Source organism: Musa acuminata, chromosome BXJ3-4 (assembly GCF_036884655.1).
Source record: "Musa acuminata AAA Group cultivar baxijiao chromosome BXJ3-4, Cavendish_Baxijiao_AAA, whole genome shotgun sequence".
NCBI lineage: Eukaryota > Viridiplantae > Streptophyta > Magnoliopsida > Zingiberales > Musaceae > Musa > Musa acuminata.
Window position 1 is genome coordinate 37,199,769 of NC_088352.1, and position 274,181 is coordinate 37,473,949.

Genomic DNA, 274,181 nt, shown 5'->3' on the forward strand with positions numbered 1-274,181 from the left:
TGCTACTGCTGCAAGCAAAGAAGATTCCTTGGAATGACTTGCCCCTTTCCATCATCTCCCACGCAGGAACAAGTTTTGTTTTTTCGGTTAGAGCTCATTAACATATCGATTCTTTGACTTAAAATTTGATAATCTGATTTAAAAAAATTATATTAAAATTATTATAGTTATAAAAGTAAAATATTTAACTTCATTTATCATAATATCATCGATACAACATGTGCATCAATAATATGAAAATGATAGATAAAAATATAATTTTAACAGTAGTGACGAACGATGGTGTTGTAGTTGACTATTGTGATGGTAGTCGACAAGAACGACATTATAGTCGGCTTGTTGATGCCGATTCGAATATCGACAACGAAAAGAAAGAGAAGACAAAGTGATGAAACATCTACGTCGACGCTGGAGGAGAAAGATGAGGGAGGTGATGCATCTACATCGACATTACATCACTCTACCTCCTCTTCTTCCTCCGGTGCCCAATCTATATCTGCGTCAATGCCGAAGGAGAAAGAGGAGACAGGTGAGGCATATGTATCAACACTAAGCTTAAATCCTCTCGCTCACTTCCCGCATCGTGGTAGGAGAGAGTATCAGAAAGATGACGATGACAGATATGACGAGTAGAAAGGAGGATGAGGGCTTATTGTCTTTCCCATCGTCAAATCTATACTCTTGGGCCTCCATTTTATGTGGCGATCACTCCTCATCGTCCGATCAGATCTCCTTCGGTCACGAACGGAGTTGATCCAGAAGCAGGTCGACGACCACACCGTTATGGCAGGGGTGTACGCATCATTCACGTGCCGGCTAAAACTCAAGAGCTCGAAGCAAACATGTCTCTTTATCGAGCTCACTCACAACCTCTCCCTCCTCCTCATCACCCACCACCCCTTTCTCGAATCTGTAATGCCACTGGACGAAGTGACCGTTTGAGGATTTGAGCCGATGCCAACACGGATGCCTTATTGCTTTGCCTCCTCTTCCTCCACATCATTGATGTTCATATCGATATTAACAAGATCGATCATCGTGTTGTTGTCGCTGACTACCACCACAACAATCACTCACAACACCACCATTAAAATTATCTTTTTTACTCATTATTTTCGTGTCATTCATGCATGTGCTATCACATACTATATCTTCTGTTGATAAAGCTAATCACGTTAGGATAAATAAGGTTAAATATTTTACCTTCATAACTATATGAATTTTAATATAAATTTTGAGATATAAAATATTCTAACTACATGAGGTAATCTATACGACATATATCAATAATGAATCATATTGATCAAATTACAAACACAAGGCCTAAAGATACAAGTATTTATTCAATAACCAAACCTTAAATCTAAAACCTTCTTTCTTTCACAAAGAAATCTTTCAATAATTAGATTCTTTATCATTTGATCCAATGGTAGTGGATCCAAGAACGCAAAAAATATTTATCCAATACTTACCAATCCCAACATGAATAAAACTCACCTCAATACGAGGTTAGAAAATAACTAAGAACATGAGCGGCAATATCATAGGAACACATCTTTTTAGTTCACACATCTTTTTAGTTCTTCAAACACGACAAATAAACCTGCAGAATCTCAGTTTATGTGATGGTCCACTTGTGACATGAATGACAAAAGAATGATGATAGTAATAACAATAACAACATCAACACAAAGAATGTTTAACCCAGAAAGTAACTCTAATCAGAGATAATTACGAGCACATTGCTTCAAATCCAATTCCAAATAGAACACAGAAATCATGACATACTATCAATGTACCATGTATCCTATTATTCTAACAAGTTACAATCGTATATCATAGAGGCTAGATTTAGCAGCAAAGTGAAACAAAAAGGATAACATGCCTGCAGCAAATTTCCAGAAAACAAACAGGCTCGAATATAACTTGAATATAGTGTACCTAAGAATACCAAGAGAACCCAACATCAATCGAGGAACGACATTAGAAAATTCAATTACTCCATTTCAAGTCATTACCGTGATGAAGTGACAATATCGAACTATCAATCACATAGAGAACTTTCATAATCATGCCGAGAGGTTTTCGGTTTCAGTGACATTTCTGCATTCACACGATCCTAGAATGATACCCATATTGATTTTCAGAAAATCTAATGCCCCATTAAGAAATAATATTATTTTTCTAAGAAATATAACCAGTAAGGGACAAGCACACGCTAGAAAGAAAAGAGAAAAAAAAAAAGATCACATAATACAAGGAAAAATAAGAAAAGAATATATAAATTTAATGAATTCGGAACATGAATACACTATGATTTATTTCCCTATGAAGAGAGATTAGGAACTGGTGAGGAGGAAAAGCTCCCAGCCCTCTCTTTAGACTCGATCAACATCAATACAACTTCCCGCATAGATGGTCTATCCAATGGGGACATATTTGTACATCGCAAAGCAATTTTCAGAACCATGATCATGTGATCGACAACGATCCTATCTTCCAGATTCAGTTTACTATCAAGTATTCCAGCATTTAAAGAATTGTCTCTAATATATGTCCTTACCCATGTAACGAGGTCACCACCTTGGTCTAAGGGTTGTACAGGTGTTCTTCCAGTCAGCAATTCCAGGAGGACAACTCCATAGCTATAGACGTCACATTTTTCCGTAACCTTCATGGTATATGCATATTCTGACAAAAAGGCATAATTAAACATGTTTATTATAAAGGTTGAAAACATGAACTCGGAGATGCATATACTCTACAACAGATATGTGGTAACAGTGCAATGCAAGTTGATAAATTATGTACAAATTACAATATAGTTGCTAGCATCGGCTCGCAGGTAAAAATCAGCATGCATCATCAAAAACACGGAAATCCAAAATATTTTTTTCTACTGCTATGATAGTGAGCTAGAAATGTCAAGCTCCGTTGCAGGACATTTGTGAAAGCAAAAAGGCAAAGCACAAGAGGCCATTTCGATGGGGACATAGTCATTAGGACTACAATGGCTGTATAGAAACTGTTATTACGAAAAGGACTACTTAGCGCAAGTCTCTCAGGGATTAGTACAATAAGCACTGAATTTAACTTTCTGGTGACCAAATCCAAAAGGAACTTAAACATCTGTTCAACCTTTGGGGGGTAAAGAAACTCCTGTCCAAGCAAGAATTTCAAGTTATTCTATCTAGTGTGCTGAATTAGTTTAGAAGAAAATTTAGAATTATGTTAAAAGAAATAACAGAGTAGATAAGTTCCAAATTGCCTGCTAGTTGGTCAGAAATTACACAGGAAAAATGGTACATTCAGAATACAGTAATTACACAACATTGTTATGCTTCGCTCATAGCATAAAACCCTCCTAAGGCATCTTAGCTCCTGGTGATGCAGGAGAAATGAGCAGGCTAGAGTTTCAAGATTGCTCTAATAATTAAACAGTTGTGATGTCAGTGTTCCGTCTGAGAATCATGTTGCTGCTTTGGTAGAATAATCAGAAAGAGAACAGAATAAGGTAGCAATCAAAGTTGGTAGAGCCAGTGCAGTAGCTTTTACTTTAAAATAGTAGATGGGATGGTTAACCATAGGAAACAGTTGAAGTAGAAAGAAAAAGGTATAAATTAATGTCATTTAAGATGACTTACCAGGTGCTATATATCCATATGATCCAGCAACTGCAGACATGGATTTTGATTGTGGCATGTCAATCACCTTTGCCAATCCAAAGTCTCCAACATGAGCTTCAAAATTTTCATCAAGTAGAATGTTGTTCGACTTGATATCTCTGTGAATGATGCGGAGTTTGCAATCATGGTGCAAGTACGAAAGCCCCTCAGCAGCACCAAGGGCAATCATATAACGGGTGCTCCAGTCAAGAGGAGGAGATTGCCCATGAAGCAACTCACCCAGGCTGCCTCTTGGCATATACTCGTATAGAAGAAGATTGGAACCCTGGTGATAGAAGAAACCATAGAGCTTTACAATGTTTTTGTGCCTGATCTTTCCAAGTGTCAAAATCTCTGCCCTGAAACTGTTCTCCATATTGTTACCTTCCCGATTAGATGCTAGCTTCTTTACAGCAACTGTCTGCCCAGACTGCACAACTGCTCTGTACACTATTCCACAAGCACCACTTCCAATTATGAAACTCTCATCAAAATTATTTGTGGCGGCAACTATATCTTGAAAGGTAAAATTTTCCCTTAAAGAAATATATGTGCCTGAAGTTGTAGTACATATTTGCTTGTCATGGAAAGAAGCAACTGTTTCAAGAGGTTTTCTCATGATATAAACAATTAAAGCAATAAGAACAAGAGAAATTCCTCCAACAACAGCAGCAATTATCGCAATAATCCTACCCAAGGAGGTATTTGTTCTGGCCGACAGAGATGCAGATGATGGTGATGAACCACAATTACCAAGAGGTTTACCACAAAGACCCTTATTTCCTATAAAGCTACTTAGGGCCATATTTTGAAACAGTGGAATAGAAGGTATAGGTCCTGTAAGATTATTATATGAGACATTTAGACCAAGTAAGCTAGATAGATTGGCAAATGTTGATGGAATTTCACCGGTTAGATGGTTATTGTTCAAGAAAAGGGACTCCAACAGAGCAAGATGGCCGAGTTCTGGTGGTATGTCCCCCGAAAGGTTATTGTAGCTAAGATTCATTGCAATTTGTAGACTTGAAAGCGCACCCAACTCCTTAGGTATTGCACCAAAAAAATCATTTCCACCCATCTGAAGCTCCGTCAGACGAGAGAGCTTTCCCGTAATGGTAGGTATTTTTCCTGATAACATATTATCAGAAAGTATAAGCCGTTCCAACTGCAGAAGGTTTCCAATTTCATTAGGCAATGTGCCTACAAACTGATTCTGGCTGAGATCAAGCCGCTGAAGCATCTTACAGTTGAAAACCTCTGGAGGTATGCTTCCTCTAATTTTATTGGATGAGATGTTAAAGACAACCAACTGTGACAGATTACCAATCTCCCCTGGCAACTCATGGGTGAAGAAGTTGTTATGAAGATTAAGCCTCTGTAAAGATATGCATTCCCCTATGTCTGCTGGAATGGGACCACTGAATCTGTTGTCATCCAACTCAATGGTAGTGAGATTAACCAGCTTGCACAAACTAGAGGGAAAGCTTCCTGTGAGACTGTTCTTACCTAGATGAAGCTGAACCAACGATTTACAATTGGTAACTCCATCAGGAATGTTGCCAGTCAACTTGTTTGACCAAAAGTTCAACAACATAAGGTTCGAGTGTCTACAAAGATTGCTCGGTACTTGCCCAGTGAGGTTGTTCTCCGAAAAGTCAACCACCCAAAGTGGGCTGTACACCCCAAACCTCTGAGGAATGATGCCGGATAGGTTGTTACTGAAGAGTTGCAATTGAATCAGATCAGGCAGATACTGCAGTCCAAGAGGAATTATTCCAGTGAGAGAGTTGATAGAGAGGTCAAGCTTTTTTAACCTTTTTAATCCACTGAGTTCAGGAGGAATGTTGCCCATAAGCTTATTCTGGAACAGGTAAAGCAACTGCAAACCCTTCATATTACTGAATTCTGGTGGTACTTCTCCAGTCAACAGATTTTCTGAAAAATCGATCTCTATTGCTGCAGTAAGATTCCCAATGGTTTTTGGGATCGTTCCATTCAATGAATTCCTGTACAAATACAACTTCTCCAAGTTGTTCAGATTTCCAATCTCTAAAGGTACATCACCTACTAGATAATTCTGGTAAAGTGCGAGTGTCACGAGGCTACTGCAGTTTCCCAGCTGCTTGGGAATAATCCCAGAAAGTTGGTTGTCCCAAAGAATCAGTTCAGTCAATTTATTCAACTTCCCGAGCGATTTAGGAATCTCACCTCCAAGCTGGTTCTGTGCAAGGCCAAGAAGCTTCAAGTTACTACAGTCGCTTATCGCCTCTGGAATGCTTCCAGATATCAGATTCTGTCCCACTCGAAATGTGGTTAGATTCTTCAGCCTGCCTATAGACCTAGGCAATGGACCTGTAAGGTTGTTAGTGTACGCCAGAAGTTCGACAAGCGATGAAAGTTCTCCGATCGACTCAGGAAGAGAACCAGATAGTTTGTTGTTGCACAAATTACATTTTGACAAAGATGAAAGGGCACCTAATTCACGAGGGATTTCACCTTCAAACTTGTTGTTATTCAGATACAAAATTTCCAACCTTGAACAATTTCTGATCTCCCTAGGGATTGTTCCCGAGAATTCATTGAAGGAAAGGTCGAGATGAGTTAGGTGAACTAATCCACCAATGCTAGGAGAGATGGTTCCAGATAGATTCATGGAGTTGAGATTGAGACCTAGAACTACTGGATTGTAGTCCGAAGTGCAATTCACACCCTTCCATCCACAAGGCGTAAGATCATTTGCGTTCCAATCATAAAAGTGGTGTACAGCATCCTTCATCATATTCTTAAGTTCCAATAGGTATTGTCCTTCTATGTTTACCCCTTCAGAGTTATGTACGAATCCAAAGGCCAATAATGCCAAAAACTTGAGAAGAATCAAAGCAAGAGCTCTGCTAAATTCTGGAATATCTGACATCTTAACCATCAGAATCACTTGCTAGAAGAGCTACTGTTGAGATCAGTAAAGCCTCATCGCACCAAGAACGGAAACAACCTTTCAGTCATCCTCCGTGCCTAATCTCAGAGGGTCCTCAATTTCCTGATAAATGTAAAAAAAAAAAAGTTACTCAGATTGCAAGAGAAGCTACAACAGTTAAAAGCAACACCTTTAGAAATTGAGTTTACAGGAAAAAGAATCCAAATAAATTTCATAAAATTGGGCCTTCCTCCATGGTTTTGAAGCCTTGGAAGTGGCAAACCGATGCAATGCTTCACCGATGAACAAATCACACCAGGACATGCTTCCGGTATGATGAACTGGACTTTCTTGCCTCAACAGATCTCATCGAAGAGAGTTTTTGATCAAACTAGATCTTGTGTTAGGTATGATCAACCGGACTTTCTTACCTCAAGAAAGCTCAAGACAAGCCAATTCTTCGAGCAGATACGAAGACGAAGACGCCACCACTGCCATCTGCTCCCCCTCCGGATTTAAGACAGCTCAACCCAAAATTCTCTCGCCTAACTTTGAAAAAGCCTAATTCGTGTTGGCGATATTTCTCGCAGCCAAACTAAAACCCTAGAGCGGTCCAACAAACTGGGACAAGTCACTTCGAGCCCACCTCAGCTTTTACCAAATTCTCGTGAAAGATACCTACTTTTCAAACTATCACATCAATATCTACATTTAATCTCAGGACGAAGCCATAACAAATTTTCCCGGCCCAGAGCTCGAACACTCGATACCGCAAACTCAGTCGCGGCGACAAAAAACTCTTCTGCAGAAGAAACCCACCATTTCAAACAACACGATAATCCTCCGTTCAGCCGAAGAAAATACAGCTGGAATCTTACAAACTGACCCAAATTCCTTCAAGAAAGAGACCCGCCACCGAGGAAAAATCACATGAAATCACGAAATCTTGAAAGCTTTCCGTATGCGAAACCTGTAAAGGAGCAGGCTTTCCAGCTCTTCCCTCGAAAGGAAGAGTGCAAAGGCGCCAACTTTTTTCTCTTCTTTCGCCTTCTTCGACCTACTGATGCATGGAATCTACCTCGATTCAGTCCATTTCCACTCTGGAAATTCACGCTCCACTCCTCTGCCCTGCTTTTGGCCCCATCTGACCCTCACCGTCGATCCGAAAAGGAACCTATTTTAAGAAGAAAGATGACGATTTGGAGAGAGAATGGAAACAAAGAAGACAAAGCAGCCACAATAATGGCCGGCAAGCATGCTTTCACGGTCTCAGCCTTTTCTACACCACCACACCCCCCGCCCCTCCCCTCCTCTTATTACTGAATAGTGCTTCCTAATTCTCGTTGACTAGAGCGATTTCTTTACACGGCTATTCAAGCACACTGATGGTGTTGGGCAACAAAGACAGTGGAGTGTCTTCTAGGTTTTGAACTGACTCCAAGATGAGCTCTAATAGTATAAAGGCTCTTAGGCTTGGAACAAAGTCCAAGAATACTTCTATTCCATTCTATCCATTTCTTTTGGCTACCAGTTGCTAGTTCCAACGTCGATCTTTATTGCTCGAACAGTAGATGAATTGGATTTTAGGCTCGATCGATCTTGAGTTGGAGCTGAGAATCAATCATGGAGTTCTTAAGGGGTTGGATGCCCTCCTGCGGATCCAACCATGAAATATATCTTTGTATGAAGCTTCTATCGGTGCTTCCATGTGAGGAGGATTCTAACTGGGGATGATTGGAGAGGCTCTGCAGAGTGTGCCACATGCAGAATATGAGCAACACTTCAGTACATGTACTCTTTCTTCTGAGTTGTTTTTTGATCCATGTGAGATCAAGTCAAGGAGTTGGTCATTGGTCATAAAAAAAAAAATTCAGTCAAAGGATTGGTCATCAAGAAAACTTGATCTAAGTTTCAGTTGTTCAAAATGTTTCTTGCCAGAAACCTTCACCTCCACATTCAACAAGGTCATTTACTATATGCAAGAAGAAATAGATTTGAGGATGCTTACTGAGCTGGAGAAGAGTCATATGAGAAGTCCCAGTGATCTGTAGACAATCAGTCATTATGCTGATATGAACCTCAACATCAAATGGAACCATAGGAGGTTTCAGCTCTGCACAAATATTCCACCACAAGTTTCTACTTTGCTAAGATCACAAAGAAACTTCAACTGGTCTGCAAATCTCAATCTGACATGGAAGAGTTGAAGGGAAAGAAGAAGGGAGTGACAACAAATGTCTAGGAACATTGTTACCAAGTCTGCTCACCTTGGTATAGCATCCCACTCCTTGTTCTTGATGAATTTTGTCACAAATCCACGAAGTCTCAGTTCATGAATTATAATGCATCCCTCCTTTACAACAATGGCTGGATCATGTCAAACAACAAAAAGGAAAACCCATTAGGATTTTACTATCTCTCTGGAGAGCACTTGGCCCAACCCCATGCTCTCTCATCTACCTTCATCTTCAACCCATGGAATCCATGTGGTATTCTGAAAGAGACAGCCATGCTCATCTTTTTCCTACCCCATTCATGTTCAGTTCCTCTTTGGATTCACTTCTCCTTTCCACTCTCAGTACTTGGATTCTTTTCATCATCTTTTTCTTTTACAAAGGCCTCCATACAATGACTGCTTTCACCATTTGGCATAAGTTAGGCTGGAAGACACAAAAAGTCAAGTCTCCAAACTACATAATCTTTTTATTGAAAAACACATCAAGATGCAGAGAACTGCTTGCTTCAAATTCAAATGATAGAAACTAAAGCATTGAAGTCCTGAAGAATCATTCATGAATCAGCGGCAGTTGAGTTGTTAAATCAACATTGTCAGCTGAGAAACATGCAAGAAAACCCAGCTCAAGAAGAAAAGAATAAGTGAAAAGATAGCTGGGACCAAGCTGCTTCTTGGTCCCAGAAGCTGACAGTAGCCTTCAAAAAGCATCAAAAGATTGTTCATATGGGTCACACTCATGTGGTCTCACTTTCTAGCTTATATGTCATCCATCAAAGATTTCTTTGACTAGTCCTTAAGCAGCACCAACACAACAAAAATTCTCTGGGATTCAAGTGAACACCAAGAACTGCATCAAACTAAAGAGACTGTCCCACCCTACCCTGAAAGATAGACATAATTGAGGTTGCAGTGCAAGGTCGGCAGCAGAAGGATTAAAGTGACTGACATGTACATGTAGAAGAGGAGATGAGAATGAAGACATGAACATCTCTGCTCTCTGTTGCTTCCTTCTTCTGCTGATCTACTCTGTTCTTCTTCTGCTGATCTACTATCTCTTTAGATTGTCTTGAATATCATGAGGTGTGATCTGGGAACTAAATGGTATAATTCTTCTTTGACAGAAAAAATAAGTATTTCCTAATACATCCCTGCATCATTGAGGTTAGATAATCTTCATAGGATAAATCTGAGGACACAGTTACAGAGTGCTGTTTGATAGTTACACTCGATCATGCGCAAGAAAAAGCACTCCAATTGAGCATCAAGTGCTCATCTTTTATCTTCTTGCACATCATTCATCTATTTTTTTTCTCTTATTTTAGGAGGAAAGTGGCTTTTCCATTTGGCATGTGATGGGTCTTAGATTAGTGGGTGGTCCATTTGGCAGACTGTAATGGCCACAGCTTGAAGTTTTCATTCTTCACACTCCATTGAATGACAAGGAAAGGGGGAAGATTAGATGGTGACATAGTAGACTCTTGAAGTAAGCCAATTGATCTAACTTGATCATTTATCATTCCTTTTTATTTCTATCATTCAAAAAACCATATATTTGTTTATACTGGTCAGAAGATAAATTGATCACTAGGTTTAAAGATGGGTGGGTTATGGTACTTGTGTGCATACCATAACACAATGCTTCTTTATCCGGAGTAGACACCCACAATGTTCTCAGTGATCATCTGATGTGGAGATTTGGCTTATCTTAACAACCATGGCATTTCGTTGCTTGTCACACTCACTGCTGATCCATTGTTGAGACAATTATGGACAGATGGTATGTCAGTATATGGTCACACTTGCTTAGATCATCAGTTTATGGCATTCCTCAAAAAATCTGATGGTAGTGATGGTGACAAATTTTGATAGAGAAATTAATCCTTATGCTTACCACAATAGTCCTTAGTAATGTTATGGCCTTCTTGCCATGACATCTGGCCTTCCATGATGATGACTGGGTTCTGCTGATATAACCTTAGAATATATAAGCTGTATTTTATTTGTAATGATTGAGGGGTATTTCTGGGTCCACCCAACTGTGTTTCTATAAAAATATATCATGCAAAGATATTCCAACTGCTCAAATTATAATAGCATTATCATGCAAAATGAACAATAATTCACCATTTCACATGCCATTTAAGAAACTTCTGATGGCCATGGGATTTGTATTGTATGTACAGATTTTTAGATGTTTGAACCTATGTGCATAGCTAGCTCAGTTAATATTGAACCACCTATTATGAGCTATCTTATGGCCTAAAACACACTATTTTTATCAATTGAAGTGTTCATTATGAATTTTCTGATCATGTTAAGTCATGAAGGCCTGACTAATTGGTTGAAGAGTTCTTTCAAATTTGTACTCATGAATTCATGTCAAAGAGTAGATTTGCATTTTTGAATCAGTTTCCATTCTTCTAAAACAGATAAATGTCCTTTCACCATCTGGCATCTTACATCTAAACTCCATTTATCTATAATATCAAATCAACATGTATTTTGTATATTTGCTTATGTGCAAATGGGACGGACTATCTATATAACTGGGGCTTATGCAATAAAGGTCATATGGTCAAGGATCAGTTTTGTCCAAGTTATTGAACTATTAGTTCTTGTAGATCTGATTGTAGCATGTGTTAGGAAGGTAACTGTTTGATTACTAATTAGGTGTTTATATGAAGAAGATATGACATGAAGCCCTGAGGAGACAATTTTTGAGTAGGCACAACCAACACATGTACTAGCAACTGCAAAGAATTGAGCTAAACCATGTTTAGACCTTGATACAATACCTAATAATCTATCTGCTATTCGCTTGAAACATGATCGGTACTCCACATCCAAATCTTACTTTACCCTTTCAAGAACATGAAAATGTGCTCAAATTGTGTGCAAGTCACAAAGGTTCATATGTCAAACTTTTATATATTTATAAGACATCAAAATAATACACAATTGTCAGTATGAAGGAAAAATCGAAACATACAAGGCGCTGTGATTATGGTTGTCAACTTGAGAGACACTCCGGAAGAGCAGGACACATTGCAGAGACATCATACTGACACATCAACAAGCTGTGCAGATTCATTACAGCATATGGCTGTGTCCCTCACTATAACAGGGTAGATCAATTTCCACACTGTGATAGTAATATACAAGATAAGTTCAGTACTAATGAAAATGCATGTAATGTAACTTCAAGAACTACATGTCACATTAAGTGCAACGAGGAAAGAAGCTAGAATAGGAAGAGCATAAATGTGAACTCGATTGTGCTATAATAATAAGAACAAACAATGCAATAAAATTAGTCGCCTTTTCCTCATTATGATAACTCAGAACTGTTGTTGAACGATGGGATACTGTAAGAGATGGTTATGGCGAATACAGTGATAGAGGACATGTCTAATGAGAAACTTTGAGCAAATACATAAGTAGCATGAAGTGTTAATTGTTAAAGAAAGAGTTGAGATTGCTGCAAACTTCCTGCACAAATTAATAGGCATTATAGTTCATTTGCTCAATGAATTACTTATAGTTGTTGCAATTGCCCCTAGAATAGGGAGATATATCTCATGTCAGTGACATGGAAGATCAATCTTCATTGTACCACAGATTATTTAATTATGCATTGCAAAGTCAAAGTTATTTCCAACCAAATTCTACAATTATTTCATCTATTAAAAGACAATATGGCTGTGTAGCAAAATGAAAAAACACAGACAAGTTTTTCTTGCTTACTCTTAGCTTAGTTGAACCAGAACATGCACCTTACATAGGAGAATTTTCCTATAAAAGTATCTAGAAAATCTGCTGCTGCTTCAATAGTTCCTAGATAAGGTAAGTGTGCATCTTTTTCCTGCAACCAAAATCCTAGGTAGAAGTTGTCTGCATATCTATACTTTAACATGCCATATATACATACATGAATCCTCAGTTTCATACCTATATCTGATCCAATGGTCAGGGATATATTCTTTCTAGATAGTGAAAATTCAAATAGATACTAGCATAAACTTGCAATATTAGCAAGCAATATTCTGATTAGTTCCTACCTTATTCTTTCCCTACACTTCATTTTAATATTCATCTCACAGGGGACATATAATATGTTGCCTTATTGCATATGATCAATACATCTTTTCCTTAAAAAGGAAAGCTAATATAGGGTCATCAGGAAAACAAAAGCAAGGGTCATTCCCTTTTAACAATGAAAGGATGAGCAAATGAGATGCAACTTGCTAGATTCAGCAAGTAGATCAAGTTAAAACATAATTGATGTGAAGTATAAAGAAACTGGTAGTTGTCTTTTGTATCAGCATTCTACTTTTCTTTTAGGGAAAAGATGGGTTACAATTTTAAATTAACCCATTATTACATAAAGGTGTGTCAGTGTTTTCTATTTGTTGAATTGGGTTTTATGCTTTCATTTCAGGGTAAGGACTAAAATACTACATCTGCAAACTGAGTCAGAATGGCATTTTCATTGTAAGAGACCACATTCAATGGACCCCCTTGACAAGGAAAGATTTAAAATATTGCTAGAAAATACACTACTAGTCTACTCAGATTATTGGTACAATTTTGATTCAAATTGAGTAAAAATTGTCAGTTCATAGATAGTGGCCGATAGGTATAGTTTGAACAACCAACCATGTAGGTAATAATCGAAGCAATCTGAAATTCTACAAAAACAGCCCAGTGAATGCTGTGCCGAACTTTCCAGCACTTGATGATGCCACATATATGCAACAATATCCTCATTGCAGGATTTCATGAAGGCCATAATTATGCAAATTTATCCCTACATGAAGATGGTAACCTGCTAATATAATGCATTAGAATGATCACTCAAGCAATCTAGAGCAATCTCTCGATGCACTAAAGATGTGTTACTGAAGTGGATTTTTCTTTAATGGATTAGAGCGATTTTCCTGATTTCTTTTCCTCATATTTTTTAAAATGCCAATTTTTGAAAATTTATATACTGGTAAAAGTATTTTTAACAGTAAAATTCTACAAAAAAGAAAGGATGTCCAATATTAGCACTTACAATATATGCTGGCAGCAAGCCATTCATTGATAATTTTAACCCATGTGCTAACCCAACCAACATCTATGCTCCACCTGTAGAAGTGACTAAGATTAGAAGTATAGGAGTTTAGGTATTGTAAGGACTATCTGGAGTCCCTAATAACAGATAAATCCAGAGGATTTTAGAGATCTTACTTTCTGGTTGGATGTTTTAGTTCCCAGTTAATGAATAACATCGCAAAATACATTGATCCCATCGAAAATATGAAATGGAATATCTCATACTTGTAAGGTATATCATCTTCAGATGGAACCTCATCCTTGCGGAACTGCATATGAACAAACATTAAGGGCATTACTCATTTCTATGATTCATCTTGAAAGAACAGCATAGCATCCGCATATGTTTTGTTCTTTTGATGGAATATCAAAGGTGAACAAAAGATGCTAGGCCTTCTCAAAACTCTTTAAAGTACAACCAAATGACTGAAAATGTTTTCACCTGAAAAGATTGTGAATCGGTTCCAGTTGAAAATGTTGCCATTACAATCGCACAAATAGCAATAAAGAAGCTCTAGATCAGAAGCATCAGAAGATTGCAAACATCAGTTGGCAGGAACTTACCAATGTATTCATAGGAAGCTTCATCAAAAGCTCAAAAATCTTATTATCTGTAGATATGCTCAAATTTTACATAATCTTGAAGGTATCAGAAATATATTCTGTCAAAATAGAAACTAATAACAAGTTGCTTGGAATGAATATCCATTATGACTTGATCGAGATTATGACAAAAACTGATTTATCGTCAAATGGATCATTCAGTATAATCACAGCAACAAGATGAGAGTATTGTTATATAATACACAACATCAAAAATTACAATTAACCCATTGGCTGCGTTCACAGCTTAGACTAAATACTGACATAAAGACAATAAAGAAAGATCTACAATACCCTTAATGGTAATGGTGAAAAATGGATATTGAATTGATATAAAAGAGCTTTTACACAAAGAGATTTATCAGCTAAAAATTAAAGGTGTTTGTCTTTCTTACTAGTATAGTAGTCATGTCATCTCTGTCGGCCATTTTCTTTTGACTGTTGCATTTCTGGGTATGAGGTTCACTGCAAGTGGCAAGAAAGGTTGTTCTTGGTGAACCTTGTTAATTAAATCCTTACAATTTACTAGGATATACATGAAGATGAAAGATTTTCAATTAACAATTGGATTTTCTTAAATTCTCAATGTAATTAGCACTAGTAGTTATTATGTTTAACAAAAGCTATCAACACAATCTGCTGATAGCCCATGTTCATGGGCATATATATGCAGTTATATTTCCACTATAAATATATACATGCATGTTATAAAATGTTAGTAGAGCAATAAATAAAAGTTCAGGAGAAAATAAACTGTAGAATGGTATAGTGACTTGAAAGATATCACAAAACTAGATAATAACCTACAGCATGAGTACAATCAATAACAAGTTTCTCAGATGTTGTCATACCTTTGAATAGCAGACCAGCAAAGGAAAACAATGTATGAACCCATGATTGCAGAAGATAAAAGTCCCACATTAACCTATTTTATAATGTGAAAAAGGTAGTTCACAGTTCACACTGATTAAAAAGATGATGCATGACTTGAGACCATGTGGGTAATAGTAACTAAGAAGATAGAGACAAATGATCATTTAACATATCAAAGTAGTATGTTAAATATTTAACATATTTTAATGGAGTATCTGCTGAAGGTAATGAAAATATGGTAAGAACCCAAGAATCAACATGGTCTGTGTACATGTCATAACTGAGTGGTTTCATATTTCATTTGACTGTATACCATGCAAGTAATCAGTCTACTTATATTAGACCATGAAACAGTGTATATTTATTACTATGTCAAGGTTAACTTTCATGATTTGCACAATTAATCAGGAAGATGCTCGCTAAGGCTTTTGAGCATTGGCTACAAAATTTATAGAACATTTGAGTTCTTTATTCATTTTGTTTATCTTTTCATATCTTGATATCTGAATATATGTGACATTCTTTCTGGAATTTTCTGTTTCTAAGTTTCTAGGAGGAGAATCCACTCACTCATAAATCTGGTATCTAAAATATATTGCTTCTGTTATGTGTGATACCTGTAAATGTAATATTCGTGACAAAGAAGAACATCTACTTTTGGTTGGAAGAAATCAAGAGAAAGGAAACTTTCTCATTGTAAAAGAAAGGAAGCTTTGTACAAAAGACTCGATTTTGCTCTTCATGACTTTAACGCTTTGCAGATTTCTTTTTTTTTTTTATAAATGCAAAATTTCATCACAGTCAAAGTAATAATGCTGCCAAGTGATGTCTATTGTTAACTAATTCTTCCCTTTTCCGGTAGTCCTTTTAGGTTTGAGCTTAAACCACCAGAAATTACTGAAGTGTTGAGATTCTCAAAACGCAAATACATATTTGTTTTTCAAGGGAAAGGCACTCAACATGTGTAGAGTTCAGTTTTTGACCTGGAATCAAATAATGAATCCCACATATCAATAATAAATATTGTCGGGTTATGTCTGAATTATTATTTTTAATTCAAGGGAGACATTTTATGTTTATTGCTGGTTGACTTTGAATAGTTAGTTGAGAGGACTGCAAAGTTTCTTGGCATTTCTCCTGAGACATGCATATGTTGTTTTGACTTTTGAACATGTGGTTGCTATGTGTCTACACATTTTAGCTCTTTGAGATCAGTTTATTTAACAAGTGGCCTCTAAGAAATGGATTAAAAGAGATAAGAATTGAGTTTCTTGCTAAGCATTCTTATTTTTCATGATTTTCACAGTAGATGCATTGCCCACTCTAGTGAATCTCATAAAGAATAACACAGAAGTTTTATCAGAATGAGCATAACACCTTCAAGATAGACTAAGCAATCCCCTGATCTTCAGTTTACAGATACACATTTGCGTAATGCTTAACAGGAATTTATACATGCTACACAAATAGCATTTTCAGTGATCACACAAAAATTCTCTTGAACAAATTAAAATAGTAATGTGTTTTAATGTTGTCTATGAAATAAAACTTCGTATTTGTGAAAGTATTCATAGAATGTAAATATTGGTGGAGCATACCTTAGAATGTAGAGATACTATCATCATAACTTTAACCAATATTGCTGTCCATGTGATGAAGAATATGTTGATGACACAAGTTGACTCCAGTGCATATAAATAGTACATCAGAATAATCCCAAAGAAAGAAGCAATGTAGAAAATGGTGGACAAGAACAATCCAAGCAAGGCACTGAAAAAAGGTAAGAAAAAATAGAAAAGGTAATTTATGCAGAAGAATCTCCAAGCCATTACAAAGAACTTTGTTATAAATGACAACAGATAGCTAGAGTGGTTACAATTTTCTCCCACCAGTTATATGTGGTTTACGTGGCATATTAGATATAAAAAAATAGAATACAATGGTCTATTGTAAAACCATGCACTTACAAGATTGAAAAATTGAATGCATAGACTTGGCTTATGATGTTATATTCTGAAGTTCAAGTGTAGGCCAACTATATCATCCAATAGACATTCCTTAAGATAATTGAGTAATTTCTTCTGTCAACTGCTATAACATCTCTTTTAACTGATTATTGCATGCTTATGTGAATCTTAAAAATGAATCAAGTTGATCAAGAGTAGGCAAGAACTTGTATGTAATGTGTGCCAGAAAACTCAAAGTTTCATCATGCCTGTGAATGAAACAATGCACAGCATTGCAACAGCATATGACGTTAAAATTGTGGCTCCATGATCAATCTCATACCATTTGTTTGTTTCCAAATCTGCCATCCACTGGTTGTCGCACCATTTAAGGAAGCGGATCATACTTATAAGTTGGAGAAGAAGAAAGACCCTGTACAATTCCAAAGCAGACATATTGCAGGTTTGAAAAACATGTGAGATCAAATAATCTTTCTTGATGAAAGGAGTGGATTATGAGACTGCTGTAGTTCAAATACAAAAAATTCTCATGAAAGGAAATAATAAAGCTTTGAGGATAACGTTGCAAGATAAGATTCCAGAAGAAATGACATCAAATGAATTCACTATCATTTTAACTTATTTTTTGGATATAGATTAAGTGAAATATCTATGGTATTATTAATGTTGAGCTTTAAGGATATAATCTATACTTATTAAGCTAGCTCTAGCTACCATGCTGGCATAATAAGCTGTGTTTATGCATGTGTGTCTACATACAAGAGGAAGAAATTTTATTGTTAGTTCATATTTCAAGCCCATATGTTACATGTAGGTTTACCAAATCTTCCATTCAATCAGGAGGAAAACAGCAACAATTTGTTACATCAATCTATATACTTGATACAGCTATTTGATGTTGATATAGACGATGAACCAAAAATCATAAAAGGTTGTTTGTTGTATTAACATTTTTAAATGGTTTATGAAAGAACATCATTTGATAAATGCACATTATAGTTGCTTATTTGGTGTCAAAAACTTGAAAAATCAACTCTGGAGTAAGTTCCTTGAGTTGCTCTAATTGTTGTCAGACTGACATGTAATTCTTAAACTCTTAATCAGTTTGGTAACCAAATTCCAATAAAGTGTTAGATTAAGATTGACTTTCTCAAATGTAGTGACTCAAGTTTCAAATACTTAGCTAATCGCATGCGGTAGTTCTATAATGTCCTGCCTATGGCAACAATTTTGCTGCTTCTCTTTTAAGTGCTTTATACAATAAAGTTCTCAAAATTTGAAATATTTTGTTGTGGCAGATAAAGGAAAGAATGTTTGGAAATAATGACACTAGAAATGCAATTTTTGATTGTAGGATGGTGAACAAATATTGATTGTTTAAATTAAAAGGATATACTCCTATTTTAAATTTGAGCAGCGGGGACTCTATTGAAATCTATTTATGATGTAATGATTGCAACTAAAATCATTTCTCAAATGAAGTAATTTGATAATTGTTTTTAAAGTTACACCAAACTAAAGGTGTAGCATAAAAGAAATTACTTATATAAGATGGGCATAGAGGGATTACAGTATTACCCAGCACCAACACGTGCAACTTCACCTGCAAAAAGAAAGGTTCGTTTGTCAATAATTTTTTTTAATATCTACCTCTTCCATTTTCATTTTTTTTTATATTTTGCTGCAGGTTGAGCAAAGAACTAGAAGCTAATATTTGCTGGTTATATTCTCATGTTTTGCCAAAGCAAAAAGAGATACATATACTTTGACAATGATATCTTCTATCAGACAAGGATGCACTGTTTTGTCATGGTTCAATGTAAAAATTATTTAGGAAGAAGAATATAAAAAAATTGGACTAATAATGTGAGACAATATATTGCTTTTATATGGATGAAAATCAAATTCTCTGTATGAATATAATACTTAATTACTATTTTGCATTACCATATATTTGGATAATATTTGAAGGGATGATGAACGGAAACCCTGTTGATAAAAGATAAACCATGCACTTCAGAGACCACCACCCAGAGTGCCATGAATTGCGAGCTTCTTGCAGCTTGTGAACTCTAAAACTGGTGACACACATGAATGAGAAAAATGTCTGTTTATGGTCAAGGTGTCTAATATTTGTCATTCCAAGATGTTGCCACCAGAAGTAAAGCATTTAAGAGAGTTACTACTGTTGGAATTTGAATAACATCATCTCAGTTACATCACAAGAAATGCAAAATCCATAATCACTTTTGAAGTATTATATTGAAGAATTTGTAACTCTTCGGAGTTTGTAAGAAAAAGATACGAAACACCCTAAGCTCACTCGAAGAACTCCTCCAGCATGAACACAGTTATTTCCCTCAACTCCACATGCCCTTTCAGCTGAACAATGAAAAAAAAAAACATTAAAACAAATATAGCTATAATTTTAACGGTGTATTACTGATATTCCAACTTTTCTACAATTTCCTTACCTAGTCTGTATGTAGTAACAGATGAAAGAACCCTTGATAAAATTTCTAGTTTATTTTTATATACCAGAAGAATTTACAATCCAGACAAGATAAGTACCAAAAAAGAGATTGTTGACAAAGACAAAAGAAGCTTCTTATAGCTGAAGTTGAAGGTGGAAATTAGAAGAATAATTGAAATTAGATGATCACAAGCAATCTACTCAAGACTAGAGTTTTCATATGAGATGGCACAGCACGCTACTCAACTTGACCACGACTCAAACAAAGAAGTGGATCTACATCTAATTTTAGACCTAGTTCTTCCACTCGGTGGATCTGGATCTCGGACTAGATACTGATCACTCCTTCACTTGGTGTATCAGATTACAGTCAAGAAGTCTTCAGCATCATATTGGACATATTTGAACTTAACTAATTAATCACAAGTTTAAACAAATACTACCATGCATAATCAAAAGAGTTTTGTGTGCAGTTCATGGATTCAAAATTCTAAAACTGGCACTGGAAATAAGCCTAGTAGATCCAGTTCGATTAGCTTTTATTAGTTAGAAGAGGATCAGAGAGATGAATTGCTGTTAAATAGCAGTGTCATTCAAAAAAGTCCTAACTTGATTGATAATCAGGATGTCAGTCACTTACGAAGAAAACTATGAAGAACCTTGTGCCCATAGTCACGAAGAAACCAAGCCAGTAAGTTTGTTATGAAGAAAATAAATCCATAAACATATCGAGCTTGCAAAGATTGCTTCCTTTTGAATGAATACAGTTCACTCGTCTGTTTTATATTTGGTTTGTCCTGTCTTAGCCCATCTTCATGATCTCTATCATCTTCCACCACAATGTTGTCAACAGATTCCATCTGAGAATGGAAAAAAGGATTAATGGAAGTAACAAGTTCCTTTCATTAAATATAATCTCAGTAATCCTGTACCAGATAACTTGACAAACGAACTCCTATTGACCCTTCAAGATCAGTTATTCACACATCATCAGTTAGGGTGACTGTGCCGAAAGTGAATGGTAAAGATTATTTCGACAATAAAAGATGATAAATAGAGAACATGTAGAACCAACGATATAAAAAAAATTTCTTGCAAGCTATAACAACGAGGCCCAAATCAAAATGATACTTTAGTATAAAAATATGCAAAGACAATAGAACATCTGCACAAATGTATTTAATGTAAATGCAAACAAGAAAAGATAACATTTATGTTTGAGTGACTAGCAGCATCAAGAAGCATAATTAGGTTCAAGAACATGTGTAATATATGAAAGAGCACACTACGCCAACGTCAAGATAATAAAACTTGTTGCATTCTTAAGCAATTTATCAGAAGTTGCAATGACAAAAGCTGTGACAAGTAACATTGCCCAACGCTTAGTCACAGAAGTCAAAAAGAAGAAAGAAAAAACACACTGCCTACCTGCATGACATCATTAACAACATAATACTATATTCCTCCTTAGTCCTAAGATGAGTCCGAAGCTTCCTTCAGCATATCCATCGTGGCTCCTTCATCATATCCAAAAGATGAATCAGGTGGTATCTAAGATAAGTTTATTCGACGAAAATTCATCATATCCAAGATAAGTTGTTGCTTTGTATCTATATTTATGCTCTAGTTATTAACTTGTGATCAGATGGTCATGACCTGCTAATTGAGTTCACTGCAGTATTAGGTATAAGATTAAAATTTTGAGGAAAATCAGCTTACAGATGATTGTCGGTCAATGCTTGTTTCTAAAATTTTGTGGCTTTTACAGATACCATTTTAGGTTTCCCTATGTGTAAAGTTCTCATTAACATCGAAACAGCCAAAATGATTCCAGGGTTTAGCTAGTGCCTCAAAGACTGAGGGACACTACAGAGCCAGACCAAGCATAACAACAACCATCTCCTGAAAGATCCCAGAAAAGGGAAACCCACAACAACGAATTTGCACCTGCCCGAGCAACCACAATAAATGGAAATAAAAGAAGAAGGAACAAGGGCTTGTGACACAACGAGATTGCTCATCACACTAGGGCAAATGTTGTCTAATAATCACATCGGTAACACCATAAACATAGAGACGCAGAAGCAATATAATCTTTCTCTAACAATAGGCAACTGAAAGACACAAAAAGAATACCCCAACACAAAGGCATTGAGCACCAAGGAAGAACCAAGAAACTCGAGTCCCAATGTCATTCAAGAAGGGGAAACAGAGAGAGGGCAGCAAAGCTGAGGCACCAAGAAAACCAACAAACTCATCGCCTTAATGCCCAAAACGTCGACAAGCTAAGGAACACCATAAAGATGGCACAATCTCGAACAACGCCTCCACATAGATGCCGAGATTTGGAATGTAAATGCAACAGAGTGACCAATTAGGCTTCCAAGAACTCACATTTCCAAGAATCCAGTGGCAACAAATCGGCAACAGAGAAGAAAGCTATCCTCCCGCTCTCTCCGGAGGAGCCCTTTAAATAGCTCTCTCAATGCCACTCTTGTGGTCAAAATGACCAAAACAACCCCACCGATCTGGAGATCGGACGGTTCGTCACTGCCGGGACGGACACGGGCGACCGTTGGGCCGCTCTTCTTCACAAAGCTTTCTTCTCTCTGTTGCCCGAAAGAAACCTCCGCAGGAAACACGTTAATGGGGTTTGGTAGAGCAGTAGGAATGCTGGGTCCGTGGAATGGCACGTAGCATTTGGACCTTTCTGCTACATGGAATATGGAATCTGCTTCGTCTTCTAGATTCATACTGACTCGCGTTGCATGGAAATCTTGTGTTACTTGTGGAGATTACCAAGTGGAAACTCATGGGTTTCCCAGGGGAGCAGTAAGAGCTTGTGAGGCTGGTCATGGATTGTCGTCCATTTTCGATTGACATGCTTGAATAGCACGATCTTTCAGTTCACCCATCCAAAGTGAATTTTCCAAGATTTCATCCAAAGCATAATTCTTCGTGGAAACGGCAGCGTGATTAACTTTGTTGAATTGGACAACGACAGGATAGCGAGTCTTGGGATCCTGGAAGAACTCAAAAATGTTAGGAACTGGAAGGAGACCGACAGAGTCACATCAATGTTCTTTTAAGCTAGAGCTTGAACATAGAGAATGTGTGTGTGTATATGTATAATCGACGAGTACAAACAAATACCTCGGCACCTCTCTGTGGGCCATTTGGCGGTGGCGGCTTGGCAACTTCTGTAGCCCCCCGCTCCCGTTGGTGGGGGCGCCGATGCCTCTTCCGCTCGAACCACGAACCTTCTACTTGGCGTAGAGAAGGGAACGGAATTTACACGTGACGATGCCTTGGGTGGCAGCGACGGAGAAGACGGAAGTGAGCAACGAAGCTGGAAACAGAGGAAATCAAGCTGGAGTTCACCGTGACGTACGTAATGGCCAAAGGTTACCTCCCCCCCCTTGTGCCATTGCTTGAGATGGATTGGACAGTAGGGAGAAGTTGATGGTTGCAAATCCAGGCAAAATTATCTGCTGCATTACGAGCCGAGAAAGATGTGACTCCCTCGACCGAAGCCGTGACACGTGCCGTCGTAACTGGTTCATGTGGATAAAGACTCGGATTAATACTGTACTACTAAATTCAAGTGATTCGATAAACATTTACGTCCTAGTCAATATTCAGATTCGAGCTAAACCACTGATCAAACGTTGGCATCACATATGACTCGTATTCAAAACTACAAGTTCAAACTAATAATGGTTTCTGAAATGATTAAATCATCGTTACCCAGAGACAAAGGTAAACAGCGTAAGTTGACCATCTTCTTACGGCAAAACACAAATCAATACACGGCTGCCATTTCCAAATAAAACCAACACCAGCAGTGGATCAAATTCAGCTGCTCGAGAACCGCATGGATCTAAATTAAAAATTGAAGCTATAATTTGATTAAAGGATGATAACCTTATGGTTATAAGGAGAGATGCATGGTCGACGTGCCAAAGCAATTTGGAAGCACAACATTAGAATTAAGGGGAGGCATCGTCCTCCTGTATTCTACAGCATGCATTCATGTCCTTTTAGGGGCTTCAAAGGTTTGAAACCGACCACCATTCATTTACCTTTTCGACGCTTCTGCATGCCAATGCAATTAGGGCAGTACCATTTACCTTTGGGTTGTTCTTTCAGACCAACACAGTCAAAATGGAACCACTCTATCTTGCACTGCCAAAGAAAAGAAATAATCAAAGAAGAGCAGTAAATTAAACTAACTCCAGGCAAAAACTAGATATACAAGGAAAGAGCAAAGATGAGCAGTATTTACATTGGCATTGTCGCAGGCAACCATCTTCCCAAAGCTAACTTGGTTGCAGATGCAGTAAGTAGGTTCATTTGGATCCACAGGCAATTCCAGTTCGACACCTGGTGGTTCTGCTGCTAACCGTGATCTGTTGCCAAGAATGAAATGTCAACCAAGTGGCCAAGTCGCAATGGTTTATACAGGTTATATAGAAATGACATACTTTTTACGGCCCCCTCTGCCACTTTCAGTAGCCCTTCCAGACCTTGTGTTAGGATCAGTGTTGGACACACCCGCAGCATTATCAGCACCAGCTGCAAGTTCCCGCTCTAACAAAATGGAACACTAATATGCTAGAACATTCACTAGTCTTGATATCCAGAACTTATCACACTCCAGGTATTTTACCTTGCCGCAGTTCTTCAAGCTTTCTCATATATTGATCAAGTTGTTGGATATGTGCATCCACCTACAGTGGAAACTGACATCAGCAAACAGCATGATGCTCAATACTCTAATCGAGGTCTCAGTACAGAGACTGAATGCTACGAATCACTAATGATTACCTAAACATCAACATATGGTAGAAATGAAAAATATGTTGCAACCAGTGCAACAACACTCCACAAAAGCCTATGTAAAACATGCATCAATGGAGTCTTACAGAGATTTATTGAGCAAAATAGTACTTAAGGTCAATTCATGGTGATCATGGTACAGAGACCAAATGTTAGCTCACATACTACAGTTTAGGGCAACATAAATTAACATAGTATAATCCTTAAGATGGATTGTTAACCAAAATTCAAAATGCAGGACGATATTTAATACTACAATAAGCTTACTGCCATAAAGGTATCAAGGTGGTCAGAAGTAATAAGTTGGTTTGTATTACCATACTGAGTGGTTGTTGACAAAATCAAATCAAGGTCTTCAGTGTAAAGAAAAATTACATGCAGTAGAACCAGATAGTGAATAGGTAATGTACCATGTCATATGCTTGAATGGCCAAGGTCACCTTTTCATCAGCAATCCTAATGCAATGCTTCTGTTCATCAAGTGCCTCATCAGAGAATCTAATGAGTGATGCATCAGGTGTAATGCTACCAGATTCTATCCCCCGCTTGATATCCTCTATTTCTTGCTCACAGCGCTGCTCATTTTGCTGCCGAACTCCTGCATGTAAAGTTACACCTATAATAAATAATGATCAATTACTCAACAGGAAATTCCTACAATTTGAAAGAAATCACTCTTTTGGGCAAAGAAGATTTAAAGACAGCAGAAAGGTAATCTTATCCAGTGGACAAAAGAGGGTGGGAAAAATTTCTAGCAAACTTTTCAGATGCCAGCTTGTTGCAAATATTTTAATTAGTACATTTGGAGAATTTGTATAAAATTCATCTAAATACTGGACAACCTCTACTCCCCTCTTAGAAACCAAGGGCTCTTCGATCAATAACCCAAATTTGTACTCTCTCCAGACTCGACATACCCATGATGACAAAGGTCAAACTTATGTAACAACTGGTTAGATCCTCCAAATACTGACTTTGATACTTCTACTTCCCATTCAGAAACCAATGCCTTTTCAATCAATAATCCTGAAATTCTACTGTCCAAACTCAACATACCCACAATGAAAAGTTTCAGTAAGTTATCACATAAGATGATCTGCCACCTAACATATGATAGTCAACAAGTATTGTGTTGGTTCATAAAAGAAGTACAGCATCTATGTTGCAGCAGCATAAGAGATTTAGTTTGACCACAGATGAGGAGATTTGATGTGATTATTAAAACAAGCACTGTAGGATTGGAAAGCATGCAGGTGATGTCTTTATATATGCATAGATCCTTATATTTTCCATTAAATCATTAACTGACTAAATGAGAGTTTCATCAACACACCCCAGCATCCCTCAGAATAATTGCATTTTGAAAAGAAAAGCACCTCAACATGCAAACAAGTACATTAAAAATTTGACATCAATATATAACTGCTGCATATCAAGCTAATCACCATGTTGACAAATTATGGATAAATTTTATTTTAACCACAAGAAAGAACAAAACTCATAAAATTTGAAACATACTGGACACTAGGATTTAAAAGAAATAGTGGATAATTGATGCCCTGATCAACACCAAACAGTTTTAAACACTTCATACTATCAAGTATTCTTCAAAAGATAAATTAATTATAAAATTTCCCTGGTGTAATTTGGTGCAAAACCGAAAAACATGGACCTATGCAGTGTTGAGAGAACTCTTTTACCCCTAAGTGTTAGGTCCATGAGTTATAGACCATAAGATGATCCTTAATTATATTGTAGGTTTGAAAGTTCACTGGCGAGCTAAAACTCTTCTAAGACACATCCATGCTGACGTTACAATGTTTTTTTTTTTCCACTTTTTTGAGGTATTTTGTAAATGCATCTTCTAATAGTGTCTAATACTATAATCTTAGATTAAAAAAATCCATACATAATCCAACCAAATATATTCTGATTATATATGAGTCACTGCATCTCCAATTTTGTTCTTGCCGACACTGACACTCCCAAACATATCCGATGTCTGATTCTCATGTCTGCATTTATGCAACAAAATCAAAAAATCTCACTAGCAAAGAAACTTCATTGTCAGCAAGGGACTAAAGACTAAACTTCATTGTCCTTTGAATAATGGAATGCTTGTCCCTCTAGCTAACCAACAAGATAAAAGAATTTACTTGACAAAAAGAAACTCAATGATTTGTGGTAACTGGTAACAATGCACAAATCCATTGTGTCCTCACTATTTTGATTGGTATGTCCAGGAAGCTTCCAAGGCTAATTTACTCCAAAGTTGCCCAACATAAGTGATAGGAACCCATTTCATTAAAGTAGCAGTTTACCACCTTAATAATCAAAATAAAGCAATCCTCGTGGAAAAAGAAATAGAGCTAGATGGCCAAGGAAACAAACATGAGTAAAGTGGGTTAAATAACTTCGGCATCCTATATATGCCATTTTTGTGTCACAATTTTACTAAGCTCATGCATATGAAACCAATACACTGCAGATAAAAAAATACTATGAAATTTACAAAATTGGATAAAGAAACATAACCCTTGATAAAGCACAAAAAGGCAAAGTGTACCTAATAGACTTTTATCTAGATCCCGCATCAGAGAATAATTGCGCTGCAGCATGGCTGGCACAGACTCAATACCTGTATGGAAAAAAGAAATACTAAACTACAATACACCATAGCAAAAAGAAAGAGAAAAACACACATCTGTGAGGAGAGAGAAAAAAGGATAACAAATATGTAATACAAGAAGGAAGGAACCATGTGATCAACCATAACACAAAGCATCTGGATAATTTCTACTGAAAATAAAAAATAAAAAACTCTAATATCCAATAAACTAAATTTGAATGGGCTCAGATACTCAACTATTTCTAATTCATATTATGATATGCTATCATGGTCATACATCAAAAAATGCATTTGAGGGGTACAGCACAAGGTGTTAGAGGCATGACTCCAAGGAACTACAAGTCACATAAGTTACTCTGATGATATGCTATCATGGTCATACATCTAAAAATACATTTGAGGGGTACAGCACAAGGTGTTAGGCATGACTCCAAGGAACTACAAGTCACATAAGTTACTCTGATAACATAACTCATCAAGTTTATCTTCCAACGGGTCAACTGGTCTCAAAAAAAGAGAAATGTAAGCCCCAGAACATTAGCTGAAGCATTAAAAAGAACCAAAGGAGAAATTTTAATTTCTATAAAGAAGTCACATAGAAGCTTCTTCAGTGACATCACTCCTTTGCCTTATTTTCCTATAGATCAGTGATTCACATAAAATCATTGTTGCAAATGAAACTCTGAGGTGTTTTTTCCATATTTCAATTACAATGTGCTATCCATTTTCACACCAATCATAATAGATCATTCAAAATTTTAATGCTCCAAGTACAGTAACATCAACTCAATTTAGAAGAGTTTGGAAGCACATCCTATACCATAAAAATCAAGATGCAATTCACTTCTATCTAGACTCTACTTATATGAAAAGTAGAACTTGCTTTCATGTAGCTGGTCTTGTGGATCATGGAACCAAGAACAGCTAGAATTTAAGGTGCTTTTGGAAGAAAAACAAGACCGGAATTGAGGTCTTTATCCTTTTTATTCCCCTAGAAAATTAGTAATTAGTAAGGAAGAAGGAAGGTGTGTTGAACTGTTTAGTTGACCAGTTAACTGGAATAATATTCGTGTCATGGAACATCTCGATTCCAATTCGATTGCCTACTTTATTTATCTCAGATCTTTTACAACTAGCAATAAGGATGACATACTCCTACTTAATCCTGTCGCCACTCTTTGTGATCCTGCTCAAATTAATGAAAGGATACTTTTCCCAGTTCTCCATATAGCTATTCTAGAACACCATAAAATACTTCTTCCATCCAAAAATACCTAGAACCAAACTAGGATTCCTAATGCAGTACTAAACCCATGAGTCCATGACTAAAGCTTTACATCCATAAAGTTCCTATATTTTTTTTTTTTTGTTTCTTAAATTCTAACTTAACACATTGCAATTTTGGGTGACATATTGCCATCACTTATTTTGATAATATTACAGTTAGATCACATGGAAGAACAAACTATGTTCTCACCAAGTGCCAGGATGAGGCCAAAACCTTGCAAAATTTTCCAATGCAAAGTTGATTGTGCAAGTTTATGTTACATCATTTTTCAAGTATTATTTATAAGATTGGAGATGCCAACGATGAACCGGACACACACCTTGTGAAGATGGGAACAATAGCACAAATAGATACCAACTAACTAATTGCCACCTCGCAAATTTTTATTTCTTTTTCACTTTAATCGATTTCTTGCTTGAATGACGACAACTGACTCAAAGACTAATTTACCCAAAGCAGAGAAATCACCCCCAGAGCGGACGCTCTCGAACAACCCTAAATAGCAAAATCTCGAAAGTTCGGTGCCCTAGAAACTAATGCAATTTCCAAACAAGAAAGATCCCTTTACCTCAGTCATCACAGAACAAGAATAAAAGGGGAAAACAAAAAGGGAAGAGAAAGAATGAATCGGAATATTAGGGTTTGTGCTTACTAGCTTGGAAATCCTCGACGAAGCCCATCTTGGAGACTGATTCGAGAACCCTTGGCTGCCACTTCTTCGAATTTCGTGCGCGATCTATGTTCGCAGCAAATCCCGGCGGATTCCGATCGAATCGAGAACGTTTAGATCGATCGATCCGTCCCCCTTTCCCCCAAAGAAACCGCCTTCCTTTCGCTCTCGTACGAATAGAATGACGTCATGTCTATATAGCTCCAGCTGCAAAAGGTCACGACACGTACGTGTAGTTATTACGCGCACTAAGTACGCGCATTTCTTAGTTCTCCCAGTTTTTTAAGTCATGGCACGGAGGACGTGTGGGTCATGGGTTTGCGTACGCACAGTAGATTACCCCCGGTGAACTACGTTTGCTTAATGGTACTTTTCACTACCAAACTGTTTGTCACCAACAATTATACCTGCCTTCGGGCTGGTGATGGTTCGGGTCTGTCTCATGGGACCCATTGATATACCGAATGATGAGGCAGACACGTAAGTTGAGTGGAAAAGTATCCGTAATAATGCCCCGAAAAAACACATTAATGCCTAAATATATTTAATGCATATTATTAATCATTAATATTAATAATACATATTATATATTTTTTAAAAAATAAAAAATAAAATTGTAATACATTAAATGACACACGGCGCTGACACGTCAGCTTAAGCTTGAGGTTTATAATTTATATAACAGTGCACTAATCAATTCAGATATCTCGATAATTTAACTAATATAATTATAATCTATTTTTAGATATCATTTTAATTTTTTTATAATTGGACCAACCAATACACTCGTTGATCTTTTGGCTAATTACTTATTATAAATTTGATTAAATATGTAATTCTATTCAAATTTAATAAACTTGATTTGTGTCATAATGATTTCTGAAAGATAATTAATTAATTAATTATCACATGCCTAAATAAGTCATCATTGCCAAAGAATTAAATTATATTTGGTTCTAAAATTATTCCTAAAGGTCACATGTGACAAAAGTATAATTACAGGCATTAACTCTAAATATATATATATATACATATATAGATAAATTATTTTCCATCACAAGCATAATTTTTTATGAAGCAATAATAGTGAAATACATATGCATATATACATAAATTGGTAGTGAAATAATAAATTATTTATTTATTATTCGAAAACAATTAAATTTTTACTAAGACAATGGAAGTAATTTAGATAGTCTCATCACAATCCAAACCAGCTTGACATGCTTTCAAACCTTCCATTCAAACTTCTGCATCATATCATGCAATATAATCGTGTGAGTAGTGATCAGTTTCCACTATGCAAGCATCAAGAGATTGAGATATATTAGGGACTGATGCTCGTGGTGTGAAGCACAAGCCACCATTTCCTTCCTCGGGTGTCTGTTTACATACACAATCAAAGAGAGAAGAATCTGATTCATCACATCACTAGTGTTTGCTGTGTGTTCTTCATTCCAATACAAGAAGTCATGCATAGAATCTTCAGTCCGAAATAAGTTTCATCGAGTTGTTCTTTCCAAGGAAAGCACATGAAGATGAAGACATCACAACTACAGCTCTCGAGTGGTGGAGTTGCACGAAGAAGAAGAACAGCAAAGGACACAGGGAGGGGGGAGAAGGGGAGCTGATAAGCACAAAAGCCAAGCATCAGACTTGCCTACTGCCATGGGAGTCTCGTCATCTTTTCTTCCCTAGCTTCCATCTCCCTTCATGCTGCTGCTTATAGCAGCTGGATTTTCTCTTCCTCATGCTATCCGATGGTGGAATCTGATCATGTTGAGAAACTAGCTGTGCCATCGAAGTTGGGAGAACTGGAAATGTCTGTGCCGCTCGAGGAAGGAGAAAGCAGAGATGGTTTGTTTCCTCTATGTCTGTCAGAGGTGATGCATGTCTCCACCTCTTATTATAAGAAGAAGAAGAAGAAGAAGTGAAGAAACAAGTGGACAAAGACAAGTTCAGTGAGGCTTACACCTCATTACTCCCATTAGATTATTTCCAACTTGTGGGTATGACTCTAATAAGATATCTTAAGCAAAGGACCAAGTGGTGGTGAAGAATCCCAAGAAAAAACATGGAGTTTGGATCTTCAAACTCTTCTGCTATGTAAATGATAATACTGCCGAAACATCTTTCTTTTTTTTTCTTAGGGGGGAAAAATTCGACACAACATTTACTTGTACTGAATGCTGCTGTATTATTCACCCTATTTGGTACAGTATGTTGACCTGAAATTATCCTTCAGATTTAGTTCATTTATGAAAAGCTTTGCTGAATTGGTGATGCTGGATTTGATTGTGTTACTTTTGGATGCATGATTCAAGCTTGACTTATTTTGGTCTATCTCGGATGAACAAATATATTTTCTAATTATCGCTCGATCAATAGGAGTTTATTATATTAAAACCATACTAATTCATCAATCGCTTCCAATGTTTCATGAGCTAACAACAGTTTCTTTTTTCTTTTTTTTTTACTTGAGAAAAATAATTTACAAAAATCTACGAACAAAGTCCGAACATAAAAAAAATAAGCAACCCGAAATACAACGAGGAGGATTAATGTACGTAATCTTATTTTTATAATTCTAACACGAAGAAAAGACGATAAAAAAGAAATAAAAAGAAAAGACACCCCTATCAAGTTGCCTAAGCTAGTAGGATGTGGTGGTCCTAAAATGACTTTAATTGCTGGTTAGGAAATTTCTAGGAAAGATGATACCATTTGACAACTTAGCAAACTTTAATTATGTGATTATCTTAAATCTAGGTTTTGGAGGCTGGTCCCCATTTTATTATTCCATGTAATCGAGCTTATCGCATCTTTTGATACTAACTATAATTGCCACCAATGCCCCATTTTCATTTTCTGGGAGAGGAAAATATTTTGATCTCTATGATGAATTTTCTCCCATTTTTTAGCCTCATGTCAAACAATTCCAACTGCTCTAATCAACATCAAGCATGCAAATATTTTGGGCATGAAAGAAAGATTTGGTAGTGGTTGGAAACAATCTTTTTTCCTTCTTCCACTAGCACATGTGGAAGTAAGACTTGATGTAAAATATTGAAGAATCTTGAAGTGCTGCTATCTTAGAGGTCAAGGTAGGGTTGGGTCAATATCAAAGACTTCCTCGGGTAAAGAGAGAGGTTTTCTTGTTGAAGAAGTGAAAGAGACTCCATCGGTGATGGTGGTTGATTGCATTTACTTTTTTTGATTAGTTTAAGAGCATGGAAGGATTAAGGGGTGGAAAAAGAGACTTGAACAGTAGAGCCATGGGATCCTCTTAGGTCATGTGTCATTAGCTTTGTGATTAGATTATTTCTCAGCTAGTTAGGGTTGAGAGACTTGCAAACATCCACATGGCCCCTTTATCATGGCATCTAAACTAAAGATTATAGAACCAATTAGCTTTCACAAGTAATTAATAGGAGTAGTAGGCCACCTTTTGCACTCCACACGCCGTAGATAAACCCTTGATGTGATTGATCATGAGATTTGGAAATAATAATATTTTAATACATAAGTTTTGTTGATAATTACGAGGCTTAATTATTTGAATTGTGTCAGTATGACAATCATATCTTTGAGCTTAAATATATATATATATATATATATATATATATATATATATAGAGAGAGAGAGAGAGAGAGAGAGAGAAAAAGAGAGTAGAAATGATATGATTGATATCTTAGTCGGACCAAACATATTATATGTCCTCCTTAAAACTAGGAACTTGATCACATGCACATATATCATATTATCATCTTTATTTTTCTCTTAAGAATTAGATGCATTCTCTCACCATTTCACCATAAAACAAAACATATTATTACAAAAGATATCATAGATATTCTAGTGGATAGTGCATTGTTGCACAATTGATGGATATATGTAAATCTTCTTATATGTTGTTTAATATAATAAAAAAAATCTTTCTAATTTTTTAAAAAATATAATAAATAATTTTTATGTTAAGAATACTCTAATAAAATATCCGGCCAATAATTTACTATATGAAATGATGAGTGTATAAGCATGCTTCTATAAGATTTATGAAGACTTACCGCGCATTAAAAAATATATATGTTGAATTGTAGTGAATATATATTAGGTGTGTAATGCAACACAAAAAAAAAAAAGCTCACAAATGTGTTTGTTTTTCCTCATCTTACCAAGCAAGCACTTGAGGACAAAAGTCAATGGAAAGGACTTTGAGAGAGTCATTGCCTTTGCAGATTATATTTTGTGTGAAAAACACCTGCTAATAATTGTGCAAAGGCACTGATCAGTAGAAAACATAATAAGAGTTGACTTCTAATTCTAATTGCTCTAATCTGTAAATGAGGTTGGCAATGTTTTCTTCTAATCATCTAACCTACCAAGTGTCAAATAATATTAATGTTAATAGACTGTATAACACATAGTTAATAGAAGCATAGCCCATACTGTGCATAAGTTATATACTATGCCAAGCTTGGGATCATCATCATGCATTAATCCAATTAAGAGGAGCAAATCCACAAAAATAAGTAACTGTAGCAGAGTATCAATTTCTTGTTACATGTTCTAAATTTTAAATCCATCTATCAAATGTGACATTACAGTTTAGATTGGGCATCCAATGGGACATTATTAAGACAAAACAAAAATTGAATTCATCATGCTACCAATAGAGTTCAAAGGTTTCTTGAGCTTCAAGTCCTGCTCATGTTTTCCATTAGCACAGCTTGGGATGTGCTGCTCTTGTTTGTCCCATCCAGCCATATGACTGTCGTAGATATCACTATCTTAAGCTAAATGTAGATATCAATAAAAAATCATGCCTTGGTTTGGGAAGGAAACTGATGCCAATGCTATCAAAAATCTTGTAGAATGTGATCATCCAGTTTAATTTTTCCCTTGATTCATAACCCCTGTTTCTAACACTTCTTTCTTTCCAGCTTGTTGCACATAACTTGATTCTGAAGGTCTCAGAAGAATGGAATCTGAATTAAGCACTAGACATCATCATCATCATCTTTATTCAGCATGGAAAATTGATATGGTAACAGTATACTATATACTGATCATAACTTGATTCTCCTTGTTCAGCACATCTGTTGTCTATGAGCACTTGACATTTATCTGCTTTGACTTCGTCTCTTTGCTTGATACAGTTTTTCTTGTATAGACTCAAACATACAGGAAATCTATCACTTCTTTCTTGTATAGACTCAAGCATGGCCTTCCTTGGTGCATGGAAGATGTGTGCATAGTTTAGCTGGAAGCATTTAGAATTTGGGATTGGCACTCAATTCCTAAACTTAAAGAGTCACCCAACCTTTCAGCTGCTTTGATCACAAAGACCCACACGTAGTTGTTCAGTTAAAATCTTAGAAGAAGCTGTGTAATTTGGATGAAAAATCTACTGTCTGCTGCCTGCTCTCGGTCATCTATAGATCTTGATACAAGGACATGTCTCTTCTTTATACAGTAATAAAGAAGTGTTATCCTATTTGCTGCAGTCCTTTCAGATTGTATCTGAAACAATGCTTACAAAGTTAGAAGCTACCCTGTCGTCATGCTCCCCATGTTACAGAGATTGGGCTTCTCACCTTGTACTTCTTTCGGCCACTGTGCACCCACATCAGTTGCCCCCCTGCAACACTGCCCTCCTCCTGCACTCCCTTCTTCGATTCGAACACGACTGTGTAGCTCTTGATCTCGTTGATTCCTCCAAATGCTAAGATCTTTGGTGTCACTGTCACTGTTACTCCTGGTGGTGCAGTCACCTGCACCGTGTAGATGGAATCAGGAAGACCGACGTTGGTAAGCTTCCTTTGGATCGTCGTCGATGTTCTTCCCTGCGTGAAGCTCACCGATATGGAAGGATAGTTGAGGTTGAATTGCTTCTGTCCCTTCAGCTGCTTGCCGCAGCTGATGTTCCTGTGAGTGATGGTGAAGATCTCGGCCTGGTTGTAGCCGAGAGAACAGAGGTGGGCGATGTAGTCCTCCGGCTGGACGTCGTACACCAGCCCCGGGTCGACGGCTCTCGCCGGATTGACGTGGCCGGCGCCCACGGAGAAGACCCCCGCTGGTTCTTTCCCGTCCATTATGGGCTTCCCGAGGTGGTCCACGACGTCGGCGGTGGTCATCATGGCCGACCGGATCGCAGCCGGGCTCCAGGATGGGTGGGCCGACCGGACCAGGGCGGCGATGCCGCTGGCGTGAGGGCATGCCATGGAGGTCCCTGACAGCACCGTGAAGTTGGACTTCCGCCGGTCTTCCTGAAGCCCGGATGGGCCGACGTTGCTCGGCCAGGCCGCGATGATGTTCACCCCGGGGGCGATCAAGTCCGGCTTGAGGACGGACGGGTTCGTCAGGCTTGGCCCTCGCGACGAGAACAGAGCGACCGCCGGCGCCCTCGATCGCCGGATCCTCGTCCCTCCGTAGACGAGTTTAGCCACCGGGCGAAAGGTGGAGTTCATGTAGCTCTTCAGAATCGTGGACTGCGCGTAGCCTATCAAGGTGGCCGGCAGGACGTGGACATCGACGGAGTCCTCCTGCTGGTTTATCTCGGAGTTGGCCAGCACCATGGCGGCACCGCCGGCTTCTTTCACGGCTTCGCCCTTCTCTGCCCTCCCATTGACTCCTCGGTCGCAGACCACCATCTTCCCGCTGATTCGTGCCTTGGAAAGGGATCCCTTGAGGCAGAACTCGGCGCCCTTCTGTCCACCGGCCTCGTAGATGAGCTCAAGCTCCTTCCCGCCATTTTTCGAAAAGTGGTTTCCCGGGAACATGGACTCGCCGTAGAGGATGCGGCCGTTGCCCAGACGGACGAAGGCCGGGAACCGCCGGTCCAGCGTGCTCGCGCCGACCGTCGTGATCCAGGGAGCCTCGTTGGCGACGGAGCTCGGCACCGGCCCGTTGTTACCGGCCGCGCAGACCACGACGACGCCCCTCTCGGTCGCCCGGAAACTTCCGATGGCGATGCTGTCCTCGAAGAGTGGGATCGGGAAGCCGCCGAGGGAGAGGGAGAGGACGTCGACGCCGTCCCTGATGGCGTCGTCCATCCCCGCGAGGATGTCGGAGCTGTAGCACCCGTTGAACCAGCAGACCTTGTAGGCGGCGATGTGGGCGCCCGGGGCCATCCCCCGAGCCTCGCCTGCGCCGAGGCCAAGCACGCTTGCTCCCGGCACTGCAGCGCCGGCCGCCGTGGACGACGTGTGGGTGCCATGCCCATGCGCGTCCCGCGGCGACACGTACTCCAGTAGCGACACCGACGACGACTTCTCCGGGTAGTTGATCCTGTGTCCTTTGGCGTAGAACCGGGCACCGATCAACTTCCGGTTGCAGTTCGAGGAATTGAAGTGCTCCCCCTCCTGGCAGACGCCTCTCCACCGGGTTGGCACCGGCGGCATCCTGTCGTCGCGGAAGCTGGGACTCTCCGGCCACACTCCGGTATCGAGCACTCCGATGATGGTCCCCTGCCCGAATCTGGACCGCGACCAGGCACCACCGGGCGCGAAGTTCAACCCCAAGAAAGTGTAAGAGTACGTCGTGTGCAGCTCAAGCCGGCTGTCGGGACGAACCGCGATGACGCCGGGCAATGCTCGCAGCGCGGCCACCTCATCTTCAGTAAGCCGTGCCGCGAAGCCTTCGAGCGCAGAGTGGTACGAGTACAGGAGCCGAGAAGAAGCATCCCCTCCTCCTTCCAAGAACGTTGCTCTATCCAGGAAGGACAGGTGCCAATGGAGCTTATTCTGCAGACCGGTAGCCGAAGCACTAGCGGGGATGGAATGCGGGTGGAGTTGGACAATGTAGGTATGGAAGCCGTGGGCATCGAGGGGAACCGAGCACCAAAGGAACAAGAACAGGAAGGAGGCAATGACGGCCATGGGCGGGGATTGGTGTTGCTGCCACACTTCATGCTGCCGAGCCAGCAGCGTAATATAGGGGGATTTGAAGGAGCTGCAAAGAGGGGAGGCATTTCAAAGGAGGAGGTAAAACTCGTGATCGAGGGAGGGCTCTCCTCGTCTCACGGGTAAGGACACAGGAGAGGAGAGGAGATCTCTGCGCGCGCCACAGTGTTGGAGCTGAGATGTCTCACGGGATCTATTGGTCGGAGTTATTGCGGCTACTCCGGACAAAGAGAAGTGGAGGGGAGGGGACGGGAGTGGAGCAGTCTTTACTTGCAGCGGACGGCTTCGGGTTCAAAAGATGGCATCAGAATCTCTCTGTTGCATTGTCTCTCTTCTTCCCTGCAGTCTGCTGTGGGTGGGAGAGAGAGAGCAGAGGGAGAGTGTGCATTGAATGAGGCGATCCGTCTTTAATGCGCCTATCCCTTCAATGATGTTTGTTCACAAGGTTTTCTGGCTCGGGAGCGATGGAGTTACCTGAGAAGGATCACTTCAGCTCCCTCCGCATTCAATCAATTTGAGGATCTTGTTGAGTTGCTGGATGGTCTGGTGGGTTATGTTGGAATCAGGATGTTGTCTTTTGCAGTTTGTGCACAGTTTTCTTATGATATTATGTGTGTTTTCAGAGTAGTCACAGATTCAGCATGGTGGGTCTATTGGTTCGAATTGATGAATCAAAACGAAGAAAAATTGGCAGCCAAGATAATTCCAGGCTCCAATCGGAAGCTCAATAAAGATCAGGCGACTGAAGCATGAGAGAAAAATGTTCTTATCAGCATCAGAAAAGGTAAATGAAGCACATAGACCAACACTAAAATATCATGCAAATCTTAGGTAATTCATCCAGCATTCCAATTTAAGACAGTTCTCTTTATATACCGACAGTCCTAAATCACTATTCCTATCAGGTCAACAGCATGACTTATTATATTAAATGGATTGGAGAGCATAAGGTGTCTTATTTCAGGAGCATAAATGACTAGGCAAATAAGGAAACAACAAAATCTAAAACTTAAAAATTGCTGCACCGCTAGATGGCCTCGATGCAAACACGTATAGACCGAGATCATTCTTGCTGATGATTCCTTTGTTGATCCTTGACTGATAGAAAGATTCCTGCCAAAAACACCCACCAAAGTTATCCAATAATTTATAATAATAAAAAAATCTATGCTCATACATACAAATCGGATCATCTTTGGGAGAGCTAAACAAGCATTTGCGTTGCATAAGCTATCAGCTAAAGAGAAAGGTTTCCAGCAAGATTGCTACTAAACCCCAGCAAGTGCAAGTTGAGATGTAATCAGGAGTAAACAAACGTATACTTGTTGGGAAGACTAACATGCAAATAATGTAGCGTTGGAATGACAAATCCAAAGGATGATGCCTTTAACCAAGTCATAGTCATTATTCACAGCAATGCACAAACAAAACTATGTTGCTAGTGACAGCAGGAGCATTTACTTCATGAGGAACATGTGGGCCTTAAAGATATGACAGGCATGATGCCTTAGAAGAATGTCTAGAAAAATTAGAGCAAAAGTTAACCATTTTCATATAATAACTAAGTAGATGCAGCATTTTACTTTTGTGCATATGTTACTGACCTTCAAATTTAGAATGAATTGAGGGACGATGTTTTCTTTCACTAAAGCAACTGCACAACCACCCCATCCAGCACCTGTAAGCCTTGCACCAAGTGCTCCATTGTCTCGACAAATATTTACAAGCTCTTCCAACTCCGGGCAACTGATTGGGAGAAATTTTATCCAATAAACAATGAATGATGTAAGAATGTTTTCATGTAATAATGTGAAACTACTAAATAATAATCTAAAGAGTAACAGAAAGGCATGCACTAATGACAGCAAGACAAACAGTACTTTCACAGGATAGCTTTCACAAAACACAAGGAAAAAAATTCTTTTGCTGATAGAGAAACAGTAAGTCTATGAACAGGTTCAGCAATAAAGGTATAAATTAACAACAAACAATCTTCAAAAGAATTGATCCAACAACAAACTTCTAAGTTTGAGCATCACAGTTCAACCGCATCAAAAAATTCATTTCAATACACATGGATGTAGTAAATCACTGCAAGCACGTAAAAGGGAGAAGAATCCCTTACCTGCACTCATATAGTACACTGCAGCTATGGTGGCTCTCATTCATAAGCTCACCAAGCCTCTTAAGTTTGTCTTCGTCACTGCAAACCAGAAAATTGCATGTTATTAGCAGAAAGATAAGTAACATTGAAATTATAAAAAACAACTATAAAAAACCAGAAAATTGCGTGTTATCAGCAGAAAGATAAGTAACATTGAAATTATAAAAAACAACATTGAAAGATAAGTAACTAAAATGGGAAATAAATCATATCTAATAGAACTATAAAAAACTAAACACCTTCAAATAATGTACAAAAACAGCTTAAGATATTGTATTTTAAAAATAATTTCAAAATCTCTTAAAATGGACACTAATCTAAAGGCATCTAGCTCACATAACCACCAGGGACATTTCTTATTATTTTCATACAGAATATATAACCTGAGTCCTCACTGATTGTTTTCATATACATATCACAATAAGCTTTTGAATACATATAGTATGCATGTGTTTAATACAGTTATTAGAAGCCAACCAAGGCACGAGGTCCTAATGGAAAAACCGAGAACCAAAATCCAGACTCTGATTCTGTTTTTAGATTGCTCATCAAACCAGTAAAAAGAGCTAACAGAACCAAATTTTACATGGACTAAGTGAACCAGCTTAATTCAAAAAACCAATCAGAAATTCATTGTCACTGCCTCCATTAATCATGCCATTTTGTGTAAAAACTGCTAAGTCCATCACTAACAGAGGAGAAAATGAGAAAAATACTAAAAAGAGGTTTTCAGGTAAAGGAACAATAGTAGATGAAAGGAGATGAGGTTCCCCACTTCAAAAAAGAAAGAAGAAAAATAGACTGTGGTCCAAGGAGTAATGTTAGCTCTACAAGCGATCAATTGATACAAAATTTGATGGGCTAATGAGAGGTTCAGTTCTGATTGGTTAAAGATAATATCATACTACTATTTATGAAATGATGTAAGGGGGAACGTAATGATTAACAAAATTTATGTCTAACTGTATGCTTGAAACACTAAAGCTCACTGGTTCAATAACCGTGTCAGCATGTAAAAAATGTTAACACAACAGCCTGTACACACTGAAAAAATTACATGACTTCTAGACAATGAGAGTAAAGAAAAAACTAGTACAAAGGAGACAACACAAAACTATAAGCATATATAAGAGAGCAGCAACATAAGTGGCCATATCATGAGATAATGATCCAAATCAAATGTAGCAAAAAAAATTTTCTATGTAAAAAAAAAAAACATCACATGCATATAACTCAAATCTGGTAAATTTCGTGAGCTTATGGATCTACCAGTGGCCTAATGAGGAATAGTAAGTAGATTACAAAAACCAATAAACAAAACATAGCGCTACTTAACCAAAAATAGATTTTAAAACTGTACCAAAAGCTGCAGACAAAATGGAATAACAGACTGCAGAAATAAGAACCTAAGTACCAATTGAGTTGTTGAATTCACCTGAGCTTAGATAAGACTGTGTCCCTGAAAGCATAGACACGCTTTGCTTCACAGTAAACATGTGATGCACGCTAGAACAATATAAGAAGGTAAAATTAAGATACTGAAGAGCAAAAATATTTAATGCAAAAAATAAACTGTCCAACACAGCAATAATGGCTAGACATAGAAATGAATTCCCATAAAATAATCTTCAGAGGATGAATTACTTCCAAAAAAACCAGACAGAAGCACACAATCAGAAGCATTAGGTTGTATTTGTAATACTAATGATTTCCTATACTGCATTTCGTTCCCAGTGGTATGTGCACTAAGAGACATGTATTTTATCCAGGTTGCATGAGTTTTACTCTCAGAAGTATCGAAGTTCACCATGCAGAAATGTGAACCGCCTTGCAAGCAGAGTAGTGCCCAGTAGAATATACACGTTCGCTTATGCTTAAATGTTTCAACAATAGAGAATTGAATATCCAATAAATTTGAAGCTATGAGGAATCATGTCTAATGCACAGTATATTCCTATATTAACCAGATACCAAGAAATTTCATCTTACTTCATATGGTTGTTTCATAGACCTAACCTAACACCTTAGAGTGACATTCTTCAACGATGAAGTTGAAGAGTTCTTTGCAATTAAACAGCAAAGATGAAAAAAACAGTAGTCAAGTTACTAAATAGATATACATCTTCAATCTACCATCAGTACTAACACATATAGTTAAAATGGTAATAAATTCTATTCCTTTGGACGTATGTTGCATTGACTTTATTAGAGTAACAAAGTCACAAGGATACCGGCTCCTAACAGTATATTGCCCCAGTTTAGACTTTAGAGCAATGGGATACAACTTATTGGGATCCATATTTAATGTATGATATCAAGAAGATCAAAATTTAATTATTTGTATAAATTGTATATTTATTCTAATTATTTTCTATATAATATACAATTATTACTTTTCAAAAATGTGTCAAAAATAAAAATTGGTTCAAATAATATGCTTATGAAAATAATTTTTTTATCTTTTCCTCATGTATTCCTTTATTTTCACTTCGCTTTTCATAGTCTCTTCAGTTCTTTGATATTTCTCTAGGCAAAGGTAAAAAAACAGTGTTCTGCTGTGTTGACATGGATATTGTGATGAAAAATTCTGTTCAAACATAGCTTTGAAATTGTATTCAATTTTCATTTCCTTGCTGGAATTGCATTAGAAACTAATTAAATTTATCTTTATGCAATTATCACACTTGAATAAACTGAAACACCAAATTACAAGTTACTAAAAGGCATATATCAAATCCACCTGAAACAGCTTGAAATGTTTAGCTGCTCTTAGGACATCCAATGAAGATGGTGAGTTTGCAAAGATGGATGTAAGACTCTCGCCTGTAATCTTCTCAATGTCTTCTGTAGTATAAGGTTCCTCCATCAAGAGTTCCTATTTGGTGGAAAGAACATGAACAAACAAATTATACATTAATAAACTGAAAACATATAGGTCAAACCAATAGCACTTGAGAATCGAAAAGCATGATCATTTTTTTTTTATGGAGACAACACGGAATCAGATAAGATATTAACTTAATGTTTTTTGTTTTAATGTATAATAACCATCTAAATCTTGTCTTCTTTTCCACCTCCATTTTTTTTACTAATTATCTGATGGAGCACCAGCCTAACTGCACTTTTGAGTAACACCAGATAGCTGTTACTTGCAATTTTTCATTCACCAAAACTACTGTTCAATGATGATAAAATAACTGCACTACAGCAGCCGGAGTAGCAGTTCAAAGAGTCGGGCACTGTGCTGGGCACACAGTGCCCTAATATGGGTTTGAAATTATACCACTGTAGTATGTCATATACCATAATAGCACGGGGTAGGAACTTCACAAAGAGTCTGCAGCAGGGCTTTAAGTTCAATCTCTTAGGTCATACCGACAAAGTGCAATTAAAAATGCCAAAATTAAACACTAATTCACACATTAAGGTAACATAAACTTTGTTAAATAAGCTCTGTTATATAAAGACAAGACCTTGCAATCTAAAGGCAGCTTAAGTCAAACAGATGTATGGACAATATTAGTTATTCCATAATCCCTCTTTTGACCTAATGAATGGCACACCTGGGCCATTGGAAAGGCTAGAATTTGATGAGACAGTTTGAAAATTGTGGGCCACTAAGTGATGATCTTCACATATTTAAATTGATGGATTCTTCATAGATAATGTAGAAGAAAAAATTGTAAAGCAAATTATTGTGGATGCTGCATCAAATACAATCGTAAAGCCATTAGACAAACTTCCAATTCTTGAGTAATTACATAGGCTTTATAAACCACCCGACTGTCATATGTAGTCCCTCATGCAGTATGTGCACAAGCTACAAAAATAACAGTTACAAAAGTTCAAGAACATCAATTTTAGTCCTGTGAAATTTTGTCAAAACATAAGACTAAACATAAACGAAACAGTAGGAATGTCGAATCTTATAAGCAAACAGAAAAATCAAACCTTAATGGCAAGAACAGGATCTGAAGAACTATGGTTTTTGGCAAATGATACACATAGCCCCTCAACATCAGACAGTGTTTTCACTTTGGAGACAGCATCATTTGAACTCATCCCTAACTTTATGGCAAGGACAATCTACAAAGGTTTTGAGATAACGAAATCAGTTTAAGAGATGAAGAATAAAAATGCCACACCAAAATGATGGGAAATAGGAACTCATGTGAATGGTTGTGCATCGTGTCACCTAGAAGTACACTTTCTCATGCATATAAGATTTAATTCAAAGCAATACGACAGTTCACAAACACCAAATTGTCCAATACCACACCTGCATCACTATGAAGATATGTCAAATATGTAAGAGTAAGTATGTCATCAATGCCTTGCCTAGCTACATTGACCTTAACTTACACGAGCATTTTCTGTACAAAGTGACTTCAAATACTAAAGTAGAAAAATCTAGTATGCTTGTAATAACGTAAGCGATGGATTTTCTAGTGGCAAAATAAGACACACAAACCTCGAGGTTGAAATTAGCACCACAAAATTAGCACCACACACAACTATCATGCCCATTCACATTATCTGTAGTCGGTTTTATTATTTTTTGAATATTTTTTAGTTTAAGTAGTATCATGTATTTCAAACAGGATTTGAACAAAAGCCAAATGCAAATATAGGCATCTCATTTCCATCTTTTTTTTTATTTTTTAGAGTGGAGTTTAAAATCTCCATGATCTACAAGAAAATTCTTTTTCAATCTACGGGCTGAAAATTATTCGAGTGACTAATTGGCATAAGGTTACAACCAGACCAACTACTTCAAAATCTTGTCCGCAGAAAGTCATGCTAAACCATGTAGATTAATTGTCTAAGAAATAAATAGATTCCACAAACTTGGTGCAAGTGTTGGCACATGTGAATATGATGTTGCAAATCACAGGATACAAAAGCCAAACAAATAAAACATACAGCTGCCAAGCGGCATTCAACGACACGATTATTATAGTTTGTTGCAGCTGTCACAGCTTTCTGAGATTCCGCAAGGGAATGTGCGATTACAAAGGTTCCACCAGAGGGTAGTTGCACGTCACTCGCACGTATAGGATTAAAATCTATCAGCTCAGCAAATCCAGTTTTTGCCATAATGGAGATTGCCTGTCACATGTGAAATTTCATAAAGAAGCTGAACAATAGGTTAAGGAACAGATTCCAAATGTGAAATGCAAAAACGACAAACATAAATACAACCAACAGAGATAACTAAAAAATTCCCACTCGTGTAAAACTAGTATTTAGACTCATTAGGCCTACTTGAAGGTTCGGTATAACATAGAAAAACATTCAAATTGTCATCACAAGTACTACCTGGATAAAATTCATTAGATCTACTTCAGGGTATACCACAAGATAGAAACAATTCAAATTGCTATCACAAGTACACAGATTGGTAGATTTTTACAACCGCATGTACCTATGTATGTTCAGTATCCAATAATTCATGACATTGACCCGCTCTTTCCAAACCATAAAAGATAAAGCTAACAGAAAATTAGCATACTTATCCTAGTAGGTATACAGTGGAGAAATAACATGAGACTGTTATTTCAGAGTAGATTAGTATACAATTTACAGATAGACTATGAAATAGGATCATCTAATTTCTTGTTGTATATGTGTTAAATATGAAATCATTGATATAATCATATAATACTTATTGGATGTGTAACTTTCTAGGCTCTTTGTATTGGTATATCATAGTCAAATATAGCAAAACTATCAAGTGCAGTGGCTTTGCGCCATTGAAACCTTAAATAATGAGTGTTGGATAACCAATTTCAAATCAGGGTTTAATACTTGACCCTCAACCCCTTTTGATGGAGTTCCTTTTCAATGGGGAACAAGTATGATTGTAAAATTCAATGAGTATCAACCTTTGTGAGCTTTAAGAAGCATTGTGAGCTTTAGGAAGCATTACTTATGATCTAGCTACATAACACATATTTTCCTTCAGACAAAACTATCATGTATATGGGAAAAACCAAATATTGAGACAAAAATGAATATATTACCTGATCCATGCCTCCAGATTGTGTCCCAATATAACGCTCACATTCACATGTAAGTTGAGCAATTTCTTTCTGCAAAATTATGTCAAAAGTTAACAAGAACGAAGTAGCGAGTTTATCAGAATCTTAAGCATACTCAAGAGTCCTACCAGTACCAACCATGATTCTTGTACCCACAAATTAATGCAATAGTAACTAATAAGCCAGACGTTACTCATGCTAAATCTTCCGCTATAAAGTAAATTTTACTCAAACTGATGATGAAAATGGGTAATCTTCCAATACAATCTTACTATTTAGAAAATAAATGCGCTACCAATTACAACACTATGAAGCAAACTGATTCAAGTTTTGAAGGCTCAATTAGTTTACTAAATCCTCTACTTAAATCACTTCAATGGTCATTATATATTCCCTAAAATACAAGTTTCAGGATAATGCTTTCTTGGCATTTCTGTTAATTAAGAAGCAAATACACATCAAAACTCATTTTCCTTTAACCAGCCTACATAGGCAACTGCTGAAGGATGCCTCTTCATTTCAGCTAATTCTTTTTCATTTGAGTTCATTCTTGAAAAACAAACAATAACTGACAGTACATTGACACTCTGTACAAATCATAAGAGATAGTCAGGAAAAAGAAATGGATTATTTACACCTATATTACATACTTGAGTATGCACAACTAAACCACAAATTAGATTGCCATAAATAACCATGTGGCCCAAGTCATGAATTCATGATAAGGAATGGTCCATTGCATAAGGCATCCATCAGTGTGGGATCTGGGAAGAGTCAATGAACAAACTCTTAAACCCACAAGCAGAAAGATCATTTCCGTTACTCACATTAAATAGCAAAAGGAACAATTTTATCATAAAGCCAAGGCTTGCCATAGGTCATGAAATCATGGTAAAGATTTCATATTCTCATAATTTTTGGATTTGAGACGCTAGGCATCTAAAGGTTTCAAGATAAAGTGGTTGCTAGGATATTTATCAAACTGAATCATCAACTTTCTTTTCCCAATAAATTTGTTGTCAAACGAATTTGCAAGAAATGAGAGATGGTAAACAATTAGAGACTTCAATCTGATGATTAAAAGTATAATAATATCTCACTAGTGCTAGTAGTAGAAAAAAAATAGGATTCATGCTTCAGTAATAGTAATGCTGTGTGTCACTAAGGTAGTTTCCATGGATTATACACAAGAAAGAGATGAAATAGAATCTCAGCTAATTGAGAATTGTTGAAAAGCAGCAGTCACCAATTGTTATAATTATATAAGAAACAACTTAATACAGTACCTTCGGGAAATTCTTATCAAGAGCGGCCATTATAGCAATTGTTGATGAACATACAAGTGCTGCAGAGCTTGATAGACCAGAACCTAAATGGAAGTAACAAAAAATGATAATTAACAACCTCAGGTTACAGACAAACATTGTAGACAAATAAGGAAACTCAGAAGAGAATTGATGAGATTTGGTACCTGTGGGCACAGTCCCATCAACAACTACGTCAAGGCCAACAGGCAAACCAACATCTGCTTTTTTTGACTTAGCAAACTCATAAATCCCTTTGTACCTGCAAACAGATATTACGTAAAGACATTAACCAAGTCTTGAACTTACAGTAACTAAAATCATCACTTTGTAGTTGACAGCGGATCAATAGGTATGAATATTACAAAATAGCAGTTAATGATTAGATTGTACGTGGAAGCCTATGGTGCTTTAACTTCAGTATAGAGGATCAAGTGACACTAATAATGGCATTTAATATGGGTTATGCAAATACATAAGAGTGTCCAAATTCAAAATATGGGTAAAGGAACAACAATCCACACTTTAAATATTTAAAATTTTAAAAATATATTAAAAAGTAGGAATTAAAATATTTATATAAAATCATATTTACATACAATTTCAATGGCCAGATCTACAATTCTATAGGGACAAAGGTTAATTCACCATCAAGCAATGAAACAAACCATTTAGTATACAGCACAGTGTCAGCTTGAGTGGCGAACTTGCTCACCCGCATAGAATTTCCAGAGGGAACAAGCATGTACTACTATTGTTATTAACTATTCAATCATATACCTATTTCTTCTAGAAAGAGTGGCAGCTGATCCTTCTTCAAACTGGCAATGACTGCATCATGTTTCCAATATACACAAACACACACAAAAAAAAAACAGTATACCTCTCCATCAGCATAAAAACAATCGTCATAATATACACCGAGAGATCTCATTCACTTAACAATGTTACCCCAAGGTCCCACTCATCGATAAATTAAACAATTAGAGAAGACGACCGTGCGATCAAAGTCTAGAAAGGCATACAAGCTAGAGAAATGACGAAAATTTTCTCAATCATATAAGGAGTAATTCCTCACCCACAGATAAAATAGTGCCCCCATTTGTGATTCTTCAAATCGATTTCCTGAGAAGAAACGAAAAGGAAACAAAATTAAGAAGAAACATATCGTTATTCTCTTTCCACAATAAGAACCACTACCAAAAGAAAAGAACAACAAAAATATAATGAAAAAAAATGGACACCTGGTCAGGATCAGCAGGGTAAGTGCACATCGAATACTTCGGGTTCACGTTCCCAATCCGGAGCAACTTGGCCGATTCTCCCACATCACGCTTCCGAATGGCCACGATGGTGTCCTGCCGTATAGCCATCGGGAGCACCGAGTACCCCTCGTAATCTATGTGCTCCCCGATCAGATTCACCCTACCTGCAAACCAACCAACACAAACGCCCCTACGGTTCTGAATCGGTACCACACTTGAGAAGGTACCAAAATCTGGGTCAAACAACAACGTCACCTGGCGCTCGAGCGTAGACGTCGGGCTCGTGGCCGAAGAACTCGACGAACTTGGCCTTGAGCGTCTGGAATCGGAGCTGCGCCTCATCGAGCGGCGAGCCCTCGCCGAAGACGGGTTCGAGAGAGGAGAAGATGGGAATAGGGAGCTCCTCGTGCGCCATGGAAGATGGATGCGGAGCAGATCGTTAGGGTTAGGGTTTCTCCTCCTGCTCCTCTCTCTAGATCTCCCTTATCGCGGGAACGGAAATGGAAGTCTTCTGGAATCGAGCAAGAACCCCGAGCCCGCGTCGAGAGAAGCGATGGTTTTATCTTCATCTTTAAATGACCGCATAGGCGATTTACGTGCGGATACAACGCTAAAGAAACCCCACCACCGATCAAATACCAAATTCCGGTATGGAAAGCCTGACGATTACTATTATTGTGTCGTACCCGATCGCGTGAACCAGATGAGCACCGATCCTTTTGTCACGGCTGTTACCGTGCACGACAGGGCACCTTGCATGGTAATAAATTGTTGGCCCACAACAGTTCGCCAATGAGAAGCAAGATTTTAGAGTCGTGCGGCTTGACAGATACAGCTAAACAAAGCCCCCCCGAATGGACGGGTCATGTGGGGCACATACGGACTTAATCTACCCGCGGTTTACCTCGATCCTAAAGGTGGCTCTTCATGGGGCCCACGCCACGAAGCTTCCTTCCACATAGGAGTGAATCGTAGCCGTTGGATCCGGGTGATGGACGGGCCACTGAGGAAGGCTGGTTGGACGCGTGGCGAGTTCGCGTTGGAACGCGGCAGCTGCGGCTGTTATCTGCTAGATTTGGCAAATCGGGTTCGGATAAGACCTCGTGATTCGGCATCAACGTAAGGATAACGCTGTCTAGGATTTGATAACCACGCAACTATGCCGTGATTAACTTGACTTTTTTAAAGATAATATATGGTGGATTTTTAATTATTTAGAGGGACATATTTAAATTTATAAGGAGGAAACTGCTCCATATAATTTATTAAACTATTTTAGATATATCTATCTTATTGGTCTCTATTTTAGATAGAAAATTAATAATACTAATTGGTCTCTTTTTCAATGTTTCGAGGAGCATCATATAGTTTTTGATAGATGTATTAGGTAATAATTTTATATATATATATATATATATATATATATATATATATATATATATATATATATATATATATATATATATATATATATATATATATATATATATATCTATATTTTTTTAATTTAAAATTTATATTTTAATAAGAAAAAGAAAATAATTTCACATATTTAAAACCCTTTTCCTCTCTCTTGACTTTACACCTCTTTCGCGTAAAACATAGCTAAAAGATGAATAAGATTGTGACTAGATGCCACAAATCTTTAGTTGAATGATTAAAAAATAATTATCATACTAATATTTGTATTTTTAAAATAATATTGAAGGTTAAAGTGAGATTTATGTGAGAAAATTGTTATTTTTTGTAAGAGAAAAGTGATGAAGACAGCATTTGATTCTGGACTATCAATATTATATATATATATATATATATATATATATATATATATATATAAAATAAAGTTTTTAAATATTTAATTTTTTATAATAGGTTGTACTATATTGCAACTAAGCTTATATTTAATGTGTAAACCTCAACTTTTGGTAGGTGTGCTTATGTAAGCATACTCACTACATCAATATTTTTAAATATAAATAATTTATCACTGTGCCAATGTTTTAGGTGATAAATGCTTTAGATGTAAGAAAATGGTCTAAAACAAATCACCTTGAAATAGAGAGTATGCTTATGGTAGATCACAAAAAGAATGTAGCTAGTTTAATAATAAGATCATGAATTATTTATTATGGTAGATCACAAAACTGTCCAATGGAAAGGGGAGTGTGCTTTACACTCAACCACATGAATCAAAGATGTAAGTTAAGTGCTTTACACTTAACTTGATCACACTTGTCTTTAGTGGCACAGAGTATAGTCTCTGTGTGAAGATAGATGTCAGAGTCATGAAGTCAGATTGATTGCCAAGACAAGACTATAAACAAGAGAATTAGATAGAGAAAACAACAAAAGATAAATGATTAAGATATGATTGGAGTCTATAATTTTATGATAAATTATCAAAAATTTTATCAATTAAATTACTTAATATTTTTAAAAATATATTGAATGAGATTTCAAGCTCTAATGATTCAGGAGATTGATATTTATTTAGATTTGTCTCACAAAGCCAAAAGAAGAGAGAAAGGAGTGGCAATTGATTTAGATGTAATGATCATAGGCAAGCTTAAGTGGGTTTCTTCATCCTTCTCCACCGACGTGACAGACTAAGCTTCTCCCAAATCCACTCACTTTGCATGACGACGACGATAACACTACATGCTACTACTCAGTAGAAAGAGAGGGCTTGATCTTGCACTTGAAGGCAGCCACGGCACACGCGCTCTACGTCGTGCTGCACGTCGTCGAGGTTCCACAAGCTCCCCCAGGAGGCGTCCTCCGCCGCCGCCGCCGCTGGTCCATCCACGACGCAGCCATGAGCAGCGCCGCCCTGTTGCTGGAGCGCGTAGGGTAAGGGGTACATGTACGCCATCTCCTGCTGCATGTCCTGCGCCAGTGTAATCTGCGCTACTTGGTTCATGATCGTCCTCATGTCATCCTGCTGCTGCTGCAGCGGCGGCGGCACAGCTTGGTGCTGCTGCCGTCGCCTCAGAAACCGGGCCCTCGCCTTCTCGATGTTCTTCGAGGGCGTGCTCTTCTTGAAGTGTGTCCGCCAGTAGTTCTTGATCTCGTTGTCGGTCCTCCCCGGGAGGCTTCGAGCGATGGTGGACCATCTGCACGTCGATCGCCGCAAGCTTCAGCAACGACGAAGACACCAAGGGTCGGATCGCTACGAGTCTATTACCTGTTTCCCCACAAGGCATGCAGCTCGAGGATGACGTTCTCTTCCTCAGGGGTTATCTTCCCTTTCTTGAGGTCAGGCCTCAGGTAGTTGACCCACCGGAGTCTGCAACTCTTCCCGCTCCTCCTCAGCCCTGCAACCCAAAACCAGCATAAACAAGCAGTGGGTCGGTCGAAGCAGTCGGCACAGCACGTCAAGCATGCATACCTGATAGCTCGGAGACCGAGTTCCATCTCCCTTCGCCATGGAGGTTGACATGCTCGATGAGGAGCTTATCCTCTTGAGCAGTCCAAGGGCCCTTTCTCCATCCGTCCGCCACTGCCACGGCCTCAAAGTATCTCTCCATCGCTACAAGCCGCTGTCTCCTCCTTAGTGGCACATCCGAGCATGCGCGTTTGCCTAAGTATTTATACCGGACTCCCATGGCCGATCACCGTCACGTCCTTACATCACTAATTATCCATCCATCCATCCTCTACTGTCCCACTTCCTCTTTTGACCACACGGTTGAGGTTGCATATAATTTACTGGCTCTCCGAGGACCAAATTGCCCGAAATATATTGCAGCTTTCTGATTAGAATCTCCGTGGAATGATCTCCCCATAAAGAGTATAGTATGCCATGTAGTCTCCTCAGGGATATCCCTTGAAACCGGTAGAACACTGTGCACGCATGGTTTGCCTCAGCGTAGGGTTGACCATGGAGTCAACACATCGCATGCCTAACTAAAGTTGGTCCAAAATATCTCGATCCAGCGCGTAAAAGGTCCACGCGGAGCATGTAATTTTGACCCTCTGATCGACTCTTTTCCTTTTTAGTTTGTGGGCTTAAAGACACTCGTAGTTCCTCGAAAGCTCGCAGCTTTTGTGGAAGACGAGTGGTGTGGTATCAACTCCAAGTTAATCCATTGCAAAGAGGTGTTTCACGTTATGATGTTTTAACACGATATGATCATGAACTTATTCGATTATTTAACCCTTTTTTCAATTATCATGTAGAATTAATTAATCGATCAAATCTCAACTTCTCATGCTATACAACAAACTTGGAAATCTGCGAGGACAACGCGTGAGCTGCACTTGTCTCATCTTTACGAGGACAAAGCGAATAGTTGCCATTTTACCCACTCCATGCAAGCCATGATGTGTTGCCACGAGACTTCTAATGCCCAAAGTGACATACCATTAGCCTAAATTATCATTCTACACTTGAGCTAAAATCCTCTAGAATCTGACACTTTAATTCTACACCTTATACACTACCAAGTAGTACGGACTCCTTATAAAGATATGATCATAGATCTTTGGCCACCTAAAACCGAGTAGGGACTCCTTGTCCTACGTCCACAGCTCCTTGTCCTGATGGCTGGAGCACTGGCATTAGGACACCCCACCAACAGAGAGAGACATAGAGAGAGAGAGAGAGAGGGAGAAAGGTGGGGGACGTGTGCTTGTGATGTATGGCTTCTCCCAATAGTGGGTGGTTCTTGTTCCCCCTGATGGGAGCCAAATGACCAATAGCGTGTGCCCACCGGCTTCGTGTATGTGACTTTGCACTTGCTTTCGGTCTTGATTTGATCCCACACAATCTTTGTTTATTGGGTTGGATGTGGATCGGGGGATGCTATTGCAGGTAAGCATGCAATAGATTATGTGAGTTCACAAGCTTTAGGCGTGGGGAGAAGACCTTGACCCGTCCTCCTCGCGACACCTGGCCTTGTCGTGTCTAAGTTGGGGGGATAAAAGTGTTTGTGAAAATGACCGAGAGGGGTTGGGGAGTGCGTCGAAGGACTTGCGAACCCTTAATGTGGAAGGATCGTGTAATTTGATGCCTCTCACTCCATATGATTTCGATAATTTGTCGGATCAATATGATTTTGAGATGATTTGATTTTTTTTTTTCCGAATAGGTAAATGATGATCGGTATGTACTCAATAAAAGGTCATATAGGTGTATAATCTATGTCGTTCCATACAATAAATAATAAATGAAAGATAAAACAAAATCTATTTTTTTTTTCAAACCTATCGTTGATTTAAGAAATTATTTGTATAACATACAACCCTAACACCTTGAATAATTACATTAATAATGTTATTTATTGTTATTATTAATAAAATAATTTTATAAAAATAAATATTTTAATTGATTTAACACCATAAATTTACACATTAAACATTGGTGTGACGGTGGTGGTGGTGATATTGTACCAGACTAACATAAAATCTCATCAACCAATTAGCTTAGTTGATAAAGACCTTTTATCTCATATGTCTTAATCTTGACTTCATTATATATCATTTATAAAAAAAAATATATAATTTTTTTAAAAAAATATATTAAAATAAGCACTGACGATTCCCCTGTTAACAATGTTTCATAACATGTAAACAATGACAAATATGGACCACAACCTGGTTAACTAAATTCATAATCCAGATAATGTCTAACAAGAGTTAGCTTAAACATCAATCATAAAGTTCATGAATTAGGTCAAGAAAGTTGGCAAGCCAACCTCTCGTAAACACCAGTTGTTTCTGAGTGCCAATTTAGCCAGTTATCAGTTGCAAGGAGTTCTCAAGAATGGTGATTCCTTATAACCAACATATATAGGAAGGTCTAAGGCTTTCTCTACAATTCTTCTGTCCTCGTGAATTCTGGCTATCAAGCTCTCGAGTGACGGAAAGTTGGCCTGTGTTTCAAGCAAAATAGATGTGAAATGATAAAGAAATCAGAATTTCTATGAATGTTTCACTTTTCTCTTCTTCTTTCCTTTCTACTACCTCTGGTCTAATATAGCCCACCACAGCAAGGCGTAGCTCCTCTCCGTAAAAGTTCTCATCGAAGTCGTGAAGCAACCAAGGTTCCTGTTGGCAGTAACGCTTGTTTAAGAATAAACAGATGGTGTAGGATCACTGATTAGGTTATACTTACTATAGTCTTTTCGGTGTTGTCAAAGTAAGGATTCCAACCAATGCTCATGACCATTTTGTAGATACCCCGTGTCGACAATCCAGCCCAGCCAAAGTACACACCTGAATTGTGCTCAGATAGCATTGCGGAAAAGTTCTCTGCCGATAAATTTGCTGCAAGAAAATAAAGTAATAAACCGTATATCAATGCTGACATTTGAATCCACAAAGGGAAATGAAAAACTCTGTATTGTATCTTTTGGGGAAAGACTATTTAATAAGTTCATCTGTTAATCTTGCTGATCTTTCCCAAGGACGACCAAACTTTTAACATGAGAAAAATTAAAAAGAAATCCACTGTGTGAAATGACTCGAACAAATAGTCGGTGTTGCTAAGATGAGGATTCTGATATTTATGTGCTGAGTTACTAAAGAATACAAATAAGATACGTTCACAAGTGCAGCTCCAACAGAAGGAAGATATGACAGAGAAACTATTTAAGGTATCCACCAAGGTATAGTATCAATATAGTATCCACCAAGGTATCACTTCAGCAAAAGCAATAGCAATAGAAGGAAACTCTGGCATGGCTGGTACAGATGCAGTTAATTTTTAAAGTTACACGAGAGTTCTTTGTGCAAGTGGAGCCTTAAAGAAAGACCACTCTGAGCAACCTCTATGTATCAATATAGCAAAGATATTGCTTCGTGTGTTTACTTAGCACAATGACTGTGACTTTGATGATAAAAGTAACAAGATTTAGCTGCAAAATCCTATGAGTCAATGTCAGGTTAAAGATGTTGTAAGCATTCCAACAATTTTTGTACAAAACTGAGTGATTTAGGTCATATCACTAAGCACAAAGAACATTTGTTAAATAGCACACTAAATTTTGCAGAAGACATCAGGTTATTATATATTACCTAAAAGTACAACATGATAACACAAAAGGTTCATATACTACCTAAGCAATAAAGGATGATACAGATTAAGACAGATTGAAAAGCCTGGACAAGAACCCACAGAACTTGTGTGAAAGAAGTTTCAAGTTCCAACAGACCTGTCGGTATTCCTAGAATCTTTAAGCCTCGTCCAAATCCCCTGATAACAGGTCCCCCAAAGTAGCATGGCTCAATTGGTAAAGTATCTTCGATCCCTAAAACTCATTACTGATTATCAGCTTTATTGATGGAGAAAATATTACGGAAGGAGTAACTATCTACTTTAGAATTTCAAGAGCATACAATCATCAAAAGGAGGTAAGCCCCACATTTCAGGATGCAGATCAAGCAGAGAATTGATCACCTCATCAGCTGAACTGTAAAGGTCACCTTGTTTTGGAATAGATGGCACAGCGATCACTACCATTCCTGCTGCTTTGCCAGCCATAACACCGGGCCTGGTAACAAGAGAAATTCTTAGCATTCGGCCAAATTTTAGTTCAGTTGGAGAAAACATAAACTTCAAAACTTTTTCCAAATTGAGAAACAGATAAAGCATGAAATTAAATGCAAAGAAGTATCACAAAGGAAATAATTGCTTTGAAATTCATGTAATTGAATTCTTCCTCAGGAATATATATATATATATATATAAACCATTTGGTTCAGGCTAACTATGGACAATGGACCACAGTTCTGTAAACAGAAACACCATGATTGCTTGACTTTCTACTTCAAAGATCAATAATCCATTAGTCCTTTTTCTTTGTGGCTTACAAAATCGCAACACGGGACATGCTCTTCAATTTAAAGTTTGAATAACATGGAGATACACTAAGTATTCAACAGTCCTCTGAAAGATTCATATATAATAAGTTCATGAGGACCCCCTTGATACTGTTCTGAAAAGATCAATTTAGCAGTATCTTCAAGTCAAACCTAAGCTTTCCTTTTTACTATATGATCTACAAAACATCAAAATCAAAGCTGTTCTTCAATCCATGCTTAAAAGTTAAAACTATAATGGCACAATAGTGATGCCAATAGAAAAGTTTCATCTTCATATTATTTTGTAAGCATTTGAATTTACAAGCACAATTAGAAGTCAACTAGGTCTTAGGTTAGAAGTCAACTAGTCTTGGATCATCTCAACTTTGCATAACTTTTGCTATTTCTCTTGGGATTCCATCATGACTTCTGTCAACGTCCTTTTCAGAATTCCCAGTCTTGGAATTTTAAGCAAATTGTGTTGAAAATCATCAGGATTCTGTTTAACAATGTTTTTAAGTATCTCTTTAGATTTGGTGTGGTTCCAAATTAATTATCTAGAGTGGAATTTTTTAAACAGTTAATTCATTTCAGATAATCTAATTGGATATTAAAGTTTTCGGTCAGGTCAATTTATATAGAGAACATATTACCAAAGGAAAAAAATCATTAAGTACATTACCTTATTTAATCATATCGATCCAAGATCTCAGTTTTTCCTATTCCACAACATTCATCAAACAAATAAAAATTAATGTTGAACACTCAAGAAGATTAATGATAGCAAACAATTTCACTAAAAAAAATTGCAAAACTTACAACGAATCTTCAAGTACTAGACAGTTAGATGGATCAGCATTCATCCTTTTAGCAGCTTCAACAAATCTTTTACATGAAAAATGCAAAATGTTAGTACAACAAAAATATTATTTGCCTGGAACTAAACAATCGGTAGATAATAAACCATACTATCCTTTCATAATGTCTCACATTTCTGGAGAAGGCTTTCCCATGGCTACTTCATCACCACCAATAATAACAGAAAATGATTCTTTCCATCCTAAGTAACATAAATAATAAGATGGTAAGCTCAAAAATAAGAATAACAACCCAAAGTATGCAGAAAGGATAACAAAAGTAACAATAAGTGGAGGAATATACATCTAGACTGCAACAAGATGTATACCTTGGTGGAAAGAAATCTTTTCCTTGATGTTGGATTTTGGAGAATTGGATGCCAAGGCCATTGGAACCTCATGATTCCTCATATGTTTAATCAGGCGAGTAGCACCCGCCAGAGCTTTAATATTGCACCATCTGCACAAACCAAATGAAATGATCTATTTCAAATGCAACAGGTTGATAATAGAACAATAGTCCTTGTGCTTACCAAGAACATGACAAGCATACATACATTTAGCCATACTTGTACCTTTTCCAGGAAAATTCATATAAATGAAAATTAATGATGATGCATGAGGAGAAAAACTTGCACGGTTGCACCGAGGGTTTAGATTCTTAAACTGCATCAGTAAAATCACGTACACTAATATCCAGGATCTATAATGTCAAAAATATGCAAGCCTGTGTTGAGTCCAACTATCCCGATTGTATCATCCTTAGTTGATCTCATTCCTGATACCGTTCTTGTGAACTATAATTATCATGTCAAAATATTTAAAGTAAACTCAAACAATTGTGATCATCTATCTATATGGATATATCAAGTTTTGTCCAGGCAAAAAGCTATGTTGAATAACTAAATCTCCCTACACATCTAACTACAGAATATCATGATATTTTAAGGAATATTTTTTCCGTACATTAGTCCCATAAAAGTTTTTGGTTTTGTGCATAAGTCCCTTAGTTGTTATTTATGTGAATATCCCCGAGTCACCTAAACTGTTGTCAGTCCCTTAGTTTAAGTCCAATGAAATATTCAAGTAATAAGCCACCAACAGTTTTTGGCCACTAACAATACCTATAATTGAATAACTCTCCCCTAAAAAAAGTATCCTTTTATGCATGTAAACCAGTCATTTTTAGTTTATGCTCATATCCTCACCAAAGAAGTTGTTCATCCAAAATGACCTCTTCTGTTAAGTTATAAGTCGATTTGAGTTGGACCTAGGGGTAGAAAGACTATCTCACCAGTTAGGTTAAATTAGTTGACCAAAGAAAGAGGATGGAGAGACTAATGTGCATGATGGAAGAGGCTTATAGGAAATTTCATATAAACAACAAGACTCACAAGACTTAAGAAACCCCTATCGTAACATATGTATTCCATTCAGAATGTCATCCTAAAGTCAAGATTACTGATAAACACAATGCAGAGTTGAATAAAAAAATTAGCGAAAAGAAAAACATGTTATGAAGATTACTGGTCCAAAAACATTGGAGTAATTGCAGATATAAATTCTTCTATTGTGCAAGGGAGCTCATAATCTTTGACAACTAAAGATACAGCCTCCAAGGGTGTCATTCCTACTATTCGGTGAGCTTTCTTGCTGTCCCATTTCTTGCCATATTGTAACAGAAATACTTTCAGTACTTCATTTACGATGCCATCTGCCACCAAACAAAAATACAGACATAAACTGTAAAGCATATACTATGAAAAATACAAACAAAACAACACAAGTACATTTACGTAAGTGCCGCTTTCAATATTTTCAGCACTAGAACAAAGCTGTCATCAATTATAACACACACACACAAACATGCAATAACACTTGGAATAAATAACAAACATGCATTAGTCGGAAATGCATAAAAGATTGGTGTGATCAATTAGACAAAGAAGTTGAAAGAACCTGTATTCAAAAGTGTGCCATCCAAATCGAGTATGACATATGAGACAGTTCGAGTTGCTAGCTTGCCATCTGCCATTTCCAGAGCTTAAAAAGACATCTGAGGGAAGTTGTAAGTGATGATTCTTCGCCAGACGCAACTGAGAAACAGGAAGCAAACACTAAAACCAATCTAAGGTTGGTATAAATAATCAAAGATGATATTTCACCATCCTGGTGGCGGCCAGAATACTAAATGACCCTCTTAGCAATATGATAAGTCCCCTTATTTTTTAAGAAATTCAAATTGCTAGAAAATCAATGAAGCAATAATCTCCGTGTTCATCGCATAAGTCGATATCTATTAGGCGAGTAATTGCAACAAACGCTTAGCAAACAACAGCAACAATCTTAATGAGGGCGAAAAGAACAAGAAGAAGGTTGCTATCTTTGCTATACCAGGAGATTACGGATATTCCAAGAAGAATTATAAATGAACCCAAATCTACACTTCAAAATAAAAAAGAAGTAATCGCAAAAGCAAACAACAAGAGAAGTTTGGACGATCGGGAAAACAAGAAAGAACACAACTTGAAGCGGAAGACACGACAAAGATTGCGTTTTGAATGAAGCAGTAGAAACAAGATGCCCGAGATCCCATTTGATTCTAGCAACTGAACCTAAACCAACTAAATCACAAGGAGTGCGCTTTGAGAACGAAAGATAAAATTTCCCTCTGACAAGTGCTTACAAAACTACGAGTGGAACGATAAATTAAAAAGAACCGGAGATGATGCACGATTTCCTGCTACTAGCAGCATAAACTTCCATTCCGATGCGTAGGGCTCGAGTACACAGTAGCAAACGCTTCTTCTTCTAATGCGGGCCGTTAGATCTCATCCTCTTCGTACTTACAAGTGGATCATCAACTGCATCTCTCACGTGCGTCGTTCCATTTGATCCCTACGTCACAGCTTTAATATATTATATTTTCCTCCAAATATTTAATTATGTATATATATATATATATTTTGAAGGGTATTAATATCATTTTCCTCCAAATATTAAAAATTTATGTATATTTTGAAGGGTATTAATATCATTTGAAGTTAATAAATGCATTTATCAGTTATACATTGAATCCAACACAACGCAGCTTTATACAAGAAAAAATATGACCAAAATGTAGTCTAAATCAAGACATGTACACAGAAACCACAAGAAAAATCAAATCAAACAAAAGAAATATTTCTTAAAGAGAATCAATTCAGGAAGTCTATGAATAAAAATCCCAGAGAAGAATGCAAGTCCACATAATTGCGAAGATCACAAACTTATGCCATTCCTTTTCAGGGAAAACCTTCTCTTGTTATGTACATAACCATAACCAAAAGCAAATTACTATAAGAGGAAACAAAAAGGTAGAGCTCTTTACACCTTTCACACACCCCCTATTTTATCCCCTTCTCCAGATTTTATTCATTTACATCATTGAGACCAATCCCCAGCCTTTTCTTTTTCTTCTTTTTTCCCTTTTGAATCTCCAGTATACACCGCCACTTCAAATCAGAAGAAAGATATTGTAAAAATATATCACTGGGATATTGTTTCATCCTCTTTTTATCATTTGATGGAACTCCTCGAGTTATTTACCTCGGCTGAGGACCTAGAAAAGAGAATGATCTTGCAGGTTGCGTAGGCGGAGTGGGAGTCCTGGGAGTCCTGGGCGAAGGGGAAAATGTCTGCGAACGATGTAGCATCTCAACCATTGAAGGGGTCTGGTAAGCATGGACGAGGCTAGTCAAGTCCGTCGAGTCTCCACGTGCTGTTGCTCTCTGCCATGAATGTGAGCTCAGCCCTGACAGCAAATAAGCACGCCCTGACACTTCATACCTCTGCTGGGTGGCCATCCTCTCCTGCATCTCCCTCAGCTCTGCATCCAGAGCCAAGCAAAGTTGGTCACCAGATTGTCCCGCCAGGGATTCAAATAGTTTCCTCCTCTGATCCTCAAGTATTGATACTGCCTCGGAGAAAGCACCACACTCGGCAGCAGCCCTTGCTTTCGACATGGCCTCAGCAGCCTGGACACGGTTCCTCTCCCTGTCGACGTCAACTGATGACGTATAAGCCGTGGTGACCTCTGGTCTTTGAATCCTTACTACATCCTCCAGCGTGATACTTTCATTGCAGACCACATCTCTATAGGCACAGCAAACCTTAAGCAGCACCATATCATGGGAGCCAGAGCTGGGTGGAACATTAACAGATACAAGAAAATTCCTGTCTTCATCAGCATAAAGGTCACCCACAGTAATTGATGCAGACCGTGCATCATCTGCCAGCTTATTTGTATAGTTTCCTGATTTCACTGCAGCAAGTTGCACACCAGGGTGTACGGACTCCGCCACCACCAACATCTCTTTCACAACCACACTCAGGAGCCCGCCAATGCACTGAGCAAATGCATCTTGAATCTCAACTTCAGATTCGATAAAAGAAAATGTCCCGCCAGAAATCTCAGAGATTGAGTGCATCACGGTGGAGTCATGGTCTGCACCAAACCCAAAAGCATGAACTGGTATCTGCTGGGCTATGTCGCCAAGAATGGAGGATGGAACAAGTGATCTGTAATCTGGATGTAACTGGAAACTTCTACTCAAACTCGAGTTCAGAGTGTAAGTGTCCTGCCCATCAGAGAGAAGTATCATGCTGCAGACTGGGTTCTGCTCCGTCCGTTCCTTGATTACTTTGGCACCTTTCCGGAGGCCATCTGCAATGTTGGTGCCACCACAAGATATTAATGAATTGACAGCATGCAGCGCCTGCTGCCTGCCAGTGTCTGTCATCCGTTGAAGGTGGAAGAGCCGACGTGCAGTTGATGAGAAAGCAATAACTGAAAGCCGATCAAGTGGGCCAAGATTTTGGATCACAAAACTCATGGCACGTTTTAAAAGTGCTAGCTTTGTGCCTGCCATGCTTCCACTAACATCAATTACAGCGATCAGGTCTACAGGAGCACGAGATGTTTGCGAAGTTGCAGAGCCGACATTTTGGTTTCTGCAAGCACGAGGGGCCTCTAAGTGTATCAGCACAGTGAAGTTCTCCTGGGAGGCTGATTGTGGAATGGATGAGAATTCTGGATATAATTTGATTTCTACTGTTCTGGTACATCCTTGCTGGGCAGTTTCTGCTGTTTCAGATTGCACGTTTAGAGGCTCATCATCATTAAAAGTATGTGGTTCAGAAGCATGGAGGCAAGAAAACCGACGGTGTTGTTGGTTAGTCAAGTCTGCACGAGGAAGCATGTGGACATCTTCTTGTGACTGATTGACTAGGTTTGCTCTCTCACTTCCATGAGAATGTTCAGAGGAAACAGGGGCACGAAAGGGTATTTCCTTCCATTTAGCTCTGCAGATTGGACAGATATAGTTGCCATATTTCACATTGGAGGTAATGCAGTGGAAGTGAAATGTGTGAGAGCATTCTGCAGTGAAGAGTGCATGACCAGGCCCTGCTTTCATTGTGCCAAGACATATGGTGCATGTCTTCTGAAAAGGAGAGTTAAACAGTAAAATGTCAGATAAGTAGAACAAGGTCGTAAATACAAAAGAATATAATCAGTAAATATATAATGTACACAGAAATTAGGTTGCAAAAGCTCATATTTGATGCATGTTGAATCCAAAATTTTGATGATAAAATCAATTGATAAGTTTATGGACTAATAAGTATTTGAGATAAATGACGTAGGAGAAATTTTGATCATGAACTTGAACAATCCAAGCAAATCGTTGAAGCAGGAGAATCAGATGTTGGGTCGAAAAGCATCATGTCAGAGATTGGACATTGGGCCGAAAGGATCGAGTATTACGCCAAGAAGATCGGATGTTGTGGGAGGTCAACATGCCGATGGATCGAGCAATACGCTAAAGGAAAAGACGATACGCCGAAGGCTTAGACGAAGTGCTAGATGAACAGATGACATGCCGGACAACGTGTTGAAGGCTTCATGATTGTAATTAGAATTGTTGAGTCTTAATCGAAGTCATTTAGAGTCTAATTGAGTTGGTTTTGGGGCGTAACCATGCCAACTTGATTAGGAGTCCATTGGTCTTGAACCAGAGTTGAATTGGGCCTGTTGGAAGGCCAATTCAGTGACCTGGGATTGGGCTGGGCAATGGTACCTCCTGTGAGCTGAAAAGCACATACTATGCTTTTCCGAGAATCCCGAAGGTAGTACCACCCAAGCTGGCGGTGATACCGCCAGAGCCTAGGTCCCAAGCTCTGTCAGGCGATAGTACCGTCAATACCCCGAAAACCTAAGAATTTAAATTTTTTGTTCCATTTTTGAAGCCATTTGGTATCTATAAATACCCCACTCATGCTTGCTTGGTGAAAACACAAAAACCTTGTGATTTGAAGTGTGTAAACTCACTTGAAAAGTATTGAGTCTCTTCCTCCGTGAGTTGGTTATTCTAAGGAAGGTATGAGGTTTTCTTATAAAATAAAGGTATGAAAGTTCTCTCGTAAGCCTGTGAAAAGAAGAAAGAGTTGTAACAAGAACAATTGATCTTCATCCATTGAAAATAAGATCAGTAATGAAAGTCGATGGCCTCAAGGGAAGATGAATCGAGAGTGGACATAAGTCGGAACGACCGAACTATTATAAATCTGGTTTGAATTTCTCTTTATGATTTTCCTTGTTATTACTAACTGATTTAGTTACTCACTATCCTTACTCACATTCTAAGTTAAACACATTTTCGATACGTATTTTTCGATTGAAAATTTTCAAAACGAAACTTTATTTCGAAAGCACTAATTCACACCCCCCTGCCCCTTTTTACGATCCTAACAATGCCATCAGCACATAAGGAAAACAAAATAATAAAAGCTCTAAAGCCTTTTTGCATCTAATTTTAAATAACTTGAAAATGTGTAATGCTAAAGATTCAAAATCACTCAAGCATTAGAAAGCAAACAGGTGACACAAGGGGTTTAATCACATAAAAGTGGGATTTACAAAAAAGCATGTCTAGCTCTGGTTCAAAAATAATATCCATGTGCTTTGATAATGGAGTTTTTCTTGACATTTAATGAGACAACTTGTGTCAAAACATGGAATGATACCATAGTTAATGTGAAACAATTTAAAGAATGGACAAGTTGTTATGCCACAATACAACAGCTTCTTCGGAACCACAAAATAAGCCAAGTCTAACATCATTCACAATATGATGTCAACTTTAAAATGTGGAAGCATAGTTATGATAACTATACATCTGTTCTCATCACTTAAAAGATGTGTCAGAACTTCTTAAATTATAACCTGCAATGGAAAATATATACAACTGCATTTTGTTACAAACAATAACATAAGGAAGAAAAAATAATATTTTTTTATTCAAGAACCTACTGGGCTGTTGTAGTTCATCCCAGTCTATGCATATTCTATACAAGTCTCAGTTTCTGTCCTTAAACACATAACAATCTTTTAAACAGATTAATCTAAAATTATAAATACAAATTGAAAATTGGAAGAATTGGAATTTAAATCGAATGAGAAGATCGCTCCTTCGCAATCCGACTGACAACAGTTCAAATCATGAAACTTGTCTCTATTTGTGAGGGTGGCTACGTATGTTGGCACTTCACTACGTTCATTTTAAGTTAGAATTAATAAACTCATACACCCAAGATGACTAAGTAGCAGAAACCATATTAGCAGCCAAAAAGTTGGTCGCACAGACCTTACAGATGCACATATAAACAATTCAATGTTACAATTTTCATATAGAGGAATGCAAAAGGAGAGAGTTGTAGATCTGTATAATTCTATGTGAAACACAAAACTCCATTGTTATATTATCTACTAATGAGATATCCCTATTTCATCACTGAAAGCAAACTAAAAAAATTTGGAATCTTGGACATGAAAAAGATTAAAAAAAACGAAGTACAGATCAATCTCAACTGAATGCTAGAATTTACTCGTATATTTGTACGAAAGAACTTTTTGCAATCCACCGAAAGCTCAGAGTAAGAAGACCGTAAGTTAAAAGTAAGAAGGCATCAAGAAGCCATCAAAGCCACATAATATGTTGTGAGACAAAAGCAATATTCAATGATCCCTTTTCTCAATCGGTTTGCTTTACAATATTTCGGAATTAAGTCGAAAATGCAATAAGTGATTATGTCGTGCTCCTTATTTACCCCCGAATCTCGGTAGTGATGCATGATCAAAGAAAGGGGGAAAAAACGATTTTTAATCATTCCGAACACAGAGGAAGAAAAATCGCGATATCGAAAGAAACCTCACAAGCATAAAGTGCATTTCCAAGTCGATCAACTACCAGATGCGGTATCGAGAGAACGAAAAAAGAAATCACAAAAATGAGAACCTTTGAGGATCTGCTTCCCGATCTGAAAAGCCAACGGCTTTTGGAGGACGGCGTCGGCGTCGGCATCGGCGTCGTCAGCATCCGCACCGACCCACCCGGAGAAGAGGCCTCCGAGAAGGCGGCGCCCGAGGCCCTCCCGCCGCCTGCTGCGGCCTCGCCCGTCCGAGACCCACCGTCGCAGTCGCCATCATCGTCGTCCTCCGCCGACGACGTGGGGCCGTCGACGGTAAGATCGAACCCGAGCGCGCTCTTCGCCTTCCTCCACAAGCTCCCCATCGCCTCTCCTGCTCTTCTCGCCAAGGATGTCTTAAAAAAATCTCGTCAAAAACCAGATCAAGACGACACCTTTTGACTCAATCGCGTTTCTTAGGGCAAAAAGATCGGATCATGAAACTAGGGTTCCAAAATCTCTTCTTCAATATCGCTATTGCTTCGGAGAAAATTAAAAGCAGCGGCTTTGGCATGCAGAAGAATGACGGCGAATAGACCGAGGAGGGAATGGGTTCCTCCGCCAGAGGAGGAAGTCGGCACTGCAGTAAGACTTATAGAAGAGAGAGAGGGTAGCGTTTGGCGTTTGACCTTCGGAGGATTCTTTTGGGGAGACGCGGACGTGAGGAAATGGTCGATCTCAACAGCGGAACCCGTGATCTTTTGGAATTCCTGATATATCCCTGCTTTTTAGTTCGATCCATAGAAATGCCATCCGCGGACGAACGCGTTTCCCGCACATTGTTCTGACATTATTTGGTGAGAAAAATGATTTACCACTTTTATTTCAATTTTTTATTAGGCGAATTCTTCGAAATTTGTTTTTAAAAAACTTCCTAATTTTTCAGAATTATTTTTATCTAATGTCTGAAATATCCCAATTATGTTTTGTATACTACATTCTTTTTTTATATAATTATGTTTTGCATACTACATTATAATATTTTTCAATAATACAAAAATATTATATTAAAAAATAAATATTATGTTAAAATATTATAAATATGATATTTTAATTATATTATAGATTTTATATTATTAAAATTAATATGTTAAGAACATTGTGTTTACAAAATTTGTACATAGTATTTTTTGTACTATATTATAATAATTTTTAATATTATTAAAAAATATTATAACATAATGTAAATTATTTCAGGTATTGGGAAAAAAAAAAGGGAGTAGTTAGAAAATTTTAGAAATGAGAGGAAAAACTCAATAACATTTGGCTCATTTGATCTTTACAGTATTTTTCAATAATATTTATAATAATTTTATTATAATACTAAAAATACTATAAATCACTCATAAATTAGCAAAATATTGTATTTTTATATTTGTATTTAGTTTGGTAGAGATTAGGAGCCTATTTAGATCGTTGAGGGTGTTTTCAAGTAACATTTATAGTATTTTGTTATGATGACCAAAATACTATAAGATGCTAAAAATATTATAATAGAGGCATGAAAAATTTTGAGAGATAGTTTATATATTTTTTAAATTAGGAGTATTATTTGAAAAAAAAAAATTAAAATTAGAGATACTGATTGAAAAAATTCTAAAATATGAGATTTTTTAAAGAAAAATCGCCCTACTATTTGAGAAAAAAAAATTAAAATTAGAGATACCGATTAAAAAATCTAAAATATGATTTTTTTAGAAAAATCACAGTAGCATGTGAGATAACTCTATCTCACTACCAGAATGGAAATAGGGTGCTAATTCACAATTGACTCACTTGCCGGCTTAAATCGGATTTCCGGGTTTTGTGTTTTGGCACCTTCGTGAAAGATTGCCGATTTTTTTTTTTTTTACTCTTTTGTTACCTTTTTAAGAAAATATTTTTTTCTTAAATTATTGTGAAGTTAGATAGTGATTATCACAACAAGGAGGCAACAAGAGATAGTGAGCGACGACTACATCAATAGGGAGCATGAGATAACGATCGACAATAAAATTGTGAAGAAAGAAAAAATAATAATAATACAAAGCTTCTTGATCGTTATCATTTGATGTCTCTATTTTCTTTTAATTTTCTAAATATCCCTAAGCGAAAGCAATCATAATACGATGAAAACAATATGCATTAACACGATAAGGTCAAAAGGGCAAGGCTTAAAGCAAGGCCTTGTAGAAGCAAATGTGGCTGTCACAATAGATTAAAGCGATTGGACAAAAACGATAAGATAAAGATAACCATGATAGAATTAAAATAGTGAGACAGGGGATGATCATGGCATGATAAAAAGTGATGAGATGCATAACGAACGAAAATGATATGACTCCGGATGGGATGAAGGTGGTCACATGACGAGATATATTTAGGATATCAAAAAAATATATACACTAAATAAAAAATTGCAAATAAAAGTATAATAAAATAAGATAAGATATATATATATAATTTAAAAACGAGACTGCACAAAAATACATCACTATCTTCTGATGAGAATAAATAGATGAATTATAAGTTAAGTTTGTGTGCCACTAAACAAGAGTAAAAAAAATATATATATAGGTTGATTTCTCTGGAATATTATATTTAGGATTAAAATAAAATCATGTTCCTAATTTAGTACCAGCAGAAGAAGGTACTTTTGACACACTTGAATACCTAAAGTCACTCCATTTTCATGAGGTTCTCACATGATTTTTATTCTTATAGTGTAGAGTATACTTCACAACACTGCCACTGAGATTAATTTGGCAACAAGTGGGTAGCATCTGATTCTACCACCATTCTCAGTAGTCACATCTTAATCACCACCAAACACTCATCAGGCCCACTAGCCATGCACATCCACAGCCATCCTTGTGACGCTGCATGCAGGGAGGGGATGACATGACTTCCTTGGTTAAGCTCCCTTAAACTTTTATGTTGACTTGCCCGACATTTGATTGAATGGTGCTACACCTGAAATCATGATCTCCCTTTCCTCCCCAGAATGGCAGACAAGTGTGTTGATCACATATGCTTTAAAAAGGAGGGATCATGAATTGTACTCTTCCCTTGTCGAGAGGAGAATTTTGCTTTCCACCGAAGCGAGCACAGCCTTTTCATTTTAGAAAAGAAGACTTCATGGTGGTCGTATGTTTTCAAGTGGGGATGTGAAGCTCCACTCAGCTGTTTGGATACTGGTCATCTTCGAGCTGAGAATCTCATGAAAGGTAGAATCCTCTGATACCCATCACAGTCTAAGCTGATGGGAAATAAGAGAACTAATCTTCTCATCTTGGATGTATATATTGAAACATGTTGAGTTTTCCTGAAACCCTAAAACATCTGAAAGCAAATCATGTTAATGTTAGACCTGTCCATCTAATCCACCATCTGAAATATAAGTGAAACATATAATACCATGAGATCATTTGATACTAACCAATGAAACGTAGCATTTAAAACTGACGACAAAATGAACCTCATAAGTTGATAGAAAGGATGAACAGAGAGTCGTTTAAATCATATCATACATTGATTTGATATTTAAAGGCATTGCACAGCCGAAAAATAAAGACACGAGTTATTTAAGAAAACTACTTATGATTATTAATGTCTTTGAGTACAATCCTTTCTACATAACAAGAAAGTAACAACTCTTGAACTTATGGGTTCATGTTTCTAATATAACACAGACCAAAACTTTGAATAGACATGGGCCCTCGTAGACTGGTTTAATCTAAGAACATGTCACCACATTATCTGGTTTAATCTCACATATCTTTCGAGTCAGACGTCTCCAGTTCCTTCTTGCATATCAGTGAACCTCGTGAGTTGCAAGGATGAGCATTACATAAAAGCCGATTGGAGATTCAAGATAAGACCTTAAAGCAAACTAGAATTCATGAGGCCCCTCTACTCGTGAGCAAGTCTTTGCAAGCTGGTGTAAGCATGTAGGAGCAATAAACACAAAGTCACATTTAGGTATGGCTCCATTCAAGCATAAAGCACCGTGCCCAGATCGGGGGGCCAACCTGTGTGCCAAGAATTGCAAACTGTCAATTTATGTGGTTAAACCCGGCAGAAATTACACAAAATATGCACCTACGATGCACTCTGGAGATGCAATCTGTAACAGTCACGTAGTTGAGCCGCGATGACTCTCACAACCTGGACAGTTGTGCAAACTCTCATGGATATAAATATCACAGTCAAGGCAGAAACGTTGGTTGCATTTTGGACAGGACACATGGGGAGCGGGTTTGCTTCCTGCAAAGATCATGTCATTAAGCATATATAGAAATTTTCACAAATGAAAGAATGTCAATGGATGAAGCTTAATCAAGTAAAAACCATCAAGGAGCATCATTTCATGGAGTATGGCACACATCCTGACACACCATAGCATGACTACATGTCAAATAGTCTAGGCAATCTTGGTGGTCAACTTAAAACCCACACAACCTACTAGATGCTTAGAGTACTTCAGGCAACAAGTTCATCACAAAATCACTAACATCGTTTTTCAAAGTTAGATAAAGCATGTGTGCCGTAAAAGCTTCTTACTATTTCTTGGCAAACTAGAGTTTTGATATACCTTGACTCATTCAAGCAATACTGGCAATCCAAAGCACTTGAAAAATAATTGCAAGTTAGAAAGATACTAGACCAAAAAAGACAAAATTAGAGATCTGACGCATAACATTATCATCTTAACTTGAGCATGTATGAACTTACACGCTACAGGCATATCAAGTTAATGTTTCCATGAACCAGACATAGAGTAAGCGGTCCAAGTGAGTATTAAACATTTAGAGACTGGTTTACTAAGAAGCTCATGATAATGATGGTAACAACATGCATGACTGAAAAGGAATCAACATTGTGAAACTCATTCTATATTGTGGAGGTCTATGAAAATGAGGACTCAACTGGTTCTCTTTTTTATTTATTTTATAAGGTCATTCAGAGGACTTAAAAGACACCAAGAGAAATCCAAATAATTCACACTTCCGATTTTTGGTGTTCTGTAAGAATAATGACACTACAGTCTGGAATAATTCTAATTTTTAGAATTTCGTATGTTAGCCTCCCTATATATAGGTAAGGCTGCTGCTTATGTCGATTCTTCCTGGACCCTGCATTGGTGAAAACCTCGTGACTGCATGATCCATTTGGTTCGACACACAAAACAACACAACCAAAATATTCTGCAATCATAACATAAAAATGAACTAACACGACAAGATGAATATTTATTTTAAGCTGTAATTTCACAGTACCATAAATACCCTTATAAAACTTCCAATCTTCTGTGAATATTCTTAGAAAATATGATAGACACCCTTCTAAATAAATTATTTTCATTAATAAATACAAAAATTTTATACCATGCGGTCTAAGTATGTTAGCTGCTATCAGAATCCTATGCTTCTTTAAAGTGAAGTTAATCTTGCAAAAGGGAAATAGAAGACTGCCACTTTACCATTTATACTATGCACACTATCCTATCATAAATTTTCTTAATTTGTTTACAAGACAAGGATAAGGCTTAATAGGTGATGCACTTACCATGGCTGAGAAGGCTCTGTTGGCATCCATAACAAGTTTGTGCTAACTTCTGACTAAGTTTAAATGGAACAACAGATGACACCTCATTAAATGGTGTCACTGGGAAAAGATGATGATAAGATCTTGCTAGATGAGGAGAAGAGACCAAGGTCAAGCCACAAATTCGACATTCAGCTGGTAGTTCACAGACACGTGCTTTACATCTTGGGCAGGTGTAACCCCCACCAATCTTTACGTCTTTGTGACAAGAACATATAGCAATAACACCCTCTGCTCCTCTTTGAGGAAAACCCATCTTGATCAAATTAGCAGCTGCATATTCTGCTATTGCTGGAGGCGGTGGTGCATGTTCCAATAGCAACTCCTTAAAATGGGACTGTCAGGATAAATTGCAACATGTCATCATCACAAAAAAGGCCCACATACTGAGGTAAAGACAAGTGAATATTTCTTACCTCATCCAATGCCACGGTATAGGAACCCCCAGTCTCTTCGCACAGATGTTTACATATGAAAATTTCTGCTGATAGGCCAATTACAGAACATCTAATTTTAGCGTTCTTGCAATTTTTTATCGTTTCCATTATATCCCCTGGATCACATGTATTGCGAGCAGAGTACAAGATTAAGACTTCACGGTGACCATAAGATGGGATTTGGCTCAGATATCCATGGATAAGCTCTAATGCATTTTGCAAAGAAGCATCGCCTGAGCATTCAAGTTTGCCCATTAGAGCTTTAATCTGCGATTCTGGGCTGCCTCCTATGTCTGTGAGTCGATGAGCGACACCATCTTTTATGGTCACAAGACCAATATGAGATAATGGATTCTGATCGAAGAACTCCCTAATAAAAGCCTCTGCACATTTGGCAACTGCAACCATTCGACTAGGGCGATAATCTGTCTCTGAAGCTGCCTGCATTGTTCAGAGTAGTTGTTAGTAATTAACACAGATCTAACGCTTCAGCTGCATAGAAAAGGCTCTTATTGTGTGAATTCAATGTTGCAGAATCCAAAGTTTATGTTATTAAAACAGAACAACTACATGGAGGCATGATATATAGGAAAAAAAATGCTGGTCTATTTGACTTTGTAGACCAGACCCAAAGAAAGGCCAAACAAGTTCAAAGAACATATTTGGTTGCAATTTGATACGGAGATCTTCCTAAATTCTGTGAATTGCCACACAAGCTGTTACTTGTCTTTCTGCCTTAAATTCAAATCTTACTGGTGCAGAACCTGAGGAACAGCATAGTACATCTGTATGAAAAACATGAGCATTTATCCTAATGCAGATAAAATGTGGTGTGTCCTTTACAGGAGTTGTGATCACTCATAGATAATTGCAGTCAGCACTCTCATTCATCTTGGTCATAGACACAATATGCAACATTCACCAACACAACACACAGGTGGAAGTATGATAGAGCCAACTTATTTTGTTCAAGCGTAATAATAATATGAAGGAAATTCAAGAGAAGCGGTTACAAGAAAGATTTGAATCATCAAATATTCTGAAGCACCTCCATTTGAAATGCAAACTTTCTTGATTGTCAATACAAAGATTTATAACATGAAAAGTACTGTACTGGTTGGCAATTTCTTGATTGTCAATACAAAGATTTATAACATGAAAAGTACTGTACTGGATGGCAATTATTGAGGTTCAGAAAAATCTTATTAACATTAAAATATGGTTACAATAGTTGTAAACCACAAAAGAAGTTATGGAATCACGGAATCACGAGTATCTAAATGACTCTGAACATCATTAGGAAATCTTCATTCCTGTCGACCAAAGCCCATTAGAAGAATAGTCTTGACAAACAAAGAGAAGCCCACTTTTCAGGAATGTGTCAGCAGAGATCACACAGATCACTCAAGCAGGTTCCTGTATTGACTTCTCTGATTGTTAGAACAATTAATTTGCCCAAGAATGCATCCTTTGTATAAATTTTATCACTTCCAGATCTTTCCTAATTGAGATGTGGACCATAATCATTTGATCCCTCAACAAAAAACTCCTTATTTCTACAACATAAACAATTCAAGCTGGCTAAAAAGTACATGTAAATATAGAACCTAGGAACTCCTTTCCAATGTCTGAATAGGTCACAATTGTTGCGACCGACCAATGACTTCAGAAGTCCAGTGTCGTTCTAGCAGGAATCTCCAAGCCGATCCCAATCCAGTCCAAAAGCGCCACATTCTTTTGTAGCAGCAAAGTTCCCAAAAGGAATGACACCGCTCCAAATCCAGTCCAAAGAAACATAGGCACGCAATTATTTGCAGAGACTCGACCAAGAGTGTTGGTGGAAGAGCAGGAGGAGGAGGAGGAGGAGACGCACCCGAGAGAGGTCGACGACAAGGTAGAGGTATCGGATGAGGCCCTTCTGGATCCTGGACGCGGCGGAGGCGGCAGACTTCTGTAGGAGGCGACGGCGGTACTGGGCGTGGACGAGGGTCTTGGTGTCGATGGGGCGTAGGAGACCAGACTCGTCCTCCTGCAGATCCTCCCACGATCGCTCGTCAGCGTACGCCCGCTCCCACGCCTCCATCCCCCTCTCATCCTCGTCCTCCTCCTCTTCGTCATCCTCCTCCCCTCCGCGCCTCCGCCTCCTCGTCGCTTCCTCTCCCATGCCGGCGTGATCGAATCGCCGCTGCACCTCCACGCTACCGCTCATGGGGGGCCAACCGGTGAGGCAGGCGGCGTAGCTCCGCTAAAAGAAGCTTCGACTTTTGCCCTCTCGGATTGAAAATTGAGACCGACAAAAGACCGGACCGGATTGTTCAAAAAGACCGGGCCGTTGAATATAATTTATTATTTGCAAAAACATGCATTTTTATTTCTTTATTTTAAAAAATACAAATAAACATATGTTATATTTTCTCTTATTTTAATTATATTCAGAGCATCTCTATTTTTTTATGGATTTAAACAAAAATACATCAACTTATACTCTTATTTACTCAGCATTTTATATGGGGGATAATTAAATTTAATAATTAATTATTATAAAATTATATATAAACATAAAATGATGCAAATAATTGTGAGATAGTTTGATGAAAGTTTAAGTTAGTTTAATAGAAGTTAATCATGTTACATTCTAAATTGAAGTAACACTCGATCATTGAATGCATTCAAATAATCTATAATTTCAATAATTATTTATAATATAATTCTAAAAAAAATATGATACTATTATCTTAGTGCTATCTCTCGGTAATTATGTGAAAATTTATTTTGGTTTGGCAAAAGTTGATAAAATTACGATAATGGTATAAATTCAAGGAATTTTAAATATTGATAATTAATTATCATAAATTATATAAAAAAAAGTATTAATCATCTGAGAATCACATTTTGGTTATTATGTGAAAGTTTAAGATGACTTAGTAGAAACTGATCTAATTATATTCGAAATTAAATTTAATTACACTCGATCATAAATTTTTTTTGATTTTAATTCATTTGATTCGTGAGTTTTTTATATCATTTGTCAAAAAACGAGCACTCAAAATAAAACGAACAAAAAGCATAGTAAAATGAAAAAGGATAAGATTTTTTCGATAGGATACCCTTATTGTTACACTAAGTCAACTATATCATTTATAGAGCATTTAATAGTTAATTTTTGATAAATTATTTATCTTCGAGCAAAAATATATTCAAAAATAAAATCAAAATTTTTGAGTTGATTTAGTGAAATTTATTTTAATTATATTTTAAAATTAAACTAAATTATACTTATCATAAAACCTCTCTAATTTTAATATATCTGGTTCAAGAGTTTTTCTCGATAAAAACAAACAAGAGGGCCTCGTTTGATAAAAATATATTAACATGAGCTTTTCTCACTATAATATTCTTATTTTTATACTCGAGTGTACTATATTATTATAAAACAAGACTAATTATATACTATCTCATGTAGTTATATCCTCTTAATATCATAGTCTTTGAACTTAAAAATTTATATTGTAATCCCTATAGTGATAAAAGTGAAATATCTACGTTATACTATAATCCCTATAACGATAAAATTTATATAATTAGTTTTACTAATGAAAATATAAAAATAATATATAAAAAGATAATTTTAATATTCTAATTATGTTTCATTGCTAGGGTTATATGTAATTGTTTTGGATGAAAAGAAAATAATGAATTGAGGTAAAGGGAAATGAGGAAGAGGATGACGCATATACTAATGCATAAGAGTTATTTTTTAATAAATTATATTTTTTCGAGCAAAAAATATTTTTAAAAATAAAATTTTAGCAAGGAAAATAAAATTTGATATTTTTTAAGAAATATCAAATTTAACTATTTTAAACTTTATTAACCCTCATGAAAACCTCAAAATTGAAAAGCACTTTAAAGACTCAATTTGCAAGCGCTTAAAAGCACGTGTTCATTGTAGAAAATCTCATATTATTTTCTTCTCCTTATTTTTTAATTTAATAAATTCCTTTGTGTTATTATAATAGCTCACAATTATCCTTTTGAGTTAAAATAGCTAATATCCTCCATATCACTATATCTAATTGTTAGGAACGAGTCGACGCTAAGAGAGGGGTTGAATTAGTGTAGCGACGGTAAAACTACATCAGTTCAAAAAACCTTCATACGATAAAAATCGATTTCGACGAAAACCATTTTGGAGAGAGATTAACTTGAAAACGTTTTCATAAAGATTGCTTGAAAGTGTATGGAAGAGCGTAGTTGATGTAAAGCAAGTTATGAGGTTTGCAGTAAAATAAATTCTCAAATATAGAAATGCAGACTAGAGAAGAAGACGTCGATTTTATAGTAGTTCGGTCGTCATGACCTATATCCACTCTACCGATTCCTCTTCCGTCGAGGCCATTAGCATTCACTATCGATCTTCCTTTAATAGGCGAATATCAATCTCCTTCTTACACCGCTCTTCTTCTTTTACCGGGTTTATGAGACAACCCTTACAAGTACTCACTCTTCTCTCAAACTATTATGACACTTAGACTATAAGAGAAGGATTCTTACAAGAGATTACAATAGTGTTTTTCTCTCTTTAAATTCTCTGTGCTTGTGTTTTTTAACCAGGGATGAGAGGGGTATTTATGCCTCAAGTTGATTCAAACTTGGAGTCAAAAAATTTCTCATCCAGGTTTCCTGGGTACGGGCGATACCACCGCTAGTGTGAGTCTGACACTAACACTACACTGGGCGGTACTATCACCTGACAACTTGTCACTAGGCGATACCACCACCTGGCATCGTGCTAAGGGTGGTACCACCGCCCAGACTAGTAGTACCACCGCCTGACACAGTCTCGAAGACTATACCATAATGGTGTCACTTCTTGGGTCATTGTTTGGGCCTTTCATTGGGCGTAACATAATCCTTACATGGGCCCAACTAGCTCATAATTGAGTTGGCCCAATTTCAATCCTAATTATGTGCTAGCTACGAAACTTAAGACATCTAAATAAGTCCATAAGTCTTGGTTTCTTCCGACGAGCTTCCAACGATTGATCTTCCGACAATGTTCTAGTGGACTCCTGGCAAGCTCCTGGACTTCACGATGATCTTCTTGGCAAATTCCAATGAGCTTCTCTGGTAAGCTCCGGAACTTCTTGATCAATTCTGACATAACTTCCAACGAACGTCCAAACTTCCGACAAACTTTTGAACTCCCAACGAAATCATGTCCTTGACTCCGGAACTTTATTTTGCTTTATGTCTTGCTATCATAGTTAATCCTGCATATGTAAAAACACACTTCGATCTAGACAATTATTACTAAGCATAAATCATATTGTCTAGCATGTCATTGGTCCATCGACGCTTCGTTCGATTTTTCGACGCATCGTCCTCTCTTGCGGCCTATTGTCCAATCGGTCAGTTGACCTCCACAACTCCGATATCCTTAGCGCAATATCCGCTTTCTTGGCCCGATGTCTGAAACCATGGCCTAAAGCCTTCTATCGATACCTCGATCGATCATCCGGCTAGACGTCCAATTTTCTAACATGTTTTCCCCCAGCCCAATATGATTCTTCATGCCTTAATTATCTCATCCTGATCGAAGCATCCTACATCACTCAAAGTACAGATTAAATCATAAACAATTATTAATTGATTTCGACATCAAAGATTCAATATGAATTGTGATGTAAGTGAAATATTTTGAGTCAAAGATATAAAAAATATAAATATCCTTAAAATACTTTCAAGCAAACAATATATTAATGTCAATTAGAGATCAATCCAACAGTTTAATTAACAATCATCAACCAAATTATGATAAGTTTATACCAAACAAGTTTGAGTTTAATCAATGGAATTGCTTATCACATTCCAATACGATGAATTTGTACTATTCTCTCTCTCTCTCTCGCTCTCCCAATTAGGGCTTATGCTCACAAGCAAATCAATCCTAAGCCCTACTCGGGAGAGAGAGACAACAAAGCTTACATCACATGCACCGAATGAATGCTTCGCAGCTCAAGCGGAGTAAGCGTACCGCAGCTGAGGACCGATGCGTATGACGCAGTGAGTGCTCGTCACTCCAACACTGAACAGTGGCGTGCCCTGCCGACCGCGGAGTCTCGTCTTTTCCCTGCCTTCAAGCTAACGCTACGCCACCCTTTCTCTCTCTCTCTCTCTCTCTCGCCATCTCCATTGGGAAGGACATGACATGACCTGCTACAATTTCCCCCACTTTGAGCACCGTCTCACTTAAATGCGGCCTTGCGATTGGGCGTTGACTCCGTCGTCCGTCGCATCCCAATGAGCTGCAATCCATTTCATCTATGTATGCATACATGTGGGAGTGAGGCACGTACTTTTTCTTTTCATTTTTAATCTATTATGATGTATTGGCAGCACCATTTTATTATTGTTTACCATAGGAAAGAAGTAAAGATAATTTGGTTGGAAAAGAAATATATTCGGTAGACATATGTATTTTATACTAAGGGAGAATCAGTGGACTAATAAATGAGATAAATTGAATGTACTACTTTAATGATGATGATGATCAAAGATGTGATGGATTTGAGATATAAATGAACATGGGTTGAATAATAAATAACACGAAAAATAAAAAAAAATAATATACGATTAACTTGATAAAACTATCTATTCGTAGTATTATCATCATCGTTATAAGATGATTTTATTATGATTCATCGTATTATCATCTTCCATGATTTATAGTATTGTAAGTTGACAACTTCGACTATTAAATATGACACTAAGAAATTACGTATTGTTCAAGGTGTTATTAAATAATTTTTTTAAATAAAATATTTTTTTAATTTTTATTATAAAAATTTGCTTTAAAGATATTTTTACTTGATCTTATTTTTATTTCTTAAATTTGTAGGAATGTGTGAACCTTTAATTCTAAAAGTCTGTAGAAGTCTTACTTATGAAACTTCAATTTATAGAGATAAATACATAATCACCTATATATATATATATATATATATATATATATATATATATATATAATTTTATCCATCTTGTTAAATTTAGAGGGATGCATAAAAATCACAAATAACAAAATCATTGCCTCCTGCTTTCATAATTCTGAATATGTAAGTAATATATTAACCACAAAGATTTAAAATAGTTATTAGCCATTTAACATATTTATTCATTGTATTATTAATGCATTAATAATACAATGTTCATTTTTATTCAAACAAAAATCTTATTAAGAGTGCAAATGTTTCAACAAAAAGGGGAAAAAGACACTATTTTGGGCCACATAATGTACTGCTATTCTATTAGAGGGGTAATCCTGTATCCTACCTCGGCCGGGGTAGGAGATCCCTTGCGAGGCAGCAAACACGGGACAAGATCACATGAGACCTCATTTAATGGAAATTATGTGTGAACTCAAATTAAGCAAGTGTCGATTGGAAGCGAAGGACGATAAGTAGAATTGGGTTCAATAATAGAATTAAATCCTTAAATAAATCAAATGGGTAATCTATACGTAAATCCTTATATAAAACGATATGAGTAAGAGAGAGAGAGAGAGAGAGAGAGGGGGGAAGCAATTACTGCGTCAAGCTGGAATTGTTTCTTATCTTTTTGCCCTTGTTCGCTTCACTCCATACCCCCAAAGTTTGGTGGTAGTCGTCGTTAATGCCCGCCCCCTCTCTTTATTTCGCTTTCTGCTGCTGTTGCTGCTGCTCCTCCACCTCGAGATCTCGTCTCCCTTGCTTCTGCTTTCTCTCGCTCGACGAGCCCGTGGATCTGCTACGGATCCCGCCGCGGGCTTAGGGTTTTATGAGCCGGCCCCGCCGGCACCCTCCTCCAGCGGCGGCGACGGAGAGGAGCCGTTTCGGACTCGGGGAATGGGGGATGCCGGGCTCCGGAGAACGCAGGAATCCTTCTGAGGGATCGAGATGTCGGGGCTACTGATGTGTCTGCTCTCTCTGCTCCGTTTGGCGTCGAATGATACTGGTATTTTTCTGCCCTCTCTTTGATTTCCCGGGATTTGTCCAAGATCATGTCTTGTTAGGTTTTGAAGGCGGCTTCTTTAGATCGGCTTGAAGCAGGTCTTGTGAAACGGCAGGATCTAGCTCATTCTCGGCTTCTGGTTGGGAGTACTTGGGAAAGGAGGGGAATGTGGTCTCGTGCTTAGCCAGGCTTGGACTTTTTTGGTCTTTAGTCGATTGAAGGGAGTTGTGATTTATAGTTGTTAAATCTGGAACTCAATAAGTGTTCCGTGGAGTGGTTTCTGGGAATTCTGCTAATGCTTTTCTTTTGAGGATGCATCATTGTTATTTCTTTATACTAAAGTGGCAAATTGTTTGGTAAAATATTGACATGGTCTACACTTCTCTAAGTTTACGTGTCTGACGTACGACCTCCTACAGGAGTGGTTTTCATTCCTTGGCATACAAGATGTCTTTAACGAGCTTGATATCAAATTTAAAGTTATGTTTGTAACATGCTAGATATAATCGGAAGCAAAGCATTTATGTTTAGAGAATCTGAAAGAAAATAAACTCCATTCCTGCTTTGCTGGTTAAAGGTATGGAAGCCCTCACTGGAGAATAAGGGTCGATAGTCGGAACATTTGATTAATAAAGTCGTGCTCATTTTTAAGACACAGTCTCACATGGAATTGCTTGCTAGCAATTTCCTTAATGATCTTATTTTCTTTGCTCTTTTAGATTGGTTACTTACATTGATAACCAACTCGCTGTCATGGTAAATGAAGCTGATGAATTCACCAAACCAGATCTTGCTTCAGGTTTGCATACGTTTGTAATCTCTCAGTCTTATAGGACAAGAACAAGCACATGCACACAGAAAATTTAAGGGTTTTTGAGTTGCTAACATCTGGAAATGATAATATTACAAATGTAGACATTTTGTCAAATGCAGGTTTTGGTTTGCCTGCATCAACGATGCATTCAGTGGCAGTTTAAGTCCTTTATTCTGCATTTCCACATGCGACTTAGGTGTCTGCATGTGTTATTGCAGGCTAGTTACAACTGAAGACTGGGATCTCTGCCATCTTGCTCTCTGATAACCACCACCCCTCTTGCCATTGCTTCCGATCATTGCCCCTCTGGCCATCACCTCGATTTATGTGGTCCTTGATGTCACCACTCTCGAACACTGTTCCTTTTTCTACCTCTCTTGGTCATTATGGTCCTCACTTCCATACATCCACTGTTTTTTTAACCATTCCTGCGCCTCTGACATCCAGTAAACAAATCATTGAAGTTGCAAATGCAAGAATGATCATATAATCTTGGCCTTAAATTTAAGCTAGTTCCTAACTTCTTGAAAAACAGACAAACCACTTTCTTTTTGGACATGCAGCAAATGCTTTGATATAGCTAGCATAACTCAAGACCCTTTAATATGATTAACAGATGATTTTAAATGCTGAATGAAGTGATACAATTTTCATATGGATCCTTTTCACATCTATCATATTGGTCTGGCCTCTTTCTTGAACACTGGTTGCGAACATGGGACTTTTTTCTTTTTATCTCATCCATGCTTCTCCTTTTGCATGTTGATGCTTTAGTACTTTGTATGCCAAGCCTTTAAACAATAAGGTGGAGTTATTGAAGAAAAAAAGCTCGAACATTGAGACACTTTGAACTTTGAAGGAATACCTCCTTTTCAAATACTACAAAAAATCGGGCTCATCTTGCATTACAAAGTTTTGAATGAATATTTTGTTATCTACAGTTGTGTCTACTTAGTTGGTTGTTTTTATATGTATTAATACAAGTAATTACTGATGATACTTTCATTGTCACTGCTATCCTACTCTTCATGCTTACACACCCATCAATAGCATTGGACACAATCACTAAATTTTAAAGATTACTTGTTCAGGAATGCATACGGTAATAAGCCAGGCAGTGACTCCAGCAAACACACCAAGAGCATGGAATTTGAAACATTTGGGTCCGGTACCTGCTCCATCTGTCTCACCTGAACATCATGGTAATCAACATTTTAATTTAATTTCCTTCTTTTGTTGCTATTCTTTTAATGACATTAATTGATCTAATTTCAGGATCTGTCTCAAGTCATCATGTGTTGAAACATCATAGACATTTGCCTCCTGCTCACCCACCAACCTCAATTACACCACCAGAAACACAGGGTTTGAAATTTTGGGCTTGGTTCATGTTTTTTTGCTAAAAATAAGGATTTGGCAGACTTTGTCAGTGATGATAATTATTGCGTAATGTGGATCACCATGATTAATTTTTGTTCACATGACTGCATTTCTGATATATTTATTTCTTCTTGAACTTCAAATAGGTTGTGAAATATCCTGTTCTGATCCACTCACTTCAACCCCAATTGGTTCACCCTGTGGATGTGTATACCCTATGCAAGTTGGAATTGATCTTGGTGTAGCACCATATGAGTTATTCTCTAGAATTGCTGAGCTTGAAGTTGATGTTGCAGCTGGCACATTTCTGAAACAAAGTCAAGTGAGAATAATGGGTGCCAGTGCTAGCATTAAGGACGCAGAAAAGACAACAGTTATCATTGACTTGGTACCTCTAGGTGAGAAATTCGATAAGATGACTGCACTTCTGACTTATGAAAGATTTTGGCAAAAGAAGGTGCCGATCAACATGTCCCTTTTTGGTGACTATAACGTGTTATATGTTCATTATCCAGGTAATGTCATATACCTCTTTTGCATAAGTTCATAATATTAGCATATTTATACTTTTGCTTAGAATCCAGGAACATCATGCAGGACTTCCTTCACCACCACCTTCAGTTGATGAGTCATCGGGTCCAAGTGGGATTGGGGGTCACCAATATCCTCTCACAGCAAATATTTCAAATCACAAGTCACAGAAACTGAACGGAAGAATAATCGCTATAATTGTATTATCTTCATTCATACTTCTAGTAGTATGTTCTGGGTTAGTGTGCATGGTTTTGAGATCAAAGAAGCTTGGAAAATCTTCTAATTCTGTTGGACCCACAATTACATCCTCAGCAATCAGAAAAACAGGTACAATCAATCTAAAGTGCGTTAGTTTCAAATTTTAGCGATTTTAAACATGTTATTGTATGATGCATCGTTGCACTTTTATTAATGAGTGAATGAACCAAAATTCGGAAGATAACTTTCCAAATGGGTAAAGAACCAGATGTCCTTCCTAGTATCATATCCCACAGAAAGATGATTAAAACCAAAGATTTTAAGAGTTCAATGGAGAGAACTTCTTGCTTCTTCTGAAGTATGATTTAACAAACAATCCAACCAATCATGATTAGAGCAATCCTTCAACGCCCATGCATGGCATAAAAATCACCAATCTTCTTGCCTGCCATTTCAACCAAAGCATTGACAACAGGTTCACCTCATCTCCACTACCCAATCCTCAAAATGAAAAAAGATGGGTTTGGTAGGGAATTATGCCGTTGGTAACGAGAATAGAAGAAGAACCAAGGTAAGGTTCAACAAGCCTATGCAAGGGCTACTTAATTCAGTCTTAGAGTAAGATTTCCTTGAGAAAGAATTGGCTCGTTTTTATATTGATTAGTTTGGCAGTTCATGGATTCAACTTCTAGTTTGTATGGTGGTAATCGGTTCTTAATTCTTACAAGTTTTTAGCAATGGATGGAACTGGGTAAAGAGCCAGTTCCAGGTTACCCCTGCTTAACCAGTTGAGCTTTTCTGGTCTTCAAAACATTGTGCATACCATATATCACAGTTTTCACTTTTAAACTGATTACTGTCCAGCAGATGATTGTATCCTTATTTGCACAATCAACAATGGGATTTGTGTGGTGCATGTTTTTGTAGCGTGATCAACAGATCCTGGTATTTCTAATGATCAAAATTACAAAGAAATACCTTAACTTATCAGGATACCAAGTGTCATAGATAAGTTGGGTTCTGATCCTAGAGACTCATAATCAATTTTCTAGAATGAATGCTATGTCATTGCATATGTCGATGCACATGACCTGGCATAAGGACCAATCTGTTGCATATGCTATGGATGCTTGGGTGGCCACACAACACTGTAGTGCCTGCCATTTAGGCACATATGTGGTTCAAGTGGGTGTTTCCATTGATAGGTATAAGCAAGGTATGCAATACCGTACCGTACTGATGTTTCGAGGATGGCTCGGTTCGGTATGGTACCGTGTACCGAGCGGTATGCCAGGGCATACCTGGCGGTAGACCTAATTTAGGAATAAAACCCTCCGAAAATATATGAAAATAAAAAAAATTAGAATAGGGTTTTTAAGTTAGAAATAAATATAGTAATAGCATAAGTTTAGCAAAATCAATGTAAATTAGGTAAGAATAGTATCACATATCTTTTTCGGGCTTTGGATAATATCTTGTGCAAGGTTCGTATTTCAGTCCATTACGGATCGTCCTTGTGTAAATATTGAAATATCTACAGAAAAATCATTTGAATTGTTAGACTATTTTGTTACAATATAAACTCTAAAATTTAAATGAATTAAATAATCACATATGTAGATATACCTGATTGCTGATTCTACCACCAAAACGAACGACGGGCCTTCACGGGTGGTGGATCGGGGTCCTCGATCCAATACATCTGCATATCAATATGATATGTTTATTGGACCCAATCATGAAATTGATCATATGACATAGTGTATTGATATACCGTATGCTATTGATGCATCAATGTGGTGCTGATCGTAGGCTGATTGTCATGAATCATATTCGTTACAAATCGCTGTTTTGTAGAGTTTATCAGAGCACCAATGTGAGAAAAAAAGAGTTTGAGATAGTTTAAGAGAGTATGAGAATGTAATGGAGTGAAATAGGAGAGAAGAAGGGTTTAAATACTATGAGAAAGGGCTCCAATGGTCAATTTGATCGTTCGTGCACTATAGCACTGTTACAGTGCGAATCGATTGTTACCGAGCTGTAACGGACAAACTTCTAAACAAGATGTTGGATGTAATGTTTATGTCTGTCCGTTGTCTTTTGGCATGTTCATGCCTTGTACAGCAGGTAGAGGGGCGACCGAAGGCTAAATAGTCCCATGTTAGTTGGGTTGGTGGCCTCTTTAGGCTTGTAAATAAAGGTTGTGTCATGTGGACACGTGCGAGAGCTTTTCGGTCTGTAATGGACCATTTTACCCTTTGTTGTGCAACTATTCAGAGCTTGTAAAGTCTGTTTGTAATTTGCATTGTCTATGAAGTGTTTTTCGGACATGTTTGCTTGTGGATCCCGATTGAGGCGTTCTCTTTAACCCGTTCTCTCTTTTGTTGGTCCTAAGGGACAATGGGAGGCTTCGGGGAGGCTGACCTTTGCGGACGGACGCGCGAGGGTGCCGCACGCCTTAGGCAAAACCAGCTAAGGTCGTGACATTATGGTATCAGAGCGGGACAAGCACTCATAGAAACACTTGACATGCAAACGTGGGGGACCTAGCGGGGCTGCGTTGAGGGCAGCCAGCACGCGCGACCGTTTGAGGGAAAACGGGCATGGAGATGTAGGGAAAAGAGTCGCTCAGAGGAGCGGGCATCTAACATTGGCATTCAGAGGAATGACCAACCCTTCGCGCAAAAAGGCACCACGAGAACAGGCAAGCTTGGAAGAATGCGGAGCGCACAAAGGTTGGGATGGCTGAGTTTGAGCTACGGCTCAACGTTGACAACTATACTTGATGGTGCTCTAGGCAAGCGACGCGCTTGGCAAGAATGAGACCATGCAAGGTGGAATGAGTTGCTCAACGACCAAAAGAGTTATGCAAAGCTCACAGAGGTGAGGGGAATTGCTAACTCAAAGAATTTGGTACTCATGCATGGGCTTGTATGCGGACGATGGAATGCTCGTGGCCATCCCAAGGCGACCGAAACTCGGTGCCATGGAGCATTGAAACTTTCTCTTCGGCATGTGAAGGATACATCCGTCTGAGGCTGAAGTGTGCAACGAGTTCAGCATGTTGCTAGGCCTTGAGGGGTGCAGCGAGGGCTGTATTGACATGAAGTCGCAATCTAGCAAGTGCATTTGCAGGAGGCAGAACAGTGCACAGTTTGTTCAGCAGATCGGAGTAGTCCAAGGGGATGGTGGTCTCCGAAACGAAGAGAGATGTTGCTCCAATGGGGTAGTTACCCAGGAGGGATAAGTCCCGGCTCTCCAGAGGGAGAATCATGTGAGACGGACCTCACATGTTGAGGAGGAGTACCTCAACAAACAACAACTCCATGAAGCTCGGTGGACTGAGCAAGCGGTGAGGAGTTGCCGCATTGGTGGATGCATTGCGAGATCAAGTGGGGGAGCGACCTAAAGCAACTTATGAAGGTACACTTGGAGTCGATGTGGAGATCGGACTCAAGGGAGGGCTGACCCGTGGAATGGTGGGCGCGAGGGCCACCATCAACTCAATGCAAAAACGAGGAGCGGAGCAACTTGGGTGTAACTTGGCGAAGTACCCAAGCCGCATGAAGGGAGCCAGCATAGAAGTTGGAACATGGAGCAGAGGCACAGTGCTTTCCTTAGACAGAGGTCAAGGACATGAACTCTTGCAGAGGCAAGAGTAGGATCATGTTGTTCCATGGGTCCTTTCTGACGGAGCGGACACATCTTGCATGGTGCCAAAGACGAAGGGAGCTTCGCGGCACATGCACCTTAACTCGGAGAAGCATTTGATGGAGGAACTAAGGCGACTCAATTTGTGGAGGCGAAGTTGGGTTCAGAAGGGCCTTAGCACGGGGCAAGAGGACGCAGAGGCGGGTACTCTTGAAGAATATGCCACAGTGTTGCCATTTGAGTTGCTATGAAGGAAGCAGTGCGCAGCGGAGATTGTGCTGGTAGGGGCAGAGGCCCAGGATCCAGACAATGGTGCACAGATTACAGTGAAGTCGGTGGACTTCGAGAACTACTAGGCGACGGACTGTCTTAGAGCGGTGCTTCATCTAGGTGTGACCCAGGAGTGGGTGGATGAAGGTCGATTGCCAGAGGAGCGAACAAAATCGAAGGTGGAAGGGACCCTGCGATGTATTGGCAGAGGCCACACATGGAGGGTTCACAATTCGAGTTTATTCCACAAGGATCAGAATGCAATGAAGATGTCATCAGGAGGCGACATGGTGCAGCGGATCGTGGTGGAACAGTTCGTGGCAATGCGACACACACGACATTGTCCCGTGAGGGATGAGATCATATGGAGGTATGATCGGGAGCTACTGGGAGCTCCGCTTTGGTGAACAACACGACGGCAAGAAGGGCTATGGATTCAAGGAGTGAAGGCCATGGTACCACAGAGGCGGGTCTTCCGGGCGTGCACCGAATTTTGCATCGGATGAAAACCTTGGTCATCAGCATATGGGGGCTGGGTTCCACCAAGGGAAAAGTTCGAATGCAAGTACCAGTGAGTTCCATGGGAGGGACTTGATCGTGCAGAGGTATGATCGAAGCAACTGGAGAGTTGGACTGCTCCAAAGCTCATATTCGCTTAAGGGAGCCCGACAAGTCAGAGGACAAGGTCGAGTAAGCGAACGTTGCTACCAAGGAAGCTAAGGAGAACATAATCGATGCAAACACTACAACATGATGGCAGAGGCCATGCATGGGAGTTGTAGTCTGTCTTTCCATCGACCAAACGGACTGCTTGGAGAACACAGAGGTGTTGAACCAGGGGGTCGAAAGGGGCGAGGAAGCGACGACGAGTCCAGAGGGACTTAGCTACCCAAAATCAAGCATCAGTCGGAATGGAGGTGGACTCAGAGGAGTGTCACAGAGACATTTCTACTGATCATGCAGAAAAGGGTTACAGATGCGAGGCGACGGATAGTAGGGCCATGGGCATGGCAGCGCCATGGTACCGCAGAGGCGGGACTTCCGTGCAAGTCATTGATCCCTTGCTCTCATGGAGGGAGAGCGCTTGGTCGTGAAAGGGGCCGAGGAGGTGGAGCATGCAGAGGCAATCTCCAAGTACCGAGACAAGGCTGAAGGGCAGAGGCCAAGAAACTTCGTAAGACCGGTGTCAACAAGTTTCTCATCAAGATAGCCGTAAGTGAAGGACTTCGGGTCATGCAAGAGTGCACGACCAAGGAACGAAGCAGGCAGTACGCGGTGCTGTACCTTTGCTACTCAGTGGAGTAGGCGGCAGGGTTGATGGAGAAGACGGTACAATCCCAGAGACGACCTCATCTATCAGAGAATTACTCCAAGTTGGGGTGAAAACTTCCCGCATTCCAGAAGTTCGATGGCATTGAGAAGGTGAATCACAGTAGCTAACTCAACGCAAGGAGTGCAAACACTTCAAGTGCTTCAGAAGTGTGAGCAAAGAGCAGGCGAAGACCAGTAACCAGCTCGATGCATGAAGTACAACCTCGAGGAGGCGGGCGAAGTCAAAGTAACCTTTGCCTTCTCAACTCTTAAGAGAATGGGCGAAACCGAGTACCCCAGTTCTCTTATCTATCCAGCAGAGGAGCTCTGCACAAGTTCAAAGACCCTTCGAAGATAATGGAAGACAATAGTTGTCAAATCCTCACCAACGGTGATCAGTGCTACTGAGAGTAGATTGTCCGCTTCATTTCCCAACGAAATGCCAATCGAAAGCGGAAGTGATGCGAACCTACTTGGATGTGTCAACTAACTAAAAGAAGAGTCAATGAGCAGATTTTGTGGAGGAAGGACCCAAAGCTTCAGAAGTTTGCGAGACGATGCTCGTTAAAGCTCCAACAAGCATCCACCCAGTTCAAGCAGCATTAGGAATTTTTAAGAGACTGGCGCAGTAAGGATGGTCTTTTCCTTCATTTGGCGGATCCGCAGGAATCAACAAGGATCAACACAACTCAGCCAACCCCACACCAGAGTCAGAATCATTGGTGAGTTGAAGCAGCATGGCGGATCAAAGGTTCGACTACTCAGAAACAGCAGCGGAGAGCAGCTGGGAGCCAGGAGGCGCATTGCAGCTGGAGCAAAAGATTGAAGACTCAGCAAAGGCGAAGAGTTGCAGTGTTCACAAAGGCTTCGACGAGGACGTCGAAGGGATAAGTGGGGGAGAATGTAACGGACAAACTTCTAAACAAGATGTTGGATGTAATGTTTATGTCTATCCGTTGTCTTTTGGCATGTTCATGCCTTGTACAGCAGGTAGAGGGGCGGCCGAAGGCTAAATAGTCCCATGTTAGTTGGGTTGGTGGCCTCTTTAGGCTTGTAAATAAAGGTTGTGTCATGTGGACACGTGCGAGAGCTTTTCGGTCTGTAATGGACCATTTTACCCTTTGTTGTGCAACTATTCAGAGCTTGTAAAGTCTGTTTGTAATTTGCATTGTCTATGAAGTGTTTTTCGGACATGTTTGCTTGTGGATCCCGATTGAGGCGTTCTCTTTAACCCGTTCTCTCTTTTGTTGGTCCTAAGGGACAATGGGAGGCTTCGGGGAGGCTGACCTTTGCGGACGGACGCGCGAGGGTGCCGCACGCCTTAGGCAAAACCAGCTAAGGTCGTGACAGAGCGGTAACAGTTGATTAGTTGTGCCGGGCGGTAACGGATGAAATTTCGACTGTTACCGGGCGGTAACGGGCGCTTTTAAACGTTCCGCCCGACAGTAGGCGGTCCGCATACCGGTATGTCGTCGGACTGGTACGTACCGCTCGTACCGGGCGGTACCATTCAAAATTGCATACCTTGGGTATAAGTATGCCTCTTATTTTCCTTGCTTGAAAAGTATTTAGTCCTATTAATCATTTGATAATATATTTGTTCCATGAATATACTTCATCATTTACTCTCTTTTTTTTAAATTAAAATTTATTATGCTAGAATAGATCCTGGAATAAGTTGACTGTTCCTTTGCATAATTTGCTGCTTAAGATTACATAGTCACTTGAATTTGCTATTCTCATGTTATTTTTATGTTTGAATAATAAACATCCAAGGTGGCATGCCATTTATTGGGTTTCTGTTTGCAAGCAACCAAAGTGTACTACATTGCCCTATTAAGTGGCAGGTGACTGATCTTAGCAGTATAGGTTTTTTTCAACTTTTATTGTCAGAAACATGGTTGTGCGTTTCGCTCGGGCCAGTATGTATCAGTCTAATGACCTGTCAAGTCGGCAGCATGGACTGCGGCGCATGTCTTCTGATACCATATGTACTCCTCTTAGAAAGAGTTTTGCAGCATGTGCCGACATACCATATGTTGATACCATGTCACGTAGTGGACCTGTACTCCAGCCGGGGAACTGGCACAGGTCTGGTTCCAAATTGGCAAACCACGGTTAGAAACTAGGTGCTTACTTTTTAGACCTGCTGAGCAGCACTAGTAGAAACGGTAATCCAGAAAATGATATATGAATAAAATTTGGGATTTAAAAAATACTTTGTTCTTTTTAGTTAGATTAGATTTGCGATATGTGCACATAACTCGAGGTTTAGTTATTCTTTGGTTCTGCTTTATGCAATGTAAGACTCTTACTATGAATTGTCCTCTCATGTAAAATGATCCTTATGATGAGAAAAGATTTACTGTTTTTTTCTTTTGTAAATGAGTACTGAGATTCTCGTGGAAACAGTTACGAAACATGTCTTCAAGATATCTTCTTCACTTTATATTCTTGTAATTATACCACAGTAACTTGGATCAGACAAGAAAATTTTTTCGAGGCCTGAAAAGTAACTTATCCCATCATTAGACTGAAATAATCCCTTTATCTTCAATAGAGGTTTTGTCAATTATGCATCCCCTTCCTCTCGAGTAAGATATGAACAACTTCTTCAGTTATGTGAGAATATAGATTTTTGGCTTTTTAGTTCTAAGAGATCGATTTTAAATGTTAATGTAGTTACATGTTAAAATCTCATACGCCATCGGCATTGGGTGATCCAGGTTTGCTGCAGAACACATCAATATACTTGCTTCAGTACATTCTGTTTCTTTACATCCTTTGAGGTTTCTGCAGCTGGCCACTTACTTCTTTTCTATTTTTCATTTTTAAACATGGGCATGCATTTATGTTGCTGATGTCTTGTAATTATGAGATTATAAGATTGCCAAGCATTTTTTTTGTTCAGTGTGACATGGTATCTTTCTAGTAAATGAAGAATACTGATAATAAGTGGATGTATGTCCGCCTTCAGTGTATTGCATGTAGGTGGATGTTATTCAAGTGTTGAATTGTTTCACTGGTCCTTATTTTTCCATAAATTGCTTCTATGTTAGTGTTTGGATATGTGGTTTTTTACTTATGCATGAAGATATATGTCCTAGGCGATGTAATTCTACTTGTCTGTGTTTTGAGACCCAAAACAGTTAGCATCTGTAACCTCATTATATAATCAAAGCCTCAATTATTTTACAGTACTAGGAAGTACACACTGTATCTATATTTTATGTGCTCATGCTTTATGATCCATGAATACACCTTTGTCTTAATGTTGCACATCTCTTCGTACAGGTATCAGGTCTATATTATCAAGTAGTTTAGCTAGCTCCATGTCAATGTCCTTTGTTTCCAACATGGCTACCTGTCCACCTTCAGTGAGAACATTTTCAGTAACTGAGCTCGAGAAAGCTACAGATAAGTTCAGTTCTAACAAGATTTTGGGAAAGGGTGGATTTGGACTTGTTTACTATGGTGTCATGGATGACGGAATTGAGGTTGCTGTGAAGTTGCTTACCAGGGAGGACCAGAGTGGGGATCGGGAATTTATTGCAGAAGTGGAGATGCTTAGCCGGTTGCATCATCGCAATCTTGTTAAGTTGATTGGCATATGTATTGAAGGGGGAATTCGATGTTTAGTATATGAATTTGTTCGAAATGGAAGTGTTGAGTCCCATCTTCATGGTAAATTTCTTACAATAATTCTATACTTCACAAAAAACTGTACAATCATGAAAGAACAAAGAGCTGCACAATCATGAAAATATTTAGGCATCTTATGTCACTATGCTTCTTAATGTGAAGGTTGAACAAAGAGCATCTTATATATAAAGGAATTTTTAATGGGAATGATTTCAGAACATTTTCGTAACTATGTTAAACTACTCAATTACTTCTTAATGTGAAGGTTGAACAAAGAGCATCTTATATATAAAGGAATTTTTAATGGGAATGATTTCAGAACATTTTCATAACTATGTTAAACCACTTAATTACTTAAACCATCGGATATGCCTGAGTTAGTGATGAAGATTTTGTTGTTATAAATCTGGAAAATCTTTTCATTGCTGATAAATGGATGTTGACTAAAAATTTTGTTCCATTAATTTTGTATATTTTGGGCCTACAAAGTAGTTGCAAGGAGTCGTTGGTGTTGTCTGGTTGCATGTAACATAGCACTTGTGCTCAACATTTTTTTTTTTCCGGTTACTGTTGTGCTTGCATCACAGGTGCTGATAAAATGAAGGGACCTCTTGACTGGGATGCTCGGATGAAAATTGCCCTTGGTGCAGCAAGAGGACTCGCATATCTGCATGAGGATTCCAACCCTCGTGTTATACATCGTGATTTCAAGGCCAGTAATATTCTACTTGAAGATGACTTTACCCCCAAGGTTTCAGATTTTGGATTGGCTAGAGAAGCATCAGAAGGGGTTCATCATATATCTACTCAAGTTATGGGGACTTTTGGGTAATGTCACTTCTACCAACACCCTTTGTGTTGACGTTTGAATTGAATTTTAGATTGCATTAATGACCCATGTCAATTTTCATGCTTAAAGAATTTCTACTAGAATCAATCATCGTCCATCATTTATTGTTCACCTAAGACATGCTTAAAGAATGTCACTTGTGCTATGCAGCTTATTTTTGTGTTAATTGCAGCTATCATTATTATTACATGGTGTCTTCTGGAAAAGATGTAACAAACGATGCATCATGTCATGTTATTGCAGTGGCTCCATATGAAAGCTTTTTCTTTTTTATGAATTATATATAATTTAACCTAATATTGTATCCTCTGACTAACGAATTTCATGCCACTTGCTAGTAAAGAAAAATGAACAAATTGCATGCGCTTTCTGAATAGCATGGCAAAGCATCTGAGTGCATCCCCACATTTTATATTGCAGACTTCTTTACAAGAGGCTTACCCATGACTTTGCAGGTATGTTGCCCCAGAATATGCGATGACAGGTCATCTACTTGTTAAAAGTGATGTTTACAGCTATGGGGTGGTTTTGCTGGAGCTTTTATCTGGTAGGAAGCCAGTGTATATGTCTCAGTCTCAAGGACCAGAGAACCTCGTTACTTGGGCACGTCCTTTGCTTACTAGCAGGGAAGGCCTGGAGCAATTGATCGATCCATCATTAGGTGGAAAGTATGACTTTGACAATATGGCAAAAGTAGCAGCAATCGCATCCATGTGTGTCCACTCGGAGGCATCTCAAAGGCCGTTCATGGGGGAAGTTGTGCAGGCACTGAAGCTAATATGCAATGACATGGATGAAGCTTGTGACAATTCTATCAGCCAGAGGGAGGAATCATTGGGTACAGATGGTGATTTCAAGGGAGATTTCGACAGCGAGAGCAGTTGGTGGAATGGTGCAACACCACGCATAACCTACGATGGTGCTACTTCTTTTGTGACCATGGAGTACAGCTCAGGACCAATGGAGGAAATGCAGAGACCCCATTCGACATCTACTTTGGTCGGGGGGATAGAAAGTTTGGTCAGACCTAACAGATCTGGTCCTCTAAGAACAAAGAGGAAGAAACAACCCTTCCACAGATTGAGAGGGAGTATGAGCGACCATGGCCATCCTTATGCAGTCTAGGTCCTGATGGCCCTTGAGTTACCTTTTACAGATCGAGAGGGATCACAAGCGACCATGGTCATCCTCAGTCTGTCAAGGGAAATTTACGTTGTCGATTTTTACTTTAAGCTGTACAGTTCCGAGAGGCATCTCTTGTTGCAAGTCATAACATGGTGTCCCCTTCTGTGTTATATCGATTCGTTTATTGTGGCTCGAGAAATGTTTGTGTCTAATGGTATACGAGACGGGCCTTGCTATTTACGTTACACTGGTATCCTTGCTGGTAGCTACAAATTTGAACTGTACCAGTTCGTTTTCCCCAATTGTTGAACCCAGATTGTTCTCGCACACAAAATTGTGTGGTAGGTATGCCAAATCTCTTTAAAGAAATGTTTTAGGAGTGGTGTTCTACGAGTATAAATAAAAAAAATATTGTCTGCAAAAAATTAAAAAAAATATTTTTTTAAAAGAATTTATCCTATATTTTTAGTGAACGATAGATTGGATATCAGAGCTAAGTTCCCATGCTAACTAGTGGATCGATGGCTATGTGTTCAATAAATATAGGGGTAATTATATATTATCTTTTTGTGGTTAATTATGATTAGAATTTTGATATTTATATTTTTAAAAATAGTATTGAGAATTTTATATTTATAAAAGTAAAATATTTAATTATAAATTTTCTTATTTTGTTAATTTTATCGATAAAATAGCACGTGTTGTTACAACAGGAAAAAAAAAGATAAAAATATAATTTTATTTTTTTATTATTAATTTTATATAAACTTTTTATCTTTACTTATTTCCTCTCTCCTTTCTTTTTCCATTCCTACCTGGTTATCGCTCGTCGCACCTGCTCACCCAATCTCAACTCTAGCTCTTCCGAGAACAAGAGCTATTTCGGAGATCGATTCAACCACATCAACGATTAGCTCGACGAGCAATACGGACGGAGACGTTTGGTAAGGGAATAATAGTTCGTGGAGTCATAGATAATCGCAAAGAACAATCATTTGAAGCCAAGCCTTGTAGATACATTACGATGACAGACTTGGGTGAGCCTTGGGCTTCCCCGTGGGAGCCTAATTCTGTCGATTCCATCGATCAATGTTCGACTTTGAGATTGAACTAATGGAATAAAATTTTATATACAAACGGACCGTAACACGCAGTGGAAAAAGTAAATAAAAATCATAATCACATAGACACCAAAATTTACGTGAAAAATCCATTCAACATAAATGAGAAAAATTACAGAACAAGCTAAAGAAACAAATCCACTATAAAAATAATAAACGTATAAATCTCAAAATCTTTTGTCAAGACAATCTCTCAACAATAATGTGAGAATAAATGAGATACAAAGACATCACAACTGAGACGTTACCCTAGTTTTTTTCTTTTCTCTTCTTCATCTGCCCTCAATTTTTGCTGCTGTGATTTTTTTTTTTTTCAGTCACACCGATAGCCACTGTTGCCCCCATTTTTCTGCTTAGTCGCCACAAGTTTTAGTTAAAAGAGTTAAGGTTTTAATGCTGAGTTAAGTAATGGCTTCAAGTAATGGCTTCCTGACCTCGTCGAGCTACGGTGCTCTGTACCAGTGGCAGCAGGCACAAGAATCTGAAACCCGAGCTAGAAGGCCTTGGAGCGGGTCGAGTGAGAACAAAAGAGACTTTTACCGCCGTGCTCTGCTTCACCCAGCCGGCGCCAGCGCAAAGACCGGTGGCCGGTCTTGCCGGCTTCCAGTTTCTGCTGCTGCTGCGACCACATAGCAGCTCTGGAAAGCGGCTGGTGTTCTACGAAGCAAAGATTCATCTTTTGCGGTTAAAGAAGAGAATTTGCTGCTCGCAGATGTGTGATTTCTGGTTGATGTAGTAATGATAATGTACCATTTTGTGCAAGCATTTAGTGTATCTTTTAATCGTGTCGATGAACATGAGATTCGTGCATGGCATTCTGAATGCCGCATTTGACCGAATTAATATATAAAATTAATAATTTTAAAAATAATACAATTATATTTATATTTTTAATATAATAATACTGATCTTGAGATTAAATATTTCATATAATATTATTTTTTAAAATATAAAAAAAATTAGATATTAATCATAATTAATTATAGAAATAATATATAATCATTTCATAAATATATGTATGTATATAAATAAATAAAAATTTCCATGTGATAACTGGTGACCGTTGGGTATGTGTTCAATAAATAAATATATACATAAGTAAAAATATTATTTATTTAAGCTTTCTAGAGGACGCCTTCTCCATCTCGTTATCTTTCCTAGCCGTGCCCCCTTGACAGGAGGGTGCAAGAAAGGATAACCGAAGAAGGAGCCTTTGTACCTTGCTCGTTGTGAGCTCCTACACCTTCCCAGCGTCTCGCCAATGACCTCTTTGAAGACCCCCAAGATCCCTCTCCGTTCCTTCCCCTTCCAACAGCTCTTCTCTTTGCCTTCTCCAAGAGTCCCTCGCCTCAACAAACCCCGTCCGCCTCCCGGCGCTGTGGCCTTTCGCAAGAAAGCGAGGTTCCTGAGGTCAATCCGTACACCAAGCGGCGGTCACGCGGCCACCCGTTGTTCCAGTGCGCAACACGGCGGGAACTCGATCGAGGAAGTGGAACGGCCTCCCTTCGATCTCAATCTCGCCGTCGTTCTTGCTGGATTTGCCTTCGAGGCGTATACGAGCCCTCCGGTCCGTTCATGGGTGTTTTTTCTCTCCCAAGAAAGTGATTAATTTTTTCTTGCTCTCTGAATGTTTTCTTTTCTTTCGGGCAATTTTGTTGGTTCTTTTCTTTTGAATAGAAAGACGTTGGATGGCGTGAGATCGATGCTGCAGATTGTCAGACGGTGTTCCTTTCCGAGTACGTCCTCCTCCTTTTTGATGCGCATGCTGTTGTGAATATTTATTGGTTTATTTGCGTCGGTCTCATGTATTGAAATCTTGGTCATCATTGAATTGGTTTACAAAGATTGTTTTCTCATTTAGTAATTATTCTATATTCCGATTGCCTCTTCAAGGCAACTTACATGAGAGTAGTCCAGGAATGTGGTACGAGAATAACTGAATTTTTTTCGGGAGATCAGCACTTGCATTTAGATGGTGCTTACCCTGTTTATTATTCTGTTTGAATGCTAAGCTCTATCATAACATCTTTCTTGAATTAAATGAAGAAGGTCACTTCTTCTCACTGACTTGTTATACAACGGATTATTATCTGTGCAAAGCTATACTCTAGTTGTCATATGAATCACCTGCTAATTTTTCTTGGTTTACTAGCTTCTCTAATGTGCTCTTTATGATTTAGGACTTTGTGCGCTGAACTTGGTATTAAAGTGATATGCCAATTAAGATCTCTCTTTTGAGACATGTTTTTACAAGTATAATTTGGTTCTTACAAGTCTTCTAGATAGGTGGCTCAAAACCTCCATATGAGATGCCAATTTTACATTTCTTTTCTTTTTTAAAAATCATAATTAGCATCATCATTTTTTGCACTTTTGCAACCTCTTAAAAAATCATTTGTAAAATAAGTTCCACAAGCATCTTTGTCCACCACCCTCTTTCTCTTCTTGTGATTACTAACAAGCCTAAAAGGAAGGCAAAAGGAGTATATTTCTCATGTGTCTCATACCTAGAAATTTCGCTACTAGGAAGTTAATCTGTTTCATAGTATATCTTAACAGTATAGTTTACCTTCTTACCTTGCAAGAAGATAAGCTGGTTTCATGGCTTAAGCATCTTCTTCTTCTAAGAAATGATAAGGTTCTCATGTGGCCCTAGTCTATAAGCACCATATACACAGTACACTCATTCTTTTGTTTAAATGCTAGGGCAAAATTGACAATATGCTGCATTAGTATCTTATTAGTATATATATATATTTTATTAGTGCTGATTGATATAGTGGAGCTTATAGTACATACAATCATGCCATGTTCTAGTGATTTGCCTTTTACAATTTTTTTAATATTATAGCTGTAAACCACATGGAATTCTTCTCGAAATTCTTATCTTTGACTAATTACTGCACTCCAAGCTGCTCCTTGAACACAGGAAGTTGCAGATTGTATTTGTTGTCAGTGGAGAAGTTGCATTAATAGTCTAATATAACCTTTGAATGTTCTTTTCTCAATAGAGGCCAGAATAGACATTTAATTTATTTGAACAAAATTCACCTTTTTTAGGTATGTAGATAGATTATTTGCTGATACATCTACAAAATGTGCCACTGGAGTGGCTTTAGATGGATAAATTTCCTAAGAAACAACATTTTAAGCTATTTTCATGCATATTGAATATGACAAAGGCCACAAACTGAAGTTGTCATTATGCTAATGATAAAGTTATTGCAAAGTCTCATTCCATATGTTAGCTGGAAAAATCTATGGTTGTCTGATCTCTTATAACTCCAAAACCACAAGCAAATTTACATTCAGTAAGAAATGTTCACAATAAAAAAACTTGCTGTGTTTAACTTTGTTAGGGTAAAAGGATATGGTGCCTGAAATGACATCAGTGAATTTTGGGTCTGTATATCATGTATCATCTGTGAAATGGAGTTCCAATATAGTCCTTATATTTTGGCAGGCAATTTCTTCGTGAGGTATATGATGGGCAACTTCGTATTAAGTTAAAGAAAGGTGTAGATTTTCCTGCATTGGACCCATGGGTATGTCGTGTCGTTGCCTCTATGTTCAGTCCTGAAAAAAGAAAAAAAACTTTGAGATTTATTTATTTTGATCACTTTTGCTGCATGAATAAAATCTAGTGATCAGGTTGCTTCCCATATACAAGTTTTCGTTTCTCCTTTATCCCATGTATAACATTTATCTAATCTACAAAACAGTATATGCTATGTATCCCATTGTGAAAACATGGATATTGTAACAAATCATTTAATCAGCATTAAAAATGCTTGAACAAAAGCTGGTAGGCGATGATAATAGTAATGGTTGTGAATTTAACATGTGCAGAATTAGAACGATTATGTTTGCTTTATGGCTGGGATAAGTTGGTGATCAAATTGTCTAAGAACCTATAAGACATGGAGGATCATAAGCACAGACAGCACACAGCATAGGCACTACAAAATTTTGAAAAGTAAGACATGATATGACCAATATGCTATAGTTTTATATATTAAAAATATTATGTACAAATTAGATATTCTAGGATCATTGTATGTGTTTGCACTTATGCACAAAATGTTAAGGAGATTTTTCACATACTAGTAAGCCAAAATTCCAAATGCATTTATAGCACTGAATATTTAAGCACTATGTAGATAATATGTCTTATATATTGTAGGTAAATGTAGGTTATAAATATGTCCTACTAAATCTTGAAGTACTTGACACGTTGGTCATTATTTATTAGTACCCAACACGTACATTACAAGCATTTCAGAAGTGTCCATGCTTAATAGCTATGTACACGAGAGATGTACATTATGTTAGGCTTAGGTATGTTAAAAAAATTATGTTCTTAATAAGTCATTTATGTAGCCTATGATTGTGTGAGATATTTTCATGAATGTCATGAGGTGGTAAGTCTTGCAATCACCAAGTTTTTGGTAATTTATATAATATTCTTGTTAATATCTAGAAAATTTTAGTTTTTCTTTTCTCTGTTTTCTGAAACAAAAAATGAACAATAGCCTATCTGCTTCATTTCATTGTGATTTTGAAGTAAAGCATGGACATCTCTTCTTCAGGAGAAGAGAAGAAAAAGGAAGGAAAAGAGGTGGATTAGCAAGTAACTTATTCATCTTGTTGGAGTATTAGGTGTCCCCGAAAACAAAGTTTAGGGGTGGCATACTTTTGGGTAGGTTGGCTGTCTTTTATTTAAAAATATTTCTATTGTGCTTTATGGATTACACTAGTATCTGATGATAATAGGCAACCCAAATGTTCACATATATACATTTATCTCAACTCTCCTTTGAACATAAAATAGTTTAATCTGGGAAGGGAAATGCCACTTAAGGAAAAGGAAAAAAGAAGTATAATTGGCTTATAAGTTATAACAACAAAAAGAACTACTTAATAAGATGGAGGACAAACTCAGGATGCTAAAAACCAGTAATGAATAAGCAACATGCTTTTCTGTACTTACTGGGGGAAGCCACACTGCTGGAGAAAGGACTGTCAGAAATCGAAGCCTTTGAAGAAAGTGAATCCCTATGGAAACTGTAAAACAGACAGGACTCCTTTTTGTTAATGGTAGAAGTCTTCAACCACTATTTTGTTTGCAAGGAGACTTCCCAGTTTCCAATGGTGTCTTGCCGTTGGAGGCTGATCTCTCATCATCCCTCTTGTCTCCACTAAATATGGTGGTTCCGATTGAAAATTTGAGCGGGAGGAGATCCAAGTTTGTTATAAAACATAAAATAGGCAATAAGCATGCCTGACTAGTTTGGTTGATTTTGTTGGATCGGCTCAGGCCAGTGAGCCGATATCATCTAGAAAGACAAAAGTACGTATATACTGCATTTCATGTCCAAGCTTACTCTCTCTGTGTGTTTGGTTGTATGTGTGTGTATTTTCCTTTTTATGTCATGGGGATTTGGTTCAAACTTCAAACCTTTCCTTGTTGAAATTTGATACTGTAAGGCCTCTCTCTTTCCCTTGTTAGAAAAAATGTGCCCATAGGACAGTATCTAAACAAGGGAGGGGGACATTAATGGGGAAATTTTGCTTTGTGGGGACAATAATTGCTTCTTATTGTAATACTTTGAACTTCTAAGTAGGAAGCTTGACAAAGAAACTATTAACAAGTTCAAAGGGCATGAAATACTATTAAATAAATGATTTGGCATACTGACCCCAAATGTTTTGGCTGGAATTGTAACTTCTTAAAATTTTTTATTGGATTTATCATTTTTCTTTGAGATGTGCTTGACCTGGGTCCAAAATTTGTCTCTTAGTTCCCAGGTGATTAATCTTCAGTACCTACTTAATGGTTTAATAGGTATCTTTTTTTCAGTATGTGGACAGTCCATCGAATAGTGATATTTCAGAAAAGGGGTCTTGAGGAACTTTGACTACTACAAAGCAAAACATAGATTACGGGCTCTATTTTCTATTATACAAACAAAAACAAATTATCATATTTTGCATATACATCTCTAACATCTATTTCTTGTGTTTATACCTCTTACAATTATGGTGATATGTTTGCTGATTAGACATGTGGGGTTGCTGGAACAGTTTGGTTTGTTTAAAGTTTAAAGTTTAAACTAATATAATTAGTACTATATTACTCTGGCAAATTGTGCAAATGTGCAAATGTTAGAGATTACTTTAAGCATAATGCAGAAGTGAGACAAATTTTGCATGTGTTTTTATTTTTTAATCTTTTATCACAAATCTGGTGCTCTCCATGAATGTAGATAGATGAACCAGAGATAGGTAACATCATTTATGAACTTGTGGCAGTAAGTTTATCATGTTTATATCTTCATGGATCATATGACTTGATCTTTATATTTTTGTGTCACATTTAAGCTTTGGCCACACAAATCATTTGTAGAGTGGTGTGCCATGTATGTACCCAAAGCTACTGCTCTCTCCCATCTCCTAAGTTACCCATCTACAGACATGAAGGATTTGAATGTTTAATGGATATTGTCTTCTGATTCTGCAAAATAAAAGCTGAAAAACAGTTATGCATGTCCACTGTTCTTTTTAGCATTTGGGTTGCTTCAATTATTTCTTAGGAGCCCTTATCAACTTTCAGGGAACAAGTGATCCTTATGTGGTCTTGCAAGTAGAAGGTCAGGTCGCAAAAAGCAAGGTCAAATGGGCGTAAGTCCTCACTTTCTCCTTGTGAAACTTACCAGTTCAATTCCACATGAGGCTACTTAAAGCTTGTTATTTACCAACTTATGGCTTTTCCTCACTAGTGGCATGTCATTGTGGCTTGAAGTCATTCTTTTGTACAATTTTTTTGTTACCTTGTTTAAATATTAAAAAGAATATACACACCATATTATTATCGCAGTATAGTCCGTTAGTATAATGCTCCATATTTCAATCATGTCATCCTTTTTGGGTTTTATGATCAGTTCTAATCGAAAAAGCATATAGGAGGCAGAGATTGAAGTTTTTAGTGTTTAACAGAAAGGATTCAACGTACATTGACATATTTATGATCCTTAAATTCTGGAAGAATGCCGATGGTTGTGATTGTGAAATGGCCAATCTTTGTTGATATCATTGTACTTTTTGCTGCTGGTTGGGCAATCTAGGGTGTCACATATGAGGGAAAAAGGAGAACAATTATGATTGATTTATTTGAACTAGGACTTCAATAGAGTTGAACTGTGTTGAATTAAGTTGCTTACTCTCTGATATTCCTTTTTAGGAGGTAATCAAGCTAGGCTCAATCTTCATTTCATGCTATGTTCATTTTTAGATAGACATTCAAAGATTTTATCTAAGCCAAGCTTCCGTAGGATTCACTTGCTGAACCAAATTCAGGATTCGCTTGTCTATTTCCCTAGTTTGGATTTGCAAATGTCTTGTTAGTGAACAAATTCTGTCATAGTTCATGCTAGTGGCTGGTTCTGATATTATAATAAGAAATTTGTTGGAAAGTGATTTGAAATAATCTGTAGTTGACTGATTTTGACCAATTCTAGCTGACTAACAACCTAAAAAAAGCTAGCTATGTGCCCAATTTTTAGTCAATATTCTATTCGTAGAGCATTATTGTAGGTATTTCCATGATTTGAACCTTGATCACCCATGTCATGAAGGAGAATCTTATTATGATGCAAATGCCTACCATCAACTAATTGAGAACCTCAAAAGAAGAAAATGAAGAGAGGATTGACGAATGTAAGGGAAGGAGAAGTGGAAAACTTAAATAGAGGAAAGTGAAAAGAGAATCTTGTGATTATTATAGTGAAATAGAGTGGATACATTATTACTATTGCATTTCCTATTGTTGTAGCTATCATCTTCCATCGTTTTTGCAATGTTTGTTCATGCTAGGCATTTTTGTGAATACATATGATGCTTCTCGTAAGTTGCATATACTAACAATTAGGATGTTTATTGTACATGAAGAGAAAGTGAACCTCAATACATTGCTCTCTTAGGAAAGAAAATCTTGTCTCCTCACAAGAAAGAATGTAAATTTATCAAAAATAGTTGTGACATACATGAAAATTTACTGAATCAGCAAATCTTTATTGTCATCTTCTATTCTCATGTCCATGCTTCATAGATTATGACAAGAGTCAATATTGGTTTGTACATATTGAAGTTCCATGACAATGAATGGACTAAACTTGAGCTACTTCATCAAGTCGATAGCTATTGATCAGCCAAGTTTTTAATATGTGGCTGAATAACTGATAACTCCTTAAGTTTTGAGTCATTATTTGGATGAAATGAAATGTTAAGTCTATATGCTTTGCCTACTGGTTTAGTTCGAAAATGACTATTAAACTCCGAGCTCTTTGGTAGTCCATTATTCTCACTAGAGTGAAGCCCCATTATGGAGGATGATCATTTTGTCACTCATCTACAATTTGGTTAGCAGGAATATAACTGAGACTGGATAGTTAATTCTGGGATCGAAGACTAGAGTGAAGCCCCATTATGGAGGATGATCATTTCATCACTCGTATACCATTTGGTTAGCAGGAATATAACCGAGACCAAGGTTTGCAATTTCGTATCATACCAGAGTTTCGAGTACAGCTCGATATGGTACGATACAAGTATATCGAGCGGTACGCTCTAGCGTTCCGCTCGGTATGTGTGTGTGTATATATATATATATATATATATATATATATATATATATATATATATATATATTAGAAGTTAAAAAATAAAAAAAGGGGCGACGTTGTCAAGGCAACGTCGCGTCATTTCTTCTCCCCATGTTGTCACAGACTTAGCTGGTTTTGCCTAAGTCGTGCGGTACCCTTGCGTGTCCGTCCGGAAAGGTCAGCCTCCCCGTAACCTCCCATGGTCCCTTAGGACCTACAAAAGAGAAAACGGGTTAGAGAAAGCGCCTCACTCGGGATTCATAAGCAAACATTTCATAAAACACTTCATAGCCAATGCAAATTACAAACGGACTTTACAAGCTCTAAACGGTTGTATAACAAAGGGTCAGAATGGTCCACTATAGACCGAGTATCTCTAATAAGTATCCTCATGACACAACATTTATTTACAAGCCTAAAATGACCACCAAACCCAACTAAAATAGGGCTGTTAATCCTTCGATCATCCCTCTATATGCTATGCAAAGCATGAACAAACTAAAGGACACGGATATACATAAGCATTACATCAAACATCCTGTTTTGAATTTTGTCCGTGACATTCTCCCCCACTTATTCCTTCGACGTCCTCGTCGAAGCCTTTGCTGACGCTGCAACTCCTCGCCTTCGCTGAGTCTTCAATCTTCTGCTCCAGCTGCAATGCGTCTCTTGGCTCCCAACTGCTCTTCATTGCTGTTGTTGAGTAGTCGAACTTTTGATCCGCCATGCTACTTCAACTCGCCAATGACTCTAACTTTAGTGTGGGGTTGGCTCAGTTGTGTTGATCCTTGTTGGGTCCTGCGGATCTGTCAGATGAAGGAAAAGACCATCCTTACTATACATCAGTTTCTCAAATGTCTCATGTTGCTTGAACTAGATGGATGCTTGTTGGAGTTTTAACGAGCATCGCCTCGCAAACTTTTGAAGTTTTGGGTCATTCCTCCACAAAATTTGTCAATCGACTCTTCTTTTACTTAGTTGTTATTTCCAAGTAGATTCACATCACTTCCACTTTCGATTGGCATTCTATTGGGAAATGAAGCGGATAATCTACTCTCACTAGCACTGATCACCATTGGTGAGGATTTGATAACTATTGTCTTTCATTATCTTCGAAGGGTCTTTGAACCTATGTAGAGCTCCTCTGCTGGATATATAAGAGAATTGGAGTACTCGGTTTCGCCCATTCTCCTAAGAGTTGAGAAGGCAATGGTTACTTAACTTCGCCCGCCTCGTCGATGGTTGTACTCCATGCATCGAGCTGGTTACTGGCCTTCGCCTGCTCTTTGCTCACACTTCTGAAGCACTTGAAGTGTTTGCACTCCTTGTGTTGAGTTAGCTACTGTGATTCGCCTTCTCAATGTCATTGAACTTCTAGAATGCAGGAAGTTTTCACTCCAACTTGGAGTAAGTCTCTAATAGTTTTGATCGCCTATGGGATTGTACCGTCTTCTCCATCAACCCTGCCGCCTACTCCACTGGGTAGCAAAGGTACAATATACGTACTGCCTGCTTCGTTCCTTGGTCGTACACTCTTGCACGACCCAAAGTCCTTCACTTTCGGCTATCTTGATGAGAAGCCCGTTGACACCGGTCTTACGAAGTTCTTTGGCCTCTGCCCTTCAGCCTTGTCTTGGTACTTGGAGTTTGCCTCTGCATACTCCATCTCCTCGGCCCCTTTCATGACCAATCGCTCTCCCTCCATGAGAGCAAGGGATCGATGACTTCACGGAAGTCCCGTCTCTGCGGTACCATGGCGCTGCCATGCCCATGGCCTTACTATCCATTGCTTAGCATCTACATCCCTTTTCTTCACGATCGGTAGATATGTCTCTGTGGCACTCCTTCGAGTCCACCTCCATTCTAACTGATGCTTTGTTTTGGGTAGCTAAGTCCCTCTGGACTCGTCGTTGCTTCCTCGCCCCTTTCGACCCCCTGCTTCAAAATCTCTGTGTTCTTTAAGCAGTTCCCCTTGGTCGACGAAAAGACAGACTGCAACTCTCATGCATGGCCTCTGTCATCGTATTGTAGGGTTTGCATCGATTCTATTCTCCTTAGCTTCCTTGGTAGCAACGTTCGCTTACTCGACCTTGTCCTCTAACTTACCAGGCTCCCTTAAGCAAATATAGGCTCTGGAGCAGTCCAACTCTCCAACTGCTTCGATTATACCTCTGCATTATCAAGTCCCTCCAATGAGACGCACTGGTACTTGCATTTGAACTTTCCCTCGGTGGTACACAACCCCCCTATGCTGATGACCAAGGCTTTCATCCGATGCAAAATTCGATGCACACACGGAAGACCCGCCTTTGCGGTACCATGACTTTCACTCCTTGAATCCATAACCCTTCTTGCCGTTGTGTTGTTCGCCGAAGTGGAGCTCCCAGTAGCTCCCGATCATACTTTCGTATGATATAGTCCCTCACAGGGCTATATTCGTGTGTATTGCATTGCCACGAACTGTTCCACCACGATTTGCTGTACCATGTCGCCTCTTAGTGACATCTCCATTGCATTCTGATCCTTGTGGGATGAACTTGGATTGTGATCCCTCCATGTGTGGCCTCTGCTAACACATCGCAGGGCCTCTTCCACCTTCGATTTTGTTCGCTTCTTTGACAATCGACCTTCGTCCACCCGCTCTCGGGTCACACTCAGACGAAACACAGCTCTAGGACAGTCTGCCACCTAGTAGCTCTTCATGGAAACTTGAATGACAGCACTATGGCATATTTTTCAAGAGTACCTGCCTCTGCGTCCTCTTGTCCCGTGCCAAGGCCTTCTGAACCCAACTTTGCCTTTGTAAGTTGAGTTTCCTTGGTTCCTCCACCAAATGCTTCTCCGAGATAAGGTACATACGTCCAGAAGCTCCCTTCGTCTTTGACACTATGCAAGATGAGTCCGTTCCATTATAATGAAGGACCCATGGAATGACATGGTCCCGCTCTTGCCTCTGCAAGAGTTCATGTCCTTGACTTCTGTCCAAGGAAAGCTCTATGCCTCCGCTCCATGTTCCATCTTCTATGCTAACTCCCTTCATGCGGTTTGAGTACTTCACCAAGTTACACCCAAGTTGCTTCGCTCCTCATTTTGCATTGAGTTGATGGTGGCCCTCGTGCCCACCATTCCATGGGTCAGCCCTATATTGAGTCCGATCTACATATCGACTCCAAGTGTGCTTACATTTGTGTTGCCTTGGGTTGCTTCCCCACTTGATCCCGTAATGCATCCACCAATGCATTCTCTTAAGCGAGATCATGCGACGACTCCTCGTCGCTCGCTCGGTCCATTGAGCTTTGTGGAGTTATTGTTTTTGAGGTGCTCCTCCTCATCATGTGCGGTCCGTTGCACAACATTCTCCCTTTAGAGAGCCGAGACTTATCCCTCATAGATATTTATCCCGTTGGAACAACATCTCTCTTCGTTTCCTTTTGAAAGTTTCAGAGACCACTGTCCCTTTGGATTACTCTGACTTGTTTAACAAACTGTGCATTGTTCTGCCCCCTGCAAACGTACTTGCTAGATCACGACTCCACGTCAATACAGCCTCCGCTGCACCACTCAAGGCCTAGCAACATGCTGAACTCACTGCACACTTCAACCTCCTACGGATGTATCCTTCCCATACCGAAGAGAAAGTTTCAATGCTCCATGACATTGAGTTTCGATCACCTTAGGATGGCCACGAACATTCCATTGTCCGCATACAAGCCCTTGTATGAGTATCGAATTCTTCGAGTTAGCAATTCCCTTCACCTCTATGAGCTTTGCACGACTCTTTCGGTCGCTGAACAACCCATTCCACTTTGCATTGTCTCATCCTTTACCAAGTGCTTTGCTTGCCTTGAGCATCATCAAGTATGGTTGTCAACGTCGAGCTGCAGCTCGAACTCAACCATCCCAACCTTTGTGCACTACGCATTCTTCCCAGCTTGCTTGTCCTCGTGGTACCTCTTGCGCGAAGGGTTGGCCATTCCTCTGAACGCCAATCTCAGATGTCCGCTCCTCCGAGCGACTCATTTTCCCTACATCTCCATGCTCGTTTTCCCCAAACGGCTGCGCGTGCTGATTGCCCTCAACGCAGCTCCGCTAGGTCCCCCACGTTTGCATGCCAAGTGTTTCTATGAGTGCTTGTCCCGCTCTGATACCATCTGTCATGGACTTAGCTAGTTTTGCCTAAGTCGTGCGGCACCCTTGCGTGTTCGTCCGCAAAGGTCAGCCTTCCCAAAACCTCCCATGGTCCCTTAAGACCTACAAAAGAGAAAACATGTTAGAGAAAGCGCCTTACTCGGGATCCACAAGCAAACACTTCATAGCCAATGCAAATTATAAACGAACTTTATAAGCTCTGAACGGTTGCACAACAAAGGGTCAAAATGGTCCACTACAGACCGAGTATCTCTCACAAGTGTCCACATGACACGACCTTTATTTACAAGCCTAAAACGACCACCAAACCGAACTAAAATGGGGCTGTTAAGCCTTCGACCGTCCCTCTACATGCTGTGCAAAGAATGAATAAACCAAAAGACATAGATGTACATAAGCATTACATCAAACATTTTGTTTAGAATTTTGTCCATGATAGCGTGGGGAGAAGAAAACCTCGAAGCCTCAGCGATGTCGCCGAGGTTTCTTCGCGGGAAGTTTCTTCTCCCCCCGAAGCATCGACGACGTTGCTGAGGTTTTTTCTCCCCACGCCGAGGCTTCTTCTCCTCGCGCGGATTAGGAGAAAGTCGCTGATGACGCTGAAGCCTCGTCACCTCAGACGAGGAGGAGGTGACATCTCATCTGCAGTGTTCGGTGAGGGAGGGCGGCGATGGATCGGGATCGTCGAGGGAGAGCGGCGTCGGATCTCCAGGTTCTCCCTCTTCTTCTCCCACTTCTTCTCCCTCAGCTAATACCGCCCGGTAGCTGGTGGCAGCGGTTGAAATCAACCGTCACCGACCGATTTCGGATGGTAATGGGGCGGAAATAGCCCCAATCGACGGTACTGCTCGGTACGAGCGAGATCGTTCGAAATTAAAAACCTCGGCTGAGATTGGATAGTTAATTCTGGGATCTCTTTGATTTCATGTACTTGGATATTTTGTTATTATAAATTTCTTTGATGCTTTTTTAACTGTAGGTCAACAGAGCCAACTTGGAATGAGGATTTCACTTTGAACATCAAGAAGACACCAGCTAAAACTTTGCAGGTACAGTTGAATGACAAGCATGAAATTGCAGGATGCCATGCTGGCAACTAGCATTTGCTAGTCATTGCTATCAATATTTACCTAGTATATCTAGTTTTTGTGCCATTAAAATTAGTATATCATCGACCTAATTTATCCTTATCACTTCTAAACTCGTTTTGTATGTGGTGGAAAAACATCTTGAACTTCAGAAATGTATTTTCAATTTCACTAACTATATTACACTATTAAAGTGGTGGTCTATATGGGTCACTACATTATTGTTCATGTTCTCTAATGGGGTCTAACATTACGTAATAGGCCACATACTGTCAGGTTGAATGCACATGCTGGTTGGAATGTGGGTTAGTCACTAAGCTACTAGGACATGTGACCTTGACTTGTCTCTTGTTTTTGCCCCACTTATGATCATGACATGAGATGTTGACCATCACTTTTTCAAGGGCTGTGCTTCGGTTAGACTCTGCTAATATGGGGCATATCAGATACAGTCACTTCTAGGAGCCTATTACCAGTCCTAAATGATATGACCCTAAAAAGCTTTCTGCTTTGCCTGGTCTGCCATAGCTATCCCTAGGTGAACTTTTTCTGTAAATATGGGGCTTTTCCTCGTTATTTGAGTGTTGCAATTGTTGGGTCTTGTAATCTTTAGTCTCTTAAGTCATTCTATTACTAACCTGCATGCATCGTGCATTGGAGAGGACCCTACCAAAGGTTACTCCCATGTCCCTTGAATCCTATTTAGCTTTGTTGAACCACCTTCAGACCCTTTCAGCATAAAATAGGATAGTGACAAACAACAGCTTGTTGATGAACCAGTCAATTTCCCTGTTCTTATGGTTTGATAAGTGACTTTCAATTTTTGAGCTACAACAATATGCTTTTAGCATATGTTTGCTAAAATATAGTTCATGTGAAATACAACAACAACAAACTGTAATGTCCCGAGTCCTAACTATTTAGGATCAACTACATAAATCTTTTATTGCCATTGAGTTTTGTGTAACGAAACATGTCCATTCAAGTCAAGAGCTGTCAAATCAAGTGTTTCAAGTCACTTTTTATTACTTCTAGGAAGGTCTTCTTGGTTTCCCTTCAAATCAAGTGTTTTCAAATCACTTTTTATTGCTTCTAGAAGGTCTTCTTGGTTTCCCTTTATCTCCTTACATCACTACTCTTAATTGGCTCGCATTGTGTAACTGTAGTATCCATATGCCATTTCTTAACATGCTCATACCACTTTAGATGATTTTCCCTCATTTATCCTCTATTGGAGCTATACTTAATTTCTCTTAAATTAAAACATTTCTTATTTTTTCTTTTCTATTAACTCCCATACATCCACCTCAACATTCTAATCTCAACTATGCTAACTTTTTCTCTATAAGTAATAAGACGAGTAATATCAAATCAATCTATCATTGTCCAGTGTTCCACAAGCTGACTTGATGATGATTACATTTAAGCCTAACTTCTATCTTAATCAACATATTCAGATCAACATTTATGGAGAACAAAAAATTCCTAAAAGTATGAGTGAAAAATTATAGAAGCAATCAATGACAAGTGGTGTTTGAAACTTGTTTAATTTCAACCTAACATTTTACTACTTTAGCCTTACAAGTGGTTTGATTTTTCACCTTATCTCTTGTTATGGTACTTAATTTGTAAATGAAGGTTGCAGCTTGGGATGCGAACCTCGTTACTCCACACAAACGCATGGGAAATGCAGGAGTTAATCTCGAAACTTTCTGTGATGGTGAGTGTCCTACATGTGAAATGGCCAATCATGACAACTGTTTCTCAACTTTAATCCATCGTATGTTTTTATGGTTATACTATCAAAGCATCTATATACTCTCATCTGAATGTTCACATGCACAGAATCAATTGCCATGTTGTGATTTACTATTTTCTGTATTGAGTCTACCCAGGAAACCTCGTGTTTTGTGGTAAGTTCTGACAAGCTATGAAGTTGTGAGCTGCTAATACTTTAAATTGGTAGACCATACAATTTTAATATATGTTTTATGCTACTAAATTTTAAAATAAGCGGGAAGGTTCCTCTGACAATTTTGTATCTATGTGATAATGATGCATTTGATTGCTGAAGTTAAGAAATTGTTGGTTCTCTTAGTATTTGCAAGCCAATCCATTCAGTGTACAGCCAGTGTTTGTTTTCTTGGACAAAGAAGTGTAATAAAATTTGTTGTTGTAGGCAACCTGCATGAGGTGATGGTGGAACTGGAGGGGATTAGTGGTGGTGGAAAGATATATTTGGAGGTAAAAATTGGTTTATATGCATAAAAGTAGTTACTGCCAATCAATCCTTAAAATGATAATTTTTTAAAACTCTAATCTGTTATGTTTTGTTTAAATTCTAAACATGTTTTTTATATCTGTTTATTAGATGTTAATCATCAACTGGTTATATGAATTTCTTGTGATATGTAAGACCCAACAGTGGTGACTAAAATATACCGCAGTGAGCTGACGTATGCCACTCAACTTGTATAACTTATGCCTTTTAAGGGAGCTTCCTCGATTGTTTTCTTGAATCATTTGTCTTGTCTTTTTTTTGTGTTGTGGAATTGATCAATTTGTATCTTGTTCTTGAAATAACAGAAAGTAGCTCTGTTGCTATAAGCAAAGCATTTAACTTTGAAATGAACATTTTCCAACACAATATTGTTTACTTTGAACTTTGAAGTGACATGTATGCTTCCTAGTTCCTATTTTGTTTATACAAATGTTTTTGCATGTTAGCTTATCCCAAAGACAAACTAACTCTTAAGGAAAATCTTATATGTTTAATGTTGGTATCTATGACATGTATCTCTAATCAGCACAAAAAAAGGATTATCCTAAACAGTAAACCTCCTAATAAATTGATGTCTGGGGCAAGGTTTCATATCTCAATGGTACCAGTTGGTACGGACTAATATTTACTGGTCCCACCAAGTGCTGATATTGAAACGGATACCTTGATACCAATAATATTTGTTTTTTTAAATTTTTTCAATGATACCAGGTTTTATAGGTCGGTGTACTGTCTAGTATTATAGGTACCTGCTGAAACCAGTATTACACTGAGATTAAAATGATTGGTATCAGGATCCTCTTTTTTCTGTGAAGAAAATAAATAATTGACTTCTATTAATGACGAAGCTTGTTTTCTAATATTTAAAGGATATTTTTTTCTAGATCTACCATTCGTCTGCTCTGCTTAACCATAAAGGTTGAACAATTAGTAACTTATAAGTACTGCTTTATTTATTAGGTTATTTACAGAAGCTATGATGAAATTGAAGAAGAGAAACTGTGGTGGAGAATGCCTTTTTTCTCAGATTTTTTTATAAAGAGCAACTTTGGATCTGCTCTCAAACTGGTCCTTGGGTCTGAGGGTACAAATGTTAGTCAATTTGTACAATCTGCCTTTGGGCAGTTAAAAACGTTTGGATATACTTATCTTGAGAAACCTTCCTCTTTCAACAATGATAACAATGACTCAGAACACACTGATAAATCTATAAGTAGGAATGCTAGCTCAGCAACATTTCTGCAGCAAGAGAGCAGTTCAGAATCTTCAGATAATTCCATATCTAACTCAAACCTTGAGAAAGAGCCCACGTTACTTTTGGTTCAAACTAATGAGGAAGAAAATTCTACATTGGAGAACGATGATAAATCAGGGCCACCAGATGAGTATTTCTGGAGAACTTTTGCTGAAAGTATCAATCAAATTGTTCATCAGAAGTTTGGCTTTTCACTTCCTGAGATCAAACTGTTTGATGGATTTGATAAGTTAAATAAGGTCAGCTTACAGTCACTCAGATTTGCAGAAAAAGAGTATGTTGAATCTGGACTTGCAACACCTGAAGATAAGGGTGATAATGAGAGACCGAGTGATCATCTGTCTAATGTAGATGAGTCGAAGTACTCACTTATGGACATCACGAAGGTATCAAGGGATGTGCTGAGCCAAACAGAGACAATATTTGGAGCATTAATGATCCTCACTGCCACACTCTCTCAACAGAGAAATGATCTAATGTCATTGCTTGAGAGCAGCGGTAGAGAAGACACTTCCAAGACTGAAGATGACATTGCAGGATATTCTTCAAACGACACAGGAACTGTTGCCGTAGAAGGATTTGAGCTAGACACAGAAAAAGCTGAGGAGATGAGGGAACTGTTTTCAAGTGCAGAAAGTGCAATGGAAGCCTGGACAATGCTAGCCACTTCGTTGGGCCGTACAAGTTTTATCAAATCTGACTTTGAAAAGATATGTTTTCTTGATAACACCACCACAGATACACAGGTGAGTCTGTAACTGCATATTGGTGATTTTAATTATGATAAAATCTACATGTCTTCCTTTCTTAAATTCACAAAATTTAGGAATACTGAGTAAACTAATATACAATGATCTGTAGGTGGCCATCTGGCGTGATTCCGTTCGGAGAAGATTAGTTGTTGCCTTCAGAGGTACTGAGCAAGTATGTTGTTTGGTTTATTAGATATTTACACTTAATTTTTTTCATGTTCTCTCTTGCAAATAGATTTCTAATGTTGAGTAAAGTTTTGCTGGAACTTACATGTGCAATTGTTGTATGATCAGTCAAAATGGAAGGATTTGTGCACCGACTTAATGCTACTTCCAGCTGGGTAAGAACTTATTAAAATTTCCACTTTTGATGTATATATACCAGGATTGCTCCTTTGCGACTTGAGTGATCAAGGTTTGAGTCATGGAAACAACTTTGGATCACCCTATATATATTTATATACAATTGAATATTTATTTTTTTCTAGATAGGATTCTTGTTCAACTAATGAGCTCCAATGGACCAATACTATGAGACATGTTCTCTTTGGGTCTCAATCATGATAAGATTTTGGACTCTTTTAGAAGAAACAAATAGTTGTCACTAAAATGACATTTGAACCAAGGTTCGTAATACTGTTCTGTATGAGATGGTATGGGCAGTATTTACTAGCCCAATAGGTTCCCGGTTAACTAACCACTGTAAACCGAATGATGTGTTTGGTACCCAACAGGTCGGTACCGTTCAGTACAGGCGGTACCAAGTAGTTTATATTTTTTTCAGTATTTTTAGGTTTTTTCTGAAACTTGGTAGGACGGGTACCATACTGGTCTGAGCTATGACTGATACCATGTACTGTACTGATCCGAGCAATGACTGGTGTACATGAAATTGCGAACCTTGATTTGAACTGGAATAAGTGAAATTGCTCAGTGCAGTTTTCTTTTTCTATCATCTCTGTAAACAATCAATGCTTTAGAATATAAGGGTGAGTCAATTTTGGTTAGTTTTTCAGGAACAGGTAGATAAATTCCTATGAAGCTTTCAAGGAAACCATAATAAGGCATTGGATGGCCTGTAGTTTAGCAAGTAATGTAGCCACTAACAGGGTTTGAGTTAGGAAAAAATATATGTAGCTAACCGTAAATGATTGAAATTCATGGCTTATTTATTCATGCAGTTTTGAATAATACCGCTCGTACATGGCGGTATGTACCGGTCCGTCAGTTGACCGGTACACGGACCGCTCGTTATCGGACGGTATATATATATATATATATATATATATATTATTTAAGGCGATGTCGCTCGGAGAAGGAAAAAAATAAAATAAAATTATATATATATATATATATATATATATATATATATATATATATATATATATATATATATATATATATATAAGGTGACGTCGCCCGGAGAAGGAAAAAATAAAATTATATATATATATATATATACATATACATATACATATACATATATATATATATATATATATACCGAGCGGTATACTGAACGGTATACCGCTCGATATACTATATCGTACCGTACCGAGCGAATGTCGAAACGCCGGTACGGTACGATATTTCATACCTTGGTATCATCATCCTTGGTTAAGTTAGGCTTATAAATATATTTCGAAAAATTGGTTTTGGTCATTGGGAATCTTCAAATTTAAAAATGAACTGCTATCAATATTCTTTGGAATCAAACATTTTATGAATACATTTTTTTTTCTTATGTGTTTTTATTTTATTTTATTTTCTCATAATTAGTTTTCTACCCATATAAATAGTTCAGAACCATTACTATAAGTTGAGAATATAGATGGAATAACAAGACTTCTACCTTGTAGTATGATCTAAGGACAAAATATGTTGAAAATATATAGATACTTTTGATTGATCAAGCGAAGCATATGTTTGATCTGGAAAAAGAACTAAGAAATAATCTATTCCATGGATCTAGATGCTTTTTTTAACATGAAAAACAGCATATAATAGATGTTCCATTGACTAAGGGCCACATAGAATACTTGGCATAGATTTATCATTTATCCTACATAAGATACATGAGATATCTCATGGACCAATAGTTAATTGATGAAAACCATAAAATATGTCCAATCTACATTAAGCAATATAAAAAGAGTGTAGCTTAGTGCGTAAAGCTCCCCTAGTCCAGTATCTGGGTAGTGTAAATGAATGCAACATTACCCATGTAAGTAGAGAGGTTGTTTCCATCACTTGTGCCCTGGCCACTCCATGAGCAACCTTATTATGGTATGAAGGTTTGTTCTTTTCTGAAGGCAATGATTCTACCTTTTAGTTTAATGCAAAGGATATGCATGCTTTTCGAAAATCATTTCTCTAAGAAATTGAAAAAGCCACAAAAGAGAAAAAACAAACAAGGAAAAAATTGACATCTCTATAGCATCTTCATTGCAACTAACTTCTTTATATAAGTAAAAATACAAGAGAGAATCTTGCAAACCCTGGATACATTCACTCTATAGGAACAACAACACCAAAAAAAAACCTCCAATTGAATTTGGGTCCTTGTTTTTTCGTTTTTATTTTCATTTCTGTTCTTTCAAATTATTCAACACATTAAAACAGCAAAAGCATCTCTGATCTTTTACCTGAGCTGCAGAATAAAATGATTTCTCCAAAGACCCCCACAAAATCCTCAGTGGTGGAAAGCAGCTGTGAAGTATCATGTATTAATGAAAATTTCCTTCATCTTATGCAACTACCTGATGGTGAAAAAAAAACATGATTAGCACCTTCTGATGGAAAGTCACAAATGGAGCACCACTTTTATAGCCTTTTCTGACCAGTAATCTTCCAGGGTGAATTTTTCCTTTCGTTGCTATTTGCGTATAGATATCTAATAAGACCGAAGAACTCCTATAAGATTTAGTAAGCGTTAGGAAAAAGACAAGAAGCAATGGAGAAGTTAAAGTCAATGGAGAGCCTCCAAATAATGAAATTAGTCTTTTGGGAAAAAAATAGCCAATGCTTATGGACCAAGGTTTAGGATACTGGTCCAATACTGATCTTGGAACCCTGATGGGCTGATATGTAGTGGTCATTATGTTTTCACTCTGGTAGGACTCCAAAATAAATTTAGAAATTTTTTTTAATGTCGATGTGTTAGGTATAAAAATGGTACCTGCATTATGGTATTCGGTGGGACTGGTTCATTCAGGCAGTAAGGTTATAGTATTTTTAAATTGTAACTATGATTGAGGACCATCTTAGGTAATTATGTAAGACCATGCATAGAAAACTCTGTGATGCATAATCATGGTCGTCATCGCATTGATTTTGTGCAGGACTCAGAGATAAGGAATTTGGTGAGAAAGAAAGTGTTTTCATTATAGATGTGTTTCCTGAACCAAAGTGACAAGTCCATTTCCCAAACTGAAAGAACAACCAGCACCCTCGGCTGCTAAATATTCACTCCTTCAGTCTGATTCTCTACTTTCTCCTATGCTAAGTGATACCATTCTCTTCTTCCTTACAGGGGGTCTTGAAAATATTACTCATCTTTTTGCATTATGCAATATCTAATCATACCTTTGAGATACATCTGCTCATTTACAGTAAATAAATTATTCTAGTAGTTTATTCTAATTTCTGGTTTGATTCTTTTACATACATAGTATGAGCTAAACCTAAAATTATCGTGTTACTTGTTTGTTGATATTGTACAGTGTCTACAGACGACAGATACCATTCTCTTCTTCCTTACAGGAGATTTTGAAAATATTGATCATCTTTTTGCATCATGCAATATCTAGGCATATCCTTTTGTAAGAGGAGATGGAGGAAGATGAGGAGGATGTGTATTGATAGGAGGAAATGACTATCCGAATGAAGACACAACAGTGACATGGCAGGACAGAGAGGGCAATGATGGAGGAGAGTGAGAGAGCATGAGGAGAGAGAGAGTGCATGAGAAAGAAAGAGCACAAGAGAGAGGGAATAAACAAACGAAAGAAAAAAAATACAGCTATGAGCTTACTGCCTGGTACTGAATTGTATTTGGCTATTCACCTCCCGGTAAGCCTGGTACAATGAGATTGCCGAGTGGTATAATCCATACTCGATCAAACTTGGCTAAATCATTTGATCCACATTTTGATCGACTGTTGAATTAGTAAATACCATCTCATATGGAGCCGTAGATGTGGAATTTAATTCCTTGGTTCCAAGAACTAACCATAGACATTGGAATTTAAATTCTAAATATAACTATTTGGCTAAAGCAGTCAAATGCCTTATATTTGACTAAATTGATAATAAGTTCAGATCAAGGATTCAAACCTCGGTCCGATACCGACTTTGGTAATCTACTAAATTGGTATGGTATTGGTATGAAGAGTGGTAATTGACCTATGTCGCCTGGCATAACCTGCAAAAAAATGACCAGACTGATAAATACTGATTGGCGTGCACCATACAGATAATATTTGAATCCATGCTTCAGACACTAACCAGAGTCTTGTATAAACAAATTTGTCAATTCGGGATGGGTTACTCAGCTTCTTGTGTTGATATTGCTCCAAATTTTGTTTAAATTGCAATGTTGGAAAGAAATACATACATGATATTGTAGCCTGATTTTCTATGCCATTCTTGATCATGTAGGCTAAACCCTGAGAGACTAAGTGGCGATTTTAAACAAGAAGTTCAGGTAATGATATAAATTTATTCTTTTATGCTTACCGTAATAACCTTGTTGAGTTCAATAGTTATTCTATATAATTTAGCATGATGTTCAACTGGAATTAAATTTTGACAGGTTCATAGTGGATTCTTAAATGCATATGATTCAGTCAGGACTCGGATAATGATGCTCACTGAACTTGCAATTGGTTTTGAGTAAGTCATTTTTCTTTGTAAACAGAAATACAATTTATTTACATGATATATGTACAATGCTGAAATATAATAAAATGCAGGTTTGCTTTAACATCATTTTTCTATCTGATTAATATATTAGGATTCTTTAGATCTGTAATTTTTAAATTCATTGTCATTGCCTATACAAATTTCATACCTATTTTATTGTGCTAATGGTACAAACTATATGTTCATGCTCTTATTAATATATTTATATGACTAAATGATGGATCTTTCTTTTTTCTGCATATGAGTTTTGTTTGTTAAAAACTTTGAAATAGTGAGATTTCATTGAGTTTTAATACAAAGTAAGATAAGGGTTTTAATCAAGAAGGTGATGAATAGGATGTATTAAGAGATTCAAAATGATAGCTTACCTTTGGACCAGTGATTTAAAAAGTGTTAGGCACCAATGTTCCAAAATGCCCGAGGCACTAGGCGCTCGTCCAAGCGAAATCAGACGCTCTAAAATATTAAATATAAAAAATATAATTATTTAAACAAAAATATAATATTAAATTAAAAATATATTGTTAACAATATATTACTTAAGTTAGAAGAGGAGAAAAAAATATTCTCTGAAATATTAAAATATAAATAATAAATAATATAATTAAAATAGAATTATTTAAATTAAAATATAATATTAAATTACAAATATATTGTTAACAATATATTACTTAAAGTTAGAGGGGGGAGAAAAAATTGTTAACAGTAGCACTACGAACGATAGCAGCGACAACGATTTAATATACTATTAATTAAGGTCTTCAATTTTGAATAATATCGCCCGTACCGGTCCATTAACAGATTGGTATACAGATTGCCCACCACCGGGCGGTATATATATATATATATATATATATATGCATCGGTGGCTGAGGCAGAAGGAGCGCTAGGGTTCCTCAGGGTTGCACAGGCGTGAAGCGTGGTTTTGAGGTAAGAAACTATGAATCGAACCAGCCTTAAATCGGTTCGGTTCGCCTAATAGAGTCGGGTGCTCGCCTGAAGCGCCTAGTGCTTGCATTCAGGCGAGCACCCAGGCGGCACCTCATTGAAGCACGCTGCCTGGTGCACGCATGAGATGCTCGGGCCTTGCCTCGCCTCACCCGAGCTTTTAGGCAAGCGCCCGAGTGCCTATTTAAATAACTGCTTTGGAACTTTTTTTTGAGTTGTTAAAGGCATATTCGGGCTGTGAATTAGATCCTGTTGCACTTAGGGCACTCATGCCAAACACCTTAACAATTTACCATCTGATCATCAATCACTTTGGCCAACCCATTTTTTGTGGATGGGGTGCATTTGATGAAATGAAACTTAGTTCTAGATTAGGTCATAATGTCATCTAAAACTGACTTGAAAATGTGTTGTATCTATCAAGCATAGATGATATCAGTTTGCCATAAAAGTGATCAACTTTGTAACTTGGTACACAATGCTCTCATTTTGGTGAACCTAGGTTGCAGTTGGAACAGACAATGGGAGTGTACAATCTCGTATACTGAGAGTGACCTTTAAGAAAGTGGCAGACCGTGCAGCTTAACATATCCCATTGCATTACAACGCAAGTTTAGCTAGATTAGAGTTCACGCACCAAAATGTTCTTTAATGCCAAAGTGACCAACCAAATCCTCCACAATATAGTTCATAAACTAGAGACTCCATAGGTAGGACTCGGAAACAATTATCCTTCTTCGATGACAAAGTTTGCAGTGGGATCAAAACCAAAGTCCTGACATGACTGACAAGTGGATCCAAACTATGGACAACTGTGATATGACTGTTAAGCACTCCCAAGCATGCTACCTGGATTGACATTTTGACCAATGACCTCAGTTTATGACTCAGTGCATTGGCCACTTTATTCTTAAGATGAATTGTGTTACTGGAGTAAAAGTCATTTAGCATGCTGTTTCTTTCCATCAAATTTGAGTTCAACGAACACAACACCCTCATGGTTGGAGTTCAACAAAATTCCCTCTAAAGAAGGTAATGCCTTATCCAATGTTTAAATCCTGAATGATTGCATAAAACTTAAAATCGTATGTGGAGTATCATGCTTTGCATCATTTAACTTCTCACCAAAATAGGCAATAGGACAACATTAATGATTCAAAACAAGAGCTATGCCTATATGGGAGGAGTTGTGTCAAGTATCAACTCTAAAGACCATGTCAAAATCAGGAAGTGCTAACACTGTAGCACTTCCTAGACTAAGCCTAGTCTAAACCATGGTGTGTGTAGCCTTCACTCCTAGGTTACGCCAGATTGGTCAAAACCCTGTTGGTCATGCAAGAAACAATGTTAAGAAAAATGGCAGCACTACAAACAAAATTGTTAATTATATGACAATATATTTTATAAAAAAATCTATAGGAAACACATCCAGTCCCCCGAAAGCCATCCCCTCATTGTTTATATTTTATACCAAGGATTACAATTTTAGTCTGTATCGGTGTACCGAGTCCTGCTCAGTACAGTATGTACCGAGGAGTATCAATGGTATACTGAGGTATATCGATGGTACACCCAAAATCATAAAAAAAGAAACATCCAAAAATACTTGAAAAGTAGAAAAAAAGTTAGATTAGGGTTTTTAAGTTAGAAATAAATATAAATTTAGTATAATTTTAGTAAAAATAATATAAATTGACCTAATATCGATCAAATTTTGATTAAATCATCATTAAAACCACTAATCACAATATTAAAAAAAACTTAATTAAAACCTAATTATGATCCTTAATATGCATGAAATATAAAGATTTAACCTATTAAGTGTCTACTTTCGAAAAAAATCATATTAAACACACTAATCATAACATTAAAGACTTTAATTACTCCCTAATTAGTACTATTCTACTATCAAAAATATATCAAACAACATATTAGACATTAAGTTATATGCCACATAGAATAGGCTTAATCATCTCATAAATCAATAAAAATCTAGAAAGAGAATACTTACCTCTTGATTAGAGTGTTCTTCTTGTTAATCCTCCCAAATTAATCTCTTGAATTTGATCAAATCCACAAATTGTAGCTTTGTTTTGTTTAGAAGAGTGAAAATGTGAGAACAAGAGAGAGATGTGAGTGAAAAAGAGTTTGAGAAAGTTTAAGAGATCGAGAGAGTGAAATGAGTTGAAAGAGGGGGGAGGAAAGGGTTTAAAAATCCTTTTCTAAGCCTTAAACGGTCAAATCGATCATTTAAAATAGGGCAATCTCAGCCCTTGATTGGTAACGGTCGAAATCCGATCGTCACCAACTAGTACAGGTCGGTAATCCGATCATTACCAACTAGTACAGGTTGACTATTACCACTCGATACAAACCTTGTATTGCCCAATACGGGGTCAAGTGACCGGTACCGCCCGGTAGAGGGTGGTCCATGTACCGGTATCCTATTGGATTGGTACTACGCATTGGTACAGCAAACCCTGTTTTATACTCTCATCTTCATAAATATGTTTCATGAGGCTAATATGAGCTCCACCATCACAGGAAAACAAGAATAAATCTTATTTGTTTCCGTATTGTGGAATCCATTCCAACCCTCTGCCATAAATTGATGCACTAGATCCTATTTTTTCAGCATTTACATGATAATGAAACTTTGCAAATGTATCTGATGGAGATTCGGCCCTGTACATCACCTCTTCTCTACAGCATTCTATTCCAAATCTGTCTTGGTACAAGCTTTCCAAATCTGTCTGAGTAGTGGACACAAAGCAACAAAATTTACCATAATAAAGGTACACAAAGCACTTTGAAAACATGTCCAAGGTGAAGATAATAAGAATCTTTCAACAAAAACAAGAACAATAAGTTTTGTTTTTCAGTTGTGTTTATTGTGGTGTTTTTTAATTACTATTAATTGCTTTACTATTTTGATTAATATTATCAGAGTTTCTATTACAGATTGGGAGATGAATCAGAAAATGCACCTAAATGGCAACTTTATGTTACTGGACATAGCTTAGGTGGTGCACTTGCTACACTTCTTGCTCTTGAATTATTATCAAGTCGAATGGCAAAGTTAGTAGAACATTGTTTCCCATACAAATTGATGCATTTTCATTTCCTAACTTTCAGAATTTTTTTTTCTATTTTCTTGAAATGACATGCTTGATTCCTGCTATATGTACTGAAAGTCTACTCTGGTGGGAAAGAAAAGAAATATAGAGTATCTGGCAATGAGAAAGGCATATCAGAAATTTCCTCTTCCCTTGTAACAAAGATCAGAAAATGGATTCATAAATTGTAGGTCAGAGGAAAATCCTCCAAATGCTGCAGAATAATGACTCAACTAAGTAATGCAACATAAGTTATCAAAAAAGGGGAAGGATAGTTGCAAGCTGAGGATATTGTCAAGACTTGAGTGAACATTATAGAGTATGAGATTTATTTCCTTGGATTAGCTTTTTAACATATAGAGGACATTAATCAAAAAATTCTGGCAAAGGTTTGAATAGGATACTTAAATATGCTTGTGTTTTCTTTCGTTAAAATAGCCAACCATGTCATATAGTGAAAATCTTGTAGTAAAAAAAATGATATATTGAAAAATTAGTTATCTTTGATGAGGATTTGATGTAGAACAAGGTAGAGAAATATAGAGAGAGAGAGTAAAAGAAGAGTGAGATTAGAGATTAAAGAGGAGAGAAAGAGAGACATGCGATTAGAGATTAGAGAGGAGAGAAAGAGAGGCGTCATATTAGAGATCAGAGATAAGAGAGGAGAGAAAGAGACTAAAAGAGAGAAGATGCAATTCTTCTCCATTCTAATGAAGTGTTTGATCCATTGAAAAGCTCCACTATTTACAAGGGTTTATAAGCTTTGGTACAATTAATGAAGACAATGATTTTCGAGAGTAATTTTCTAGGGAATTAGTATACCTTTTAGAAATCCAAAATGTAACTTTTAGGATACGTAAATAGTAAATGAGTGCATTTAAAGTAATCCGTAGAAAGATAAAAAGACTTTTCAATTTTCAACATAACTCTTAGAATTTCTAGGTCAATTAATTGATGACTTTTTGTTGATTTCTTTGCCTAGAATAAACATTTCTGAAATCCTTTTTAAAGTTAGATGATTCTCCATCGGGATCTCAAACAAATAATCAATTTTATTGAGAAATAAACTTTCTTGAAGTGCAATTTAATTGAGAAAAAGAAGCCAAGTGTTCTTTAAGATGATCTCAGAATGTTAAATGAGATCTTGCCCTGAAGTTAAAAAACAAATTAATGAGAAGACTATGGTATGATGATCTCAAAATGTTAAATGAGATCTTTCCCCGAAGTTCAAAAACAAATTAATGAGAAGACCATGGTATGATGTAAGGATTGCAATCTTCCTCGTTGAAAAATGCATGGCTAAACAAACTTAGACATTCATGAGAGCTTATTGATGAACAGATCTTCTCTTTACTCACACCTTCGCCAATGAGCTTTTGATGGGCAATCCTCTGTTACTTCTTGAGCAGAGACTGAGGGATCTGATCTTTATATTTCACAGACAAGCTGATTAGCTGGACCAAGAATTACAAAGTGAGGTACTAAAGGACATAGGTCCCTCTTGGATTGGTAGGAATGTAAGATACTAATGTATCAACTGTATACCATTTGGTATCTCGGTACCTATGAAAAAACAAGAAGGAAAAGAAAGTCAAATTTCAAAATACTAGCTGATCTTTATATTTTACAGACTAGCTGATTAGCTGGACCAAGGATTACGAAGTGAGGTACAAGTACATAGGTCCCTCTTGGATTGGTAGGAATGTAGGATACTAACGTATCGACTGTATGTCCTTTGGTATCAGTCAAATTTCAAAAGAAAGGAAACAAAAAAAATGAGAAAGGAGTAGATGGGATGTCAGGTTGATGTCTTCTCTCCCTTGCAGCATTGATTCTATAAGCCCTGGCCTCCGCCTCCACTGCCCCATCTTTCTTCCTCCTCTCCTGACAGATACTACAGGTCTGCAGTATCCAGGACTAGTTTCAAAGCATTCCACCCTAAATTTCAGAGTATCACCATTTAAGGGTTTCCATGGCTTGAATTTTATGATTGAACTGGGTATTAGTATGTTTCAATTTATTACCTTGGAAAAAATAATGTGATTTATAACTGGGTATTTGTACTAGTGGATGCAGCAGTCTTGAGAATTTGAAATGTTCTTGAAATTCATATTTGCTGCATGCAGTAGTCTATACTATTCTGAACTCTGAAGTAATACAGATTATGTAATCTGACTATAGCATGTTAATGCACAAGTTTGATCTTTGCATAAAATAAGCTAATATTAACAGATTTTTAAACTAGATCTCTGTAAGCAATTACTATATCATATTTGCACCATAGCTCTCATTCTACTCATGGTAATTCATTTGGTATATTTTACAGTATGCATTATTTTCATATGAATTACTATCACAAATATAATTGTGTGCCTTAGACAGCCATAATTTGGGTATACTACCATCTTCTTTTTTTTCCTGATATTAGCTTTTCTTCTCTAAATCCAACTCATATGTATCTTAAGTTGTTATTTGTAGGCATGGACAAATTACGGTTACGATGTACAACTTCGGTTCTCCTCGAGTTGGAAATAGAAGGTTTGCTGAGCTCTATAATGAGGTATGGAAGAGGTAGCTGCACCCTAGGTTCATGATGAGATATATGATACATTGATTTGTTTCCCTTTGTTGTATATTGGCTTGGATTAACACTCTTATCATTCTTAACATAATTTTCAAAAATCATTTCCTGTTATTAAATACTTAACATATTTCTAATCAGAAATCCATATTCTATACTATCAAATAGCAAGATAAATCCAGAAACTACCTTGTCAATTCTTATTTATCTATCTTGCTTAGCTCAAGAGTTGGCATTTATATTGTGTACAAAAAAGGAGTAGGTAATACCTTTTAACATTATGTGCAGCTTTAGAGATTATACATCATTAGGCAAATTGACCAACTACAACAAATTGTTGCTTTCAACTAATAAATGCTTATTTATCAATGATGCCATCAGTTCTCAGGTAATAACTGCTAAGTAGCCCTTTGTTCCAGGCTCCCTGTATTTAATTATTTAAGCAGCTTTATTGATATTCTAATTTCTGAAACTAATTGGTTCACAACTTGATAATGTGTATCCCCTTGAAGCTTGATGTGGTAAATATTTTGTTGAATTTTCTAGTAGCAGCTTGTATGTCTTAATTTTACAACCCCATGCTTAACTCTGTTTAAACTCGTTTACTATTCTAGCGTAGAACTCTTTTTGTTTGTCATCTACAATTCCACAAGTAGTTAACTTTTGGAAAAGGTCCCTTTATCATGTTTTTTTGCCACTTATTTTATGCAAAAAGTTCTTTAAGAAAAACAAAACGTACAGAAGGTCAAAGATAGCTGGAGAATTGTGAACCACAGAGACATTATTCCAACAGTGCCTCGTCTTATGGGCTACTGCCATGTTGCTCAACCTGTTTATCTTGCAGCTGGAGATTTAGAGGGATTGGTGAGTAGTAAGTTATATTGGTAAAAGTCATGCAAGCTTCTTATACAAACATTCTTCATTTATTGGTGAGTAGCAAGTTATATTGGTAGATGTTACCCTTGGTTCTTATAGATGGCTTTTATTTATGAATACTGCTCATAGCCTCATACATCCAGGGTAACAATTATTGTTAATAGAATAACGGGTATGAAGACTGAAGAATATTCAGTTGTTAAATAGCCTTTCACTGGACTTTGGACCTTGTGGTATTTTCTCTCAATTTTATGAATAGTGTACACAACATCATATGCCAGCATCCTGGTAAAAGCAGAGCAGAGAATTAGCTTCATGATTTTAAATGCCTTTGATCATGTATTGATGGTTTGCTTTGTAAATATCCTATGACATATAAAGCAAATGCATTTTTGAGCTGCAGCTCTAAGCCTCTGTTGTCTGAAAATGATAACAGTATCACTTTTTCAAAAAGATTTGAATTTCTTAAAGATCTTCCTGGGACATTCACTTAAATTCTAGCCTGTTGCTTTCAGTAGCTGTTTCTTCATAGGCAGGTGTCAGTAGTTAGGTGACCGAGCAGAAATTCAGTAAACCAGAAGAGATGTTAATTGATTTATATAGTTTATGGTTTATGCCTCTATGGAAACTTTTTTTGGTTGAATCTACCTTGCAGAGTTAAAGATTATGGTGTTAATTGCATCCTTTAAATTCATTGCCATGTGGGTAACATTCAACTTCCAAATGGTGTTTCATGTAAATCACAGACATGATAGGCAGTTGCTCATTCCATCCCTTAAATTGCTATTGTTGCTTCTATTTTAGGAGACCTAATATCGCTCTCTTTATTGTGATGATTTGGAACATATGATAAATTGGTTCCTGTTTGTAATTGGTTTTCTTGATCTAAAACCAAAAATATACTTTGTGAAACTCGAATAATGCCAAGAGAAGAAACAAGAATATAGTAAACAACTAAACATAGACAAATGAAAAGTTCAGGAACCATATAGATCTATAACTCTGTAGAAAGGGGAGACTGATGTAACAGAGTTAAAGTGGGATATTTGTAGAGGGGCATCAGGAGTTGAGTTTATGTGATTGTCACATGCCTTTCAGACTAATTGTAAGGCAAACAATGCTTTATAGACTGAAATTAGATAGTCAGCAAACAACACATATTCAGTGTTGTTGAGATGGATGTTTGGTGTTACTGGAAAATATACAATAAAAATATATATATTTGTGAACAGTAAAATATAGCTTTCACAAAAGAAATTTGGGAAAATCGTTTAAGAAGATAGAACAGGTATAGCCTCATGGACACTCCAATCAGATGAGATGAGTAAATCAAGATTAGTGGTGCATGAACAGGTATAGGGATGCCTAAGAAAACTATAAGGCTGCCTAAAACAGCTTATTATTGTTCTTTCTTGGTTCCAAGGATGAATAGGGTTGACAACCATATGTTTAAGTGAGCCTATTTTTTCTCTTTAACTTTCACTTTTGACCATTTTTATGCCTTGCCAAATGTAAATGTATTTGAATTAATTACTTCGTCAATTCTCAGTTTTGTGCAATCTTTTTGACCCATAAATACTATTGTTAGCGAGTTTATTCATCAGCAACCAGTGTATGTTACACTTGATATTCTGATACATGTTGCTACAGGTAAATAGAGAATTTCTAGGAGATGGGTATCAAAGTGATGTAATTGGAGAAGCCACACCTGATATTCTTGTGAATGAGTTTGTAAGTGTCACCCTTGCCATACATTAATGTTTGTGCAGCGAATCTGTAATGGGGATCACATTGGTGGGGATATAGGCCGATATGTCCCCAACTTGTGTTTCAATGACGGGTAAGGCAGTCAAGCTACCTGCACCTGTCTGGTCTGATCGTTTAGCGGCTCTTTCTAAGAGATGAGAATGTATATAGAAAACATCCCCCGGGAAAGCCTCATAGCCTGGTGGTCAGTGTAACAATAATGACATTTGTCGATATGCCACCGCTTGTTTATAGGTGCACATGAATGCTTAGATTTGAACCTATGATGGTGTCCACAAGCATTTGATGGTATTCCTTATATAAAAGAAGATAGTAATTTTTTCCATTTATGTTTGCCGTATATCTAGAATATCTGAATAGTAACTTAGGACAAAGGTGTAACCAGAAATTATTGACGTGTTCTTACTAATTCTAGAAATATAACAAACAAACAATTTGAGTCACTTGTTCTAATTTCAGTATATGGAAGCATGCTTCAACTGAAGCAACATTGCTTTCCGTACTCATTTGAACACTTTTGATGGACCCCTGCCTGGTCTGTCTTATAGTCCTTTGAGATAACAACAAATTCAAAGAACCAGATTTTTAACTATTTGATGTTGGACAATCTCCTTTATGTGTGTCTAGCAGTGTCATGTCATCGTTTGCCATCTTTTGTTATCTTCTTTGGTCCTTTCCTTCCCATAGAACCTTGTGCAATAGGCTCACTTTATCTTTAGGTGAACTATAGCTCTTCTTTTGGTAATGCCTAAACTGAACCATGTTGTGTGATTATTTTGCTCTTATCATTAATTGCATTTCCCTGTAAATGACTACAACCATTTCTCACTGTAAATTACTCATCTCCTTTATCTGATGTCTTAGAACCATGTAAACATGCATCGATATAAATTCTTTTTCAACCTTAAACTGTTGATTATCATAAAAGGACACACCTACATGCATACACTTAGGCGATGCCACAAATCATATATACTACAAATTCAAAAGAAAATGTTTAGATTATATGACTTTTAGGCTTTCTTCATCATAACAAAAAGAGATAATGCTTCGCAAATACTCTCTTTGATTCCCTTTCTCATTGTTTCTTACCTTATTGTGTCTTCCAATATAGTCAAAGTTGAATCCTTTTACTAATTGACCTTTCCTGGTTAGCCATTTCATATGAAGAATAAACATAACTTGGTTCTTTTTTATTGTTGTGGATTCCCATTCAACCCCATATATGATCCTCATCCTGCTTACATATGTTCAGTATAGTATATATTCTATCAAAGTCCTTGATTAAAAAAGACAAAAAAAACTCGCATATCTTGTGAAAGATGCTGTATGATGTTGAAGTGGTCTCTGATGAAGAGAAACCTTCTATGCAGATGAAAGGAGAGAAGCAACTTATTGAACAAATATTACAGACCGAGATTAATCTCCTCCGTTCCATCAGAGATGGGACTGCCCTTATGCAGCATATGGAAGATTTCTATTACATCACTCTTTTGGAGGTTCTTCTGTGGATCCTTGTCATTAATGTTTGATTAATTTAAATTATGCTTCTAGATTATCACTTATTTTTTGTATATTGAATTGCTTAAGAATAAAAGATAAAGCTGGTGTAAATGCATTTTCTAGAATTGTCAAGCCTATTCTTCGGAGAAGATTTATTTATTTAAACTTGGAAACCACTTTCTTGTAAAAGGTGGATAGGTACAAATATTTGTTGTCAGTTAATCTTCTAACATAATTGTTGAAAGTAGTAGCTGCTGATAATTCGTATGTGCACCATGTATTTGGAATAGGAGAGAATCAAGATAATAACTGGGATCATAGACATCAAATTCATAAGAAGAGATGAGAAGGTTGCAGTTGAAGTCTCATAAAATGCTTATATACAAGAAAGGATAATAGTGAAACAAGTGAAGGAAGATATAACACTAAAATTTCAGCAAAAATGTAAAAATAGTATCCTTTTTGTTTTGGACAACAGAAACTAGTTCTTGAACGATGTTAACTCTAAGGGATTATATAAGAACCAAATTCCTTGATGACATACAAAAAAAGAGGCTCACAGCAGAGGTATAGTTAGTAGGAAATAAGATATTTTAGAATAGAGCAAAAATAGCAGAACTATAAAACATTTCATTCTCTACAAAGTAGAAACTTCCAGAATCTGCAGCTAACAATGACCCATAAAGTAACAAAATCTTTTAGAAAACTGATGACCTTTTTCGATTATTTACCTAGTTTTTGGTTTTTGTGGCAAATTGCCTGATCACAATTTTTTCTTTATGCTTTTCATTTCACAAGCATGTTTATTGTCTTTTCAGATGTTTTAAATAGGATACCACATACTTTGTAAATGACCATTGTGGCAGCTAGTGTTGTTCACTGGTGGTCATGATAGGAAAAGAACATAACTAGTGTTGTTTGCATGTAACTAGTTATGTCAAAATTGAGGTATTTATCTAAAATGAGGTGTCCATAAGGATAGTACTTCTGAGTTAGCAACAAGTTGCCTGGATTCTTCAAGTGCACTTTGAAAAGCATAAGCTGATAAATACCTAGTATCATTTATAACTTTTTGATGGGTAATGATTTTTTCCTTGGCCAACATATTCTTGTGTAAATGATAATCCTTTTAGTATCCTTATGCTGAAATTTGAAATTACTCATGTTATTTTTAACCCAGAGTTACCATATTTCTATCAGCTTTCTGATTTTCACTTATCAACTTGGTTGTAGACACACCTTATAATTTACAATCATACTTTAGACGCTTCTGGAATACCTACACATGATTAAATTATGAACTTTTTCTTTTGAAGCAAGTTTAACTGGATGTTGCATCAGTGCATTTATACATAAAGATTCATGGTTTTGTGATACATGAATATGCAAGGTGGCTTAGTTGTTGGTTAATTTTGAGTTAGCATTTGATATTGTCCAGTTCATTATTCAAGCTTTACAGCCTTCAAATGGCACAAACAATTGATGAATGCACCATACTTACATCTGGGATGTAATCCCATGATCAGGCATTTGTTATCGTCTGCCTGTCATGAAACTGCTATAGCCAAAAGCTTTCTTTTATGCATTATAAATGACATGTATCCATATTTTACTAATTCAGCACTAGAAGGTATGACTGGAACCTGGTTTAACTTGGAAATACTGTCTTGTCGCAGAAAGTGAGATCAAACTATCGACGGACGGTTTGAGGGAGCCATCATGCAATTGCATCTTCTTGAGTTAATTCAGTTCATTCTTGCACCTCCAACCTTCTTCTATTAAGTTTTGTGAGGTCCTGATATTCTCTTATCTTTTGTGTTGGACATTTATTTATATGACAACTGGGGGTATCAAGATCGATTACAATATAATTTTTGATATTCTGGTCGATCGACTGAAACTTGATGACAATCTGATGTTTAGTGGATTGATGTACCTGTTGTTTTCTCAGTGGGGATGGTGATAACATGATAGAATGTCAAGCTAATTTGCACTGCAAGTCGGGTATGTTTTCAATGCCAGAAAATATTTTATTATCATTATTTTTATTCATTTCATAGATGTGCATGTAACAATGGGGCTCAAAGTTCTAACCACAAAGTCCTGCTATGTGATAGCAGCTGCAATCACATAGTTCTCTAACCACAAAAGTAACCGCATAAATGATTAGTTCTAAGATCCTGAGAGATATAGCCACACACGCATCAATGGTATGTATTCCAATTGGAGAATATCTTTCCACTAGTTCTTAATAGATGTACCAATGGTTAACGAAACATTCTGAGACAGTTGGAGAAATATCATTGCCAATTCTTTGTGACGAAGGCATATCGATCAAAAGGTCAGCATATCTCATGTAGCAGCAGACATGCCAAATAGACAATGTTTCCTTCTCCATATTACAAGCATTGTCGTTCTAACATCAATCTTGTAAACAAAAGCTCATATCGTGCTATCCTTTTTGAGTGGCTGATGAAGCACAATACCGGATGCTCAGCCGAAAGTGGTAGATCTCAACCTAAATCCTTCTCCTTCATTTCTTGTTGTAATTGAGTGAAGGCAGAGAGCATCGAAGACCGGATATTTGCAATTTCTACTATGGCATCAAGTGCTGCACAAAGCGAGGTAGATTTTGGCAGATGGAAGTGTTACGTTCAAAAAAGAATGATGACTTCATGGACATGACAAACCTGTCTCAAACGAAACTTGGGCACCACGGAGCTTTGGAGACACCAAAGTTCCAAAGACTGATAAGGATTTAGACCTCTCCTTCTGAATCTATGGTTTGAAAGAAGAAACTTTAAGCTACAACATTCAAATTTCGGAACATCGTTTCTATAAATTACACCATCAGAGGAAAAAAAAAAAAAGCATTCCAGATTGTTTCCGTAACATATCAATTTTTCAAGACAACATAACTTACATCACTATCACTAATGGTAGAAGATGCATTGATTGTCAAGTCATGTTCCTCTGTAGTATCTAAAATCAATGAAGACATTTTGTTATCCATTCTACCATAAGGAGAGGTTGAAAGATACAGGAAAAAAGTTCAAACGGAATTTAATACCGTAGAAGTTGGATGAACCTCGATGCCTTAATTCTGAATTCTTAGATGTCTTTTGTACACGACTGACTTCCAACTCCCTGAAAGAACATTTCCCATCCCTCGAAGATGCCCATTTTGAAATAGCAAAACTTGGATGTGACTCTGTAGTAGATACAGGATTTTTTATCTTCAAGATTCATATGCAAAAAATATTCTACAAGTTTGAGATGTCAATCTTACAAATATCAACTATGTAGTCAGCGGATTAAATCATGATGCAGAACTGCCACAGACATTCTCATCCAACAGCAATTTTATTTCAGACGCAACATATTCATAAGATACCTGATGGCGATCCATCAATAGATTTTCTAACTTGAAATGTGGTTGCAGCAGACTGTACTTTCTGGTCAAGCAACACACTTGAGATGCGCGATGAACCCATCGAGTGACGAGCACTAGCTAGTTCGAACCATCCCTGCAGCCAAGAAATGTCTTCTCTAAATGGAATAGAAAGGCATAAATCACAAGCACTAAGTTCCATAGATCAGCTCAATGTGATACAGAAAGCAGCTACATTAAGTGCATGAAGTTAACATGATCACAATCTCATGATCAAGAATATTGAACATATGAAATGGATCAAAATATCCTTCAGAGATTTACACATGGAAGGAAAATTGTTTAACGGGATTTCTATCAGCAACTCTTTTCTTGCTACTTACAATCTCAACTTTTAGTATTCCTAAGATATCTCTCAGCAAATAGATGTAAATGCTCTCAACTTATCATTTAATTTCAACACTCTTTCGACTCTTTTTATATAGCTTTTTTTTTCTTTCCCTTCTTCGTCTTCTTCTCCTCCTATCGTCCGAGATGGTCGGAGGGGACACAGCTAGGTTCCGGTGTCGGTGCTCATGGGGATGATCGATCCGCGAATGAAACGGGTTGTATGAAGTAATGATAATTGAGGGGTTGTGGAAAATAAAAGTTTGATTGGTAATTGAGGGATTGTATTTACTAAAATTATGTTATATATATATTTTTTTATATAATTGTACGAAGAAAGGGCGTTGCCGATAGGGCAAAAAAAAAGGGCCTTGTTATATCTGCAGATGGAATTTCCTTTTTCCTCTCGAAGATCTATCTTTATTTTCCCCTAATTTCCATGAAATCTATTGAACTGTACAAGGACATGTTTAAGAAGAAGAAGAAGACTTTTAGATCATTTTACCCTAAAAATTGCTTTTTTGATCCGGGAAAATCTCATTCAGCGCCGACACGAAGCCGGAAAATTCATGATTGCACAATCAGCGAGAGTCGAACAAGACTGACATCGAGCCGACCTGATTTCTAATCTAAAGAAGCAGCAAAAAAATGAGCAACGAAAGGGTGGACTTACCTGGCGAAGGGTGGAAGACAAGGCATCGAGTAGCGTAAGATAGCTATCCAAAGAGTCGAGGAATCGGAGAACTTTCCCGTCCTCATCTTCCTCCTCCTGCCCGATCCCTCCCGGGTTGCTCGAGGAACACCGGTCGTCGTCCTCCATCCAACTCGAGCGCCCCCAACGAACCACAGATCTCCGCCAACTAAATCCACCCGGTTTGAGGGCAACGGCCGAACCGGCCGGCTCGATCGGTTGATTCGTCTCGCCTCGACGACGAATCACCTGTAATTAACAATCCGTCTCGTAGGTGATTCAGTCGATCGACACAGACATGTAACTAATGATAGAAAATTAATATTCAAGAATTTGCTTAACAAGCATTTTGCTTAGAAGTCAACGATGATAACAAAGCTCATTAAATATTCAAGAAGAAGGCCAAAAACACCTTGTTTTTGGTGATGATGATCCTAAGAACATAATAGAACTGAATGCACTTTGTTTCCAGATTCTTGTCAACGCCAATAAATAATGGCTTTGGTATCAAATGCCTTTCACAGATATGGGGTTCTGCTGTCCACTGAATCTCCCACATATAATATGGTGTTCATGTCACATAAGCAACAGACAGAAGGAAAAAGAAACATCAGCTTGAGAGCTGCAGTGCTGAGCTCATAAAACCCAAACCCAAAGTTTGAACTCCTAATTGGGACGATAATTAATATTGGGCAAAGTCTTACTTCCTTAACACCACCCAATCTTCACAATCTGCGAAAGGAACATCCATTGTTTGAGCAAAAATGCTGATTATTCAGGAAATGAACAGCAAAGTTGGAGGTTGAGAAAAGCATCATAAATTTTCAAGACACAAGTAGAAGCTGAATAGTTCTGAACACATTATGTTATGCTTGTTGCTGTTAAGATGGAAAGACTTGATGAGTTCAGACAAAATAAAGAAGATGACCATATCAAATGGAAATCTATAAGAACATCAACTACCATTGCAGCTGTTCCTGAGTTCTATCAGAAGCTGCTGAGAAATGTCCAATGTCATGAAACAAGAGTTATCATGTCAATTAAGTATCACTAATTACTGCAGTAAACAAGGGAAGAAAGAATTAGTTTAAGATTGAGTGTTGAAGGAGATCTCAGGTGAATTGGTGCCAGGCCACAGGAAGTGCTAAACATTAATATTGTTCAATTAATTGCATAATTGAAGCTATTTGTTGGTATGAGTTGGCCTAACTACATTAGTAAAAACATTTCTAAGATGCTTTGATATTCCTATATATTTATGATTGCAAAACAAATTAAAATCTTATACAATTATGTGCACATATGTGGAAAGATAAATATATGTTGGTCATACAGATTTATAGATCAAAATCACTTAGTGGTGCACCATTATATAGAGCTCTCATAATCATATATGTGTTAGATAATAAACAACAACAAAATCATAAGTCTTAATAATTTGAGGATAGCTGTATAAATCTTCTGTCGTTATTGAGATCGTAAAAAGTCATACATTAAGTTAAGTTCAAAATACTTTATTTATAGTTTTTGTTAAATTTTTTTAGCTTTCTTTTTTATCTCTTCTCGTACTACTAATATTAATTATTTTATCTGTTCTAATTTAACTCATAAACAGTGACATTAATATTGGTTATCTTTTACTTCTTAAGACTGTTAAAATAATAGATTTTGCATCTCTATCACTTGAAAATTATCCTTTTGATTATACTGATTCGAACACAAAAAAAAAAAATTATATAATGAACCTTTCATGATAATCTATGTTAAAGTTTTAAAGAACATATATAATATAATAATTATATCGATTGTTTAGTATATTATTGCAACATCCCTATCCAGAATTAAAGAAATACATATGTCAAGGGAGCCATCCCAGTTTTAAAGCAAGTTAGAATTATTAGAACTTATTCTATATTCGATATGATTACAATATTTCTTAGTTCAATATTTTTCTTTTTATTCTTCTACTTAGGTCTATAAAAAGTGATTAAAGTATTATAATGAACGAAGAAGATTAATCAATGACTTGAATTCCTTTTTCATCGAGCGGTGCGAGATCACACTTATGTTTTCGATAATATGTAAGAGTGCGACTCCTCCGTTTGTAAAATATTCTTCTTAAATCATAAATCAGATAATTATTTCTTTATTTTTTATATTATTATTATATTATTATCTTTATTTCTCTCTCTCTCTCTCTCTCTCTCTCTCTCTCTCTCTCTCTCTCTATTATCAAAACCAAAATTGTCGAAATTGCAAGTCTATGATTCCAACCCCATCGAATCTGATTATGCTGCACATTATATTGATATTTCTAATAAACAATTAACTTATAGGAGCTAATAAAGATTAGTTTTTAATAATATACGTGCAAAATTTTAATTCTGGGAATATATATTTAGCTTACATTTGGAATGATGAATACAAAACACAAATGGCATCGCTCGCTCTCTCTCTCTCTCTCTCTCTTTTCCTCTTCTTTTGTCTTTTACCAACACTTTTGTAGCCAATATAACGCAACCTTGCTCCTTCCTTTCTCCAACTCTTCTGCTTCTTCTTTTACTTGAACACCACCTTAATCTGAAACTAGAGATGGCTTGCGACGCATCACAACTGGCTCCGCTCCTCGGCAACGCCACTGACGCTGCCGATTACATCTGCAACCAGTTCGTCGATGCCGGCTACGCCATCGACAACACCTACCTGCTGTTCTCGGCTTACCTCGTGTTCGCCATGCAGCTTGGCTTCGCGATGCTCTGCGCCGGGTCGGTGCGTGCCAAGAACACCATGAACATCATGCTCACCAATGTACTCGATGCGGCGGCGGGTGGGATCTTCTACTACCTCTTCGGCTTCGCCTTCGCGTTCGGTACCCCGTCGAACGGCTTCATCGGTAAGCAGTTCTTCGGGCTCGAGGAGGTGCCTCAGGCTGGGTTCGACTACTCCAACTTCCTCTTTCAGTGGGCCTTCGCCATCGCCGCCGCCGGCATCACCTCCGGATCCATCGCTGAGCGAACACAGTTCAGCTCCTACCTTATGTTTTCCTCCTTCCTCACGGGTTTCGTCTACCCCGTCCTCTCCCACTGGTGATCCACTTTCTATCGCCCTTTCTTTGTAGATGTTCCGAATTATGTGGGTTTGGTGATGAGACAGGCATCTGTGATCTGATGATGCGCAGGTACTGGTCTGGTGATGGATGGGCATCGGCCGGCCGAAATCTCGGTGAGTCGCTCCTTTTCAAGTCCGGGGTGATCGACTTCGCAGGGTCCGGCGTGGTGCACATGGTGGGGGGGATCGCTGGCTTCTGGGGCGCGTTCATCGAGGGCCCCCGCATCGGGCGGTTCGACCACGAAGGCCGCACCGTGGCCCTGCGCGGCCACTCCGCCTCCCTGGTCGTGCTCGGCTCCTTCCTCCTGTGGTTCGGGTGGTTCGGGTTCAACCCCGGGTCCTTCGTCACCATCTTCAAGTCCTACGGCCCCAGCGGGAGCATCAACGGCCAGTGGTCCGCCGTCGGCCGCACCGCCGTCACCACCACCCTCGCCGGCTGCGCAGCGGCGCTGACCACCCTCTTCGGCAAGCGCCTCCAGACGGGCCACTGGAACGTGGTCGACGTCTGCAACGGTCTACTCGGCGGCTTCGCGGCCATCACCTCCGGGTGCGCCGTCGTCGACCCCTGGGCCGCCATCGTTTGCGGCTTCGTCTCCGCCTGGGTACTCATCGGGCTCAACACGCTAGCCGCCAAGCTCAAGTACGACGACCCCCTCGAGGCGGCGCAACTCCACGCCGGCTGCGGCGCCTGGGGGATCCTCTTCACCGCCCTCTTCGCCAAGGAGAAGTACGTGAACGAGGCGTACCCAGGGCGCCCCGGCCGGCCTTACGGCCTCTTCATGGGAGGGGGCGGCAGGCTGCTTGGTGCGCACATCATCGCCATACTGATCAACATCGGATGGGTCAGCTGCACCATGGGGCCACTCTTCTTCATCCTCCACAAGCTTGGTTTGCTCCGCATCTCGCGCGAGGACGAGCTCAAGGGCATGGACCTCACCCGGCACGGCGGCTTCGCCTACGTCTACCACGACGAAGACCCCGGCCACCATCAGCTCGCCAGCTTCCAGCTCAAGTCCGCCGCCGCCCGGGTGGATCCCTCTACACCCCCGCAGGCCGCCGAACCGAACGATGCGTAGCCATGCAAGCCCATCCAACCAATCCAAACCTGCTTTGAAGTTGAGCAATCCACTTGTTGTTTCAAGTTGTGTATAGCCTGATGTGGACTGATAGAATAGGCAACATGAATGCAATGGATGGATACCAAAGTACTGATCAACTCCCTGCCAACAACACATCCAGTATCTATTGACAGATCCAAGTCCAACTAAGGAAAATTTTCAAGAACTAATAATCGTATCTAATAAGTCATTAGGCAATTCACATGAATTCCATATTCAACTTCACTGCCCTGAAACTACGGAGCAAGGAAAAACAACAACAAAATTCTTACATGCAGGCTAATTAGTCAAATGACATAAATCCTCTCTTAATGTATGGTAAACAAGGAAATGGCAAGCCCAGGACGAACTCTACCAGATAGCATTTGGAAATAAGAGCACTTAGAACGAGATTTTTGTCTAATTCTCTGCCATTAATGCCTAAACCCATCCCACTGCATGCAACAAGAGTAATATTACATAGCCAAGGAACTGAAAAAAAATATGCTAAGCCGAAATGCTCCTCATAAGCCTTGCGGACCTGTGAAATATACCTACTCATGGGCAGTATGCTTTGGCACAGAGAGTAATCCTTCATATCCATGCTCAACACTTCAGAATCAGAATGGAGATTGACGACAACAGTACCATGGATTGGATGAACTTTGCTTCGAAGAGATTCAAGGAATGGCCCTTGTCGATCCCACAGCTTGTGTGGAAAAATATCATCACCATCATAAGCATCAATGAACACCAAATCATAGATGTCATGGCTGTTGAGTACAAAGTCCTCTGCATCTGATCTGTGAAGGAACAGCCGCTCATGCATGTGTTCCCACAATACTTCGTCTGCATAAGAAGATTGATCAAAGGATAACTTATCTGATGTTTCTTTTACAGCAGAGGCAGGGAAGCCCATTGCCTGAACAGAAGCCATGACAACAACTGGATCTATCTCCACAATGTGGACAGAAGCACCTGAAAATAACAACAGAAAATCTGAATGCATACTGTTATAAGAGCTATATATAACATTTCAAGTTCATTGTAGAAGATTGACTATTGCTGCCATCATGGTATGTTGCTGGAAAGAATCTTAACTTCAGTTGCTTCTTTTTATTTTTTTACCCTTACTTGCATATGGACAATAAATAGTTCCAAGGGATACTGATAATGCCCTTTTAATGTTGCTGGTAAATTGATCCTAAAGCAGATTTCAGCATAACTTCAATGGTGAAGTCTCACTAAGTACCGTCCAATGGAAAATCAAATATCATAAAAAACAACACGAAAGATAAGCCAAGACAGAACCATTTAAACTGCAGGCAAAGAAGATTGATTTACCTTTAATTTTACTGGCCAAAAATAATGGTAGACTTCCACCACCATGGCCAACACATAATATCTTCATGCTTCTTTTCCCTGTAACTGCTCCAGAAAGATCATAACCGGAAGAAGCCAATGCAGTCAAACCAGTTGATACCATGCTCTTTAGATCTGGCAAAAAAACACATTATTGACATCAAAAGTTGATCATGCTGATCACATAAAATCTAGGAGAAATGTCAAGGGAGATAGTTGAGGGCATTGATTAAATTTTAATAAACCAGACCCCTTTTCATGTTTATCTTTCGTGTTTTCTTTTGTCTGTCCATATGTTGCATTACAACATAAGGTTTCTGTAAACGTGTTGCAGTGGAGAGGGCAAGTTCAGTGTACTCATCATGAGCACAATTTAGGTTTATTCCAATACCTTACACTGCTAATAAGTCAAGTGAATAAAGGCATAAAAATGAAAAAGAGAACACAATCTCAAAATAATAACACCAACTTTTAAAAATAGATATAGATTTCTCCATATGTACTCATCTTTATGACAGACTTGTCCTATTACAAAAAAGTAAATCAATGTATCAACAAGTATTGATCATGAAAGTTATCCAACTTGCTGAAGAACTAAGAGTAGAAGCTTACAGAAATTTCAGAAAATATCTTGCATGATTATGTTGATTTACTTATGTACAAGTTGAGATATCCAAAAACCCCAACTACATCATGATTAACAAGAAATTGTCCATTTTTATCAGACAAATATTGGACAAAGTATGCAAAATTATTACAGTAAGCCCACTTCATGTTTAAGGAAAATGGCCAAATGAAACTTTTTTTCGATATAATTGTTCTGCCATTAAGTTTTACATTTAGAAGGGGAACATGAAACCCTTGACAAGGTTTGACGTACCGAAGCATACCACTCGGCATGAGTGATACGTACCAATCCGACAGAAGATCGGTATGGGCGGTACATCGATACACCCAAGTGTACCATGTGCTAGTATGCTAGGCACATATCGTACCGACAGCTGGTTGGTATATCGGTATGGATCAGTAATACGAACCATGACCCTTGGGATATCTTAACAGCTAGAAGAACTATTACGAAATAAGAAACAAAAAGCTACATATGATTCCTAATAAGCAAATGTGGTTGAAAGAGTCGGTTGAGCCAAGTTGACCAGTTCACCATTTGAACTAAAAGATACAAAGGGCTATTGCTTACAAATGTAATTAACTAAAAGCTACCAAGTTTCCAAATCTGTCAAAAGAACACATCAACTTACGGTATGACTGCTTGCAACATTAAGGCTGGAATCTTTACTGAAAAAAAAAAGGCCCTTCAACGGAACATAAGAAATCAATTTTCAAGAGAAGTGATTAACAGAAGAACATGAGAAAGTGAGCTAGGGAAATTACATGGTACAGCCAAACAATGTGGCTGCTGCATCAGAAATAGCGATGAAGGGTCTGAAGTTCTGTAAGCGGTCATAATTTTAGCTGTGCTTTGGCGAGTATTCTCATTAAAATGAAGTACACGCCACTGATAACCAAGAATCTTAAGCCTTCCATCATGTTCGGATTCTGGATGGAGTTTCTCATACCTTTGTTGAATCGATCTTTCTATAGCAGGCAATTGCTCTGCAGGCTACACAATAAACAAGACTTCTCAAGCAATGTAGGTTTATAGAAAAAGGGGGGAAAAGATGCATTATATGATGTTTTAAAGGATTATAAGTAGATAATAATACAAATACATTCCATAACTTTCAACACAATCAGGTAAAGCTTAATTGTCTACAATAAACTTGTATATTTCATCATTTCCTTGCATTTTTTTTTTTTTTGCATAAGATAAGTGGCGAAGACGTTATTCGAGTCCAAGACCTTACAATAAACAATCAAGATCTTTACCTGCTAAGCTAGCTAACATCTTACCTTGCACATTTTATAAACACTACAAAACATCCCTGCCAATTCCAATATCATTATAACGTAAGAAAGGTGATTCTCATTTGTGCATATGATACTTTGAAATTTGAACTTGCATAGAATATGAAGAAAAAGCACAACAAGCACTCAAACCTTGCAAAGTACAATATCCAAAAAACTCTGTTGGATTTTCAAGACTTGCGAAAATTTTCTATTGCAGAGGTAATTGGGATGCCACAAGAATGTAAAAGAACCCGAAAAAGTTATGGCAACTTACACATATGAACCAGAATAGTCATTTAAATTTTAAACCATCTTGACAGAATCTAGTGCATGAAGTCACTTGTCTGATCAAACCACACTTATACGAAGATCATCTACAGTCTTACATTTGAATCTGTTTTTGAGGAAAGACTTATGTTTTAAGGTGTAATCAGAAAAAAGGAGGGGAAAAAGTCATTGTTTAACGACCGCGACAAAGAACTATCGTCTGGTGTTATGGAGAGAGAGAGAGAGAGAGAGAGAGAGTCAGCACCGGTCGGGACGAAGGGTAGGCGACGACGGAGACGACGCCGTTTCCGTGATCCGAGACGGATCGAAAGACGGTATCGCCGCCGTCGCTCCACCATTCTGAGACGTAGGACCAGTCTCCCTCATCAGCCAGATGGCCACGGGCGGCAGCAGAAGTGGCGGAGGATAGCCACCGGATTCCCCTCCTACAATTCCTCCACCGCGACCTCCACATCTGCTCGTCGCGCGACGAAGATCGAGGAGATTCTCGATCGAAATCCCAAAAAACCCCTAAACCCTACCTCGGCGGCGGCGACATGATTCCGCGGTTCCGCCACACCGCTACTACCCAAACCGCTTCATGACACCGTTTAAGAGACACCACAAGTGCGACGTAAGTCGCGACTACCTGTGAGAGCGGATGACACCTTTAATGATCTAAAGTTAATATGGAAATATTCATAATTTTCAGAAAAAAAAAAAGATTGCTCATTTGCAGACGGATGAATTAGTAATATTTTTATCAAAAAATAAATATCAATAATGGAAATGATGACATCTGGACTAAAAGATTGTTAATTATGATCGAGTTCCAATGACTGTAATCGATGGGATCATGGAACATATTGTAATTAGGCGAGTGAATTGATATTGATATTAGACGAGTTAGAAAAATGAATAGCGTTGGTGAAATCATCCTATTTAGAGATATTTAAGTGGAAGAAGCTTTTTTTTGGCTACGAGGTGAAGGTCTATGATTCGTGAACGACACGATTTTATCTCATGCCAGTTTATTTGTTACAATGGTCGATACCTAGGGTCTTAACTCATCAGTCTCAAAATAATATCATAGTGTGTTCCAATCTATCTCATATGAGTGACCGATAATGATCATCTTATATTATTAAGATCAATAATTATCCTATCTTATCAAGATCAGATATCAAAATGATCACACGATTAACTTGATCTTATCCCAAGCCAACCAATAAGAAGCTATAGGGATCAGGTATAAAAAAAAAACTCATCAGCTCACGTTGAGAGGGGGCTCTCTATACACTAACTCAATCTCACGTTATTGTATTCTCCCCTTCGTTGACTTAAGCATTGGAGGGGTCACACCGGGCAACCCTCGATGTCTGCTTGTCATGTAGGATCATCGATCGCCCGAAGACATTCGGATGAGCTAGCCCCTAAGGAGGAACCTTACAACTAGGAGGATCTCAGTCTGCCTACACGGTCATCCCGAACCAGGTCCTCTCCAATAAAACGTCTTTCGATCGGGAAGCCTATGCGGTCTCACCTTACCAAGTCTCCCACGTCAACTAGGAAGAGGCACCTGGATGAGCCTGCACCTTTGATAGTGGACCAACCGAACCGACTCATCAGTTGACAGTACTCATGACATCATCATTCTAGCGTTATAAGGAGGGGCCAAACATCGCAGGCACATCCTTCCAGCGAACATTCAAGCAAAGAGATGTTACCTCCAGTCCCAAGCCCTCTTGGGAAGAGAAGGCACGTACTATATTTCAATAAAATGACGCACCCAGCTCAGCCCAAGCACCAGGGTTCTACTGGCACCTACTCAACGATCCAAGGCTCTCCCTCCCCCCCCCGGATTGGAGATAAGGGGCACTTCTCCCTTAGTTGATTCAACCTACCTGGCGCAACGACTCGCCCTTGGATCACTAACAACACCTCTTCTTCCCAAAGTCCAACCAAGGAGTTCATACCTCATTTTTCAAGGATCTCTTCGACCAAGAGGGATGAGTGGCCCTTCACTGCACCTTCCGTCGGCGGAGTGCAGCATACCGCCAAGACGTGTCATAGCTCTATCAGTGTCGGAGGTAATTTTTATATCCAGTTCTACTAAATGGAGAGTTTGTCAGTTTTTCACGAAGGCAAGGCTCCCTGTCAGAGTCCGAGTCAATTTTTATAAAGAGTCATCTTTACTAACCCTAATGGATCCTACCATATTGGGTATTAGATCTCCATCTAATTACCTTAGTATATTGGATATTGGATCTTCATCCAAGTATCCCTAGTTTAATGAAAATTAGATCTCTATCCAAATATCCACTCTAAGCTCTTATTAGGTCACATCCAATAGATCCAATAAAATATGGGCTTATTAGATATCACATATTTAATCCTCTATTCATTGCGTCATCCACCATATGTGTATGATCATTTAGGCCCAATATCGAGCTAATCGTGAGTTACACCTGCCAGAACTTCTTCTAACTTACAACTCCATATGATTTAGTGAATTATCATTCTATAATAATTCACTCAACTCATCGACTATGAACGTACTAAGCTGCTATGCCATAGTCCCTAAACGGTATAAGGGGATCTAATCCATTGAACATGTATGTCCTTAGTTACCATGTATCTATAGTCCATCATCCACCTAATATCTCAAAGATTGTATACCGAACATGATACTATCAAGTCCATACGAAATCTACTCGAGCCTCGCTCTAATCAGATTCTCTCAATCCGAATGACCATGACTAGTGATTTGCTTGAGCGAGAATATACAAGACATTCCTCTCATGACACTGAGTGCGAATGATCTTCTATTGATACTCAATTACCCTCGTAAGGTTGGCTACCACTCTCGATAACCGACTATACTAGATCTAAAATTTTCAGACCTATAAGTCTAGTATGAAAAAGTGGAGTACTCATAAAGAGCATTATTGGTGTCTCAAGTGTATGGACCAAACACACAATTAAAACCATGAAACTATTGTCTAACGATGAGGTATCATTAACCATCCAATATTTCATTAACAGATCATTCGGTAAACTCATTCTCCAATGATTACCTACATTATATCCCTAGTGTCCCAACACAAGCAGCTATGAGACCAGCTACATCCATTATATGGATGGATATATAATACACTAGTCTCTCTGATTATTTCGATGTCCATCTCAAGTAACCTATGACCAGGAATATTTAGAGTATGTGTTTATAAGTGAATTGGTCTCATTATCATGATCTCATAATGATCTAATTCCTATTGCATAGATCCAAAGATATTACAATATATTTATTATCCAATATAAAGTAAGAATATTATTAGAATATTCTCACTTTATATTACAATATATTTATCATTCAATTAGTCACCTATGGTGACTAGTTGGCGAGATGAGATTGGTTACCAGAATATTACCTATCATTTATTCCCCGTACTTGCAAAAGGGTTTGAAGTACGTTGTTCAGCCCATTTGACACGAGAACATTCGAGATCTCGTCTTGCAGGTCAAGCTTTCTTGATTCAAGTGTCTTGACATATTAGCTTTATACTACTATCGTAGCAAATTAGTTTTGGTGTGGGTCAAATTTTCTTGACTCACATCTTAGGCACATTTAACCCAATGTCTCTATTGTAGTAGATTTAGTGTGGGTTGAAAATTTCTTGACTCATGCCTTAGGCATATTTGGTCTAATATATCCGTCATAGAGAATTTGATGTGGGTCATATTTTTTTTGACTCATACACCTTGAACACATTTAGCCTAATGTCTCAACTATAGTGGATTTGGCGCTAGTCGAATTTTTCTAACTCACATGCTTTAGGCACATTTAGTCTCGCATCTCCACTTTAGCGGATTTGGCATAGGTGGGATTTTTTTAACTTATATTGCCTTTGGCACATTTAGCCCGACGTCTCTGTCGTAGCAGATTTAGAGCGAGTTGAATTTTTTCAACTTACACGCCTTTGGCACATTTGACCCGACATCTTAGTTATAGTAGATTTAGTGTGAGTTGAATTTTCTTGACTCACACGCCTTGGGCACGTTTGGCCCAGCATCTCTACTATAGCGGATTTAGCGTAAGTCAAATTTTTCTGACTCACACAACTCGGGTACATTTGGCCCAGTGTCTTCGCTATACCAGATTTGGCGTGAGTCAAATTTTCCTTATTTACACACATCAGGCACATTTGTCCCGGTGTCTCTACCGTAGTGTGTCTCAAGCTTCCACCATATCGAGCCTTCTTCCCTTCTCACTATAGCATATCTCGAACTTTCGTCGTAGCGGGCCTTCTTCCCTTCTCCGTCATAGTAGATCTCGGACTTCCATCGTAGTAAGCCTTCTTCCTTCTCCAGATCTCAAGCTTCCACTATAGCGAGCCTACTTCCCTTCTCTGCCATAGCGGAACTCAGGCTTCCACCAGAGCGGTCCTTCCTTTTTCTACCATAGTGGAACTTGGGCTTCAGACCTTTCTCCCTTCTCTACCATGGTAGATCTTAAGCTTCAGCTATAGAAGGTCTTGGTCCCTTCTCCTCCATAGTAGTCCTTCACCTTCTCTCCACCATGGCAAGCCTCCACCTTTCCTCCATGGCAGATTTTGGAGCCTCACTCCAATGTGGGTAATTTCATGACTTGTTCATGGAGGTAGTAGATCCACAGAAGCTAACATCCTATGGTGGGCTTGGGAAAGAAGGTGGTGAGGCTGTGGTCGATACAGGACTCCACGGATGACTCTCGGGTCACCGTCGAGACCGAACAAGGCACTACAACACCCGACACAGAGCCCGACCCCTTCTTTAGGTGGTGCAGGCACATACCTAGAGACAATTTGTGCCACAGTTAAAGATTAAAAATGAAAGTAGAGCGGGGAGGTTCGAGTTGTACCCTAAGGGGTTAGGCTAAAGCTTTCATCGACCAACCAGTACTCATCCATCTTCCTCACCACCTCATAGGATGAAAGAATCTTCCTTAAGTAATGCACATGATTTGTCCCCTCGTCTGACATGAAAGGGGAGTGTTATCAACAGTGCATGCTGACAAGACGAGGGTGAATCCCCATTCATGGCTGGCACTCATGAAAAAGTAGCATTCCCTCCAACCTTTGTTATTTGAAGGGGCACTTCCCACCTTGAAGCCTCCTCGGGTGACCTAATAGTATATGCTCTATCTCTTGCATGACCAAAAGCAGGAGGTGAAGAGAGTGCGAGATAATATGATGTCGACGCCTCGACACTTCTTGATGAATGCTATGAGATAGTGTTATGAGTTAGGCACCATATGAAAAGGTGAAATCCTTCACCATTGGAGACATGACTTAATGATTGGATATAAGAGGAGACGAAGTCTCACCTCGAGGGCATCACTAGGGAGGCAGAAGCCCCCTAAAACTAGGTCGAAGGTGCACTAGTCGGGTCAAGGGACATGCAACTCAAAGTTGGTCGAGGTGCAGTATTGGGATCGCAGGCAATCCAAGAGGGATGCACTCACTACCAAGTCAGAGTCGTGAGAGCTCTTCATGGACTCCAAGTCTCAGAGAGCCCTTAAGTTTTCATAAGATGCATCCTTCAAAAAGGACAACCCAACTTGCTCTACCCTCACATTGCCCGAAGACGAAGCGTGAAGGGGATGACCCAACTTGCTCCACCCTCATGTCATGATGGTGAAGTCAAGTAGTCTAGGAAGAAGCACGAGACCTTAGTGCGGAGGGCCTCATGTTTTGAGAAGGGGGATGTACCTAAATTTTCATCTTGGGGGTCGATGCACCCCCCAACAGCACCCGTAGGAGGTCGAGATCCTATGCCCGAGGGTTCACCTTGGGGCCATGATGCTCTCCAACAGTGCCCGCGAGAGGCTAAGGTCCTATGACGAGCTCGGGAAAGAAGGTGGTGAGGTCGTGGTCAGTGCGGGACTTATGCAGGGGTAAATCTTTGCTCTTCATGGCCTTGCAAATGGCTGACCTCCTTGACTCTCCCTTCAGATGCCCCGTTAGAGCCCCACTAGGAAGGCCTCAAGCATGCTCAGAAGGTGTGAGGCGAGGGTGTGGTTGTATAGTAATACTGCCATGTATCATTTGTTTGGGGATGGAGAAGCAAATCTATTATTCTCCTTCGAAGGTCCTAATTTATACATGCTTCCATAACGAAGTGGTGGTAAGTTGCATCACGTTTGGTCCCTTGAACTTTTTCCTAATGCAAACCTGCTCTTAGTTTGCAGCATCATCACTACATGACAGCTCTAATTGATCGGGTTTGAGATGCTAGTGCTGTGATTGACCAATAGTATTAGTGATCGATGATCTCCATGATGAGGTTGAGGCTCTGAAGAAGGGATCAACCTAGGTTGTTGTCGCTGAGGCCGAGGCTCAAGCGATAGAGTTGGCTGGTTAGTTGGAAGATGTAGAGCAAAAGCTAGGGGATATAGAGAAGAAGCTAGGGGACGTAGAACAACACTTAACCAGCTTGCCAAACAACTGAAGGAGGTTTCAGAGAAATAACCATGTCATGGAGAATGAGATACTATATATTTCCCATGAGATAGAGGCTGCCTCGGCCAAGGAATCAAAGGAGGTGTTGAAAGGTCAACAAAGTTGCATTCCAGAGCAAGAGAAGAACATGATCGCTGCCTACAAGGAGTCCGCTAGGTTTTAGAAGGGCTTGGTGAGGTTGGGATGGGTCTCATACCAATACGAGTATCAAGTCTTTCTGGCCCACTTTAAGGCGAGGTACCTGTAGTTGGAGGTCAAGGAGAACGACTGAGGTGGTTTCCGACTCATCGATAAGTTTCTGCATGAAGGTCATTATTAGGGGTGTTTCCCGACCGAACCCCTCAAACACTCAAGTTAGCTTTGGAGTGGTTTGTCATGTAAAGAGGTTATTTTCAAAGAGATCTGACCTTTGGGCTAGCACTGGGGGTCAGCTTTTATACCTATTCAGGCGAGAGAATCACTTATAATGGCCATAACGCCTTTTCTCTAACATTTCATCTACAGGGGTGGTAGGCTTGTAATGGTTGTAATGCCTTCCCTTTGAGATTCTGTCCATGGGGGCGGTAGACCTATAATAATTGTAATGTCTTCCCCTTAGCATTTTGTTCATGAGACCCGACCTAGGGAGGGTAGACCCAAACGATCATTCGTACATTGTCCAAGGAGATTCACAAGGTTGACCCAAATAACCTCTCATGAATGGCCTAATAGACCATAACTACCTCTATGTCACTATCGTATGGGGGGTAACTGCGCCTTCATTTTTCATGTTAGTACCCTTATGGTGATCAACTGATGGGATATGATTGGTTACCAGAATATTACCTATCAGTTACCCAAAATAACGTGCAATGTTTCACTATTATAAAGTAGCATGCCAATATTTTGGTTCTAATAAAAGTAGGATGTCAATGCAGCATCATCTCTCAGCCGACACAATTGCTCCATCCTAGTCTTTGTTAAGTTTGCGAATGAAAGATTCTATATCCCTAGTTTGAAGGTTTGTTTCAAGAATCATCAAAATGGGCAAATTTTACATTCTAGTGATGTGAAAAATAAGGGACATAACACTTATGGATACCATAATAAAGCATTTTAAGTTCTTTGATTATTGGTATTTGGGTTGTTTATGGAAGTTAGTAGCTTAAGGTTTAGATTCTAAATTTTTCTTTTTGAATTTATGTTTGAGAGTGAAAAAAAGTAGGCTTTCAACATTTGGGGTATTATTTTTATAAATTTTTTTTACCATTTAAGGTCATCCTTGTCTTGTAGGAAGGCACATTCCTCCTCCATAGTACAATCCGTATCTTTCTCCTTCACCACCCTTTGAATAAGATAGATAGCTAAAGTAGTCCTTCTTGGAGGTGGCAACAATAGTGAAAGAAGACTCTTGTATAGGCGCTAAAGTCAAGAAGAAAAATTCATCCATCAAATCATATAAGATATAAGAGGACGAAAGAAGGTTAAATGGGTTAGATAGAAAAAGATGAAAGATAAAAAGAGGAGAGGTAGATTTGGAAAGAGCAAGGGTTCAAGGAGAGGGTGTGTAGAGAAGATGACGGGACATGAGATGAGAGGATGGTTGGGATGAGGAGCGAAAGGGAGATTTGATCAATATTTACTGCCCTTCAAGTTGTAGTTGGTATGTTGTCAATGAGGCTAGTGCTAAAAGAGATTTGAAGGGAAGGAGCTTACTGGGCATACCCATTATGGGGGAGGTTGACCGGACTCAACTAACGGGCATATTTATGGAAATCGCGACCAATCTTTTCGGGGGAGTGAATGAGTATATGACAATATTATTTATATCCATTGCACATATCACAAAAAAGTATATCCACTCTTCATATATATATATATATATATATATATATATATATATATATATATATATATATATATATATATATATATAGTGGATGCATAATATGTTTTGTACCTACACACTTTTGACTGTTTGCTTGTTCTCCTCTTTCCTCTGACTGACTCTCGTTGTTGTCCGTCGTTGCTGAACCTTCACCGCCTCTTGGCCAGATCAAACGTCCGCTTCAGAAACTGGTTGGCCAGCTCGTCGTCCCTGTGGCACAGCACCCTCAACACCGTGTTAGGATCCGCCCGGTTCCACCTCCCTGTTGTCGGCGGCATAGGCACCTTCGTACCCACCGGCACTCCATCCCCGCTGACACCAGTGACGCTGACCCCGCTAGCCTCGCACGCCGCGATGCTGAAGTCTTCGATCAGCCTCTCCGTCGGCAGCCCCATGAGCGTCACGATCCCTTCTACCACCTCCCCCTCCCGGCCCACCTCCTCCTCCCCGCAAGTGCTGAACACCCGCTTCAGGCCGCGGAAGTCGTCCAGCACCGTCTCGGAGTCCTCCCGCGCGAACGCCCGCTCGCTCCCCCCGGCCAGCAACACCATCAGGAACGCCTCGAACGACGCCTTCATCACCTCCTTCAACACCAGCGGATGCGCCCGTTCAGTGACGATCGACGCCAGCAGCGTCAGGTTGTGCTTCAGGATGCGGAGCCCTGGGCGCATCCTCGCTTCGGTGACGCTGTGGACGTAAAGCCCGTCGTAGAACAAGTGACGCGAGTCGAGGAAGATGAGGCGGTAGGCCGCCACCTCCGACACGTACTGGATGGCGTACTGCGCCGAGGAGAGGACGGGGTCGAAGTGGCTGGACGTGGCGCCGAAGCGGCGGTTGGAGCTCCCGAGGCGCGGGGAGGGGGACGGGCTGCCGCGGGAGAAGAAGGCGAGGGACTTGTCGAGGGCATGCAGATTGGCGATGAGGAAGTGAAGGGTGTTGAGGCGGATGTAGAGCCGCTGCGTGCCTCGGCTTGTGGATGGCCGTTGGTGCCCCGTGTTAATCGGGCCGTCCTCTCCGTGCAAGAGCCCGGCTCCGGCTCTGCAGGCCGTCTTCTTCCACAGCTTGATGAACTTGGAGTCCTGGTTGCATCTTGTCAGTGGGGGAAGGCTGGGCACGTAGCGTTGTTTGATCCCTGTGTACAGGAACATTCGAGTCCGAGTCTTAATCTGATGGACAGATTATGAGCAGTTATCGAAAGGCTTCCATACCGCATGCACCAATAAACTCAGTGTACTCCTGAAAGATGGTCTGCAAGCCATCAGCAAGGTCTTGAACCATGGCATCTCTGACTCCCAGTGGGATCTCAAAGAACTCATCCACGGTCACCTTGGCCAGCTTCATCAGATCCACAGCCGACTGGGCATAGGGCTCCTTCTTGGATCTCGGCATCCAGGTCTGGAAGTTCAACGAAATCCATCAGTACCTAATGAAGCTCTGAAGAAAAGCCGATGTGAAACAAACCTCGGTTTCTTTTGCTCTGTTAAGGAATTCCTTTCCCATACTCAACCTTTCTTCCATCCAATTCTTGAGGAGGTTTGCGACGACGGAATCCACCTCGTAAGCCACCATCTGCCTCACTATTTCCTTCCCACCATCTTCGCAGTCGGCGGAGTCCTCCATGAGCATCTGCACTAGGAGCTTCTCCAACTTTCCGGCAGATTGCAGGACTCGGACTAACTCAGTTGTGAGGCTTGTGACCTTGGCCAAGTACTGCTTCAGCACAATCCCAAAGCAGCCGTGGATCGCCACCATCGCGGCCGCAGTAGGGAGCGGGTGCCATTTCCTCAACACTGGGCTAAATGCGTCCTTTTCAAACACGGCCAGTTCCTCCGTATCACTCGCAAGTTGGACCAGAATGTTTCTTGGTTCATCATCTGCTTTGATCGTCATACTCTCATCAAGTGCTGCTCCATTCTCTAGTATCTGAACATATTTCAATTTGAATTGGCTTGTAATGAAACTTGAGATATATAATCGATGATCTCGTATATCAATGCAGCTAGAAGAAAGAGAATTGGCACCTTGGTGAATGCACTCCTTATGGAAGACTTTATGTAGTAATCTACCCTGTTTCCGGATGGATTCATCCCCACCTCGCCGTCATGGATGACGAAGACCATCCCACTGTTGCATAGATCCTCGCCGATGATCTTCGCTGTGGAGACTGCCAGAGAGAGTATGTGCTCCATGCTCGCTGTGGTTTCCTTGTCGAAGCACTCATGATAGTCTAACACCCTCCTCTCTGCCCAACGCTGCATCACAACCAGTACAGCAGACACGAGCCTCACGTAGTTAGCTTCGAGATCCGGCTTCTTCGCGTCGTTGGCGACCTCGGTCAGCATCGTCACCGCTGCGCACATCAGGTCCGGTTCGTTTTGTCCTGTTTCGATGTAGTGTTTGAAGAACAGCCACGCGAAGCAGACGTTGTGGATCATCCGGTTGATCCCTAAGGAAGGCCACGTCTTCTTCATCAATTCGACGAGCTCGTCGACCTCGTCCAACACCACGGTCTCCTCACGCAGGTCGAAGATGGAGTGCAGGAGAGCGAGGTAGAGATGAACGTTCAGAGGGTAGCCATCGGCCCAGTGGCATACTTCGGTGGAGGCACCACCGGAGCTTCGCCAAGCCAAGGCGACGACGGAGTTGCAGAGGTTGCGCATGACTTCCGAGTTCTTGCTGGTATCGATGGGTTTGATCTCACCGGCTCGGACGATCTCCAGCAGACGGATGGCCGCCGGGTTTTGCCGGTCTACAGGGAGCGAAGGGTATAAGAGAAGGGTTGCTTCAAGGATCTTGAGCTGGCGCCTCTGCCACTGGTGGTATTCTCGTGCGTCATTGAATTCGGAGGGCTTCAATTGGCGGAGGAGCTCCAGAGGAAGGATGATCGTCTCTGCTCTTCTGCCCATCTGTCGGCACACAATGCATACGTTCGAAGCATTCAATCAACAAAATTCCTTGTTCGATGAAGGGCCTAAAAATTCCAAGTTATGGAAATATGAAACAACCTTATTTAGTTCCAACATATCGAAATATCCAATTGAGAACACATTTGATGCCTCTTAATTTTCTTTTAGATCCATTTTTATTGCTGAATATATTTGTGAGTTCTAATTGCCTCTTAGTAGATTTTTTAATTCTACTAAGAAATGTGATTGAACAATCATTGAATAAATAAAATATAAAGAATATATTATTTTTTTAAAATTATAAATAATATAATATTTCATTCAAATAGACTCATCTAGATATAATAGTAATATTTTTTAATATAAATTTGTAATCTTTAAAATGTATTAAAAATTTGAGAGATCACTTTGAAGACTATTTGTCAAATCATTTTTAAGCTACATTATTATTATTTTTTTAGTAATGCATTCAAAGCTTTTAAGCTGATTTGTAACCAACAATGTATTCAAAGAGATTAATCTCTTTTAACACAAGCTAACATAGGGTAATTACCACCAATCATATCTCATAGATCGAGATAGAATTTCAAATAAATTTTTTAGTTCTTATGGTTAGACAGAAGTTCAATACTAAACCTATCAACCTAACCATTATAATCCATAGTTAAAAGGGTTATCTTAATTCACTAATTTTTTTTTGAGATATAGATTACCATTCTTATGGCTATGGTATCATGTAAAGAAAGGGAGAGATCATATTTAAGTACAACTCTTTCTAATAATAAGGTATTACTAGCTTAAGATCAAACTAAATAGAAAAAATTAAAACAAAAAAAAAAGAAAAACTATATATTGAACTACTCCTTACTCTATAGGCCTAAACACTCGGATAAATCAATAGGTGTAAGGTAATAATTTAAATTGAAGATATGCTTATCTCTAAAATTTAATCTAATAAATTTATTTAAAAGATAAAAAGATAAAAATTAAAATTAAAATCTTCCTTAAAAATAATACTTTAAATCTTAATAATATATAATAATTTCTAAGTTCAATATCCCGGAGACAAAAATAAATACTGCAGCGACAGGAAGTACATACTAATGTATCACCTGTCCGACGAGGGTTCTCATGAGGGTCTTCCTCAACCGGTGGTCGCTATGCTCCGTCACGCGCATCTGCAACCGCATGATCTCCGCAGAGGTCATCGGCCTCTTCAGCTTCCCCGGCGAGTTAAGCCCGCGGGTCATTCCCGTCCTCATCGGCGACGACCGCCTCGCCTTCAGCCCCAGCACCTTCTTGATCCGACTGTTCGGCACCGACATCCCCGGCCCCCACTTCGGAGATCCCTCCCCTCCGCTACCGCTGCCCCCGTCAAAAGCCGCCGCCGACCACGGCGACGACGACGACGACGGGAGGTAGTTCAGGGGGCTCCTGCTGCCGCCGCCGAAGCCGGGGGACGAGCGGCACGACATGAAGAAGATCTCGTACGCCGTCTCGCGGAGGTCGGACCGCCCGAGGGTGTCGAGCCTTCCGAAGGGGCAGTCGAGCTCGGCATGGCAGTCGGGATCCGGATCGGTGTCGGACCGTGAGATGGAGGAGAGGGAGGGGTGGCGGCCCATCCCGCGGCGACGGCTCAGGTCACTTCGTGCAGGGAGAGGGAGGGAAGGTGTGTGCCGGAGGCATGGCAGGCTACACCGGCAATGGTGCAATCGGAAGGTGTGGAGAAAGAGGCGGGAAGAAAGAATAGCGAAGAATGGGGAGGTGTCGGGTATTGTGGGATGGGAGAGGAGGGCGAGGGAAGACAAGCTAAGAAAGGGAGCGGAAAGAGAGGAGGGTGTGAGGATTGGTTCTGGCGTTGAGCTGGCGGCTAAGCTACCTCTCTTTTGAGCACTCTGTCTTTGCCAAGTCAAACTTGTGCCATGTCACTGCTATTACAATTGCAGAACTTGAGCCTTGCGCAAACAAATGAAGATATATACAATTATCATTAGAATGTAACAATATGTAGATGACTATGGTCTGAACTTAAGTCAAGATTTGGGCCGCATAATGCATTTTTTTATAAGAGAGAAATAGGTTCTTCCTTCAAAAAAAAAAAAAAAAAAATGAGATACAAAATAGGAGATTTTCTTGAGAGGAAAAAAATACTTAATAGACTATGTTATGGTGAGTGAAATAATATAACCAAAATTTCAGCATCATATTATTGATACATGAGAATTATGCGGATTGATATATCTAAGCTAGGTGATTGATATATTGGCACAAAGTGATCGACACCTTGATATCGTATGGTTGACTCATCGATGCAACACATTGATATCTTATGATTGATGAATCATTGTAAGGTGATTAACACACGATTGATACCTCTCAGCACCACGATACTTCGGTGCCACATAACAAGTATGATATAACCCAATAGCTTTGTTTTGTCTTACTAACTAATTATCTCCATCCTTTGATCTATACCATGTGTTAAAATGTTACTCTATCTCGAACTCAATGTGATTGATAATAGTTATATCTAAGATCAACATATTACATTCCCTTGAGCCATCCGGAGGTAATAGCTTTAGAAACTTTCTATCAAAAGAGGTTCCACAAGTACATCATAATAGACCCAATCTCAACTTGAAATATATCTAACCTATCTTACTAACTAACTTAAGCATTAGAGGAGTATTGTTGGGAGTGTTCTTATAATTTTATTATAATCTTATAGGGTTCAAATTGTATTAGTGAAGTTTGACTTGAGATGGACTCGAAAAAAAAAAAGTTAGATCTGAACTAGCTTCCACCTTGAATAATCACAATTTAATTTAACAAGTGTCGTAATTAAGATCTCTTCGAAAATTAAATTAATTTTAATATATATATATATATATATATATATATATATATATATATATATATATATATATATATATAATTTGTGAAGAGGTGTTAAAGTCGTATGAGGGAGCTTTATATAATTCTTTTTAACTTGGATGGATACATCCTATGCAGAGGAGACACTTAGTCATGTTGGATACTACTTATTCTTTTTTTTTGTATAGAGTCAATGTATCATAATAAAAAAAAATATTTTAAATGTGACATGTGCTTTAGATATTTTTTTATCTTGAACAAATGTATTGCGCATAAATGGATGTTTTGGGATGTGCTTAAAATGTTTTTTTGTCCTTAATCCATGTATCATACACAAAAATATATTTTAGGAGGGTTCTTTAAATATATATTTTTTATCTTAGGTAAATACATCGCATATAAATGGACACTCAGGATATTTTATATATTTTTTAAAATCTTAGATGGATTCTCAGTACATAAAACATGTTTTGAGTGTGTTAAATGTTATAACTATAAAAAAAAAATCTCATGTATATTTGTGTTGATAATTCTATAATAAGTGATTATAACGATACAATGATAGGAGCTTTTCTTCTCGATATGACATCAATATTCACGTTTTAAATGAGACAAACATTTGTTCTTTGACTTTACCCACTCAACTTGCATAGGTCAAACATTTAGGGCCAAAAACACTCTTTAAATATAGATTGCTAGCAAGGGCTCAATTCAACCCGTAAATTAATTTATTTATCAACATATTTTTTTTTTAAGATAAGTAATGAATATGAGATTTAAACCTAAAATAAAGTGTTTACTGTTAAGGTAATCAGCGACTTTCGCAAACTTTAAAGTTATATTGCAATATCAGCTTACTTTTTGTTAGAATTATTCGAGTATTAGGATGTTTTTCGTGTTCCCTATATTTTCCATAAAAATGATTCGAATTTAGATTATGTGTATGAAACCTTATGTTTGGAGATATTAGGGCGAATTTAAATATATAGGTAATTCAAGTTCAAGATAATGTGTCATATTTTTTCTCATTCTGATTCACTTAAATCCGATATAATCGGATTTGGAGAGATTCCGGGTCAGAAATAGGGTTCGGATTCGGATTCGGATTCGGACTCGATTTGGTCCCCATAAGCTCCGGGCTCGCAGCAAAGCTGTGCGTTACTTAACCCGGGCTGGCACCCACAGCTGTGCTTCGACTACTGTTACATATTACCTACTCTCACGCACACACCTATGCGAAATAAGATCAGAACCGTTAATATCATCTTTAACGATCAAGATCTCTTTATTACCTTCTCGCATATAATTTACATGAACCCCACTGGCTCTGGTTCGGACGTAACGGGACGATTCCAAAGCAACGGTTCGGGTCCGAGCCGAAGGAGCTCGAAAGCCAGCGGCGGTTTGATCGCTCCCCCTCCCCCAACCCCCCATTCCCTTATAAAGGTTGGACTCTTCCGCGTCTTCGATATCTCCCGACTCGACCTAATCTTTCCGCGATCGCCTTCTCCGTCTACTCCTTTGGCAATTTTGATCTCTCATCTCGTTCGTTGAGGCCCAAGAATCGGTCGTTTAAGGGAATTGCAGACGAGGGGGTGGCGGTCTGAAGTCGGAGTCCGGAAATCGATTTCTTGCCTTCGCATGTCACGAAATTGTGGGTTTCGTTTGCGTTTGTTGTTGATTCTAACGTGTTTCTTTTGTTGTGCGGGAATCTTGAATGTCGATGTCGGTTTCTGTAATGTAGGATACGGTGTGCATCATCCATCTTCTTGGATTCGTCGTCTGCCTTTTGGGTCTGGGGTTTGGTTGTTTGATAAGTTTGTTCCCTTTTTTTTTCTCGGTAGTGAAGCTTTTGCAAGGAAATAGGAATTGTGATTGTTCGTGTGGAGAGCCGTATATTGGAGCATAAATTATGGCGCAGAGTAATTGGGAAGCGGACAAGATGTGAGTAGGAGTTTGGATTTTTCTCGACTTTTAATTTAGGGAATTATATGCTGTGTTAGTTGTTTTAAATTTTGATTCCTTTCGATTCTATCTTGTTAGGCTTGATGTGTATATCCATGATTATCTATTGAAACGGAACTTGCAAGCCACTGCCAAAGCTTTCAAGGAAGAGGGTAAAGTTTCGGCTGAACCTGTGGGTGAGTAAAATCTTTTCTTTTCCCTGACCTAAATTGTATCTTTTTATCAGCATTTCTTTAAGATCAACCGGGAAAAATCTATTTATTTAGTTTATATAGTACAAATCCCTGAAGTAGGTTTAGCAAGGCACTCGTATTGATCTACGTCTTTGTATCTAGCCATTACAGATTCTTGTGGGTTTAACCATCCAACTATTTTTTTTTTCCAGACCCTCCTGATGACATGTTGACTTACATTTGCTCGATATCAGCGAAATGTCGCGTACAAACTCTAGGACTTAAGCATATATTCTGAAATATCTTTTACTATTAATAAAGTATGTTATGTTTTTATCAATATTAACAGTAAAAAATACTATTAATAAAGCATCTTTTACTATTTTCGTTCCACATTACTACTTTGAGTATCATCTAACAATTCCATGGGCTGGTCTGCTTAAGAACCGTGCCCAAAACTGCAAATAAATGTAACACCCAGTCTATGTTGAGACATTTGATTGGTTAGTGCATTATTGCACAAGTGATGGATCTCCACGTGTGAGCATCATATATGCTATTTAATATAATAAAATTTTCTTTCAATTTTGAAAAAAGGGAAAAATGTAGGATCCAATCTTTCATGACATGAATTTCTTTGACATTGTAAAATACTCCTATCTTCAGCATGAAAATTCTATCTTTTGTATTCCTAGTGATATCTCAATAGGTTGGATTATGGATTTCCTCATTGTGCAATGGAATTGTGTTGCGATGGTAGAAAATTTATGATATATATATATATATATATATGTATATGTGTATACACACACACACACACACACACACATATATATATGTTGGATATTACCAAGCTAATTATGAAATTCATGTTGGTGGTAATTATTTGTGACAATTCATGGATGACATTCACATTGGTGATAATTATTTGTGATAATTTATTGACGACAGATAAGTCCTAAAATCCATAGAAAAGAACCAAGTCATTTCTGCCAGCACATCCTGGGTTATATGGTTTCTGAATATCAGATTTATTTTCTTTTATTTTGCGTTCAACCATAACTAAATGCTGTATACAACCTTTTAGATCTAGCTTTCAAGCATGTTTAAAAGTTCCACACTTGGATATGAACAACCACATAACTTGGATTGACTTGCAGCAATTGATGCTCCTGGAGGCTTCCTTTTCGAGTGGTGGTCTGTATTTTGGGATATTTTCATTTCTAGAACAAATGAAAAACATTCTCAAGTAGCTGCAGCATACATAGAGGTAGCTTCCTTGGAGATAATCTCTTTTCAATTTTTAATATTCTCTGGTCTATAATGGTTACTCCAAGAAATCTTCTGTCAAAACTTCAGACACAGCGGGCAAAAGCAAAGGAAGAACATCAAAGACAGTTGCACATGCAGCAAGTGCAGATCCTGCAGCAGCAACAGGCACAATTACAGAGAAGAAATGCTATTCATCCTTCTCTCAATGGGGCAATGAATGCAACAAACATTACTGGCATTTCGGGACCACCAACAGCTAGTATAATGGCTGCTAAAATTTATGAAGAGCGCATGAAGCAGCCACAGTCAATGGATACTGCAATATCCTCACAATTTCTCGACGGTAATAGAGTTGCACTTCTCAGATCTGCAACCAACCATCCAGGGTATTGCCCAATGTTTGAATCTCATCACTGTTACTAGGATGCTTAATAACAGGACCAATAAGTTGTTCTTTCTGATCTGGTTGCAGGCAGTTTATCCAAAGTCCCGTCAGTGGATCTGCTGCAATGCAACATATTCAGGGACAGAATCAACAGACATCTGTAATCTTTTGCGCCATCTGTCCCTTGTTTACCTTTTTTCTTTCCTTGTAGATTTTTGTTTATTCTGTCAACATATAACTATTGCAGGACATTAAGGGTGACATTGGTGCAATGCACAAATCTTTGCATAAGGATCCTTCTTCATTATATAGCCAAGGGATTATGCAGGCAAAATCTGGATTAGGTGGTGCTGGTAAGCAACTCCATTGGAAATTCATGAAAAGATTTCTCTTGCACGTATGTTATAGTTACAGAACAATTATATATAAGGATAGAAATCTTGAAAGTTTGACAAATTTGGACTTTAAGATATTGCATGGAGGGATCTCTAGATCATTAGGTTTTCCCTGAAGATACAAATTAAATAGTTAGATGTAAAAAAATCCTTATGATGTCACACATAGTGACATAGGATCTTAATTTTTTAAAATTAAGCACAATTTTTAATGATAATGTCAATTTCAAGACTTCATAAAGATTACCTTGTAGTTATTTTGAAATCCACAACGAAATGCTTGAAATGTTTAAAATCTTTAGAAGGTACATTTCATCAAGAAATCCTACTTCAAAGTTCAAAGTAATTATAAGTTAACACTGAAGTTTTGCCAAGAGCAGGTACTTTTGTTGATTTTGTAATGAAGTTTAATAGTTACAAGTAACCACAATCTGCAACTTGTGTTTTACTTGCACTTGCTGTTACAAATATTTAAAATCTGCAACTTGTGTTTACTTGCACTTTTTCCTGTTCCACAGGAACCCAAGGTGTTAGTGGTCTTCCGCTGAAAGGCTGGCCTTTGGCAGTAGGGTTTTTGCTATTATCTTTGAAAATTTGTTTCTTTCCTTTATTTTATCAATTTTCATGTGTACCAATTTATCAATTTGATAGGGAATTGATCAATTATGTCAAAATTTTGGCCCACAAGTAAACAAGTCTTTTCTACCAAATCAAAGCCAGTTTCAGCTGCTATCACCAAACGAACAGCAGCAGAATTTAGCACAGGCCCAAGCACAAAGCAATATCGATTTGTCTAACTACGGTATGGATCATCGTAAGATTCGAGCCCTGCCTAGGAGTGGACTTAGTGGGAAAGATGGTCAGATGAATGGAAATGATGCATCAATTGGTTCTCCTAGCGAGTCAAGTTCGCCAAAGGTCAGACAGGATCAATCTATCATCAAGGTTAGTTCTCTTATGTTGCTTTTCATAGCGATTTACACTTAGAACATGTGGAATACATTTGGCTTTGACTGACTTAGGTTGTAAAGATAGATATTGATTCAACCATCAAAAGAAAGAGTAGACTTAGGCTTTATTCCCTGCATGTGTTTTTTTATTTATTTTCTGTTTTCTGTGCATGTGTGTTGCTCGGGAGGGCACCTTGCTCTCTTGCATATGTGAAAATCAGAATTTATGGCTTTTGAATTTATATGGGAGTGAAGCATGTCATTGAAGTGTGAACCATATGTTCAACTTTTGTTTTGCTTTTCACCTTCGTTAGCTGCTTCATCATAACTTTTCATAGAAAACTATTTGTTCATGGACAATATACTTGTCATGATTTAAGTTGATTGTTAATTTTGACCAATAAGGCTTGTTTGATGAAATAAATGCAAGAAAAGTTGGGTGGAGGGTCACAGGCCTGCTGGATAAAATGGCAGATTTTTTCTTCAGTTGCTTTTGGCAAGCGATAGTCTGATAAGCCACGATGCTAAGGAGAAATTGTCTTTAGACATCAGAGTCCATGAATTAATAAGTTAAACGGATTACTTGCTAAAATATGCCTGCATGTGGTAAACGTTGAATAGGTAGCTTCTGTACAATTTGAGGGTAAGTTTGTGGATTTCCACAAAGCTTAAACAGACAGTCAGATCTTAATTTTGATGTTGTTGTTTAGTTGATATTTTAGTTTCTAGGAAAAGAAGCAAAAATTCAGGAGTTAAAGGATTGCAGGGTCAAGAAAAAGCACCAAGACCTAATGATAAGGATGTCCAAAAGTTGGTCAATAGGCCAACAACAAAAATTTATGGACAATTGGTATTCATTCGTTGATATGTAGCTTGGGATCAGTCCGAGTGCTATGAAAAACTCTTCTGAATATTCTATCTGTGGATAAAATGATGGATGAAGATATGGATTTTGTGCCAACATTCTTTAACAGAAGGCCTGGCATATCATGGAAACATATTTACTGAGGAACTTTCTTGAGGTGTTGCAACTGGTGCACGTCCTTTTGAACCCTCTTGCTAAAGTTTGTAGTTTGATAACATTTTTCCATGCTTTTGAAGTGTAGGCCTTAAGCAAGTTCAAGTCAGATCTCATCACTGCAAACATGCATTAAATTACAAAGAGGGAAAAAGGAACTATTGATGGTCTCAGCCATTTGATGCCCTGACTTCCCTATGATACACATACCAAAGACGAATGCAGAAAGAACTTTCCATGTGTTGTCTGCTCCAAACTTCTCTAGTATGTCTGTTGCTAATTTAGCATATTAATTTAGGTATCTCAAAGTTTTAGTCTCTTAAATATGATTGTCCCTGCAATAACAGTTATCAAACATTGGCTATCAGACCTTTCTTTTTTTTAGTCATATTTTCAATGAGTTAGTTGCAGTAATGTAATATATACATTCTCTCTCTAAATGTATATATTTACATGAATATATGTTTCCTGTGTTGTAATTTTCCCTGTTTGCTAGTATTTATAAGATCATAATTTATTTAATTATGGTTTGGTACATTTCTTTAGGGTGGTTAGGGTATGTAACAAGTCATTTTATGTTGAATACCATGTCAGAGCTTCTTGACTTGCAGTTCTGTTCCATGCTGGAACATTGAGGTGCACTTATGATCCAGTTTACTTAAGCTTCTTCATATTTATCATTTTTTTATGTCTTGAATTCTTTTCTTCATGTCTTTATCGCTGGCTTCTGTGCTACTCGGTTATGCCTCCTAAAGATAGCATGACTACCTTGCTAACAATTGTATGTTCTCATTTTAGGCATCCCAGATTCAGCAGTCATCTAATCAACAAACCCAGGAACTGGTGCAGCAACAACAGTTGCAACAGGTATTTTGTGTAGATTTTTCCTCCCTCCTTTTCCTTTTCTTTTTCTGATATATATGGTGATAGGCTCTTATTGAGCATTTACACACCCTTATAGATTCATACTGATCGATATGGAATTTTAACACAATTTCTAGAGTACTAGGAAAAGAAAATCTACCTCCTCTGGAGCTGCAAATAGTGCTGGTATGCCTTCTGCCAACTCCCCTCCATCGACTCCTTCCATTCATACAACTGGTGATGGAGTTTCGATGGCTAGCAATCTGCAAAATGCTAGTATCATGTCCAAAAGCTTGATAATGTATGGAGCTGATAGAACAGGTGGGCTTGCTTCTTCAAATCAGATGGTATGTCCAATTATTTCAGTGTTATTGTCATGAAAGTGGAAGATAATGGTTTGGAACCATCTGATTAAGATGACTGGCTCTTCTGATTGCAGGATGACCTGGAACATTTTGGGGATGTTGGTTCTTTGGATGACAATGTTGAATCTTTTCTTTCAAATGATGAGGGAGACGGACGGGATATCTTTGCTGCATTGAAAAGTACTGCTGAGCACAATGCAGAATCTATGAACGGTACCTGTTCTCTCTATTGGCTATTCAGTTTTATACCTCTACTAAATTACTTTTTAACATGTACAGAATCTGTCTTAGGTTTTACCTTTGGTGAGTATGGTTGCATCTGTACCAGTAACAGCAAAGTGGTTTCATGCCACTTCTCTTCAGATGGAAAGAGACTTGCTAGTGCTGGGCATGATAAAAAGGTGACGTTCATGTCAATTTCATTCATTTCAACTTGGTCGGGTACTATGTGGTTGGTGCAGCATAAATACCAGACTGATTTCCCTTCCTGACATAGATGTCGATTGTCATTTACTACTTATATTTTAAAGTTTTATCAATTTGTTACAATGTAGTCAGTTAAGTTTTGCTTGATTGTGATTCTCATACAACTTGCTTTATTAGCTTTAAGAAGGTGTCATATAAATCATAAATTGAGCAAAAATACATATTAAATTTGTTTCCTGTTGGCTTCTGTGGAGACAGAACAAAATATTACTTAACTACACCCATATTCTTTTCTGACTGTTTATGCATGTCTCTTAACCATCACTAGGTTGTCAAGGAAATGATAGTTTCTTTGTGTTAAATAAGTTGCATATTATATTGCTTCTGTTATCAACCATAATCAAAATTCTAAATTGTAACTGTTACATTTCACATCCATCTAGACAAATGGTGCAAGGGCATGATTCCATCAAGCAGATGGGCACATCTGATGATGTAGATTGTTCATTAAGATAAGGAATAAAGATAGCAATATCTATCAATTCTGTGGAATTACGTGTTAGTGTTTAGTTGAATAGCTCGGAAGATAGCTTTCAGGGGGATTAAAGCTCAAGTTGTTGCAAGTATGCATGTCCTTTCTAGCAATTGATGACTTGAGAGTTCTGGTGCATGTTACATAGTTTTCTTGGCATGCCACATGTGTTGGTAATGTGCTGACATAAGTTAGGATAACATTCATTTAGGGCCCTGTTTGGCAACATAGATGATATTAACTATGAGAAAAAAGGGTATTAAGGTATCCGATTTTTGCAACAACAAAATGTTACAAAAAGTATGTTTTTGCTTTGGTTGTAGTTCGAGTAAATAAAGGAATTTTAGAGAGTGAATTTTTGGGAGGGTACAAAGTGGGGAAGGTGTTCCAACAATATGATTAGTCATGACCTCTAATAATGGATTTGCCTCATCTGGTGGTTCTTGTCATATTCTGGCTTTGCCACCTACTACTCTATTGTTGTTCATAGTTTCTACCATAACTGCTCTATCGAAGAAAGGAGAGTAGGAGGTGTTGAATCTCAGATTTTGATGATGAAACCAATTGATAGTGTTTATGATTTGATATGCCTTTTGGGTGACGCAGGAAGCTTTGATCAAGGAGAGACAATAGAAGCAGGAAGATTCATGTTGGGTCGGAGAAAAAGTGTCAGAAGATTGGACGTCACACCGAAGGATCGGTCGACGTATTGACAGAAGGCTTCGGACTATGGTTTCGGGCATCGAGTCAAGAAGAGCGGATATTGTGCTAAGGATATCGGAGTTGCGGAGGTCAACTGGCCGATTGGGCAATCGGCCGCAAGAGAGGACGAAGCGTCGAAGAATCGGACGAAGCGTCGATGAACCAATGACATGTCGAACAACATAATTCAAGCTTTGTAATAATTGTCTAGATCAAAGTAGGTTTTTATGTGTGCAGGATTAACTACGATAGCAAGGCATAAAACAAAATGAAGTCCCGGAGTCAAGAACGCGATTTTGCTGGGAGTGAGAGAGTTCGTCGGAAGTCCGGACGTTCGTCAGGAGTTCTGCCGGAATTGACCGAGAAGTCCAGGAGCTTGCCAAAGAAGCTCGTCGGAACTCGCTAAGAAGATCATCGTGAAGTCCAAGAGCTTGCCGGGAGTCCGCTAGAACATTACCGAGAGATCGTCGGAAGTTCGCTGGAAGAAACCTAGACTTACGGACTTTGTTTAGCTTAGTAAATGTCTTAGAATTCATAGTTAGTACATAATTGGGATTGGAATTAGGCCAACCCAATTAGGGGCCAGTTGGGCCCATGTATGGACTATGTCGGGCCCAATGAAAGGCCCAAACAATGACCCAACAGGTGGCACCGTCATGGCACAGTCTCCGAGACCGTGTCAGGCGGTGGTATCGTCGGTCTGGGTGGTGGTACTGTCCAAACACAATCTTCGAGAGGCTGTCAGGCGGTGGTACCACCAGACTGGGCGGTGGTACCGCCCAGTGTCAGTGTCAGACTGGCACTGGCGGTGGTACCGCCCGTACCTGGGAGACTCGGGATGAGACATTTTTAGGCTCCAAGTTTGAATTAACTTGAGGCCTATAAATATCCCTCCCATCCCTGGTTAAAGTACACACAATTGAGACCAAAAAAGGAAAGAAATCTCTGTTTTAATTGTGTGTGAACTCCTCTCAAAGTTTTAAGTGTTAGAATAGTTTGAGAGAAGAGTAAGTGGGGTGTAAGGGTTATCTCCTAAACCCGGTAAACGGAGAAAGAGCTGTAAAAAGTTGTTGGTCTTCGCCTATTGAAGGAAGACCGATAGTAGATACCGGTAGCCTCGACGGAAGAGGAATCGATGGAGTGGATGTAGGTCATGACGATCAAACCACTATAAAAATCTGGTTTGCATTTTTTTTGAGCAATTTACTTAAACTACAAATTGCCTTCTCATTACTTGCTTTACATCCACTACACTCTTCGGTATGCTTTCAAGTTAACATCTTCCAAATCGGTTTTAATCGTAACGAATTTTCTGAAACCGACGTTTTTACCTAATTCACCCTCCCTTCTTAGTGCCGACTCGTTCCTAACAGGAGGGAGGCAGAGCATCTCTTTGACAAGATCCTTATATGCTGTTATTACCATGGCGAGTAGATTGGAGCTAATGGAGTTTGTTTTTGGTTTGTGGTAGACATGATTTTGGTAGTGAGCAGAAAGAAAGGGGTGGAGGGCTTCAATAGCAACACATGGTGAAGGGAGAAAGAAAATACAGAACATTTAACTCTTTATCCTTTTACTGTGGTGTGTTTGCCTGCAAAAACTTTCCCAAATGGTCAACTGTAAATAATTCCAACCCAAAGTGATATAACCATGGAAACTTGCAATTCTCCAATAATCCCCTATTTGCTGACAGTCCTATAGCTTCTATCAGCATCAGCATACTCTTAGGGTCTATGTTGAGATCATATGTCACAGTATGGTTGCAACTCTTCATCATTTAAAATCATGGCCTAGAATTTATGATTATTGTTTTCTTGTCAAGCAATTGAAAAATGAAATGAGTTAATATTGTTTTGTTTCATAAAAGATATGCATGCATCTCATCTGATTGATTCATGTTGTTGACTCCCTATTCTTTTCCTGTTCTTAAGTTATCAGGTCCTCCTATGTTGTGTATTATATATTGAATAGGTCTTCTTATCCAAAATGTGGTAGTGTGATGTCAATTTCAAGAAATCCAAATTTATTTTGCCATTTTGACTAGGATTCTTGGTCTATTTTGTGAAGATATATGGTAGAAGACACATGTTAATCTCATTTAATAGTGCAACTAAATACTAGATATAAACAACTTTTTCGGTCCAATTTTATGCAAATTTTGCAGTCCATTTTCGAAAAGTTCTGTTGCAATGTACTAAAAGTACGAACTAAGTGCAAGCTCTTCATTGAGTCCCCATTTTATGCACTTTGGCATGATGGGAATTGTGCAAATCTTGAGCCATTGGATTTAGAACGTAGACAATAACATTTGATTTTGAATCTGGCATATGGGAGCAGTAAGTCTGTATATATTCTGGTGTAAAGATTATATATGAAGTAAAAAAACATGTTTTGTTCGAAAGAAAGTAATCATCTGGTTGACTGTAATATAGGAGATGAAGCTCCTACAAGAAAAACCATATTCTGTGGGTTCATGTACAGGTAGAGATAGGTTCTTTTTTGTTGATTATAGTGGTGTTTTTCATATGATGATTCTCTCAGTTGTTTCCATGTTGCATATAAGTAACAATCTTAACTGCCATGGTTTATTTTTCATTGTTTCAGGTGCTTACCATCTTATATTTTATCTGTAATAGGTTGTCCTCTGGAACATGGATACAATGCAAACCATGAGCAGTTCCCAAGAGCATTCTCATATTATTACTGATGTCTGTTTTAGGCCAAACTCAAGTCAGCTGGCAACATCTTCTTTTGATAAAACTGTTCGACTATGGAATGCAGCAGAAGTATGTTTTTTAATCACCGTCATTATATTGCGGGTTTGTTTGTTGTTTAGTTATACTCACAAATTAGTGTATTAAATCATATCTAAATTTTATGACCTTATTAATTATTTCTAAGAACTTGTTTGGTAATTCTCAGGAATCCAATTAATACCCAGATTTGATTAGATATTATCCTAAAAAATATATCCGTATGTAGAGGTACCTGTCTTTTATCTTTTATACTTCTCTGTTGGAGCTTTTGTCTTAGGATTTCACATCAACAATTATGAAAGAAATTCATATCCATTTAAATGCTCCTTGGTAGAGGTATCTTCTCTTGCCATTAAGCTCGATAAGGCATGCTCTTTGGTGATATGTAGGCAATAAAACATTGTTCAAACTTTAAACTTATGTAGGTAGTTGGCCTTCCTTTATGTCTTTTGTGATTACTTCTTTGAAATTGACTTGCTTCTTTCTAGTGATCTGTTATTGGTCTCTGTTGGATGTGTTAAAACCACCAGCCACTCTTGTCACTTGGCTCAAAGTTGCAACAAGCAACGTCAGCTTTTTTCTTATCCTCTACCTTTTTAAAATAATAGATACCATCCATCTGTTGAAAAATCTAGATTTCCATTTTTTTTCTTAATCTATATAAATCTAATCATCTTTCTTGCCTGCAGAAATTTTCCTACTAATATAATCCGTATTTGGTTGTATCGGAGTCACAAGAAACACTTTGTTCTTTTAACTATTCTACTAAAACTTTATGTGGATTTTCCTTTGTAAATATTCTTTTGTGTTGTCTGTTGTTGGAAGTTATATCAATTTAGCATCTCTTAACTTTTTATTTAAATAGTTGTTTCATTTTGTTTACTTTTGTGTTTTTGGTGTAAGATTGCTTCATTGATAGTCGTATCCAATTTCTAAAATTGTAAGCTTAGAGGACATTCAAATTTTATTTATGTTTATGTCTTATTGTTACTCTGGTTATTCCTTTTATGCTGATTATATTCCCTTGTTTGTTTTGTAGTCAATTCATTGTTTAAATACTTTCACTGGGCACACCTCGCATGTAACATCACTTGATTTTCATCCCAAAGAGATGGATATTTTATGCTCTTGTGATGACAATGGTGAGATCCGGTACTGGAGTTCTGACAACTATGTGTGTAAACGTGTTTCTAAGGTTGGTTCCATGGTATCTTTATGAATTCACTTGGTTGATCACAAAAGTTCGAAATTTTTTAGTCTTCTTTGCTGGTGAACCAGGGTGCTACAGTACAAGTGAGATTTCAGCCTAGAAGTGGACAGTTTCTGGCTGCAGCTGCAGAAAATGTTGTATCTATTTTTGACGTTGAGACGCATACAAAGACACGCACGTTGCAGGTCCATTTGACAAACTTTCTAACTTTTAGAACATAGTCAATCATTAGTTTGCTTCCATTGCTTATCAATCTCTCTATGCATCACAGGGTCATAAGAAGGAGGTCCACGCCATTTGCTGGGATGCAAATGGCAAAACTCTTGCTTCTGTTAGTCAGGACTTAGTTAAAGTATGGTCTTTGCAAACTTGGGAGTGTATCCATGAACTGAACTCCACCGGAAACCAGTTTCATTCATGCATCTTCCATCCAAGATGCCCCCAAATCTTGATTATTGGTGGCTATCAGGTATATCTATGTTAATCATATAATGTTGTATAAAGTAGTTTCAATGAATTCTCAGCTATCCTCTTTTAGTCGTTGAATAATTTGCTTTTTCCACTTAAGTATTGAATGTTGATATCAAGTTCTTTTAACAAATATAGTAGGCAAATAACAAGTACACTGCTCAAGTTTGTATGAAAAAGACTCCTCACATACACTGTCCTAACCGTTCTCTGATTTATTATGCATTCTCAGAAAGCACTTTTACCATTTAGATTATCATAAAAATAGTATCTTGATTAGAGCCTTATAAAGATGTGTTGAAAAAAGGGCGATTTCCTTAGAAAATACCCATATTTTGGGTATTTCCCAAACAGTACTCTAATTTGAAAAATACACAAAATATCTCTCAAAAGTTTTCTCGCAAATTTTTTCATTTGTTTTTTTTTTTAATACAAATTTTCAATTGTTATAGTGTTTTCATTTCGATCGTTTATAGTGTTTTTTAATAGCGTCTATAGTGTGTCATTGAGGTACTAAAAACATTGTAAGTGACATCATATTGTGTCTATTTGATTGTCATTGCTCATAGACCATTATAATATTATATTTTTAGGCTTGTAACTAGTTTGGTTCAAGTTGGGAGTCCATTTAAATCATTTACAGTGTTTTCGAGTAAGTCATATAAGATTTTTATTGTGGTAGTCAAAACAGTATAACAAGCCAAAAATACTGTGACAAGTGAAAACACTACTGTAACAGGCAGGAACTGCTTATATAGATTTCCTTGGTTGCTGAGCGCTCTTTCAATTTATGCAGACAATAGAGCTGTGGGACATCATTGGGACAAAGAGCAGCGGAATTCAAGCACATGAAGGTGTTATTGCAGCCTTGGCGCAATCACACTCGACTGGATTGGTCGCATCTGCTAGCCACGACAAATCTGTTAAATTATGGAAATAGTGGTAGCTGCAATCAGGGATAGATGGACATAAGGTGCTTCTTCTTAGTGGTGTTTATATTAGTTCTTGATTTGATTTGTAGCTCCAGGGACAATAAAACAGAAAGCCCGACAGTCTCTTGGTGGTCTTTATATGTGAGTTTGCAACTTTACTCGTCTAGGGAGTTAACACTGGACATTGGAAGAGGGAACAGTATTTGGTCCGTTTTCTCTCATCTTCATTTTCTTTCTTAAGGTAGCTTCAAAGATATGTATCACTGTCAATCGACAGAGTGATTTGGAACATTGAACTTTCTTGAGAACTTTTGACCCTATATATATATATATATATATATATATATATATATATATATATATATATATATATATCCACTTGATTTTTGACTTGGTATAATCCAACGTCACTATTCCTTTTTGTCCGCACAATAAAAAAATTAGTGTGTTTATAGGAAGATGAAAGAAATATGAAATTGTCTTAAGAATTGTGTAAAAAAAACGAAGAGAATATTCTCAGGTTTTGAAGGAATCCCATGTATAGGAATAAAAAAAAAGTGATTTGATTTAGATCATAATTGATCTATTTTTTGATTTATTTTATCTATTTTTTATCTATTTTATCTATCAAAATCATGATAGATCATAATGTGACTACATTTAGGATGACATGAAAACGAGTTGTGTCTGGTTGTCGTTTAGCTTTATTTTAACTGATTTTCTTCTTTTTTTTAAACAAAAAGGAGACATAGTATTCACTATATATATATTCGTAAACTGTCGCAAGACCATAATCTGCACGACAAACGTTTGCAACCCTTCAGACCCCATTATATCAGACTCTACCTAGCATCAAAGCATGAGCTTATTCGTCTCTTAGTCCTTTAGGTCATTACGGAAGCCCAATTTATGGTCTTCTCCAGCATAGAAATCCATAGGTTAATTATGTTGTTGGTCGTAGTCTTCCTTTTTAAGGAGCGATGACTGAGCAAAGGGTTCAGTTCTTTATTGGTCTAAATCACTATACATCATATGCTAATCTCTCTGTTAAACGATCTTCGATGCAGGGTCTACAGTACCAAACCGTACCGCCCGGTACGGGTGGTACGTACCGATTCGATCGGTTGTCGGTACGCGGACCGCTTGTTACCGGTCCGAGTGCACTATAGCACTATAACAGTGTTACAGTACTCGGCACACGTACCGCTCGGTATACCGTACCGTACCGGTATCGAGCCCAAATCGAAATACCGGTACGGTACGATATTACGAACCTTGCTCCGATGTTCCTATGGTGAAAGTTTACGATTTTACTGTAGATGCATTGGTCGCTTCCGACATATGTAGTGATTCATTGAGCAAACATGAATGCGAGTGAATCATCGGCATCGATGGGGTTGAAATCCAACCGTGTGTGACTCAGTTGCCTGAGAAACTATTATACGAGTTCCCAAGTCGTAAAAGAGTAGAATCAGAACATGAACAACGAAATTACCAATTATAAATAACATCTTCCTCAATATGAGGTCATGAAAATGGATAAAGGATAGATGATCACATTTAAAAATAGATAAGTCGAACCCACATTTTTAAACTTGTCAAACAAATCTTTAAGGAAGAAAGCACCTTAGTAGTTACAATAAATAAACATTTGCTAATTACTAACACCACCAAATGAACAATTAAGTGAATCATAAGTAAAACGGTTTATTCTTTTTTTCAGATTTTTTTTGCCCAATGAGGTTGCAGTTTAAGGGAACAAAAAGTAAGTGACTGTATCAACCTCTATCCAAAGAAGTTAATTTCTATGGATATAATTAATTCCAAAACCAGTTGAAGAAGTGTTATGAGGCAATCACATAACGACATCCCTTTTCTCTCGTCCTCGTAAACAGTGAACGACAGCCGTAAAGCAAACTAAACTAAACAGGTCCATCAAAAGCAACAAAGTGACATACTAAATAAAATCCAGGTTCTTAAGAAAAACTAAAATCAGCAGAGCAAGACAATTAACTTATGCCGAAACCATATAGATGCCATACAAATTAACACATAAATTGAGGTTGCACCAGGATGTGAAATAGATTAACCCAACTTTGGCTGTAGAGAATATATCACAAATTATCATCGAGAACTATTGCACAAATATGATAAAAAAAATCATCACAATGTTTTGATTATATAGAAGTTTTTCAAAGAAAGCGAAATATAAAACTTATATTTAATAATAACGCTAGAAGGAGGGCTTGAACCTCCGACCTTGTGGTTAACAGCCACACGCTCTAACCAACTGAGCTATTCCAGCTATTGATTAATAAATTAAAACAAACATTAAATGATCATATTTATTGAGCGAAGCATTAAATGAGTACTGAGGTCCTGTTATTCTCAAAGTACATACATCAACTATAAAAGAAGGTTAAACGTCACAAGTGATCCAAAAATCACACGAAAAGAGGTAAACAATGAGAAGTTATAAAATCTTCTATGTTGCCAACAAGATAATGAAAAATTCATATCATGAGATTATCGTTACCCGTCTTCTCGCAACTTCATTCTTTGCTCCCTCCCTCTCTGGACAGCTAAGTTGTTCGATTGAAACAGCAGATTTCTCAAAGGCTGCTTAATCATTTTGTTTGGGCACTAATTTAAACATTTTGCTTAATCGAAGCTCTGCAAAGCAAGTCATTTGACTAAATATTAATGACAGAATTCAAGCATCCTGAAGCAGGGTAGACTCTTTGGCACTTAACTGGTGACCAACTGTCATTAGCATGCAAGCAATTAATTTCCTTAACAGGCCAATGTGATACACATCAAACCAAGTGATGAAAGATGGAATCTACCTAGCATTTCACAAACAGAAAAAACAATGTTTCCCGTACCTACCTATAGGAAACCAACAAACATAAAACTAATGTCTCATCAAACAATATACCAAGAGACAAAAGGAGTTTCTATGACTTCTTTTTATCCTATAAAATATAACGTTGTCTCTTACATTCGTCTCTTTGAACCCTTAATCCTTCTTATAAGTACTAACTAGACATATACACAAAAAATACATGTGCACATATAAGATGATGTGATTCTCTATCAAGTTAATCAATAATCTTCTAAAGCATCACCCCATAAGAAAAAGATTTTTAAGTCCAACATGTTAATTATCAACAGAAACTAGGTGACTGAACAACTTAATTACTTTAAATACCATAGTTAATTAACCAATCTATAGGGGCAGTAAGAACTACTTTTAATGAAAAAGCTGACAACGAAATGTACCTACAAAATCTGAACAAACATTGTGATCAGTGAAACCATTAAACTCAAAAAATGTAGCCTCCCTCTGGGAAAAAAAATGAAAAAAAACAAGTGAAGTAGGAAATAATACATGAATCATGGAAAGTGATAGAAGTTCACCATTTTAGAGAATCCAAACAGTGGTGCCTTGCATGCATGCTCAAACACAAAATTCTACAAATTCTTGTTCTGCCCACATCAAGTATCAGTTTGGAGAATCGCTGAGATGACGGTTAGTACATGATAATAACAACACCTTTTTCAGAATCTAGTGTAAGATTTAATAATGCTGACTTTGAGCCATCTTTAGCAAATTTATGACTTGAAAAATCACACAAGAAATAGGATAAAATCATATAATGCGGTCCATAGAAAAGTAAAGAAATATGCATTGTCTATTGTAAATAACTTAACTTTGATACTTGAACAGAACCTCAGCATTGCCGATTTACATAATATTAATTTGGCTAACAACTTCTATGAAATAATATATGTTCTACTCCTGCATGTTATTTTCCAACAATATATGTTTTGTTTCTACTTTTGACATAAAAGATGTTGTGTGTGACAAATATAAATTGTCCGATGCAATAGGATGCTGATGTTGCTCTCTAAGAATAAACCTAACAGTCTATGACTTATTCTTCCTAAATCATGCCGACCACAACATTCCATGTAAGAGTTGCTTCAAAGTTCTTTTTTTCTTTGATGTTGCTCCAATAGAGCAGCTAGACTCTAAACCATCACCATGAATGCACTTTGACCAGTACTAAAAATGAGTCTCTATATGGTTGAGTGTTCTGCTTTGGATGTATTTTCCTTCATAATTATATTTACTATTTAAGATAAATTTTAAATTGCATATTTTCAGTTGTATACTTGCCTTCGAGTCCTATTTTAGTCCTTAAGCCATTAAGGTTCATGCTCAGAGGGTTTTGGATGAATTTGTAAATAGGATTTGAGATTCCAAGATTTCCAAGCAAAGAACCCTTCTTCCATAAATTACTTAGTGTATTTATTATATAAACAAGATGTTGCATTCTTATATAGGATTTCACATTCCATGATTTACCTGTTGAATCTCGGATTTTGATGATGAAGTCAATTGTCATTTGTTATCTAATCTATGTGTTGAGATAAGTGTGCAGGATTAACTACGATAAGAGTAAGACAAGCAGCAGGTGTTGCGCCGGAGTCAAGATCATGATCACGTTGGGAGTTCGAGAGTTCGACGGAAGTTCGGACGGTCGTCGGAGGTTCAGCGAGAACAGATCCGAGAAGTCCAGAAGCTTGCCAAGCGAAGCTCGTCGGAACTCGCCAAGTGGATCGTCGCAAAGTCCAGGAGTATGCCGGATGTCCGCAGAAGGATCACCGAGGGTTATCGGTTGATCGACGGAAGTTGGCCGGAAACTCGCCGGAAGAAGCGATTGACGCATCGGAGCAAAGCTGCAGAAGTTGTCTTAGAGTTAATCGTAGTTAGCATGATGATTAAGCATGAAAATGGGAGGTGATCCCATTAGCTTAATCTTGGGGCAATTGGGCCCCTAAAAAGATTCAAAGTGGGCCGAATGGAGTGAACCATTCGGACCCTGATTGCACCAGGAGGTGCAACCGCCCCAGCCAGGAGGTGCAACCGCCAGGGCTGCGAGGCTGGGAGGTGCAACCGCCCCAGCCGAGAGGTGCAACCGCCCAGAGCTCAGTCTTCGAGCTAGACTGGGCGGTGCAACCTCCTCTGCCAAGAGGTAGCACCGCCAGAGCTCAAGTTTCGAGCTCTGCCAGGCGATGCAACCACCGAGCTCAGTCTTCGAGCTCTGGCAGAGAGGTGCATCAGCCTGAGCTCAGTCTCGAGCTCTGCCAGGTGATGAAATCACCGAGCTCAGTCTTCGAGCTCTGGCAGAGAGGTGGATCAGCCTGAGCTCAGCTTGGAGCTCTGCCAGGTGATGCAACCACCGAGCTCAGTTTCGAGCTCTGCCAGGTGATGCAATCACCAAGCTCAGTCTTCGAGCTCTGCCAGGTGATGCAACCATCGAGCTCAGTCTTCGAGCTCTGGCAGAGAGAAGCAATCGCCTGAGCTCAGTCTTCGAGCTCTGCCAGGCGGTGCCACCTCTCCAGTCAAGAGGTGCAACCGCCTGATCCCAGAATTCTGGGATTTGATCGATTTGATCGTTTTGAGCTCGAATTTTGAATTGGGTTGGGGCCTATAAATACCCCACCCATTCAGCACTGAAAAGATACAGACCTACACCGAAATCTTGATCTTTTCTGTGATTCTAAGAGCTCAAAAGTGTTGTAAAGCCTTTAAGTCTCCTCCTTCTGTTCTTCAAGTTTTCAATTGTAAAGTGAGGAGAGAAAGGTCTGTAAAGGTTGTCTCCTAAGCCTGTCAAAAGGAGAGAAACTGTAAGAGGGAAGTTTGGCCTTCGCCCATTGAAGGAAGGCACCTAGTTGACGTCGGCAACCTCATCGGTGGAGGAAGCCAAAAGTGGAGTAGGTCAAGGCTGACCGAACCACTCTAAATCTCTGGTTTGCGTTTATTTTCGAGCACTTTATCATTACTGCAAACCTCCCTCATCACTACTGCTCTCTGCGCTTTCACGAACAAGTTCTAAGTGCTGTTCTTCCAAATCTGCATTCAGACGTAAATTCGTATTTTCATACATTACAGTTTACGTTTACGTTTGATTCTGCAGAACTGTTTTCCGTGCTTTTACGAACGAGCTTCTTTGCAGTTTACGCTTACATTTTAATCCTATTAATAACTGCAATCTGTCCTCTACGATTTTACGAACGAGTTTCAACATTTAGACGTAAAACTGCATTCAGACGTAAATCGGCTTTCCTCGCTCAATCATCAGATTTCAGTTCACGTTTACATCTTGATTTCAACTGCATACTGCCTTCTGCGAGTATACAAACGAGTTTCAAAGTTTAGACGTAAATCTGCGTCTAGACGTAAAACTGCGTTTAGACGTAAATCTGCATTTAGACGTAAAACTGCGTTTAGACGTAAAACTGCGTTTAGACGTAAATCTGCGTTTAGACGTAAAACTGCGTTTAGACGTAAATCTGCGTTTAGACGTAAATCTGCGTTTAGACGTAAATCTGCATTTAGACGTAAATCTGAGTTTAGACGCAAAACTGCGCTTAGACGCAAAACTGCGCTTAAACGCAATCTGCGCTTAGACGCAAACTGCACTTAGATACAAACTGAGAATTTGCTTTTGCATCATAATAGTTTTTGAACGAACGCAGCTTTTGGTTTTTAAATTATTGTAAGATTTCCGCTGCACTAATTCACCCCCCCCCCCCCTCTTAGTGCTCTCGATCCTAACATTACCAACAAAGATAATAAGTTCTCTTAACAAGGCTATGTCATGAGATTGGTTTTCTTTTATGTAAAAATATATAAGAATAGTTAGATTGATCATGTTGGGACTTGTGGCTTATTGGAGTTGTTTAGATAAATCATCTCTTCTCTCATTTGTGTTTAGAGGCCTTCTAACTTAGAATTGATAGACAAGCATGTTATGGACAAACAACTTACAGACTACGGAGCCCTTTCCCTGTATTGTGGTATACTCAGAATATTAAAAGACATAAATTTCTTGGAATTTCCACAAGGGCATGTGGAAATGGTATCAAACAGATATAGAACTAATACTGGAAAAGATCAAGCGTTTAGGCATGGAGAAGGCCCAAACTGTTTCACTAAAATATAGACTGATCAATTTCCCCAAATTAATGGTCTCCCATCAGCTTGTCTTGTATGAATATTTTAGTACATTTACAAACGATTCATAATGCTAAACAAGATAATTTATCATGTCATTGAAGATATTTAACTTTGTAAAAACCCAGTGGGCTGCATAGCATCGTTCCATCAGCCTAACATGCAACTATATGAGAATAATGGCCATTGCTTGCCTGCCACAGAAAAAAGCTATCCTCCCAAAGTAAAGAATTTCAATTATGTAAAAATATATAAGAATAGTTAGATTGATCATGTTGGGACTTGTGGCTTATTGGCATTGTTTAGATAAATCATCTCTTCTCTCATTTGTGTTTAGAGGCCTTCTAACTTAGAATTGATAGACAAGCATGTTATGGACAAACAACTTACAGACTACGGAGCCCTTTCCCTGTATTGTGGTATACTCAAAATATTAAAAGAAATAAATTTCTTGGAATTTCCACAAGGGCATGTGAAAATGGTATCAAACAGATATAGAACTAATACTGGAAAAGATCAAGCGTTTAGGCATGGAGAAGGCCCAAACTGTTTCACTAAGATATAGACTGATCAATTTCCCCAAATTAATGGTCTCCCATCAGCTTGTCTTGTATGAATATTTTAGTACATTTACAAACGATTCATAATGCTAAACAAGATAATTTATCATGTCATTGAAGATATTTAACTTTGTAAAAACCCAGTGGGCTGCATAGCATCATTCCATCAGCCTAACATGCAACTATATGAGAATAATGGCCATTGCTTGCCTGCCACAGAAAAAAGCTATCCTCCCAAAGTAAAGAATTTCAATTATGTAAAAATATATAAGAATAGTTAGATTGATCATGTTGGGACTTGTGGCTTATTGGCGTTGTTTAGATAAATCATCTCTTCTCTCATTTATGTTTAGAGGCCTTCTAACTTAGAATTGATAGACAAACATGTTCTGGACAAATAACTTACAAACTATGGAGCCCTTTTCCTATATCGTGGTACACTCAGAATGTTAAAAGACATAAATTTTGTAAGCTAAATTTACATTAAGAAAATATACTGATAAGGCAGATCCTAACACTTGAGACTCATATCCTTTGGCTGAATGTTAAAAACTAAAGAGCACTGTCACATTTCAGGCAGTCAATGGCCTATGACGGATAGTTGAGAAGTTGCTCTGTAGTTTTTCTTTTCCCTAGCATGATTGTCATAAATAATTTGAACAATATCTATCATAATAATATATTGATGTATATATACATAAGTATCATAAATGATTGTCTTGTTTAGATGATTTTGTTGTCACATTCAACTATAATATACTTATATATAAATATAAGTAGGATAACAGAAATAAATAAACTTAATTAAGTAAGAAAAAAAAATCAATAATAATATTCACTTAAACATACAATGTCATATCTCTTATGAGTTGCTTACAAGTCTTATTCTAAGAACATATTCTTTAAACACTTTAGGCTATAAAACTTTAGTAAATAGATCAATAATGATTAAAGTGGCACTCGAGTTCTTTTTTTAGATTCTTTCTTTAATCATCAAGTCTTTATCTTGATATGCTTGAAAACACTAAAGTACTTGTCATTCTTCGAAAAAAAACTGTTGTGGTATTATTACAAAATATCCTTAGCGACCTAACAATTAAGTTAATCACACTAGGTCCTGAGATAAAATTTCGCAACCATAAATTCAGCTTCCATTGTTAATGATGTGCTTTACACTTTGTCAAAAAATTATTGTTCCAACTAACATAAATATAAATATTAAAGTGAACTTCCTACTATCGAGACAATTCGTAAAATCAATATATGAATATCCTATCACTTCAATCTGATATGATCTTTTGTATGTGAGCATGTATTCTTTTATCCCCTATAAATATCTCATCACTTTCTTTTTAGTTTTTCAATTTTTCATTCTTAAGTTGTTGTGGTATCCACTTAACATCTCAATTATAAAACTGATATCTAATCTTGTACTTGTTTGAGTATATAATAAACTTCCAACTGCGTATGTATAAAGAATATCCTTCATTTGACTATTTTCTAAGTTATTCTTAAGACACTCGCTTTGATTGAATTTTTCACTCATAATAATAGGTGTTTCATTAGCTGAATAAGGTTGCATGCTAAATTCTCCAAGACTTGATCAATATATCATTTTTTAGATAATTCTAGTAATCCTTGAGATCTATCCCTATATATCTCAATATCAATACCATAAACTATCTCATTTATATCAATTATCTTAAAATTATTGATAAGAAATATCTTAGTTTTGTGCAATAAATCAAGATCACTACTAACAAAAAAAATATTATCCACATATAAGACCAATATAATAAACTTGTTTCCAGTGACCTTAGATATATGCATTGATCAAAAATATTTTCTTAAATCTAAAAAAATAATAATATTATGAAACTTTATATATCATTGTCTGAAAACTTGTTTACTATCACAAATACATTTCTTAAGTTTGCACGTTCAACTTTTCTTTTCCTTCTCTACGAATTTTTCAATTTATTCCATGTAAATTTTTTCATCTAGATCCCTATTCAAAAATACTATTTTCAAATTCATCTAATGTAACTCAATATCATAATGAGTTACTAATGTCATGACAATCCTCAACTAGTCTTTTTTATAAACTAGAGAAAAGGTCTCATTATAATCGATTTCTTTTTGAAAAAAACCTTTAGCCACAAGTTTGGTTTTATATTATTTAATAGTGTCCTTTGAGTTATGTTTTGTTTTAAAGAGTCATTTACAACTGACTATTTTACAATTATTAGGCAATTCATTGAGTTTCCAGATATTGTTCCAGTTCAGAATCACTTTAACTATTCTTTCATTGCATTATACACTTTTCAGAATCATTGCTTTTCATAACTTGTGAAAACGATAAAAGTCTATTTTGATTCGTATGTCATAATCTCATTTTCGTAAATATATCATATAATCATCAGAAATAATAAGTTTTTTTTCTCTTTGAGATCTTTTTAAGACTACAGGTTGTGGTTGTCCTACAAGATCATTAGAAATGACATTAATACCACATGAGAATTCATCAATATTATTTTATTATTTACTCTCATTAATTCCTTCAATGATTTAAGGAACAATAATCTTTCAAATATAAAATAATAAAATAGCATCAACCTATATCTCCTCTATATCAAAATTAATCTTTTAAAAATTTTCACTTATATTCATTTTATCATTTTTTTAGGAATATTGTATTACCAGATTCTACTATAGTCATACTATAATTAAAATAATAAAATCTTATCCCTTGGATTTTTATGAATAATCAATAAATTACACAAAATAATTCTTGGATCTAATTTTTATGTAGATTAGAGATTCTTATCTTTGTAGAATAACTCCAAACATGTAGATATCTCAAATTGAATTTTTTATTAGTCCATAACTCAAATAAAGTTAATAAAACCGACTTACTAGGAACCCTATTCAAGATACACATAATTGTCATAAGAGCTTCACCTCACATCGACTCGAGGACAAATGAATAACTTTTCTTCTTTTTTTTTTAATCTTTTATAAGACCACTACGAGCGATGAAATATCAACTAAAGACAGATGATAATAGCAAGGTCCGCAATACCGTACCGTACCGTACCGGAGTTTCGACCTGGGCTCGGTACTGGTACGGTATACCGAGCGGTACACCCAGGTGTACCGCTCGGTATATTTAGGCGTGCCGAGCACTGTAGCAGTGCTACAGTGTTGCTACAGTATCGGACCGGTAACAAACGGTCCGCGTACCGGAAGCCTGTCGGACCGGTACGTACCGGGCGGTACGGTCCGGTACTGCAGACCATGGATAATAGATCTATAATCTCATGTATATTATGTTATCACACGTATTGAATCCTAAAAAGATATTATCTATTTATAAGTGCGAGGAAAGAGTCTAAGATAAATAATTAAAAAAATTCTCCCATCAAAGTGATCTCATAAGGAATCTTACAAAAATAATTCTTTTATTGATTATTAATCATAGTCAAAATATAATCAAATTTATAGTAATATCTTATCTAATTCAATAGACTACGTAAGCAACAGTCTACTCTCCAAATAACACACAAATATTATAAGTAAAATATAAAGAATCCTATCATGATGTCACAACTCATAGCAAATGATGCAACAAAGTACAACACCCCAAAAGGACACTCCGCCTCCATTAATCCTCACCATCAATTCAGTTCCAAATGCTGCCTTGATCAGAAAAAAAATGAAACCTTATTGCCACCATTTAATTTTCACACAATTTTCTATTGTGATTAGAAGTTTATGATAACTCCTACTAGTTTGTTTACCTTGGTTGACATAAAGATGAGACACTAATGACATTTTCAACAATATTATGTAGAAGCAACAGGTTTGACATCCAAAAGAAAATATATCAATGGATGCTACGCTCCATTTTGTTTTAAAATCCAACGTAGAATTAAATCCATATTAATGGAAACACACAATCTATATGTTCATGTTCATTGAATACCATAGCTAAATTAGTAAATCATGGTTAAATGTCCTCTGTTAGGTTCATTCTACCATCCAGCTGCTACATTGGTACATCATGCATGCATTATCATGTGATGAACTTGGTATAATATTTTCAAGAAAATGCAGTACAACATCAAACAAACAGAGGAATTCTCTATTGCAGATAACGATCCAATAAGAGCAAGTGTTGGAATCTGATATGGCAGTAATTAATTAGAATTTAGGTCATGAAATAACTCTTCGCATTACGATTTCAGACTAACAATCTTTTCAATGGGAAATAGAGGAGAAGAAGAAAGTAACCTTAGTGCTCCTAAAATCCACTTTATAGCTTCATCGCTGATCTAGTAATTGCATCCTCTGTCTGCAGACAATTGAACAAGATTGATCATCAGCATTAGCATTAGCATTAGCATTAGCATTAGCATTAGCATTAGCATTAGCATTAGCATTAGCATTAGCATTAGCATTAGCATTAGGTATTTCAACAATAACATATTTTTTTTCTTGAAATGAAATATATCTTGGATTGCCCAATTGGCTCATAGTTCTTCATTAGATTAAAAGACAATAGGTCCACACAAGTAACAACATACCGATAATTTATAGGTTTTTACATTCTGGGTCAAGAAAACTGTAAAAAATAGCTCACCATGAATCGGTCCCGTGTAAATGTCGATTCATCATGTCTCCAAATAACATGTTCTTGGCTAGGGATTACGAATCACATCGTACGAGCTTCAGAAAGAACAATAAAAACTTCATCCAAAGATCAAAAACTAGTAGAAGGAAGACGCATCAAGAACCAAAAGGAGAAAGAAAGGCAGATCACCATCTTGAGCACCTCCGGAACCCTGGGCTCTTTGACCGTCGTCTTGTACTTGGCCACCAAGTTGATCGCCGCCATTTGCCCGAATCGGAGATCAGAGCCCCCCGAGACCAGGAAGAGGCTACGATGACGGAGGAAGGGCGGGCGGATATGTGGGGTTTCAATCGGAGCGAGGAGGATTTCAAGTTTGGGGAGAAAAGGGAATAGAGAGTGGGTGGGTAATGTGGCCTATTTATAGAGGCGGGCGTGCAATCGAAGTGGAGCGCTGATCAATGGTTTCAAGAAGGGCGGGAAAGGTACATCAGATTTTTGTAGGAATTACGATTAAAAATCCCATTCGAAATTGAATTCCAATATCAAATCAGCTGTGTGTTTCTTTATTATAATTAATTCTAAAACTAATTAAAAATTGTCTTGATTTGAATTTAAATAGATATGAGTAAATATGAGTAGCCAAAATAATTGAAACAAATGTTATCATGTTTAATAATAAAATTACAATGTGTAAAATATTCATAAATTTCATCCACTCTGACCACCTTAATAGTTCACGTACTCTGCAGCTCAACCTAAAAGCTAGCAATCCAAGGATTTCTTACCCTCCACTACCATGACTGGAATCTCTTTAGCCCATTCCTTGCCCTCCATGCAATCCCGTGTAGCTTCTCCAAGCAAGCTAAGAACTCATTCCATTCCCACGAACCACCGTATATAAGCATCCTCCACACCTCCTCCATCCTCACAGAGCCAGCAGAGCTGATCGCCATGGTCGCAGGTAGCAGCGAGGAGCCGCGGCAGCGCCGCGTGCAACAGGAGATCAGAGACATGATCTCGACGCTCACCGATCGGCTGACTGCCCTGGGAAGGTCCGTGCCCCGCTCCGACGCCAAGGGTCAGGAGGCCGGCGACGCCTACCCCGGACTCGGGGTCATCACGATGGCCGGCGACAACAAGGGGGCGTCGATGAAGGCGGACATGGAAGAACTGGGGGACGCCCATGGGGGGTTGTACAGCGACGACGGCGGCATGTGCACCTACACAAACAGCAACTACCAGGCCGTGAACAACTCGATTCTTCTCGGCGGGAGCTGCGCGGCGAAGGATCCCGGCGTCCATGTGGTCATATCAGAGTACGTAGAGGAAGATGACGATGACGATGACGATGATGAGGAAGAGAGGCATAGAAAGAAGGAGAAAAAGAAGAAGAAAAAGGAGGAGAAGGAAAAGAAGAAAAAGGAGAAGAAAAAGAAGAAGGATAAGCACGAGGACAGAGTTGTGGAGGAGGAGAGGCAGGAGAAAGAAAAGAAGAAAAACGATGAGGAGGAGAAACAGGAGAAGAAAGGCGAAGGCAGCTCCAGAGAACAGTTGGTAGTGGAGAAGGTGGCACAGTAAGGAAAAGAAAGAAACAAATAGCCTAAGGTTGGAAGATATCAGGAAGATGAAGAGCACCAAATATGAGTAATAATCTAACCAGCAGTAAATAAGGTGAGAGACAAGAGTAAATAAAGAGATATAAAATAGATCCATAGATAAGACTGAGAACAACTTCCTATATTTTGAATCCAATAAATAAATATCAAAAGACTCTCCATTTATCTCATGAGCTAAATGAGTATGAAATTATGCACGTCAATGATTCTGAATTTTAGCATTTACTTCTTGTTATTGCAATACAATGCTGCATAAACTGTGCTGATGATATGAAGCTTATATGGTGAAATAGTTTAGTACTGGGAATAACTTGCAATAAACACATTCCTTAACGAACTCTACATACTTCATATGTGCCCTGCATAGGTAATAATAATGCAATCTATCAGCCATATGATCTGCAAATATATGAAACTCCCTGATACTTCGACATGAGCAATTTTGGGCATATGGCAATCAACAGAGCATAATTAATAGATTAATAAATCAGATAGCACCAGTAATCCCTGCATAGGTAACTCTTCTCACCAATAAAGGAAACAAAAAGAAGATTATGCTGTAACTCTCCCACAGAGGTGTATTTAAGTGAATATGACAAATTCTTTTTATGCATTTCTGAAAAATCCATAGTAGCAATATCAGCACTTGAAATGATTCTGAAATATGAACTGTTTCAAGTGGCAAATAGTTAAAGTGTTACCTGGGATGCTGAAATTTTCCTGAGAAACAATTGCAAACGAGTAATAATATCAATGCAAAACTTTCTTCACTATGTACATTATCTTTCACATATTTTTGTGCTAGCTACCAAAATGATGCTGAGCCATTATTAACAAATAAACATTGATACAGAAGCAGCTCTTTGGAAAAATTAGTGGATCTAACCTTTGAATGGCTTTCGAAAAGCAATTGGTTTTGTTTCAACATAATTTCCTTATCTACAATAATGCATATCCAATGCTGTCAATTTTCTTAATTTTTTTTCTGTCCACTTAGTTTCCTGCAAATAGATTATGCTAATTTTCTTCTTAGTCAGTGTATCTATCAGATACATACTAATTGTATGACATACTAAAAGAATAGAAAAAATATAAATAAATGAAGTTAAAAATATTGCAGTTAAAAGAATGATAAACCATAGCAACATAGTGGCATAAAAAAACATGTTTGCAGAAAATCTGGAGTTTCCAAAATGCAAATGGTAGTTACAAACAATGATATGATGAAAAAACAACACTAGTCATTCAATCGATCATTTACCAACAAACCTTCTTAACTGGTTCAGGTAAATGAGGCAAAAAGTGAATTATTTATGTACTCTACAAGAGACTTTCTGTATTATTGCTCAAAACTACATACAAGGTAATCTATACTGCAACTTGGTACCCAGGATTGATATTTGCATTTGCCATCTACTGATTTCTCCATTTTCTACAGCATTCTAGTGCAAGCCGAAAACCAATACCAAATCCCAGCACAATGAGAGCACCTGCATCATTTGCTTACTAATATTATTTGATATATACACAATCATACTTCCTATAGGAAAATAAAATTAAAGTTTTTATTTTGCTTTTGGCCAATCCTTATTGTCATATCACTAATGTTCATTAATTTGAACCCTATTTTTTTATATTTTGTAAGTGTTTCTTCCAGATATATGCATAAAACACAAGGAGTTTGTTGCAGCTACAACATATAAAATTTTAGTAGTGGCTCATGAGAAGAACTTGGCTCAGATATGACAATCTTTCTTGTTTAATATTGGAGTTTCTCTTTTTCTCCTTGTATTAGGAGGTACTCCCAGCATTATGAAACAGGGAAAGTTGCAAATTCTCCATGGCTTCAATTTGAACATAATATCCAAAAATACTACAAAAAAATGGTTGACTATCAGTGGTACAAACAGTCATGCACCGTGAATTTGTTCAGTGGCTTCCTCATTTTAACACCAAGTTTTCTATTCACATCTGTTAGTCCACCTAGTACCTGTAGGAGTTCTACAGGTTTTAAGTGCTGTGAAAGAGTAATAGGTGTAACCGTATATCGAGAGATGCAAGTTGATATACCACCATAGTATATTTGTAACATCTCAACCAATAGATCCTAGAGACCAATATTGGACTGGTATTTAAATCCTTGGTCTGTATATTACTTAAACTTGTGGTGAGAGCAGAGGCTACCTACATACTAAATTCACCTACAGGTTCTTCTGAAATAGCAGGGTGAATGCCAGATGGTCATGGTCATGAACCCCATGAGCACTCAAAACTGGTAAGTATCAACTAAATGCTGACATGTGCAGCATGATTCCTTGTTGGTGACAGGAAGCAAATTATTGGTGGGCACTGGGATAGCACTTCTAATGGTTTCTTAAGACAAATGAAAGCTCTATAGCAGGTCTATTACAAAAATTTGTTCTAGAAGCAAATGAATTCTTCGACTAGTCATACAAGTCCTACTAATCACAGTCATTCATAATCACCAATTATCAAAGAATTCAAATAAATAAATGTAGCATACTAGTACAGGAATGAACTAAAAGCCGTAATAAGATAACCTGCACTGCTCTCGATAACTATCGCTCTTTGGCAAGCAAGTTGTTTTAGAGTAGACACTCAACCAATCTCAAGATACCCCTCAGAGATAGCAATCCTTGTGCTGCTCACCTTGCACTCCAGAATGTCCACTGACTGGGAGATCTCAATGCTAATGGTGGAGGGATCCAATGCCCTGTGCACATGTCTCTCCGGTGATACTTCAAATCCTTGTATCTTCGCCCTACCATATGGATGGCTCAAATCATTTTCAAAGACATGATGATGACCAGTATCATAATTGGGTTGGAAGTCTTGACTCTGGCATCTTCTGCTCCATTCCACCAGCACCATCATCACTTAGCATGGATTCCTTCCAAAGCTACCACTCTTCTCCACCTGACCTCTTAGAGCTCTTCTTCTCCAAAACTCTCAGCAATAGTTTTCCTCCTCTTATGCTCTATGCATATAGTTGCCTTCTTCCAAATAAGCTGTAAAACTGAAATAGAGCAAGCAAATGCTATTTGATAACTTAGTAGCATTAACCTCGAACAAAAGAACAACAAACAAAGGATCATCTGATTCCAGTGAAAACGAGCGGAAAGATGACCACGTGAATTGCGATAGCTGATTTCTAAAATTTCCAAAAATTCGAAAGCATAACCTCAAGCTGGATTCTAACAGCTACAAACCAAAACCAGACAAGAAACAAGGCACAAAAAATCAACGCCATCAACCAACTAATTCCATGCTCTGAAATCCCTCGTATCAAAACAGGGCACGAAGGGAAAGGGTGACCAAGACGAACACCACGAGCCACAAAGCCACCTCTTACGAGGAAACCATAGCTATCGTGGATTGATAGCGATTCCACCTGAAAGAAGGCGTCAAAACCTTAATCCAGCGGAAGAAAACGAACAAGCGAGACTGACGACGAGAGAGCGAGAGCGTTCTAACAATCCGATTCCAGTTCGGTCCGACTTTAAAATCATCCCTATTTGTTAAAGAAAAAGTATTTTAAAAACATTTTTCATCATGATTCTAAATAATAACATGATCTCTCTTCGACTCCATGTTTAGGCGATCTTTCGCCGTCAGATGCTATTTCACACGAATCTTGACATTCCTTGGTGACTATACTAGCAAGAGAAACGTTTCAGAAAATTTTCTCACCAACTCCACATGTACGCACACATAAACTCGACCAAGTAATTGATATGCTGATGATGATGATCGAATGTTTGATCTGTTTCTACGTGGCAATTATGTGACGCACGTAATATTAGATAAATAATATATGTTTGTAGGTCAACAATTCTTAGTCAACTCTCTCTCTCTCTCTCTCTCTCTCTCTCTCTCTCTATATATATATATATATATATATATATATATATATATATATATATATCAATTAAAATTAATCTTCATCAGCTGCTGTAAACTATTAGTTAACTTGTTCATTGACATTGATATCTGAAAGATGTTAGTGATCCATTTAAAATAACCTCTTTTGAACAGAGAGGTTAAAGAATTGTCAACCATTGGTGTGGAAAATGAACATGATATCTGAAAGGTGTCATGTAGCTACTTTAGCTAAAGTATCATTGCTGTGGAAAACAGTTGTTATATAGCTACTTTAGCTAACTACACTGATGTCTTCTAATGATATCTTAAGATGCATCATTGAGCCCACCAAAAGAGTATGTTTGGTGATTCAGTGTTTGTCCCATGCTGAGAATTACTTTCATGTCTAATTATAGCACAGAATGAAAAGAAATGTTGCAAAGCTAATGAACAGACTACAAATGATAAATAAATGCATACTTGTGTATCAAGTAAAGCAGATTTTGCAGCCCAATGGCATCAAACATATGTTCTCTTGTCTTCTTTAAGCATACCTAACCTATTAGCTCAAAGGATTTTGACCAAAGTCCAAACCAAGGTTTGCCAACCTGAGTATCAGGTCTGACTCAGATTTATTGGATTGGTACATACCAGTCAGTACTGGTGTTATGACATATGGTATACCAATAAGTATCAATGTTTTTGGAGAGGATGAAACATGGGAGAAGAAGAAGAGATGATGGAGGAAAGAGGAAAGAAGAGGAAACGATGTTGGAGAAAGAGGAAGAGGAAGAGGAGAAAGACTTACTTAACATATGACAGTTTACAGTGAGATCACCCCAATGGTTGCTTGAGAAGTGTCGTCCAATGATATCAAGTTTCAATACTTTATAACCTCGAGTTTCGATCAGCACATGGATAATCTATAATCTATATATACTGAATTCTTTGAGTTAACAATTCTTCTTATCTTTATGAATTTTATATAAATCTTTTGGTTATCGAGCAACACATTCTATTTTGTATAGTCTTATATTTTAGTCATGTTTATCTTAAGCACTTCATTTGCCTTACGTATCGTCAAGTTTGATAGTCAACATCAAGTTATAACTCGAATTCAGTCATTCCAACTTTTGTGCTATGCGTTCTTCCTAACTTATTTATCTTCATGATGCCTCTTATGCGAATGGTTGATCATTCATTTGAATAACAATCTCGAATGTCCACTTTTTTTAGCGACTTCTTTCCTTATACCATAACGTATGTTTCTTCTAAACAATTATGCGTGCTGGTTGCCCTCAACGTAACCTTGATAGGTTCCCCACATTTACATACCAAGTGTTTTTAAGTGTGCTTGTCCAGCTCTGATATCATCTGTCATTAACTTAGTTGGTTATGTCTAATCGTGCGACACCCTTACGTATTCGTCCATAAAGGGTCAACCTCCTTGAAACCTCTAATAATTATTTAAGAATATAAAAAAAAAACGGATTAGAAAATATATTTCACTCCGGATTCATAAGCAACCATTTCAACAAATACATGATAGTCAATATAAATTATAATTCACAAGAAAGTATCGGACAACAAAAAAATCTAAGATGATCCACCATAAATCAAATAAAATAAAGCTGTCAAACTTATTGTAAACCCTCTATATGTTGTACAAACCATGAATAAAATATCTCGTTTATAATTTTATACATGACAATTTATTGGATAAAATAATAATAATAGTTCAAATTAATTATTTTTCACTTAATTTTTAGGTTTCAAAGTGCGTTCAACCGTTATGCTACTGTTTGAATTTGATTCAACAAAATCTATCATATTCTAATAAGAAATTGACGAACACTAAGTATATTTGGTAGATCGTATTTTGATGCTCTATAGTTTCAATGGTCTAGTCGTAACTTGTATCGAGAGTTTACAATCTTGATTCATCATTCTACTTATATATTCATATTTTTCTTTATTCATTGTATCTTGAAGAATATATCCTATCCATAGGATCCTTGATGAAAGGATATTTTTTTTATCTCGTCAAGAAAGACATATTCATCCTACCAATCAATAATTCATTGCTTTTTTAATTCCCATCCATCAATAAGGATCTTATCGAAGTTGTCAGAGAGTTTTTACATCGATAAGGATCAACAATGTCACTAATGAGGTCAATACAAAGGGTGATCTAACCGGAGAAGCAATCCCGTCTGACTTGGTGGGTCCCATGGTGGCCAATCAAGAGGCAGGGCGTCGATGGATTTGATGCCGCCCGACGTCATCGTCCCCAACCTTCCTCTCGGAGGAAAGCCTGAACCAAATATCTACCGTCCGATCGCCGGACGCGTCCATCCCCGCCTCCCCTTTCCCCTGCCGCCGTGGGTCCCTCGTTCTCTCTCTTCCACCTTCTGTGAAGGGAGCTTATGGTCTTATCACAGCAACGGAATGTGGCTATAAAAGGTGGGAAAAGAGATCCAAAGCGAGCCCGTTTTGATCGCTCCTTCTGCTGAACATTGTTCTCTGTAAGAATTTTGTTGGGTTTTTGATCTCCCTCTAGGGTTCTTGAGATCCTATCTCGGTCTCCTATGGAATTGCCGCCGGGCTTCCGATTCCGTCCGACGGACGTGGAGCTCGTGAATCATTACCTCGAGGAAAAGATCACTGGCCGGATCAAGTCCGCGGACGAGGTCATCTCCGAGATAGATATCTGCAAGTCCGAGCCGTGGGACCTTCCCGGTGATCTTCCCGCACCCAAATCTTACTTACTCCCTCTCCTTCATTGTTTAATTCACCTTTTTGTCTGTGATTTGTGGTCAGTGTTTGTTTTCCCCATTTTCTTTGGCAAAAATTAGATTTTTGGTGCGGACTGTGTTGAATTCGATCTTGCGTTTCGCGCTACAGTCAATTCTTTTGTTTCTCGTTTCTAACAGTATTGTTTCCAGGTTCGTCATTGATCAAATCAGACGATTCGGAGCGGTTCTTCTTCTCGCCGAAGGACCAGAAATATCTCACTGGCAACCGTTCCAACCGAGCTACCAAGGCTGGCTACTGGAAAGCCACAGGGAAGGATCGGATGATCGGGTCCATATCTCGGGTTCCTACAATCAGAGGCACGAAGAAGAAGACCCTTGTGTTTTACCAAGACTGTGCCCCCAGGGGGCGTTCCCACTAATTGGATCAGACGATCTCAGATTTGGATTTGAATAACTGGTTTTATTACGGGATTTGAGTGATTGATCGAGAAAATTTTCGATCTCAAAATCTGTGTAAATACTTACTATATCAATGAATAAAAATCGTCTATTTCACCTAATTTATTTCTCAATTTAACATGGTATCGAGTTTCTCGCTGTCCGACGTCACCCCGCTGCCAGTTTTCTCCTCCCTACGCCGGCGGTCCTTCTGCTGGTTACCGCCGTCGATCGGCTGCAGCAACCTCCCTCTGCCTTGTCGCAGCCACCTTCTCCTCCCTACGTCGGCGTCTTCCCCTCTCCTCCCTGAGCCGGCGGCTTTCTTTGCGGCCGCCTGCACCAGACGGCTGAGTACGGCGGGAGAAGCGGTCGGTGAGTCGCGCACGCATCTCACAGATCCTACCCCCTCCCATCTCGATCGGCGACGACCGCAGCTTCCTACTCTTCTTCTCTTCTCCTCCGACCTCGGTCGATCTTCCTCACCGACGGATCGCAGGAGGCGACTCCCACCGTCATCTTTTCCAGCGGTGGTTGTTCTCCCAGCGGCGACTCGCTTTCTTCCCAACAGCGACTGCCGCGTTTCCTCGGCGAACGGCGGCTGTCTTCCTCTCCATCGGCGTTACGGTAGAGGCGGCGTCTCTGCCCCCCGCTGCCGTTCCGCTCTCTACCGGCGAAGCGCTCTGTGCCCCGAGCGCCCCCGCTCACCTTCTTCCTCACCGTCCGCCGCAATTTGGTCGGCGGCCTGATCTCTTCGCCGCCAACCCAATCACAGCCGGCGGACTTCAAGCCACCGCGACAGCCTGCTCTCCGCCGTCGATCTTCGTCACCGGCAAATAGCAGGAGGCGAGCGCAGTGAAGAAACATCTTGCTCGGCGGTCTCTTCACTTCGCCGTCGAGCAGAAGCATGAGACAAGTGCCCCCCACCTTCTTTCTGCGGCGGCAAAGCCGAACCTTCTCCTCCTGGCCGCAAGCGTCTCCCTTTTCTTCCTCACCGGCCGTCGAGCGCCCGCCAACACCTCTCGGCGGTTGCACGGCAGCAGGCCGAGCGCCCGCCGCCTCCTCTGGACCGTGCGGTCTTCTTCGGTTGTGCAATTTGATCCGTCAGATCGAGATAGACAGCAGCCTCCCCTCTTCCGCAATTTGATAAGCTATACAATTGTTGTTCCTGAACGAAACAATTCACCGATCTCCTGTTTGATATCATCTATTAGCCTACACAAGTGACTTTTTTAATTATTCATTTAATTATTCATAAGAAAAGATTGGAGATTCCAATCCATTAGTAAATCCTCGTCATAATTATGATAAAATCATTTTATTTTATGAGTAATTTAAGATTCGATCGTTAATCCATTGCATTCTAATTATTATGGCGGACTGATACGTGGTTTTTGTCAACACATTGCAAGATTTTCGTCATTTCTATTCACTTGACAATCGAAGCACAATTTTATGATAATATGTTGCCTAGCAGCTCCTAAAGTCCATCGACTTCGTTGAAGTTGGTGTTATCTAGATCTTGAGTTTCTACCCCCAGTATAATCTCTATCGCGCATCGCTTACTTCACAACAACTCGAATGATAGTATTACGATATATTATTCAAGAATACTCACATTCGCATTCTCTTGCCTCGTGTCAAGATCTTCTGGCCTCAATTTCGCCTCTGTAAGTTGAATTATCTTAGTTCCTCTATCAAATGCTTTTTCGAGATAAGGTGCATGTGTCTTGAAGCTCCCTTCATCTTTGGCGCCATAGGATGAGTCTGCTCCATTAGAATGAGGGACCTATAGAACAACATGATATTATTTTTATCTTTGCAAGAGTTCATGTCTTGATCTTTGTCCAATGAAAGCTTCATGCCTTTGCTCCATATTTCATCTTCTATGTCGACTCCCTTTATACGACTTGGGTACTTCACCAAGTTCCACTCAGGTTACTTCGTCCCTTAATTAGCATTGAGTTGATGGTGGCTCTTGCACCTACCATTCCACGAGTTGGCCTTCCATTGAGTCTAATTTCTATATCGACTCTAAATGTATCTTCATCTGGTGTTACCTTGAGTCGCTCCTTCACTTGATCTCGCAATACATCCACCAATGCATTACCATCAAGTTTAGTTATCAATATCGAGTCATAGTTCGAACTCAATCATCCCAACCTTTGTATGTTATATGTTCTTCCTAACTCGCTTGTCCTCGTAATGCTTTTTGTGCGAATGGTTGGCTATTCTTCTGAATACCAATCTTGGATGCTTGCTTATCTTAGTGACTTCTTTCACTATACCTTAATACCTATTTCTTCTAAATAGCCATTCATGCTGGTTGCCCTCAACGCAACCCTGCTAAGTCTCCAACATTTGCATGCCAAGTGTTTATGAGTATGCTTTTCTTGCTCTGATATTATATGTTATGCTTAAGTCGTGCGACACCTTTGCGTATCCATTCGCAAAGAATCAATTTTTCTGAAATATTTTATGGTCCTTTAAGGATTAAAAAAAAAGATTGGTTAGAGAAAGCATTTCACTCAAGCTCCATAAGTAGTCATTTCAGTAAACACATGACAGTCAATACAAATTATAAACGTGGACATCGTAAACTCTGAATGATCGTACGACAAATGATCCAAGATGTGTTAGGATCAAGAGCACTAAGAGGGGGGGGGGTGAATTAGTGCAGCGGAAATCTTATAATAATTTAAAAACCAAAAGTTGCGTTCGTTCAAAAACTATTATGATGCAAAAGCAAATTCTCAGTTTGTATCTAAGTGCAGTTTGCGTCTAAGCGCAGATTACGTTTAAGCGCAGTTTTGCGTCTAAGCGCAGTTTTGCGTCTAAGCGCAGTTTTGCGTTTAAACTCAGATTTACGTCTAAATGCAGATTTACGTTTAAACGCAGATTTACGTCTAAACGCAGTTTTACGTCTAAACGCAGTTTTACGTCTAAACGCAGTTTTACGTTTAAACGCAGTTTTACGTCTAAACGCAGATTTACGTCTAAACGCAGTTTTACGTCTAGACGCAGATTTACGTCTAAACTTTGAAACTCGTTTGTATTTCGCAGAAGGCAGTATGCAGTTGAAATCAAGACGTAAACGTGAACTGAAATCTGATGATTGAGCGAGGAAAGCCGATTTACGTCTGAATGCAGTTTTACGTCTAAATGTTGAAACTCGTTCGTAAAATCGTAGAGGACAGATTGCAGTTATTAATAGGATTAAAATGTAAGCGTAAACTGCAAGGAAGCTCGTTCGTAAAAGCGCGGAAAACAGTTCTGCAGAATCAAACGTAAACGTAAACTGTAATGTATGAAAACACGAATTTACGTCTGAATGCAGATTTGGAAGAACAGCACTTAGAACTTGTTCGTGAAAGCGCAGAGAGCAGTAGTGATGAGGGAGGTTTGCAGTAATGATAAAGTGCTCGAAAATAAACGCAAACCAGAGATTTAGAGTGGTTCGGTCAGCCTTGACCTACTCCACTTTTGGCTTCCTCCACCGATGAGGTTGCCGACGTCAACTAGGTGCCTTCCTTCAATGGGCGAAGGCCAAACTTCCCTCTTACAGTTTCTCTCCTTTTGACAGGCTTAGGAGACAACCTTTACAGACCTTTCTCTCCTCACTTTACAATTGAAAACTTGAAGAACAGAAGGAGGAGACTTAAAGGCTTTACAACACTTTTGAGCTCTTTAGAATCACAGAAAAGATCACGATTTCGGTATAGGTCTGTGTCTTTTCAGTGCTGAATGGGTGGGGTATTTATAGGCCTCAACCCAATTCAAAATTCGAGCTCAAAACGATCAAATCGATCAAATCCCAGAATTCTGGGATCAGGCGGTTGCACCTCTCGACTGGAGAGGTGGCACCGCCTGGCAGAGCTCGAAGACTGAGCTCTGCCGATTGCTTCTCTCTGCCAGAGCTCGAAGACTGAGCTCGATGGTTGCATCACCTGGCAGAGCTCGAAGACTGAGCTTGGTGATTGCATCACCTGGCAGAGCTCGAAACTGAGCTCGGTGGTTGCATCACCTGGCAGAGCTCCAAGCTGAGCTCAGGCTGATCCACCTCTCTGCCAGAGCTCGAAGACTGAGCTTGGTGAATGCATTGCTAGTCATAGGTGCCCAGCAAGCCAATCACGTGAGTGATGGCACGTGTGACTTGATACAGAATCTTTTTGCTTATTATATTTTGGCGTATATCACTTTATAACTATTGCATAAATGCATATATATTGTGATGTCCTTGGATTTGTGCAATGGGAATCGGATCGTGATGAGATCACGATAATGAGATCGATTCACCTTTAAACACATATCCTAAATAATCCCGGTCATAGGTTACTCGAGAGGGACATCGTGATAACCGGATAGACTGGTGTGCTGTATACCCGTCCATATGATGGATGCAGCTGGTCTCATAGCTGCTCGTGTAGGGACACTAGGGATACAGTACAGGTGCTCATTGGAGAATGAGTTCACTGATTGATCCGCTTACGGAATGCTGGATGGTTGATGATGCCTTATTGTCAGACAACGATTCCGTAGTCCTAGTGGTGTATCTGGTTCTTAGATTTGAGACACCAAGGATGTCCTGTATGAGTGCTCCACTCTTTGATACCAGACTTATAGGTTTGGCTGTTCCCAGATCTAGTACAGCTGGTCATTGGGAGTGGTAGTCGACCTTACGAGGGCTATTGAGTGTCGATAGAGGATCATCCACTCTCGGTATCATGAGAGGAATATCCCATGTGTTCTTGCTCAGACAAATCCCTGGCCAGGGTCATTCGGGTTGAGAGAGAAAGAGTTCTCCGGGAGAATCCGATTAGAGCGAGACTCGAGTAGAAACCGTATGGGTCTGACAGCACCATGCTCGATATACGGTCTCTGGGATATTAGATGGATGAGGGACTATAGGTACATGGTAACTGAGGACAGACAGGTCCAATGGATTGGATTCCCCTGTATCGTCTGGGGACTACGGCGTAGTGGCCTAGTACTTCCGTAGTCGATGAGTCGAGTGAATTATTACAGAGATAATAATTCACTGAGTTAGAAGGAGTTCTGACAGGTATGACTCACGGCCAGCTCGATATTGGGCCTAGAGGGTCACACACATATGGTAGGCATTGCGATGAGTAGAGGTTCGGATATGTGATATCCGACGGAGCCCTTGTCTTATTGGATGCAGATCCAATACCCACTAGGGAAAGGACCCATTAGGGTTTTGACACGGGATCTCTATAAATAGGAGGGATTCACAGCCTCATAGGCTAGAGTCTTTGCTTGCCCTTCCTATTCTCCTCTCCCTCTCCCCTCAGAGTAGGCCTGGAGTTTTGAGGAGCGTCGTCGCAACCCTGCTGTGTGGATCATCGCTAGAGAGGAGGACGCTTGACCTCCTTCACCCTCTCCTAAGGATCTGCAAGGAAACAGGGATATACGATCTCCCTAGGTAACACAATCTCTATACGCAGTTTTGTGTTTTTTGCGGATTTTGCGCACCAATCTTCGCACGACGATGAACATCTTTTTGGGAATCGGGGATTTTTGTTTTCTTGTTCTTCCGCTGCGCATATGATGTCGCCCCCTATGATTTCCCAACAGTGGTATCAGAGCCAGGTTGTTCGTGCGAATGATTGGTTTTGAACTGCGTGTATTGTGTTTAGGAAGAATTTTGACGTCAAAAATCGTTGACATAAAAGCGAGGAAGGGCAGCAATAGTTGCTGCCCTCGATCTGCATGCCTGCAGCCACCTGCAGCGGCAGCCGCAGTCGCAGCCAGGCAGCACAGCGCCGGCGCATGCGCAAGCGCTGTGTTTGCAGCAGCCGGCCGGCGGCCTGCTTGCAGCAGGCTTGCTGCCGGCGGGGCTGGCAGCCCGCGGGTAGAGGCGCCTGCGGCCGCTGAGCCCGCGGGTAGAGGCGCCGCGGGGCAGCAGCGCGGGCTGAGGCACCGCAGGGCAGCGGCGCCTGTGGCCGCTGCTCCCACGGGCAAAAACCCCGCAGGGGCGGCCGCCAGCGAGGCAGCACCGCCTGCGGGCGCTGCCTCGCCGGCAGAACTGCCCGCGGAGGCGGCGACGCCCGCGGGGGCCAGCGGGCGTGCCGCCCGCAGGCGAGGGCAGCGTCCCGCCCCTCGCCGCACAGGCCGCCGCCGGCAGGGTGGCGGCGGCGGCAGCAGCGAAAAGGGGAAAGGGCATTAGGGTTTTCTGGGAAAAAGACAGTTTTGCCCCTCGGAATTTGAGAAATTCCAGTTTCTATCTTTTGTCCAAATTACGAAAATACCCTTAGGAATTGAGAAATTCCCTATATATCCCTGATTTCAGAAAATATTAATTAATTAAAAGGTTTAGTTGATTATTATTTTTATTATTATCTAATAGTCCTACATGATGATGATTATTTATACATGTGATGTATGATGTGTGGACGGATGATTATGGACCGTGTGATGTGTGTACTTGTGATTATTATTATTGAGGTCTGCGAACCTCCATTATATTTCTCGTTTATTGTCGGGCCTGCGTGCCTATGATTAAGTTGTAATCACATGAGGAGGCGCAGCGGGAGCGTGGATGCCATAGCGGGACCCACGAGACGGACGATCGTGATGCATGGAGATGCATCAAGATGTCGACGGAACCGACGAGGACGAGATGGACGATCACAAGGCATGGAGATGCACCGTTGCACACATAGATCTTGATGTGAGTGATTAGGCCTACTGGCTCGGGCCTAATCATATTAGGTTGTGGTCCATGATCATCTGGTGTGATTGCTTATACACATACTAGATATGTATATATATTTGCATGCGATGTAGATATATATTAAATATGCATATGTGTGACATGTCATATTAGGAGACCAAATCATAGAAACATCTCTCGATAATATTAAGTCGGTAAACGTGAGGCAATTAGATTGACCCACGTGGCCTTCCATCGTTATGAGTAGGAACCGAATCCCGGTGTAGGTTGAGTTGGTCGAGTCCCTCGAGACTCACCTATATCGCGATTCGCTATCTTGCTTACGACATAGAGATGTCACCGGTGACCTGAGGGCATGATATGCTTGGTCGAGTCCCTCGAGGGTATATCATCAAATCAGACTCATCTTGTAACGAAGGTGTTGACTTAACCGAGCATCATGGTTGGTCGAGTCCCTCGAGGCCATGGTGATTCGGAGGCCGAACAGGACGGGAATCACAAGGAGTTGTGATCGGCAAGAGTTGTCTACCTTTTAGGCTTAGTGTGATTGGTCGAGTCCCTCGAGGTTACACTAAGACGCTGATTGGATCCTGATCCCCACTAGAAGTCTGCCGGAGACTTCCGTTTCACGTGCTGAGGGTGTCGCGTGACTCGTTAGTAAAATAGTGGGAGCATATTAAGATAGAAGTCCATATCTTGATAGTTTATTTCTTGCAAAATCTGCATGTTATTCATTTTTGCTACATCTTTATTTTCAGAAAATGTCGCTTTCAAATCCCTTACGTGGCATACTTGATGTCAACCGCCTCACTGGTTCAAATTATACGGATTGGCTCCGTAACTTGAGAATTGTTCTCACAGCGGAGAAAATCGTGTACGTCCTTGATACAGTGATGCCTACGCCCGAAGAAGGGGCAAGCGAGGATGAGATCGCTCGCTACGTGAAGTACATTGATGACTCCACTCTTGCTCAGTGCTATATGTTGGGCTCTATGACTCCAGAGTTACAGAGACAACATGAAAAGATGGATGCCAGATCCATTCTCCTACATGTCCGTAAATTGTTTGAGGAACAGGGAAGGACTCAACGATATGAGATATCCAAGAGCCTTTTCCGCGCTAGGATGACTGAGGGGACACCGGTTCAGAACCATGTCCTAAAGATGATTGAGTGGATAGAGAAACTCACAGGTCTAGGAATGGTCCTAGAGGATAACTTGTGTGTGGACATTGTGCTTCAGTCCCTACCAGATTCCTTTTCACAGTTCATAATGAACTTTAATATGAACAAGCTTGAGGTGACTCTCCCAGAGCTCCTCAATATGTTGAGGGAGGCAGAGAGTACTATTAAGAAAGAGAAGCCAGTTCTCTACACTGGTGAGACCAGAAAGAAAAGGAAAGCAGAAAGGTCCATTAAGAAGGGAAAGGGCAAGGGCAAACAAGGTAAAGCAAAGGTTGCTAAGAAAGACCCAACAAAGGACAAAGGCCAGTGCTTCCACTGTGGTAAAGATGGGCATTGGAAAAGGAACTACAAAGAGTACCTTGTAGAAAGGGCGAAATAGAAGCTTGGTGAAGCTTCAGGTACATTCATGATCAATCTCCAATTGGCAGATTTTTGTGATAGTGCAATGGTATTGGATACCAGTATTGCTTATTACATCTACAATTTATTATAAATTCTAGCAAAGCCGAGGGGAGATTGACGAGAGGAATATTGCATAAAGGTTTGTTTATGCAAGACACTACTCCACATATCATGAATGTAAGTGTCTAAGAGGAAACGAGATGAGGTGAACAGTGCATACCTATGGCATTGTAGGCTAGGTCACATCCATGAAAGAATGATTCAAAAGTTGCTAAATAATGGATATCTAGATCCATTCGACTATGTGTCATATGCAACTTGTGAGCCTTGCATTCGTGAAAAACTGACCAACTCTCCATTTAGTGGAACTGGAGAGAGAGCCACTGAGTTGTTGGAACTCATACATAGTGATGTATGTGGACCCATGTCAACTCATGCCATTGGAGGTTACTCCTACTTCATTACATTTACTGATGATTTCTCAAGGTATGGATATGTGTACTTAATGAAGTACAAGTCCGAGGCTTTTGAGAAATTCAGAGAGTATAAGAATGAGGTAGAGAACCAGACTGGAAAGAGTATCAAAACTCTTCGATCAGATCGAGGAGGTGAATACTTAAGTACAGAGTTTACTCAGTTCCTCAAGGACCATGAGATATTATCCCAATGGACACCTCCTTATACACCTCAGCTCAATGGTGTCTCTGAAAGGAGGAATCGTACGCTATTAGATATGGTACGGTCCATGATTAGTTTCGCTGACCTACCCATCTTATTCTAGGGATATGACCTAGAAATCGCAGCTTACCTTCTGAACAGAGTTCTAACTAAGTCGGTAGTGTCTACACCATATGAGATATGGAAAGGGAAGAAGCCTGATCTTAAGGTTGTTAAGATTTGGGGCTGCTCTGCCCATGTTAAAAGACACAACCCCGATAAGTTAGAATCAAGGACAGGGCGATGCAAATTTGTGGGATACCCCAAGGAAACTTGTGGGTATTATTTCTATCATCTCGAGGACCAAAAGGTCTTTGTAGCTAAGAGAGCAATGTTCCTTGAGAAGGAACACATTCTTGACGGAGACAGTGGGAGAATGATAGAATTGAGCGAGGTTGGAGAACCAAGCTCAAGCACCACTCTACAGCCCGAGTCTGTTCAGGTACCTAATACACAAGTATCAACTTTACGCAGGTCTGATAGAGTATCCCATCCTCCTGAGAGATATGTGGGACATATTAGAGCAGAGGATGTAGAGGATATTGATCCTCAGACCTACGAGGAGGCTATTATGAGTATAGACTCCGGGAAGTGGAAAGAAGCCATGAATTCTGAGATGGATTCTATGTACTCCAATAAGGTTTGGAACCTAGTTGATGCGCCCGAAGGTATTGTACCCATCGGTTGCAAGTGGATCTTTAAGAAAAAGATCGGAGTAGATGGAAAGGTAGAGACCTATAAAGCAAGGCTAGTGGCTAAGGGGTATCGTCAAAGGCAAGGTGTTGACTACGACGAAACTTTCTCACCCGTAGCAATGCTAAAATCCATCAGAATTCTATTGGCTATTGCAGCATACTATGATTATGAGATCTGGCAGATGGATGTGAAAACCGCATTCCTCAACGGGAACCTCGAGGAGGAGGTGTATATGATGCAACCTAAGGGATTCGTGTCCAAGAACTGCCCAGATAAGGTGTGTAGGTTGCTTAGATCCATTTATGGACTAAAGCAAGCTTCCCGAAGTTGGAACATAAGATTTGATGAGTCAATCAGATCTTATGACTTCGTTAAGAACGAAGATGAGCCTTGTGTGTACAGGAAGGTAAGTGGGAGCGCTATCACCTTTTTGGTGTTATATGTGGATGACATCCTCATCATTGGGAATGATGTAGGAATGCTATCCACAGTAAAGACTTGGTTATCTAGACACTTCTCCATGAAGGACTTAGGGGAAGCATCTTATATCTTGGGGATTAGAATCTATAGAGATAGATCCAAGAGGATGCTTGGCTTGTCCCAGTCCAAGTACATAGAAACCATTGTCAAAAGGTTTGGCATGGAAAATTCCAAAGGGCGAACATGGATATGATACCTTATGCCTTAACAATAGGGTCTATCATGTATGCCATGCTATGTACTAGGCCTGATATAGCGCATGCTCTGAGTGTCACGAGCAGGTATCAGGCGGATCCAGGCTTGGAGCACTGGAAAGCAGTAAAGTGTATCCTTAAGTACTTGAGAAGGACTAAGGATCTTTTACTAGTATATGGAGGTAATAGCCTTAAGGTTGAAGGCTACACTGACTCAAGTTTTCAATCTGATGTCGATGATAGCAAGTCGAATTCAGGGTATGTGTACACCTTGAATGGAGGAGCAGTGTGCTGGAAGAGTCCCAAGCAAGATACTACTGCTGACTCGACCATAGAGGCGGAGTACATTGCTGCATCAGATGCAGCAAAGGAGGGAGTCTGGTTGAAGAAGTTCATCACAGATTTGGGAGTCGTGCCGGATAGTGAGGAGCCGATCTCCCTATATTGCGACAACTATGGGGTGATTACTCAAATAAGGGAACCCGGGTCTCATCAGAAGTGTTCTGAGGAGGTTCCAGCTTATAAGAGAGATCGTAACCCGAGGAGATGTAGTAGTGGAAAGAGTTCCATCCGAAGATAACATTGCAGATCCACTGACAAAGCCGTTGTCTCAGATTGTCTATGAGCGTCACAGGAGTCTGATGGGGATCAGACACATAAGTGATTGGCTTTAGGTCAAGTGGGAGATTGCTAGTCATAGGTGCCCAGCAAGCCAATCACGTGAGTGATGGCACGTGTGACTTGATACAGAATCTTTTTGCTTATTATATTTTGGCGTATATCACTTTATAACTATTGCATAAATGCATATATATTGTGATGTCCTTGGATTTGTGCAATGGGAATCGGATCGTGATGAGATCACGATAATGAGATCGATTCACCTTTAAACACATATCCTAAATAATCCCGGTCATAGGTTACTCGAGAGGGACATCGTGATAACCGGATAGACTGGTGTGCTGTATACCCGTCCATATGATGGATGCAGCTGGTCTCATAGCTGCTCGTGTAGGGACACTAGGGATACAGTACAGGTGCTCATTGGAGAATGAGTTCACTGATTGATCCGCTTACGGAATGCTGGATGGTTGATGATGCCTTATTGTCAGACAACGATTCCGTAGTCCTAGTGGTGTATCTGGTTCTTAGATTTGAGACACCAAGGATGTCCTGTATGAGTGCTCCACTCTTTGATACCAGACTTATAGGTTTGGTTGTTCCCAGATCTAGTACAGCTGGTCATTGGGAGTGGTAGTCGACCTTACGAGGGCTATTGAGTGTCGATAGAGGATCATCCACTCTCGGTATCATGAGAGGAATATCCCATGTGTTCTTGCTCAGACAAATCCCTGGCCAGGGTCATTCGGGTTGAGAGAGAAAGAGTTCTCCGGGAGAATCCGATTAGAGCGAGACTCGAGTAGAAACCGTATGGGTCTGACAGCACCATGCTCGATATACGGTCTCTGGGATATTAGATGGATGAGGGACTATAGGTACATGGTAACTGAGGACAGACAGGTCCAATGGATTGGATTCCCCTGTATCGTCTGGGGACTACGGCGTAGTGGCCTAGTACTTCCGTAGTCGATGAGTCGAGTGAATTATTACAGAGATAATAATTCACTGAGTTAGAAGGAGTTCTGACAGGTATGACTCACGGCCAGCTCGATATTGGGCCTAGAGGGTCACACACATATGGTAGGCATTGCGATGAGTAGAGGTTCGGATATGTGATATCCGACGGAGCCCTTGTCTTATTGGATGCAGATCCAATACCCACTAGGGAAAGGACCCATTAGGGTTTTGACACGGGATCTCTATAAATAGGAGGGATTCACAGCCTCATAGGCTAGAGTCTTTGCTTGCCCTTCCTATTCTCCTCTCCCTCTCCCCTCAGAGTAGGCCTGGAGTTTTGAGGAGCGTCGTCGCAACCCTGCTGTGTGGATCATCGCTAGAGAGGAGGACGCTTGACCTCCTTCACCCTCTCCTAAGGATCTGCAAGGAAACAGGGATATACGATCTCCCTAGGTAACACAATCTCTATACGCAGTTTTGTGTTTTTTGCGGATTTTGCGCACCAATCTTCGCACGACGATGAACATCTTTTTGGGAATCGGGGATTTTTGTTTTCTTGTTCTTCCGCTGCGCATATGATGTCGCCCCCTATGATTTCCCAACATGCATCACCTGGCAGAGCTCGAGACTGAGCTCAGGCTGATGCACCTCTCTGCCAGAGCTCGAAGACTGAGCTCGGTGGTTGCATCGCCTGGCAGAGCTCGGAACTTGAGCTCTGGCGGTGCAACCTCTTGGCTGGGGCGGTTGCACCTCCCAGCCTCGCAGCCCAGGCGGTTGCACCTCCTGGCTGGGGCGGTTGCACCTCTCAACCCCACAGCCCAGGCGGTTGCACCTCCTGGCTGGGGCGGTTGCACCTCTCAACCCCACAGCCCAGGCGGTTGCACCTCCTGGCTGGGGCGGTTGCACCTCCTGGTGCAATCAGGGTCCGAATGGTTCACTCCATTCGGCCCACTTTGAATCTTTTCAGGGGCCCAATTGCCCCAAGATTAAGCTAATGGGATCACCTCCCATTTTCATGCTTAATCATCATGCTAACTACGATTAACTCTAAGACAACTTCTGCAGCTTTGCTCCGATGCGTCAATCGCTTCTTCCGGCGAGTTTCCTGCCAACTTCCGTCGATCAACCGATAACCCTCGGTGATCCTTCTGCGGACATCCGGCATACTCCTGGACTTTGCGACGATCCACTTGGCGAGTTCCGACGAGCTTCGCTTGGCAAGCTTCTGGACTTCTCGGATCTGTTCTCTCTGAACCTCCGACGACCGTCCGAACTTCCGTCGAACTCTCGAACTCCCAACGTGATCATGATCTTGACTCCGGCGCAACTCCTGCTGCTTGTCTTACTCTCATCGTAGTTAATCCTGCACACTTATCTCAACACATAGATTAGATAACAAATGACAATTGACTTCATCATCAAAATCCGAGATTCAACAATCTCCCCCTTTTTGATGATGACAATCAATTGATAAAGGAGTTGTCCTTAACTCCCCCTATCTATATGCCATAGTTGAGATAAGTCAACCTTGAATTCAAGACCTAAGAATTCAAGTGACGTATTGATAAGTTAGATCAGTTAAACTTATCAATGCTCCCATCATGATGCCTATCATGATGTATCTCTTCAAGAATTATGTCAAGGCATGACATACATCATCAAGTTTGTATGATAGTGTTTGTAACCAATCATCATGTAATCATATAAAGCTACGAAGGACTTTTTACATGATGCTCACATTTGAGATTTTCTAGTAAGTTTGCATTTTCTTCACAATATCAAATCAAGATATGATGCAAACTATAGTACATGTTCACATATCTCTTGGTGATGCAAGGATGGCATAACATTGTTTATAGCATCACTCAAGTATTTGCAACTATGACATAGATATGATTATGGCAGTTCAGCTATGACATAGTGTTTATCAATTCATATTTTTCTCCCCCTTTGTCATCAACAAAAAGCATGATAGCATTATCAAGCATATAAAGGAAGTCATGACACATATATCTCTTTATTGTTTTTTGCTTGACGGAGGAAAGTCATTTTCCAAAGAGTTTTCATAAGAGTGTACGGGAACATCCCATTTTTAGCATACAACCCGAAAAATGAACTTCTTACATGCATTTGGTTAAAAATATTTGTCACATAATTTGCAACATGTTATTTGATCAAGCGTTGTCAAGGCATGTAATAGTAATAACATTTGAAAAATAAATTTAAGTATTTGGACACATCAACATTCCTAATTCTCTTCTTATGTAATCAAATTGTTCTTCACATAGGGGTTTTGTGAAGATATCAGCTAGTTGATGTTTGGTATCAATAAACTCTATGGTTACATCATGATTAGTGACATGATCTCGTATAAAGTGATGTCTAATATCAATGTGTTTTGTTCTTGAGTGTTGTATAGGATTTTTAGTTAAGCATATTGCACTCGTGTTATCACATTTAATGGGAATATCTTTAAGATTCACTTTGTAATCTTCTAAAGTGTTTTTCATCCATACAACTTGCGCACAGCATGCACTTGCTGCAATGTATTCAGCTTCGGTTGTTGATAGGGCAACCGAGTTTTGTTTCTTAGATGACCAGGATACAAGGGCATGTCCTAAAAATTGACATGATCCTGATGTGCTTTTTCTGTCTAGTTTACAGCCAGCGAAGTCCGCATCAGCATAGGCTGTTAATTCAAAATTTTCTGATTTTGGGTACCATAATCCTAGATTGGTAGTTCCATTAAGATATCTGAGTATTCTTTTGACTGCTTTGAGATGAGATATCTTAGGGTCTGATTGAAATCTAGCACAAAGTCCTACACTGAACATGATGTCTGGTCTGGTGGCAGTGAGGTAAAGTAAACTTCCTATCATACCCCTATAGGTTTTTTGATCGAAGCTTTCTCCATTCTCATCAATTTCTAGCTTAGTGGAGGTGCTCATAGGGGTGTCAATGGCTTTTGAATCATTCATTTTGAACTTCTTTAGCAAACTCTCAACATATTTGGTTTGACTAATAAAGATGCCATTGCTTAGTTGTTTGATTTGTAGGCCTAAGAAGAATGTTAACTCTCCCATTAGACTCATTTCGAATTCATGACTCATAGTTTTCGCAAAGGATTCACAAAGAGATTCATTTGTAGAACCAAAGATAATGTCATCAACATAAATCTGAACAATGAGAAAATCATTTTCAAAATTCTTGATAAACAATGTAGTATCAACCTTGCCTTTTATGAAATTATTTTCAATGAGAAAAGAGCTAAGTCTCTCATACCAAGCCCTTGGGGCTTGTTTTAAACCATAGAGAGCTTTAGTTAATCTAAACACATGATTAGGGTAGCCATTATTTTCAAATCCAGGAGGTTGTTCAACATAAACTTCTTCGGAAATGAAACCATTTAGAAAAGCGCTTTTAACATCCATTTGAAATAACTTAAAATTATTGCAACTAGCGTAGGCAAGGAGCATCCTTATGACTTCCAATCGAGCCACAGGTGCGAAGGTTTCTTCGTAATCGATACCTTCTTCTTGGTTGAAACCTTTGGCCACTAATCTAGCCTTGTTTCTAACCACGATACCATTTTCATCTTGCTTGTTTCTAAAGACCCATTTAGTACCAATTACTAAATGGTCATTTGGCCTAGGAACAAGCGTCCACACCTCATTTCTCTCAAATTGATTTAATTCATCTTGCATTGCGATAATCCATGAATCATCTTTCATGGCTTCATCAACACATTTGGGTTCAATTTGGGAGAGAAAAGCGGCGTTGGCACAAAAGTTTTTAAAAGAAGATCGTGTTTGAACCCCCTTTGATGTGTCTCCTAGGATTAGCTCCTTAGGATGAGCATCTATATACTTCCAATCCTTGGGTAAGGATGTTTTGGAAGTGGATGCAACCAAGTTGCTAGTTGGAGACGGGGTTTCGTTTAAATTCAAGGAATCAAAATTAATATCATCATCAAGATCATTTTTCTTAATTTCTGAAATCTCATTGAAAACAACATGGATGGATTCTTCAATAATTAAGGTTCTTTTATTGAAGATGCGAAAAGCTTTATAAACCGAAGAATAACCAAGAAAGATTCCTTCATCAGATTTAGCATCGAATTTTCCTAAGTTATCCTTTTCATTCAAGATAAAACACTTACACCCAAAGACTTTAAAATATGAGACATTGGGTTTTTTGTTATTCCATAACTCATAAGGAGTTTTGGTGAGTAAGGGTCTTACTAGGACTCTATTTAAAATATAACATGCAGTGTTTACAGCTTCGGCCCAAAAATATTTGGGTAGGCTATGTTCATTCAACATGGTTCTTGCCATTTCTTGTAAATTTCGATTTTTTCTTTCTACTACCCCATTTTGTTGAGGATTTCTTGGAGTAGAGAAGTTATGGTTGTATCCGTTGAGTTCACAGAATTCTTGGAAGTCATGGTTTTGAAATTCTCCACCGTGATCACTTCTAATTGACGAAATCATAGATTCCTTCTCATTTTGAACAAGTTTACAAAACTTGGTAAAATGTCTAAAGCATTCATTTTTTTGTTTTAAGAAGTAGGTCCATGTATATCTGCTGTAGTCATCAATAATGACAAAGGCGTATTTGCTACCTCCTAGACTCGATGTAGAGATTGGTCCGAACAAGTCCATATGGATCAATTGTAAGGGCCTAGAGGTGCTTATTTGATTCTTAGCTTTGAAGCTACCCCTAATTTGCTTACCTAATTGGCAAGCATCACATACATTATCTTTGATGAACTTGATATGAGGAATTCCTCTTACAAGTTCTCTAGATGATACTTGATTGATTAGTTTCATGCTAGCATGACCTAATCTTCTATGCCATAGCCAAGCATCCTCATTCATAACGGCAAAGCACATTTCATCACATAAGTCATTGATGTCAATAGTGTATACGTTGTTTTGTTTTAATGCAATCATAGATACATTTTTGTGTGGTTTTTCAATGATGCAGGCATTAGATTCAAATCTTATAATATATCCTTTATCACATAATTGACTAATGCTCAAGAGGTTATGTTTTAAACCATCAACTAGTAAAACATCTTCAATAGAGAGGTTGGATTTGTTACCTATGGTTCCTTTGCCAATGATTTTACCCTTGTTGTTGTCTCCGAAGGTGACATATCCTTCGTCTATGCTAGAGAGCTTAGAGAATTGAGATGGATCTCCGGTCATGTGCCTTGAGCATCCACTATCAAGGTACCATTTCTTGCTCCTAGCTTGCGATTGTTTAGTTTTCTACAAGAAAGGATGACGTTTAGGTACCCATTTGCTTTTGGGTGCCTCATAAATAGATCTACATTTTCTATCATGTTGCATAGAGTTTATCATGGTTCCTTTAGGAACCCAAATTAATTTGTTTGGACTTATTTTCTTGAATGGACAACAATGTGTCTTGTGTCCAGATTTGCAACAAAAGTTGCACTTGGTTTGGTGTTGAACGTGTAAGATGGGGCCTTTTACAAAGGTAGTTGGATTTCGGTGAGGACTCCTCACAAATCCAATCCCACTTCTTTTGGGAGCATGACCCTTGTTTGTAAGGATCATGTTTAATGACTTGCTACCAACCTCGAATTTCTTCAAGGTGTCCTTAAGTAGCAAGTTCTCTTTTTGTATAGTTTCTAACTCATGACATTTGATACATGACTTTAAACTATCATGATGTTCGATTTTTAATTTATCAAACTCACAAGTAAGATTATCATGTACCTTTTTTAGCAACTTGTATTTTCTATTTATAACTTTGCATTCATCAAATAAATCATGGAAGGCATTTAGTAATTCATCGAAAGATAAATCAGCATCTAATAAATCCGTTACCTCCTCTTCGATGGCCATAAAGGCGTAATGAGCAACTTGCTCGGTGTTGGACTCCTCTTCCTCAGATGCGCTCGAATCATCCCATGTTGCTTGGAGCGCCTTCTTCTTTGTTGTTCTTTTCTTGACTTGGGGACAATCACTTTTGTAGTGTCCCGGCTTTTTACATTCGTAGCAGATCACTTGGTCCTTCTTTGATTCAAGTTTATTTTTCACATCGTTTTTAAACTTGTTTCTTTTGAAGAATTTCTTAAACTTTCTTGTCAAAAGTGCCAAGTCATCGTCACAATCCTCATCACTTGAGTTTTCTCTCAAGTGGCATTCAGAAGTTTTAAGTGACATATCCTTCCTGTTCTTTGGAAGGATGTCTTCTTGCTCTTCATGAGCTTTGCAGGTCATTTCGTAGGTCATTAATGATCCGATTAGTTCTTCAAGAGGGAAATTTTGCAGATCTTTTGCCTCTTGAATGGCGGTGACTTTAGGATCCCAACTCTTAGGAAGGGATCTTAGTATCTTATTAACAAGCTCAAAATCCGAAAAGCTCTTTCCGAGTCCTTTTAGACCGTTGACGACATCCGTGAAACGGGTAAACATGTCGCCAATGGTTTCACTCGGTTTCATTCGGAAAAGTTCAAAAGAATGCAGCAACAGATTGATTTTTGACTCTTTCACTCTATTTGTGCCCTCGTGGGTCACTTCAAGTGTGTGCCAAATATCAAAAGCAGTTTCGCAAGTTGAAACACGATTAAACTCGTTTTTATCAAGTGCGCAAAATAAGGCATTCATAGCCTTTGCATTAAGAGCGAAAGCCTTCTTCTCCAAATCGTTCCAATCGATCATTGGAAGAGAAGATTTTGAAAATCCATTTTCAACAAGGTTCCACAGTTCAAAATCCATAGAAATAAGAAAGATCCTCATTCGGGTCTTCCAGTAAGTGTAGTCCGTTCCACTGGACATGGGTGGACGTGTAATCGAATGCCCCTCTTGGTTTCCGGCGTATGCCATCTCTCTTGGGTTTTAATCCTTTAGAGAGTTAACCTTGCTCTGATACCAATTGTTAGGATCAAGAGCACTAAGAGGGGGGGGGGTGAATTAGTGCAGCGGAAATCTTATAATAATTTAAAAACCAAAAGCTGCGTTCGTTCAAAAACTATTATGATGCAAAAGCAAATTCTCAGTTTGTATCTAAGTGCAGTTTGCGTCTAAGCGCAGATTGCGTTTAAGCGCAGTTTTGCGTCTAAGCGCAGTTTTGCGTCTAAGCGCAGTTTTGCGTTTAAACTCAGATTTACGTCTAAATGCAGATTTACGTCTAAATGCAGATTTACGTCTAAACGCAGTTTTACGTCTAAACGCAGTTTTACGTCTAAACGCAGTTTTACGTCTAAACGCAGTTTTACGTCTAAACGCAGATTTACGTCTAAACGCAGTTTTACGTCTAAACGCAGTTTTACGTCTAAACGCAGATTTACGTCTAAACGCAGTTTTACGTCTAGACGCAGATTTACGTCTAAACTTTGAAACTCGTTTGTATTTCGCAGAAGGCAGTATGCAGTTGAAATCAAGACGTAAACGTGAACTGAAATCTGATGATTGAGCGAGGAAAGCCGATTTACGTCTGAATGCAGTTTTACGTCTAAATGTTGAAACTCGTTCGTAAAATCGTAGAGGACAGATTGCAGTTATTAATAGGATTAAAATGTAAGCGTAAACTGTAAGGAAGCTCGTTCGTAAAAGCGCGGAAAACAGTTCTGCAGAATCAAACGTAAACGTAAACTGTAATGTATGAAAACACGAATTTACGTCTGAATGCAGATTTGGAAGAACAGCACTTAGAACTTGTTCGTGAAAGCGTAGAGAGCAGTAGTGATGAGGGAGGTTTGCAGTAATGATAAAGTGCTCGAAAATAAACGCAAACCAGAGATTTAGAGTGGTTCGGTCAGCCTTGACCTACTCCACTTTTGGCTTCCTCCACCGATGAGGTTGCCGACGTCAACTAGGTGCCTTCCTTCAATGGGCGAAGGCCAAACTTCCCTCTTACAGTTTCTCTCCTTTTGACAGGCTTAGGAGACAACCTTTACAGACCTTTCTCTCCTCACTTTACAATTGAAAACTTGAAGAACAGAAGGAGGAGACTTAAAGGCTTTACAACACTTTTGAGCTCTTTAGAATCACAGAAAAGATCACGATTTCGGTATAGGTCTGTGTCTTTTCAGTGCTGAATGGGTGGGGTATTTATAGGCCTCAACCCAATTCAAAATTCGAGCTCAAAACGATCAAATCGATCAAATCCCAGAATTCTGGGATCAGGCGGTTGCACCTCTCGACTGGAGAGGTGGCACCGCCTGGCAGAGCTCGAAGACTGAGCTCTGCCGATTGCTTCTCTCTGCCAGAGCTCGAAGACTGAGCTCGATGGTTGCATCACCTGGCAGAGCTCGAAGACTGAGCTTGGTGATTGCATCACCTGGCAGAGCTCGAAACTGAGCTCGGTGGTTGCATCACCTGGCAGAGCTCCAAGCTGAGCTCAGGCTGATCCACCTCTCTGCCAGAGCTCGAAGACTGAGCTTGGTGAATGCATCACCTGGCAGAGCTCGAGACTGAGCTCAGGCTGATGCACCTCTCTGCCAGAGCTCGAAGACTGAGCTCGGTGGTTGCATCGCCTGGCAGAGCTCGGAACTTGAGCTCTGGCGGTGCAACCTCTTGGCTGGGGCGGTTGCACCTCCCAGCCTCGCAGCCCAGGCGGTTGCACCTCCTGGCTGGGGCGGTTGCACCTCTCAACCCCACAGCCCAGGCGGTTGCACCTCCTGGCTGGGACGGTTGCACCTCCTGGTGCAATCAGGGTCCGAATGGTTCACTCCATTCGGCCCACTTTGAATCTTTTCAGGGGCCCAATTGCCCCAAGATTAAGCTAATGGGATCACCTCCCATTTTCATGCTTAATCATCATGCTAACTACGATTAACTCTAAGACAACTTCTGCAGCTTTGCTCCGATGCGTCAATCGCTTCTTCCGGCGAGTTTCCTGCCAACTTCCGTCGATCAACCGATAACCCTCGGTGATCCTTCTGCGGACATCCGGCATACTCCTGGACTTTGCGACGATCCACTTGGCGAGTTCCGACGAGCTTCGCTTGGCAAGCTTCTGGACTTCTCGGATCTGTTCTCTCTGAACCTCCGACGACCGTCCGAACTTCCGTCGAACTCTCGAACTCCCAACGTGATCATGATCTTGACTCCGGCGCAACTCCTGCTGCTTGTCTTACTCTCATCGTAGTTAATCCTGCACACTTATCTCAACACATAGATTAGATAACAAATGACAATTGACTTCATCATCAAAATCCGAGATTCAACAAGATGGTCCACCACAAACCAAACAAAATGAGACCGCTAAGCCTATTGCTAACGCTCTATAAAGCATGAACAAAATATTATTTTTATAATTATATCATTGGTAATTTATTAGATAAAATAGTAATATTAATTTAAATTAATTAATTTTGAGTTAACTCAAGATCAATCGTTATGCTACTATTTGAATTTGATTCAACAAAATCTGTCATATTCTAATAAGAAATTAACAAACACCGATGTTATTAATTATATTTAGTTGATCATATTTGGATGCACTATAGTTTCACTGGTTTAATCGTAACTTATATTGAGAGTTTATAATCTTGATTCATCATTCTACTTATATATTGGTAGCTTTCCGTATTCATTATATCTCGAAGAATATATCCTATTCGTAGGGATCTTTGATGAAAAGAATTCTTTTTTAACATCAAGAAAGACATATTCATCCTACCGATGCATTGATGGCTTTTTTTCCTTCCTATCCATCTATAAGGATCTTATCAAAGTTGTAAGAATGTTTTTACCATTATTATCTCTTATGTATCTATTTACTCCATCTCTTCACTTGGGATGAATGGAAACAACTTTCTTATAAAAAGAACAAGGCATAAATGAAAGAGTGAGTTGATTCATACTGGCACTGATGAGGTCAATACAAACCTTCTGACTTGCTGGGTCCCAATTGTGGCCAATCAAGAGGCAGGGAAGCGAGTGGGTACCACCAATACACTGGTAGGAAAGGGACGCTTCTACTGGACGGCCAGTCGAGGTAGTGACTTGCGTCGATGGATTTGACGCCGCCCGACGTCATCATCACCAACCCTTCGTCTCGAAGGAAAGCCTGAACCAAATATCTACCGTCCGATCTCCATCCAACGGCCAGATAGCCGTCTTCGACGTGTTCATCCCGCGTTCCCTTTGCGCTGCCGCGGTGGGCCCCGCAGTCTCTCTTCCACCTTATGTGAAGGGAGCTTATGGTCATATCACAACAACGGATTTGTTCCCGTACAAAATGTGGCCTATAAAAAAGGTGGGAAGAAAGATCCCAAGCGAGCGCGTTTTTTATCTCTCCTTCTGCTGAACATTGTTTTCCGTAAGAATTTTGTTGGGTTTTTGATCTCCCTCTAGGGTTCTTGAGATCCTATCTCGGTCTCCTATGCTCTCTGATCTCTGCGATACTGCTGAAGTAGTGGTTGGATAGTGACTAGGGAAATGGCTGTTCTGTCGGTGGAGTCCTTGCCGCTGGGCTTCCGATTCCGTCCCACGGACGTGGAGCTCGTGAATCATTACCTCAAGGGAAAGATCACTGGCCGGATCAAGTCCGAGGACGAGGTCATCTCCGAGATAGATATCTGCAAGTGCGAGCCGTGGGACCTTCCGGGTGATCCTCACGCACCCAAATCTTACTTACTCCCTCTCCTCCTTGGTTTAATTCAGGTTCTTGTTGTTAAAACCTTTTTTTTTGTCCGTGATTTGTGTTCAGTGTTTGTTTTCCCCATTTTCTTTAGCAAAAATTAGATTTTCGGTGCGGACCTTACAGATGTGTGTTGAAATTTTCGATCCTGCGTTTCGCGCTACAGTCAATTCTTTGTTCCCCATCTCTAACAGTGTAGTTTCCAGATATATCATTGATCAAATCGAGCGATTCGGAGTGGTTCTTCTTCTCGCCGAAGGACCGGAAATATCCCAACGGCAGCCGTTCCAAACGAGCTACGAAGGCTGGCTACTGGAAAGCCACAGGGAAGGATCGGATGATCAGGTCCATATCTCGGGTTCCTACAATCATAGGCACTAAGAAGACCCTTGTATTTTACCAAGGCCGTGCCCGCAGCGGCGTCCGCACTACTTGGGTCATGCACGAGTACCGCACCACCGAGAAGGAGTTTGACTCAGGAGAGCAGGCGAGTTTCTTCTTTTCTTTTTGATGGTTTATTAAGAACGTTTTTCCAGTTTCTTTGATTCTTGTTTCTGGTGAATCATTCTGAAGCTGACTAGATTTACGCACTTATTCTGACCTTGTTTAAGGTTTGTCTATTTAGTTGCTTTCCATGCATCAAATCCCACTGGAACATCTGCAATTTGAATGGCTTCTTTATGTTCCACCACTCGTTCCTGGTGGTTTAAGATGTCTTGATTGTGAAGTAATTGGTTGATGTGTGACATGGGTTAATATGAGTCAGAGTTTCTTGTGCATAAGAACTAAGAGAAGTGTACCTCTGAAAATTTTTATGGTTAATTTGTGCCCCTACGTATTAGTTTCTTGAAGGATACATTGGCTACGTTTCTTTTGTGATTCTTAATATTCTTTTAGGCTTGTGCTCTTGTTTCATTTCTTATCCAATCCTGTGCAGGGTGGCTTCGTTCTCTGTCGTTTGTTCAAGAAGCCTGAAGAAAAGACCCTAATTTCTGAGATTGATGATTGTACGGAGGGAAATGTTGGTGAGATGGAGAGTGGTGACCCCTCTCCTGCTCCTGCTCCTGCTCCAGGCATGCTTTCACCAGTTGAGATGCAGCAAGGAGTAGAAGCAACAGTGGAAGTTGTTTCACCATTGGATCACAAGCTTCCGGGGTCATATTTGCAAGAAAATTTGCAGCCTTTGCCTCCGACCTCTGATATGCAATCATCGTGTGTCCACGAGTTGCTAGAAGAGAGCCACTGCAGTGATACTGTCGTTTCAGATCCTCCTTGTGAAACCCTTGTGGGAAATGAGGTGAGTCATCGTGGACATGAACGGATCTTGGTATTCAATTACTAAAAATGAAGTTCAGAGGCCTAATTTACCCATTTGTTATATGTTCGAATTTGATCAAGTGAATATTAACTTGCCTTCTTATTTCTTGCATACGAAATCAGTTTGGTCTTCGCCTGGATGATTTACCACAATATCTTAACCCAGACTTTGACAAGCTTGGTGGAGTTGACCAGGAATTTCCAGAATTTGATTACCATTCCAATTCCCCAAGAATAACTTACACGGGGCATGCATTTAATGCTGGAGTTGAATGGGAATTTTCGTCAGGCCTCAATCAATGTGACAGTGTTGAAGACGACTCTGTCACCGAGTTCTTAGATGCAGTGCTTTGTGATCCATATGAATGTTCCCCTGAAGTATCATATGTCTATAGAAGTCTAAATACTGAGTTTGAGCCACAAGGTCAGATTTGTGTCAGCACAGATGATACCCCCTGGGACTCCCTATCAGGCAAAAAGAGCAAGAGAGGCAGTGACAAAGATGATAAAGCTACTGTCTTAGATGTGAGACATTTTTTTCCCAACACATTTTCTGAAACACATTGTGGGCATTACTACTAGTTTGCATAATCTGTTGATTTGCATAAACATATATGATAAAGCAATTACAGTTACCAAACTGCCAAAATTCTATTTTTTGTTGTTTATTGTGTCCCTCAGGACAGCATAGGATTTTCTGGTGAAATCTACAAGCTTCCTGTTTGTTCGAGCACCTTGTCACAGAAGAATAGTTGTATTGTTCCTGCAAGACAGCACAGGATTTTGGTGTTTCCTAATCACAATTTGTGCCAAAAAGTTTCCTTAATGGACTCTGCAAGTACCTTGCATCAAGAAATGGCCAGGATGAGCAACTGTGACAAGGCTGGAATCCAGATCAGCACTCATAATAATTTACAAGAGTTAGATTGCTTGATTGAACCACAAAGCCTGCTGATGAGACGGTTGCATTTGCAAAAGTTTGTTCGTAAAGGATCTGTTCCCAGCACTGATCAAGTATTAAGCACCAGAAATGATGTGATGAAATCAGCTGCCAATGAGGTGTGATGTTTTGCTCTTCTTTTGAAGTAAATGATACCATTCACCTGATATTAAGATTAACCAAATATATTAAGTCTATATTATAACAATTTTTGTTGTTTATATTGAACTTATAGATATTTAGTTTTATTAGTCCCTAACCTTGGGATAATGCCCACAGGTTCGAGAAATTTTGAAGCATCAATTCAGTGAAGAACAACCTGTTTTTAGTCGTATTGCCAGTACCACTTCAGAGGGCTTTTCTTCTCATGGTAATTAACAGCAAACTATGCTGCAACTAAAATATTTTGATCACTGAAACTGTACACATTGTTAGAGCTCAACTTAATCAGTTCTATGCTGATATGGTTCAGTCTAAACTAAACTGAGTTTTTTATGCGGATATGCTTCAGTTTAAACTAAACTTAGTTGTTGACTTGGCACGATATATAGTTTTGTAAGTCCCATGCACGATATATAGTTTTGATAGCCCCATTGTTGGACTAATTATCCACTCAGGGTTAATATACTACCAAAATTCTTTATTAGAGTACTTCTATCGTGGGTAATTTCATTTGGGACCCTGCAAATTTTGAAAATATTGAATATAGATGTTAAGTTGTTCAAATATTTCATTCATGTGCCTTAATAAGGTTTAAAATTATGTTGAAATACCGATTTCAGCACTACTAATAAGATAATATAGTTGACACTTAATAATTAGGACATTAAAATTTGTTGTTGTTGTATAACAAGTGATATACTGACCTATTGATTATTGTTGATTGTCATGCTGTTGATGCAAACTCTACAGAGATAAAGTCCTCTTCTCTTGAGATATATGAAAGAAAATGTTACACTCCAGCACAAGAATCCGGGATCAATGATTTTAATCCTAAATCAAGTTTGAGAACACGATGGAAGCATAAGGATGATGACAGAATCAGCAGCCAGTCTTTGGATGCAATGGCGAGTAAAGATGGTTCACACTTTAGTGTTAGAATAATTTTGATTCTGTCGGTAATACTTTTATTCTTAATACTAGGACTAAATTGGTGCCTAAGGTCCTGATGTGTGCATATGAACGTAATTCACTTCACAGAATCAGTTCTTGACTTTGTAAATATTGTTGCCTTCCTGCACATATCTTCTGGGCATCTTTGAACATAAACTCTCCCTTGGCTTTACTGGTGCCATAATGAATTTTATTGCTTTTGTAATTAAGCTTAGCAGATCATTTCAAGAACTACTTTCTAGCATTTGTATGCTGTTAATATACACCCGAATTGGCTATTTTGCTGCTAATGCTAAATTCCTGGATTCTCTGGATACGCTCTACTACTATGCTATGAGGTGCTCTACATAATATTACAAACAACTAGTGTCATTTACTCTTGAGGAGAATTGCCCTCATCTCCTTGTGCACCCTATTTGTTTATGGGGAATTATCACTTTAACTAGTTTATTTTGTTCCCTTGTTGCATTGTCTGTGTATTAGAGTATCTTCCAGGATCCTTGCACAATACAATTTTCTGGCAACTGACTCTTGAACTCTGCTTAGTGATCCATCACTGAACTCCGCTTGTATTTTCTGCCATCCATGATTTGCAGTTGATTGCACTTGGTTGGAACTGAACTCATTGACAGTTTGCCTTGTTGAAGTTGGGAGTGTAGAAAGAATGACAGCTTTCTGATTTCAAGTTTAAGGCATCCAAAAGATGCATTACTTGTGTTAGATTTTTCTGATGATTTTGAAGTTTGGTATAAATACTCCAGTGGCTTCTAATTTAGATTGATAGAGTTAAGTTGCTGTCACAAAATTTTACATGGGTTGTCTGCGAATATTATGTGCATGAGTGATATTTGTTTAAACCCAACTTTTATCTTCGGCAATGTGTTTTAACTTGCAGGAGAACTTGACTACATGGTGATAATAAACTGATGGGGTGACATGTGATATTTTGACTCATCCTATCATACTAGGGAAGTAATTTTACTCAGATCCATTAATCTGAAGAAAGTACATTGGAGAATTAATGCAGCTGAAATTTTAAAGGATGATTTGGCTAGGAAACCCCATGGTTTCAAGCACTGTTTTGATGAATCCTTGACAAACAGAAACAAAAGCTTTTTGCATAACAACCACCAATGAGCATCTACAATACCAATTATTGGACAAGGAAGTATCTTTTCAGCTATTTTTTAGTCTGTTGTCTACATTCTTGTTCCCATTTACAGAGACCATGGCTTGTTTGAGCACAACAGATGCAACTTCTCACAATTACTAGATCATGTTTCATCATTGTCATTCCAAATTGGATTCTGTAAAGAAAGAAAAAACTACCTTCTGCAGCAAATTTAGGCATTGTGGATATTGCAAGTTTTGAATTCATGAAGAAAGTAATCCATTCCCCTGTTGAAGTCAGCTTATCTGTGACTCTTTTTTAGGAGAAACTTTCTTCAGCCTGGAGTTGATCTGAAGACACTTTTCTGCTTTACTGTTCCACTGTTGCTGAATAATCATGTGTGTCAGCTTCCAGTTTTTTCTTACTATCAATAAGTTGCTGCCTCGTAACAGAATTTTTGGGGTTTCTTAGATCCTTAAACATAGCTTTCAATTCCCTCAATTTCTGTATGACTTTAAACATTATAAATCTATCAACACAATTTCTTCAAGCCAGCCACCCTGGACAAGGGAAGAACTGTGTAGGGTCTCCAATGAATTATATTGTTGTTTGCTATCATGGATGTCAGGATTGGGGAAGATGACATACCCATGTGCCATATGCACACATGAAGCCAGGATTGGGTTGGAGTCCTCCCCTACCCTCTCTCTCTCTCTCTCTCTCTCTCTCTCTCTCTCTGTATGCTTTCTCAAGCTTCTATCACCATGAGGACTGCCACCAGCAACAGCAACACACACACACACACACATACTCCACACACTCTGTTTCTGCCCACATTTGCCACCATCTGCCGACATGCAATGCACCACCTTTATGACACTGGCTATCTGGTATCTATTAGACTCTCATGATCCTGACATTGCTTGTCAATGCAACACCACAACCACCAATAGTATGGTGGAATCAAATCATTCTATCTACCTCTAAATTATGCGACTACAGACAAAGTCAGCGATTTTACATCACCAAGAAAAGGAACATATTCATCAATGAGCAAAGAAAGACTTAGATTTGGTATTGTGTGGCAGCCAACGCAAAGCAATCAGTGCCACATTATTCTTCATATTACATACAGATATCATTTTTGGTGATATGGAGAGAGAGAGAGAGAGAGAGAGAGAGAGAGAGAGCTTCATGAGATGCAACAAGCATTAGGGTTCTCATCACTGAAGAACTGGGGTGGTGGCGGAGGCCGCTGGATCACGTACACCGGCATATAATGCAGCATCCTCCGCGCCATCTCGTCCTCCCCGATGATGCTGCCATTCCAATATATCATCTTCTTCATCATGTCTTCTTCTTCTTGGCCAACGACGTTAGCGTTATCGCTGGCCACTCCCTCTCCTTCTTTCTTCTGCTCGTCGCCACCTCCCTTCTCTTCCTTACCGTCGCCTTCCTTGTTGCCACCTGCACCATCTTCTGGTTGGGGAGCCTTCTCGTCTTCCTTCTTCTCCGTGCTCTCTTCCTTCTTATCATCGTTCTTCTCTTCTGCAGGCTTCTCCTCCTCGGGGTTCTTTTCTGCCTCTTCTTTTCTCTCCTCCTTGGGTGGCTGAGGAATAATGCTAGCCAGCTTGCCGGTCCGTCGACGGATGTACTCCACAAGCTTTTCTCCATCCATCGTTCCGGTTACCGTGACCTTCCCGGTGCTCAAGTCGGTGTCTGCCGTTTGCACCCCTGGATGATCAGATTCAGATTGCGATCAGTTCAACGTGGATCATGAGGACTGGAGAAAGGCCAGAGACTGGGCGAAGCATAGAGCAGAGAGCAGAGAGATATTACCTCGCATCTTGAGTATCCTTCTCTTCAGCTGCTCTGCACACGCCTCGCAGTGCATGTTCACGAGGAGCTCAACTGTTGCCATCCCGCTCACCTGTTTCAACGACTTACAGTAATCAATCATTCGACGGTAGGCATTTTGATGGTAAGATCTTGCAGTGCATTTTACCTGGGATGGAACAGCTTCTGGTTTGGAGTCCCCTTCGGCTGGGGGCAATGGAGAGAGTACTATGGCTTTCCTCGTCGTTCTCTCTTGTATCCTGGAGCACAGGACCTGAGGGTCCACTACCCCTTTGACTGTGACCTGGTTTTGCTTCATGTCCACCTCAACACTTTCCACACCTGATGTGGAGAATCACCGATCAACTTAGAGAAGCTGGTAACGAGTAATAACAGTGTCAGAAATGAGTGTGTGGAGAACCTCTGCATTTGAGGATGGACTTCTCGATCTTCTTGGCACATCCAACACAGTGCAAGGCCACAGACAAGACAATGGGTGGAGGAGGCGATGGCTTTGCCTCCTCTTTCTTTTCTTCTGCCTTCTCCTCTTTCTTCTCCTCCTCCTGCTTCTCTACCTTCTTCTCTTCTTGTTTGGCCTCTGCTTCCTGTCAGATACGCAAGTAATATAGACAGATTAAGCTGCATTCTAGAGCTGAGAAAATTCTCTTCTATGAGATGTTGAATGCCCAGAAAACCTCAAAGAACTGCTTTACCTGCTTTGCTTCACCCATTCTGGAACTAGCAAGTTCTAGACTGCCACAGGAAAGAGAAAGGAAGCCAGCCAAGCAAGGAGGGAGGAAGGGTCAAATAAGCATAACTTCTTATATATACAACAAAGGGAGAAGCTAGAGCTATAATGTAACTTTGCTAAGCACATACAATGGCACTCAAGCAAGGTAGCTAGGTGAAGGAGCTTGGGACTTGTTTAACTCTAATACTGAACTTTTTGATTTATTTCATGTTTCACTTCACAAGAAATGAGTGGAGGAGAGGATGAGGGGATGAAGGAGAGTAGGGATAGGGAGATTTATAGACAGAGTAGGTGGGTGGCAAAAGCAGAGGGTTATATTGACAACATGAGCAAACTAAACCATTAGCTAATCAATGAACTTGTTCAAGAGGGACTTGATATGTACATATAACCTTTTCTTCCTCCTGTCTCCATAATTTTTGGTGAAAAGTGAGATAGGAGAAAGTGATGAGGATTTTAGTGGGACCAGAAGAATCCATCATGCATCAGAAAGAAGGAAGAGAGGATCACATGGGTGGCAAGGCAAAAGTTCTGTGGATCATATGCAAAGTTGGAGAAAGATGAATTGGTCCATAATTACTTGTGAAATTGGTGAACAAAAAGACATATAAATATTGGAAACTAATGCTTCATCTTATGTTCTTGTTAGCAAGCTGGACCAATCAGGATGCAGAGCAAGGCATGATTAAGGATGTAGTTTATGGGGATCCAAATGATTGTTCATGGTGCCATGTGGTTATGATGAGGCTTAGATTCGATGACAGGCAAAGAACATGAAGGCTAAGGTAAAGGGATTCCTTTGATCCTAAGGATTGGAATAGAGATGGAAGCGGACACAAGTCATCTGACATGGGAATTGGTCAGCAAACTTACCTCAATTAAATATGGAGCTTAAAGTATTCTCTTTGGCTTGCTTTCAGGCAAAAGACAAGATATTCCACAGCTTCTTGGAGTGTCTCTAAAACCCATCTTCTCGTTCATGTTTGCTCTCAATGTATAAAGCCTCGAGGCCTTACGTAACTCAAGAGGAAATAACACAATTCTGGGTGATTCAGACATGGCACAATGTGAAGGCCAAAAAGTCTCAGAACTCTTTGACTGCAATATGGTAATTAATAATGGAGAAATGACTGTGTTGGAAAGACCAAGAAAGCATCGGGCTTTCTGCAAGACGATGAGATATCATTGTGATGGGGCGGTTCAACAGGTTTCATCTTTCGGTGGAAGGAGCTCCCAAAAGCAAAAGGACAAGGCGGTCTCTTGTCTTTCTTGTCCTTATGCCATTGACGAGGACATAATGCACTATTAGATGCATGCATGCTCAAGAAAAATGTCCCCGACTCTACAAGCTGTGTGTGTCTACCATGTCCCTTCTGCCCCAAGCTCTTGTGCGGATGAGATGGTGTAGTTGCCTGTGCTTATGTCAAACACCTGCTGATCATTGATATGAACTGTGATGAGCGATGGAACAGATGGGGGTAAGGGCGATTTAGAATGGATTCATATGCCCCGAAACCATAGATATAAAATCATCTTCTTATTTTTTTGGAAAAGAAAGCCATTAATTACGTAAAATTGGAGATGAATTATTTGGATTTCTTCTCTGATTGTTTGATACTATTATCTCGAACATCGATCTCGTCTTTGATACTTGTGCTTTTAATACTATTGTGATGAAACTCTATATTGCATACAATTCTCTTATCTTTGATATCGCTATATTCTACCGTCACGTTATTCTGATCATCTTCCTCGGCTGTAGGTTTTGGAGCCCCCAGTCGCCGTCGTTGACAAATACTGCTGACCAACTGAGAGCAGCCCACATGGCTGAGCACTTGCGAAGTCTACTCCGCCACCACACCCTTCTTCCCGACTTTCCAAGGCAAGAACCACTTTCCACACCATCCTCACATGGCAGCCACGACCCTTTTCCTGTCAGCAAAGCACATCAAAGCCCTAAACCAGTCATCCAAATGATGGCATACTTGCGTAGTCTTTGGATTAAGAAGTCCCTGCAGCCTCTAAAGCTAACACAAACCACAGGAATCTCGCTAACCATCACGTCCAAACCACCACAACTAAACCTCCACCTTCAGCAATGGAGCAGCAAAAGCGAGTCTAAAGAGCAAAGCAGAGAGGGAAAAAGGAAGATGGAGCCGCACACAAGCCACGCAAGCCTGCGTACCCTTGTCTTCTTCTTTGTAGGGTATGTAATCCACTTCAGCTTTGTGCTTATATATATACCTCTCATGTAGACCCAAGAGGTGACAAGATCAATGGCTAACTTGCAGATTGTGCCGGCAGGAAAGAACGTAGAAGCCCAGTACGTGGAGATGAAGGTGCCTCTCTACTCGTATGGGTGCGAGAAGAAGGTCAAGAAGGCACTGTCTCATCGGAGAGGTATGAGACCGGCATTACTTCTCTTTGCCCCCAAGAGTAAGAACATCACAAGGTGTTGGACTTATTGTAATCATGCAAGCAGGGATCCACTCGGTGCATGTCGATTATAAGATGCAGAAGGTGACGGTGTGGGGGATATGCAACAAAGACGACGTGCTCGCCACAATCCGGAAGAAGAGAAGGGAGGCTCGATTCTGGGAACAGGCAGAGCCGGAGGCAGCCGAGGGCAAGGTCGACGATGAGATGGCGGTGGCAAAGGCTTCACGTCTCGCTGCTGCAAAAGGCCACAGATTGAGACTGTCATGGAAGAAGCTGTTCCCCCTGTAGTCTCATACCGGACAAACAATGTACAGAATAATGAACATATGAATAAGCTTCATAGATCTTGAAGCATATGCATTGGCTACTTCTCCAGGGAGAAGCACTTGGGAGGACTCCATCGTTCGGGTTCGGGTTGGGATTCGGATTCGGGTTATTGAAAAAAAGGGTCAACTTTGTGGACCGATATGAAAATAAAGAAAGATTTGGACTATTATGCAAATTGGCGCATCGCAAATGAGACAGACCGAAGATGTAATTAGGGACGTTTTGATGGGCATACGAAAGATTTAGTTTTGGTCAGTTAGCGGAGGAAGCGAACGATGTTTCGATCGACTGACGATCGGCCGGCTTCCTCCACCGCCGCCTCCCGGGGATCTGATGTTTCGCCGACCGCCTTCTTGGATGAGGTTGTTGGAAAACCCTTGTCGCGGCTGCAGATGTGAGTCTTTCTTGCCCACACCTCTCTCGCAGGAACCAGCTTCTACACACGAATCGCACGGTCCTCGTCTGTTATGTAGTTGCCTGTTATAGTGTATTAGGGTTTGGGGGTTTCTGGAATTTGGTTGAATTGCATCGTGCTCATCAAACTGTTTTGACATTCTGCATCCTCCATTTGTTCTACTAAATTATCAGTCGTACAACAAGAACAAACGTGACATTTACTCATCTAATTGTGGCTTCGGTACTTGAAACTTCTAGTTGGGAATTTTGACCACCAGGAGAACCAATAAAAATATGTATATACAGGTAACAGAACGATAAATTGTACATGAAAATGGGATTAGAATACATGTATTTAATAAAAAATATATAATAAACATGGATTACTAGTTGAAGAATAAGCTATTTGTGATAAGAATATAAGTTGCATGATGCAGGAGGGATGATGTTGGGTCTTGGTTGAGGTCTTGTTAGGTCTAAGTCCATTTGGTAAGATAATTTGGGACCTTCATTCTTAATTGTGGTCTTATTTTTGAGAGGTCGATGTGTTCTCATTTGAATTTATCTCCATCATTTATGGGGTGTCAAATGATCCTAATTTCTGGGATTTGTTTTGTTAGCTCTGGGTTGTTACTTACAGAATTGATTCATTGGTTTTGGATCCATTGGCATTCCTGCTGGTACTTGTAGATTTGGTAGGACATTTTTTCAAATTTCTTGATTAGATGAGGATTAATTAAATGTTTTGTTTCTTTTAGAGTCCATATTTGCTAGTACTTTTAGCTGAATAGGTTATAGATTAATTGAGGTGTATATTAAATACTGTTTGAAGAATTCATGTCACAGTAACATTCATGAACAATGAAAATTTTATTTTTTTCACTTTGGAAGGATTGGCAATTGGGTATGTTATTTTGTTTGCATAGAGTTCTCGGCCCAAACTGATGTAGGATGAAACTTCATGGAAGAAATTTTTTGTTTTCACTTGAAGCCTGTTTTCCTCTATTCTATCTTCCATCTTCTTCTTGTGTTTCCTGTTGTCTGCTCTCCTGTCATGCATCTCTTCTCTTGACAGTAACAGGGAAATCGGGAATACAAGACTGTGATTTGGGAGTTGGGGTTCAGGAATAGGTGATATCATTTATAGGGAAACAGAATTCTGTTCGAATGAGCTTAGGTCATTGATGAATCAATCATGAGCATGCTAAAGGTAGAACGGACTGTAGATGAATTGTGTTCGAACATTCTCTGTGTTCATTTATAAATGATGCATTGAAGATTTTGTGGTTTTAGAATGCGACATATACCTCAATAGGTGGGATGGACTGCTGATGGAAACTCGACTGTAGGTCTTACATTCTTTCATGAACAGAAAAGGCTATGTTACTGGTTTGTCTCCTTATTACTGCTGGTAGTAGATGTGAGATGACTAAAAGATTATCAAATGATTCCATCCGAGCAAATTATAGTTTCCTAACATAACTATGTTCATATATCTCATAATACTTGTAGTCCATCTGAGTGCTTGATTTATGTTGTTTTGCTATCTAACATGTACATATACAAGTTGAATTAGCGGTTCTGGTTCCGATAAAACTATCATCGAACGAAATTACTGTTTTGTAGATTATACATTTCGTATGGATGTCAAGTTAGATGGCTGGTCTACAACTTGTGCAAGAACCAGCATTCTTGGGTATTCAGCATCGTGCGGAACTGCTAGCTCTCGACAATTATTTTCTGAAGGGTTTCACATTTTTGACTGCTGCCTGTAGAGTGTTGACTAGTTTCATTCGCTCTTTGCATCGATCCATCAATCTCAGCTACTAAAAGACACAAATTCTTAATCTTGTACTAAAAAAGCTGGATCTGTGTAGTTCCATCAGTGTGAAGGAATGCCCATGTATCTTATTTTCGCGGTATGATATTGGAACTATGATTTGGCAATAATATGATTTGGCAAGTAATCGTTCTAACCTTTTAACATTGTCCTCTTGCCGCAGGTATCAGTTGTATGTTACGATAAAGCTCGATCGTGCTAATCACAATAGGACATGAATTGTTACCACTGCAACCTACACCTTCTCTTTTGCTCGAACGACAAAATTTTCGCAGTAGTAGCTTACGATGTTCTCTGTACGAGGCATTCCTCTGCCAGCAGGTGATGCAATATTTCTAACCTAGTATTAAATCGATCAATGAAATTACCATTTGGAACGAGTTTCTTGATAAGTTGTAGCAGCAATAGCATACTTCCTTCTCTCTCTTTCGGAAACAAATATAAGAAGAAAGGAAAAAGAACTCGGAACAATGCTGTCCTGCGTTAGACAACTGTGGCATATTCTGAGTGCGCAGCAGAAGTGTTCAAACATATCTAATAATAACTGTAATATAGAGAACTTTGAGCTTTCCAATTCCATTGTGTGTGTGTGTAATATATGACTACCATATGTGACATTCGAGTTCGAGTACATAATTAATGCGACCGCTTTTCTGCTGATCGCTCTAAAAGTGGAGTTCCTGAGAAGCCCAAGCCCAGCGGCCGCAAGCCGTTTAAGTGGTCATTAAATGAACGGAGCGCGTCGCCACCGGCACGGTGTCACCTCAGTATTCTTCTTTGCTTTTAGGCACGTAGCAGCGGCAGCAGAAGCGGCAGTGCAGCAGTAACAGCAGCAGCTCCTTGTGCTTCGCTTCCAGAACCTAACAGCATGTATGAGAATAGACAAGAAGCATGTTACTTGCAGAAGGTATAGACTCTCACCAAGCAGTAAAAAGTATTTTAATGCTCTCTCTCTCTCTCTCTCTCTCTCTCTCTCTCTCTCACATATCCTGTCTTATGAAGGCAGGGAGAAAGCGACCGAACAGGGGGAAGCTCAACGGTTTCAATCAGGGCTGCAGGGGGGGAAGTAGGCGTCGGAAGCTGCCCGGAATTATAGTTTATATTATCTTTTATCCCGGTGGGCATGAATCTAGTTAGCCGCTTTCGTTGTCCTGTGCTTCTGGCTGTACCCATTCATGCACCCATCGATAGACATGTGAAGGGTAAATGGTGGAGATGTGCACATTGCGGCAAGCCAGGAAGGGCAGACACTTCACGTATAGGTTGCCGTAACCATAACTAACCAAGCGAAGGAAGAAGAGGAGGGAGGAAGTGGTAGTAGCGGGTAGCAATCGTAAAGGTTGACTTTGATTGCTTCCTTGCCACCTAAATCCGGTGAGCTCATTAGGGTTTTAGGCCTTTTGGTCAATGGAGAGGGAAGCAGGGAAATAAAGAGGGCTGGAGGCCATGTCAGAGCGCAGGAGGAGACTGAAGGAACGCTCAGATAGTTGTGGTCCTTGCTACGCCCATCTTGTTCTGCTTACTGTGCCTAATACCTCTTGATGATGCAGCTATTAGGTTGATGAGGGAGTGTAATGAGCAGGAGAGTGCGATGGTCATGGCTGGAGAGAGGTCCCCATGAGCCAGCCTTTCATCTTCAGGGCCATGCCCCCACTGACCTTAAAAGCCCCTCCCTCTCCCTTCTTCTCGTCTCACTTCTTTATAGGCTGAGCTAGCAGCGGCCACACCACCTTACATGATCATAATATGTGCATCTCCTAGAGCAGTGTTAATGAGCTTGGCAGTCTTGTCTGTTCCACATAGGAGAGGATGGGGGTGCTTCCAAGTGGCATTGCACCACAACCCACATGGTGGATGCCTGCCCTCATTACCCTTTCTGCTGTTAGGGTTATAAGGAGACAGTAGTCACATGTATCTCACACCTCTCTAGCTATGATTGATGGTCCACAGCTCTCACTCCCTCTCACCCCAACTGGGTTACACTCATCAGTGCTCCCCCTAGCTGACAAGAGATGTGCACTGTGCCATCGTTTACTAGCTCCATTTTGGCTGTCACCTTCCGGGAACGGTCCCCCTCCATTAAGTTAGGGTTCCTTGTGAGTCACAGGAGCCTCCATCGCCAGAGGCACAAATCACGGTGACCTCTAATCGGACGGCTCATGTCGGCTGCTGCAGTCTCCTTCCGGAGCGGTCACTGTCTCTATGAACAGCGGTGCCTTCCAATTTGCTGCTTTAAGATTCAGAACATATTCCTACAGTGCTATATATGAGCTCTGGGCACGGGGAGCGGTACAGTAGCTCAGGAAAGGTGGATGGTGAGAGGTTTGGGGAAGAAAGTTGGGTGTTATTTAATGATAGGGAGGGGCCATTTTGGGGGCTGTAATGCTACGTGAGATTTCTATTTGGGTTGGGACACAACTCTGCTCTCTTCATTAAGAATCAGTTGCCCTCTACTTTGCATCCTCACATGCATGCCTTCCTCAGCACTCTATCCGAGTATATGCACATATACAAGTAAACATGATGATGCTCAGCGTTGGATCTTTCAACCAATCTTTCTTTTCCTCGGGATCTCTGCGACACCGTCGTCCTATGTTTTCTGCATTGATCAGCAACTGGAATCCCTGGGAAACCGTCCTACGTACGTTCATCTATATCAGCAATATTCCTCTTTTATATATCACGTATGTATTTTAATTGCTCTCTTATTTGTAATAATACTTGCGCTTGTAAACTTAAAAGAGTTTTTCCTTTGTAATGTAGTATATCAACAAAACTGAGCTATCCGATCAAAATTGTTCACATAAGATGTCAAATTGTGTATTACAAACTTATTAAGGAAAAAAGAATTATGTTCTTTTATAATAAAAATGGTGCACAATAATAATGTGTGACAGTGAGTTCTCAGTTGCAGAAGAAGCATTAGCCACTTTCTTCTGTTCACATAAGATTAAGCTTTTATCGAGTTACCTATTGGAAATCACCTTCCTCGATTATGCGAATGTTCTTTTATAGCATTCATCGCTTACACTACATGTTTGTCAAGTTCAATCTTGACGAGAGCTTTTATCTATATGAGTTCCTGTGATTTATGCAGACTGATTCATGAATCTACCATGTGGGTTTTGAGCTGAATTGTTAATGGAAACTACCATCATGATATGTGCTCTACTGCGAAGGCATGCAAATCACTAGTGATGAATATGAAGTTGAATTATACCTCTGGCATGCATTCTATATCATGTTATGTGGATCTCCCACTATGCTTTGGAATCCTACAGTGTGGAATCTTTGACCCAACATTCTCCATGGCTGAGCGGAAGGTGGAGTGCGTTTCCATGTCTAGGCTTTTCTCATCTAACAATCTCCAAACACAGCTTCTCTCCGGCACAAGAAGACTCCGAAGTTAATGCATGGATCTCTTCACAAGCACCTCCAAGGTTGATGTACGCCCACAACATCAAAGGATGGGGCTCCCCTACGGGAACAGACACCATATAAAGGAGAGGCTTCAGGTCCTGTTTAGATTATTTTTATGTTTATTCTTAAAGGTATGTTCATATTCTCATTATCACAACTATGAGCTAAAGTCCTTTGAGAATTGAAGAGAGTTTTTGTTGTTTGCTAGAATACTAACCTTGAGCTTTTCACGACAATGTGTTCATCCTTCCTCCTTTAAGAGGGTTTTTTTTTTATAGTATTTTCTCCTTAATTTTAAATTTATTTAAGGGAAATTGTAAACAATTAATGAGATTTGTATATCTTATAGACACTGTAGCTTGTCATGTTAGAGGCAAAAGAAAAAAAAGTAGATGTTAGTCTCCTTTTGTTCTTTTAATTTAATTTGTGCTAATTTTATTTGTCTAAAGAGTTATTCTCAAAATAGTGATCAAGAATGATATAGGCAATAATATTTTGAGATCTATTACTGAACTTACCATTCTCTTTGAGGTTGCATCATTTGTCCTTTTGAGTTCTCACTGTTCAATGTTTAGTGTCATAGTTATATGGTGCGCACAATAGTGATCATGTGTTCTTTTCTGCATCTTCCCAGATGCACTTGTCATAACCCAAGTCTTCAAGTCTCCTTCAAGCAGTCTTCATCTTCCCAAATTCTACCAGGGAATGCAGTCATCAGAGTTCTGCTTTCCTGCTACTACACTGTTCTTCAGTCTAGTCGGCCTAGAACAAGTTACAGACTTGCCTCCATGATGGAGTAACTCCCTGCAATCACCTGTAAATGGAACCCTTTCTTGGGGCTTTAATTGTACGTTCTACTTAGTCATCACCTGCGTGTGTTGCATGTTAGAGCAACCTCGACATCCCTTTTAACAATGTTACTGTTGCAGAGGCCGCCTTCAAGATCTCGCCAGCTCTCTTCAGCTGACCTACTTAGCAGCCATAGGAACATTAAGTGTGTTGCACACTCGTTCTTCACTGACATAGAAAGAGAGAGAGAGAGAGAGAGAGAGAGAGAGAGAGAGAGCGACAAAAGCTGACTCGTTTTATTTCTTGTGTCAAACCCATGCTGATTGGGAACCAGAAAGCTTGTCTTTGCTCTACTGAAGCAAAACGAGGGTTTGTATTGACATAGCAGCTTGTGACCTTCACACTCGCATGGCGAATCATCTTCTTTTGTTGAACTGGACTACCAATTCTGATCTTTGTTGGATGACATACAAAACACATGGTTAGATCATTACATCACAACTCTATATATCAAGAGCATGTTTTTCTCTTCAACGAAGGAGGAAGTCAGGGCGTCGGGAGGAAGAGAGATACTCCCATGTCTTATTCGTCTCATCTTTTCTCCTCCACTGATAGACTCCTGTAAACCCCAATAGTACACCCCCCAGAAGTCAAAGCACTCCCCATCTCCACCCACTCCGAGCCTTTTCTCCCTTCACCACCGTTGGCCCGTATTGTACTACTGTTCACATACTAACTTAAACCTGAGGAAGAGATAATAACACAAAAGATTGATGTTATATCGAATGTATTCACTGCATGCATGATGTACAAGAGTGGATGGTTTCGAAACACAATGGCAAATCAAGCTAAGGGGCTGCTGGATATGCAGAGCAACTTGCTATGTTTCGGGGAATATCACTAGCCATGTATCTGAATGCAAACCCTGGAGATGACAAGGACATGCTCACATGAACTCTACCAGAAAATTCATGGGCCCCTCTCTCTCTCTCTCTCTCTCTCTCTCTCTCTCCCCCCCCCCCTTACCCTTATAAAGCTATTATTACTATCTTACCTTTCCCTTCTCTCCTCCTGTCTGATATCTCCATTGTCCCTGTGCTTCTCTCCAACTTCCCATTTGGTTCACTGGATGCCAAAATGCCCTATCTCACCCTTCTTATGGGAACCTTCTAAGGCAGTCGGTAGGGAGGTAGAAACAAACAGCCCACATAGCCAAGCCAACACACACACAATATCTCATGCATCAACCTCTCCAAACCTGCCTAATCCCTACTGCCGTTCTCTTTAGTCAAAGCTGAAAGTGCCAAACCACCTCCCTTTGATTCCTCCTCCTATAGACCACAGATATCACAAGAGAAAAGATATGATCGGCATGGCAGATGAATTCTAGTTAGTATAGCTAATATTTGCTGTTTCATTCTGTTCCTAAGGAGAGATTTTGTGGCTTCAGACATATCAGATGGAGTTCACAGCTAGAAGAAGCGATGGCTTTTACATGACCGAGGAAGAAAAGCATGAAGAAGCTTCCCAACATCCTTCCTTTATTCCTTTATCTTCTTCCTCTTCTTCGCCATCGACATCCGCTACCTTCGGATGGCATGTTGGTCCATCCGATACGGCAGGCAACGGCGCCGCCGGTGATAGCGGCAACGAGAGCAATTTCTTCACGGAGAAAGAGCACATGTTCGACAAGGTAGTCACGCCAAGCGACGTCGGTAAGCTGAACCGGCTGGTGATCCCCAAGCAGCACGCCGAGAGGCACTTCCCGCTTGACCCAACCGCCAACGAGAAAGGGATGCTGCTGAGCTTCGACGACCGGACGGGGAAGTCGTGGCGCTTCCGCTACTCCTACTGGAACAGCAGCCAGAGCTACGTCATGACCAAGGGCTGGAGCCGTTTTGTCAAGGAGAAGAGGCTCGACGCCGGGGATGTCGTCTCCTTCGGCCGTGGCGTCGGCGAGTCCGGACGCGACCATCTCTACATCGACTGGAAGCGGCGGCAGGAGAACCACGATCTACCCCGGGCGCCACGAGCTCCGCTCACGGGGATATCCATGGCGCGGCCGTTAGGACCGTGGGGTGTCAGCCGTTTCTTCATCCCGCCGGCGGCCATTTACGACCACCACCGTCCAGGTTTCGGCTACAGCCCCATGAGCTCAGGCACCAGTAGCGGCGGTCAGTTTCTTTTCGTCGGATCTACATCGGCAGGGCCACCGCAGTTCGGGGTGCAACCTGGCAGCCGCAGCGGCCAGCCGATGGTTCTCAACTCACTGCCACTCGTCCGCAGTCAGGCTCAGGCTTCAGCAAAGCGTGTGAGGCTGTTCGGTGTGAACCTCGATTGCCCCGAATCCAAAGGAAATGCCCAGCTCCCTAGTGGGCTATCGTCCGCGAGTGCACCTCAGCTGCAGTCGAGTTCTACGCTTCAGTTCCTCCCGCTTCCGCATGGCAGAACCGAGTCCTCGGTAGCTCCGTCATCAACGATCACCGATCATCGCTTATCGTTGGATCTCGACTTGTGAGGAAGAACAGAGAGAGAGAGAGAGAGAGAGAGGAGGTTACCCACCATCCTCCCTAGCAATTGAGATGGAGACTCAATTTACTCTATATTTATATGAAGGAATGAAGGAATAGAGGGATCGATCAGAGGTAAAATTGAACGTATATTAGCTGAGGTCATCTAAGATAAATTTCTCGGCTTGTAGAAGCATGGGAAGTATTGCCGAAGACCTATACATCATCCATTGCAGTTCTTAACTATGTCCTTTCAAAGGATCCTTTTGTTTATGTCAGGTTAATTTGGGTTCATCTTCTCAAAGCAGCCAACAAGCTTCTTCGCCCAGTTCCTTACTCCTATTCACTCCGGTTTCAACTTTGCCGGCTATGCCATGCCAGTTTCTGTGTGCTATCATCATCATCCAAGCACTATGGGCATCTTGTGACCGGAGAATACGTATCTCTTTCAAATCTTTTCTGCTTCTTCTACTTGGAGAAAGAAGGAAAAGAAGGCCAGATGCATGAGCTCAATGTACCTTCTGCAGTCAATGGTGTGTTATGATAGTCTTATATATGTTGAAGACAGTGACAAGGTATGTAAGTCAACTCCTTCACTAAATAGTTCTTAATGCCCTTCCTTCATTACCTGTACCATTTCAGTTCAATTTCTCTGTACTGAGCCACATCTGAGGATGGATTAATAAATCTTTTGATTGAATTAGTTTGTTCATGTATGTGCTTCAGATAAAGATAAGTTATTAGGAAATCAATTGGAAGATTATTTGTATTTCGTTTATGTGACTATATCACGTGACATTTGAACATTGGAATGCTTTTGCAGCATTATATCTTTAAAGTTTCTCTCTCTCTCTCTCTCTCTCTCTCTCTCTCTCTCTCTCTCTCTCTCTCTCTCTTTATTGGTGGCTTAATTTGATGTTGTAACACACGATTAGTTCCGAGAGTTTATATGAAGGTAAAAAGAAAGTTTCTCTCTCTCTCCTGCAACATATACAACATCAGAAATATTATTACTGCACCAGAACTCAATATTCTTCTACCATTGGCTTGTCTTCTTCTTGTTCCTTCTTTTAACTTCTTATATCACTTGGCTCTCAGATGCATGTTCAATTGGCAAGTTAGTATATTTACACTGTCAGTATGTCAGTTTGTGCTAAGTCCAATCAGAAATATTAATGGGAAATGTACTTAAAGTGATTCACACTAATGTACTATTTAATTTTTTTTCTAAAAATAAATATTTAAAAAGGTGAATTTATGTAATTAATTAGTTAATATTTTGCTTCTTCCAAGGATAACTAAGGTGAAGAGTTGACTAAGGTGATGGAAATAATAACTATGAATTGAAATATTGATGTAAGTTTCCTCTTCTTCCAAGGAGATCAATGCAGCTACCATAGCATCATTATTGGTACAATTCGATGGTTAATGTTCAAGCATAGCAAGTGATTGAAATCAATCTAAAGAAATGTTTCTCAATTGCATAACAGATGTACATCTTTTCTCATATTCCTTTCAAGGAGCACTTCCCTGGAATCTACTAAATGAGTGAACTATAGATTGCAATATGCTTAAATCACCATTGTTTACAGGAACATAATTTAACCATTTGCTCACAGTGATTGACTGTCCAAGTGTATGCCAGTCTTTGATTTTTGAACTCTAATAGCTACATTTTGCAAGTGCTTTTTTGGATTTATCATTGTCATTGAATATTTTGTTTTTGGAGAAAATATATTTTTCTGATCATAAGTTTTTCTCATCGGAACATATATCGCGAAATCTCTCTTCCTACAAAGGGGTTAACTTTCTGATTGGATTCTAACTATAGGTTAAACTTTACAACATGTTTTCTTGTGTATATGATTGTAGACATTAATTCCGAAAGAAACCTTAGTGAATGATTCAGTCCTTAGATATTGTTGGACATTGTTCTAAATATGAAAACCCAATTGTGCTCCTTTAAAACCTAATCACCTATAAAGAACCAAAGCGTTGCAGTGGATATATGCTCAACCTGACACATTCTGCAAGAATGTTTTCATGTATGGTGAATGGAGATCAGAATTTGCATTGAGTTGAGTTCATCACATTTATCCTGCATGAGTGAGAACTTTGTATCTACAATATCTTAGTTTGTCAAGAGTAGAACATCATCTAGAAGTGCCACACACAGGTTTGTCAGCATTAATCCAACATTTCAGAAGTCAAAAGCTGTGTGTGGTTTTATGTAAAGAGAGTCAAGATTCTCACCTTTGCTTCCTTCAACTTGATTCCTCCAACCAAACCACATAAAAATGTCAGATAAAGCTAAGAATGCTGATATTACTTGTTAATTCTCATAAATGCTGATGTAGGATGATGTCAAAAACCCAGATTTTAGATAGCTTACACTTGCAGCAGCCTATTTATGATTAGAAAATGAAACACCTGAGAAATCTATTTGTTATATTAAGGGGTATAAGTCTTGAAATATTTGTTCTATTTGTAGTGATAAAGTTATATATTCAATCTTGTTGACTAGGCTGTGTTTTTTCTCTATGAAAATTGCAGTATCCATATGTCTTTAATCAAATATCATTAGACTCTACTGTGACCAGGGAAAAATGGACTTCCTTCTGTCATGTGTAAAAACATGATCATTAATCTCATCCTTCTTTGGAAGGTCTTTCAGTTGATGGATGGGTAATTGGAGTCAAAATCCTTTCCATTACATTTTCTAGAATGTAAATTTGCCAAATATCAAGGAACTTTTCTATCCTTCTCAAAAATACCTCTAAATGATGGCATTTCCAATTTTTGTAAGATGTATTTCTTGAATTTTGGAACTAAACATGGAGAAACTTACAATTTTCATTTATAAACAGAAACTAGAAAACAAGAAGAAAGAATTAGATTGATAGATTTCAGGGTGTCAAAAACTTCAGTCATCAAACACAGCCACCATACCTAAATCAACCCCCTAAATATCCAAAGAACCAAGATATTAACAAGTGATCAATCAGCAACCCAGAATGAATGAGTACTCCTCTTTCTCTCAGCTGGATCTGCCCATGACTGACAGTAGAGTCTGATCACTGCCTGCATGAAAGAAAATTTCTGCTTGCAGGAATGTGAAATGCTTAAGGCTGCAATGTCAATTGAGTTCGTCTCATTCTAATTAGAGAAGGAGATCATATTTGCCGAGTCATCAAGTAACTCAAATTCATATATACACATCACTGAACTCCATAGGAATGCAGGCTTATTAGGAATTAGCATAACTTTCCCCGTATGAATCCAAGTTCCAGGGCATGTCTTGCCGCCGACAGATGCTCAAGCAGCAGCATCTACAGTCGTCCCACATGAGCAGGGCAAGGGGGTCATCTCCGAGGTGGTCCATCTACTGATCTGTAGAGAGGAGGAGCTGCATGCACAAAGTCTTCACCATCTGTTGTTGCCCCATGCATTCCCCTGCCGTCCACCATAAGAAATGTCACTGTAGTAAGTCCATGTGATTCTCTACACATTTCGGCGAGGATTGCCTGAAGCCTATACATCCCTTTCCCTTTCGGCTAAGGCCGGCCGGCATCACCCGCCACCACCGCATACATGTTGCTGAGGACGACCGGGGTTTGCAGAATCAAGAAACCCCTACCTTGGCATGTGACATCTCTTCCCTTTGTTGCTATATCCTCTGAATCCATGCATGTGGACATCGCCTTTGCCACTTACGCGATCGTCAACTGGTTGTGACGCGGCTTAGAGCCTAACTTTTGGCGAGACAAGTGGAACTTGTGACTTGTCTCTCTCAGCATTTATACGATTTAGATACATAGAATGATGTGTTGCTTCTGTAAAGTAGATTGTGCGATGAGGAGGAACGCGTGCTGATAAATGCAAATAAGATTTGCATGGGACCACGTCGAGTTTCTCTCTGCGTCGTGCAATTTCGCGCTTCTTTTCTCTGAGCTTTTTGCAGGAACTGATAACCTCAACAAAGAAGAAGAAGAAGAAGAAGAAGAATCGATGGCTGCCTCGACATGTTTATAAACATGGCAATCAATGGAAATAGACTTTAAGAGTGCCTCATAAATGGAACTTAAATGGTTTGACGTACACAATTTCTTTGCATCAGTAATACTGTGGCGTCCATTAATCAGCTTGGAAGAATGTAGCCATGTCTAGGAAAGACTATGACATGATCTTATGAACACTTATGGCATGTATTGGATACAAATTCTGCGTCAGGTCACAGGCATCCATAAAACACTATCATTATGTGTTTCTTGCTGTCTACTGTCATCACACCACCACTCATTGCTGGAATTTGTCACCCAAGATAGTAGAATATTCATAGAGTCTCATGCCAATCTACTATTATCTTAAGAAGAATTATTCATCTCATTGAATTCACAGTTACAGGGATCATATGTATTGGATGGAAAACGAGAAATAACGAGTTTGAATCTGTTTCTTACATTGATAAGAACTAAAAGTTTTGGATGTTTTAATTACACTCGATTCATTTTGTGGGATATCTGCAACTCATTAATTGATTACACTTGACGATCAATTCTTTGATTTCAATCACCCAAGGAAACGACCACGAATATATCATCATGATTGTTGGGGTCAAGATTAGATTTCACTGCATGCCAACACCATGATCACAGCTGCTCTCTTTGTCAAGGTAACAATCAACTCCATACAAATAGGACCAAATATGGATGAACAAGTGGAAAAGTTGGCGTCTCAAATCCGAGAATCCGATGGCAAAGGAACAAGTATGGCTACCTCAGTTAGCACCAACTTTGATTTCTCTGCCAAACCTGGGACATTACTTTTACTGTTCCTTGCTTGTATTCAACAATCATGGTGGAAGAGATGTCAAAGATCGAACAGTAGTAGCAACAACTGATCCCATGGCTACAACAGAGGATGAGAGGAGCCCTCTCATGCATGCATGCATGCGATGATGGCGCCCGCGCCTGAGCCGTAAAGCAGCGGAGAAAAGAAGATGTCACGGAGTAATAAATTAGGCAAAAGCAGTATGCACGACTGCATGACTATGAGAATTTGCAGAAGAATGGTTGCGGTAGAGTAGGGACGGAGGAGGAGGAGGCATGTAGTAGGGTTGGCAGTGAAGAGTAATTGTTGGGAGGAGGGAGGAAGAAACAGAAGGCTAAAGACTGGACCCGGATCTCTGAGGACTTGGGGCGTACCACAGCCTTCCCCTCTTCTGCTGCGGTGCCCACCGCGACGCTGCTTTCGGCATGCGACGAAAATGGGAGATGATGATGATATGGAGCATGGGCAGCTCTGAAGGCTTTTGGAGTGAGGTGGTAGAGGAGGAGGAGTAGTACATGGTAGGCTGCCTTATATTTAGATGCCGCGTTGCTTTCTTTGCCACTGCGGTGTAAGCTTTAAACCCTGAGATGGGGTGCTGCATGTTGCATGCAAAGGGGTGGGCATGCAGTGAGGCAGCAGCCCATGGATTTATGCAGTATAGGGGGCTGTTACTGGAAGGCGCCCCCTAAGCGCGGTAGACTTCCAGAGGTCTAAAGCAAAGGTGCATAAATGGATGAGTATGGATCGAGGAGGCCATGAGAACTCCATTGTCGCAAGCAGAAGTTAGCAGTGGAAGCTGAGCAAGTGCTTCAAGCTTTTGAGAAATGTTATGCTGTCATCTAGAGAGATAATTATGGACATTTGGATCTCCAAACAGTGTATTTGGAGAAGTTGCTTGACAGGAGGAGGAGGAGAAGAAGAATAGGGTATAAGGCTGATTGATGGGAATCAATAGGAGAAGTGTCTCGACCAATCAACTACTTCAAAGTGGGTCTTTAGGGTCACAGTCTTAAGTTCGATTGCAGTCACAACACAAATAGATAGATGCTGGATATGAAACTGTTCGTTTACGCATAACCTCGAACAGTTCATGGGCATGATCGATGAGCCACCGTACATGCCAGACAACGGGCTACTAATGGGCCGGGCCCAGGCCCAATACATTGTCCGGAACAAAGCCTACAGTAACATCACTTGTTTTAGCCTCATGCCTTCTTTCCCAACATTACTAAGGTGGCATTGTCCAACGAACACAGTGTTCGTTGATAGATACACCTTAGCTTCGGAAAAGCTCCAAGCAGTGCTCGTCATCCAAGTTTCTGCTCCAAAACCTCTTGTAGTACTCCTCGTAGGTGTAGCTCCTGTACATGGCCGGAGATGCCTCGCCGATGAGCTTCTCCGGAGGGCTAATGATGGCGCAGTTACAGGGACAGAGGAATGATGCTATTGACATCCTCTCTTTCTCTGAGTTCACCACAGCTCGGTGCCAAACACTCTTATACCTACCATTACTCAATGCCTGCAATGATATAGCCATTAATATGAAACTTACGGAAATATGGCTCCAGTGGCAAAGTGAAACCTTTGTTCATGCAGAGCTTTTCTGCCTCTTTCATAACAAGGCATCGATGATGTTGTTAGATAGAGAGAAGAACTTGGAAACTAAAAGAAAATCCAAAGGTCACTTGTCATAAAATCAACAGGATGATTCCACAACATTATAGTGGTTAGTGTATGCTACTACAAGATGCATGCATTTCTTTTCATATGTCGGACTAAGGAAAACTATAGTTTGTAATGCATCAATAGATTCTTTATAAACAAAGAATCGAGTGCAAGATGACCAAAACATAGTGAAGTGAATTGGGAAGCCATGAGGTGTAATCTTAAGATTTAAAGTATTATATTTTAGAAAATTTTTATTTTTTTTATTTTTTTATCTTTTAAATAAATTGATTAGATGAAGTTGTAAAAATGAGAATCTCTTGATTTAAATTTTTATTCTACACCTATAAATAGATGATGCCTATATATGTAAATTTATTTAAGTATTTAAGTGTTCAAGTCTATACAACTCAAGTCAAAAAGTAGTTCAATATCTTGTAAATATTTTTATATTTTTCTTTTTGAGAAGTTCAATATAGCTTTTCTGTTTTTAGTACATCTTGATTTCTTCTTTTTTTATTTGATTTTTTTTTGGGTTAATTGTATCTTATTATTATTATTTAAGAAATGATTGTACTTGTATATGATCTCTCCTTTTCTTTACATGGTATCAGAACTAAGGTTTGCCGTACCGGACTGTACCGCCCGGTACGAGCGGTACGTATCGGTCCGACAGGCCAGCGGTACGCGGACCGCCCCGTACCGTACCGAGTACTGTAGCAGTGTACAGTAACACGGTAGCAGTGTACAGTGCTCGGTACACGTGAGTGTACCGCTCGGTACACCTGGGTGTACCGAGTGGTATACCGTACCGTACCGGTACCGAGCCCGGGTCGAAACGCCGATACGGTACGGTACGGCGAACCTTGATCAGAACCACAAGAGTGATAATCTATATTTCAAGATGGTGAAATATAGATTATAGATTATAATAGTCAAGTTGGTGAATTTAGTATTGATCTTCTAAGTATAATAATCCTATTACATTAAAGAATGTGTATCATGTTCTAAGTATGAAGAAATTTTATTTTTGTACTGCAAATGTAGTTGATGTTAGAAATTATATTCTTATTGATCATAAAAAAGTTAAGTTTTTTTATAATATAAAATAATTAAATATAGATGTTATACACAATAATAAAAGGGTCAAAGATTTATATATTTTATCAACATCTAACATCAATCTAACATGCTAGACTTGGTCATATAATTTTTTTCAAATTAAAAATTATGATGTAGAAAGTCTAGTTAATAGCCATAATAAAGTTTACCAAGGTTGTCAATATCACAAAGCACACAACTAACCTTTTGATATATTATTTTCGAGGTGTAAATTTATCTTAAAGCTTGTTCACATCAATCTAACAAGCCTTACTCAAACTTTATCTTATTCAAAATTTTATTATATGCTTCTCTTTATTGATGATTTTATAAGATTTACTTGGATCTATTTTGTAAAGAAAGAGTTATAAGTAGAAAGATGACTTAAGTAACTTATATTATTAATCAAGTTCCTTTCAATCCAATTAATCTAAATTATTCATATAGGCTCATGTTTGGTATGAAATTAAACGTTATTCATTATAAAGTATTTGGTTCTTTGTGCTATATTCACATTATCTTTATTAAGACCAAAAAATTATCTTTATTGAGTATGATGAAAGAAAGAAAGATTGAAATGCATGAATTCATAAACAAATAAGTATGTGGTATCTCGAGATATTATGTTTGATAAAGTTTCTTCTTATTATCCTCCACAAATAGTTTTTTTAAAATATCAATCACAATAGTAAAAATGATATATATTTAAAACGTATGATTAAGTCTCCTTTATCATTTAATACTCTTATAATTTTCACTTATTTTCTTCTTTGTATATATCTACTTCTATTATTTCTTTGTCACTAATGGTGGGACAAAGTAAACGGCGGAGTAATGATGTTCATGAAGTGAAAATTTTAACATTGAGAAGATAAAAAAATAATTACCAAGCCAACATGTTATAGAGATGGAGATAACGTAGCATAAGTCATTATTTCTTTTAAACCTATTTATTTTAATGAAGAAAAAAGGTGTTAGGGAGTAGGAGGATATCACGGATGAAGAAATAAAAACTCATAAAAATAAAACTTGAAATCATGCGTTAAAACTTACAAATGAGTCTAAAAGATAAAATATAACTCAAATAAAAGTATTAGAGGCAACTGGTCTCATAGCTGCTCATGTGGGACACTAGGGATAATGCGTATGTACTTATTGGAGAATGAGTTCACTGATTGATCTGCTCATAAAATGCTAGATGGTTAATGATACCATATTGTCATATAGTGATTTCGTAATCTTAGTAGTGTATATGATCCTTAAACTTGAGATACTAAGGATGTTTTGTATGAGTATTCCACTATTTTATATCAAACTTATAGACTTTGAAGTTCCAATTCTAGCACAGTCGATCATAGGGAGTGATAGCCAACCTTACGAAGGCTATTGAGTGTTGATAGAGGATCCACTCTTTATGTTATGAGAGAAATATCTCATGTATTCTTGCTCAAGCAAATTCCTAGCTAAGGTCATTCGGATTGAAAGAGAAAGAGTTCTTTGGAAGAATCCGATTAGAGCGTGACTTGAGTAGACACCGTATGAGTTTGACAGCACTATGCTCGGAATATAGTCTATGAGATATTAGATAGATGAGAGACTATCGATATATGGGAACTAAGGACAGATATATCCAATATATTAGATTCTCCTATATTATATAGAGATTACGACGTAGTGACATAATATATCCGTAGTCGACGAGTCAAGTGAATTATTATGGAGATAATAATTTATTAAGTCAGAAGGAGTTCTGACAGGTATGATTCGCCAACTTGATATTAAGGTTAGATGGTTACATATATGGTATATGTTATGACGAGTAGGTGTTCGGATATGAGATATTCACTAGAGCCCCCCTATCTTATTATCTTATTGGATATCCAATAAGCCTATGAATTATTAGATCCTATAGATGATATCCAATAAAAGAATATTGGATAAAGACTTATTAATCTAAGAAGCTCGGGTAATTGGATGGAGATCCAATACCCAATATAGTATGATCCATTAGAGTTAAGTTGACAGATGACTTCTATAAATAGGAGGAAACCAAAGGGCTATAAGCTAAACCCCTTTTGGCTATCACCTCCTATTCTCCTCTCTCTCTCTCTCTCTCTCTCTCTCTCCTTTTCGGTCAATAGCCCCTATTAACATGTGGACAACAAGAAGGGTTACCCCCTTCTTGATTGTATGGTGCACGTAGTGAATAGATTTGAGCAGCGATTTGAGGAGTGTCTTCATAACTCATACCATGTGAAACACCGCTAGAGAGGTAGACAGTTAACCTCCTTCATCCTCTCCCATAGATCTATAGGTTTTCAAGGATATACGATCTTCCTAGGTAACACACATCCCTTAACACGCGTGGTTTTTCGGTTCCGTGATTTTTTACACACCAATCTTCATACGACGATGAAACATTCTTTTCTACGAAAAATTTTGATATTTTTTTTTTGTTCTTCTATTGCACATGTGATGTCGCCCTAGATTTAAAAGTATATTTTAAAGAGAAGTGCTAAGATTTAAAGTATTATCCTTTGGATGATTTTAAGTTTCTTATCTTTTGTCCTTTAAATAAGTTGATTAGATAGACTTTTAAAGATAAGGATTTCTTGATTTAAATTAGTATTTTATATCTTTAAATAGATGGCATATATATATATATACCACTCGTATCGAGTGGTGTGTACTAGTCCGCCAGTCGCACGCTATTAGGCGATACCGTAGATTGAAATTGTTTCCATCCCATTACCACCCAAAATCGATCAGTGATGATCGATTTCAATTATCACTGCCCATTATCGGGTGATATTAGCCGAGGTAAAAGGAAGAAAAGGAAGAAGAAAAAGGAGAACCTGAAGATCCGACGTCATTCTCTCTCGATGATCCCGACTCGTCGCCATCCTCCCTCGCTGGACGCCATAGATGAGATATCGCCTCCTCTTTGTTTGAGGTGATGAGACCTTGATGTCATTGGCAATTTCTCCTCATCTGCATGGGGAAAAGAAGCCTCGGCGACATCATCAAGGCTACGCGGGGAGAAGAACCCAAGTAGAAGAAACGATACGATATTGTCCTTTTTTTCGTAGGGAGAAGAAATCTTACGAGTAAATGAGGTGACGTTTCTTCTTCCCACGCTGGTAGAAGAAGCGAGCGGTACGTCAGAACGTATCGCTTGATATATTTATACCGTATCGTACTGAACTAAGCTTAATACTCCGGTATGATATGAAATTGTGAATGTTATATATATATATATATATATATATATATATATATATATATATATATATATATATATATATATATATATATATATATATATATATATATATATATATATATATATATATATATATATATATATATATATATATATATATATATATATATATATATATATATATATATATATATATATATATATACTTCAATCTTAATTTCTTTTTCTATTTGATCTGAGCTAATATCTTGATACTGTTATTTTAAAATGGTTACTATTTAAGAAAAATTGCATTTATATGATCTCTTCTTTCATTTATGTAATTCAAAAACTAAAAATAGAAGTGCAAGAGAGGATGAGGGAGGCACTGTCACCTGCAGCTGGTCGCCGATGTTGATGACGAAGGCGTGGGGTTGGGGATGCACCGCAATCCATTGCCCGTGTTTGAGAACCTGCAAGCCAGAGACGTCGGGATCCTGAAGTAGAATTGTGAGAGCATTGGGATCCGTGTGGGGTGGCAGACCATATGTGAGCTGCGGCTGAGGGCACTTGGGATAGTAGTTGATGGCCATGTGTTGTTCTTGCTCCCCCAGAACCTCTTCCATGTACTTCTCCTCCAGCCCTAAGCTTAGAGATATTGCTCCCAGGAGCCGAAAACCTAGTTGACGGACTTCCTTGCAGTAAGCGCTGGCCACTTCCCTGACAAAGCCAAGCACATCAAATTCCTCGCAAGATGCCGCAATAGTCCATCTTCACAGTGTGTGCAGGTACATCAGATTAGGACATATATTCCAACACGATTTAATTTATCTCGATAAGCCCGACGTCGGTCATGTCCACTATTAAAAGTACTATATAGTCTGATGTCCTTTTGTTAGATTATCAAAGCATGTCATGTCAATGACAATGTGCATTCTATCAGAATCAGAATCATGATGTAGATGATACAAAGGTTCCTCATAGAATACTTGTAACCACGGTTCGTTCTTGCTTTTTATCGGGAATAATATTCAAGATAAAGAATAGTTAAGGATTCTACACAATCTCTCCTACAAGACTGACACATAAGGAGAGGTTTGCACACAAAGATTATATTATATATCAAGAGCTAATGGCCGCATACCGCTTCCTCAAAATAGGTTGCTAATGGCATATATGAGGATTCAAAAACTCGCTGCTTTAGCTGCAGATGAACATCTGAGACTATTATTGCTTTTCTCGAAAGGAGAAAAGAAAGGATAAATAAGACCTTCAAGCTAGATAGGTTACTAGGTGAAACAGGTCTTGTTTGGCTCCATGTAGCTAAGAAATCCTTTGCTGACATGGTTCACCATGCAAAGCGAGGACGAAGAAGAGAGGAAGAGCATGCAGGAGGAGGGGTGCTTAGTTCTCACTTGAATGAAGAAGGATTGGAAGGCCACTCGGGCACGTAGTCCTCCAGAGGGTAGCAATGGAGACGAAGATAGTCTCTCCAATTATGGACTGTCTCCTTCCGGATGTTAAAGCTTGTCGACAGCCTCATCTTCCTGGCCGGGTCATCCGAGTAGTGCTTCGCCTTCTCTTCCGGAGGGAGGCGGAAGAATTCCAGAGCGATCACCATCATCTTCACCATCAGCTCAACTGGCACTCCATGGTTCAACACCTATAAAGACCACAAGCCAGTAACACGGGGTCCAACATAGAAGAAGTACCTTACGTTGCCTGCTCACGGAAAGACACCTGGAAGAAGCCGTACGATCGGCAGGCGTCGGCGATTTGAGCGATCACATGAGACTTATCGGGTGAGCTCAGATCGACGGCGGGGACGTGGGCGTCGCTGATGACTTCGGCGAGGCGAGGCCTTTGAGATTCCGGCCGGATGTAGTTCTCCGGGAGGCTGTGGTGGTGAGGGACAGTGGAGAGGAGCTGGTCGGCCATGGGACGGTTCTCAGGCCCAAGAGGGCGAGAGAGTGGCCGAGGGAAGGGCGATATATATTGGAGAATATATATCCCACTGTAAATTCCTCTCTATAGTTCCGAGTTTAAGGTAAAACAAGAAAACTGGGTGAAGACCTGCATCTGGAGATGTTGACTCCAGAAAATAAATGACGACCAAATAAATAAAGGCCACGACACTATTTCGTGTCTTCACCACCATGCAACGCAACATTCTGTCCTTCATCTCACCACTCACTGCCTTTTTTTGTCTTCTCCACAAATAATACATTAAAAGTCAACTCATTTTATGTCTTAAGTGTGGTTTTTTTCTATGTAGTGTGGCTTGATATGTAGTAATGAGGTGGAATTTTGTTCCTTCAGGTTTGTGGAATGGGATTAGTCAGTCTCAGCTACAGTTATGATATGGTTTTTGTTATTTATTTATTTATTTTATATAAAAGAATTTCTTCTGCTTAATTTATATATTCTACCATTAATAGAAGTAAAATTCGATTTGAATTATATAATAATAAATGGTTAATAATTCGGGCAGAGCGATTGAGAAAGACAACCGATCAATTAATTGGCCGGTCGTTGTGGCGTGGGATAAGTCTCTAAATACATGACAGAGACATATATGGTGGAGATTCAGTGGATTTGTTTATACGTGTTTGGAACAGCGCGTATTTATTGATGTGTGGAATTTTAGATTGATCGAATAATGCATGTATAATCAATCAATCATATTTCATACAAATATATAGATATTATCCTAAAATTCGAGATATATTTAAGAATTCTATATCGTTCATTATGTTATTTATAAACGATCGAGAATCAAACTCATTTAATTAGCTTCTAATGATCCTCTTTTCAAGTATGATCTGAGGAAATGAAATTACTTGCTACGTGGCCGATGAACATAAAGCATGCGTCACAAAGGGCACTGGAAAAGAATCCAATGCCGAAATCATATTGCACCAACGAAATATGGAGGTCAAGTCAAGTCAAGTCAACTCGTTTGCCGTCGCAGACGGGCTCGTTGTTAAACGCACGTCACGTGGATTCCGATTTCCCTTTCTTTTCGTTTCGTGCTGATCATCATTCTACGCTTGTCGCGCACCTAAACGTGCAACCAATACCTTCTTCTACGAAGCACATCGGTTCGCCTCCTTGTGCGGTGGAGGTGGCGCCTCTTCGTCACCTCCGCCTCATCTGCTGCTTCGCAGTGGAGCTCGACATCCGACGTGCGTTCACCAGTCGAGAGCAAGTGGAGACGAGTCATCTATTAGTTAATGTATGTCAAATCAAGGAATGGTTGTACATGCATGGTGGAGGAGGAGACGGAGACGAGCAAGTCGTGGGCACGGCGAGGGACAACTTGTCGGGTACAGAGACCGACTTGTTTGCGGCACGGCGCTCCCGGCCATTCCTAGGGATGGACGAAGACACGCAGCGAGGTTGACGTTGAGCGCTCGCTGGGGCATTAATGCTTGGGCGGTGCGGTACCCCTTCCACTACGTTGACTTGACTTGGGAGCACCGCTTCGTGAGTCAAGTCTTCCGAGTAGCTTCCGGGAAACTTCCTTGGCTGCCAACGTGATGGAAAAGTATCTTTCATAGACCCTTTGTTGGTGGTAGAGGCTTATTACGGCCCATCTAAGGCCCATAAACTGACACCACATGGAATCTATATAATCTCTCTCTCTCTCTCTCTCTCTCTCTCTCTCTAAACCCAATTAACTATCGGGGTATCAGAATCCATTACAAATATAGGATGCCTATTATCCTATACGTAGACATTATAAACCTGGATAATGGGGACTCTAATCCTATTAAAAAGATCAAGCAAAGGAAAAGAAGGTTAAGTTCCACCCGTCGGTGCCACCTGATGTGCTCAAGCAAGAAGATGGCAGGACGAGAGGTGCCAAATGGCCGGACCAATTAACAAAGACCAACAGTGTTAGAAGTTCCCAATAGTCGTGTTCGCAGAACCCCATATTTCAATGCATTGTGGGAGCAACTAAACTAGAGATATTGCCACCTTGTTACTATAGTTCTGTTTTATACCCATGATGGATAATGTTATATAGAGCGAACGTTTGGCTACCTACACTGTTGCTTAATCCAACTCCAATCGTAGGATTGATTTAGCTACTGATGACCGTACCTTAAAAAATACAAGAAGAAATTTTGATTCGTATAATTGATCCTACGCTTGATTGAGAAGCCAATACGTCAAAGTATAATGCGTAAGAATCTTATATTAGATTATATGGTTTTATCTAATTAGATAAGATATATTATGAATATGATTGGATTCAAATTATGGTTATCGATCAATAAAAAAGAATTCCAATTATAATAAGATTTCTGAGAGATGATCTTGATAGAACAAATTCTCTTATAATTATTTATCCTAGATCTTCTGTTCTCGCTTATAAAAGGAAATAACATCTTAAGGACTGATAGCAAGTACGTAAATATGTAGATACACAAATAAGATAATTTAAAGATATACGATATTAGTGAGAGATTATAAGTACTCTCTCATCTCTCCTTTATTCCCAATCTATCGTTTATAACGATCGTACGTAGGATAAGAATCCCAATCTATCGTTTATAACGATCGTACGTAGGATAAGAAGAGAGAAGAATCTAAATCTAATTCTTTTTATATATCAATATCATTATAACTTTTGGATTCGATGATGATACACTCGTAGATCAAATAAAAATTTTCTGAACGACAAAGGTATGCATCATAAATTTGATCTATTATTGTTTAATTTTATATTTTGATATTAAAATTTTTTATATAACATATACATAAGCATGGTTTTTATGTTTACAATTAGTACTAAAATTATGTTTGAAATCAAATACTTTAGATTTTTTGTTAGTGTATTTTGCTCGTAAAAAAATGTTATTCAGTTTTAATTTATGATGCTTGAACGATTTATTTATATTATCAATCTATTTTTTTATTCAATCCATCTTATCACCTATCTATTTATCTATTTATGAGTGATATAAGATTTCTCGTATTTGATTAATGGATCACTGTAAATAATTTGTTATCGGTAATAATATTATTAAGGGCGATGAGCCATGCGGAGCAGCTGCATTCCCAATGGAACGATCGTGCGGTGCAGCAATCCTGCAGCGCTACACAACGTTCTTGCGTATGGGCAACTGTAGCAGTGCCACTACACGTGGCATCTTCATTTGCTATACAGCGCTGCTATGTGCTACGATTACAGCGCTTGTCGGTCGCGGTCGACATCCACTAGACAGTGAAGGCTGTCGGTCGACACGTGTGCACGATCGTGCGGTGGGATAATCCGTGGATGGCGACAAGTCAGCAGCGCACTGCAAAGACGTTCCACTGGTGAGGAACCACGGCAGCAGGGAGTGGCGACCAGTGTGGTTTTCAGTCAGTCGCGTGAGGACAGCCGCTCCACCGCCGGCAACAACGGGTGGCGGGCGGCTTGAACCTGCTCCGAAGGATGATAAATAAGAGTTGAAGGTGAGTTTCTTCCTACTCAGTACAGAAAAGTATTTATCCTCTTCACTAACTAGAGAGAATAGGAAGAGTATGATTGTCGACGGCTCTCTTTCGGCCATCATTCTCGATGCAGAAAAGAGTGCCTTCTTCGGCATAATATAAACTGCAAGAGAGAGCTGTTTCCCTGCTCTGCTGTTCTTGTGATGCAGGTCGTGTGTATCTGCGCTGCTCGCTCTGCAAAACGTGGTGATGCATCGCTGCTACCATCACCATCCTTCATGGTGAATGCAATGACACGAGTTTGCTGTCTGCAGCATATCGACCTTCCAGTCTTACAGCTACAAGTCGAACTGCTACTTGCATGGTGGAGTCTAAAGCTTCAATTGCTTGAGCTGCTATTCAAGTAAGTCGTCTTAGTTCGTCATCTGACGCTTCCCTTCACTAAATTGATAGTACCCGGGAATGAACCATGATTACATTGGAAAGGTGGCTGTGGAAATGTAGCTTAATCTCTACCAAAAAAAAAAAAAAATCTTACGACCAATCCTCATCATCTTTTCTTCTTCGAATTTATTCAATCTGTCCCCCCGGTCGTCTTTTCTTTCCTTTGCTTTTCTTTGGGGAACGACAGTCACTTATTGTCTGTAGCCACCAGCACATATACTGCTATATCTACAACTTGCACGGGCGAAAGGCATTAGCAATCAGCAATCAACGTTGCAATGTGCCGCTTCTCCTTCCTCTTCCTGGACATCCAATGCAAAGCTCTGTCTCAACCTCGGCATATTCACCAGATATGTCGTATGGAACAACTTCCTTGGAAGCAGCAGATGGTAGCTTATGTTGTAACTTGCATTTCAAACATCAACCATGTTATGTCAGTCAATATTGTCAAACCCTGGAAATGCTTTTAACAAATTTAAGTATCGGGACACTTTATTCAGACTGGTACTGCAATAACATGATCCACAAAAAGTTATGTCATTGGACCAATGTAATCGGAATCATAAATGATGGTAAATTGGCATACCTTTTCTCGTAGTAATGTGTTCTCCTCCGCCAGGTTGTTCTCCTGTGTTTAATTACAACATATAAGATAAGTTGATGATCAAATTATAGTAGAAAAAGATAGATGGCTTTTGTATCATTGGGCAGAATTGAAGCTAGCTACCTTCTGTTGAAGCTGCACGAGCTCCTCCTCTAGCAATTGATACTAAAAATAAATCATGTAAAAACAGTTCAGTTTATCCATGTTTTCAGAAGAAAATTAAGATTGTGCGGCGACTTGCCTTCTTTCCTCTAATTTTGCGTAGGCTTTGTTCTAGCTTGATCTCCAATTCACCCAGTTCTTCAATGGAAGATGACTCCAAATTCTCACCTAAGATCTTCCTACAGCATATAATTGGACTTAAAAAATCCCAAACTCCTCAAAATTAAAGTAGCAAGCAAGATGTTAAATCTTAATATCAGAAAGAAAAAACCTAATCTTACCTTTTAGAGGCTTCAAGATGTTCAATCTTCGTAAACAAGCTTGCAGCTTCTTGTCTTGATGGCTTCAATTAGAACAATTAAGTTTAATAATTATATAGAGAAACAATTGCGAATTGTAGAATAATGGGCCGAAAAGCCATTTTAATTTAACACTTCATTGTGGATAAACCATTTCTGAATGTGAATTCTATCAAGAATTCATTTCATAAAGAACTTAATCCAGAAACAATCCTGTCAGAAACCATATATTTAACTAATTACCAATATTACTTTTGTAGATAAAAATTGGATCTCTTCTGCAATGTCTAACGGACGAAATCCCACTGTCATGATACCATCATGGTTTCAAGTGCACTCGACAACTTATTGAAAGTAAAACACCTTGCTTGACCACATAACTAACTCTTTTTTTTAATTTTCTTGACAAAAGTCAGTCATATTACCTACTTTACCAGATAAAGACCCACAATTGCGTTCTGTTTGTCAAAATCCAGAAGCAGAGAACACGAGGAGCATAATAAAGAAGAGAAGAAATTTCTTTCAGAAAAGCAATTTCCCTGTCCTTGTTTGGATAACAATAAGATGGAAAAGATCACTTGGAACCTTTTTTCTTTCTTTAAATATCACTCAAATTACGAAAATAATGGGCTTGAAGATGGATCAGATATAACTCTCTCTCTCTCTCTCTCTCTCTCTCTACCATCTAGTTTGCACTGTTTCCCTTTTTCTGTCCAACGCCGGAAGGCAAACTTGATAGAAGATAAGATTTCCCCAACTATACGAGGAAATCTCTCTGTTCAGAAAAATCCTCTATTCTGTTGAGGGAAATCCTTTTTTCCTAATTTGTATAAATAGGAGAGGGAACATGTTAATGGATTGAAGCATTTTCATTTCTTCAATAAAACTTTTCTCTTCTTCAATAAAGCTTCTTCAATAATTGTTCTTATCAGAGTCTTCTTCCTTGCGGATGTAGGTAGCTCTGCCGAAGCCTTCTTCTCCTCTTTTTTGTTCAGTTAGAAAGGGCAGTGCTGCTGCTTACCTCTCCTCCGGTGTCGTTGCTTCCTATTCCGGAATCAGAGACTGCTCGGCCACCTCCTACCCTCACAAGAACCTCGCCTACACTACCGTGGTGGTCGTCGTCCTTGCAACTGCTCCTCGGCCAGTGACCTCTCCTCCTCGTTCCCATATCTCACTCGAATAAGAAGTGTTGTTGCCGCCATCCTTACCGCCACAGCTAAAGCTGCCTTCCTGCAACAATAGGAACGATTGCAGTTTTTACAGCTTTCATCTACAACCGCTTCCCTCTGCCGTAGCAATTTCTCTGCAATTGTAACTGCTCCAGATTTTTTTCTTTCTTTCTTTTCACCTAATCACTGCAGATTTCTTACTCATCACTGCAGCTTCCTCGCCCATCGCTGTAGCCTCCTCTATAGTGCATCGCTGTAGCCTCCTCTGCAGTTCATCGTTGCAGCCTCCTTTGCAACGCATCGATCTACTTTTCTCCTCCTCCCTCCCTCCTATATCTTTACATCTTTTGTAAAGATCACTTCAACCATCACAAAATATTTGGGATGTCTTCATTTTCCTCTTCCGATATTCCTATCCCTGTTTCTGCAGGGACTCTGAGCACTTTTCAAAGTCTTATCACCATCAATGCTGCAGCACTTATTCCCTTCAAATTATCCAAAGGCGGCAACTACGCATCTTAGCGATCACAACTTTCTAATCTTCTATTTAGCTATGATCTCCTAGGTTACGTTGATGGCTCTCTCCAGTGTCCACCTGAAATGATCAACATCCCAGGTGAACCCAGCCTAGTGCCAAATCCAGCCCACAAACTATGGTTACGTCAAGATCGCCTCATCCTCCAAGCTATTCAAGTTTCCGTTGCTGGATCCATTGCCCCGCTGATATCCTCATGTACGACTGCTGCAGAAGCATGGTGCAAATTACAAACAACTTTGACAAATCGCTCGCGTACTCGCATGCTCGGACTTCTCTCTAATCTGATGAAAACGAAACAAGAGGGAAGTACTATTGCTGATTATCTGCAACATATCAAAGTTATCATCGATGATTTAGCTTTGATAGGTCATTCTCTTAGTGATGAAGTCCTAATCCATACCCTCAATGGCCTAGGAGGCGAGTACAAAGAACTAGACAATTACATCTTATACATTTCATAGTTTCTTCTACAATTTCTATCTTTCTATATTCTTCGTTTAATTTTTATCATGGTATTAGAGCAGTGAGAAAAGCGAAGTTTCGCTCTTGCCTTTGGCCAGCGACCAACGTCGTTGAGAAAAGCGAAGCTTCGCCCTTGTCTTCGGCCAGCGACCAATGTCGCTGCAGCCACATTCTTAAGAGCCTGTGCCCTTACAGCAACAGCAATCGCAATAGTAACAACGATCTGCTCTTGCCCTACTCACAAAGTCTCTCGCTTGTAAACCATTCTTTGTATTGATCCAAGATTGGTATCCTTATCAGGAGCACCATCTTGTAAGGGCATGATAGAAGATAAGATTTCCCCAACTATATGAGAAAATATTTCTATTCTGTTGAGAAAAATCTTCTATTCTGTTAAGGAAAATCTTTTTTTCCTAATTTGTATAAATAGGAGACGGAACATATTAATGGATTAAAGCATTTTCATTTCTTCAATAAAGCTTCTTCTCTTCTTCAATAAAACTTCTTCAATAATTGTTCTTTATCTTCTATTATTTTCATCAAAACTGTCCTATATGGAACAATTACAAAATGCTTGAAGACCCAAAAGAATGCAGTGTCATAAGGACTTCTTTGAATGCACAATTCTCAAGATCACGAATGTCTAAGATCATCTTCCAAATTGAATCATGAAATCTGTGTTCAAAGATTGTTCATTTAGAGTTTTCCCAGTAAAAAAAGGTTTGTTCTCTCTTTATCCCTAAATCCACTCGTAAATTCTTTCCTGAATAGAAGAAGATGCCTTCATCCAAACAGACACTGTGTGCCACTCTAAAGCTAGAAATTAAGATAAAACCTGTAAGTTTATGGCAAAAGAAACATACTTGATTCTCATGTTCTATGGCACTGCTGCTGCTAGAAATTAAGATAAAACCTGTAAGTTTATTGCAAAAGAAACATACCTGATTCTCATGTTCTATGGCACTGCTGCTGTTACATTGTTTCGCATGTGCTTGATAGCGCTCAATAGTATCTCGCATGCTACAGCAATCAAGAAAAGATAAAAGCACGTCACCCTTTGCTACAGAACTGGGAGAGTAAAGATATGGAGAATACTGAATCAATGATAAATAATACACTTCACCATTGGAAAATCATTCTTGCAAAAGTTAAATGAGTCTATATGGAAGTAATTCATAGTAATTATACAAAAACTTGTATATGTGCTAATTTTTGTATTCATGCCCTGTCATGTCCTACTTTTATATATATACATATACATATACTTATACATATATATATATATATATATATATATATGTGTGTGTGTGTGTGTGTGTGTGTGTGCGTGTGTATATGTATATACATACATATATATACACATGTATATATACATATATGTATATGTATATATACATATAAATATATATATATACATATATATACATATAAATATATATATATATATATACATATATATACATATATATATACATATATATATATATATACATATATACATGTATATATATACATATATATACATATATATGTATATATATCATATCATTGACCTCATATATATGCCCATAATTCATAATTCAATAGTTTAGTTTAAGCAATCCAATTCCACTACCAAAACTCATAGTTCCACCCACTGCATCTTAGGTTGGTTTCACAAGGTTTCACTAAATTATACTAAGGAGAATTATAGATTTGTTGATGGATGTGATGAATCAGTTAGGATTATTATTGCAATAAGAGATAAAAGCAGACACAAGAAAACTTTCATAGAAATAACAAATGGAGATCTGAATACTTTTAGTTTATCTATCAGATACTGTCCAATGGAAAAGCTTGGAAAAATTCTTTGCATTTCGAAAAAAAAATCTATCTCAATAGCCTCTGATAAATTACAGCAGATTTTAGAACCACATTTTTTTTTCAGAGGCATGTAAATGCTATTCTCCATTAAACAAGAAAAAAAAGTCTGCCAATGGTTTCAAAAGCACTTGAGAAACAAAATCTGAAGACTCCTTGGTACCTAGTGCCACCTAGGAAAAGAAATGATATCATGATCAAGGCCTTCACCAATCAAGGATTGAAATTGAAATATGTAACTCGAGACTCATACAGTGCAAATCATTTATTTTGTAATTAATTTATTCAATAATGTTGGATGATATGAGACAGTAGGTCCAATAAGTTATGATGCTGGCATCCATCCAAGATTCAAATCCTTGATGACAATAGCTTTCCTAGTTAACTAGATTTATTTTAACAGGACAAATTGTGGATGATAGTTAATCACTCCAAATCCTACAATCTTTAGCTATCTAGACAATATCCATCTAACATGAGGATTTACCAAAATATTGTGTGCATAACAAGTCTGAGAAGATGCAATGGTGGTGAAAATGATACTTCAAATACGTCTGCTATAATTTCACAACAAAAGCAAGATGGTCTGCATTGCTTAATTATAAATTGAATTAATACCTATATCCAATATGTTGATTTGGTAAAATTTGATTATAAATTCTGAAAAGTAGCAATTATTTTTCTGCATTTCATGTAAAATTTCATTTTAGCTATGATTAAGAATGGCAAACTCATACCAATGCTGTCACAGCAACTACAGTATATTTGGCTATCAAGATGCCAAGAATTATTTGTAGCTAGCTATATCAAAACCTGACATAACTTTGAAGGATGCTAAGTCACTTATTATACAATTTTTTGATAGAAATATTGTTATCTCTTTTGATAGTAGTTTTTTGTTAGTCCCTTTGTCTCCACCCTTTTGACTTGTACATGCTATTATAGGTGTCATAAGCAATATAGTTTCACGATTTTCTCACCAAGCATTTTGGTTTATCACATGTTGTGAAACCGCTAACTAATGGCTAAAATAATCATCATTGCTTTTGTATTAACAAATAATTATTGTTTTATTAAAAATAATTGTCTAATACACGAGGCTCTTGTTGATGCAGGACTTTGAGAGGATCAATATATGATGTATTTCTCCTGCAAGTAATGAGGTTATTTCCACAATCAAATATTATACATTTGTTCTGGTAGAAGTAAGATTTATGTAAAAAAACTTAAGTCAACGTAGTTGCATCTGGTTAAATAAGTCAATTGCTTGATCAACATAATCACTCCTGAATGGAGCAGCTAGGATAACCTTTCTAGAAGAAATGAACAAAACATGCCATATAAAAGTCCAAACTAAGCTTTCCAAACTGCTTTGAAATTCTAACTATAATAAGTTTCCTCTGCATATATCAGACTTAATCCCAAAATTTCTTTAATTACTATTTCAATTTTGAGAGATGATTTCTCCTGATCCAAGGTTCATTGGTTTGAATGGAGCCGCTTCTATATCAAGTTGTTCCACCAACTATATTTTATTTGATAACAGAAAATGAAATCGATTATTTGTTAGCTCCTCGATTAGGTTGTTCTACCAAATACAAGTGGTACGTACCAATCAGAGAGAATACCAGTATGCGGATAGTTTTCTACCGGGTGGTATCAGTATTTTGATGTGTATCGAGTGATACGAGGTCTGTACCATACAATAACGAGTAAAATCCGACCATTACCTAAGTGTACTGATCAGTGTGCCATAGATTTCAATCATTACCGAGGTGTATCGGTCGGTACACCGAGGATTTCGACCATTACTGTGGCATACCAATTGCCTTGATATTTTTGAATCATTATCTCCATATATTTTTTAAGATTTTTTAGTTTTTTCTGGGTGTACCGTCAATACACCATGATGTACCATCGGTACATCTTAGTACGTACCATCGATACACCATGATGTACCATCGGTACATCTTAGTACGTATGAACCAAAATTAAGAATCTTACTATATTTTATTTGATAAAAAATAAAATCATTTTTAATTAGTGGAGTAGGTTTTTTTTTCAAAGGGTTATAACGAAGATGAGATTTGAGACCAATATCATGTGATAAACTGTCAAAATTTTTACTAGCTGACTTGCTTAGTTCACATTCTCTACCAAATATAAAACACAAACGATCATCATGCCATTGGACTATGTAAAAAAGATATAACACAAATGTTACATACTTATAAGGTCTCAATTTCAATATATGGATCCAGTTTCACTAATCTCGAATCTAATAAGAAATTGGGTAGAGATGAATAGCCATATCCAACTCAGTAGCTTAATGGATCATGCTTTGAGGATCTAAAACCGAAAAATATAAGGTTTATGAGTTACAGGATATCAGGTCCTTTGGCACCCATTAATCTTTATTCACTGCCTCAGAAGATGGTGATATCATGTAAATGGTCTATTTATTTATCCAGCGGAAGATAGAATCATAGTTGTAATTCACATGGAATCATAGTTGAAGGAGCTGTTCGTTGAACCTCCATTTTCCTGGGTACTAAGGCCAGTCGGTCTATGTATTAGCCTACCCACACTATTATATCATAGTGCCAATTTACAAGTCCAATTCATACTTTTGTGGGGAAATAATCTAAAATACTGATATCCCTATTAAAAATTGAAAATCTTATGCAGTAGGGACAGTAATCTTGATAAACATGAACCATACCAGCATATGGATTGTCTATAGATTGATAGAATGATTTAGTACAAATTATGGTTCCTATAAGATTGCCAAATAAGTTATTTTTAAACGTCAGATGCATCATTAATCCTCATGTGACACAGCGGTTATAAAAGGATGTCCTTCAAGTCAGCATGGCTCACTTTATTTGCTCGCAATGTTGGGAAGAATCAAGAGTTTTAATTGGCAATAAATTCTCCACGTAGTTGAAAGCTGTCATTGACATTGATATAGTTCAGAATCATGATTTCTAATTGATGTATATAATATGGGAAGAGAAAATCACATCTTTACTGTGCATGGAATTTGATCTTTCACAAAATTAAACCAAAACATAGAAAGAACTGATGAAGAAGATACATAAAACGGAGAGAACAATTTATGAAGGTGCTATGCTCATCAAGACTTTCAGAAGTATCCTTAGGTCCCTAAAGAATGTTGAAGATGTCAAGGAAGGAATATTTGACACTCAAAGATCAAGTACCATACAATGTATTCCCAAGGATCAAGGTTATGAAAATATAAAAAGGTGGATTATCAACAACACAAACAATCTAAAATTTTTCACTATGCTCACAACATATTCATTGAAGAGGCAAACACCAAGAATAGTATGAGGAACTTGGCATCAGTAGGAACATATTGTTCATGATAACACTAATAATTCGCATATTTGATGCACTTATCTAGTAACAACTGTTATCATCCTTCACTACAAGGTCCCTTCTTTAGCTTGAATTTCATGAAGGTCCAACTAACACAGAATTTTATTAAACACTTATCAAATGTGTTTAATATTGAATCAGCAAAGAAACAGTCCTATGGAAAAGATCAGTGGCCAAAAAGGTTTACGTGAGAATAGATAGATAGATAGAGAGAGAGAGAGAGAGAGAGAGAGAGAGAGAGAGAGAGAAGCAAACAACTAAGCCTCAAGCCTGCAATTTTTCAGTTTATCAGGCTGTAAACCAAGTTGATCTCAGTTCAGAACAGAATTCAGTGCACATTCAAACAAACGAGCTTGAGACCAACCATGTTTACTCGCTTCCGACCTTGTGACTTAAAAGAGCAAGATTAACTGATAACATTCAAGATTAACTAAGTCCAAGATCAGTTCAAAATCTATCAAGCTGAACCTGCATTGAGCTAAGGACTTGTCGAGCTAGCTTGACATCATCTAGGTCTGTAATTGTTTATGCACATGTTTGAGAGGCATCAATTTTTACTCATTTACTTTTATGCATTTTTTATGCACGTGTTTGAGAGAGATGATGTCGAGCTAGCTTGACATCATCAATTTTCACTCACATCAGTGTTGTATGCTATTTTCTTTAAAGGAATGGTTTTGGTTCTATTCTCAATTTACTTTTGGTTATATGGAACCTGAAGTGTACAAATGGATTTTTCAAGCAAAGTTCGTCTGATGACACCAAAGCATGTGACTAAAATTGGCGCAAGTCTAGGTTGTTATTGGTTTTCCTAAAGTTCTCTTAAATTAGACTCAAGAAGTGTTCTAGTTATTTAGAGGTGCAAGGCTACTGTCCCTGACCCCTGGGTACCTAATAAAATCATCAACTCTTTCAACGAAATAAATTGAAATATTTGTTTTATATGTTCCTTTTGATCAACTTAGTTCCAAGGGTTGCATATACATACATGCATGTTACGGAACAAGAAACATTGCCATCTTCTTTTCTTGTTGCTATTTAATCAGGTTTTACCATTCATTTTTCTATACCAATCAAGACCTAATATTTGTAATTTGATATCTAAAGTCTAACCTTGAAGGGACAAGCTTCAGATAGGTTGTGGCTTTATACATGCAACTTACCATTTAGAATCTCTGAGTGGTATGGAGTTGGCATCCACTTCTTTCATTATAAGTGCACCCAACCTAAGAACATCATGCTGCTTATGTCTTAAATTGGGATGTAATTTGGTTCACGATTACCTTGCAGCTACATGGATTTGAAAGATGAATCCCCAACCCTACATCTTTTGATCATATAAAAGTTCTAAATTCTATGGAACCTATAATTGAATCATATTTGCATCAATGTCTAGGATGAAGAAGATTATATAACTTATGCTGATGAATGAGTGCTAGCAAAAATAGACTAAGGAAATTATTTTAAGCCTCAACAGTTTTGGATTTGGTTAAATTTATAGAAGGTAATTTTTCGCTAGATGAAAGATGAAGAAAAGATAGAGAGAAACAGTAGCTGAAGGATCTAGCAAGTGATATAATCAATTAATAAGTAGGAAGACACCCAACATTTTTCAAAACTTCACACACGAGTGCTAAGATGCATAACAGATACTTTTACCTTCACAACAAATTGAAACAATTTTGTGTTCTAAACAAACTGATAAATGCATATACTTATTTTATATTTTAGATAGCTGTTCCACAAATTTATGACTGAAGTAATTTTATGATATAATAGAATGCATATTAAACTTTCCTAGTCTACCATATCAAACATATTCAATCTTACTACAACTGAAGTGTAAATAATCACTACTTTTTTTATTCTCGGATATAGAAATCATCATTTCATACGATAATGAAAAGGCTGTCTGTGGAATAACTGGCTTGCACATTGAACCCTATACAAACCAAAGTTACAAGCAAATGCTCCATGTGAAAGTACTAAGTAGTTGCAAGGTACTAGTAAAAGACAATAAAAGAAAATTCATTGTTTTCGGTCTGAGAACACTAATGTCATTGTACGCAAAGGTACAACATAAGATTACTCGTAGATATGCTAACATCCTCCACAAGTCCTTGTGTTGTAACTGACTGAGAGAAAACTAGCTTCTCTTAAGCTGTGGCACAAGTCCTTTTCTTGTTCCTAAATAAACGGCTTGTTTTCTTTCTTTTTGCTTCTTTCCTCGGTAGTTCTCATATGCATAGTTATCATAGGGAGTCTTGTATCGGTTAAGTTCTAAAATGATATCCATTATCTTTCCTTCCTGTGGCGGAGGCACCCGTACTACAGCTACACTATTTTATGCGCTGGTACGAGTGTAACTTGATAAAGCTTTTTCTCAAAGGGAAAAGAGGTTGAATCCAACCGAAGAAAGCATTTCAAACAGAAGAGCGAGTACGTACGTACTTCATCCTTAAGCAGATAGCTTTACCATTTGAGAGAAAAGAAATGATAACAGAAGAGATTCGTCCGGTGGGGTGCCAAGCAGAACGTAGAACCAAGCTGAAGAAAATGAAGAAAAATATAGGTATAGCGAGGTATGATTAGTTGGAAAAGAGGAAATCGATAACCTAACGAAGTTTCAGACGACCGAACTAAGATCGAACGGAAATAAGGGTTAAGGGAAATATGGGATTTCTTAGTAAACGGCATCGGATTATAAAGGATGAAGGAATAAATAATAGGGTTCACGCGACCAAGGCCTTAGGCTCGAAGCACTTGGCTGGTTTTCGAGGTCGATCATGAGGAAGAAGAGAACAATACAGCGAAAAATAGGAAAAGAGGATGGAGGAAAAGCAGGACCTGGAGCTGGCGAACTCGTAGAGCTTCCCACGGGCGGAGAAGATGATGAGGCCGATCTCGGCGTCGCAGAGCACCGACAGCTCCAAGGCCTTCTTCAGCAACCCGTTTCTCCGCTTGGAGAAGGTCACCTGCCGGCTGGTCGCGTTCTCTATCCGCTTCAGCTGCGTCTTCCCCCTCACCATCGTCGCCGTCGCAGCCACCCACCCACCTACGCCAAGATCCCCAGCGATAACCAACCACACGGAGGAGAGGGGGGGGAGGGGGTGGGGAGGAGGAGGAAGAGGAGGAGGGCAAGGGAAGAGATGAGATCTCACCAAAAATGGCAAAGACACTGGATCGGGGAGTCTTCTTGCGATCGAGCAGACGACTCGGAACCACCGTGTTTTTCCTTATTCGTTCCTCTTTGCACATCCCAAAAGAAACTTAAAGGAGCGGAAAATGAGGAAAAGGGGAAACCCTCGTTCCGTTCCGATTAAAGGTAAAAACACGAGTCACATTTTTTCGCCTCCTCCTCTAATCGTGGGGTTGTTACAATTTGGGAGTGGCGGTGAAGGTGTGAAGGTAAACCGAGGACGACTCTCTTTCTATCTTTTGTCCTCCACCTCAGGTATGCATCCGGGTGGGTCGGTGCGGTGGTGGGGCCCGCCGGTTGGGACATGGGGCACCACCTCGTACAAGAGTCGTAGGAAGCGCGGGCCGGCGCCGCAGGTACGCGTCCGTACTCTTCGGCCCTTGATGCACCGACACGTAGGCGTACCGCGTTGCCTCTCGCCCAATGGAGAGGTCGGGCGACGAAAGCAGGACGCAGCGGGTCACGTGGCCCCTCCTCCTCCTCCCCTTCATTTATCCGCCCCTCGCCCCAGCCAAACCCACCTCCAACTCGAGTTCGCTCTCCTTGGGTTAGGATCCTCTCCAATCCATGCCGCCACCCTGTCTTTAACACTCAACCCCCCCACCCCCCCCCTCCCCTCCCCAATCTGCCGTCTACCGACGGCTGAGATGTGATACGAGAGCGAGTGCTGTCCGTGAAGCGGCAGTACAAATTGCAGCGCATCTCCTCCCGGCAACCAAACATAAGAGAAGTTTGTCTCCATACACGGGAGTGTTAGGTCGACCATCGCGACGCCTTCGGCTCTCTCTTTCCCTCGAAGAAGGCCAGTGTGCGCGCCACATGAGTTCCGCCTCAGTATGTCACGTGAACGGCACGTGAGAGTTCCAGTACGTGCTGTCAAATCGATCGGTGGACCTGTTGGGGTAGAAATCAAATCAGTGGATGCCTCGATTGCAATCGAGTGGTTGATGTGGGGGCGACGTAGCGATATAATATATGCTACTTCGGTGACGTCGCCTGTCCTGCCCATCATCTCACCGGCGGGTCACTTCAGGGACCACAACCGAGAGTGTTTTTTCCACCACCGTTTATGTTGCTGCGAGTGAGACGGCATGCGGATTGGATGAGACGGCAAGATTCGGTTCGAGCGTGGAGGTGACATTTGGGTCATCGGTGCGGGGGAGGTGGCAGATACCACCGGGACTGCTCTCCGTCCCAATCTCAAAGGCTTAGAGGGGTTAGGTGAGCATGAGGATGGATCACTGAGGTGGAGGTGATTTCTAGGGACGCTTAAAATAAGAAAACAGGGCCATTGGGCTATATAGAACGTTGCAGATAAAATATAGGATAATTTTCTTTATATTTTGAATATTTTTTAAATCGTACTCCTATTTTGATTCTTAATCATGTCTCTTAATTCAAAAACTTTTCAAATTGACCTTCTTTTATCATTATCATCATCATTACCTACGATTTTCCCTCTCATTCCTCGTTATACATATTTTTCTTTTCCCCTTTTTTTTTTTCTCGGTTGTCTCTTTCATCCTCCATCACCTCCTCCTTCTTTCCCGCCTCCTCCCCGTCGTGGATGGTGAGCAATGAATTGAAAACAACAACGATGGGCAACAAAAGTGATTGGGATAATTTTGATATTTTTAAATTAAGAATATGATTTTAAAAAAACTAAAATATACATATTTTTTACAAAAATCATCTTGAAATATATATGTATTTATTATATGTACTTGTATGGGTGAATTTTATGAAAAAAAAATATTTTTTTTATTTTTTGATTTTTTTAAGTTTTTAAGAGTATTTTTATTTATCATAATTCCTGATATATCATCCTAACAAGATAATTAAACAAGATATGGTTAGATCATATGGATTGATCGAATCCTCATGTATAAAATTTATAGTATAATTCAATTATACTGTTTTCGACATCTCCATATATTATAAGTTTATTCAAAAATATTATAATTGAGATAAAATAAATTTAAAATTCATATAGATAAAATTTTATTAAAAATAACAATAATATTATAATTATATTAAATCTAAATAAAAATATCACATTACATAGAGCTCAACAATAAGAAAAGATCATTCATTCTATCCTTTATCATTTGATCTTGAAATGAGATCATAAGGCATCCATTTGTGCTTCCATGAAAATTTATTTAAAAAAAAAAAAATATTGGTGAAATTGATTGAAAACAATTTTCATTACAAAGAAGTCATCATTGATGGCATTCATTAAATGTGCAATCTCTTTCTGTCTAATCTTTGCTTTGTCCACGTCTCCAAAACCTAATATAGACTATGCCTTGACCTTGTGAGTCTCTCTCTCCTCCACCCTCTCCTTATCAGCTCATGGAAATCAACCTGCTGCATGTCAAATTGCCTTACACTTGTCTCTCATGGAGCCTTGAAATTTGTGGGATGGATTTATTTTATGTCTTCACTAGCATTTGACTCACCCTATGGGATGTGTGTGTGTGAGAGAGAGAGAGAGAGAGAGAGAGAGAGAGAATCTGGGCACAGAGGACCCAATCATTTAGCTGCAGAAGTAAAGACTTACCTGCGATAAAGATCCATTAGAGTCTTCGTCTTGCATTTCCTACAAACGATGAAACAAAAAGTGCCACTTCTTTTTGTTACACTACTTTGGTTGAACTTTTAACCCCCTTTTGGCTTCATTAGTATCATAGAAATTTTCACTCTTTAGCTTACATTAGATATGGTATTTATCGATATTGTCTTTGTGGTAATATTGTGAGAGGAGGGAGGAGAATACCTTAATATCGAAAGGATAAGTCATACAATTAATAATAATAATAATAATAATAATAATAATAAATAAATTAAAAAATAAACATATGTTCGATGTGATTTGATATTCTTAATCATGTGAGATCAAACTATAAGTACTCGTTATTAACTTTAGTTTAAATATAAATCACTTATACCTCCTCTCACATAAACCTCGGATTTATCTCGTCTAAATATTTATATGATTTTCAAACTCTAATTTTCAAGATGTGTTTTACGGACGCATAAAAGTCTTTCCATACTTCAATTCTTTTGGTTTTTCTTCCAAGAACAGTGACCCATAAATCTAAAATATATTTCTCACCCACCACAAATTCTCAGTTCCAAGAACGATTACTCACCCTAACCAAATCCATCGTTCTCAGCTTCATCCAGGAATGTTTCTTCTGTGGAGAACTAACTATTTGTGTTTGGCAGGTCATGCAAAGACAGCACTGACCCACAGTTTTGGCACTACATATCATCTTATATTTAATTCTTCAATCAACACATGATGTGGTCTTGCTGTTGCGCACCAAGTGATGTTGGATGTATCATCGACACAAGTTAGTACTGACCTCAATTTTAGTTTTGGCATGTTGAGCCAAAATGAGTAGTACTCCATTGGCATTTGGATCATACGAATTGTGTTCTTTTAATCCCCTCTTGGAAATGTTTGCCACAAAAGATGGTTCAAAGGACATCATTGTTCATCTCTTGGAATTGTCACTTCATTTCTTCTTCCTTTGTTTGTATATTCAAAATATTAGAGAACTTTGATTGGTTTTATTTTTATTTGGAAAAAGTTCATATATTATATTCTTCTATCCAAACATACCTTTTTTTTATTATATCTATAGACCAATATTGTAATAGATTTATTTTAACACGTTGTCTCGAGTGTTGTAATCTCTAATATATTTGATTGCAAACATCAATAATACCAATTGTGTCCATATAATAGATCCATATTCTTCATGTATAAATTCAACTAGTCAACAACAATCTTCAAATTCTGCTCTATCCCATTCCAAAATATCAATATTGATTGGATTTTGGTAACATGTGTCTTATTTCTTATTTTGCTTTTATTTTATATGTATTATATTTTTGCCAATCCCAAAATTATGATCCAAAAGTTTAAATTAGTGTTGGTGAGCTGCCTAATTCATTAGTATCTCTTTAATATCTATATTTAAATTAATAAACAGAGATATTTATTTTTATAACAAATATATAAGGAAAACAAAATTATTATGCATCAGAAAGCTTTAGTTGATTTGTTTTATCAAATAAAATAGTATGGAGAATTGAAAAGAAGAACAAGAAAGAGGCCAATGTGTTTATTGGAGGCCACAACTTGGTTTAAGTTTGATTGGGTTGGAGTTGCTGCCGAGCCCATCATAATTGGTGCCGATCAAGTCAAGTTGGATCACCGCCACCGTCTGATTCGATCCACGAATTAGATCAATAATAGAGTTAATCTGATTTAGTTATTTAGGCACTCATTTTCGGTCCAATTCAAATTGGATGTTTCTTTTCGTACCCATTTGTCCCGATATCAGTAGATAGGAAGTAATGTCATGTATTGATGGCTTGGATCATCCGGGTGGAGTTTTGGGTTCTTTCGTTGGGGGCCTCATTTTTTTATTTTTTTATTTTGATATCCTGCGTGCAGATAAATATTGGTCGAGGAAACAGGAAGAGGAAAGGGCAGCGGACGAGGTTGCTGTCTTCTTGAAGAGAGAGCGAGGAAGGGGGAGCGGAAGAAGGATGTCGGGAGGCATAGCTCGCGGCAGGCTAGCGGAGGAGCGGAAGTCCTGGCGCAAGAATCATCCCCATGTCTTCTACCGCTCCTCCCCTTTACTTTCCCTTGCTTCTTCGTTTCTTTTTTGGCTTTGGGATGATCCACTTCGTTTGATGTTAATTTTGGTCGATAGGGTTTTGTGGCGAAACCTGAGACGTTGCCCGACGGTTCCGTGAATCTCATGATTTGGCACTGCACCATCCCCGGTAAGCAAGGGGTAAGTCTCGCACGCGTGCCCTTCTTCCAAGGGGAAAACAAGGGGAATAAAGATTGGCATTGATCTAGTTTTCTTTGATATATGTCTTGTTGTTTCCTGCACAAAATTTAGCGATTTAAGTGTTACTAGATTCTTCTGGTATCTCATGTTAGGTTTGTGTTGATCTTTAGAACTTAGACCTGTGTTTAGGTGACTAAAGCATCCAGTAGAAAGGAAACGTGGATGCTTAAACTCGAATTTAGGACTGCCCTAATGGCGAGTAAAAGAGTTTTTGAGGATCAGCTACTCATTTAGCTTAAGCTGTTTCCAGGATGGAGTGTTGTAAATAAAATTAAATATTGAAAAAGGGTTATCGAGTTTGATGCTGCATTCACATATTTTGCAATATGTGTATGTGGTGTGCTGTATCTATTGTGCAACATCTGCATTTATTAGGTGCATTCGTACAATTGGACCTCAAAGTCTTAGAAGGACAATTTAGATTATACATATGTATGATTTGTATGCTGGAGTATGGTGACTCCCAATATGTATGAAGGAAATAAATTTGGACAAACTAGTAGTGGAAAATATCCGTGACCACAACATTTTTTTAGGAAATACTAATTTCTGAATTAATTTCATACTAATTATTTGATTGATAATTACTGGTGTAGGGATGATTACTGTTTTCTTGTCTTGTAGAAAAGTTAGATGGTGGAAATAAATTCCTTTGCTGTGGCCTTTCCTCGTTTTCATTTATCTTCATCTTTTTTATTTGAACTTCCTGATCCACCTTTGTGTTTCACCTTTGTGTTTCATCTCCAAGGACTAAGGGAGCTTTGCTCAAGCAAGTTAATGAATCTTTTGAAAGGATTAGTCATAAACAGTGAAAATTTTCAATAAACCCACCCCATGAATTATGACAACGTGAAGGATCTTTCTTTATGACCTTTGAACCAGTGATTTCAAAAGACGCTCGGGCGAGGTGAGGTGAGGCCTGAGCACCTCGCAAAACCCTTGGGCGTAGTACTTCAATGAAGCGTTGCTCGGGTGCTCGCTTGAGCCCAGGCACCGGGTGCCTCGGACGAGTGCTTGAGCCAAATTGATCGGGTGGTTTGATTGGACTTACAAGTTGGTTCAATCGAACCAACGAACTGTAACGGACAAACTTCTAAACAGGATGTTGGATGTAATGCTTATGTCTGTCCGTTGTCTTTTGGCATGTTCATGCCTTGTATAGCAGGTAGAGGGGCGGCCGAAGGCTTATAAGTCCCATTTTAGTTGGGTTGGTGGCCTCTTTAGGCTTGTAAATAAAGGTTGTGTCATGTGGACACGTTCGAGAGCTTCTCGGTCTGTAATGGACCATTTTACCCTTTGTTGTGCAACTATTCAGAGCTTGTAAAGTCTGTTTGTAATTTGCATTGTCTATGAAGTGTTTTTCGGACATGTTTGCTTGTGGATCCCGATTGAGGCATTCTTTTAACCCGTTCTCTCTTTTGTTGGTCCTAAGGGACAATGGGAGGCTTCGGGGAGGCTGACCTTTGCGGACGGACACGCGAGGGTGCCGCACGCCTTAGGCAAAACCAGCTAAGGTCGTGACAATATGGTATCAGAGCGGGACAAGCACTCATAGAAACACTTGACATGCAAACGTGGGGGACCTAGTGGGGCTGCATGGAGGGCAGTCAGCACACGCGCGACCGTTTGAGGGAAAACGGGCATGGAGATGTAGGGAAAAGAGTCGCTCAGAGGAGCGGGCATCTAACATTGGCATTTTGAGGAATAGCCAACCCTTCGCGCAAGAGGCACCACGAGAACAGGCAAGCTTGGAAGAATTCGGAGCGCACAAAGGTTGGGATGGCTGAGTTTGAGCTACGGCTCAACGTTGACAACTATACTTGATGGTGCTCTAGGCAAGCGAGGCGCTTGGCAAGAATGAGACCATCCAAGGTGGAATGAGTTGCTCAACGACCAAAAGAGTTATGCAAAGCTCACAGAGGTGAGGGGAATTGCTAACTCGAAGAATTTGGTACTCATGCATGGGCTTGTATGCGGACGATGGAATGTTCGTGGCCATCCCAAGGCGGCCGAGACTCGGCGCCATGGAGCATTGAAACTTTCTCTTCGGCAAGCGAAGGATACGTCCGGAGGAGGCTGAAATGTGCAACGAGTTCAGCATGTTGCTAGGCCTTGAGGGGTGCAGCGGTGGTTGTATTGACGTGGAGGCGCAATCTAGCAAGTGCGTCTGCAGGAGGCAGAACAATGCACAGTTTGTTCAGCAGATCGGAGTAGTCCAAGGGGATGGTGGTCTCCGAAACGAAGAGAGATGTTGCTCCAACGGGACAGTTATCCAGGAGGGATAAGTCTCGGCACTCCAGAGGGAGACTCATGTGAGACGGACTTCACATGTTGAGGAGGAGTACCTCACAAACAACAACTTCACGAAGTTCGATGGACCGAGCAAGCGGCGAGGAGTTGTCGCTTGATCTCGCTCGAGAGAATGCATTGGTGGATGCATTGCGAGATCAAGTGGGGGGAGCAACCTGAAGCAACTTAAATGAAGGCACACTTAGAGTCGATATGGAGATCGGACTCAAGGGAGGGCTGACCCGTGGAATGGAGGGCGCGAGGGCCACCATCGACTCAATGCAAAAACGAGGAGCGGAGCAACTTGGGTGTAACTTGGCGAAGTACCCAAGCCGCATGAAGGGAGCCAACAGAGAAGTTGGAACATGGAGCAGAAGCACAGTGCTTTCCTTAGACAGAGGTCAAAGACATGAACTCTTGCAGAGGCAAGGGTAGGATCATGTTGTTCCATGGGTCCTTCATTCTGACGGAGCGGACTCATCTTGCATGGTGCCAAAGACGAAGGGAGCTTCTGGGCACATGCACCTTATCTCGGAGGAGCATTTGATGGAGGAACTAAGGCGACTCAATTTGCGGAGGCGAAGTTGGGTTCAGAAGGCCTTAGCACGGGGCAAGAGGACGCAGAGGTGGGTACTCTTGAAGAATATGCCACAGGGTTGCCATTTGAGTTGCTGTGAAGGAAGCAGTGCGCAGCGGAGATTGTGCTGGTAGGGGCAGAGGCCCAGGATCCAGACAATGGTGCACAAACTACAGTGGAGTCGGTGGACTTCGGGAGCTACTAGGCGACGGACTGTCCTAGAGCGGTGCTTCATCTAGGTGTGACCCAAGAGTGGGTGGATGAAGGTCGATTGCCAAAGGAGCGAACAAATTCGAAGGTGGAAGGGACCCTGCGATGTATTGGCAGAGGCCACACATGGAGGGTTCACAATTCGAGTTTATTCCACAAGGATCAGAATGCAATAGAGATGTCACCAGGAGGCGACATGGTGCAGCGGATCGTGGTGGAACAGTTTGTGGCAATGCGACGCACACGACATTGTCCCGTGAGGGATGAGATCATATGGAGGTATGATCGGGAGCTACTGGAAGCTCCACTTCGGTGAACAACACAACGGCAAGAAGGGCTATGGATTCAAGGAGTGAAGGCCATGGTACCGCAGAGGCGGGTCTTCCGGGCGTGCATCGAATTTTGCATCGGATGAAAGCCTTGGTCATCAGCATATGGGGGCTGTGTTCCACCAAGGAAAAAGTTCGAATGCAAGTACCAGTGAGTTCCATGGGAGGGACTTGATCTTACAGAGGTATGATTGAAGCAGCTGGAGAGTTGGACTGCTCCAGAGCTCATATTCGCTTAAGGGAGCCCGACAAGTCAGAGGACAAGGTCGAGTAAGCGAACGTTGCTACCAAGGAAGCTAAGGAGAACAGAATCGGTGCAAACTCTACAACGTGATGGCAGAGGCCATGCATGGGAGTTGCAGTCTGTCTTTCCATCGACCAAACAGACTGCTTGGAGAACACAGAGGTGTTGAAGCAGGGGGTCGAAAGGGGCGAGGAAGCGACGACGAGTCCAGAGGGACTTAGCTACCCAAAATCAAGCATCAGTTAGAATGGAGGTGGACTCAGAGGAGTGCCACGGAGACATCTCTACTGATTGTGAAGAAAAGGGATACAGAGGCGAGGCGACGGATAGTAGGGCCATGGGCATGCCAGCGCCATGGTACCGCAGAGGCGGGACTTCCGTGCAAGTCATTGATCCCTTGCTCTCATGGAGAGAGAGCGCTTGGTCGTAAAAGGGGCCGAGGAGGTGGAGCATGCAGAGGCAATCTCCAAGTACCGAGACAAGGCTGAAGTACAATCCCAGAGGCGACCTCATCTATCAGAGAATTACTCCAAGTTGGGGTGAAAACTTCCTGCATTCCAGAAGTTCAATGGCATTGAGAAGGTGAATCACAGTAGCTAACTCAACGCAAGGAGTGCAAACACTTCAAGTGCTTCAGAAGTGTGAGCAAAGAGCAGGCGAAGGCTAGTAACCAGCTCGATGCGTGAAGTACAACCTCGAGGAGGCGGGCGAAGTCAAGTAACCTTTGCCTTCTCAATCCTTAAGAGAATGGGCGAAACCGAGTACCCCAGTTCTCTTATCTATCCAGCAGAGGAGCTCTGCACAAGTTCAAAGACCCTTCGAAGATAATGGAAGACAATAGTTGTCAAATCCTCACCAACGGTGATCAGTGCTACTGAGAGTAGATTGTCCGCTTCATTTCCCAACGAAATGCCAATCGAAAGCGGAAGTGATGCGAACCTACTTGGATGTGACAACTAACTGAAAGAAGAGTCAATGAGCAGATTTTGTGGAGGAAGGACCCAAAACTTCAGAAGTTTGCGAGGCGATGCTCGTTAAAGCTCCAACAAGCATCCACCCAGTTCAAGCAGCGTGTGGAAATTTTGAGAAACTGGCGCAGTAAGAATGGTCTTTTCCTTCATTTTGGTGGATCCGCAGGAATCAACGAGGATCAACACAACTCAGCCAACCCCCCACCAGAGTCAGAGTCATTGGTGAGTTGAAGCAACATGGCGGATCAAAGGTTCGACTACTCAGAAACAGCAGCGGAGAGCAGCTGGGAGCCAGGAGGCGCATTGCAGCTGGAGCAGAAGATTGAAGACTCAGCAAAGGCGAAGAGTTGCAGTGTTCACAAAGGCTTCGACGAGGACGTCGAAGGGATAAGTGGGGGAGAATGTAACGGACAAACTTCTAAACAGGATGTTGGATGTAATGCTTATGTCTGTCCGTTGTCTTTTGGCATGTTCATGCCTTGTATAGCAGGTAGAGGGGCGGCCGAAGGCTTATAAGTCCCATTTTAGTTGGGTTGGTGGCCTCTTTAGGCTTGTAAATAAAGGTTGTGTCATGTGGACACGTTCGAGAGCTTCTCGGTCTGTAATGGACCATTTTACCCTTTATTGTGCAACTATTCAGAGCTTGTAAAGTCTGTTTGTAATTTGCATTGTCTATGAAGTGTTTTTCGGACATGTTTGCTTGTGGATCCCGATTGAGGCATTCTTTTAACCCGTTCTCTCTTTTGTTGGTCCTAAGGGACAATGGGAGGCTTCGGGGAGGCTGACCTTTGCGGACGGACACGCGAGGGTGCCGCACGCCTTAGGCAAAACCAGCTAAGGTCGTGACAGAACGTAGTGACCTGACAGCCCCAACCCCCTCCCTCGCCCGACCTAGTGAACGAAAGCAAAGGTGAAAGTGAAACCCTACGTCCTCACCTTCGTTCGCTCCGTTGGCTGCCATCGGCAACGTTGTCCAATCTCGCCAGCTGTTGCAGCTTGTCTAAACCCTAAACCTTGTCCGCTGTTGGAGCTCTGTTCGTCATTGCACCTCTGTCCGCTTCAATCAGCAACCTCTTCCATCGCCTTCGTTTAGTTCGTTTGATGTTGCAGCTCTGTTCGCCGCCGTTGACAACATCATCTGCTGCCTTTGTCCACCACTGCAGCTTCATCTGTTCACAGCTGCAGTTTCGTCTGCCGCCCTCTCCTTCCCTCACCTTCCTCCACAGTTGTCGGTTACTCCTTTTCCCACCTTTCTTAGTTCCCTCTTTAGAACTATTTAGTAGAATAGATTTGAGTCGTGATGAGACTATATCAGTAATCAAATGGTATCAAAACTGGTATATTGCTATCTTTTTCTTCATGGCACCCTTGTGTATTGGCATGACAAGTGTTTTTTATCGAGATTGTTGGCATTCAATTGTAATCACGTCTCCATGGTGAAAGAGAAGGGAATGAGACTAAGGTCAGTCACCCACCTATCGGATCATCCTATTCCAACCTGGAGGAGAGAGAGAGAAAAGAATCAGAATTATTTAGCACCATATTGATTCACTCTTTAGAACTGTTTAGCATCATATTGATCTACTCTTTAGAACTGTTTAGCACTGTTGTAAACCTATTTAGCATAGGTCTCCATCAATAGACACCTATTTAGCATATTTTTGTTTAGCTGTATATTTTTTAAATTATAATATTCCGGAGCGTCTCGCTTTGGTTGGCTGGGTGCCTAGGCGAGCGCCCGGTGCCTTGAGCATTTTGAGACCTTGGAGCCTAACGCTTTTAAAAACACTACTATGAACAAGCCAAAATCAACCATATCCTGTTCCTAGTTGGAAAAATTAGATGAACTGAAGCGAAATGTATGATTTTTTTTATCGTTTAGGACTCTTATCGTAGTAGTGAAACATCTGAATCTTTATTAGCCTTGATCAGTTCTAAGCTAGTATTAAAGCTGAAGGTAACTTCATCTTGAAGCTAAATTCTGAAAGTGTGCCTGAGGACTGCTTGATGAGGTTGATATGGTAAAGAGAGGTAGAAAGTGGTTTCTTAAGTACATTATTGGCAATTATTACCAGGGTCTTTTTTTTGTGAATGCTACTCCAAAAGTACTAGATTGTTAGTTGATGTATTCTTGCTGTCCGAAGTTACAAAAATCACTGGTGAGGGCCACTGTTCACTAATAGAGGATCAAGATGGCAAATGAGTAATCTCGTGCTAGATTGATTGTTCAATAGAATAATATAATTAAAGCAGAAAAAGAGACATGATAATAGGAAATAAAGCGAGGAACTGACGTAAGAAAGGATAGTAATGGTTTTCAGCGTAAGTCTATATTTGATATCATCTATGTTAATCACATTTTTTATTCTCTAGAAATAAACCCTTGCAGTTATAGAGTTGAAATTTCATCTGAATAAGGATTGAACTTCAACTTTTTAGTTACAAAATGAAAGATAAAGCTGCAATAAATAAGCATTGCAGCCTTCCTTGAATTGTTTTATTCATTCAGGGGCCTTTGTACAACGAATAATTGAGAGAGAGATGTGGAAGATTATTTGGAAGGCTTCCAGCGTAAAGTCTTCACTTGAAATTGTACATTGTAACTGCAACCTCATGCTGAAGGAAAATCTTAGCAAGCTTTCTCTCATCCCATAATCAATCTTCTCATGTTGAAAGGTCCCTTTAGAAATAATTGTAAACAAGAGGTTGCAGCTCATGGAGGATTGCTAATTATGTGCTGAGTCTTTTTGACAGCTGATGAGATACATCTTTATTGACAAGCATGTATTCTTTTATTTGAGTTTTGGTACTCATTTTGACTCCTAATTCTGAAGATATGCTGCTAAATTTCTAATATCTATACAAATTAAACTTTCATGATCTATCTGGATAAACAAATGAAGTGCCCCACCTTGCCTCTTGGACATGGATTACTTCTTCATAACATGTACTGTGCTACTTGTATTTGTCACATATTGTATAAATACTATTAGGCATTCTGGTTTTATTTGTTGACAATCTGCAATCCTCATATTTGATCTCTAGTTTAACTTCTACAACTTTTCTGCAAATTTCTGAACTCAAATAAAATAAATGATGCCCCGTCACTAAATGTTGCAGACTGATTGGGAAGGTGGCTACTTCCCCCTTACTCTCCATTTCAGTGAAGACTACCCCAGCAAGCCTCCTAAATGCAAGTTTCCTCAAGGTTTCTTCCATCCAAATGTGTATCCTTCTGGAACTGTATGCCTGTCGATTCTCAATGAGGATAGTGTAAGCATATCATAAGCCAGTCAGTTTATTAGCTTTATGATCATATTGGTCTAGCTCGATTTATTTCTCATGGTAGTTAAATTCTGTACTGTCTAGGGATGGAGACCAGCCATTACTGTAAAACAAATTCTTGTGGGAATACAGGACTTGCTTGATCAGCCTAATCCCGCTGACCCTGCGCAGACTGATGGTTATCACCTCTTCATCCAGGTTTCCTTTTGAAACTTTTGATATCATTTTTGTTAAATTTTCATCTATGATGTATCATTCACAATGAGATTGGAATTTGCAGGATCCAGCGGAGTATAAAAGACGTGTTCGACAGCAGGCTAAACAGTACCCACCGCTGGTGTAGTGTCCATTTCATGTTCAGGTTTGACGTTTAAAATCCTCAAGACAGTCAGGACCTTATCTTTTAGGGTGGATCTGTGTGTGGTTGTGGACTTAAATTATCATCCGACTTGGTATGATATCAAGACATGACTTGCCCGATCAGCTTGATGGAAACTTTAGCTGTTGTGGTGCCCATGGCTATGCAAGCAACCTATCCTTACTGATATCTTTTGTCCGGTTCTTGTCTATCTTTGTTAGGTAAGTATATTAACTGATACGCTGTGAGATGGTTACAGTTCCTCAAGTACACTATTCGTCTATGTTGATCAATCATCAACATTTTTTTCTTCCTTGTATAGATTTGACGTGCAATTCTTTTTCTAAGTCACTTTATGTTATATAGTTTATGTGCACGATGCTGGGTGGCAGGATAACTAGCTCAGTGATAACTTGGAATTCTCTCCTTGAAAGAAATATAACTTGCAATTCTCACCGATGGATGGGGGCAGCAGGTATGAGATCGAAGCATGAATTTTCTACGTAGACTGGACAAGGGGATTGGATTTGGGTGTCTCTGTCACGCACTGCCTTGCATTCAATCACAGGCATGCACTCAATATTTATCAGTGGATGCAATAATTAAGTAGACGGAGTGGACAGTGAACATGAATGACGTGGACGTGTCAGATGGGATTCATTATTGAATCTTTGGTGATGGTCCCCAGAATAGTCAACACATCTCAATAGGCTGAGGTAAGATTTAGGTGGTCAGAGAATGCTCATCACAGATGGTTTTGGAGAGTAAATTTGCTGTCATCTGGGATGTTGGTAATTGACTTGTTATGTGTTACATCTACCTAAGAATAACCCCATCTGAAACAACCAGGGAAAGAATTTGCCACCGTGAGAAGTTCACATGGACATAGCAGAACCAAACAGAGTTGTCTTGGTTTGTTGCTTGGGTACTTGTTACTGTATATATATATATATATATATATATATATATATATATATATATATATATATATATATATATATATATATATATATATATATATATATATATATATATATATATATATATATGATGATGATGATGATGATGATTGGGTCCCAATTTCTGATCAATTAACCGATGCCACCTTCCGTCACGGGTAAAAAAGATGTTTTTGTGGATTTACAATCTCCTGCATCGGCTACCATCCAAACTGTATCCTTTCAGATCTTCTTTCCATATGTTGTATCAGGACAGGGAGGTTGGCCTTTGATTGGCCGAAACTAGAAAGGCTTTGGAAGCCGGAAATAATGACAATGAAAATAATGTAAAGAGGATCGGAGGACGTCTTGACGGTGAGCTCGGAAGAGGGACTTCCTACCTTACGTGGGAAAGAAAAGGGTCTCATGCATGTTATTCTTATTGTTTCTTATCGTTGGGTTTGTGGTTAGAAGAGTTCAATAGTAGGTATGTGGTTTCACCTAACAGGCACTAACAAGTCGAAGTTATTTCATTTGTTACTCGGATGAAAACAACTCATCGGAGGATGTGAAATAAATCAACTCTTACACATCTTTCCTAGTAAATCTACCAAATCTGAGCCCTACTCCTCGCGGGAGCCCAAATTTGTGCTGAGAAGGTGGGGGTAGCACAAGTGTCGTGTGTCACAAACATTCGTGGACCAGAAAAAAGAAGCACTTTGGGTGGGCCCCTTTTGCGGCGGACGGCGGTCTCACCCACGACCCAACGTTCCTTGTGGCTCCGTACACGTGGCACTTCCCACGTCCTCCCGACCTTGTTAAACAGATTATCATTTGTTGATTACGCGGTGACGGGCCACCCGTCACGCTCTTATCCCTTTGTCACTGGAGGAATAGATGGGCCCCGCCCGAGGCTCTCTCGTGGGCCCGCTTGAAGCTGCGGCGGTGAGGCCGTCGGTCGGTTCGTGTGTGCTTAGGCATCAGACTTCGAAATCGAGTCTT

The 274,181-nt window shown here is 39.1% G+C and overlaps 24 protein-coding genes, 2 long non-coding RNA genes and 1 other non-coding gene across 54 annotated transcripts; 11 read left to right on the top strand and 16 right to left on the bottom strand.

Annotated features, from left to right (window-relative positions):
* Positions 1-2,266: 2,266 nt before the first annotated feature.
* Positions 2,267-7,850, bottom strand: LOC103976593 (probable leucine-rich repeat receptor-like protein kinase At5g63930). The gene is made up of 3 exons (XM_009391862.3): positions 7,011-7,850; positions 3,645-6,702; positions 2,267-2,691 (listed from the first exon to the last, which is right to left on the bottom strand). Exons 2-3 carry the CDS (start codon positions 6,586-6,588, stop codon positions 2,327-2,329), a joined length of 3,309 nt encoding a protein of 1,102 aa, XP_009390137.2. The 5' UTR covers positions 6,589-6,702; positions 7,011-7,850; the 3' UTR covers positions 2,267-2,326.
* A 3,894-nt stretch (positions 7,851-11,744) lies between these two features.
* Positions 11,745-23,444, bottom strand: LOC103976583 (uncharacterized). The gene is made up of 15 exons (XM_065148804.1): positions 22,982-23,444; positions 22,223-22,851; positions 21,257-21,345; positions 20,469-20,688; positions 19,661-19,737; positions 19,303-19,462; positions 18,934-18,958; positions 17,678-17,767; positions 16,987-17,158; positions 15,367-15,440; positions 14,911-14,980; positions 14,355-14,426; positions 14,048-14,181; positions 13,872-13,945; positions 11,745-11,957 (listed from the first exon to the last, which is right to left on the bottom strand). Exons 3-15 carry the CDS (start codon positions 21,260-21,262, stop codon positions 11,872-11,874), a joined length of 1,260 nt encoding a protein of 419 aa, XP_065004876.1. The 5' UTR covers positions 21,263-21,345; positions 22,223-22,851; positions 22,982-23,444; the 3' UTR covers positions 11,745-11,871.
* Positions 23,445-23,709: 265 nt separating this feature from the next.
* Positions 23,710-29,432, bottom strand: LOC135636776 (PHD finger protein ING1-like). Of its 2 annotated transcripts, none has more exons than XM_065148805.1 (7): positions 29,237-29,432; positions 27,234-27,305; positions 25,078-25,265; positions 24,498-24,558; positions 24,313-24,418; positions 24,114-24,237; positions 23,710-24,013 (listed from the first exon to the last, which is right to left on the bottom strand). In XM_065148805.1, exons 1-7 carry the CDS (start codon positions 29,262-29,264, stop codon positions 23,903-23,905), a joined length of 690 nt encoding a protein of 229 aa, XP_065004877.1. In that variant the 5' UTR covers positions 29,265-29,432; the 3' UTR covers positions 23,710-23,902. The 2 variants fall into 2 exon arrangements, with proteins under 2 accessions (XP_065004877.1, XP_065004878.1); XM_065148806.1 differs by having other exon boundaries at positions 25,078-25,283; positions 29,237-29,429.
* A 4,424-nt stretch (positions 29,433-33,856) lies between these two features.
* Positions 33,857-37,343, bottom strand: LOC135635409 (subtilisin-like protease SBT1.2). Its single transcript, XM_065146449.1, has one exon. The coding sequence runs from the start codon at positions 37,133-37,135 to the stop codon at positions 34,817-34,819; it is 2,319 nt and encodes a 772-aa protein (XP_065002521.1). The 5' UTR covers positions 37,136-37,343; the 3' UTR covers positions 33,857-34,816.
* A 601-nt stretch (positions 37,344-37,944) lies between these two features.
* On the bottom strand, positions 37,945-48,491 carry LOC135637100 (galactokinase-like). The gene is made up of 13 exons (XM_065149498.1): positions 48,189-48,491; positions 47,913-48,097; positions 47,747-47,793; positions 46,836-46,930; positions 46,651-46,733; positions 45,347-45,415; positions 44,247-44,432; positions 43,275-43,409; positions 42,064-42,198; positions 40,759-40,829; positions 39,285-39,362; positions 38,764-38,905; positions 37,945-38,272 (listed from the first exon to the last, which is right to left on the bottom strand). Exons 1-13 carry the CDS (start codon positions 48,346-48,348, stop codon positions 38,162-38,164), a joined length of 1,497 nt encoding a protein of 498 aa, XP_065005570.1. The 5' UTR covers positions 48,349-48,491; the 3' UTR covers positions 37,945-38,161.
* Positions 48,492-50,435: 1,944 nt separating this feature from the next.
* Positions 50,436-51,555, bottom strand: LOC103976558 (MYB-like transcription factor EOBII). The gene is made up of 3 exons (XM_065149499.1): positions 51,322-51,555; positions 51,118-51,247; positions 50,436-51,046 (listed from the first exon to the last, which is right to left on the bottom strand). Exons 1-3 carry the CDS (start codon positions 51,536-51,538, stop codon positions 50,602-50,604), a joined length of 792 nt encoding a protein of 263 aa, XP_065005571.1. The 5' UTR covers positions 51,539-51,555; the 3' UTR covers positions 50,436-50,601.
* A 1,969-nt stretch (positions 51,556-53,524) lies between these two features.
* On the bottom strand, positions 53,525-59,426 carry LOC103976549 (bifunctional riboflavin kinase/FMN phosphatase-like). Of its 3 annotated transcripts, XM_018826942.2 has the most exons (11): positions 59,280-59,423; positions 58,553-58,689; positions 58,121-58,307; positions 56,923-57,053; positions 56,727-56,796; positions 56,556-56,621; positions 55,272-55,426; positions 55,088-55,183; positions 54,049-54,200; positions 53,898-53,981; positions 53,525-53,806 (listed from the first exon to the last, which is right to left on the bottom strand). In XM_018826942.2, the coding sequence occupies exons 2-11, from the start codon at positions 58,626-58,628 to the stop codon at positions 53,675-53,677; spliced, it is 1,149 nt and encodes a 382-aa protein (XP_018682487.2). In that variant the 5' UTR covers positions 58,629-58,689; positions 59,280-59,423; the 3' UTR covers positions 53,525-53,674. The 3 variants fall into 3 exon arrangements, with proteins under 3 accessions (XP_018682487.2, XP_065004002.1, XP_009390069.2); XM_065147930.1 differs by having other exon boundaries at positions 55,359-55,426; positions 58,553-59,426; XM_009391794.3 differs by having other exon boundaries at positions 58,553-59,424.
* A 416-nt stretch (positions 59,427-59,842) lies between these two features.
* LOC103976539 (E3 ubiquitin-protein ligase WAV3) lies at positions 59,843-65,515 on the bottom strand. The gene is made up of 2 exons (XM_009391782.3): positions 64,930-65,515; positions 59,843-62,076 (listed from the first exon to the last, which is right to left on the bottom strand). Exons 1-2 carry the CDS (start codon positions 65,203-65,205, stop codon positions 60,178-60,180), a joined length of 2,175 nt encoding a protein of 724 aa, XP_009390057.2. The 5' UTR covers positions 65,206-65,515; the 3' UTR covers positions 59,843-60,177.
* Positions 65,516-68,368: 2,853 nt separating this feature from the next.
* LOC135635059 (general transcription factor IIH subunit 2-like) lies at positions 68,369-73,181 on the bottom strand. 2 transcript variants are annotated; one of them, XM_065145879.1, is made up of 5 exons: positions 72,776-73,181; positions 70,882-71,343; positions 70,427-70,802; positions 68,964-69,124; positions 68,369-68,889 (listed from the first exon to the last, which is right to left on the bottom strand). In XM_065145879.1, exons 1-4 carry the CDS (start codon positions 73,109-73,111, stop codon positions 68,994-68,996), a joined length of 1,305 nt encoding a protein of 434 aa, XP_065001951.1. In that variant the 5' UTR covers positions 73,112-73,181; the 3' UTR covers positions 68,369-68,889; positions 68,964-68,993. The 2 variants fall into 2 exon arrangements, with proteins under 2 accessions (XP_065001951.1, XP_065001950.1); XM_065145878.1 differs by having other exon boundaries at positions 68,960-69,124.
* Positions 73,182-78,473: 5,292 nt separating this feature from the next.
* On the top strand, positions 78,474-92,968 carry LOC103976521 (receptor-like serine/threonine-protein kinase ALE2). Its single transcript, XM_009391760.3, has 8 exons — positions 78,474-78,894; positions 80,797-80,907; positions 80,981-81,070; positions 81,232-81,600; positions 81,683-81,946; positions 90,344-90,733; positions 91,279-91,519; positions 91,997-92,968. Exons 1-8 carry the CDS (start codon positions 78,837-78,839, stop codon positions 92,664-92,666), a joined length of 2,193 nt encoding a protein of 730 aa, XP_009390035.2. The 5' UTR covers positions 78,474-78,836; the 3' UTR covers positions 92,667-92,968.
* Positions 92,969-94,925: 1,957 nt separating this feature from the next.
* On the top strand, positions 94,926-129,743 carry LOC135636750 (uncharacterized). Of its 20 annotated transcripts, XR_010496024.1 has the most exons (19): positions 94,926-95,354; positions 95,465-95,523; positions 97,251-97,332; positions 100,401-100,468; positions 107,576-107,645; positions 109,323-109,404; positions 109,864-109,928; positions 110,926-111,966; positions 112,082-112,144; positions 112,267-112,313; positions 116,632-116,677; positions 116,786-116,865; positions 120,805-120,921; positions 123,438-123,519; positions 124,282-124,404; positions 126,067-126,147; positions 127,557-127,682; positions 129,363-129,478; positions 129,638-129,743. XR_010496024.1 is itself a non-coding variant. In XM_065148747.1 (18 exons), the coding sequence occupies exons 1-18, from the start codon at positions 95,049-95,051 to the stop codon at positions 129,393-129,395; spliced, it is 2,571 nt and encodes an 856-aa protein (XP_065004819.1). In that variant the 5' UTR covers positions 94,926-95,048; the 3' UTR covers positions 129,396-129,693. The 20 variants fall into 20 exon arrangements, 11 of the variants coding, with proteins under 11 accessions (XP_065004819.1, XP_065004820.1, XP_065004821.1 ...); XM_065148747.1 differs by having other exon boundaries at positions 129,363-129,693; XM_065148748.1 differs by having other exon boundaries at positions 124,285-124,404; positions 129,363-129,693.
* Positions 129,744-129,876: 133 nt separating this feature from the next.
* Positions 129,877-132,366, bottom strand: LOC135636752 (uncharacterized). Its single transcript, XM_065148760.1, has 6 exons — positions 132,138-132,366; positions 131,081-131,213; positions 130,757-130,897; positions 130,610-130,668; positions 130,377-130,464; positions 129,877-130,297 (listed from the first exon to the last, which is right to left on the bottom strand). The coding sequence occupies exons 1-6, from the start codon at positions 132,282-132,284 to the stop codon at positions 130,200-130,202; spliced, it is 666 nt and encodes a 221-aa protein (XP_065004832.1). The 5' UTR covers positions 132,285-132,366; the 3' UTR covers positions 129,877-130,199.
* Positions 132,367-134,740: 2,374 nt separating this feature from the next.
* Positions 134,741-136,339, top strand: LOC135636419 (ammonium transporter 1 member 2-like). Its single transcript, XM_065148107.1, has 2 exons — positions 134,741-135,241; positions 135,334-136,339. Exons 1-2 carry the CDS (start codon positions 134,748-134,750, stop codon positions 136,337-136,339), a joined length of 1,500 nt encoding a protein of 499 aa, XP_065004179.1. The 5' UTR covers positions 134,741-134,747.
* A 232-nt stretch (positions 136,340-136,571) lies between these two features.
* LOC135635033 (uncharacterized) lies at positions 136,572-140,512 on the bottom strand. Of its 2 annotated transcripts, XM_065145838.1 has the most exons (5): positions 140,163-140,512; positions 139,300-139,343; positions 139,115-139,173; positions 137,705-137,857; positions 136,572-137,338 (listed from the first exon to the last, which is right to left on the bottom strand). In XM_065145838.1, exons 1-5 carry the CDS (start codon positions 140,370-140,372, stop codon positions 136,665-136,667), a joined length of 1,140 nt encoding a protein of 379 aa, XP_065001910.1. In that variant the 5' UTR covers positions 140,373-140,512; the 3' UTR covers positions 136,572-136,664. The 2 variants fall into 2 exon arrangements, with proteins under 2 accessions (XP_065001910.1, XP_065001909.1); XM_065145837.1 differs by having other exon boundaries at positions 139,115-139,343; positions 140,163-140,510.
* Positions 140,513-148,318: 7,806 nt separating this feature from the next.
* On the bottom strand, positions 148,319-153,083 carry LOC135635173 (protein unc-13 homolog). Its single transcript, XM_065146067.1, has 5 exons — positions 152,283-153,083; positions 150,286-151,170; positions 149,726-150,187; positions 149,473-149,659; positions 148,319-149,396 (listed from the first exon to the last, which is right to left on the bottom strand). Exons 1-5 carry the CDS (start codon positions 152,790-152,792, stop codon positions 148,414-148,416), a joined length of 3,027 nt encoding a protein of 1,008 aa, XP_065002139.1. The 5' UTR covers positions 152,793-153,083; the 3' UTR covers positions 148,319-148,413.
* A 2,402-nt stretch (positions 153,084-155,485) lies between these two features.
* LOC103976455 (transcriptional corepressor LEUNIG_HOMOLOG) lies at positions 155,486-168,748 on the top strand. Of its 3 annotated transcripts, none has more exons than XM_065149493.1 (18): positions 155,486-155,698; positions 155,789-155,988; positions 156,088-156,185; positions 157,343-157,452; positions 157,542-157,840; positions 157,927-157,999; positions 158,087-158,192; positions 158,753-158,799; positions 158,886-159,179; positions 161,001-161,069; positions 161,204-161,413; positions 161,506-161,644; positions 161,711-161,832; positions 165,728-165,877; positions 166,887-167,042; positions 167,126-167,242; positions 167,329-167,526; positions 168,322-168,748. In XM_065149493.1, the coding sequence occupies exons 2-18, from the start codon at positions 155,957-155,959 to the stop codon at positions 168,463-168,465; spliced, it is 2,364 nt and encodes a 787-aa protein (XP_065005565.1). In that variant the 5' UTR covers positions 155,486-155,698; positions 155,789-155,956; the 3' UTR covers positions 168,466-168,748. The 3 variants fall into 3 exon arrangements, with proteins under 3 accessions (XP_065005565.1, XP_065005566.1, XP_065005567.1); XM_065149494.1 differs by having other exon boundaries at positions 155,889-155,988; XM_065149495.1 differs by having other exon boundaries at positions 155,487-155,698; positions 161,723-161,832.
* A 1,940-nt stretch (positions 168,749-170,688) lies between these two features.
* Positions 170,689-170,762, bottom strand: TRNAN-GUU (transfer RNA asparagine (anticodon GUU)). Its single transcript has one exon. It is a non-coding gene; the product is annotated as a tRNA-Asn (tRNA).
* A 10,651-nt stretch (positions 170,763-181,413) lies between these two features.
* LOC103976447 (uncharacterized) lies at positions 181,414-182,463 on the top strand. Its single transcript, XM_009391647.3, has one exon. It carries the CDS (start codon positions 181,629-181,631, stop codon positions 182,253-182,255), a length of 627 nt encoding a protein of 208 aa, XP_009389922.3. The 5' UTR covers positions 181,414-181,628; the 3' UTR covers positions 182,256-182,463.
* Positions 182,464-188,461: 5,998 nt separating this feature from the next.
* LOC135635919 (uncharacterized) lies at positions 188,462-189,491 on the top strand. The gene is made up of 2 exons (XR_010495761.1): positions 188,462-188,914; positions 189,121-189,491. It is a non-coding gene; the product is annotated as an uncharacterized LOC135635919 (long non-coding RNA).
* A 22,063-nt stretch (positions 189,492-211,554) lies between these two features.
* On the top strand, positions 211,555-216,965 carry LOC135586821 (uncharacterized). The gene is made up of 7 exons (XM_065149452.1): positions 211,555-211,897; positions 212,137-212,417; positions 212,868-213,227; positions 213,371-213,772; positions 213,929-214,306; positions 214,467-214,557; positions 215,100-216,965. The coding sequence occupies exons 1-7, from the start codon at positions 211,729-211,731 to the stop codon at positions 215,354-215,356; spliced, it is 1,938 nt and encodes a 645-aa protein (XP_065005524.1). The 5' UTR covers positions 211,555-211,728; the 3' UTR covers positions 215,357-216,965.
* Positions 216,966-217,461: 496 nt separating this feature from the next.
* LOC135636116 (heavy metal-associated isoprenylated plant protein 9-like) lies at positions 217,462-219,241 on the bottom strand. The gene is made up of 6 exons (XM_065147690.1): positions 219,127-219,241; positions 218,961-219,000; positions 218,669-218,852; positions 218,417-218,589; positions 218,251-218,341; positions 217,462-218,145 (listed from the first exon to the last, which is right to left on the bottom strand). Exons 2-6 carry the CDS (start codon positions 218,976-218,978, stop codon positions 217,604-217,606), a joined length of 1,008 nt encoding a protein of 335 aa, XP_065003762.1. The 5' UTR covers positions 218,979-219,000; positions 219,127-219,241; the 3' UTR covers positions 217,462-217,603.
* Positions 219,242-221,274: 2,033 nt separating this feature from the next.
* LOC103976411 (heavy metal-associated isoprenylated plant protein 30) lies at positions 221,275-224,377 on the top strand. The gene is made up of 4 exons (XM_065147741.1): positions 221,275-221,398; positions 221,481-222,158; positions 223,787-224,079; positions 224,164-224,377. The coding sequence occupies exons 1-2, from the start codon at positions 221,275-221,277 to the stop codon at positions 221,723-221,725; spliced, it is 369 nt and encodes a 122-aa protein (XP_065003813.1). The 3' UTR covers positions 221,726-222,158; positions 223,787-224,079; positions 224,164-224,377.
* Positions 224,378-229,313: 4,936 nt separating this feature from the next.
* Positions 229,314-231,386, top strand: LOC103977759 (B3 domain-containing protein Os03g0120900-like). Its single transcript, XM_009393365.3, has one exon. It carries the CDS (start codon positions 229,669-229,671, stop codon positions 230,725-230,727), a length of 1,059 nt encoding a protein of 352 aa, XP_009391640.2. The 5' UTR covers positions 229,314-229,668; the 3' UTR covers positions 230,728-231,386.
* A 5,211-nt stretch (positions 231,387-236,597) lies between these two features.
* On the bottom strand, positions 236,598-243,487 carry LOC135635613 (flavanone 3-dioxygenase 2-like). Of its 2 annotated transcripts, XM_065146812.1 has the most exons (5): positions 243,258-243,487; positions 242,933-243,180; positions 242,062-242,237; positions 241,913-241,990; positions 236,926-237,068 (listed from the first exon to the last, which is right to left on the bottom strand). In XM_065146812.1, the coding sequence occupies exons 1-5, from the start codon at positions 243,453-243,455 to the stop codon at positions 237,058-237,060; spliced, it is 711 nt and encodes a 236-aa protein (XP_065002884.1). In that variant the 5' UTR covers positions 243,456-243,487; the 3' UTR covers positions 236,926-237,057. The 2 variants fall into 2 exon arrangements, with proteins under 2 accessions (XP_065002883.1, XP_065002884.1); XM_065146811.1 differs by having other exon boundaries at positions 236,598-237,068; positions 241,913-242,237; positions 243,258-243,486.
* A 3,356-nt stretch (positions 243,488-246,843) lies between these two features.
* LOC135635042 (uncharacterized) lies at positions 246,844-247,657 on the top strand. The gene is made up of 3 exons (XR_010495537.1): positions 246,844-246,983; positions 247,172-247,365; positions 247,618-247,657. It is a non-coding gene; the product is annotated as an uncharacterized LOC135635042 (long non-coding RNA).
* LOC135635041 (MADS-box protein SOC1-like) lies at positions 247,330-259,290 on the bottom strand. Its single transcript, XM_065145844.1, has 8 exons — positions 259,064-259,290; positions 258,750-258,957; positions 251,582-251,660; positions 248,454-248,515; positions 248,252-248,351; positions 248,134-248,175; positions 247,993-248,034; positions 247,330-247,811 (listed from the first exon to the last, which is right to left on the bottom strand). The coding sequence occupies exons 1-8, from the start codon at positions 259,158-259,160 to the stop codon at positions 247,674-247,676; spliced, it is 768 nt and encodes a 255-aa protein (XP_065001916.1). The 5' UTR covers positions 259,161-259,290; the 3' UTR covers positions 247,330-247,673.
* Positions 259,291-263,581: 4,291 nt separating this feature from the next.
* LOC135637223 (SUMO-conjugating enzyme SCE1) lies at positions 263,582-272,562 on the top strand. The gene is made up of 5 exons (XM_065149776.1): positions 263,582-263,736; positions 263,835-263,918; positions 271,719-271,871; positions 271,968-272,081; positions 272,164-272,562. Exons 1-5 carry the CDS (start codon positions 263,668-263,670, stop codon positions 272,224-272,226), a joined length of 483 nt encoding a protein of 160 aa, XP_065005848.1. The 5' UTR covers positions 263,582-263,667; the 3' UTR covers positions 272,227-272,562.
* Positions 272,563-274,181: the final 1,619 nt, after the last annotated feature.

Bases quoted from the DNA above. Each gene is read 5' to 3' on its own strand.
- LOC103976593 (XM_009391862.3), bottom strand. From the start codon at position 6,588: ATGGTTAAGATGTCAGATATTCCAGAATTTAGCAGAGCTCTTGCTTTG. The intron at 2,692-3,644 runs GTAAGTCATCTT...CCTTTTTGTCAG, and splicing joins ATATGGATATATAGCACCTG to AATATGCATATACCATGAAG.
- LOC103976583 (XM_065148804.1), bottom strand. The intron at 17,159-17,677 runs GTATGAGATTGA...ACCTTTTTTCAG, and splicing joins GATTTGGAAACAAACAAATG to TGCCTTGCTTGGATTGTTCT. The intron at 11,958-13,871 runs GTAAGTGCTAAT...TTACTATCACAG, and splicing joins GCTTGCTGCCAGCATATATT to TGTGGAAATTGATCTACCCT.
- LOC135636776 (XM_065148806.1), bottom strand. From the start codon at position 29,264: ATGGGCTTCGTCGAGGATTTCCAAGCTA. The intron at 25,284-27,233 runs GTACACTTTGCC...TATTTATTATAG, and splicing joins TCTAGATAAAAGTCTATTAG to GTGTAACTTTACATGCAGGA. The intron at 24,238-24,312 runs GTATGTCATTTC...TCTTGGCAACAG, and splicing joins GGCAGAGGGGGCCGTAAAAA to ATCACGGTTAGCAGCAGAAC.
- LOC135635409 (XM_065146449.1), bottom strand. From the start codon at position 37,135: ATGGCCGTCATTGCCTCCTTCCTGTTCTTGTTCCTTTGGTGCTCGGTT.
- LOC135637100 (XM_065149498.1), bottom strand. From the start codon at position 48,348: ATGGCGCACGAGGAGCTCCCTATTCCCATCTTCTCCTCTCTCGAACCC. The intron at 48,098-48,188 runs GTGACGTTGTTG...GTTGGTTTGCAG, and splicing joins CGTCTACGCTCGAGCGCCAG to GTAGGGTGAATCTGATCGGG. The intron at 43,410-44,246 runs GTATGTTTTATT...AAACCTTTGTAG, and splicing joins TTGAATGCCGCTTGGCAGCT to ATTGTCCTTGCCATAAAGTT.
- LOC103976558 (XM_065149499.1), bottom strand. From the start codon at position 51,538: ATGGGAGTCCGGTATAAATACTTAGGCAAACGCGCATGCTCGGATGTG. The intron at 51,248-51,321 runs GTATGCATGCTT...TTTGGGTTGCAG, and splicing joins CTCGGTCTCCGAGCTATCAG to GGCTGAGGAGGAGCGGGAAG. The intron at 51,047-51,117 runs GTAATAGACTCG...ATCGACGTGCAG, and splicing joins CATGCCTTGTGGGGAAACAG to ATGGTCCACCATCGCTCGAA.
- LOC103976549 (XM_009391794.3), bottom strand. From the start codon at position 58,628: ATGGCAGATGGCAAGCTAGCAACTCGAACTGTCTCATATGTCATACTC. The intron at 57,054-58,120 runs GTAATCTTCATA...TGGTTTGTGCAG, and splicing joins ACTCCAATGTTTTTGGACCA to ATGGTGCAATATTAAAGCTC. The intron at 55,427-56,555 runs GTAAGTTTTGCA...TCTTGTTACCAG, and splicing joins CTAGTACTTGAAGATTCGTT to GCCCGGTGTTATGGCTGGCA.
- LOC103976539 (XM_009391782.3), bottom strand. From the start codon at position 65,205: ATGGGGAGCTTGTGGAGGAAGGCGAAGAGCGCGCTCGGGTTCGATCTT. The intron at 62,077-64,929 runs GTTCTCATTTTT...TCTCCTTTTCAG, and splicing joins CGGGAAGCAGATCCTCAAAG to AAGACATGCACCATATGTCT.
- LOC135635059 (XM_065145879.1), bottom strand. From the start codon at position 73,111: ATGAGCGGTAGCGTGGAGGTGCAGCGGCGATTCGATCACGCCGGCATG. The intron at 71,344-72,775 runs GTGCGTCTCCTC...TGAACAATGCAG, and splicing joins TTGTCGTCGACCTCTCTCGG to GCAGCTTCAGAGACAGATTA. The intron at 70,803-70,881 runs GTAAGAAATATT...TTATCCTGACAG, and splicing joins ATACCGTGGCATTGGATGAG to TCCCATTTTAAGGAGTTGCT.
- LOC103976521 (XM_009391760.3), top strand. From the start codon at position 78,837: ATGTCGGGGCTACTGATGTGTCTGCTCTCTCTGCTCCGTTTGGCGTCG. The intron at 80,908-80,980 runs GTAATCAACATT...ATCTAATTTCAG, and splicing joins TGTCTCACCTGAACATCATG to GATCTGTCTCAAGTCATCAT. The intron at 81,071-81,231 runs GTTTGAAATTTT...AACTTCAAATAG, and splicing joins TACACCACCAGAAACACAGG to GTTGTGAAATATCCTGTTCT.
- LOC135636750 (XM_065148747.1), top strand. From the start codon at position 95,049: ATGACCTCTTTGAAGACCCCCAAGATCCCTCTCCGTTCCTTCCCCTTC. The intron at 95,355-95,464 runs GTCCGTTCATGG...TCTTTTGAATAG, and splicing joins AGGCGTATACGAGCCCTCCG to AAAGACGTTGGATGGCGTGA. The intron at 109,405-109,863 runs GTGAGTGTCCTA...TTGTTGTTGTAG, and splicing joins TCTCGAAACTTTCTGTGATG to GCAACCTGCATGAGGTGATG.
- LOC135636752 (XM_065148760.1), bottom strand. From the start codon at position 132,284: ATGGAGGACGACGACCGGTGTTCCTCGAGCAACCCGGGAGGGATCGGG. The intron at 130,898-131,080 runs GTATCTTATGAA...TATCTACTACAG, and splicing joins TATTGATGGATCGCCATCAG to AGTCACATCCAAGTTTTGCT. The intron at 130,669-130,756 runs GTATTAAATTCC...CATTGATTTTAG, and splicing joins AGGTTCATCCAACTTCTACG to ATACTACAGAGGAACATGAC.
- LOC135636419 (XM_065148107.1), top strand. From the start codon at position 134,748: ATGGCTTGCGACGCATCACAACTGGCTCCGCTCCTCGGCAACGCCACT. The intron at 135,242-135,333 runs GTGATCCACTTT...GATGATGCGCAG, and splicing joins TACCCCGTCCTCTCCCACTG to GTACTGGTCTGGTGATGGAT.
- LOC135635033 (XM_065145837.1), bottom strand. From the start codon at position 140,372: ATGTGGAGGTCGCGGTGGAGGAATTGTAGGAGGGGAATCCGGTGGCTA. The intron at 137,858-139,114 runs GTAATTTCCCTA...TTTTTTTGCCAG, and splicing joins ACATTGTTTGGCTGTACCAT to ATCTAAAGAGCATGGTATCA. The intron at 137,339-137,704 runs GTAAATCAATCT...TGTTATTTTCAG, and splicing joins TTTGGCCAGTAAAATTAAAG to GTGCTTCTGTCCACATTGTG.
- LOC135635173 (XM_065146067.1), bottom strand. From the start codon at position 152,792: ATGGGCCGCCACCCCTCCCTCTCCTCCATCTCACGGTCCGACACCGAT. The intron at 151,171-152,282 runs GTGATACATTAG...GTGTGCCGACAG, and splicing joins TGAGAACCCTCGTCGGACAG to ATGGGCAGAAGAGCAGAGAC. The intron at 150,188-150,285 runs GTGCCAATTCTC...AAATATGTTCAG, and splicing joins TAAGGAGTGCATTCACCAAG to ATACTAGAGAATGGAGCAGC.
- LOC103976455 (XM_065149493.1), top strand. From the start codon at position 155,957: ATGGCGCAGAGTAATTGGGAAGCGGACAAGAT. The intron at 157,453-157,541 runs GTAGCTTCCTTG...TCAAAACTTCAG, and splicing joins TAGCTGCAGCATACATAGAG to ACACAGCGGGCAAAAGCAAA. The intron at 158,193-158,752 runs GTAAGCAACTCC...CCTGTTCCACAG, and splicing joins ATCTGGATTAGGTGGTGCTG to GAACCCAAGGTGTTAGTGGT.
- LOC103976447 (XM_009391647.3), top strand. From the start codon at position 181,629: ATGGTCGCAGGTAGCAGCGAGGAGCCGCGGCAGCGCCGCGTGCAACAG.
- LOC135586821 (XM_065149452.1), top strand. From the start codon at position 211,729: ATGGCTGTTCTGTCGGTGGAGTCCTTGCCGCTGGGCTTCCGATTCCGT. The intron at 214,307-214,466 runs GTGTGATGTTTT...TAATGCCCACAG, and splicing joins TGAAATCAGCTGCCAATGAG to GTTCGAGAAATTTTGAAGCA. The intron at 214,558-215,099 runs GTAATTAACAGC...CAAACTCTACAG, and splicing joins AGAGGGCTTTTCTTCTCATG to AGATAAAGTCCTCTTCTCTT.
- LOC135636116 (XM_065147690.1), bottom strand. The intron at 218,590-218,668 runs GTTCTCCACACA...TCTCCACATCAG, and splicing joins GTCCATCCTCAAATGCAGAG to GTGTGGAAAGTGTTGAGGTG. The intron at 218,342-218,416 runs GTAAAATGCACT...TCGTTGAAACAG, and splicing joins CAGAAGCTGTTCCATCCCAG to GTGAGCGGGATGGCAACAGT.
- LOC103976411 (XM_065147741.1), top strand. From the start codon at position 221,275: ATGGCTAACTTGCAGATTGTGCCGGCAGGAAAGAACGTAGAAGCCCAG. The intron at 221,399-221,480 runs GTATGAGACCGG...TCATGCAAGCAG, and splicing joins GGCACTGTCTCATCGGAGAG to GGATCCACTCGGTGCATGTC.
- LOC103977759 (XM_009393365.3), top strand. From the start codon at position 229,669: ATGGAGTTCACAGCTAGAAGAAGCGATGGCTTTTACATGACCGAGGAA.
- LOC135635613 (XM_065146811.1), bottom strand. From the start codon at position 243,455: ATGGCCGACCAGCTCCTCTCCACTGTCCCTCACCACCACAGCCTCCCG. The intron at 243,181-243,257 runs GTGTCTTTCCGT...TGGTCTTTATAG, and splicing joins GATCGTACGGCTTCTTCCAG to GTGTTGAACCATGGAGTGCC. The intron at 242,238-242,932 runs GTGAGAACTAAG...TGGCTTTGTCAG, and splicing joins TCCAATCCTTCTTCATTCAA to GGAAGTGGCCAGCGCTTACT.
- LOC135635041 (XM_065145844.1), bottom strand. From the start codon at position 259,160: ATGTGCAAAGAGGAACGAATAAGGAAAAACACGGTGGTTCCGAGTCGT. The intron at 248,516-251,581 runs GTATGTTTCTTT...TTCTAATTGAAG, and splicing joins CCATAGAACATGAGAATCAG to CCATCAAGACAAGAAGCTGC. The intron at 248,035-248,133 runs GTAGCTAGCTTC...AATTAAACACAG, and splicing joins TCGTGCAGCTTCAACAGAAG to GAGAACAACCTGGCGGAGGA.
- LOC135637223 (XM_065149776.1), top strand. From the start codon at position 263,668: ATGTCGGGAGGCATAGCTCGCGGCAGGCTAGCGGAGGAGCGGAAGTCC. The intron at 263,737-263,834 runs GTCTTCTACCGC...TTTGGTCGATAG, and splicing joins GGCGCAAGAATCATCCCCAT to GGTTTTGTGGCGAAACCTGA. The intron at 272,082-272,163 runs GTTTCCTTTTGA...TGGAATTTGCAG, and splicing joins GTTATCACCTCTTCATCCAG to GATCCAGCGGAGTATAAAAG.